This window comes from Bemisia tabaci, chromosome 10 (genome assembly GCF_918797505.1).
Source record: "Bemisia tabaci chromosome 10, PGI_BMITA_v3".
Taxonomy (NCBI): Eukaryota; Metazoa; Arthropoda; class Insecta; order Hemiptera; family Aleyrodidae; genus Bemisia; species Bemisia tabaci.
The window spans coordinates 16880989-17141972 of NC_092802.1; the positions used below are offsets into that span (position 1 = coordinate 16880989).

The 260984-nt window shown below is 41.2% G+C and overlaps 6 protein-coding genes across 13 annotated transcripts; 2 read left to right on the plus strand and 4 right to left on the minus strand.

The window, feature by feature from the left end:
* Positions 1 to 7915: 7915 nt before the first annotated feature.
* On the minus strand, positions 7916 to 11963 carry LOC109037704 (zinc finger matrin-type protein 2). Its single transcript, XM_019052496.2, has 5 exons — positions 11744 to 11963; positions 10976 to 11196; positions 10117 to 10190; positions 9197 to 9342; positions 7916 to 8365 (listed from the first exon to the last, which is right to left on the minus strand). Exons 1-5 carry the CDS (start codon positions 11762 to 11764, stop codon positions 8219 to 8221), a joined length of 609 nt encoding a protein of 202 aa, XP_018908041.1. The 5' UTR covers positions 11765 to 11963; the 3' UTR covers positions 7916 to 8218.
* Positions 11964 to 13812: 1849 nt separating this feature from the next.
* Not1 (CCR4-NOT transcription complex subunit 1) lies at positions 13813 to 61603 on the minus strand. 4 transcript variants are annotated; one of them, XM_019052492.2, is made up of 28 exons: positions 61203 to 61603; positions 59885 to 60100; positions 58548 to 58728; positions 57978 to 58082; positions 56777 to 56937; positions 50805 to 51059; positions 49533 to 49718; positions 48721 to 48848; positions 47541 to 47781; positions 45766 to 45876; positions 44575 to 44733; positions 36926 to 37038; positions 35419 to 35651; positions 34552 to 34746; positions 33870 to 34045; positions 33324 to 33448; positions 32461 to 32653; positions 31510 to 31704; positions 30514 to 30657; positions 29760 to 29939; positions 29045 to 29272; positions 28146 to 28280; positions 27454 to 27595; positions 26178 to 26392; positions 25392 to 25532; positions 24783 to 24938; positions 23990 to 24130; positions 13813 to 17898 (listed from the first exon to the last, which is right to left on the minus strand). In XM_019052492.2, exons 1-28 carry the CDS (start codon positions 61302 to 61304, stop codon positions 15271 to 15273), a joined length of 7185 nt encoding a protein of 2394 aa, XP_018908037.2. In that variant the 5' UTR covers positions 61305 to 61603; the 3' UTR covers positions 13813 to 15270. The 4 variants fall into 4 exon arrangements, with proteins under 4 accessions (XP_018908037.2, XP_072161247.1, XP_018908038.2 ...); XM_072305146.1 differs by lacking the exons at positions 56777 to 56937; positions 57978 to 58082; positions 58548 to 58728; positions 59885 to 60100; positions 61203 to 61603 and adding an exon at positions 53152 to 53181; XM_019052493.2 differs by lacking the exons at positions 56777 to 56937; positions 57978 to 58082; positions 58548 to 58728; positions 59885 to 60100; positions 61203 to 61603 and adding an exon at positions 52904 to 53145.
* LOC109037705 (uncharacterized) lies at positions 38278 to 42373 on the plus strand. The gene is made up of 2 exons (XM_019052497.2): positions 38278 to 39020; positions 41389 to 42373. Exons 1-2 carry the CDS (start codon positions 38970 to 38972, stop codon positions 41917 to 41919), a joined length of 582 nt encoding a protein of 193 aa, XP_018908042.2. The 5' UTR covers positions 38278 to 38969; the 3' UTR covers positions 41920 to 42373.
* Positions 61604 to 63180: 1577 nt separating the features above from the next.
* Vha13 (V-type proton ATPase subunit Vha13) lies at positions 63181 to 69823 on the minus strand. The gene is made up of 4 exons (XM_019052529.2): positions 69623 to 69823; positions 68275 to 68375; positions 67562 to 67660; positions 63181 to 65637 (listed from the first exon to the last, which is right to left on the minus strand). The coding sequence occupies exons 1-4, from the start codon at positions 69702 to 69704 to the stop codon at positions 65563 to 65565; spliced, it is 357 nt and encodes a 118-aa protein (XP_018908074.1). The 5' UTR covers positions 69705 to 69823; the 3' UTR covers positions 63181 to 65562.
* A 6205-nt stretch (positions 69824 to 76028) lies between these two features.
* tara (SERTA domain-containing protein 2 taranis) lies at positions 76029 to 113544 on the minus strand. Of its 2 annotated transcripts, XM_019052526.2 has the most exons (3): positions 113219 to 113544; positions 86490 to 86591; positions 76029 to 82231 (listed from the first exon to the last, which is right to left on the minus strand). In XM_019052526.2, the coding sequence occupies exons 2-3, from the start codon at positions 86511 to 86513 to the stop codon at positions 81413 to 81415; spliced, it is 843 nt and encodes a 280-aa protein (XP_018908071.2). In that variant the 5' UTR covers positions 86514 to 86591; positions 113219 to 113544; the 3' UTR covers positions 76029 to 81412. The 2 variants fall into 2 exon arrangements, with proteins under 2 accessions (XP_018908071.2, XP_018908073.2); XM_019052528.2 differs by lacking the exon at positions 86490 to 86591 and having other exon boundaries at positions 113219 to 113543.
* A 24641-nt stretch (positions 113545 to 138185) lies between these two features.
* On the plus strand, positions 138186 to 162048 carry LOC109037746 (uncharacterized). 4 transcript variants are annotated; one of them, XM_072304891.1, is made up of 4 exons: positions 138186 to 138558; positions 139018 to 139411; positions 155435 to 155588; positions 159851 to 162048. In XM_072304891.1, exons 2-4 carry the CDS (start codon positions 139222 to 139224, stop codon positions 160356 to 160358), a joined length of 852 nt encoding a protein of 283 aa, XP_072160992.1. In that variant the 5' UTR covers positions 138186 to 138558; positions 139018 to 139221; the 3' UTR covers positions 160359 to 162048. The 4 variants fall into 4 exon arrangements, with proteins under 4 accessions (XP_072160992.1, XP_072160991.1, XP_018908106.2 ...); XM_072304890.1 differs by lacking the exon at positions 138186 to 138558 and having other exon boundaries at positions 138957 to 139411; XM_019052561.2 differs by lacking the exons at positions 138186 to 138558; positions 159851 to 162048 and adding an exon at positions 152434 to 154626 and having other exon boundaries at positions 139272 to 139411; positions 155435 to 155572.
* Positions 162049 to 260984: the final 98936 nt, after the last annotated feature.

Sequence of the window (260984 nt, forward strand, 5' to 3'; positions counted from 1 at the left end):
GGTCAGTAGCAGTCGGCCTGAAATGCATAGCGCCTACAAGACTGCATGAATACCTCACGCATTGCGCCAACACAGTGCGGTCGGCGCGGCGCGGTGGAAGTTACAATTTTTAACCGCATTTATGTTTGTTCTTTCATAATTTTTTCGTTCTTTTTGATAAATGGAAGGCCTTGTCCGAACAGGGATGGGTCTACGGAACTGAACTTTTATTAGTGTCGACAGGGCTTTTACAAAAAATGTGCCCAACACGAGTAGACGCGTCTTGTACACCCTTCCCCCACCGGCACATTCACTCGATGATTTTTATAGATCGTATTCGACAGATCACACAGGTGAGATTATGTTGATATCGACTGGTTCAATATGTAACCAAAGCCTCAAAAGTCAATTTAGAAATCTGAGGTAACGGGTCTTATGTGATCGAATTTTTATTCTCTCGAGTACCAAATGGCAATGAAAAGTGAAATTGTTAAGAATTTTATCATTTTCAGCTTTTCCGAATTAAATCCTGAAATTTTTGTTTGAGGTTATGTCCTATTGTTTTGAACCAAACGATACATCGAACTACTGTCGAATACGATCTATTGATGTTTCAAAACAAATGAGGAGGGGGCTGGAAAATACAGGCGGCCCATGGGCGGCATCAATGATAGCCTAAAACTGATGAACCAATCAGAGAGCGGCACAGAGATGGCAATACTCTCCCGTATACAGGTACTCTAGTGTACCACCCCCCCCCCCCCCGGTTCGCCCGAAAAAAGGAGAGAATGAAGGAAATAAGGAGGATAGACGCTTACATTTGGTGATTAATCAGGACAAAATTGACTATGAAGGACTATCTGCCTGAGCTATACTGCCGTGCTAAAGAAAAACGCAGTATGAACATTCGGGAGTTGCCAAATTTCCTTCGATAAAATGCTCATTTTTGGGGAAAGTTATGAAGTTATCCGATAAATGTTCAATTACTTTAGGTAAAATTGCAAACAAAATTATCTGAGAAATTGGAGGAAAAATATTTACAACTTTTCCCGAAAATTCGTGATTTACCAGAGGCAATTTGGCAACGCCTTAAGGTTCATACGGCGCTTTTCTTTATCACGGCAGTATAGTTGGAAAAGCTTCAAAAAGCTTTTACTTATAAGTAAGGATGGACATTTTGAAACACTACGATCGAGGCGCGTGTTACCCTAGTTCCACCATTGATAGTGCTATTTATCTATATTTATTTATAGCTGAACCTTTTTGCCATTTTGCAATCTAGGGCATGCATTTTATCTATAAACAGCCGCTAATCTAACGAAAGTCGCACGCACGCTGTCATCCGTCGTTTATGCCATTAAATGCGAATATTTTAGCTTCCCAGAATTTTTGAGCTTCATACCTTTCTTAAAACGAGATTACTTACATTGCTCAGTAACTGAAAACACGTTTAGGAGAATAGAAAATGTTTGCTGATACTTCGATATATGAACAAGGTTAAAACAAGCGCTCCTTCCAGCCCCAGATTAGTGATACCTTGAGATGAGAGAGGGGTGTACAATGCATGAGTTTCCCCCTTTACCTAATCTAATTCATCAGTAAGACAACTACTTTGACGTGCTAAGAAAGAACGCCATAAGAGCCATCAGGCTTCAGGGCCGGATTAACTTACTTACCGCCCATAGGCCGCCTGAATTTTGCCGCCCCTTTCTCATTTGTTTTGAAACATCAATAAAAACCATCAAGTGAATGTGCCGGAGGGGGAGAGGTGCATAAAACGTGTTTACTCGTGTTGGACACATTTATTGCGAAAGCCCTGTCAACACTACTAGCAAAAGTTCACGGAACTTGACGCGAGAGTTAGGTTCCGTAAACCTATCACTGTGTGGACAAGGTCTTCCATTTATACATACATACATATATGAAATGAACGAAGAAATTATGAGAGAACAATAAATGTGGTTTCATAATTATAACTTCCGCCGCTGCGCCGCGCTGACCGCACTGTGTTTGGCGCAATGCGTGAAGTATTCATGCAGTCTTGTAGGCGCTGTGCATTTCACACCGCCCGCTGCTGACCGCAGCGACCGCACTGTCTTTGACGCAATGCGTGAAGTATTCATGCAGTCTTGTAGGCGCTGTGCATTTCACACCGCCCGCTGCTGACCGCAGCGACCGCACTGTCTTTGACGCAATGCGTGAAGTATTCATGCAGTCTTGTAGGCGCTAATATGTGTTACATGCCGACCGCCGCGCCGCGGGTTTCTCCTTTTCATCTCAAGTTCTCGTCATCATTGCTCTGTGCGCCGCGCCGTTCCAGGCCAAATTCCGCGTTCGGTTTCTTTCTTACTCTCGACTAATTAAAGGTGCTGTCTATTGTATCACAGAAAGACGACAAAATTAGAGATATACTCTCAGGAAATGAGAGATTTTGTCACCTTTTCTCGTTTGTATTTTTTTTCTGAATCCGAATTTTCTTTATAGCTACATTTAAAAAAATTGCAAAATTTGCCGCCCCCTAAATTTGCCGCCATGGGCCGCGGCCCATGTGGCCACTCCCTAGATCCGGCTATGTCAGGCGTTGCCAAATGTCCTTTGACAGATCACGAATTTTCGGCAAAATTTGTGATTAATTCTTTTCCGATTTTTCAGAGGATTTAGATCGTAATTTGGTCTAAGTAGTCTGAAAATTTCAAGGACAAATATTTGTAACTTTCTTCAAAAATAAATGTTTTCTGAGAGGAAATCTGGCAACATTCTAATGCTCATACGGCGTTTTCACTTGGCACGGCGGTACTTTCCGAATAGCGCAAGTTGTAATAAATTGCAGCTACATGGTAATGTTATGGCAAATGCACCGGAGTGTTGTTTACGTTACATATGCCTGCTGGATAATTGAAGGGGTTCCTATTGTGTTTTATTGCGATAAATTTGAAATATGTGGTGGTTTTTTCCTTTCTTCCTTTTTTGGACACTAGAAACTGCCTGTCTTTTAGATGAGTTAAGCTTATTTCATACATCAATTCTGCTTTTAGTGGCAACATGAAGTGTAAAAACTGCAATTTTACATTAACAAAAACAAAAAAAAAATTATTGCATTAAACTGTAATTTCATTATGATTTCATTGGTGCGCAGAGCTATACTAGGGTTTGGAGATTGCTGAGAAAAAACCAAAAACATAAATACTCCAATTTTCCCGAGGCTGCGAAAAGTTCTTTGATGTTCTTGACTACCTTCAATCCGTAAGTTGTTCTTGAGCCCAGCAAAGTGGCAGTAGCTATACATAATTTCGACAAATCTTATGACGCGATCGGGAAAGCCAATTAATAAAAATGCGAGCATGGCACCTGCAATATGAGTACCTACATTCCTAAACGTCATCTATTCTGCCGTGACCCGGTCGGGAAAAACACCGTATAAAGCTTCAGGCGTTGCCAGATTTCCTTTGATGAAAAAAAAAGAATTTTCTAGTGAATCTAGGAAGATTTTTCTTCTAATTTTCAGGTAATTTTTTTCCTAATTTTATCTAAATTTCCCAAAAACGAGGAAAAATATCCTTAACTTACTCTTAAATTGAAAATTTTATCAAAGAAAATTTGGCAACTCTTGAATGTTCATACAATCTTCCTTAGCACGGCAGTGTTCGAGACGGAAGAGAAGCTAAGATTTTCCTTCATTTTCGCGTGATACCACATTACTTACTCCAGAGTTCGAATAGTTGCGCGCTTGGTGCCCGCTCTGACCACTAGGGATGAGGATGACTCATAAAAAATGCGACGGTGAAACTACCAGACCACGTATCTCATTTGCGATGTTAAAAAATCTCCGCTCCTATTTTATTTTTTAAGGGAGAACAAATCAATATCACTCATTGAAATTTTCACAGAGTTTTCTTCGCACAGAGAAGAAAAAACACGGAAGTTTTCAAGAATTGACGTTGGGTAGTTTTCCATGTAAAAAATAAAGTATGACAGGAAGTCTACATCGTCGCACACAGAGAGACGTGGTCTAGTAGTTTCACCGTCGATATGTATTCATGCGAATTTCCGTGAACATTAAAAAAATACGCGATTCATCCAGCGCAGCGGTTTTATAAATACATTAGACATAATACATGATTTTCATCTTAGTAAAGGGGCACAAACGTGATTTTTCAAGTGGATTTGTGATACCTACCTAAAATAAAAATTACGCGTTCATCACATCGATATCGCGGCTAATATGTGATTTTTTCAGCGGTTATGTGAGAACATAAAATATTACGCGTTTTTCACCTTAATCTCGCATCCAAAATAATGCATTTCTCATTTACACCACCCAAATAACCCGAAAAAGAAGTTAACAGAAAATAAATAAATAAATAAAGAAATTATATTTAATAAACGTTAGTGAGTAGAGAGATATAGAAGAATATATTTTATACTATTTCAGCGATGTAGGTACTATTAAAATAGCGCACTTACTTAAATATACCTATTTGAATAAATAAATATAAAAAACATGATTTAATGAACGTCAGTAAGAGGAGACATAGAGGAATGTATTTTGACCAGATTTATTGACTTCATGAAGGTCATCTATTTAAATCAGACTAAAATATAAGATTTTCCTTCATTTTCACGTGAAATCACGGACCTATTCCGATTCGAAGTTCGAATAGTTGCGCGCTTGGTGTGCACTTGGGCCGGTGTTGATTCATACAACATTTGTATGCAAATTTCCGTGGACATTAAACAAATTCACTATTTATCCAGCGGTTTCGCAAAAAAAAAAAAAAAAAAAAAAAAAAAAAAAAAAAAAAAAAAAAAAAAAACAATAGAGGAAAATACGCGATTTCTGTACCGATGCTAGCATAATATTCATGAACATCATTAACTTGAGATAGGCGAAAAGCTGAGATTTTCCTTCAATTTCGCATGATACCACATACTATACGCAGTTCGAATACTCGTGGATGCTCGCTTCATATCCGCGTGGGAAAAAGTGGGAAATCGCGAAAGTTTCATTTCAATACTGTGATAAATATGCAGTAAGTATTTCCAGCGAGAGCGTTTAATCCTAATAAATTACGCAAGTTTCATCTAGGTGTTGTGGCGGGAAAAGCGAGATTTTTCCAGTGAATAATTCTATAAAAAAAATGAGAAATTACGCGAGAGTCATCGAAATATGGCGGCGGCGGCACAAGCGCAGATTTTCTAGCGGTTGATTGAGATGACAAAATTTTCACCTTCCATATCACAAATAATGATTTTTACATGGATGCCAGCAAAATATTCGTAAACGTGAGTAACTTGAGATAGGCGAAACCTAAGATTTTCCTTCAATTTCGTGTGATACCACATATTTACCCCGGAGTTCGAATAGTTGCTCGATGCTCGCTTGATTTCCGCAGGTGACAAAGTGAGAAATCACACGTTTATCATCTCAATCCTTATCGCGGCAGGTATGCAAATTTTCCAACAGTATTGTAAAATCATAAGAATTTATGCGTTCTTCACCTCAACATTGCAGCAAATACACTATGTTTCAAGCAGTTTGGCAATAACTTAAAAAGTAAATTAGTTCTTGATTGCAACAATGGTATCAATGGGCATGCACCTGAGTGATTATCATTCGTAGTCTTGCCTTTTCAAACTTGATAACAGTGTACCACCTTCGGCAGGTGCTATGCATGAAGTGCACCTACCAATCAGGCTTTGGTGCCTGAAAGGAAAAGACGCTGATTGAGAAGACCACTTCAAATATTGATGCATCTTCCATTCCTCATGCACATTTCGTCGCTCCTATGACGTAAGGGCATATTTCCATTTCCATGTGAGCCCTGTTCTCCGAATAACCCTATGTTTTCCGGGGCTAATGTGGAATCGGAGGTGCGACGATTTTTCCCAAGAGAATATAATAAGCCACGATGATGGTAAAATATCTTGTCAAAAAATATCTTATCAATTTCTCAAATTTTCGGATGAAATTGTAATAGGTAGGTACTGCTTGATGATGATTATGTCCAGACGAAACTGAATCGCTCAGAAGTATAAAACTCTTACCTCCATAGAGTTCATGGTGACGAGACAGCCTGCTGCTAAAGAGAGGCGCTTCAAAGGTTTTCAACTCTCCGAGGAAAGCTCTTGTTCCTAATCGAAAAAGGATGAGTCCAAATACCTACAGTAATGGACATACGCAAAAAAAACTTGTGTCCATCTTCACACTTTTATCTAGAATGGTTGAAATTATTCACGTAAAATTATTTTTCGTATGGTAGACTAAACATAATAATTGGAAAGACATCCAATGTTGACGGCCATAGTAATTTATCACGTGCGAAAATCAGTCTGGACACGGAGAAAGTAGGGTTAGGCAATAGAGATCCTTCCTTATCTTCTGCTCTTCATTTGTAAACGATTTTATGACATCAAAAATCTTACACACAAAGATGCAAATAGAAATAAGGAGAACAATTTACTATGGAAATTCACTTCCATTAATCAATTTTAAGCTTCCAAATCTCTGTAAAGCAGAACTTCTCCGAACTCCACAACCAAACCAAAACAAACTAACACAAACACACACAAACACCGTACACAGCATCTCACACACACACAACAACTTGAAATGGCGGTAAAAATCCAGCGGCCAACCAAGGCCTCTGATTGGTCTTTTCGTTCTGTTGGCGACTCGGTGTTGCCAAGTGAAAATATCCCAAGATCCAAGCTGTAAAATTACAGCTGGACAAAAAGAAAAAATTAGAAATCAAAAAGCACTTTTGAATAATTGCAATTAACATGAACAAGCGGGTGACTAGGTTTCAGGCGAAAAAAATCACCAACATAAAATTTACATTACCTACTGGACTCACTAGCCCGTACTATGACAAGTAGAAATGGATCACTGCTACTCAAAGACACTGAATCACTCTTTGCTGCCACTGTTCTAGTAGATAGAGATATTGAGACATCGCAGCCAAATCAAGTTCACTTTCTATTTACCTTAAAAATTAGATTAAAAAAAAAGAAAAAAAAATATTTGATGAGAGTTTTTCATCATATTAAGTTGTTTCCAAAATACGAGGGGAGGGATTTCTACAAATAACTGATACTCTAGGCAGGCAGAACTTACCAAAAAGTGGAAATGAATGTTTGAAAATCGCCCCTATATTTTTATAAATTCTTATACCTTCCAGATGGAAGTTTGAACATTGAACCAAGATGATATGCAGAGTCCCCCCCCCCCCCCCTAAAAAAAATTGTGTTACGTCTCTTTAAAGTTGTTTTGGGGTCTGCAATGAGGATTAAGGCATTGAGCTAAAACAGTGCAACTTTAAGTGAGAACTTGTAAATCTAGCGCTAAAACAATAAACAGTTGGATTTTGAAGACTTTCAGCTTTCTAAAACACCAGAGACCAACAAAATAATTATCATAATTTTTCAAGCTGTGGCAGGGAAATTCTGAGAGTTTCTGGGGAAAATTTTTTTTTGGTGTGGAGTTCTGCAATATGAACAAATTTATTCATTTTTGGCGACAGCACTCTTTAGGCTTCATGTGTTGGGTTAATTTTTAGGATTTATGGTTAGGTAAGTATCGCAAATTGATCCCTGCAAAAGTTCAGTAAGACATTAAAAAGTGGATCTAAAATTTAAATGGTCGTTAAATGGAGGAAGTCACAGAAATTGAATAAAACTGACCTTACTTTTCAAGAAAGTTTTGAATGGGAAAATAATTAAACAAGTTCGAGTAATAACATCAAAGTAGGTATGAATAACGGAAAGTGGTTGGAAATCTTATTTCTTTCCAAATACAGTTTTTGAGCACCCTGAAGTTAAAGTAACTTGATTCTACCTAAAGAGGCTCTCTGTATTGGGAGGAGGACTTGACTTCATTTGTCTTTCCATAATAGGTGTTTCATGCACATTTAAAGTGTCGAAAAACAAAACCAAAAAATTCTGAAAATAAACCAAAGTATTATTCATGATCTGATACAGAAATGAAGCAAAGAAATTAGGCTATCATAATGTTGCACCTCAACGACAAAATGTTTCGTAAAAAGTTTGACTTCACAGTAACTATTTGTTCATGATATAAAAAAAAACACTTTCACCTTTGATACGCTTTTAATCATAGTTGAAATCTAAGAACATGAGAACAGTTTACAATAATTATGGTCACAAAACTAACATCTAAAATTTTTATATGTTCAATATTTACAAAAATTCACAATTTTAATCAATGTCTGCTCCAATGCATTTATCTTTTGCTGCCACCAAAACCTGAAAATCCCATTATTGACGCTAGCTCTGACTGTTCTTCACTCTCATCGGCAAAATCTGTATCATTCAGTTTTCTTTTTCTTTCCTTCTTCTTATCCTTTTTGTATTCCTTCAACTTTTCTTCCTGCGGATCAAAAAGCATGGATCGTTACATATTATCAAGTGTTCTATGTTTCATGCTACAAACAGAGCTTGATACTTTATGATACAGAACTCATCAAAATGATGTCTTTGATATTGATCCAAAACACGAGTGATAAGGGGCAGCCTACAAATTACAACACCCATTTTTTTCAATTTTTCGACCCTCCTCTCCTCCTTCATCATAATCAACTGTCATCCACTGCTAGAAATCCCCCTAAAAATTATGTCATCCTGAGTGTACCCCCCCCCCCCTTTTGGAGGAAGAATGCAGAAAATCTATAAAAATCAGTAGATATAGTCTACTACATTCAGAACATGATTAATTTCTTTTCTTGAGTATGTATGTTGTATTCTTCCTCCCCCCCCCCCTTTTTGGGGGAAAATGCAGAAAATTGATAAAAATCAATAGACATTGTCAAATTTCTAGCAAGCACTTTTATTTAATGCCTTCAGGAAAGCTTAGGTCAGAAAGCATGTATTTTAATGCTTAAATTCGTACTTTGTCTGGTGGTAAATTGTGAAATCACGGAATTATTGTCATTTTATCAAAGAATGTTTACTTGCAGGAGGGAATCAAAATGCAATTGTTAACGTATTGCTTTTCATGTGTGTAACTGCACACTGCCTATTCTAATAACTTTAAATGCAGAGATTATAAGCGATGATTGCGAGGACGCTGATAGACCATTGATTAATGAAGGATTGTAAATTTCATGGCGAGATTATCTGGATCGATTAAAACTCTATTGTAATTTTTCAATAAAAAATACAACGTTTGGAGTAGAATTGATATTATTGTTAAAAGCCTTACCTCCTCTTTTAGTTCCTTGACTCGCGATTCTAAATCATAAGTTTTCTTCTTCTCTTCCATTTTCTTCTTGTTGATTTCAAATCTCTTCTTGACTTGATCCAGGGAAGACCTCTCAACTCGCATGGACATTCCGAGATTTCTTTGATCTACAGTGAGAAAAAAAGAAATGAAAAGAATAAGTTGCTTTACACTAAAGAAATTGCAGACCCCTTCAAAATCTTATTTACAGAATTTTTTTTTAAGATTGTAAAACAGGTGCTTTTATTTCCTATTGTTTTTTTTAATTGTCTGCAGGGTAATATAAAAACTGGTTGCAGAATATCACAATGCTGAGTTGCTGAGATATCTTTACCCATAAACATTGCCAAAGAAATTCATGCAGGGCAAATACAGAAGTAGATGAGGAAGCGTCTTTGATCATATCAACTATCGGCTCATTTCACAGATATGAAGTCTCTGAGGCAAACTAGTCATTAACAATTTCATCTATTCCAAGTATAATTGACAGTGAATGAACCAAGAACTTTGATATTTAAAACACCATACATGCAGGTTAATATCCTGCCAAACTTCAAATGTTATCACGGACTCTCACCACACCTCCAACATTAATGTGTATGGTAAAGCAGTCTCTTGAAATATTACAGCGCCATGAAAGATGCAGCTTCTAAAAGTCTTGGAGAAAATGAATCACTTAACCTTCCCACACTTTTAGACTACTTGTACAACTTTACATAGTTCCCGGCTATACCTCCTGGCAAAAGAGCATAAAACTTGGAGCCACTGCCAAATTACGGGAAAATAAATTTTTGTTAATGGCACCGGCACCCCCCCCCCCCCCCCATGTAGGGATTCTACCAATATCTCTTATAAAATGAAATACTGCCAGAAAATATTTCATATAAACAAGGCAAACTTACGTTTCTTTCCATTGATATGGTCAAGGAAGTTTATTGAGTCTTTTACAACACAGTCACAGACATTACAATAATACCTGAAAACAAAACAAAAAAATCAGTAATTCAACAATTAAAGTGTGCAGAGAGAAAAAACTGCAAATGATGAGTTTTAGTGAGTCAAGGAAAGCTCCTCAAAGGTAGAGAAATCTTGATACAAGACGCAAGACTGACTTCTTTTAGAACGAGTGTAAATGCAGCAGAATCTTCATAGTATTTAATGCTCCTAAGAAAAAAATCAATGAATCTATTGAGGAATATTTGAAAAAAAATCCATAATTTAAAATTAATATTGATGTGATTATAGTAATGTAAACCATCAATGATGAAAGGTTAATTCAATTAATGTCACAATTTTTTTTGGTAAGCTTTACTTACCCACTTTGTTACAATTTTTCAATACCTATCTCTCGAGATACTTGCTGCCCAGTATGAGAAATTGAACCCAAAAATTGATTGACTCTAGTGAGAGAAGAGAGCTATGAAGAGGGTAGGTATTAACCATTGATCTCTTATATTGAAAATTTTTTCATTCAAAATTTAAGTGGGTACTTACTTTATCCGAACTTTCATAGATCATACGGCGGATAGGGAACATCACAACTTTTAGTGCCTAACAAAAAAGTAAATGTGTTGTAGTCAGTTAACGTAATATCTGATCGTTATTATCAGATATTATGTTATCTTCGAACGTACACTTCAAAAGTGTATCTTCGTCGACACTCCACTCTTTGAGGGCTGTACCATAGAACAGAGCAATCAGAAGGTGGAACCTTTTTGTAAGAATGTAAAACTTAATTACCCTACTTCAATAGAATCTTACCCTCCAGTTTGCGAAGATGGGGTATTTTTGGTGATGACAACACTTTTCCCCAGCTTCGATTCAAGATCAATTCGATAATCTCTCTGTTTCAATAGTTCTCTGCGGACTGCAGGTTGCTTGCTGGTGGCTTTTTCTTGGGCTTCAAGTTCCGCTTGAAGGCGGCTGGCAGCGATTCTCTCATACTCGTCGGCATCCCACTTCCGCCTGTGGTCTTCCACTTTCTACAAAAATAAGGTTAATAGATTAAATTAGACAACAATCTGGTACAAAAAGCATTTCAGGAAATAATGAAGAACTGACACCTGTAAGACCTTATTTTTTTAACGAACAAAAATTTGGTAGAGAACACAATATTGCTTAAGTATGGTTAAACTAACAGCCGCCGTTACTGGCCAAAACTGGTGGAGATACCCAAAAGTCCAAGAGCCAAAAACTAATGAATAACAGAGGCAATGATCACATTGGGAGGATCACATTATGAGGACTGTGATCTTGCCTTTAATGCGACAATAATCTTATTCAGGCACTCCTACGAGTCCCCCGAAAACAAACGGAAAGAGGTTTTAGAAATTCTTCGATATAGAACTCATTTTGATGTAACGTTGAGCTCCACGGTTTAGTCCAGGTTACACAATGGACCTTGGAAATCTTGACAGCAATGCAAAGGAGAATTGCATCTGAATTGACTTTTTCAATTACTTTATCGGGTGCCTTGGTGAAGAAATAAATGAAAGGCGAATAAATAAAACAGAATAAAACTAGACTTACACTACTGGAACTTGAAGCCATTGAAATGACTAAAAACTGCACAAATGAAGGAAAAGACACAAAACTATGAAAATAGCAGAAAAAGAAAAGGTAGGAAATGATCTGAAAAGAAAAAAAACTGCAACTTTAACTTCCTCTAATCCCTAAAATTACGAGCAGAAGCAGAACATATTTTTCAGGTCGATCAACGAAGTTTTGAGGTTAGAACGAAACATGAACGAAAAAGTAAACACACGAAGATTTACTAATTGGCCGCCAGAGAGCGTTTATCAAAACCGCGAATTTTCAAAAAGACGGAAAACGTTCTTCACAGCGTGCCCCACCCCCTCCTGTCATGCTCCTCATGAATATCACACGATCACGATAAAAGATATGATTGGCTGTTCTTTATAATCGTCTCTTTACCTACGTGAAGTCGTGAAGATTCATATTGTGTACCTCTTCAGAATTGTCCACTTCAATAATCGTCGAGTGAAGAATTTTACTGTGTCTTTAATTAACCTCTACGAAATCTATACACGTAGATTCCATCATAGTAATTCGTTCGTTGTGAGGTGACTTTCAGCTGAGGCTGTAGTAATCTTACAGGTCAATGACTAAATGCGAAAAATGTATACCTTAGTTGTATGATTGAGAATTGTTAAGGAAAGCTATTAATATAATTTTCTTTGAAATATTGGGTGGTTTTCTTTGGAGTGAGTAAAAAAAAGGGGTACATGCATCTTGCATAACCCGTCAATTTTCGCTCTTGGCAGATGTCTTGCCAAGGCATCCGCCTCAATTGTGTGTCGCCAATGGTGACACATTTTTCTCCGCCAGACTGCCAAATTCAATCGCTAGACGATTCTCCGTCTTTTCCCGAAAAATTTTAAGGAAAACGGGGAGTTAAAATTCAAAGGCAAAATATTTTCAATATTTTTACTCAAAAACTAAGAATTTTTGCTTAACGCTGATTGATCAAGCGTTTTCGGCGTGGCAAGGGTGTTTGGAGTATGTATGAAATCATAGGGTTTTGTCAACTCAAGCCAGAGCTATCCAAAGCCTTAAAAAAAGGAGAAATAAATAAAGCTAAATCCTTCTGACACATCTACTAAATCCTTGCTTAGCTGCCATCTACTTTTGTTGGAGAGACGCATGTATAACTCGAAAGGAGAGACGTAAATTTTGTACACGTGCATAAAATATTTCAGAAGAACAGACTTTGAAGATACATATGGTCCACCTAGGAAATCGCTACCCTCCAGCTTTCTTTCGACAAGAAAATATTAAGACACGGTTTGTGGCTGGCTACGATCAACAAGTTTCGGGCCAGGAACTTCCGTTGGATCAGTTCTGTTGAAAAAAATGATGTTCGTGTGATGCATGACTAGCCTGACACTATTCTCCTTTAAACTGGAAGAAGAGATAGACTAAAATACAGCAAGGAACCACGTACAGTTGGTTCTCCTTTGAACATAAACAGACTAGATTGCTCAACGGTAAGTAACCAAGTGAGCATTCACAAATCCTGAATCTTAATGACAATGGGGCATTAGATAAGGTCCAAACTAGAGAGAAAGCCCTGAGTTCTCTCTTCAATGAACATATTTCTGCCGAACGGAACAATGTGCATTATGACATGAGCCCTGTTGTGCATCTATCCTTATGGGTTTTAGGGCTCGCGTCTAAATCAAATATTTGGAATGATACATGGAAAACTATGTTTGACACAGATAAAATGAGAGGTACATAGATTATACCAATGATGACATTTATATTTTTGCCATTTGACAATGCTGAATGTGAATATTTTTTTCTTGTTTAGGAGTTATTTTCCAGACTTCCCGTCAAGTGATTTGTTTTTCTTGTGAGATTTTGAAGAGAAAACTCGCTGCGTAGTGCTGAAGTTCATATCTTGGGGCCTATTATGGCAAGGAACTAGGAATCAGACCCCTTGTTATCAAAGATCAAACCTATTTTGTTTCTTTTTGTTGATTGCAAAAGCTGACAATATTTTATGAGGTATGTATGAGGAATGTATCATGTATGTTGGTGATAATTAGAAGGCGAGAGATGAAAGCATTTAAAAGTTGATTATCATTCAATTTATTTACACAGAGTATGTTTCAACGTAATATAATTTACAAAACGATAAAACTTAACACATTAGGTTACATTACTTAGGAAAATAAGATTTTCATTCAGACTTTGAATCCGTAATCATTAAAGGGAAAAATTAAAAGGAAAATCATGTACATTTTACAAAATAAACAGTGACAATAACTGCCTTGTTCGACTAAGTACTTGGAGTAATCAGCTTTGAAAACAATGTTGTTTACATCTCATTTTACATTTAAAATTTACACGTTGAACAATAAATAGGAAAGAGCAAAATGTATAAAAATATAAACCTATGGACAATTATTATCACATGATATTTTAACGCTAGACATCACAATAAAGTTCTATACACATCACATCAATGCATAATCTGCGGGTAATTCATTCGATAAAATTCAGCCGGTTGATTTTGGAAAATACTTTCATTTCTTATATTATAAAAAAATATAATCCCAACGCTCAAGAAACATTGAATTCCTTAAAAAAGAAAGAATTCAGAACCTAAAACTTTCTCTTGACACTTCTAAGCAGTAATAAAATTAAAAACTACAAATCTTTCAAAAACATTTGTTACTAAAGATTTAGGTGCGTTTGATAAATTACTGTAGATGGTAAAAAACTGAGAGATCGAGGTGTTAAAATTCCGAAATTTACACACTTAAAATATACTGGGAACCTCCTAAAAACTTACGTACACACACGTTTGATTTGATATGCAATATCGCAAATAATAGCAAGGGACCCAGAATTTGAAAACAGCGATCGTTGTTTACTTCTATACACTAGAAAAAAAATTCATTTATTTACACACAAAAAAAAAGAAAAAAAATTCTATAGCATGATTTGAGTACACATAAAAATTGAGAGAGGAAGGAGAAAAAAAGAGGGGCATGGAAAAATTTCATTGATTGAGACTCTATTGTACACTGAATTGACTTAGTCCAGGCAAAAAAATTCCTTTTTGACCAGAATGAATAAATAAAGATGAAAAAAATAGGAGAAAAATAAAGAGGAGACACGAAAATAGTTCTGGTACATATAAAGCTTACTACAATAATAAGTATTTACAGAAAAAAAACAAGGATTAAAAAAAGAAATAAACTCAAGAAAAACAACATTATCCATCACAATTAGACTTAGGTACTTAAACGTATAATAAAAACAAAGAGAAAACGGAGCGTTTAAATTAAAATTAATCAACCCTTCTAATTCTAGATACCTCTAATCGAATCTCTAGCAATGGACCGGAGTCAAATAATGGAAAAACGGGATATTTGAAAATTGGTTAAAAATCCAACAGCTGAAACACGTACAATGATAGATGAATGTTAGTCGGAGTCGAGACATGCTTGTGTGAAGTGTAGACAAGATTGTGAGCTGGCGAAGATCTATGCAACACTAAGTGTCAGTGCCTGAAATGGTTCGTTTCACATTTCAGGCATCTCGTTTTCTCGTTCCGGTCCTGCAGCTTTCTGGACCATGCACGATCGAGCGACAGATTCAAAAAGTTTCTCGATTTCAGGTGCGCAATGGACAAACTCATGATTCCAAAACTTGTATGTTGGGTTTTTAATCATTTCGATGAATGTTATCAATAGACCCCATGGATGAGGTCTGTTCACGATGAGCCGTTCCAGCAGTACGCGTGTGATCTGTTCCTGGATTGCTTCTGTGTTTGCTTCGTGGAATAAGTACAGCAACGTGCAGCTGAAATAGTGTGTGTGACTATTTGGATACCTCAACTGGTTTGCAATTGCGTTCAGGAATAAATACCTGCCTTCTGTGTCTAGATCAACAGCCAAGTTTTGGAAGATGTCCATGTGAGCTGAGTGAGCTATCGTTGACATGTTTGGGCTGAGGCCTTTACCACGGATGAACGAAATTGCTTGGGTGCCAACATACAAAACAAGCGCATTCAATAGTGAGATGTTGTAGCGAACACCTGGTTCATTTGAAACTTGCAAGTTGCTACGAAGTTCCGACAAGAAGGTGACAGGGGCGCGTGCTTTCAGGTAAGAGTCAAGGTCTTTCTTGAAAGTTAATGGTTGAATCATGCTGGCAAAGTTTGGTGACACGCGAGGGGCATGAGCAATCTCTTGGAGCATGTCTACCTTTAGGTTAGGTGTAAACGGATCAGGGAGTCTCATGTTGCGAGGGAAAGCAGACAATATCAAGTTTCGCATCTGGATACAGTTGGGGGGTACAACATCGCAGAAACCGTAATGATAGTCGCACAAGAATTCTGGGAAATCATGAAGCAAGATGAGCAGCACACGCAGTGTGCCTTTGTACATGAATGTCACAGGTTTGGCAAGCTCGGCATTACGCAGGAATGGCGCTAAAAACTTAAATAGATCCATGAGAAGTTGAGCATAGAGACCCCAGCCTTTCTGCTGCGGCGTTATCTGCAGCAAACGCCCGATGAAGACACGGTGGGAAATAAGTTCCAGCCATGAGTATGCAAAGCCTGGTGATTTGGCAGGGCGTAATATGTGCAAAGTGTGACAGAATGCTGTTAGGATTTGGAAGTTGAACGCTTCCAATACTGGGTCAGCAGAGTTCAATTCTAAGAAAAGCATGATGAAGATTCGATGGTAAGGGAGCTGTTGGAAATCAGAATGATGCGACTCGTGGTCTTGCAGTAAAACTCCTGCAATGATACCTAAGACCTTGTTCAGAAGGTTAATTTTGGTTTGTGTATTCTGGGTGTCACCTGAGTGTTTGACGAGCATGGCGATTAGCTTAACATATGCATCAAGGGTGTGATAGATTTTGAGACGAATCTGACCAGAGGTTGTAACGGTTTGTTCAGACAGCAGACGGTAGCTCAACTCAACGACCATCGATGTGCTTAATCTGAAAAATCTTGTGATCAGATCGTCTGTTTTTAGGATACCTTGAACATTCATTTGGTGAACGAACATGCTGAATGCCTTTGACGGTGGCTCTTTGTTATTGGGGCTATTGATGATTGATACCCACTCTCTGAGTAAGAATTCGGTTTTTTCATACAGGTCCGGTGGGTCTTCGAAGTCACGGGCCTGAACTTGCAAAATGCCTGAGTGAATATGAGATGTCGGCCCTGCATGAAGTCTCTCCGGCAGAAGTGATTGATCATGATTCGAGCGCAGAATTTCAATTAGAGTGGTGAGTCCTTCTGGTGGCTGCCTGGAATGAGCTGCAATTCGTATGAGAACCTCAATCGTGTTGACTAAGTCCTGGTCGCTAATAAAGCCGTTATTTCGGTCATCCACAAGATACAGTTGGACCAACTGCATTGCAAAGGCAACAGCCACGTAGTTGAGGCCATTGTCCATTGACTGTGCCACATGCAAGTCATACTGGGGGATGTTGACAAGATGAGAGCGCACCAAAACATCAATAGCTTCAAGGTTGTACTTGAATTCTTCACGGCATTCCATGAGACACTTCGTAACATACTTGCTTGTCCACTGAGGTCCAAATGCACGTTGATCTTGCAGAGTTTTGAGGACTCGCAAGTGCAGTTCACGGTAGCGAATGGCAAGCTCTTGGTCGTTGGGGATGGGAGCAAGGTTATCAAGGAGCCCTTCAACGCATTTTTGAATCAACTGAATGGCAGAGACAGGTTCACGTGAGCGGCGGACAATCATCAAGGCTTCCAGGACGTTGTGCATATTGCTAACCTGACAGCTTGACATAGCTCCTTGCGAGCTTATAACAGCGGAGACGTAGGCGTCTATGTCGCTAACAAGCTTATCATAGACAGGGCCTACTTCATCCGACACATTGTAGGGCATTGGTGGTACAACTTGTGATGATCCATTGTTCTGATAGGCAGAGAGTAAAAACATAGTGTCTGGTCTTGGTACATATAATGACACTTCACGGTCTGAGATGGTTTGGAAACCAGGTAAATTGCGGAAGAATTCCTCATACACAGCCATTTGTTGGTTTGTCACTCCACCAACTTTGAGTCTAATTTGTTCAGGCATGCGTTCTGCTTGATAAGTCAAGACTTGAGGGTCACAATAGCGGCGGCCTTCATTTCTGGCAAGTTTCCGCCTTTCATACTCCTGAAAGTAAGAGGAAAAAAAATTAAATTTTGATGATTTGCGCGGAAAAGAGAAATCTCTTCCTTTAATTTTGCTATTTCTTACTTGGCAATCATCTTTTTGAAAAAAAAATATGCATGTGGCAGAAAATGTGACCAATTTTATTCTTATATAGAAGTTTATCTCTTACTCGAGTACTTCCTGGTTTGGTTGTTGCGTTCAACATGTTGAACAAATTTTAATCTTATCTCTCAAGAAAAATTGCATTATTCCCAAACATATGTAATCTAATGTGTAATATTGCCAGTTGAAAATAAGATTCATTAGGTGAAGCCAACTAATATTTAAATACATAAGAAACTTGCTTCCAGTTTGGAATAAAGCTGAAGTTTTACTTAGATTATGGTAAGAAAATCCTCTTTTTTAGATGAATACTTATCTTACAGGTATGATAATGAAATTTTACAATAAGACTCAAACATAATAAAACGCAAGTACATACCCACGAAAAAATTTGGTAGCTAGAGGAATAATAGTAACCAATAAAATTCATTTTGCCCCACGATCATCTTCATTTTGGTACCAGGGTCATTCCATATAGAACCTACCAGCTATGCAACCGCGCGACTCGGATTTTGATGATGAATTTTTTTCTTGATCAGACCACCAAATAATGAACTTCTGCAAAATATTAGGTCTCAAATCGAAAAACTCACTGAGATATGAATTTTGGAAGTTTTAAGAATTTTCAAGAAAGAGACGTTTCGAACTTCCGAGAAAGAGAGGGTCATTTTCCCCAAAAAAATTCATCCCGGGCCCATTTTTCGTCGGATTGAAGTGAAAATTTGACACAATGTCCATGAAAGTATGTAAATTTGAGAATAAAATGCATAAAATGTTCGACTTCACTCATTGATGTGCTGCGGTTGATAGTTCGTTGTGATTTTGTCTGATTTTAGCGACAAAACCTTCCCCTCTTCAAATGCTCATAACTTTTGAGCTGCAAGTTATTTTTTGCTCCAATTTTTTTTTGAAATGCTCCTAAGAGTATTAGAAAGACGCCTGAAGAACAATTCTGATGGTGTTTTGGGCTTTAGTATCTTTTTTTTTCACTTTTGTCCGAAAAAGGCCTAAAAAACTGGAAATAACACCAAAATTGTTCCGATAATCGACCATTACCCTGAAAAGTCAACTCAAAAATCGCTCAATTTTTGCCTGAATAATCCTTACTGTGTGTACAATATGTTTGAAAAATAAAATCAATGGTATTTTGGGTTTATATATCTTTAACTTCGAGTTTTTTCCGAAAAAAGGCCAGCAAAACTGAAAAACACTGAAATTACACCAATTATCGGCTCTAACGTTGGAGTAGCAACTCAAAAATTGCTCACATTTATACTGAATGGTTCTCACTGCATGTGAAATGCGTCTGGGGAATAAAAGTGATGGTATGTTGGGTTTCCATAACCCTTTTCCCAACATTTTTACTCATGAGAGGCTCGCTCAACTGAAAAAAGCACTAGGAAAATCTCATTAACCGACCATTACATTGAAAAAACAATTGATTGGGGGCCCAGATTTTTCACCAAAGGACTCTTGTTGTATGGGAAGCACACTAACTTGAGGAGTGAATATTGTGTATTCTTGGTTGTAGTACAGGGTGTCTACAAGATTTTCAGAATGAAATTCCCTGACAATTCCAGGTTTTCCATGACAAAAAATGACAAAATTCCCTGACTTTTTGGGTTTAGCCATACGATGAGCTGGTTAAAAAATATTAAAAAAAAAACTATCCTTAGGAATGACCCCGTAAAGTCATATTCTGAATTACCATGGCGTTGGAAGGAGTTGAGTAATACTTTTGAAAGGAACGAGATCCTAAATACTCAAAATAAAGCTAATTCCAAAATGGTATACTCAGAGCAAAATTCAACTCCAAAATTTAATTTTTAAGCTCTACTACGCTCTCTTTGTGACATATCGCCCCGTATACTTTGGAAAATTCAAACTATAGTTTACCCTGGAGGTTTCATAAATATTGGCATATTACTTAGTGCCTTGAAAATACAAGTCTCTTTTGCTCAAAATATAAAACAAGGGTTGTAAATGTGCCTAACTCAGGCAGATTTTGCTATAATCAAGAGGAAATACGAGTCTCTTCTCGATTTTAGGTAAATTTGCTTGATTCGGGATTTTTTTTTTTTTTTTTTTAAAAAAAAAAAAAGTCAATTAATTCAATAGATTCCATTCCTTATATGAACCTATTGTTGGTATTGAATTTGTCTTAGACTCAACAACCAATAGTATTCTACAGGGTGGATGCACCAGTTGTGAACATGTTTATTTAAGAACCAGAAAAATTTCATGCAAAATGCAGTTGACATTAATTAAATATTTCTTTACTCAGTTAAAGAAAAACTAAAATTCCAGCACTTTCATTAAATTTCCTAACTTACTGAAAAAATTGATTAACCGTCATGAGCGGAACTAGAATTTTTTGTGGGGGGGGGGGGGGACACAGAAGGATATATGGTTTGGGCTAAGGGGGGTCTGGAGGGACTCCCCCACCTGCAGAGGGGGGTCCAGGGGTCTCCCCCGGAAAATTTTTGAAAATTAGAACGTCTTGGGAGCAATTTAAAGCCATTCTCAATGAAAAATTAAATGGAATTAAATATTAAAGATGACAGAAATTTTGCTGACTTGTTTTAAATCTTACTGAGGGTTTTAATTGAATATATTTTAATTTAACTCTCGTGAAAACAATTATTGCGCTAAAATGCGCGAAAAACTACAACCGGATACAGTCAAACTGCATTCCATGTTCCTTACTTGGAGGAAGCTGCTCTCTTTGCAAGTAATTTTCATTTTTCTGACATCTTTGATCGATTACATTGGGATTAAACCCATATTTATTACATTCCATATGCCTTTTACCTCAAAGTTAATTATTAGCTTGGGTCCTTGACATTTTTGGAAGGGGCCGATCAGCATTGTGGGGGGGAGGGGGGCCCTATTTCCGCCCATGTTAACCATCTGCTCAAAACTGGGGCACTCACCTTAGAAAATCTAAATAAAAATGCAAAGTCACTCAAAACACACATTAGCGAACCTAGCGGCCGTGTTGCAAACTGGTTGAACAAAGCAGTTTACATTATCAGCCACGCGAGCGCGCTACTCAGCCAATTCGGCTATGACGAGCAAAAATAGCCGCGGAATGTTCGAATTGCGAAAATTCCCTGACTTTCACCAGTTTTCAATCGAATTCCCTGACTTTTCCCGGTTTTCCAGACAGTGATCAAATTCCCTGATTTTTCCCGGTTTTCCCGGTTTTCCAGACCTGCAGACACCCTGTTAGTAGTTTTCCCCTTCACTCCAATCTTTACGATCGGCTTTAAAGTAAGGAAATAAAACTGTAGGTATCTCTTAACTGATAGGCATCTGTTATGGAATATGAGTATGTCACGAGTGATGGACTCAAATTCGGGTTGAAAGTTTGTGAGACCGTTCGGCACCAGTTGATTTTTAATAAAGGGTAGAATCAAAAAACTACTAGAATGGATTGAGAATTATAGACACTGAATTTTTGGAGATGAAATTTAGAGTTGTACTGAGTCAAAAGAGATAGCACAGAATCACAAGAGTTAAACAGTAAAGAAAATAGTCACTCAGAAAATGTGCAAGAAGGCAAGAGTGGGCACAAACGTACTTGTACGGGTCTAGATGGTAAAGAACCTGGGGTCTAAGAGATGAGAAAAGACAGACAGACCTAGGTTTTAGGGCAGCGCACGCTTATATAGTCTTGCTGAGGTCACGGGTGGTGAGACAACAAGCCTACACAAGATTGGCTGGCTATAATCTATGTAGTTATCAGCTGCAAGTTTAGTAATTAAATTTATGGGTGATTCTTGGTGATGGCTGGGAGATAGGGGTGAAGAAGACAAAAGTGGACGAAATCCAGCCATCACTAATGAGTGTTCTAAAATTAATAAGAAATATTCGAAAATGTAAGGCAAAAATATGAGAAGGTGTTGACAGCATCCCTATTCACATTAATTGTGATTTACTGACTCCTGAATGGCATCATAATGAGGTTAATAACTTTCAAATGTATTCTGAAATAAAAATTAATGGAAAAGATAAAAAGTTCTAATAGGAATTATCAGAACATTAAATTGTTACAAATTGAGGGAGGTTATTCATGCTGACTAGAGTTTAAGTATTGTAATTACAGTTTTGAAAAACTGAGTTACCTATTTATTTCCTCAACATCTCAAGCAAGGGTTTCACTCTTAAAGGGTGGAAAAAATATGTACAAAAATCATGTATTTGGATATTTTGCGTTAAAAAAATAGAATGTTATCAATGAAGTACCTAACTGTAAGGTTTGCCCTTGATTCACTCAATTCAGAACTTAGTTGCTTTTTCAACTCAAAGCATTGAATTTACTTCAAAAAACTTTTGAATTTTCAGATCTATAAATTAGACTGTTGCTGATATAGATCACGATCTTGATTGCCCTGAATAATTACTCTAACCCAGAGTAAGTTAAAGTTATGCTAGAAATCTCAACAAATTCGTTGTTGCGTGTGTGCGTGATAGGCATTGGTTCTTTGGGCTTGTTCTATCCAAATCAGAGGAAGAAAACGACTTTGAGATTTCATTTATGTATCCATCCGCGTCCGTGAATTAAAATGTTTTTTGGAGTAAATTTAATGCTTCGAGTTGAAAAAGCAACTAAGTTCTGAATTGAGTAAATCAAGGGCAAACCTTACAGTTACTTTATTGATAACATTCTATTTTTTTATCGCAAAATATCTAAATACATGATTTTTGTACATATTTTTTCCCTCCCTTTAAGAGTGAATCCCTTGCTATATTCACTCCTCAAGTTAGTGTGCTTCCCATACAACAAGAGTCCTTTGGTGAAAAATCTGGGCCCCCAATCAATTGTTTTTTCAATGTAATGGTCGGTTAATGAGATTTTCCTAGTGCTTTTTTCAGTTGAGCGAGCCTCTCATGAGTAAAAATGTTGGGAAAAGGGTTATGGAAACCCAACATACCATCACTTTTATTCCCCAGACGTATTTCACATGCAGTGAGAACCATTCAGTATAAATGTGAGCAATTTTTGAGTTGCTACTCCAACGTTAGAGCCGATAATTGGTGTAATTTCAGTGTTTTTCAGTTTTGCTGGCCTTTTTTTCGGAAAAAACTCGAAGTTAAAGATATATAAACCCAAAATACCATTGATTTTATTTTTCAAACATATTGTACACACAGTAAGGATTATTCAGGCAAAAATTGAGCGATTTTTGAGTTGACTTTTCAGGGTAATGGTCGATTATCGGAACAATTTTGGTGTTATTTCCAGTTTTTTAGGCCTTTTTCGGACAAAAGTGAAAAAAAAAGATACTAAAGCCCAAAACACCATCAGAATTGTTCTTCAGGCGTCTTTCTAATACTCTTAGGAGCATTTCAAAAAAAATTGGAGCAAAAAATAACTTGCAGCTCAAAAGTTATGAGCATTTGAAGAGGGGAAGGTTTTGTCGCTAAAATCAGACAAAATCACAACGAACTATCAACCGCAGCACATCAATGAGTGAAGTCGAACATTTTATGCATTTTATTCTCAAATTTACATACTTTCATGGACATTGTGTCAAATTTTCACTTCAATCCGACGAAAAATGGGCCCGGGATGAATTTTTTTGGGGAAAATGACCCTCTCTTTCTCGGAAGTTCGAAACGTCTCTTTCTTGAAAATTCTTAAAACTTCCAAATTCATATCTCAGTGAGTTTTTCGATTTGAGACCTAATATTTTGCAGAAGTTCATTATTTGGTGGTCTGATCAAGAAAAAAATTCATCATCAAAATCCGAGTCGGGCGGTTGCATGGCTGGTAGGTTCTATATGGAATGACCCACCAATGTATCAAGGTGGGCTAGTGCCTTCATTATCTAAGGATCTATTTTTTTTCTTCAAAATTACCTTGGTCCAACTTTGAGCCTATTGTTGATTAAAATGGACCTGATATCTACCTGATATAAATAATACCCGAGTCAACCTAAAAAACTTGAACAGATGTACTCGGACAAGAAAAAAATTGACTTACTGTAGTTAGATGTTTGTCCATCTGAACTAGGGCTTTTTCCATTGCTGTTTTTTGAATAATAGCACAAGCCAATTCCATGTTTTCCTGAGCGCAGACAGTGACGGTGTGTTCGATGAGTTCTTTCTGCTGAGCAGTAGCACCCTGTGAATTCAAAGCAAGGGTTATCAGATGTTTCAAGAGATACATTTTAATCACGGTGTCTAGAATTCTCAGCCATTCTCATTCCCTGACTTTTTCCTAACAAGAGGCTCAAAGCCTTCTCCTACTTCATCAGAATTTTTTAAAGGTAAGGATTTTTTAAAATGTAAAGTAAAAAACTTTTTCATTCTCCGTTGTTTTTAAAGGGGAACAATCCATCTTTATTGCTCCAAATTTTCACTGAATGTTGTCCTTTTGTCACGATATTTTCTTCATTTTAACACACATAAGAGTCTTGGTGCTGAAGTATGGACTCAGTCACCCCCAGATATTTCCTGATTGTTATTTTGAAAAAATCAATTTCCAGTTGGCGGCTGATTCACTTCCCCTTGCTATATTATTTCCCTCTTTTGCACATGTGCAGTCCAACTGTAGGGGCTCAGACCTTGAAGCATCAGCCATCTTCGCGCACTTCAAAGTCTGGACACTTGTGAGACAGACAGCTGGCTTTTTCTTCTATTCTTGGTCTCATCATTTTTTTTGGTGATTGAAATTCAACTTTCATTTTTGTTGATCTCTATCTGCCTTAGCGTACTCATTCTTCTGAGTTATATTATTGTATCAGTTAAATTCGGAGGAACTGTTTGATACTTACAGATAAAGCCGTGGTAAGAGCGGTTTTGAGGCCATTGACAATGGTCAGTAGAAGTTGATCACGGCATGAAATCATAACCATTCCACCGGTTAGGTTTCTCACCATATGATGGGCTGCGGCTCGCATTCGTGCTTCTTCCGGATCCAAGGCGAAATCCTGAAAAAAATTTCAGAGACTTTAGAGTCAACTTACAAGAACAAGGTCAAAGGCAGAGGTTGCATAAGGTGTTGACTCGATTTTTCCAAAAAATTCTAAATTTTATCAGGTTATTTTTGCCAAAATGATGCTTAAATAAACCAAATTACTTAAGGAAAGAGTAACTTTGAACATAAATTTTTAAAATTGACAGTAAATTTATCAGTTTTTCTTACCGTAGGATAACTTTCCTATTATTATCTGACAAGTCTTCCTTTCATTTTTCACCAAAACTCTTCTATGGGAAAAATCAAATCAGAGAAAAAAGAGATCTTCTGCAAAATTCTCTGATATTTTAGGTACATTTTCTTTTTGCTTTTCCTAGTCTTCTACAAACTCCAGTTCTGTAGAATCTTGAACTATGAAATTCTGTTTTTTGCTTATTTCTGAGAGGGGAACAATTAAGTTAATCACCTTCTTAACGATTATCTCTGCGGTTGTCACAGCTATTTTGATAGATCGTTCCATGACCGGATGAATGAGTTCCTGCACAGCTCTTTCTACAACCTGCCGCACCATTCCTTTCAGGCCTGGATAAGCTTGGAATAACGCTAGCTGTAATTGGAAAAAAAAAATTCAATTACAAAAGCAAAAACAAACCAAAAACTAGGGTAAGTAATGCTGATTATAGAGAAAAGAAATTAAAATTGAGGTAAATTGGAGGATGGCTAAATAAAGAAATTTTTATTTTCGACTGCGCTGTGAATGGTTGTCACATACTCACACTCAGTGTATTCAGGGTCGCTGTTAAATTCAGAAAATCAAATTTCCTGACATACACCTGATTTTTATTATGAATTTCTGTGAAATTTCCTATTTGAGGATATGCCGGATGGTTAATGTGATGTTTTAAAATTTCCGCTTCTATTTGATTTTTTTGAGAAGAAACAAGCCAACTTTATGACTTGAAATTTAGACAGAATATTCTGCTAATAGAGACGAAGTTCTCTAGAAATTATGTGGACTAGTTTTCCAAGAAAAAACTAAAATATGGCAGAAAGTATACGACGTTGCAAACAGAGATACATGGTTTCGCACTTTGGCCATCAATTGGCGGGTTTATCACATTAAATTTTCCTCTTTACTAAAAACACTTTGAAGGTGACATTGCAAAGTAATGGCAGAGAAGCATAATAAGCCGTACTCTCTATTTATGGTTAAATTAGATCAGATGCTAAGAATAACTTTGCTGATACTTACTTGAGGATTGAAGATGCAATGTCTTTCAATGGCTGCAGATACGGAGACGCTCAAGCTGTTGTAGTTGAATCTTGGCTCGACAGGTGGAGTCATTATGGGCATCGGAGTGGGCGAGGAAACAGGTGGTGGGGCCATGAGAGGGGTGACAGAGGGGGCTCTCGCTGACTCTAGCTGTGCGTGCACAACTTCTTCTGCAGTTACTGGTGTAGGTATTGCTGAAATAGTTGAAGTAGGATATTAAAAAATAGGCGGGGGCTAGATAAAGCCACGTTGTATGATAAATGGTATAAAATTGAATCCATTTTCCATGGTTGTGAGTTTAAAAATTCTAAGGCTTTCCAAGAAAATTTCCTCCCTCCAAGAATGAAATAGAGTACATAATTTAAGAAGTGTTCCAATGATGCAAATTTTTGAATACTGAAAGGGGATGAGTTGTGAGCAGAAGAAGTTGCTAAAAGAGACACTCTGGAGGGGCAAAACATATTGGTTTCAGAAGAAAAGCGTACACTTAAGACCTGGATTACCCTATTTGAGGGGTAAACTGATTAAAATGGCGATAATTCCTTAATTTTACGATGGACCACCAGACTAAGTGCAAATTGAATGAAATCCACTCCCATATACTCAACTAAGATATTAAGATTTTTTTTGACACTGGTTACAAAAAGTTTGGGATTTCCTGCTCACATGAAAAACAAAAATTTACTTAAATCAAATCACACACTACAACAGTATTGGTGGGCTTCTGAATTTACAGTGCTCCTTCCTTGCGTTGTATTGTTCAAAGTGTAAAAAACATGGAACAGCTGAGCCAAAGCTCCAATATTAAGATTGTCCTATGTCTATACTGCAAAGGTTGTCACATTTTGTATGCAATTCAAGTAGTTTCGGGTTTTATATTATGAGTTGGAAGTTTGTTTGTGTATCAAAAAACGATAGTATCTTTGTAAGAAGACACTTAAAGTTATTTTCGTTGTACGAATCATGTTAGTTCTGTATGAAATTTTGATGAAAAAACATGTCATAACGCTCGAATAAGGTCCTAGTCTAGTTTCGGGTTTTTTATTATGAGCAGGAGGTTTGAGTTTGTGTATCAAAAAACGATAGTATCTTTGTAAGAAGACACTTAAAGTTATTTTCGTTGTACAAATCATGTTAGTTCTGTATGAAATTTTGATGAAAAAACATGTCATAACGCTCGAATAAGGTCCTAGTCTACCAATCCATTCCTGTTTCTAGGTCTGCTTGGTCATAAAAAAAAATTGGTTATGCTCACCTGTTGGAGGAGGTATGTTGGTTTGCAACATGGTGGCTGGAGGAACAGGTGGCTCTGGTTTCTTTGCTGGGCCGGAGGACAGTTGCTGTTCGATCCGTTTGACAACCTCTGGGTCTTTCAAATAAGTTCCAGGTTTCAATTCCTGCAAGGTAACACATAGTTTGTTCTCAGTGATAGCAGTAAACAGAGGAATATATGATGAGAACGATAAAAATTGTTACTGTATTTCAAGAATAATGTTAAAGTCTTGTTTTGTTCTTAGTTTCCTTGTCATTGGGTGATTTTCGAACCTCTTCCTGACATGTCGGTCAGTAGAAAAAAAAAAAAAAACTTGGAAGTAAATGCTACAAAACCCTAGGAAGCTTCTGAAATTCTGGAATTTTATTTAATAAATTGGTTGGATAAACATACAAAAATACAGGTCATTTCATGAGGAAAGCTCCGGAAAGTAGTTACGACTTCCAATTTCAAAATTCAATATTTTTTGGGAGCTATCCATGGCCCTACTTATCAGGCAATTGGACAAACATGACCAAAACAATTGGCTAGCAACTGCAAGAGTTACCTCTTAAAAGCACAGTTGTTCCAGGATAGCGCTGACATGCATGCTTGTCTATGTGTGCGAATGGGTTGGACTTCAATCCAACCTCGCATGAAACAGCATTAGGCAAAGTGAACAAATGAAAACTTACCGCCACATCAAGGGACAGGTTTTTGCATAAGACTTCTATTTCAAACTTGAGATTCAATTTGAGGTCAGCCTCTTGGTGAAGTTCAGCTAGGACGTTCATCAGGTCTAAGGTCCACGGATTAGGAGGCTTGAAAACCTAAAAATCAAACAAAATAGATGAGTTAGTGATGAGATAGTGATGAAAAGTGCACCTGAAAATACTTGATATATCTTCAACCTTAAATGCTTTTGATGGAATTGCGTTTATTTATCTGCAGTAAATTAAGCAACCAACACCAAATTTTTCATTTATTTAATTACGGTTGCAATTTTTCTAGTTCTTCTTCATTATTTTTTCATTGTTTCTCAAGGTGTGCTGACCTAAATCCTGACCTGTTATCAGGTTTGGCTTGACCCCATTTCTCCATCGTTAGGTATATAAATGTCATTTCTTAGACCCTCTCCACCTGGGACTCTGATGTCATGTATGGACGGTCCCTTGCTGATGTTAACAAACTTCCGGAAATTTGCGCCGACTTCAAAAATGTCCTGTTGTCGAATTTTTGGGTAGAATTGAAGAAAACTTCAGCTGATTTTTCTATTATCATTTGGCTGTTTTGACAATAGTTCCATGCACTCACATTGTATTTTCATTTCTTTCAACTCACCGTTGGCCGACCACAACAAGCTGCAGCTCATACAATCAAGAAAAATGGTAAAGATATTCAATGTTTCCCATTCCTAAGTTTCTATAGTACAGGATTTTGACAATGTAGAATTTTGGCTGCAGGATTATTTCTACACAGGATTTCATCGCGATAGGATCTTGGTCATAGGATATTCCCAAAAACTGTTTCTCGATTTCGACAGACTTACAGTAATAATAGTGTGTTTATTTAAACTAGCAAGGTTTGCACTTACTTTGCTTTTACTGCAAGACTCGAGGATTTTTGCTATGAACGGGACAACATAAAGCAATTCTTGCTGTCCTTTCTGGTATGCCTCGACGAGAAGAGACTTGATGTCTAGATCAACTTGAAGGATGGGTTTGTTACGACCCAGGGTCAGCATACCTAGCCAGTGGCCAAGATTTTTCAGTAGAGAACGATCTGAAAAGTTTGCAATACCTTTGTCACTTCGCAGTAAAACCTGTGAACAGAAAGAGCAGACATTAGGACCAAAAGTTAAAAGAACAAGAGGAACTTATGCTAATTAACATTAAATTACTTATAAAATTCTACCAGGAGAGGCACAAATTCTTCTTAAATAATTAAATTTGTTGGAGCAAAGCTTTGCTGCTTTCAAATAAATGTGCATTTATTTGAAACCGAGAGAAAAAAACTCCTTTCTATTGAAAGGAAAATAATTTGAAGATCAGATAGGTAGATCTGAAGATTGAAGGATAAGTTTTGGTTTCTAAAACATCATGGAGCAGACAGTCCAATTTTGGCACTCTTCATGAAGCTAGAGATGAAAACGAAAATTCCAGGAGTCAACTGTAGTCAACTTAGGATTTTTCTTTAGTGTTAAAATTTTCTAAAGTCATTTTTTCACAAAATTAGCCTATTATATACACCCCCCCCCTCTACCCGCCCAAAAAAAGAAAAAAAAATTGAAAAAAATTAGAAAAACTCACTTTAATGTTTCGATGGGTTTCCTTGAGCACCATTTCATTGACTTTGGGCACCTTAAAAACATCCAAGAAATTGGAATACAGTACATGAAAGTTCAACTCAATACTAGCACGCTTCATGACTAGGTACTGCGCCATCCACGTCCAATATTCTTCCGTAAGAACATCGTGCAGTTCATCACACTAAAATAGGAGAAAAATTGGTTAGTATTTTGAGAATCCATTAGAGCATACGAAAATCAGTAAAATATGGGACATCCCCACTCCTGCTGTAACTCGCAAATATTTCCAAATCTACACTGGTATTATCCTCAATTTCCTATTTTCTACACTCTTTAACCTTCAGCATAGGTATTGATTTCTTGACCACACTAAGTAATAACTGTAACACTAATGGCATGACAAGGGAAAATTTAAAGTTGGCTGTTCGGCAACTGTGTTCTGTCATAATAATTCCAATAACCAGCAAAGCTATGACTAATCGAGATGAAGAGTGTAGCAGTCAAAGTTTGCAAGAAATGAATTGAGGAATAAAATGATATATTACATTGCATGATCATTAAATTAAATTAATGTACCAAAGGTCATACAAAAAGCAATCAATGACTTTGATCAGTTGAGCATTTCTACCTAAAAATCAGATTTTACTCACTGATCAAAATACTTCCTGTCCTGGTTTCAAAGCCATAATTTGTTACATTTTGTTGTGTTGAAATGAGAGCACTTAATTGTGAAAAGAAGAAGAAGAATGTAATACCTTTGTCTGCAGGTTCAGCTGACTTAAGTTATTGAAAATGAAGGCTACTTTGTCTTGCATTGTTTCGGGAGGAGCAACGATTTTGTCGTCTTTTTCTGTTGCAACTAGAAGTGTATCAATGTTGGTGGCATTTGCGATTGATGGCTAAAAGAGGAAAATGGCGACAGTCAGAATTCAAGAAAAACAAAGCTGACAAACTTATATTATAACAAAAAAATGATTACCGACAGGCTGATCCAGCACTAAATTCAACCAAATATTAATGTACTTTACGATTCTTTGAAAATTCAAAATATAAGTAGTTTTAGGTTTTATTTTATGATTGTCAGGTCTTGATGCATAAAATTAAAGTGCATTTACACATAAATTAAGCTGTTCCCGCCTTGAGCCAAGGGGAATTCCGCGGATGGATAAACTTCTTGTCTTTTCCATTTTTTAAAAATCCCTTTTCAAAAACTTCTTTTTTTTTCAGAAATCTCCGAGTGATGAAATTTTAATATATATCTATGTCAAATTTGCTGCGATTTTGTGAAAAGCATTTACTGCAATTTTGCAAAATACATGAATTTCCCCATTAGTTCATTCATAAAACCTGTTTTCAGGGCATTCTCATTTTTTCATGCGATCGTTCGTAACCCACCCAGTCGCAAGGTCAAAAATGTTTTACACCCCTACAGTTTTTGAACATGTTATTCATCAAAAGCTCCATAGATGAATGAAACTATTTTGACACAGCCTAAAGCGGATAACAAGGTTATTTCTGCCGTGTTGAGATTTCATATAAGCATTGACAATCATGGAAAATTTTCATTTTAACTGCGACTGTATTACAGAGAGTCTACCTCATATGAGTAGGATTTCATAAAGAAATTTCATTTGTAGATGAAATTGATAAACATTTCATGTTCATGACAATTTTGGAGATATCTTGATGGGATACATTGAAATTTACTCGAAAGGACCAAAAGTTGTCGGATTAGAGGAGAAGCAACTTACTCTTGTTGAAAGCACTGAAGAGCTGGCAGCTTTGATGGATGCAGCAGTTGTGATAGTGGCAGTGGTTGTCGTGGCTGTCATCGTTTTGAAAGATGCTGCAGCAATGGTTGTCATCAACCCGGCAAGAGGCGGCGGTATCACTGGTCCGGTTGGATGGTTCGGCGGTTCTTCCGACTGTTTGCCATACTCAATGTACTGTAAAAGGATAAGAAGCATAGATATGTGTGAGGCAGATTTTTTCACGTTTAAATAAGAATACGCTTCGAAGGCATAAAAATCACTTTGAACAAGGAATTCATTAGCTTCAGCTTAAAATGAACAGCAAAGAGAAACATATGGATTTTCATTCATACCTTCATTTGATTTTGTTCGGAATTTATTTATTTACTAGTTTCGACAGGAGATAGACACTCATTTGCTAAATAATTTTACAAAATAACCAAAAGATGGGAATGAATTAGGTTGAGAAAAATTTTGATGACAAAAACTTTAAAAACAGACAGTATACAATAATTATACAAATTAACCAGAAGAGATCCAACACTAACAAATGTGTAATCTAAGTGAGTGGGGAAGAAAGGGGGTTAGGTGTTTATTTCAATACTGAATTTTCAATATTTCTGAGTAAAAAGAGAAAAATGTTGTCTAAAATTATCTTTTTGATTGGAAAATGCTCAGCAGATCTGGATTACAAATGTGAAAAAATTGAATTCTTGCTTACTTCTTTGGGTTTGATTCAGCTAGGAAAAATTGTTCACTCAAAAAGTGAAATTTTGGATTTTAAAGGGTGCAATACACATAATATATCTTGAAAGTAGGCTACATATCCACGTCTTGCTCCATTGCATGATTGGCCAAATTAGTTTTCAATTCACTCGGTTGCTGATTGCAAATACATTTTTCTTAACTCAAGATTCGAATAGAAAATAAATCCTAGTGGGCAAAACTTACCTCTATCAGATGTGGAGGAAATTCATTGAAGTGAGGTATGCTAGAAATATGCTCGCAATATTTCTGGAATTCTTTCAGACGAGACTTAAATCGGTCAAGGGCTACTATTCCGAAATAATACATCTTGCTTCCGTGCGGTTTCTTCAGAGCGTCTAAAACAACTCTAAGAGCAAGCCCAAGAGCAACGTAGTTCCTGTTGGAAAAGAGAAAAGAGCCATTATTCATCTATTGAGATCATGCATTTAATATTGCCAAATCAATCTGAGATGGGCATTGATTGAGAGATTAAAAGGGGGAGAGGGAAATACAAACAAAGAAGAATCTAGAACTACATCTGATAAATTGCAAAAAGACATCATGAAAAACCGCAGAAATGATTTTTTAGCGCTATTCATAGAATACCAAAGAGATAGAATAATTTTAGATTTATCGACCATCCCCATCCTCTCTCATAACGCTTTTGTGATTTAGATCCCTATCTACAACATGTGAAACAAAAATGTCATGACAATCTCCTTTATCTTCTCTAGAGCATTATGTATTACGTGAACAACCACTTATTGATATCGGGCCAGCATTATTGTCTCACTTCAGAAATGACATACTTCTGGATTTCTTCACATACACAGGTACTTTCAGTTACTTGAGGAAAAATGCTGTCCATGGAGGTCACTTGAACTTGGGGTGGGTTCTGTCATCCCTCGGGCTTCTAATTGAAATTTTCTTTTTTTTTATTCGGGGCAGAAAATCAAGCTCACAAAACTAACATGAAACTATTACATTCAGAGCATCAGCTCAAAAATTGGTAGCGAAAGAAAAAGAAAAATAGAATGCTTAAAAAACTAAAAAAAAAAACTACTTACGCAACTAAACATTGTTCAACAATGCCTCCGAACAATTGAGCGGTGATGTGAAGTTCTTTGTCCGGGTACTGCGGGAAGAATTTGTACTCTTCAAACAGGTTGCGTAACATACACGTGTAGACTTCCTGGGATCAGAAATAAAATAAAGCACATTAAAAATCGGTGATGACAATTTGGATCTAAAAAAATCATCAAATCTCAGATGACCGTTATTTTATTTGCAGTTGCTTGCAATAAATCATACAATAAGATTACACTCACTTTTCTTGAAGACTGACATCACAGAAATGTTGCAAACAATTTTACCCAAAAGTAGTGTATTTCCGTAAGAAAACACCTAGAAGGCTCTACTGTTGGATGTACATTTTGTGTACAGCGGACTCATTCAGCACTAAAGCCATGCAGTTAGTAAAAACTTCCAACTTTTGCGTAATTACTATTAAGTACGAAATTCCCTTCTCCATCAGCGTTCCCCCTATGAAACTGAATTTCCCCTTACTAGAACGCTGAAAAAGAGGCTTAAAAAGGGAGAGCTGCACCACTTACCCTTTCTCGAGGGTTTTGAGAATCTTTGAATTTCTTGAGCATTTCGAGAACTTCTTCAATCGAAAGAGTTGGGTGCGGTGGATGATTGTAAATTCTTTGGAAATAGCTGTTGGCTTCATCTTCTATATCTTTTGAGACGGGAGGACTGATTTCTGGGTATAAATTTGTTGAATCACCTATAAAACATACAATAAACAGAAGAAAGTAAGTAATTTTGGTATCAATATTTAAAAGATATTTAATATACGTTAATGCGATAATCATCTGTCTTTACTGGGAACTTCATTTGTCTCAGCTTTTGTACCATTATAGTATACAATTTTATCTCGTTACAATGTTTTTCCAAAAAATACTCCTGCAAATGTTCATTTTTTCAGTTCCCTGCTGGTCGTTGCTAATTAAAAAGTTGCTTGAAATAACACTTTACAGGAGAAAACGTCGTACTTTTAAAGCCCCTGTGAAATCATTAAAACAAAAATTCGACTGTCCTTGATTTTCGTCAGGTCCAACAAGTTCATTGATACAGGCATGTTTCATTTTTATACGTGCGATTGCTGACATACATTCGTAAGTGATTAATCTCACCTCAACTGCTGCCATCAAAAAAGAATTAATTTTATTTAAGATTAAGAGGAATCTGCTGAAATATATCTTTACGAATGGATGAATGAAATTAACTTACTCAGCTTGGTTTTGTCGGTAGATTGAGTGCTGACCCTATTTATGCTTCCAACTCCTACATTGGGCAATATTGACGGTGTTGGTGTCCCTACTGGTCCAGATAGTTGTGGGAGATGGGGAAGGTACGGCGAGTTTTGAGAGGGTGGTATCAGCCGGGATGGAGATCCTGGGTTCGATACTAATGGTCCTAGTGCACCTGCAAAAAGATGGAAATATTTAAGAGAAAAATCTAGTTTTTTTGCAAAGAAAGCTTGAATTACGTGTAATTGCTTCACAGAGAAAGGTTGAATAAAGTGAATTTTTCAATAAAATTGTTTTTTAAGAACAAGAACTTTCCATTTCTTTCAAAGAGAGACTGTCGTATATATTGTCGAATACCAAGTTGAATCCGCTGACTTTGCTAAAACACTGGCTTTATTTCAGATGTTAAGCAAAAGCACTTCATTCAGAGGTGTACTTGGACTGATTCAGTACTTTGTATTCCTTATCTTTTTTATAAACATCCTACACCAAAGCAAGAACTAGACGCTGAATGAAAAACGGTGAATCTTGATGAATAACATCATAAATTGAATTTTGAGTGCAATTATTTTCCATTCAACTTCTCGTTTCTACTTCGAAAATCTTGACATTCAGAGCATCAAAATGCTGATGCAATCAATAAAACTTAAAAAACCGGCAAGTGTTAAAGGAAAACCAAAAAGGCAATTGCAGCATTCTTCAATTGATTAAATGAGATCTTGGCAAGCAGATAGTCCATTTTTTGTGCAAGTATCCTTTGTTTTCTATAAATTACTGCGGTACAAAATACTAGCACTTATGATAAAATGAAGGAAACCAGAACAGATTTATCAGAGAAGTTCCATACCTGGCAAACTAAACGCAGTACTAGATGGAGGAGCTGAGAGGCTGATGCCTGCTAAAGAGGAACTAAGGGAGGCGATCGATTCTGGAGGGGTGGCTTGGAAAAGTGCACCCTGCGTGAAAGCTTGTTGATGAGATCTGATTACTCCAGGTGGAGGCTGCCTTGGCTTGCAGAGCAACATCGCTGAGTTGGAAACAATCTGCATGATCGCGTCGGAGAGATCTTGCGAAACAGTCCTGTTAAATCAAATCAATCCAATAATAAGAACAGGACAAAACATAAAAATGACTAAAGAAGTAGTACTAAAACTTCCTTGCGCTTCACTTGAAATGAGCAGCCTTATTGCAAGAAAAATCTTTAACTCCATAGTAATGCAACCTCACTTAATTGATGACTTCACAGAAATGAAGTTACCAACCATACATCGTATCCTCTCCATAAAATACTTTTGGCTGACTTAATTTAAAAAAAATTGAGCATTTTCTTTGGGAAAATACACTAAAAATGATCACTTTCTTGCTTTATTTCTAATACCTTCTCTTTGCAGACAAAATATTTGAAATGCAAGAGATTATCTATTACTTTTAATATTTTTCAAGAGACTATGTACACAATACCAATAAATGTGGCACGGGTTAAATTTTGATATTATTTCATATGATATTCCTTACAACCTCTTGCTTGATGAGCTTTTAAAATGGAACTTTCAATACACCAATTTCGGAAGGAGGGCTGGGAAGTGAATGTTTCAGTCTTCTTTAACAGAGTTTCACAGTTGGGACAAAGACCATGTCTGAGCGGACGCTACACCAAATTTCATTATTTTTGTCTATCTTGTCTTCTTGGCCGGCGAGGATATAAAAGATCTTCTCAATCGCAATAAGATGAAGCAACATTTCTGCTAAATATTGCGAGTTAAAATCTGGAAAAATTCATTTTTCAGCTCTGTTTTTCTCAAGATGGAAAGTTTGATTTTAAAAGCTCATCATGCTCAAAGGACCATGGGGTATATCAAATAATTTCAAAGTTTAGATGGGGCAAAATTTCTAAGTATTGTCTGCGTAGTTCTTCTGTGCTAGCTGCTTGGTAAAAAATGATAATAGCCATGCAAGTATTTAACATTATATGTACTAAAAAGAGGACAATCCAATTTACATTCAAAGAGCTAATACTCATTGAAAGAATATTTCAGAGCTGAGAGTATTTAATATTATGCGATAAGGAAGGATTATTAGATTGATATTCAAAGAGCTCATATTCTTTTAAACAATAATTCAGAGATCATCATCTAAGCATTCATCTGACAGCATGATCACTTTTATGTATTCATTACAAGTGATGTATAAATAAATAGTTGAAGGACAATTCAAGTTATAGATTCAATGGACTATAATTTTCTGAATCAATATGTTACTAAAAATTTTGGGAAGCGGTAATGGCTATTCAAAAATTTCAATCTACAGAAAGCCAATGAACAAGAGAAAATTGAGTAACAGATCAGCACACGAACCCTGCGTATTTTTGTAGTGTTGTTATAATGGTGCTTAGCGTTTCATGAGGTAACTGGGCAGACTTCGGAGCTTCATCCTTCAGAGGTCCTCCAAAAATAAAAGCTACCTTTCTCTGTAACATAATATTTAGAAAACTTTAATACAATTCAAATTAAAATAACATTCACTTTTAATAGTATAAAAATGTTAAAACCAATCATAATAACACAAAAGATTGAAAAATGAGTTTTAAAAAAATGGTGAAAATAAAAACAAAAATAATCTTTGACTATTACGATAAAACAACTATTACTACTACTACTACTACAATGATAATTTTTTCCTCCCTATTATTTGCATGGTACAACATGATCTTTTTTGTGAGGGGTGTCCCATCTGTTTTCAGTGTGTTTTCAGAACAGTTCCATTTAAAAATGGTAGCAATAAGAGGATTCCGGCCGAAAGCTATCAGAGTCTACAAAGCTGGCAAAAATGAGCTTTTGACATGTATATCACTTGTGCAAGCCAGGCAGTCTACACAATAATGCTTGGAATCTGTGTTCACAAAAAAAGGGGGCATCCAAAGCAAACTAAGCTGAGAGTTCAGAAAAAAGGGGGCAGATCTGGTAAAGAGGCTGGACTGTGGGCCCGTAGAAAGGGTGCGAATTGAAGCATTCTAATACATGATTTTTAACTGAAATTTCATGTAAAACACGAATTGCGCAATAAAATTACTAAAATTAACTCACTACGATATGAACGTTTCTTAATGCATAAATTCAAATTTTTCGTTCATGGAAAATGCAATAATCTACTTGAGTTGAATCGCACACTAAACGTTACTGAGAAAGTCCCTGCGGTATGAAAATATGGCAACCTCAAACTACGTGCTTCGGCTTAACTATTGCAAAGGGTGCATATTCTGAACAACACAGGGTAGGGAAGGAACATTACTTATGGAGAAGACTGCCGAAACCGCTGTAGTGCGCAATTTGACTCGCGTAGATCAATGTTTTTCTTGTGACCAGGCATTTCAAATTTCTCATGGCCAATGTGAAATAAAAACGTCAAAATCTTTGTAGGAGTTGATTTCAGTAATTTACGTTGCCTGAATCAAGTTTCTTGTAAAATTCTGGTTAGGAAACATGCATCAAAATGCGAAATTTCGTTCCTTGTCTACCGATACATTCCTCTCCGTATTTCTGGACAACGAGTAGACAACGAGTGGATGCAAAAAGAAATTTCACGATTTCATTTTGCTGAAAAGTGAAATTTTATTTTTCATGAACTTTAAACGATTTTTCAGGGACTGCGTAGTTACTTGTAACAATCATCTTAGCATCCGATTGGAAACTTCAAAATTTTACCAGTAATATTTTTATTCATAAATTCAAAATTGCGGTTTTACTGTTTCTGTGCGTTTCACAGCATACTGAGTCTATGGCAGAAGTTTTTAAGAATGAAATGAGTTGTCAGATTCGCCCTGACTTCAGTAGATAAAGAGATAACGGTATATTGACTCGATTTGGCGCGAAAGTTTCTTCTAAACAAAGAAACCAAGACCAACAACATAAACCATAAGGATAAATCGATTTACCGCGAAAATTTCTTCTGAACAAAGAAATAAGGTGTTGTTGACTCGATTTGGCGCGAAAATTTATTCTGAACAAAGAAATATGGTTATACGGACTCCATTTGGCGGGAAAATTTCTTCTGAACAAAGAAATAAGGTTATGTTGACTCAATTTGGCGGGAAAATTTCTTAGCCGAAATCAAACAGAGGTAGTGTTGTAGAGTAAGGAATTTTCCAGAAAAATGTAAGCGCCATCTTGTGACGTAGACAAGTATTCGATATCTCGCGAGAGCTAGCGTATGATTGGTTCGCGGATTAAACGTGAATCCATAAGCTGATATTTCATTGGCTGCGTCAGCAAGCGACGTCACAGCGGTAAAATATACTAGGACGGTCTTGATCAGGAAAACTATCAACAGATGACTGAGAGACTTCGATGAGGTTAGACGTGGTTAGACCCCCTACAGCCGGTCCGTGTATGAACTTATTTCATGAGAGACAAAATTGCTTTGAAGATTTCCGTTAGGTGTGTTTCTGCAAAGGTAAGTCTTAAATGTAGATCAAGATAATTGGTAGTAAAGCTTAAATAACTTCTGAGAATGGTTTTTATGAATCTGTTAGGTGAAATACGAAAATCCCGGGGGGCAAGGGTTTTTATGAATCTGTTAGGTGAAATACGAAAATCTCGGATGGGCAAGGTAACCTACGGCTCTAATCGAGAACTTGGGAATAAAATATAATTTTCAATATTTAAAATACATAATTTCACTCCGAATGGTCTTGAGACAAATTCACTTTCAAATTTTGAGGTTTAGAGACCAATCTCAGGGGTGAAATACAAGAATTCCAAAGAAGCAATTTACTGTTGGAAACAAGATGCAGAGAAACTTGCGAGCAAAATTACATTCTCAGTAAATGAAATTATTCAGTATCTAATAGTCTTGAACATGAGAGATGGATTTTCACTTACGAAAAATGAGGTTTTTATTAGAAGTGGAAGGGTTAGGATTGGTTTAGGCCTAGGGTCTACGATAGGAAAGTTGGAAGTGTTTATGACAGTGCTTTTGACGATCATGTTAAATCACATAGCATCATACGCTAAGCCTTAGCACTCTATACTCCAATAGACTAAATACCAAGTGTCGCTGCATGCTAGAAGTTGCACTGTTTTTGTTAAACTGCCTGAATTTGATACGTCGTATAAACACCTTTTCTAAATTGGGTTTGATGACAAATAGCCAAGTCTTCGTCACATCAAATTGGGTATAGTCTGCATCAAATCTACTTAGTTTAAACGCAGTCTCAACGGTAGGAACTCAATTCGAGGTGAGTGCCAAAGTCAGTGTCCAGAGATGTTGCTTCATGACACGATAAGCCTTAAGGGAGGGATGCCTTGTGGGGGAAATGTGCCCAACTAAAGGAAGACTGAGCCTCCCCCCCTCTCCATTTCAGGGGAGTGGTATTTAGGTGGTTCGTAGGAGAATGATGCAAGTTGTCTTTAGCAATCACACTGACGTATATTCACAGTTGATGTAACTAAAGGGTGCCATCCGCGTCTTTGGGCGGGGAGAGCCGCGTTTTAGTGCGGGACTAAGGCGCGACTTATTGCGGGAAATGCCGCGTCTATTTTGCGGGTCTACGCCACGGAAAACTGAGAAGGACCCCGACTTGAATGAAACACGAGCTTACTTGATAACTGAATATGAAAGACTGAATGCCAGGAGGTCTTGCCGGGCCCTCCACTGAGTTGGTCTTGCCGAGTTCGGAGATGGGAGATGGGGTTATCGAGCTCCTTACTGCGGCCGGCAGAGGAAACTGCGACGCAATGACGCAAGTGCGCCATACGGGGCGGCTCGGCTCATCACCACTTGAGGTGATGGATCAGTGTTCGAAGCTCCCCTTCGAGTTTCAGGAGCCATGTGGCGCATCAAGCTCGATTTTTTAGGGGCCAAATTGACTTGTGGCCTATGTATTACAGCGCATTTAGTGACAAGTTGGACGCAAGATGTTTTAGAAACAGAACTAATAGCTGTTACTTAGGGGAAATTTCGAAAAATCACCAAACCAGAAAAACTATGATTTTTTTTTTTTTTTTTGGGGGGGGGGGGATTTTTAGGGGCCACAATGGCGCAGAGCTTTCATTCTTTAGGCACCATGACCGATTTCTTAGGCGTATTTGGCGCGTTGGCGCCTGTGAGTTTTGAACACTGTGATGGATAGACCCTGGTGGCGCAGCCACACCAAATGTGAACCAAGAAATTGAAACTTCTCACTATCAAAACATGCAGCTAAGATTACCCTCCTTCCTCTAACAAAACTTTCAAAGTTCCAGCTGTGCATGGGGACCCTACAAACCGTTAGTAGGACGTTGAAGTTATCTTTGAGAATTTTGAAATTGTGCCTCCTACTTTAGTCGTTTCAATACCACAACAGCAAACTTTTGAACTCAACTGTGTAGATAAACTTTTAGTAAATTTTACTTGAATCAGTCCCTTACTTCATAATATTGGCTGGAAAAAGAAAATAGATAGTTGAAGATAAAATTCTTCCAGGCAGAAATGATTATTAAACCATTAAATATTTTAAAAAAACTTTTGGAACTCAAATCAGAGAAACAATGGTATTGGTGGTATTTTCTAAAAACGAGAAATCACATGATAAGTTTTTAAGGGGGAGGCTGTGATGAAGAAGACAGTCTGTATCTAAAAAAGAAGCACCTCTTTATTCAGTTGAACTTTCCTAGCAAAGATAGGAGTAACGTCATTAGCAGGATTGCCTTGATATGTAAGTTTAGAGGTTTCAATATTTAGCCTGCCAGCAGTCATGGCAACCTTTCCGATGCGAAGCATTAAGGATTAAGACTCTTATATCAAATAAGCTTGTTAGTAACATTAAATTTTTCTGTTTCAGAGAATGTCAGTTCCGAGCCTAAAAAAGCTAGCCTTAAAGAAGGCAGCGGAGAAGCTTACATTCAAAGAAGTATTAGCGCTCATTAGCGATCTCAACTTTCCAGAGGATATTCTCCTACACCTCCTTAAGGTGTTGGCTGATAAGACAAATGCAGAACTTAAGCATTTTGACGAAGAAAAGGACTGCTATGTAAATGGCGAGGAGAGGCATTTATGTGGCATTATTTGCTGCAATGAATTTAAAAAATTAAGTGCTCCTGTAGTAAGACTGAGAGATGAAGGAAAAATAAGCCAAGAACAATATTTATACTATCTGTTTTCAATGGACCGGTACTATGAAACTGAAAAAGATCAGCCAGTCCTAGTGCCCATTCGAGTTGAGGTCTTGAGACAACTTATAAAATATGCCTTGGATCTAGATGAAGAGCAAGAGATGAGCCAAAACGGCTGGACAGTTAGTGATTTTTGCAGGCCATACTACAGATCGGCTTTTTACATCAAATGTGTTCAATTCACGGAGAGCTTACCCTAGTTGAAAAGGACTACTCTCAGTCACGAATTCTCTCCTGAATTGTTTGACTTCCACTGATTACTGAATGCTATGTTCAAAGTAACTATTTATTGTCAGTTTTGGAATTTAGCGTTCAAAATTTACCTATGTAGTTACATTATGTATGTAGCAGCAAATAATTTTTTGCGGAATTTTATCCAAATTGCTAGGATCAAACACTGCAATAATTGGGATTTCCATCCAATCAAAATCTTCCCGGTGCTTCTGTGGTTCCTCAAGCGTTGTTTCATTATCGTTAGGAAAATTCGTCAATATTTCATGAGAAGTTTTTGAGCATTTTCTTCAAAATAACTTGTCAATTTTCTAATTTTATTTTTGGTTTTTTCCATTAACTTTTATACTTTCAATACTGTTTCATCATTGTGAGAAAATCAGGCAAATTTTTTTGGAATTTTATTGAAAATAACTTTTAAAGTTACTTTGAACTTCTTAATTTTTGTTCTCTTTTGATTAACAAGTATACTTTCCACATTTTCTCATTTTTGACAGAACATTTGTCGAAGTTCCATGAAATTTTAAGAATTTTACTAAATGTAATTTACTTATTCTAAAATTGTCATTTTTCATTATTTTAAATGATTTTTGCACATTCAGTACATATTGATTTGAGTTAGTGAAACTTATATATTAAACCCATTGATTTAAAATGACAGCTCTAAGCCGTTGGTTGACATGGCATCAATTTTTACAATATTTCATATTTTCATGATAGATGGGGTTCTTGTGAACGTTTATATGATAAGTATGACTGAACTAAAACTTATTTTAAGCAATGTTACTTTGTTACAGTATTTTGTGTTTGTCGTACAGTTGAACATAAAATAACCTCAAATTTTCCTGATTTCTGCACATTTTACGATTTAAGTGATTAGACCAGCAAAAAATTAACAGAGTAAATGCATTATAATTGGATTTGTTTCCTGTCTCCTACTTTTTGTTTTCTATTATAATGCTCTCTTTGTCAAATTTACAGTTCAGTTGGTTAAGGAGGAAAAAAATGTATCACTGCCCTGCTTTTTTTTTAATAAGATAAAAGACTTGATGTAGCAAAAATTTGTGATTTGTAGTGAATTATTCAATAAAGAGACTGGATTTCAAAATGTGTTTTTTTGTCACATTCCAACTCAGACTAATGTTGAAATGCAATTTTAAACGAATAGCTAATTCCTCACAAGGCTTCAACCAGAGCAAAGATTGGTTTCCTTTGTAAATTCAGAGAATACTATTGAAAATTCCAATAACATTATGTTCAAGAAGTAAAGAGCTGCCAATTCTCAGAAAGTAACGGAGAAAGCCTGAAAAGTGGTTGAAAAAATTCTCATTTTGAGAGAATATAATTCCTTTTTCACAGTAAGAGGCTAATGTAGAGCTTGGCTTCATCCCCTTTCCCCCTCGCGCAAGATTGGATCCCCTCTTCCTTCTCCAGTGGCGTTTGTGATATTGGTGCGACCTCTAAGCACCTGCCTAAAAGATTTTATTTTTTAGCAAATTCTTCCAAGATCCAAAAATGACACAAAACAATGAAAGCATGCTGCAAACATTCCTCAAAATCCAGTTCACTGAAGTAAAACTTTCAATTCATAACCAATTCTCCACAGGCATGGTGACATATTTCATCATCAATCAACAATTAATTTTTTTTAGTTTATCAAAGATTCCGTATCCAATCACATTAAGCTTGCAACAAAGGGAGGGAGAAAAGGATGACGAGAGGCCAGAAAAAAATTTTGGTTTGTTATAATTAACTTGTTCCCTGCAAAATTTTTTTCCTTGTGTGTTCTTGTCATGAGGGGAAAGCATACGAAAAAACGCTTAAATGAGCCACTGTATACTATTATCAGTGGCAGAGAACTTTGATGCTGACCCCACCTATCAGATACACCCATACTTCACGACTAGTTTTATGATAGACCCACGAGTAACACTTTGGTCACCCAGAAAAGCAATGAAGACACACTGTAGGACAATACAGGACCAGTAACTGTGACCCTTTTGATCCCTAGTGGTCACTGAAACCCACTTGGCAGATACCGTTTTAATATATTATAAAATAAATACAATTAATGGAATTTAATATTTGAAACAGGGCGGTACATCTGGTGTACGGTCTCATTTTCGTCTTTTTCCGCTACTAACGCAAAGAATTGACAGTCTTACTGCTCGGCACGTTCTTGCTTGATTTGTTTTGAGTAGCAGCACGAGGCGAGCTATCCCAGGGCAGGATTTTCAGGCCTGATATTCGGTCTTGGCCATGGAGCGCCTCGTCCGCTGCTATAAAACGGTTGATAAATCGACGTGCCGAGGTCTAACGCTTATGCGAAGAGGCCAGCAGTCCTACGCTTGAGTAGCAGAAGTTTGAAGTAGAGGTTTATTGTAGAAGTTTGTAACAGAAGTTTGAAGTAGTATATTGAAGCAGAAGGTTGGGATAGTATACTGAAGCAGAAGTTTGACGTGGAAGTTTGTAGTGTTTTGTAGTAGTGCGTTATAATATATATTCGTAAAGTACCCTGCGAACCAGTGTTGCTGACGTCTGTTCCTCATCTCTACCATCCACCCAAGTACTTCCCTCCCTCTCTTACAGTATTAAGTGTACGTGATGGATTCATTATGTCTTACCTGCAAGAAGTTCACGCAGGCTGTCAAAAATGTTTCTCCATGCTCCCTGATTTTATCATTCAACCACTTTTCTAATTTGAGATACTCCCTGCGAGATGCTAAGCAGGCCAGATCAATCACAAAAGGAAACGATTGTGCGTTTAGAAGGAGAGATAATGCCTGAAATGAAAGAGAAAGTCACATGAAATCAGTATACATGATGATCTAAAACATTTAAAAATGATCTGCTGAGTTCAGAGTCAAATTGAGGTGCTATGACAGAGCTTTAAAAATATTGGAAATGAAGTTATCTTTGGTGGAAAGAGACATAATAAATTGCGACTCTTCGGATGAATAAGTTCTGGATGCTACCTCTAAATAGTTTGAGGACTTATCAATTATCATCTATGATGCGCTGGGTGCCAAAAAATTGAAAATTGAGTTGGATATGCCATTTTATTCTGAACACCAAGAACAACATGGTACATAGCTGGCCACATACAACTAAAATTACAGCGTAAAACAGTGTTTGAAAGATAGCGTTAGTGCTATGTGCCGCGGTAGTTTTCAGAAATTCAGAAGTGAAAAACTCAAAATCAACTTTTTGGCACTTGGCCTGTCCTTGATGATAAGTTTTGTTGTAATATTATCATAATGACAAAGATGTACACATTTTTAGAGGAGAATGATTAACGTAATAAGTCAGCACCTGTGATGGTGTGTAATTTATGCTTATTATTAAATTTACTAATGCTGCTGTGCTAAGGAAGAACGCCATGAGTCTCCAGACAAAGTTAAATGACGAATTCTGAAGGAAATTTTAATTATTTGTCTTTCGATTTTCGGGAGACTTTCGTTTATAATTTGATCTGAAGTGTCTGGAAATTCAAGGGAAAATATTCATCCTTTCTTAAAAATTAAATCTTTTCGAAGAGAAAATTTGGCAACATTCAAGTGTCCGAACAATGGAAAAAAAAAACAGAATCTGACTATAGGCTGTTTTCTGTGGGTGCAGTATATCATTTTTTCGTTATTGATGAAACAAAAGTAAATTCAAAGGATTTGAATATTTTTGAAATTTTGGTAAGACAGTTAATTGTTGTCATTGACTTAGATGACAGTGGTTCAAATAACTGATCATTTTTTATTTATCATTATTCAAGATTAAGAGGATGAACATTTTTCGATTTCCAAAAATTTCAATGAACTTGCCTTTAAATCCTGAGCCACGTCCAATATTCTGGAAAGCCGAGCCTGGTCATGATCTCCCCGTAAGTACCAGTCAGCCATTGCATGCATGATGATTTGTTTTACAGACATACTCTGAAATCAAAATAAAGTTAGAATTAGAATCAATTTTTGAAAAGAAATTTGCTACTACAGCTTATTTGCCATTTCTGCACCTCTGCAGTATACATTGCAGACCGCAATAATTAAAATGCTGTGGAGTGGCCCATTATCAAAAGTTGATAATTTATTTTATGATATCTGATGAAACAAATGAGTTTAGGTTCCAATATATCCCGATAATCCTGAGGTTTTGTGAATACTTTAAGCTCATTTTTCCAGGAACAGTACACATGAATTTCGCTCAATGTTTGAAACTTAGCATAAAGTCTTAGCAGCCATCTGGCCGGCAACTTTTTTTCTTAGGGGCCAAAATGAAAAATTGCCCTTTCGATATGCCTTGAGTCAAACCTGATGTGTCACGAAACTTGACGAAAATAGAAGGGCAGAATTGTTAACACCTTGCAGAATGCGCCGAAATATCCCAAAAATGTTTAACGATGATTTTCTTAGCAGCCAAAGACGATTTCTTACTAACAAATTGCTGTTTGGCAGGCGTGTGTTTCAAACACTGATTTCATTAGGTGCTTGTATGATTCAAATTTACAGATTTTAATGGTATGTTTGAAACATCTACGATGTGCCATTTGACAAGTTCTGAACTAGAAAATGATGTCGCATGTTTCCACTTCACAATCTCACCTAGAAAATGATTCACAAAACAGGAAATTTGTAAATCAACTCTTGAATGAGAAATTAATGAGTATTTTTGTCAGAGATCAAACCGAAATTCGATTATAGAAATGACGTCATTTGTCTTTCTTGCTATTTAACCAATGATAATAGTCAACAATCATATCTTGTTAAGGAGTTGATTTCGAGACTTTCCGTTGTGTATTCCATTGTACTCATGAAGTTCTGAGGAGAAAACACGTTGTGGGTTGTTATAATTCGTAGCTTGTCTAGAGGCCAATTTAGTGTCAAACAGGTGCCAAGAGGTCAATTTAGTGTGCTTCAGGGCCTGATAAACTACCATTCACTGATTTGAAACCATATCAACCAATTTGAAATCAATCCTAATTATTAATACCTACAAAGGTTATTTCAAGATAAGCGCAACTTTCTTACTTCATTTTCTTAGAATTCAACAGGTCAGCAATTTAATCAATAGTACTTAAAGAGACTCAAGTGCCAGAAATGAAAAAATGAGAAAAACAGTAGAGCCATTTAAATGGACCCGCTTTGCATCTCAGAGCTCTACAACAGGAATTGGGAGTCGAGTTTGCGGGCAACTTGATGCAGGAGCGATCTCTTGTCAAAAAGTCTGGGTGCGCACCCTCTGATCTGAGTTTACCCTTTGCACGAGTCAAAAATCGGTCTTTGCCCATCAAATTCACCCTCTAAGTAAGTTTGTAGGCAAACTCTTGGCAGCTACTGACTCTCCGGAGAGAATCTAGGTCCGGTTTCAACGACCACACAGACTCACAAGGGAAGGTAACCAAATTTGCCTGCACGCCGATGGGACATTCTCAGAAGTGAACATTGGAAATATTGCAGGAATTAAACGGGTCACAAAAGTCATTTTGAGAATAGAGGAGTAGTGTAAATTGCTTCTGGGGGGAGGAGGAATTTTTTTGGGCCCAATTTTTTTAAGAGTAGGATGGAAAATGATGAACTGATGGAATTTTTTTTTTTCATACCTGAGAATGCCACGCATGATGCAGGATCATTGCAGAATTAGGATGGTTGCTGAAGAATATTGGCATGAGATTTGACAAAAGCTCTTGCCGGAACGGGGTGATGGGTAGGTTTCCATGTAGGATTGCTAGGGTTAAAATGTCTGGACAGATTTGCATCGGCATCTTGAGGAGGTCTTGCACTTGATTGAACAGACCTCTTTCAGCGAGTTGTAAAATTGTTTCTACTAAATCCACACAGCACCTGTTCCAAACAATGATTTCACATTCAAAATAGGATCTTCAAAAATAGGAAAAATGCTAATTACGATCTATCAAATCATGTGAATGGGTGACTACTTTCTGAGATCATTTGAATTGGCCGATAAAAAGGTAAGAGTGTCAATATAGATGGCTAAGAAGCGAGACTAAGTTTCTCCATTTTCAGCGTTGCAGACTTCCTAATAAACTTTACTTTTTCTTGGAAATACTAAGGTGGGTACGTTTTTGAAAACTGTCTTGATTTTTCTTCTCTGTCAGCAGAATATTTGGCATTAACTTCAAGCTATAGAGTTGGTTTGTTTTCCTTCCAAAAAATAAAATAAAAACGGAAATTTTGAATCATTGCAATGCAGAATTGAGGTTTTGCACTTCTGTCATTGATATTCTTCTCAGTTAAAAAGTTTCCAGTGATATACTGAGAAAATTTTAACCGGTCTACTAAAGTTTTCGCTTTATACAAATATGTTGACTCAGTAGACTGCTTGTTAAAATTTATAAAACTTTTTCACTATATTTTAGTGAAAATGACAAGATTTATGGAACCACAAAAAATTGGTGATAAAAAAGTCCATCTAAAATAAATGAATATAATTTAAATTAAAGGAGAAAAATTTCGACTGCCCAATAAAAAAGTTCTGACAACTTCAAGTAAGTAATCCAGACGGTCACAGAAATGGGCATTTAAAAGAATGCTGGACAAGGTTAGGATTAGCGCATTCCTTCACCAATTGCCAATTCAAGATTACATAAACACCTTTCATTCAGAAAGTAGTAAGGGCTGACAGAATTCTGTTGAGAGTTCTTTTAGTGTACTTCATTTATTTTGTTTGGTCAAAATTTTGAAAAGAAAATTTCTACTCGACTGATAGTGAAAAAATATTCATCGTGGAACAAAGAATTATGGGATTAGATTGAGGCTCACCAAGAGGCAATTTCTTTGTTGTCGCTTTCAGGAGGAGACTTCAGAGATTCAATGGGTACTGTCCGTGACGGGTAGTCAGCAAAACAGAACACATCCGAGTTTTTGAGAATTTGTTTCAGGAGAGAAAACTGAAATCAAATCACACATTTATTGTTAGAAACTAAGATTAATGAGGTTTAACTAGATTCAACTGTTGCCCTAGAATTCTTACTTACCCTAGAAAGGGATGTCTTGTTTTAAAAACAATACCAGCTTGGAAAAAATTATATTTCTGCATTAACTGCGGGAAAATTGTTTTCAGGGTCACACAAATCTTTTATTTCATTGTGGGAGGGGGGGGGGAAGCAAATTTTAAAAAAAATGACGCAAATATGTATCCTCAATTCTTACCCAATTTGGTAATAGTACAGCAGGGAATTTTTTTCTGGCTCAATTCGGTGCACATTTGCCTCAAAGTTCCCATTTGTACTTGAAAAATGCCAAAAATGTTGTTCTAACTTGTTAGTCACCAATGATTTAAAAATCAATGACTACAAAAATGTTAGATGACTTTTCCCCTTTCACTACAGCTATTTGACTTCCTTCAACTTGGTCACAGTAATAACTAAACAGAAGTTATCTTAATCATTGTTGTCCCTCTGAATCTTTGCTTCTCTACTATATTACATCATTTTCAAGTGTATCCATGAATAAAATGCAGTGAAATAGCATTTCGATCGTTTCACTTGTATCTTGTAGCTTGTTAAGCCCCAAAAAAACTCAAATGTCTTCACTTGGACTGGGAAAGCGAGACAAAAATTTGTAATAATCACCTGACATTCAGCATACTTCCACGGCCGATAGAACAACTCAACAGGAAACCTTTCGAGGGGGAATCCTTGAGACTGTAATCCTAACCTAAGGGCTGTAATGATGAGACTAAGGCCTCTTCTATCCTTAATGAGAAAATCTGGGTAGTCTAGTTCTCGTATAACTTCTGGCCATAGCAAATTGGGGGCCTGAAAAAATCAAAATGAAACATTTGAAAAACAGAATCGAACAAATACAAGGATGATACAGTCCTGAGTGTTACTTTGAAAGGTAAAATAGAGCTAAAAAATATTCAGGGTGATTCAAAAGTCCCGCTCTATCAGCACTAGGCATTACCCCTGAAACTTTTGAACAAATCTAGATGGAGACTTGAAATGTTACGAGTGCTCCTAGGTAAAAAAAAAAACGACTTTTGGGAACCCCCAAAATTCAAATGGGACTACCCTCCAAAAAGGCAAGCCCTAGGGGTTAGAAAGGTGGTGTGGGACTTATGGATCACCCTGTGATAGCTTCAACACTCACTAGTAAATCATATGTACTGTGCTGTCTCACTACAGGACTTGAAAACAAGAGGATGGTTGTGATAGCATACGAGTCTTGCTGTATAGAACTGAAAATTACTTAGCAAGAATCAAACTATTTTGAGATAAATTCAATCTTTGGTTTTTGCTGCCCATTCATGAACATGTTGTGCTGAAAATTTGAATTTCAGACTTCTTTTCGAAAAAAATATTTCATGTTTTTTCTGTCACCCTCTTGTCCTATTTGACAGCTGTATATGAGTAAATGATGCTTCGCATTCATTTTAAAATGATGCCATGCAGTGACAAATCCCTTCTAGACCTCTATTACCGACACTCCTCTAACGTAAGGGCATAAATCAATTTTCTTGTGAGCCCCATTCTTCCCAAACTCAGTGCTTTCCATGACTCAAAAAGAAAACGAGATATGCCCCTCGTCAGAGAAGCAATGTCATGTGAAATAATAACCCTCTTTTCATAATGCAAGCTATAATTGGATTACATTTTGCAATAAGGAGCCACTATCTCTGGCTCATCCGTAAAAGAACGTATCTTCATAGGGAAATTAATGGCACATATGTTGTTTCTAAAATGAGCTAGAAATAGTGGTTCCTTATTGCAAAATGTAATCCAATTAATGAGCAGCCCTTTGTCATATAAAATTAGATCAAGCCTCTTGAGTCTCTGTTATGGGCAGCATTTCCGAAAATCTCAGGCAGAATACTGAAATATCACTATGAGCTGGGTACTTACAACTTCTTTGAGGGCTTGGACAAAGACATCGACATTCCATGTGTTCAATGGAGGCTGGTCAGGCTTGTCTGTTTCCGAGGGCCAGAGAGATGATGGCAGTCCTGTATGCGATCTCGCCATCATACCCAGAACCCTCGCGACGACACCAGGTTTGATTTCGCCAGCCATGCTGGACAGCCTTTCTCGACATCCTTCTAAATTTTCTGTCCAGCTGTAACCCACCTCCAGCATTGTATCTGCTAACGAATTTTCCAACTGAAATAAAAAATAGATGGCGCATTGAAAAATCTGAAACCTCTGACACGATGACACGCAAATTATGAATACAACAAAAATGTGAACTGCAATCATTTTAAACTGAAAAAACCCATCCTCCATGAAGTCTTGCAAGAGCTGAGTCCATTTTCTTCATAAACACAAAAAATCTATCAATTTCAACATAGCTTCTCTTACATTGAATTTCGTTTGTCGTCAGACAAATATGAACGGTCAAAAGATTCAGGAATTTTTCTTTGAGCTGTCCGTGAGAATCACAGAAATTGATTAACACATTAATTCTTCAATTTCAAATAAAAATTAAATAAAATGTTGTATGTACACAATTTTAAAACACAAGAACCATAATATATACAAAATAAAGACAGCTCAGCAAGATCACAGACTTCCAACCCTCACTTCTGATGAGAAAGGTGGTGACTAATTTGTAAAAATTATTACACGTTGCAAAATCTGAGTTAAAATGACCTAATTGACAAAAAACTTCATTGAAAGCTCTTGCGTTTTCAACCTATGTTAGAGCACTAACTAAAACACGTGTCTCATATTAATGTTCTGCAGAAATTGAGCCGTTGATGCAAGACCTGGAGGCACATTCATAGAATGAGTCGAGTGCTTGACCAAATACCTTCTACTCCATGCACATCCTGTCTACGATACAAAAGCAACTAAACATAGTGTGAGCACAGCTTGAGAAGGCGGTTCATGCTGAGCTAAAGAAAACCTGATCCTCAACATCTTGCTGTACTTTCACCAGAATTAATACTTAATTTATCCTTAAATATAAAGTAAAAATTGATGACAATCAAGTAAGTGACACTTAAAGAGACATTTAAAAGGAAGTTCTAGAATTCAAAAAACTTGATTTAAACAACTCATTAAGTGAGTAAATACTTATCAGCACACATTATCATGAAAAATGAGAATTCACTGGAAAATTCTTTGGAATTAATGAGATTCTAGAATTTGATAAAGAAATAAATGCTGAGCATGATCGATTTTAAAGCATTACTTCTAACTAAAGAGATCAAAAAATCAAACCAACCTCCTCATGGATACAAAGGCACTTTAAACTCTAAAAAGGTATTATTTATTTTAAACCCTAGAAATAGATTGAGGTTTTTGACAGGTCGAATATTTTTAGTTGGCATCCGGGATATGAAAAAAAATTCCTCAACGATAAAAATTTAGATTAGATCAAGCAAGCTGACACAATGATGCATTCATCAACTTTCCTTCCATTATGCAAATCCTCTTAGTTCTTATGAATCAAAATGATGCTTACAACGAGTCGAATCGACAAGCTCTAACAATATCGACCCATCAGTTTGAAGAAGAATGAAGTTGCTCAAAATTAAATCTGGGTATTGACTCACTGACTTTGTCCAAGTCTAGCAACAAAAAAATAATCGCAGCGCTTACTCGCTGCAGAAAAGAAACCATCGGCTTCCGGGAAAACTTAACATTGGCCTCAGTCGAAAATTATTATCAGCCTCACCAATGAGAGCAACTTGCCAAGAGAACACGTCAATACTGCCGTGCTAAGTAAGAACGCCGTAAGAACATTCGAGAGTTGCCAAATGGCTTTCAAAAAAATATTTATTTTTGAGGAAAGTTATGAATATTTTCCCAGAAAATTTTCAGAAACTTTAGATGAAATTGCAAACAACATTATCTGAAATCTGGAAGAAAAATATTCATAAGTTTACCAGGAAATTTGGCAACGCCTAAAGGTTTATACGGCGTTTTTCCTTAGCACGGCAGAATAGAAGAACGAACAGAAACCTAAACCACAAAAAGGAGCGAGAGGCAAAAACAACAACCTCATTGAAAATCAGTGGGCTACTAGCTCTGTAGTCGAAGCGAGTCAACACGGGGGCCGGTGGCTCGACGAACGGCACTTCGTAGTAGATCCAATATGGATTAGCGACTAGATAAGGGTTCATAATTTACGGGCGACAATTAAAATGACTAGATTAAAAGCGAGCTAGCATCTACACTACGGCGACGGGGTTCGAACGAAGCGCACAGTCGAGGAAAAGCCACTACGGTGATCGGAAAAGCGGTTAACCTTAAAGCTACACATGGTCGCGACGGGGCGACTGCGGCCTGCGAGGCGACGGGATCTCCGCAACATGAGGGTGGTTTCTGGCGAGGACCGCGAGGCCTTCTTGCGGACAATGGTTCCGGACGAGGCTGGACCCGGCCACGGGGGGAAAAAATCAACTATCCTTATCTCGCGTCTCATCCTTCATTGTTATCAACCGATCGACGATCACGGGCGAAGCACCGAAAAAGAGAAAAACTTAGCCTCGCGGCTGAGAAAACGACGCACCGAACAAAACCGCGTAAGTCCGACGGAGACCCGGTGGAGGTAGTCGGTTTTGACACGGCGAAAACCCGGGGCATATCTCTCAGGCTCGAATGGAGTTCCACGGTTTCGGTGAGTGAACCCGTGCGTGGTGACACGGCCCACAGTGGATCTGGTCGATGGGAGAGGTCGGACAAAATTTGGAAACTTTGAACGCTTATAACTCCGTCTTCACGAAACGTTGAGGTTCTAAAAGTGGTTCCACTGGTTTTCTCGTGAAATTTTCTTCTCAATGCACCCCTTGAATTTTAAAATATGACGAAATTAACATCGAAATTTGCAGTTTTAGTCAACAATTTCATGTCCGACATCTCTAATTGACTCGAACCACTGTGCGGCCGCGGCGGTCGGCTCGAAATTTTTTTAACATCCGAATCAGCTGATCCGATGAAAGTTTCATCGGGGTCGGTTTCAAAACGAGGAATCAATTGGACCGACTTCAGCAGAAAGGAACCAAGCCACATCGGCTATTGCCGAATTTGACGGGGCCATTAAATTTTTTAAGTACTACGGAAAGTTTGTGCGGATTCTTTTGAAAATTTTAAGGAATTTTCTTCGTACTATGCAGAAAATTCACTGAAATTTGCGTACAAATTCGCACAACCGTTTTCATGTAAAAAATGAAATCGCCCGATTGAATTTGGCAATGGCTGAATTGGCTTGGTTCATTTCTGCTTAACGCGGTTGGCGGAGGGGGGGGGGGGGGGAGGGAGGGCGACTGGAAAAGCCGAATGCTACAAAATTTGTTGACTCCTTTCTCTTCTCCCTTAATTTTCATATTTACAACGTTAGAACAGATTATTAAAGGGGGAAACTACGAACGAACGAACGGCAGCGTTTGGGAAGAATAGAGAATTGATAGGACGGTTGACTTGCGAATACTCGAAGAAACGCGAACGATTTACCGAGGGGAGGGGATGAATATGGGTAGATCGGGGGGGGGGGGGGGGGCAAAGAGCGTACGCCCCCCCCTCCCCCCGTTCGCTAGAGGAAATGAGGAAGAAAACAGGAAGGAACGGAGGAAAAAAGAAGGAGGGATCGTAAGCTTGTATTTGGTAATGATTCATGATGAAACTGACTGAACTGCATATTCTTTTCTGAAAAGTTTCGACAATTTTCTGGGGGAAGCCCCCCCCCCCCCCCCTCTTCGTTCGAATAGTCAGAATCCGCCTATGCGGGGGGGGGGGGGGTTTAAGGAATTTTAAAAAATAAATGGGGAAGATTGAGAGAAATCAATAAATTGAAGTTATCTTTAAATTAACAATTTGTGTTTTTATAAAATAGTTAATTCTAAATAATTATCATATTTGGATTAAAATAAATTGAAACTATTGGAATATTGCGTATTATAGAAATAATAGTATTTTCATGCGGAATTTTTCATGAAGGGGGGGGGGAGAAGGGAGGGGGCATTGTGAAATGTAGATAAGAGAGTTAGTAGGGACAAATTTTAAGTCATTGGGGAGGGGGGGAGGTTTGCATACACCCTGACTGGGCTGCCTCTGGCAGCGAGAAAATTGTAGGTGAGACGAGAGTAAGGGAGAAGATGAAATTTCTTTCCAACTTAGAACGCTCCTAATGGAATTGTGGTGAAAAATCTCAATCGCGAATACTTCAAAGCGCACTTGATTGAAACTCGAAGTGGTATGAAATCCCACAAGCGAGAAACCCTTTGAAGCGAGTTTCTGAGTTTGGGCTTTCTGTTTTCTTCCATTTTTTTCGGCAAGTTTGTTTTTCCTACAATCAAGGGTCGATTATTCGTTTTTCAAGCTTTCCAAGAAATGCTAGATTGGGGTTGATGACCTTTCAAGTAAAGTGATGACTTTTTTTTGGAAAAACATTTTGGAAAACCCACAAAAATACTTGGATGCCCAAGCCCTTTCCTTCAGTCGTGAAGAAACTTAAAATGCCAAGACATCCTGGACAGGAATACTAAAGCTTGAAAACTGCAAAAAAAAATTGAAATCCTTCCAAAAATATTGGAATTTACGATCTTTACAAATTGCTTATTACCACCAAAGTTATCAACAAAAGAACTCGACCTGATTTGTTTCTGCAATGAAATTCTATACTGTTTGGCAAAATGAGCAAAGGATAAAATCATAACTGCAAGGGAATATTTTCCCCCCCGTTTTCCAAGTTTTCGCGCAACCTGGATGATTATCCTTTGCCTACGGAGGCCACGGAAATTCAGAATTGCAGTTCTTTGACTTTACCAGGTTTCCCATAGGCAACTTTGCTTCGTATGACTACAACTTAATGACAACACGGGCCAAGAGGTACAAATGTTAAGATTTTCAAATTCGGCTGGGTGAAAAGCTGAACTGAAAAATAGGTAGCGGAGTAAGCAGACTGCAAGTTGACCCATTTCGCGACCCCTCAAGATCCTCAAGTTCGAGAGCTGTCCACTCCCGCGTTTTCTATCTCTGACATTAGAGACTAGTATCTATGAGCTAAATGACTGAAGCAAAAGTAGGAAAAGAAAAATGATCAGGCTGCGGAGGGAGCAAAATCGAAAAAACTTGAGTTTACGTCAAGATAATCTCTGGAAACAAGACAAAGTTCAACTTGTAGAGTCTACGATTTTTGAACCTTAAAATTTCATGATTTTAACGAGCAGAATCTGGATATTCTCTCACTTTCTTACAGGTTCTCCGGAAGAAAAAATAGAACTCTCTCTCAAGTTCTAAGCAAATTGATTAGTTTTTCCATTTTCTGGCGCTGCGTCGCATCAATATAAACCGTTTTTAACAACAAAAAGGCCTCGAGCGCGACAGGAAGGAACTCCCCATTTTAAACACCAGTGGCGAATTTGCAGGTGTCTGAAATTTTGTAATTTCATGTTTAAAATGAAAATACTGAGAGAACTAAGCATGAGGATATCCTTGGTCTCTAAATCGAACATATCGTTTCGAACGTTCCGATTTAACATTGACCGTTTCATACATTGCTTTAATTTTGCTCAATACCATATTTAGTGATATATTTACCAAGGTTTTGTTTATTTTCATTGAAAACAAAACATATATGACTCCTGAAAATTTGGTGCACCAAGCAGAATCGAGAGATACTTGACAATTCTCAGTATCAAAGTATTCAATTCGATCATTCAATTCATTTTAGACAGGCAAGAGAGAGTACCAGAACTTTCTGGTACTCATGGAAAGTTTTCTATCTCTCTGACTTATTAAGTCAGAGCGGTAAAAAATTACATTCTAAACAATGATAAAGAAAAGCATTTCCCCCGATCACAATTATGAAATTGTTACGGTCCATCTGCTCAAAAAAACTTAATGCAAAAAATAAGTGGATGATTAGGACTCACCATTGCATTGGTTAAGGAGGTCGGCTCTTGATTAATTTTATCCATAAGCAAATCTGTGGAATTTGGGTAGATCAACGGAGCAAGCACGATGGGCACCAGCTCACGAGGAAAGTCACGGCGTAAATTTTTAACCAGAACTTCTTTGGTCTCACCACTCACGCCTACACAAAAAGAGGAAAATTTTTCATGAAAATCAAAGAGCTTGATGAACTCAAAATAATTTTTCATTTTAAACACAGAAAATGTTTAGAGCTGTGAAAAAAAGATTTTAGCGCTGAGTGAAGGCAGCTTTGAGTTAAAAAAGTTCCAATTTTGACTTTCTGCAGATTTTGAAAACATAAAAGTCAGAGAGCTAACTACACCTATCTCTACCGCAAAAATTTTCAAGGATTTTGCAATAAGCTAAAACATAGCTTGACTGATTATAAACGAAACATCATTCTCATTCAACGGCAAGTTTAGCAAATATTGTCAACTTTTCAACAACAAGAAAAACATGTTATTGAAAATTAATTATAATAAAAAATTTACACTCAAACTCAGAGATTTCAGCAGTATAACTGCGCTTCTAATTGTAAATTTGTATTATCTTTCCTCTCGCTGCCGCCTCACATAAATTAAAGTAAAATTTTTTATCAGGATTGAGCGTGTTACTTAATTTTTTAAAAAATCTGTTTTTCCAATTTGTATTCTTCAGGCTGGCAGGACAACTATGGACTTTTTACCCTCATTGATTAAGGTCATATTGTCTAAGCTTAGCTGGCCGAAACGGCTGATATAAATGGTTCACATAGCTGTCTCTTACAACAACGAACCCTTTTGTTCCAACCAGAGATTAAAGTAAAAGGTCAGTCTGCTAGACCCATCATCTGTTTGTATACTTGAAGATACTGTCAGACAGTAAAGGCACTCTGAATGCTTCTTCAAGTTCCACCTCTCAAGGGTTGAGTTTCATGAATTCTGTGAATCCAGTCAAACGCAAGAATGTCCTTCGGACTTTGAAAAGAAGTGTTCAAACCCAATAGTCAAAGAAAAGAGGTTTCTAACTAAATAGCTTGCAAAAAATGGTTGCTCAGTAAAGAGGTTTCAGAACTATGCCTAGGTACTGCAGCAAACTAAACGACAATAAAGTTGACATTTAATAACATCACCGGAAATTTTGTAAAAATGAAAAAAGAGAGAGAAAAGAAAAGGATCTTACCAAAATAATCGTCAGGAGTGGAGAAAAGGTTGCTCAGTATAAGATGAAGGACTTCCGGAGTTGCGTCACTCAATCCACCGTCCCCCGAGCTTCGGTTTGAGTCGGCTGAAAAATAAAATTGATTCACGTTAAGAGAGGCAAAGAGTACAAAGTTAACATTCAAAACCTATCCTTAATCTTGCTAAAAGTTGACAGGTGGAAAAAAACACACACACAAATGGTGACACAAATTTGTAACACTACTTGGTTACAGCATTTAAAACAGCACTTTCAAAGGTTAAAAACATTACAAAAGGTTTGGGATTTTTAAAATTTTTGGGCTTGTTTCTGAATATTCATATTAATTTAAAGGAAGCAGCCATTTACTACTTTTCTGTGAAGTTTACAATCCTCTGAAAAAATATATATTTTAAGTCAATGCGTACTATTTATCTTTTTGCAAGACCCCTTTAAAACAAAGAAAACTTAGGGGACAATTTTTTAGGATGGCAAGAACATTGGAGGAAACATTTTCTTCTGCAGCCTTGGGAAAATTAAATAAAAAGAAAAGAAGATGAAGGAAGTACAAACCTGAGTTGATGTAAGATCGCAACAAGTTCGGTAACTTCAATTTGACAAACTGAGTAGCATGAAACACAGTCTCTTGATTGGAAGAGTTCAAAAGCGTTAACGCAAAAACCACTTCTTCAACAGGTGTGAGTTTCAGTACCTTACTCAGCTGAGGAAAAAGCTGGCCGGATGGTTTCAAGGCCTGAAAACAAAAATGGTAAAATTATGCACTAAAGAGGCTCTGAAGAGAGGAAGTAAGTTCAAGATCCATCATCTAGTATGAAGTAGTCGATTTAATTTGTGCCCTGCTTCAATAGCTAGAACCCAGAACTACCTATCTCTGATTGCAGATTAGCAGATGTTTTATCAATATGTATTTTTTCAATGGAGCTCCATCCGAAATAAATTCTTGAGCATGCCAAGGCAAGGCTTGCTCCTCTCTCTCTCCTCCCCTCCCTGACAGACACGGGAACTAGATGAAACTTTCAAGACTACGCAGAATACCAGTTTCACAAAAACTATTCCTTAAAATAGAAACCAGTTGCTTTTTAATGAAATTAATCTCCACTTAAAAAAATTAGATAAATTTTAAAATTAATCTAATTTCCTTAATCTGCAGACAATTCGGACTTTCAGGTATACATTGCAAGGGCTCATTTAGCGGTTAAGTGTGTTGTCTTTGATATAAGGGGGCGGTGAAGGTTAACAAATGATCAAATTATTCTCTTCAATGGCTAAGGTCAAAAATGCAACCTTCTACATTGCCATTTTCAAATCTCCAATTAAATTTGATATTTTTGAAAGAAAATCAACCAAGATGTCACTTTGAAATTCTTTACGAGAATTCTTCACTTTTTGAGTGAGTAAGGAAAATTAACAGAGAATTGATGAAAAAAGAAAACAGATGTTGATTAGTTTTCTCTGCAAAGCATGAGAGTAGATTGATCTATTGCTGTCAGAGATATACATTTTCCAACCCCAGTCACATCTTTTTTAATTGCATGTTGGTAGTTGGCAAGAATGTTCATTACGTTCATTGGAAAACAACCGGTTTTCGATCTTGAAACTTCTTATTTCATCTTCCTGTAGATAATCATAAACAAATGATTAATTATGACGATTGAGTAGATAGTCTACTTAGCTAATCACCCCAGCTGATAGTCTGACTTTTAGATAGGCAAGACCTCTTTTATGTTAGATATGAGACCAATTTTTGAAAGAATGTTTGTTTTGTAGTTCGTGTGTTTCAGTGACTCTCCGGTCAGTTGGACGAATAGCTCATATAGAATTTGGTCCCATAAGAAACAGAAAAATGATTTACATGAAAGAGGGTTTACAATATTTAGAAGGAATGATACCTTGTTGCGATTGAGAGGCTGGTCAAACGCGAAACAGAGCACTGAGACAAGAGCTGGTTTTGACAGTAACGCAGAGCACTCTTGCGATAGTAATTGGAGCTGCAGAGAGTCCTTGTAAGTGGGGACACTTTTATTTGGGTCCGAGCTTAGATCGACAAAGGAGAACAAACTCCGAAATAAATGTCTGTCGGCTTCTAGTCCGTGGCTCGCAACCAACTGAAATCATACATAAAATCATAATCAAATGTTACAGAGGGCCATGTTACATTTTTTGATGTTATCCTCTTGGGATCCCATGCAATCTCAAGCACCTACGACAAACCCAAGGACCGATGGCCTGGTATCGGTCACTCATATTGGACACGATGGATGATAAGTAATTGTTGACATGTTAAGTTACTAAATGGCCTTGGAGTGATGAAGGATTTTGTTCCATAGTCTTGTAACACAATCTAGATCGGGCACTAGGCCTGACTTTAGGCAGGAGAGGCAAGACAGCTGGGGATGTAAAGACGCACCTTTACCTGAATTGATACAGCCTGATAAACATATGGTAAGTACTGCGTGACGCTCACTGAAGGAGTGTGGCCGCTCATCTGTTTTGCCCAAGGGAAGTGTGCGTTTGCAGAAGTTCAATGGCACTCAAGGCAGCATGACTGGACAGCACTACATGCAATCTGGGATGCCTAATGTTCCACCAAAATATCCTAGTGAGCGGTCTAGATTATATTATACATATATCTGTCTTTCCCACAACCCTAGCATGACCCATTACATGAATGAATAGCATAGCATGATGAATCTGCTTTGAATCAATGGACCAAAAAATTGGTCATACGTAACTTTTTGCTGAAAAAAGCACTAATGTGACAGCCTACAGAGCGTAAACTTTACCAATTAAGGAGGCATTGTTTCGGTCCCCTTGAAATCATCCGATCAGTTCCTTCAAGTTAGAACTGAAAAGTTGAAAATACGGGTCTTGGCATAGATGCTTCTTGTCTTGTGATGGTACAAGGTCATGTATCAGACGAATACAACAGCATCTTTAGAGGGATAATATACTTTCCGCACAGCTTCATATTCGATCCCAGTGGTTTACTTCCTGGATCAACGTCCACAGATCAGACGATGCTTTACCATAAAGGGCATTTCCCTCATTCCAATGGGAATGAAAAATGCTAATGTCCAGAATCAAGCTCTTGGAGATTGGAGCTAAGATTTCTAGGCTTCTGTGAAGTGATTTTGGTCCGACAAAAGGACAATAATAACAATGATGAATGAGGTGCCTAAACCAAGAGGCAGGCAGGAGGGTACTTACATGGTTGATTTCTTGGACGCTAAGCTTATAGTTTTTCTTGTTCAAGTTGGCGATAAGATATTTTATCTGTGACAAAGAGAAATATAATGAGTCCAGGTTCATAGTTCCATGAATACGGCCTCGAAAGCTTCAAAATAGTTTGAAGCTTTCTTAGGAATCCGAGCCTTGATGATCCTTGTGTGAGACGCGACTACCCTACATCGGAACTTGTTTATGCTCAACATCGGGATGAATATTTGATGAAACACTTTCAAATTAACATCATCACAATTCGAGGACAGAATAGAGAAAATGTTTTTGCACAGGGAAATTAAATAAATTCACTAAATCGCAAGAAACACAATGAACAATTCGGTCGGGTTCATTTTTCTTTCCATTTTTCCTTCCTTCGTAATTTTCGGAACGGCAATTTCGGTCTGGTTTTATTTCGGAACGTTCCGGCGTTTTCGGCGTTCGGCGCTACGTTCAAATTTGCGCAACGTGCGATTTTGGTGCGATTTCGCAATCCTCAATCCTCGCAAAACGGTTAAAAGTACTGATCAATATTAATTCAGTTACAAATCTAACTGCTAAAAAAATCAGGGATAGCCAGAATCGATTTCATTGTAAAAGCAATACTACTAAACAGATTAAGAATAGTCTGACTTCTTGCTTACTTTCCTCATAAAAAACCATACTGCACACTCAGATTTGTATATATTGCTAGAGGAAAAGCTAAAGACCATGAGCAGAAAATTTAAGAAATGAGAGAGAAATTAGGTTCTTTTATCCCAGTATACTATGCAAGCCCTCCTGTGTGTGTATGGCCCTGCCTGCAATTTTTTAAAGTGAAAGAGGTTTCAGCCGTAATTAATTATTGACATTGAGTGCCAGCAATTCTAATATCGGAATGGCCTCCATACAAAATTTTTCAGTTAAATTAACATCCACTCAAAAATGTTCAAATACTTTCCAAAAGGGATGGCGAGTGTTACCTAATTTTAAACAACATTTCATCACTTTCTTTGTGTTATCATAGCTTCTCGTTGCGTGCTTTCGTTTTTCTCTTTTCGCATATTGATATTTTATATCAGTACCTTATAGGTACCTCAAAATATTTTAAAAATTTTCTTACTTAAAAATAAAAGAGAAAGTTCCATCCAGTATACAAAATCTATCATAAAACTGCAAAATTGCCATCTGCTTTGCAATGATGACTTCACATGGCTGTGAGCGATGATGTTACAGCCACCATGTACTTAAATACTATCTAGGGATAATTTTTTTTTTCTTTAAAAAAAATTTGAAGTGTAGACAGCATCATTGAAATGTGGGAACTCATCTACATCGATGAATCAGATTTTTTCCATTGCTCATCTAGGCTTTTGTATTATCATACGTATACAACTTTCCTTGTAGATCACAAATTTTTCTAAATAAGTGCTTTAGTAGTAAGTATGACTGGAAGTCTACACAGTCTCAAACGGAGATACATGGTCTCGCCCTTTAAAAATCAACATATAGATTCCATATAGAAGAGTCTTGTGTATGGAGCACATAAAGATAGTTACGTAGTTAATTTTTATTAGAGACATTCAGCAACTTAGGCTACTCATGTCTTTACAGAAAGTATGAGGGTTGAGCACAAATACAAAAATTTAGATTCCTAACTTAATGGAGTCAAAAAATTTCAAAAATTTGGTTGTAACACTTGGATATTCTATGTCGGAGGCGCTTGATGTATCCCTATAGAATTTATATGTACAGATTTCAAAGAGATGTATCCATAAGGAATCCACACACATGGATACATTTGGTAGGAAAAAATACAGGATGCATACATTTGGAATCCATACATACGCATGAAGTCCATGGCATGGCACCTTCGTGGAAGGATTTCCATATGGATACAATATGGAAAATTGAGAATGGAAGGAGGATTCAATATTGATTCCATTCCATGGCGATACTTGGGAGTTAAGAATTAAAGCAACTGCAATTACAATAAAATTTTTTATTTACACACTTCACAAAATGAATGAATTTAACACTTTAACACTTTGAGAGTTACGATTACCTTCTTTAAAATAACTTCAAGTGATCTAACACTAAAATTTTATTGCATACGTAAAATAAAAACATAGTTAAACAAGAATTCCATGGTAGTGGCTATATTTCAACCAAAGCTGGTGAGAGGGAAAGATTTATCAGCTTTAATGCACTTTCAACTAAAAATCTGTCGATTGGAGCTTATTCAACAGAGTTGTTTCTTTCAACTTTCCTAATTTATTCAGCGTTTGGTGAAATACAGATCACCGTAAATGAAGGTGACATATCTTTCTTTCCGTAATATTTTGATGGAGGTGAATGGAAGAATGCTACCTAGGATGATGGGATTCTTGACATAACTCAAGGAATTCTACTTCTGTGAAACACAGTTTTCATAAGCAACATTGTTATGAAACTTATTACTTTCTGAGACGAGACTCTCTTGTTCATGGTTCGTTGGTTTTTTTTTTGTCTGAATGGCTTGAATAAAATTCCGCAATTTAAAGAAGGAACTAACTAATAGGGAAAATAAAATAACTGGAATGTCACAAGCCCTCAATTAACAGAGGAAGGTTGTTCTAAGATCAGGACTCTGTTAATCTGTAACTATTTCAATTGAATAGCAAACTCCCTGCAAAATGTACAGGTGCTAGAATTGAACTCACTTTGTATTGCTCTTTCACACGTTTTATATTTTTTTGAGCCCAGGAGAATGGTAACAAAGCGTTTTGTCTATGTGGGCAAACTTCCATTAGAACAGTTTCACAAACTTAAAGCAAACTGGAGTACGGTCGAAGGTACACTTTTAGCAGAGCTAGACCAGTTCATTAAAATGACTGCTCTGAGTTCGCTGAATTATTTTAACCCAAGTTCGATAGAAAGTTATCTAAAGATAAACTTAACGCAAGGGTCAACTTAATTTGGAGCTGAATGTGTTTCTGTGAAAAATATGAGCAGTATGTACAGTTTCATTTGTAGGGTATAAAGCTTTCCATGAAAACGCTGACTTAAATCACTGGAGGTGATGCTTGTCTTAGCCCTGTTAGAGTGGAAAACAAAAATTTTCTTGGTAAATATGCTATGGAGTTGCTTCCCTACGATTCAAGCGAAATGAATGGAATTACATTTGTCGCCCAGTAGCTACGATTTGAAAAAAAAAAGTCTAGGAATCGAAATGATGACGAAAAGTCGGGAAGATTTATCATGCAAGATACATTACAGTAATTACGTTCCAAGTTTGGTAGAGCACTCAAGAAATTGTAATTTTCCTTAACAACTGTGTGGATAAATCGGCAGTGAATAAGCATTGAAGGAGCACTTCGTACGGTTGGATGATGGAGAGTTTGACCCTTGACCTTCTACCAGTAGACAAAAACGCGATTATGACTGATTATCCCTTGATTAAAAATTAAAGAAAAGAAAAGAACAACAATCCAAAAGTACAAGGAGACTAATTTTTTATACATTGACCGCTGCACTGCATACTGAGAGGGTCTGGTGGTGATTTTTTAGAATTTCAAAGCATCTGAGGGGTGGTCAATCCAAATTCAAGTCAGCGCTACTTCGGACCTTTGAGTGGATATCCATCATTGATCACACTCAAGCTTTGGCTGTAACGTTTGAGCCAAGTGTGCTGATTTTATTTTAGAGACAGTCTAGACGCTAGAACAAAACTAAGGAAAGAGGTTTTGTCTCTGCGATGAATTTTCTATAAATTCTTGGTAGCAACAACATGAAAATAAATAATTTTGACAGTGTGAAAATTTATGACAGGTCACTCAACAAAGGTCTTGTAAGGTCATTCTTGCAGTTGGCGGCTGAAACATACATGCCTAAAAATAGTTCTTTGCTGCAAGACTGTCAAATTAGCAAAAATGTTCACTATTTTAGATCACTTTTTTTTTTAATTGCGGCATAAAATGTTTGAAAAATGGAACACACGAGGATTTAAAATACTCGAGATTTCATTCAGAGGGACTTAAAAATTTGGATAGTTGTCCCTTTTGAATAGAGGAAAAAGTAATGAAGATTGAAATTAAATGCATCAAGGTTTAACGATTACGTAAGTATACATTTCACTCATTTCCTTCACAGATAACAAATACTAAATTAAACGCAAGTTATTAACATAAAATTTTAACAAAAAGTTGGAGAGGGAACAATGAATAACAATGATAATGCTTTTTAAAAGTTCGACGGAGTATTCAGTAGGATCTTACGATTCGATAATTGGGAATATAATTCAATACTGAACAACTTTGAATAAACACCATTAAAAAATTATTGTTGTGCTTATTCCATGATCAACAACAGATGAAACATGACAGACACCTTACTTGGTGGCACGGAAGTTGGGGTGCAATTGCGGCTTGATGTCACATACAAGTTCGAGAATCTTTTTAATGACCTGCAGCAAAAAAAACACACAGAATAAAAACTTGATTCAAATATTTCTTCTCACTTCACTCTCATTAGAGATGACTGGAGTTTAATGGACCACTGGTTCATGTGCATTGTGCATATCTAAGCACTCTGATTCAAGTTTCCTGACCATTTCCTGTAGAATAAGATTTGGGCAGTGAAAATTACTTAGATCAATTCCTACCTGAGATATTTATGTTTTCAGTTTACATTGTTATACGAATTTGGAATTTCCTTGCTTACATGAAAAACAATAGTCTAATTGAATCAAATTGCACACGACAACGTCTTCGGCAGACTTTTCCATAAGCAGGATTCTTTCCGCACCCTGTGCTGTTCTGAGTGTTACCAACATGCAATAGCTGAGCCAAAGCGCTGAGATTAAGGTTGTCATGTTTTCATACTGCAGAGACAGTAGCATTTAGAGCGCAATTCGACTCACTTAGACTATTGATTCTTTCATGAGCGAGGTGAATAAATTATAACCCATAAAAAGCGTTAAATATCTTACTTAGTTAGTTCCAGTAATTTCTGTTGTGCAATTCACATGTTCTACGTCACATTTCAATGAAAAAACAAGTACCAGAATGCTTAAATTTGCACCTTGTACAGTGATCGACTGAAGACTCATCAACAATATTGGGCTAAGTGCCGGAAAATCATGAATTAAGTTAGTTGGGGCATTTCCTTATAAGCACGAACAATGTGTATACAGACCCACCAGGAAAAATTACGGACTTTCCAGGTTTTCCTTGACCAGAATTATCAAAATTTCCTGACTTTTCACATTGACATATTTGCATGAATATTAATGAAAATGAGAGATTATTTTTGGCATTCTTTTCAAAGCAAAACATGTCAGTCTTTTCTCTTAAAGTATTATTCATTCAATATTAACTAAAAATGCAATTCGTAATCCCCTATAGGGGTTCAGAGTGAAACTAAGAGATTCACTTGTATTGTGTCGACAGCACTAATGTGATTTCCAATTGTAATATTTTTCAAATTTCCAGTATTTTTTGAAAAATTCTCTAACTTTTCCAGACCTGGGAATACTTACCCTGACCAAGGAAAACATGCTACATAAAAGGGTAAGTATCATTAATATACGAGTAACTGACAATTTGACAAGTAAAAGTTTCTTCACATTTATTACAGCCATGCCCAAAACGACTGATGTGTGATTAGTCAGATGTACGGATCACAAAATGACATTTTGATGGTTGATACTCTTAGAAAAGGTAACATAAACTGATGAACTCCGTTTGAAAACCAAGTTTCTACACCATTAATAACAAAACCATTGTCTTTTGAAGAACACTGACTTGACATTACCAACAAAATTAGTGCAGGTCATGGTTTCTTTATTGATAATATTGATCTTCCTTTTATTGATAATAGACTTGGATCAACTAGAAATTAAAGTTTCCTGAGGAAATTGAGCGTAAAGAATGGAAACAGGAATTTTTGCATAAATTTCAAGAGGATTTCCATTGCACAAGTAAACGCTTGACGAGCGTACAAGCTTGAAAGTGTGTGTTTTCTCATCAATTCTCAAGACAATTCACACAAGGTCAACACTCAACATCATTCCTTGAAACACTTCTCTTTCCTCATTTATAATCCTTTTCTTTGTGAAGAATATTCAGTGAAAATTTCAAGCATTAGTGCTGGTTTGTTTTTTTTCAATAAAATTAAACGGGAGCTTTTGAACCATTGCAAAAGAGATTCGTGTTATTGCAGTTATCTTGTCCAGATTCATGCAATAGTAGATCAAAAGTGCATAGATACTTGACCAACAGCTTGTCCCATCAATTGTACTAACATTCTAATTCAATGACTCATTTTTTGGCTTTCCTAAAAAATTCCATTTCAATACCTAATTTTGATAATTGAAAAATGAGACTTACAGCATCCTTGTTTAGGGCTATAGCCTTGTTCATTTCCTCAATTTTGATTTTTGTGTCCGCCTCTATCCGTGCAGCAACATCCTCTCGCGAGCCCATGTGCTAAGGAGAAAGAAATATTGATTATTACATGCTTTATGATTGACTTCAAACTTAATTTTAGTTTTTAATTAGCTTGATCTTAAGAACCAATACAGAAAAAATACTTGAATACTGATGGATACAGGACATTTTTAGAGCTCTTGAGAATTTTGTTCTTAGGTACTCTAAGTACTTGTCAGATATTTTTGGATTAATCCTTCTGTCAGGCTAAATTTGACCAGGAGCTTCGGGGAAAGATAAAATCCATGCTATTTCCATGTTTAGTCTCTTGTCAAACTTAACCAGCAGTTTGACCATGCGGTGATAGAATTGCTCCTAAGTAAATAACTATGAATTTTTGTTTCTTCCCTATATTTACAGATGATACTTGCAGCCTATTATCTCGCTTTCCATCTTTTACCTTTCAACTCTAAATTCATTTCCAACGACCAGAGACAAACTTACTTCAAAATTTTGCAACAAATTCGATGCTTTCAAATTTTCCTCATGAAAAGATAAATTTCAAGTAGTTAATGAAATCTGAGATCGAGAAGTTTAAATCATACATAAGTGTGAATTAGAAGTGTCTCAAAACAAATTTTGACACTCTAAAACCAGCAAAGAAAATTTTCTACCTGTGCTTCAAATTCACGGAATTGTTTTTCGCGTTCTTGCCTGTACTTTTCGATTTCATCTTGAGCCTCTTCTTTGGCTTGCTTCAACCTGCGGGCTTTCCCTGAAACAAAAGCATTGGAGGCTTAAATGGGAACAAAACTGATGATTGGTGCGATGTGAAAAAAAGTGCTGAGTAAATACTGTCCACTTGGTCGCTTTCTCAGTGATCTAGGATAAAAAATTAACTATTCAATCTGTGTAGAAAAATTATCAAAGATCGTAAAAAAATATCTAGAAGATACAATATCTAAAAAATAATTTCTACTTGAATTTTTGGGAGGATATTCTCGTAAGGTCAATAAGAATGACCAACAATTTCCTTTGATAGGAATGATCACCGTACAGCTCTCCTCAATACAAATAAAACTAGGATATCTGTATGATTGCAATGCAAGATACAAGTCATTGTATGTCGAGACGAACGTCAAAGTATTGTTTATGTCACCATTCATTAGTGGTGCCACCTGACTACATGTATTAACCTGTTGAGTGGTGCAAATTCAGAGCGAATTGGAGATTGACGTCTGTCTCAACAGAAGATGCGCGCTCTCTGGAGCTTGCGCATCTTGTGTTGAGACGATCATTATAGTATTGTTTAGGTCATCACTTATCAGTGGCGCCATCTGATTGCATTTATTAACCTGTTAAAACGAGCTAATTCAGAGTTAATCAGAGATAGACGTTTGTCTCAACATACGATGCGCGAGCTCTATAATTATTCACACATCAACATAATGACGTACGCAAAACTGTACATCCTAGACTCACCATAATTAATATATCCAAACCTGAGAAGAAGGAATTAAACTTCATGACTGCAGGTGACTAAAGAATGAAGAAACCTTATTGGAGAGGAGCAAAGAGTTTGTATGATGCTCGCTTCATCAAATAGAGCAGTTTCACCGAAGCAGGACTCCGCCCAAAAAAATTATTTTTCGCATGGACATAGGATGGATGTTCAAATTGTAAGTTAGAGGCACTTTCAATCTAAAATGGCTAACTGAAAGTAGCTTATCCAAACGATTTTGAATTTCAGGGGTAAAATCTGTGAAAATAGGGCAGAGAGAGGTTCAGCTTGTGATAAGGTGTCGTGATAACAATGGAAGAGAGTCCCGGAATCATGTTGCAAAGTGGACAGGGGTTTCAACTTCATAAATAGTTCATGATGATTCTGTGCAGTGAGAGCAATTCTTTGAAATATAGAAATCTGCAGAGTACGAAGAAATCTTAGAAAAAATCGATTAAACTAGGGGAGTAAACTCGGCCTTCAAGGGAGTACAGGTTAGATTGCAAAGTTACAATACTCACGTTTCTTGGCTTCGGCAACTTTTTCTGCGGCGCGTTTCTCGGCGGCTAGAAGCTGTTGGATTCCTTGAGTTTGACTCGCCATATTCACACTATGAAAGAAAGCAAATTTGGGAGAAAACTATGAAATTTCAGCAGGCGTACTCCGTGCTTCACGCAAAATGTCAGCGAATGTTGATCATATGATCACTTGGGTCACGTGAATATCGCCTGACCAATCATGTTCCTCTCTTACGTAGCAATGGGAGGTCGAAGGGCGCGAGTTTTGAATTAGGATTAGAGGAGAAACCCGGAAGCAGCATCATCAACGCCTTTTGAATTCAAAATAATATTTAATTCAATTTTTGGTTTTATGTATTAGAGATGAGTCTGTTTAAGTAACCTCCCGAAGAGGATTTATATTCAGAGCTGACGGTTTATATCTTTCTACCGTGAACTGAGGTTGATCTACAGTTGAAATTAATTCGCCTTCAATGTGGCATGAGGCAATTGTTGTTGCAGATGTTTTTTAACGCTAGCTAGATGCAGCCCACAGCCCCACTTTCACATCCTAGGAGGAAAATTCTAGAGCGTAAAATAATTTTCACGAATATGTTTGACGGATATTTTGTGCTTGTGCTAGTTTCCATAGAGAAAAAAAGGAGGTATTTACATCTTGAGGATTGTTTACCCCGTGACGTAGGTCGGCACAATTTGGCGCCGATATTCCACAATAATCGAAGTAGAAGAAACGAACCATGCCGTCCGTTTTTTTTTCTTCTTCTTCTTTTTTTTTCTTTTTACTTAGATCAACTTATAATATAATTTAAAACACTTTTTATAGAATGATTTTTTTCCATAAACGGTACCATTTCCCAGAAAATCGATGATAAAAACCGTCCGTACCGACCTACATTATCGACAAAATTCAAGATGCCTGAAATACAAACATCTACTTATTTTTCTCTAGAGCTGGTTTTACCCTTGTACATGGGATATCATACTTATAGGCGTATTTAGGGCTTGGTGAGGTTGGGCCTGTCTCATTTCATTTTGTCGTAAGACGAATAGTCATCGTATTTTTGTTCTAAATTCCATGCGATTCGTCAAGATTGTTAGACCTGGGTTCGCACTTCAGTCGGTGCGATACGGACATCCATCAAGTTTAATAGTTGCATCAAGTCCCCGTCACCGCCGACCAACGCGTCTGTCGATCGAATCAACTACAGGTAGTGTGAGTAGGGAGTCAAAACGCCTTCAATTTTTTGAACGCAATACGGACATCCGTCGAGGTTGTATAGTTGTATCAAAGCGCCGTAGCAAGCGCGTCCCATTGTTCAACGATACAGACGAATATAAGTTGAGAGAGGAAAGTCATAATGCCTTCAATTTTATGCATACATATTTTTGGGCAAAATGAGAGACAACGTTTCTCCATTTGCGACGTTGCAGACTTCCTTAGAAATTTTATTCTTCTTTCGAGAAGCTGGTCAACATAAAACTTAAATTCACCATTAATCTTCGTAATCGATAGCAGAAGATTTGGTTCAAATTTTAAAGTCGTAAATTTGGATTGTTTCTCATTGAAGAGATGAAATAAGAACGGAAATTTTGAAACACCGCAATGGAGATACCTGGGTTCGCACTTCAGTCGGTGCGATACGGACATCCGTCAAGTTTAAATAGTTCCATCAAGTCCCCGTCACTGCCGACCAACGCGTCTGTCGATCGGATCAACTACAGGTAGTGTGAGCAGGGAGTCAAAACGCCTTCAATTTTTTGAACGCAATACGGACATCCGTCGAGGTTGTATAGTTGTATCAAGGCGCCGTAGCAAGCGCGTCCCATTGTTCATCGATACAGACGAATATAGGTTGAGAGAGGAAAGTCATAATGCCTTCAATTTTATGCGTACATATTTTTGGGCAAAATGAGGGACGACGTTTCTCCATTCGCGACGTTGCAGACTTCCTTAGAAATTTTATTCTTCTTTTCAGAATTTTGTCAACATAAAACTTAAATTCTCCATGATTCTTCGTATTCGACAGCAGAAGATTGGGTTCAAAATTTAAAATTGTAAATTTGCATTGTTTTTTCATGGAAGAGATGAGATAAGAACGGAAATTTGGAAACACCGCAATGGAGATACGTGGTTTCGTACTTCAGTCGGTGCGAAACGGACATCCATCAAGTTTAAATAGTCGCATCAAGTCCCCGTCACCGCCGACCAACGCGTCTGTCGATCGAATCAACTACAGGTAGTGTGAGCAGGGAGTCAAAACGCCTTCAATTTTTTGAACGCAATACGGACATCCGTCGAGGTTGTATAGTTGTATCAAGGCGCCGTAGCAAGCGCGTCCCATTGTTTATCGATACAGACATGTTTGCAGTCATGAATGCGCTTAAGTGCGCTTCAGCTAAAATTGCATTTAGCAAATGGTCGGTTTTTATAGGAGGATTATAATGAATCAAGTGGTTAGAAATGGAAACAAAATAACATGAACCATGCAAAACGATTATTCCGACAACAGAACTTTGCTGTTTTGAAAACGCCTTCAAATGCGGCGTGATACCTCACGCATTCCGGAGAGTTCAAATTGTTGTATTATTGCGCCGTAAGAATATGACGGAAGATTTAAATGGAGATAGCCTCCATGCACGCTCGGCTTGTCGATTTCCTCTGAAATTTTCGCAGTGGTGAATGCATAGCTGAAGTGGGCTTCAGCTAGAATTGTATTTACAAATGTGTGGTTTTTCTACGAGGATTAAAAATATATAAGTGGCATCGAATGTAACAAAAGAATATGAACTACGCAAAACGATAATCCGGGCATCGGAACTTGGCTGATTTGAAAACGCCTTCAAATGCGGCGTGATACCTCACACATTCCGGAGAGTTTAAATAGTTGTATCATTGCGCCTTGGAAATGCGACGGAAGATTACAATTGAAATAGCCTTCATGCAGGCTCGCCACATCCCATCTCGAGCCCTGGTACCAGTTTTAAGTTCCGGGCCCCAAGCACGGAGGGGGGGGGGGGGGTCCGAGGGGCATCCCTCGAGAAATTATAGAATTTATATGACTAATCGGACGCATTTTGAAGCTTCCATATAGAATTTTTCCATCAATTTCTGCGGAATAATTATGGTTTTTTTTCTCTATACTTTCAGCACGAAATACTTGCGAATTGTTGCATTCAAAACATCTGGGAAATTTTTATTTTTTGGTGGGGGGGGGGGGGGCGTATGATACTATTTTCAGTTCTATGAGGGCTAGGCCCCCCTGGACTCCCCCTTCGTTTGTCTATGGCAAGGGAGTTGAGCCATGAGCCATTGAAGTCGAGGATGCCCAGACTGGAGACTCTTAGCATCTGACGACGGAAGAAAATGAAACGCAGTTACCTACTAAAAATATCCCTCTGTACCTACTGAAAATCTTGAAAATAAATAGAAATTTTCCAAGAAGTATACTTCTTGGAAAATTTAAGAAGAATTCTACAGTGTCCCAGCGTGTTTCTAAAAATCTATTCACTTTTTGCGAAATTTTTAGGGTAAATTTTTCACTTTTTCTTACGAAACAAGGGTTGTACGTGAATTCGTAGTGGTCCTCCACGGGTAACACGGGCCTCCTTCGGGGCCCGGGCCCCGGTACCAGGGATCCAGTATCCCCCCCCCCCCCCCTTGTGGCGGGCCTGGTGGCATCTCTGCCGTGCTAAGTAAAAACGCCGTATAAACATTCAAGAGTTGCCAAATTTCCTTCGATAAAAAGTTAATTTTTGAGGGCAGTATGAATATTTTCCCGATAAATATTCAAGAACCTCAGGTAAAATTGCGAGCAAAATTATCTGAAAAATTAAGAGAAAAATGTTTAAAAATTAATTTTCCCGAAAATTCGTGATTTGCCAACGGAAATTTGGCAACGTCTGGAGGTTCATGCGGCGTTTTTCCTTAGTACGGCAGATCTAATACCCTGTCTAGTGGTCCCTTGTTGAATGAACTGCAGAACAACGCAGAGGGGTCGTTTCAGTTTTGATATTGCGATACCTATGCTGATCATGATTTCTGCCGTGCTAAGGAAAAACGCCGTATGATCCTTCAGGCGTTGCCAAATTTCCTTTGATTAAACGCGAATTTCCTGGTCAATTTATGAATATTTTCCTCCCAATTTTTCAGATAATTTTGTTCAAAATTTCACCTAAAGATTCTGAAAATTTCAAGTAAAAATATTCATAAATTTCCTCAAAAATGAACATTTTATTGACGGAAATTTGGCAACTCTCGAATGTTCATACGGCGTTCTTTCTTAGCACGGCAGATTTGTAGCGCAGCTATTCGTGCCTAAGAGAAGTTTTCGAAATATAAATGAAGAAGTGAAAACACGTGGTCATTTTAGGTCCTAACGGTAAAATCCACCACAGGACAAAACGGGCCCTCTGGAGGAATGGAGAATTTGCACTCAAATATTTTATTGCCTCGTCTGAGTGTGCGTAAAGAGCTGATTTCGCAGTATTTTTTATAATTTTTTTCTGTAATGGGAAATAGTCTAAAAATTGACTTAGGGTGAGAAAATGCACCGCCTTGTGACGTCATCTGGCGGCATTTCCTACCTATTAAATCGCATGTATTAGCAAATTAGATATTTTCGTCACATCTCCTTCAATAATTGCTCGATTAATAAACCAATGGTATCTTCGCATGTTCAGTTAACTCTGTAGTTTCCACTTCAACATGAAATTCTTCAAATTTTAGGCACCTGCAAATTCTCCGTTGAACATGAAAATTACGACTAGAACTGCAAATTTTTATGTCAATTTCCTCACATTATGAATTGTATGGGAGGCCTCTTACAGGAGATTTTACGGGAAAATCGATGAAACCATTTCTGAAACGTCTAAGGTATTAACATCGATACGAGCTTTGAATTTTTCCAAAGTCCGACTCTTCTCATTGACTCGCTCCACTAAGCGCGCCGCTGCGCGCTGGTGAGGCCGGTTTGTGTCCGAGTTCAAAACGCCTTCACTTTTGTGCGTATGCAACACGGACATCCACAGAGCTCGATTAGTTGCATGGTCCAGGCGTTATAATAAGATTCGTTTGGTACCTGTCACACTCGCATGCGACACTAATAATTGAGGCTTTCATTGTTCCGATGTCGCCTTAGCTCATTGATTATTGACACAACATAGTCAATTTTCCGAGAAATGCATTACTTGAATGTATTACAACATTACTGGCCCTTGAAATCGCAAAAAAAAATTAGGTAGGTACCTAAAGATTAGAGGAGTTTCCGTTAACCTACTGCAATGAGCCGTCTTTTGTGTGGATTTTTTTCCCCCTTGGAAAAACTAATTTTGACACTAAAGTGTGAAATCTTCGAAGCACAATCCCACTGGATTGCACGGATCATAAGCCTAATGCACGTTTCAGATTTCCTAGGTGCAAGGACGAAACTAGTACCATAAAGCCTGGTAAATATATACGAGAGACTTATAATATGTTCTGCAATTTCCCATCTGAAATATGGGCTGCGAATGGTACCTTAGGGTGAAATCGGGTCTAAAATTATTATGAGTTTTGATTTAGGGGCTGCATGCTACTTTCCGTCGTTTTCCGGACGAAAGAATGTAACTTCATTTCAATGTTAAAGCGTTTCTACTTGCAAATTTTATTTTCAGGAGGAAACTGTAGCTCATTTGGACAGAGTTTATCAGAAAGGAACTATCCCACATTTTTGAAAAAATTGAGCTAAGAAAGTTTTCGAGTTCCACTAGCCGTGTATTTCCTCCTGCCAAAAACTGAAAGTCGAAAAACAGAAATTAGTGAAAAGAGGGGTTAACGTTAATTTTCTACATTGAGTCTTATGCAGGAGTAAAACTACAAACCTCTTTTTCTCGGTTTTAACTTAATGTGGGTTGATTCTTTTCTGATAAACTCGGTCCATTTAAAGCTCAATATTTCACTGATTTTTCTTCCGATATCATAGAAAAATTAGCAAAATTTGAGACGAAATTGTAGTCATCTTTCAAATAAATTGAATTGTTTTAAACAATTTTGTAATCTTTGAATGGAGTTAGATACGTTTTTTCATCTGAGCAACGGTGTATTTGGACGGATTTTACTGGGACTGAACTAATAATATTAGGCAGAGCCTGAAAGCTGTTTGATTTTTTTAACAGAAAACTGAATAACACTCAAATTTAAACTATTGTGAAAGCATTCTTCATAATTGAAGGTACGTTCACAGGGCATATGGATGAGTTAAGTAGTTTAGTTTCCTGTCAAAAAAAAAAAAAAAAAATAGGTATAAGAGAAAATTAGTCATTCCAGTAAAATCCGTCAATTGTATTTTAGTAAAAATGCTCGAGTCTTATCATAAAGGGGAAAATTCGACTTGAGATTAGGAGCAAACAAAGAAACAATTGAACAGTTAAATAATATATGTATATAAATTTTATTATACATTAATCAATTAATCAACTTAAAATTATATCACATATTGCACTTAAAAGTAACTTATCCTTAGAAAAAAACCTTAATTAGAAAAGGGCGATAAAAGACCTGAAACATAGAACTTCAAGACATGGTTTCAGAAACTTGACTCAAGAGGCAAATCATACACTAATTCGTTATTAACTTTTGCTTTTTGAAAAATTTGGTATTTTATGCCTGATCAGGTCTCTGAAATCAGTCATCAGTTTTGGCAGCTGATCATATTTATCCAAATTAGAGTTGATAGTTCAGCAAACATAAAGTGGATTGCATTGAGCAGGAAGAAGCCAAGCCGCATCAGCCATAGCCAACTTTCATGGGAATATTCATACTTTAACAGGAGAAGAGTACCTAGTGTAGATTTTTTCAAAAATTTCGGAGGATTTCCACTGATGTGAAACAATAATTACCTAAAATTTTCAAAGGAATCTGTACGACCATTCTCCTGTAAAAAAATAAATTGTACGATGGAATTTGGGAATGGATGAAATGACTTGGTTCCTTTTTGCTTGACCTGGTCCACGTAGCAGTATTAAAAAAAAAAAAAAAAGGTAAATATTGCTTTTAATTAAATTTAGGACAATACTTTCGAGAGATAGAATTTTGTGATTGACTTTTATCTATGCAAGAATGACCGATTTTCAGTCACTTGCAGGATAAATATGACCGAGTGTTGAGTGAAAAAAAAGCTAGGAGATGATCGACACATTGTTTTGTGGGAATTTCAGGGGAAATTATTTTGCATTGCATGCAAAACATATTTAATTTAGAATTTGTTCATGAATTGTGAGCTTCACTGATTCTCGATAAACCTTCTGAGAATAAAATTAAACAATAAAAATAAATTATAGAGAGCATTACTATAAAAAGTACTTAAAATATTTAAACACGATTCACTCCTTCCCTTGCGGGAGAGATATTGTTCTTGTGCTACCTGACTGCTTACAGCAGCAGTTAATTCATTTTCTCAAATTATGCTGATTCATCAAGACAGGAATACAATCTTGGTCCTAAAGCAAAATTGATTTTACGGACAAAATTATTTCACAATATTTGTATAATGACGCGGAAGTATTTTAATCAACTTGAGGCGCAAAGCTGATTCTAATGACAATGCAAAGTCGTACAGAAAATTCAGGAAGAAAAAAAAAGGAGGTGGTCGTATTTTGGGCATCTTGGATTCTGTCGATGACGTAGGTGGGTACTGACGCTTTATGTTATCGATTTACATGAAAATGGTATAATATGTGGAAAAAGTCATTCTATATAAAGTGTTTGATTATATTTTGGGTTGAACTGAACAACAAAAATGGACGTTATGGTCCGTTTTCCATTGTTTGGATTTCGAATTTTGCTCGAATATTGACGCCATCTTGTGCCCACCTACGTCACAGGGTATATAAATCGTAGATTGCAACCACCTCCTTTTTTTCTACGCAGAAAGTCAATTCGTATAGGATAGATTTGTTTCAGAAGTACACAATTAGTTTAAACAAGATCTGTCAGTATATCATTTGTTTAATTGTACTGAGCTTATGTTATTCGTATCATCTTTGGTATACGTTTGAGAGAAAATTTTGAACAAAATTAAATTATAGTAACACATATATTTTGATTTTAAAATGATAAAATGTAAATCATTTTGACCTGAGCAAAGATTAGGTGTCATTAAACATTTTATAGGGAGCCTTTGATTGTGCTTACGTATCAGAATGCTTAAAATTATTCATCGTAGATTGCAGCAGAGCTCAACTCATAATGATTTACTGATGCTTAACAATTTTTAACTAAAATTTACAATTGTATGGGTAAATAATTAAGTAGGAAAAAGACTTGACGCCTCCTTCCTAGCGAGTTTCAACTGTGATCAAATCATTCAAAAATTTTGAAGATTTATCAAAATTGTGAAATGTACCGATACTTCTGAATTTAGAAAAGTGTAGGGATATGAATATGAAGCGACAAATGAGAAAGACATCTGTCACTACATTCCAGTGAGATTTGAGAAGAGGAGGAAGAGAGGGGACAGCTTTTTGTGGCGGGAAATTAATATTCTTGAGGCAAGTTCTGCCAAACGAATTTTGAAAATTATGGAAGAGGGAGAGGGGTAGTAAATTTGGTTGAAGATTAGGCAATTCCTGAGAAAGGGTTGATCAAGGAGAAAAAATGCGTCATGTAAGAGTGAGACCTTCATATGAAAGAGAGAGAAGATAACTTTTCCTTCAAAATTGCAACCATCTTTAGTGGTACAGCTATTCTGTTATTTCGTTGGTAAAAAAAAAAATTTAAAAAAAAAAAAAAGTTGGTTTATTAAAAGTGAAAAAGAATTCATTTTACTACTTTTTCGAAAGCCAAACGAAGAAATTTCAAGGTTAGTAATCAAGGGAAAAGTTTAGATTTTCTGCAAAATAAAAGGTTCAGAAGACTGAGCTAGAAATCAGCCTAATTTACAAGACACAATTATGACAGCAAACATTCTTAACATTAATTGACAATTTATCGTTGAGTGAATAATATCAACTGGTTTTTCTATGAATCGAAAAATGTGCGCAAAAATTTCAATAAGTAAATAAAATAATATAATAATAGAAGAAAATATGCATTGATCTGCAGGAAACAAAGATCATAACAATGGATTCTTGAACTGCCCTTGTGGGTGAATGAATTGAGACCACATGAATCATGGAAAAATTGATCGAAATTAACAATGATTGATCAAATGAAAAAGAGTAATTAATGACGCACAAACATACGAAATTTTGAGCATACCTTTTAATCAAATTAAAATAAATGAAACAATGATCAAACGAACATAGTCAAGACAATATTGAATCAAGAGGAAAATCTTTTGGATACATCAAAATTTCAAATACACGGCTGATCTTTCTTGGTGATCAAAAATGAAACTTGATTTTCTTTTCCAAATCTGATTGGAAAATCCGTTGTTCCTCAGACAAAGGAATATGTCTTCATTCCGAGGTTGCCCAATCTACTTTCACCATTCTTTTCTTTACATGAAAATGAACGCGTAATTCCTGTCTAAAATTCCACTGAATTTTGACAAATTTATCAAGTGCCAATCTGTGAAAGTTTCAATGAAAAATGTCAGGTGGAATTGGGTAAAAATAAACATTTTGAAAGAAATTGGACAAAGTCAAAATGTAGTTACTTTCCTTTATAGAAGGAATGACGAACATACTCACAGAAGTTTAGAAAAACAAGCAAAAGGTTATAAAAATTGATTTGAGTTTGATTTCATATTTTGATTGTTCATAAAATATCAAAGGATTTCTTTTGCTTGTGAATATTGCACTTCATAATCAACTGAAGCTTTAGTGTTAAATGATGGCAATTTAGAACAAAGAATCAACATCTTTTACTTCATTCAGTGCAGACTCTCTATAATTTTATAATTTTTAAGCTTGCTGAATAAAAATGACATAATGACATGCTATCAGGCAAATTTTTCTTGTTTCTTACTGAAGATTAAATTACACAATGATGGCAAAACTATGAAAACAAATACCTCAATTAGCAACAAAGCTAAATGCTACCACTACTTCATTTTTCAAGGGAAAACGAGTCAACATGAGAATATTGGTGACTTTTTCTCTTTGAAAAGAATATCCTGCGTGAATTGTAAGCAATAAAATTGGTTTGCTTTCTTTAAAAAATGAAATAGGCCTTGAAATTTCGAAAAGCAACGATTAAGAGTTCAGTTTTGAATCAGTTTTGTTAAGTTTCAAGTCAAAATATTGCTTTTTAGATACCAATCACAAATTTTTTTGATCTGCTACTGATTTGATAATTTTTTCCGCTGATAATTCAGCTTCAACAGAACTTGGAGTTTGTATTTTTGGCAATTTTTCGAGTATCCTCGATATAAGTTGTCGCATAACTGGACGGTGCGGATGACAAAAACAAAGTTTTTAAGAGTTTTGCTGACACTAAACATAACGGAATGTTAATCGAAAACAAATCAAAAAGAGAAAAATTAAGAATAAATTAAAGTATTTTTATATTATAAACATCCTTTTAACTTAAATCAATAGGTAACAACAATATTCTTACACAATCACAACACTCAAGAGTTTCGGAAACAGAGAAGAACATCAATTGAAAGGACGGGCACAGCCGGAGAAAGGTACTGGGCAGAATGTAAAAAAGAAACGCACTTGACTAGGATTTAACTGTGAGTTAGTGGCTACACAGGAAACATTACCAAAATCTGTCTTAATAACTGCCAATTTTAAATGTTCCATCCCCAGGAAGTTTGAATGAGATCGCTACTTTCTGGAACTACATAATTATATCAGAAAAAAATCTTAGATTAAAATTGACTGTTGACTTTAGCATTGAAAACTCATGAATGTTTAGAGCTGAAACTTAAAAAGAAATGTTAAAAATTTAGAAAGGACTGACCTCTTTGATTGATTTTTACGTGGTCCATAAGTTTTTAAAAATAAATCATGTGATCCATCTCAGTAAATCTAAACAGACGTCTTTCGTTACATTTTGTTCCCAATTACTTTACCTGATGTTTATTTTACTTGAAAATTATGTTAAAGCCCTTAGTAGAGTTTCCTTCTTGATGAATATTGAGATTTATTTTTTAAGTCATTATTATGGCGGAAACTAACGACTTTGGCGCATGAAACTTATGAAGTTACCCTTGCCACAGTTGTTGCAAAGATTACTTCAAATACGTCTTGAGGAATAGATAGGTATTCAAATTTAAAGCGAATAAAGGGGAACATAACAGCATTAAGATAGAAATGGGTAAATGTTTTAAATTTTGATCGATTAATGAATTTATTGATTGATTAGATCAATTTCATTATAAACCTAAGTTCCAGTTTCCGATTTTTCTGCCAAGTCCTGACGTGCTGGCTGCTTTACCCCAGGTGTACGGACTCTCAAGAAAAGATATCAACGACTGAACAGATTTCATTGATTTCATTAGGGATTCATAAGATGCATCAAAAGTGACTTTATTGTGAGCGAAGGTGAGAAGAGGTACTTAAAATTTGCTCATCCAAAGCAATTTTGGACACAGTTCCAAAAAAATATTAAGGAAAGATCTACTGTGAAACACAATTTTGCCTAAATTTGAAAAATAATTGACAGAGAAATTACCCTTTCAGTTGGAACGTCACAGAAAACTTGGTGTGATGAATTTTATTGCAGAAAAATTTTGGTAACAATGTCTTCGCGAATCCTTCTTGGAGCGGACCTTTCGGGGGCCGTTTCCGGCTGTGCCATGACAGAAAGTCAATTGAGCATTACATTGAAAAGATCTCGGTGAAAGTTCACGCGTCCTGCGTATGTCACGTGCCGATGAGAACATGCATTAAATTATCTAATTCACTGTCTGTCCTTGAGGTATCACTTGGCGATAGCTTCCAACTAGGGAGGAGGTCGTCTAGATCTTGAGTGTCGTCGCCGAGACCACCGTTGTTGTTCAGGGGGTCCAGATCGGACTGACTTGAAAGACTGAGCACGGAGCCCCAATTAATACTTCGGCTATCATCTCCAAGCCCCGAGTCTAAGTCGTCCACGGACGTAGGATAAGGCGTCGGGCACCTAGGGATTTCGCACGGCGTCGCCGACTCGACGGGACTGTCGAAGGGCGACGTTAAAACGGTACTATTATTGCTATTGCTATTATTATTACTATTTAAACAACCCTCTTGCTCCATCTCCCGCTCTATGAGCCTGAGCGTGTTGCAAATTAGAACTGACCTATGGAGACTCGGGTCTGAGAATTGTCTATATCGGCCTAGTTTACACATTGAAATATTGAGCACTGCGAGACGCTTTTGTCTATAACACGCGGGACCGCGGGAGCACCATCCAACTTTTCCGGTGCAGCAGCGGCCGTTGGCGTTGCCGTTCCAGCTGCCCAGGTCGAGGTAGGACTTTCCGTTCTTGTCGCAGCGTATCGTTTGCTGCGACTGGTAACTCCAATGGTGACCGTAGTCATCCCCTGGAGGTTGGTAGACGTAGGGTTTCGACGGGAAGTAGTAGTGGTCGTCGTCCCATTCTTCCACTTGCTTGCAGTACTTCACTGGTTGCCCCAGCTCGGCCTCGCAATCCTCTAGTTTACGTTTGCTCCCCACAGCTTGCAGCCCCATGTTCGAAGGCTCCTGAAACACACGAAAAGTCGACCGTTAGTATGTTTTGGTGCAAATATCCAAATGGCTACAATCGATGATAAATTTAAAATGTAAAAATGATCGAATGAGCAAACTGAATAAAAACTAGGGGAGCGAGAAAGTAAAAAAAGAGCTTTTAAGACCTCATCATAATGGGTAACTATCCGTTAAAGTTCTCTTTCTGAGAGAACCAAGTCGGATATGAATTATGTTTTCAACGTCGGTGTCACTGAATGTTCTTATCCCCGTTTAACAGGGTCACTTCCTGCCAAGAGCGTAGTAAAATAAGACAAATAAAGGGAAAGAAACACATATTTTTGGACCCTGGTTTAGTGTCTAGAACTAGGTTCCCAATCTTTTGTTGATTTATTCTTTTCTTAATCGGAAAATGAGTGATCGCTGTCAGTGTTTCTCCTCCATATTTGATACTTGAACTAAAATACCAATTCTCAATATCGTAGCAATAACGCAAAATGAATATTCCGGCGAGGGCAAAATAATCAAATTCAACATATTTCGAAAAACCCCAAAAATCAATCAGAGCAGGCTGGAATAACCTTTAAAAAAAAGGGGGGGGGGGTACCGACCCCTCTCTGTCCACCCCGGCAGCAAATAATGTATCATTGTTTCGATCCATTCTGCAGAAAGTGTCGCAAAACTGCAGGGAAATAATGCTCCAGTGTCCTAGAAGTGGGATCCCAGTGATATAGTCCCTAATCGTGGAAAAAGTGCGCAGAAAATGTATACTTCTTCTGTTTGGCCGAGAAAATTATTCGAGTTAGAAAAAATTCCTACAAGCGACCATGAACTTCGAGGAATGGAGACGACCGGAGAGTAACTAACGGAACCACACGTAGTTTCACGATTGGATAGCCTGTATCAGGGGCGGATTCGGCGACATAAAATATCTGAAACTGGTTTCGATAAATATTCAAAGGATCGTGGGAGGAACGACACGCGACCTTGAGCGTCCATGTTCGGCGCACCGGGCGCCTGGGCCTTTCGCCCCCCCCCCCCCCCCCCCCGGCGCTCGCCCCGAACGGGGGTAGCGCCACCCCAACTTCGGATCCTCAAGAACTCCAAAAATAAGTCTGTGACTTTGTTAGTTCGCCTTCAGTTTTCAGTGTAGGCAATGCGAGCTCCCACGTGATCGAATAGTGGTATCGCTCCCAGGCGTTACGGCTGCACGAAGGAAAAGTGGGTGTCGCGTTGACTTTAACTCACAGTCGATTTGCCTTCAGTTTTTAGTGTAGGCAACACGAGCTCCCACGTGGTCGAATAGTGGTATCACCTTCGGTTTTTAGGATTGCACGAGGGAAAAGGTGGATTGGACTTCACCGATCGTGGAGCGGCGAGTTTAGCTAGTATTGGTTTAAAGCTGTCAAGATTCATCAAGGTTTTAAAATACGTGCGATTAGTACTTAGTTTCTCCTATTAATTTTCTTCGTTTTTGAATTATTCCGGTTTCCGGTGTTGAAGTGGATGCACTGGAAAAAAACACACTAGATCTAGAGTCCAGACTCTTAAAAACATCGACAGGAGAAAATACTCTTGATTCAATCGGATTTTTGTTTAAATCAAGAACCAAGCCTCTTAATTTGAGCGGATTTCCTTTTGATTTAAGCAAAAATCTGATTGAATCAAGAGTATTATTTCTTGTCAATGTTTTCAAGAGTCTGGACTCTAGATCCGATGGTTTTTTTTTTTTTTTTTTTTTTTTTTTTTTTTTTTTTTTTTTTTTTTTTTTTTTTCAGTGTATCCTTGGTTGGTTTGATCAGATAAAAACGGCTCATCAATAGATGGTTTACTTCTGTCGATGTCCAACAGCATTGAGACAATTAGGACAAACTTAATTCCTTACTGAAAGAAATTTTGTTGCATTTTTCTTTTTATTATTTTTTTTTATTTATTTTTTTGCGGTTTCAGCAGTAGGTAACTGAAATCTCTACCGGGCTCCAAGAGCAAAGCCAATTTTCTAAACAATACCAGCGATTTCGGATGAAAATTCTTCTTCAGATACTACGTCTCAACTCAGAGGGTCGATATTTTCAAAACATAGCGTTCCGACTCGAGCTCCGAACCGGTCTCTCCCTCGAACGGCTCGATTTTCCGTCCTTAAAATTCAAGGACTGGAAGGCGGCGAAAAAAAAAAAAAAAAAAAAAAAGCCCGCCGTAAAAAAGGAGTAAAATGAGCGGAGGAAAAAAATTGGTCTTCGCTCCGCGCCGAGCTCACGAGAGAGTCGGTTTCTCGAAGAACTGGTTTGGGTCGGGATCCGAGGATCGAGGTCACCTCGCCAGCTAGCCCCCCTCCCCCTCCCCCGCGGGGGTCCTCCCCCCCTCCCTGAGCGGACGGGTGGGCCCCCTTCGCTCCGAGCCTCGGTGCGGTGGCGCGCAGCATTAGCCGCCTTCGCCCGCTTCATTATCATACAGCGTAGCCGAATTGTTCGGAATTCCCAGGTATTTTCGTGGGAATAGTAAAAAATGAGGGATTTTTACGATCCGGCAACGCTGCGTCGTCGCACTGCGGGGTTGCCTAACCTGGCGGGCTCTCTCTTGCGATTCGTTGGACTCGGGAACAAAGCGCTGCTGTTTTCCTCCCGTTTTCACGAAGCCATCCGCGAATTCCCGATCTGCGACTGGATTAGGGCCGATATGAGTTGTACAACTGCAAAAATTTCGCATCGATGGAAAATTTAAAATCGGGAATCGAGAAAATTTTAAATTTTCGATTGTTTCACGCGTCGAAACCTGCAGAATCGGAGAGGAGTTCTGCCAGACTGAAAGGCAGATCCACGCCTCTGGTTGAGACCTTTTGTTCTGTAACTTCCGGTTGACGGATTTTTTTTTTTTTTTTTTTTTTTAATAGAAAATGTTTGGGTAAAACTTTGATTGGAAATTTCTATGAAATTTTGCAGGTAACCCTAGCAACTAAGAAAAAAACCGAAAAACTTGAAAAGGGGGTAATATTTGAAGATGCTCATAGGGCACCTGTTAAAAAACCAGAGTTGATAGAACTGGCTCTGAGAACCATGTATGAAATTCCAGCTGTCATCTCAGGTGTTACTTTGTGGAACCATAGAGACGAGATATTAGAGAGACTAGAAAAAAACATGATAAATCAAATTGTGGTTCTCTTGCTCATTGATTCGTACAGATCAAAAACCTGACAACTGAAGAAAAAATCTCAAAAAGGATCATCGGAGAAAAGTTAGTGCGAAATTTGAGGGAGTAATTATCTTACAATGGGCGACCGGATGGGATATGTTGTAAACAATACCGATTTTTCTGCGGTATGATTACAGATGATTCCGAAGAGTGAATCAAAATTCGATTTTTTCGATTATTATCTCCACCTTCTATCGTTGGAATCCTCAAGAAAAGAAAAATGCTGAGAAATAAGGGGAAAAGGGCGAAAACGCGACTACGACATCACGCAGGTAAAAAGTACATGATTAGCGATGAATATATGACAAATTTAACAGTGTGGAGCATGTAAAGGGATTGGACGAGTAATTTCTCAATCTAGTCTAGCATTAGTATTTTAATTAAATGTTAAAACTAAAAAAAAAAAAAAAAAAAAAACCATAAGAAAAAAAACTGCTAGGTTGATGGGCGGAGACTTTACGATGGACCAAAACAAGAAGAAAACCATAGGTAATAACGCTAGGCACGAATAATAATTGTAGGGTTTACTTCGTCTTCCAGAGCTTCTTTCAATCTAAAGAATACTAATAAAATGTTTGTACTTATGCAAGAACTTGCAACGCCCTTATCCGTGAAGTCAAATGAATTTTTAAGTGCTCAAACGAAAATGGACGGGAGAATATTCTTGGTGACTTCAACGCAAAGATAGAAAAAACAACTCGCACGCCTAAATCTGGTCTGTTACGACTTCAATGCGACACCACTGAAAAAACAAACGTCGCATGACGTCACGTGGCAGCCGCATTATTTTGGCGGGAAACGGACAGTTGATTGCAACAAACTAATTCCTTCAGCGATTTCAGTCGCAGTTGCCGCACCTGTGTCAGCGCTGTATTTTTCGGGACATCTCTTCAGCTATTGGTGCGATTTTAATTGTCTGACTCCAAAAAAACTTAAACATAGATTTCCCGGAAAAAACGACTTATTGACTAGCTCGCACTGGGGGATGTTGACCCTTTTTTAGGCGAGATATTAAGAAAAGGAAGCAGCACGCTGGCTGGAAATTTAATGGAGCCATTCTCAAGGAAAAAAAAAATTGATTCACCTCAAGCGCTTGATGACAGACCATATTCGGGGGCCGGTAGGTGTTTGCGTAGAGGTGCCTTGGTAATTTTTGAAGTTCTGAATTTTCGGAATTTTTCTATTTCTGAAACATCAAACGAGTACTTGTGAACTTCATGCAATTAGAAACCCAAAGATTGTACCAGAGGTTTAACCAAACAAACGGAGACACTTTCTTGATTCTTCGCTCAACAAAAACTTCTTCGTCATCAACCGCATTAGTGTTCGATTATTTATAATCATCAGATTATGGACATTTCAGTTTCTCTCATCAGACAGAACACCTCAGAGACAATCGAACACTTACACTTGATTTCTGACATAAAAAGCAAATGTGCGTCAAATTGTTGGTAAATCCCTTTCATACAAATACAATCAATGGAACTGGAAAAAAAGAAGTGAAAAACCAAAAATAAAATAGGGAGGAAATCTCACACCACGTCTCAAAGGAATAGCATTCTTTCTTCAACGCTCTTTGATCCGCACGATTTAGTACAGATAACCAATTAACGATCATTTTACAAATTATAAATATAAAAATAAAAAAGATACCAGCCACACCTGTGTAGGAATGTATCAACCACTGAGAATGTTTAAAGCCAAATTACATTGGACTTAGGTTTCATAGAGGTTTGTCAGTATAGGATTGGGATACATGAACAACAGAGCTTAAGTAAAAATGGAGGTACGCTCTTGAACCAGAAAAGCAACAATGGAGCACTTAAGTACATGTAACCGAAGTTATCGGTCACTGAGACCGAACTTCAGTTCAGGCGATTGAAGTTTTCGTGAGGCATACCACGGCTCGTATAAGTTACCGAAGACTTCGGTTGTCTTAACCGAAGTTCGGTTCGTGCGACCGAGCACTTCGGTTGGCTCGAACGAAAATTTTGGTGTCCCATACGCACGCAAGTTCAGTCCTTGGGACCGAAGTTTTTCTCTTCGGGAATGAATGCCAAAACTGGCGACAGACCAGAAAATCAACGGTGCCGAACCTAACCGAAACTATCCAATTTTCTATTGGAAAATCGACGGATTCCAGCCCGATGTTGCATCGAAGGACGGGCGGCTGAGGCCAGGCCGGAGCTGCCTTCGCCTGGCGCACAGTGAACCGAGTCGATAGGAGAGGTCGGACACAATGTGGAAACTTTAAACGCTTGAAACTCCGTTTACACAAAACTTCGAGGTTCTAAAATTGGTTCCATTGGTTTTCTCGTGAAACGGAGATGTTGCATATGTGAGAAGTTTGCGATTTGACTGTTGTTGCTTATGTAAAAGTTCGCGAGAAACACGATGGTGCCACTGGTTTCCTCTGAAATCAACTCCCAAGCTCAAAAAAAGCTCTCAAGTTGAGGCCAAAATGGAGGGGATATCCCGCGATATCCTAAGAGCCCACCTCTACATCAAGACGAACTCTCCATGCAAAGATAGGGAGCAAATACATTAGCAGGGTTGCCGCATTTTCCGTTTTAGAGTCCCCAAATAAAGTGGCAGCCCTGTCAATGTATTTGCTCCCTATCTTTGCATGGAGAGTTTGTCTTGGTGTAGAGGTGGACTCTCAGGATAGCGTGGGATATCCCCTCCATTTTGGCCTCAACTTGAGAGCTTTTTTTGAGCTTGGGAGTTGATTTCAGAGAAAACCAGTGGCACCATCGTGTTTTTTGCGAACATTTCCATAAGAATCAACAGTCAAATCGCAAATTCCTCACACATGCAACATCTCCATAGTAAAAAATTTCATGTCGGACCTCGCCTCGGTCCACTGTGAGGCGGTTCGGTTGGTTCTCCGCCACCTTCCACCGTTCCACCGTGCCGCGCCGCACCGTCCAACAGCCGATGACGACCGTTCACCGGGCACCAAGACTACGGCGAACTCCGGGCTCGGTTCTCTCTCTCGCGCGCGAGGCTGGGGCGAAGCGACGCCAGTCTTTCTACCGCCCGCCTCCCCCGCCACCTCCCCCAGCGGGCTGGCTCTGTCTCCGTTCTCGGGGACTCGCTCCGCGCTACGTTCGCAATGGATTGAGTTTAGTACATAGCAGAAAGAACCAACTTTTTCTGAAAACGCTTGTTGAGGACTTGTATCTTTCATTTCTCTTTCTTCCAAAATTTTAATTTTGCAAATTTGTTAATTTTTTGTTCACCAAGAAGATCAAAGATCTTGTACACTGGAAAAAAACACATTGGATTTAGAGTCTAGACTCTTAGAAACATCGATAAGAAAAAATAATCTTGATTCAATCGGATTTTTGCTTAAATCAAGAACCAAGCCTCTTAATTTGAGCGGATTTCCTTTTGATTTAAGCAAAAATCTAACTGAATCAAGAGTCCTTTTTCTTGTCAATGTTTTGAAGAGTCTGGACTCTAGATCAAATGTGTTTTCTTTTCCAGTGAGAAAGAACCAACTTTTTCTGAAAACGCTTGTTGAGGACTCATATCTTTCATTTTTCATTTTTCCAAAATTTTAATTTTGAGACTGAAGCAACTTTGTTAATTTTTTGTTTACTAAGAAGATCAAAGACCTTGTACAAATTATAATTATTTATTTTCAATTTTTAGTATTTGGTTCCTGTCCCCTGCACGCATATGAAGCTAAATCAATACAAAGGAACCAAAGTGGAATTCGAAAAAACAGGTGTTTGCATCTTGAGGATTGTTTACCCTGTAACGTAGGTCGGTACAACCTGGCCAGCAAAATCCGGAATTCGAAGTATGAAAAACCCACCATAACGTCCGATTTTTTTTGGTTAAATCAACTCGTGATATAATTTTAAACATTTTATATACAATGACTATCTTCCATAAACTACACCATTTCCAACACAATCGATGATAAAACTCTCCGTACCGACCTACGTCATCAAAAAAATCCAAGATGCCCGAGATGCAAACACCTTTTACTCTCTATGACATGCTGGAATAGATATTTTTTTGTGTTAAAACTACTGCGATTTCATGTAGAGTTCTTGACACTCCAATACATATTTATTTTCCACCCAAAATCCTAACAAGAATTTCAATGGGATAAATGAAACGAATTAATATCCTTCATAGAGTATGACTAGAGAACAACATCACGACCCATGGACGAAAAAGACCATCGCTGGAGAAAAACAACCTATCGCAGAGCAAGCTGGCAAGCGGGGAGCAATTTTCCCGAAAGGGGGCCGAGGGATGGCTCGGAGGGAGAGTGAGGGGGGGGGGGGAGAGGGAGGGCAGGAAACGTAGGGTACCGGCAAAACAGAGGCGGGAAAAACACCACTCGGCGAGGAGTTGGAGTTGGATCGATACGCCAACCGGAGCTCGACTCTGGGCCCTCGTCTAATTCGCTGCGCGCAGCGCAGCGCCTGCAACTCACAGAGGTAGGCAACACGCTCGTCCCTCGCTTCGTTTCGCCGAGCTGTACCGTTGGGCAATAACTGTTGGCTTACGGCCGAATTCATGCTCCTTCCTTCATCAGCTCCTTATCGAAGGTATGCCCTAGGGTTAACACAGAGATTATGGAGGCTTTTAACTTTTAACATGAAATGAAAATTTTACGAGCCACGAATCAAATTCAATACTATGACTTCGAGAATAGGTCCACGCGACTGAGTACGATGGCTTGCTACGACAAAACGTGTTGGATACAACGGCGAAAATATTACAAAATTCGAAAGGTTTAAAGAGGGTCTGTTTCTGCCTTAAACCTCGACTAAATCATAGGAGTTTTTATGCGATGTTTGGAATTGCTGGAGTGTAAAATTATTGTGATCACTCGCAAAGCTTTATTCGCAAAGTTCTTCTGTTGACTTTCACTGGAGGCTTGCAAAATTTGACCTCTACAATTTTAAAGATGAGCAATTTGTAATGCCTCCTAGGTCGCCATCTTGGGAAAGGAAGTATTCAAAGAACGAATAAGCTCAGAGCTAGAGTTGTTCAGTGCTTACAGAGCTGAGCGGTGCGGAGTTCGCTTCGACGAGAACACATCTGGCAAAAATTTGCAATTTTTTTATTTTTTTCCATTAGTAACATCTTTCTTACAGACTGATTTTCAGAGCTTAATTTTTTTAGTACGTGCATACCCTTAAAGCGCATATTTTTGATGGTAATATATTGCATAATTTTTTCATTTTTTTTACTTTAGGCATCGGTGAGGTATTCATTACAAGCCAACATTTCCACCTAACATTTTTTTGTGGCTTATCCTCAAAATGCCTATGCTTGATAGCGGCTTAATGCATTTGTTTTTTTCCGCCGTCTTTTTTTCACGTTTCCCTAACACACTGTGGATACCTAGAACTGAAATTCTTTTAATGCGTCATCCTCAAAATGAAACTAGTTTTGTTTTTGTTTTGGTTTGGGGACCCTTAGTTTTTTAAATTTTCGGTCATTTTTCAGCTAGTTTCTTGAACATCGCAGTCTGATTTTTTCTTTACCTTCAGAGAAATTATGGGTTTCTGTTTTTCCTCAGAAAAACTCAGAGTGGTGCACAGAACATTTAATCATTAGGTAAAGTCTTGTGAATTGGAAATCTTCGAATTTCGTGACTGAAAACTTATACCGTAACTATCTCTCAATTTTAGAATTAAACTCACAAAAAAAGAGGCATTAAAAAAATTGTAAAATTTTCTACGCAAAATCAAAAGGGATCTCGAAAAACGTGTTTCCCCGTACTAAGGAGTGCTAAAACTTATCTACTTAGTACTGTTAAAAACTCGAACCGAATAGAAACCGAAAAATCTCTCCGAGTCCGCATTGATTTCTCAAGGTTCCAACTGTTCAAAGCTCTACAAGACCAAAAAATTCCTTGCTTTTTATTGGAATTTTTCGCACTTATGAGAGTAAAATGAGATAGTTGACCGCTAGTTTGAGGATATTTATTTCGTCCTCTATCAGAAATCGTAACACGAACAAGTGATACAATTTTACCATACCAATTTCAATATTGAATACTCAGGGATCCATTAAAACGGAAAAACTTAGGGGGGTAAAAAAAAAAAAAAAAACCATCTTAATGTCACGATACCGACGGATTGGATGGGAAGGCGACGGAACGAGAGAGAAAGGGAAACGAAAAACTGAATCATAAGCAACTCTAAAAATAAAGCTCGCAAACTTGAGGGTTCGGGAAGCCGACGAACCGACTGACGACTGCGAAATCCACGTAACTCGACCTTCAGACAGAAGACTGAGAGATAATTGCGGAAAAAAAAAAAAATTGAATCGAAACCGCCGCCGCGCCACCATTCCTGACTTCATTCTGGGCTCCACCGTCGAATTCTCTGCCGCCGTAGAACAGCCTTTCCGCAGGAATGGCTCGAAAATTCGATAGGTCGAGATTCCGATAGGTCGAAGTACTACGCATTACATTGAAAAGAGTGGAAGTTGCGATGGATCGACTGACGATCACACACGGTTTCGCAATTGGGGAGCGCGGTGAACTCGCGCTTATACAACGCGGTGGATTCCTCTGTACGCACGCGAGTGGTTGCGGTTGCATAACTCATAACTTGAAGGCGCCTCGAGCCACTGTGGCGAAAAGTTCGGTAGTATTAGCCTGATGTCTGCGCCATTGATACCATGGCTTCCTCCTGAATGAGAATTTTTCTTGAGATGAGAACATTATTCTTCATTGGATAAAGGCTGATGAGAAACGCTGTGGCTCCTCCATTTTAAGCCAGAGATGGTTCGACAAACTGGATGCTATTCAACGCGGAACTCACCAACGATTGAAAACCGAAAATGAGCGCGTTTTTGCCCAATAGAAAATAAAACGAGCAAAGACTAAAAGAACTCAGACCAAGGATACGGAGGCGTTCTAATCAAATGAAAAAGAAACCCGATTGATTATGCTATGCCCCCATTCGAGAGTCATACAAGTCAACTTGCATGGTAGGAGGTTAGTTAGGCAGCTAAATGGTGATGATACAGAATAAGAAGGGAGTGGAAATGAAACGTGTACAGAAGTCCGATTGTTGAGCCTATGTCTTGTTGTATTGGAATTTTGGCAAGGTATCACAGGATGCAACCCTACGCCCTAAGTGTACTGTGTAATGCTGCGGTTTAATAGACGCTATTAGTGCAATGTCACAGTTCCCGGAACTAGTTCGGAATTCCGGAACTTTTGAGATTTTCCTTGATTTCCCCCGTACTTTTAAATTCCCGAATTGTTCCGGATTTTTCGCATTTTCCGGAACTTTCTCGGAACATTTGAAAAATTTATAAGGAATCCCCGAATTTTTGACGGTCATGGTGTGCGAGATATCGGGACAAAAAAGTTCCAAATCCCGAAACTTTTGACGGTCACGGAATGAGACCACTGGACAAAACAAAGACCCAAACCAGGAATAACAGTCATTCAAATCCACTCGACTTCCCAATTAAAATCGACCCGAACACGTGGAAAAGTGAGGTTACGTTCCTGTTGGAGAGGCACGCAACCACGTGACGCAGAAACCAACGATCACCGAACACATTAATCGGGCGGCGACCGAGGGTGACGCGTACGTGGGAGCGATCGGCGAATAAAAAGCGGCTCCGGGCCGGAGGACCATGTGGAAGGCGCGCGACGCGACGGGCAGGGAGGCTGACCGGGCACGCGATAATAGATAAATCCGCGGCGCACGGCATGCCCTCCTTTACATAGGTGGATGGATGTGGAAGAATGCAACAAGTATGTTATCATTGGCTCAAATTACTAACTTTTCCAGCCCGCCCGCCCGCCCCCCTCCCCCGCCCGCGCGGCGCATCACCTGTTGCGCGGCGTCGTCGGCCAATCCGCCGTCACTACTTCTACACGCTCATTCATCCCGGGCCCGGGCGCGTCCCGCTCTCCCAAGACTCGCGCCTTCGGGACCTCCATCTCAAAATTATGCAGCGTACACATCCGAGTACCGACTTCCGACGAGTTTTATATGTCGGCGGGCGGGCGGGCGCCGGGGCGGGGGCGGGGGGCGGGCGACTCCTCGCGTAAAGCTCCATTCAGAGCGGACTAGTCGCGTAAGCCGGGCCGCGGAGAACACTTGTTCGCGTCACGAGTGGTGACACCGCGCGCCTCATATTTACTACGTCTAGTTTCCAGTAGGGTCCCTTTATACTGAGAGTCAAGACAATGTGAATCCATTCCTGATTGGTTCCCTATTTTAGGCCTCCACAGTGTCACAAACGGGAATAAAGATTACATTTTCACCGATTGCAAAGATTATAAACTGGAGTAGACCAGAGAGTCGGGGTGCGGCAAGGAGCAAATGGAATGAGAGAGGGAACGGAGATAGGAATTCGGGAATGGGTTGATCAAAGATTACAAAAAACGTCCGATTTGTGTAATCTTTATTTCCGTTTGTGACATCCATAAGCCGAGTTGTCTCAACTCTCTCTATGAAGGGACTCCACTGGAAACTAGAGTCCCTGTATACTGAGAGTCAAGACAACCCCCCCTCATGGTGTCACAAACGGGAATAAAGATTACATAAATTAGCAGTTTTTCGTAATCTTTGATCGGCCCATTCTCAAATTCCTTTCTCCGTTCCTTCGCTCATTCCGTTTGTTCCTTGTCGAACCCGTTATTCCCCGGTCCATTCTACATTATAATCTTTGCAATCGGTGAAAATGTAATCTTTAATCCCGTTTGTGACACTCTGAATTCCTAAAATACGAGAACCAATCAGAAATGGAGTCGTTTTGTCTTTAATCTCAGTATAGGGGGACTCAACTGTCAGTAAGAAGAAAATGTTCAATTTAAAAGCCTATGTTTCCAGGTACAAAATGGGACATGTATGCGTCTGTTGGGTGTTTCCCGTCAAAATTTAGAGGTGCCTCTCATTTTGGATCGGGATGAATCATGAATGGAGTATCAAAGGACATATTCGATACTCGTTTCGTGAGATACCTATGTTGATCTAAAAAGAGAGGAGCCTTTTTTTGATGGGCAACAATCAGCGATCGCATCGGAGTCTCGCTTCGCTTGCTCCATTTTAATCGTGGAAACAGAGCTGAGGCGTTACATCAGTGGCTTGTGCGAAAAGGTTGCTAAGTTGGAACGGGTTATAGGGTCTGGGTGCTAGGGATCATAAATATTTTCTCTGCACACATCAGCGCATTGTAGACTATTTTGAATTTCTATTGGTAACTGCCAACATGGCAATGAAAAAAGTAGCACGATTTGTGTCGATACAGACGGAAAAACCATCATAATTAAAAGCAACCACCTGACAGTTTTTAGAGTGAAAGAAAATATAAAAGGAAAAAAAGGAGGAAGGAGGGCATAATGAGGCACAATGTCATTGCTGGTAGAGGCATTGAGTGCATTTTGTAAGAGTGCTCCGGCTCATCCACGCTTTTACGCATTTCAAAGCTCACTCGCAAGTTTTTCATCTCTACACCTTGCCGATCGAACATTTTAAGGCGGGTTGTGTGGTTTTTGTCTCTTTTTTTTTCACTCTCTCATTTTTTAAATTTACCTTAATTTATTGTATGACAAATAGCCTTTGTGCGTTTTGGTGGGCTTGTCGCGCCGGTCGACGAATTCTCGTTTAACGATCTGTTGTGCAAGTATACTAGTCAAACGAACCATGTTAGGGGCCGTTCCTAAAATACGTAACAATGAAAATCGGATTTTCTGACTCTCCTACTATCTAACCGTTATGCATTCGTCTACGCTCCCTTAGAAAATACCTACGTGACATTCTGTTCTCCCTCCGATTCAACTGGATTTTTGTGATATAATTCGGATGAAGAATTACCACCTCGCGTCGATTTTTCGTTTCCAAACTTCAAAAAATCGATGTTAGCGCAGATTCGAGGGTTACGTATCGCAGTTCTGCACTCTTCCTCCTCTCCGTAACGCATCCGTGACGCAGGCTCAGACCCTTGACCCTGTACCCTTGGAACGTAGATGTGATAAAACGCATTTCTCGACTTGTTTTTCATCGGACACGGTGTCAACGAATAAATTCTACTCCGTTAGCACTGGAGTGACTCCTTCATTTGTCATAACGGGGACTGGAAGATATCCCGATCTTCATCTTCACCCTTTTGCATTCCACAGGCGCGAACCGACAAACGCCGCACATTGGTTTGGGTCAAAAGAAGAGGTCGGACAAAATTTGGGAGCTTTAAACGCTTATAACTCTGTTCATACAAATCCTTGAGGCTCTAAAAGTGGTTCCATTGGTTTCATCGTAAAATTTCCTTCTTAAAACACCCATTGAAATTTAAAATGTGACAATATAAACATCAAAATTTGCCGTTTGAGTAAGAAATGTCATGTCCGACCTATCTGGTAGACTCGATCCACTGTGCGCCGCGGTCTAAAACGGGAGGCCCCGTCATGGCGGCCTGGCGCGCGATAAAAAAGTGAAAATGTGCGCGCGAAAATTTCGCGGCTGACAGGTTGACGGGATCCCAGCGCCGCGGGCGCTCAGTCCCAGAATTAAATTTGAAGATTGGCGGTGCGACGACGCGTACAACAGTGCCAACCCACAAACAGTATATTTTGGAGACCTAGAGTACGTCAGTAATTTTGAGGTTAGGCCATGGAGCATTTAAGGTCCAAAAGGGCAGCTAACCTATGAATTCAAATTATCGAGAGTGATTTATTATTGCAATCATTACGAGTCGTCGTTCGTAAAGCATGTATTCGACTTAGTTTTTGCGTAAATTTACACATTGTTGCGGAAGAACGTTTATTCACGGACATTCTTGGTCATCTTGGTTTGATATTAGAGTCTGAAGATTGCAGCAGTGACGTTTTCGGGTTGGAGGGTTGACTGCCCTTTTCAACCCTGAGAGCTCCATACCTTGGCAGAACCGTACACTCCCTATTAAAGTACTTGAATCGGGACTTTACAAGCACGACAAGATGCCGAAACCCCCAGGAGTAGTCTGGCTCGGAAACTTACAACTTTTCCCACTGCTACCGCTCAACCCCGCGGTGACGCTAGCGAGTAATTATAACTCCACGTGGTCGCCGAGAAGGGGGGGCGGGGGGCAGGGCAGGGGGAGGCGACCGAGACGCTGCTGCTCTCGCGGGAGCGAACAATAACACTAATTTTGAGAAATTTCTTCCTCTTTCCAATTTCATCACAATCGCGCGGGCCGCGCTGCGAGCGGCGTCGAGTAAAAATAAATTTCAAGGGCAGAAGCGGCGACGCCGACCAGGCAGTCGTCGGTCCGAGTACCGTTCAAATAATCGCGGCTCTGCGTCAGAGCCGTTCGCGCGAGTGGATGGCTATTCGCGCGAGTGGCTGGCTGTTCGCGCGTCCAGCGTCCACCCGCCAGCGCCGGCGATCAGCGTGCGCCCGCCGCGATAAACATACGCTAATGGACTAATTAGATCTCGGCTGATGTAACAGGTTTCGTCGATGCTATCGATACCGTTCCGATCAGGTTCCCAAGTCTCCCGGGTTGCGGAAAACGGGCGGATCCGTGAACTGTGAGTTTCTGGGCTTTCCAGTGTTAGAGTGCCTTTACAGACAGAGTATGGCCACTTGTGTGCACCGGTTTTTCATTGGTCGCGAGACAATGGAGATGCTGCATGTGTGAGGAATTTGCGATTTGATTGTTGATTCTTATGTAAAAGTTCGCGAGAAACACGATGGTGCTACTGGTTTTCTCTGAAATCAACTCCCAAGCTCAAAAAAAGCTCTCAAGTTGAGGCCAAAATCGAGGGGATATCCCACGCTATCCTGAGAGTCCACCTCTACATCAAGACAAACTCTCCGTGCAAAATTAGGGAGCAAATACATTAGCAAGGTTGCCGTGTTTTCAGTTGTGGAGTCCCCAAATAAAGTGGCAGCCCTGATCATGTATTTGCTCCCTGTCTTTGCATGGAGAGTTTGTTTTGATGTAGAGGTGGACTCTCAAGATAGCGTGGGATATCCCCTCCATTTTGGCCTCAACTTAAAAGCTGTTTTTTAGCTTGGGAGTTGATTTCAGAGAAAACCAGTGGCACCATCGTGTTTCTTGCGAAATTTTACATAGGAATCAACAGTCAAATCGCAAATTCCTTACACATGCAACATCTCCATTCAAGTTTTGTCAAAGGAAGTTCAGCAACGTCTGAAGGCTCAAACGGTGTTCTTCCTTAGCACGGCATGCAGAGCTGCTCGTAGTTTCTGCTTCCGCAGAGCCCTATAGTTCGTTCACGGCTGCGGGACTCACGAGGTCAAAACTAAAAATCGAAATTTTATTTTCAGCTGCGTTAGAGCGGAGTGTTGATTTCAGCGGGCTGCTTGGTTTTTTGTCAGGACGGCTAGGCTTCGATGCGCTACTCGGCTCCCGTAGTCGCGGCCGAGCGCGTTGTGGCTCGGTCTCGATTTTGACTTACGACGTGAAATCCGAGCCGCCGTTTCCAGCTGCAGCAATTTTTTTTGGCGGTGTTTCCGACCGTTCAAGATCGTCGTTTTAAAAATGAAAATACCTTTCTTCGATTTGAACGCCCGGGGGACGAGGAGGCTTGCTTCCGGGGGATCATGAAAGATCATATGGTGACACGTTGTCGAGGAATTCCGAACCCCTCGACTTAATGGGAACTTCAGCCATAAAATTCCCTGAATTTGGAAATTTTTTTCGAGGAAGGTCCGGGGGATCATGAAAGATCATAGGGTGACAAGTTTTCAAGGAATGTCGAATTCCTCGACTTAATGGGAACTTTAACCATAAAATTCCCTGAATTTGGAAATTTTTCTCGAGGGGGGGGGGGGGGGGGGCGATTTCTCATAAAAATTATTTTTCCGAAATCGTTTAAACGGGAAGTCTCTTGCAATCGAAAAAGATCCCCGACTCTTCAGGGTTGCACAAAATTCCCTGACTTTACGAGAACTCGTCACCCTGAATGAGGTTAATCGCAAAAATTGCGGCGTAACGTAGATGCAACACAACGTCCATGCCCGAAGCCCCCCGTTGGATGAGAGACGGCGGGGTGGTGACGTCAAAGCGCCGAATAAAAACGTGCAAAAAAACGTGTGTAAATTAGAATGTGCTACTGCGTCGCCTCGCGACTTACGGAGCGAGTCCCGCTCTTTTTTGCCGTCGTTTTGCGCAGCAAACATGTATTTCATGTTTCGACTGAAGAATCGCACGTTTCAGTCACGTGCAACTTTCAGAAGGGGGAAAATCCAGGTACGATTTTTTGGCCCTCGGTGTTTGACATGCAACTACAGTACTCGTGAGCCGCGGAATGTCCCCGCATTGTGATGAGGGGTGGATTTGCTTGGGGGAGGGGGGTTTGAGGTGATCGCCCCGTAAAATTTGAACGAAAATTCTATGCAGGAGCAGTTGATAGATTTTTGGAGCTTCACGGATTTAATTAAACGATTCAAATTGTCTTAAAAAGGATTGAGGCGTTCTGAATTTCCTGATCCATGACAGATTTTCCTGATGCCATCGAATTTCCTGGTTTCCCCCCAGTTTTTTTTTTCCGTCGGTAGACATCCTGTAGCAATAGGCTAAGTGCTCCAGGAAACTCACAGAAATAGTTCGGAGTTTCTCGTCGCATTCTCGGATACCCGTTGCGGGTTGCATACTCAGCCCCTGAAAATCGGCGACTCATTTTGCATCTCTGGCTCTATCCCGGGCCCGGGATTTTAAAATAAAAAAAAATGACAAAATTCCGGACCATCTTGCGGAATTTCCACACTTTTTCAGTACTTCCGGACCGCCCTTAAAAAAATCAGTACTATTTCCGGACTTGTAGACACCCTGATTTTGCATCTCTGGCTCTAGCCCGAGCCTGTGATTTAAAATTCCTCATTTTCGAGCCAAAGTCGACAACAGCGCTGCGCGATAGCTGCCAGATCGCGGGGCGAGGCGGCCGTTAGCGCGAGCTGCGGCTGGCGAGCAGACTGGTTCTCGTCGGAGCGGGCGCGGGCGGGCGGCCACGGCTCGTTCTCAGGGTGACTGCGACTCGGCGAGCGAGCGAGGAGAAAGCCGCATGCCACGACTCGGCTCGGCGCCGGGCTCGCCGTTTCGGGGCCCGCGAGTCACTATCGGCGTCGCGTCGCCTGTCGCCGCGCCGCTCGGCCTCAGCGCCAGGCTGCCCACCTCCGCCGGCCGCAAGTCATGGCTGCCAACCGCCGCCGCCGAGATCCGGGAAAAACGGGCTATTCGACTTGGAGTACCAGTATAGGGAGAGTACAGACAACTCGATTTATGTAGCTCTCAGGGCCCAGAAGGGCGATAAAGTGAAAAACGAAAATCACTAGAAAAAAGTCGCTGCCAACCTATGCATTTGAAACATTAATCAATATGGCCGACAGCGCATTGTAGACAAGCGTTTTAAAGGATTAAGACTTTGAAACTGAGAAAATGTATGCAAAATCAAAGTTTGCAAAATCAAAGTTTGCAAACAAAGGATTAGTAAATCAAAGTTTCGTATGTGCTTTTATAATTTTTGATTGGTGAACCAGGTTCACTCCAATTTCAACTCCAAGAGCAGGTTCACTGAGCCTGCTCCTGGAGTTGAAATAAGTACCACGAGTTCATAGGTTGGCTGCCTTTTTGGGCCCCAAGAACTGCATGACCTGGTCAGACCTATCCTCCACATTTTCGAGTTGTCCATACTCTCCCTATAAAGTTACTCTAATACGACTGAGACCCAGGGATGCAAAATGAAATTTCAAGGAATGAATTTCATAAAAAGTGAAAATTCACATCCCTTGAAATTTCGAGGAGTTTCAGGGGATGCGATGCAACCCCCACCAATGGTTCAGTTGCGCTGCATGGTCCTAGAATCGTGTTTTGAGGCTCGATTCTTGTAGATCAGCTAAAAATAATACGATCTGTCCAAACGGCAACTTTCTACGCTCAATATTAACAGAGGTATCGCCCACTTAAAAGTCGGGTTTTTGACGTCATCCGCCGCGGTAGTGACACCCTTGGTTTCTTCCACCTTGTTTTCATCAGTTGGTGTGGCGCACATTAGCACTGCTTACTCTACGTCAAACGCAGATGAAAACAAGGTGGAAGAAACCACGGGTGTCACTACCGCGGTGGATGACGTCAAAAACCCGACTTTTCAAAGGACGATATCTTGGTTAATACTGAACGTAGGAAGTCGCAGTTTAGACGGATTTTATTCTTTTTAGCTCATCTAGAAGAATCAAGTATCAAAACACGATTCTGTGACCAGCGCAACTGACCCATTGGACCGAGTTTACCGGAGAGGAACCAAACGACTACGAACCCTAAAAATTTTGTTTCGAGGAACTAGAAAAATTAGCTGACGCACATAGTTCTAAAAACTGAAAAAAAGCACACGTTGGCTGAAAGTTTCAGCATTTCAGAGCCGTGCAGAATACCCTCGTCAGAGAATCATCATTCATCTCCCCCGATTTATTTCTCTCTTCCTTCATCGTACGGTTATTCCGAACCGAATTTTTTCACAAACCACACCACAACATGCGTGCGAAGGGCGTTGGTTTTGCAACGGAAAGTGATGAAACTCCGACTTGGCATCCACGCGAACTCAACTCAGGTGAGCGGCGACCACGCGACGCGCCGCGTTCATCCGAGAAACTACGGGCAACGGACGCACAACCGTCAAATCCAGCTGAAAAAATCAATTTTCCCCGCCTCATTCGATGAAAAATACGTGATTTTTCGTGAAAACTGGCAACGGCGATCGAGCACTGATGCCGCGCAACATCAAACCGCCACGGCCACCATCGGCATCGGAGGTGCCGTTGTTCGGTACAAAATTCGCCTACTTCATATTACGTCCGATGGGAAAATCGAAGATTCTTGGCAACGCTGTATCGGCTCACTCCCGCACACAACTGAAAATAGCTGCCGTTGTCAGGTTAGAGAAGAATTCGCATTAACGCCGTTATGGATAAACGAGAAATTCATCGGGAAGAAAATCTAGTGGCAACCATGCGTTGACTCGGCGGAAGAAACGAGAGTTCGAAGAATCGAAGCGACGGCGGAAAAAACGCCTTCATTTTTCCTTGATACCGCGCGCCTACACGGAGGTTAAAATAGTTGCTTGGTTGGGTTTGACGCTCTTGGGAGTGCACGCCTTACCTCACTCGCTATCAATGCATCGTCCATGCGACGCACACTGATTAGATCAAGTGAATTGATATCATTTCTTCGTATTGATGAATATTAGTGGTAGATGTTCCGTTACTGAATTTGATCGGACCCTTTTCCCCATGTAATTCACTTCAAACTTTAATACTTTCCGGAGATTTCTTTTTCAGTTGAACTCTGCTCGTTTTCTGATCAATCTACGTTATAATTCGCGTGAAGCTAAAGTTAATTTCAAAGACGCTGGCATGATGGCCGGAATTAGAAATGGCACGCTACGGAGGAATTGAGGAAAAATTCTCAGATTTTATTTTCGCTTAAAGAAAATTATTCAAATATCTAGGTGTTAATTCCCTACCAATTTAAAAGATTTAAGGGTAAATTAATGTAGACAATTTTGAATGATTTGAATAAACGGAAAAGAATCGATTCAAACTCGAAATCGGCGCAAACATTTCGATAATCATCCTTTCCAATAGATTTAAACAGGAGATCGATCGATTCATCGCAGAGTGAGCGATGACCGAAGCGTGAAAAATCGATTATCGATATTCCCAATTGGGTTTAAGGTGAAGAATGGATTATTGAATGCTCCGTTCCGAACACCTCGACAATCGATACTTTCCCATACTTATAATAGGCAGGTCGATCGATTCATCGCAGAGCACGCCTGAAATCCTCATCGGGAGGCCACTCCTAGGAGTGACGGCAGTGTCAACAGAGAAGCGTGGAGCGTCGAGTGATAAGGCGCGGGTTTATCGCATCGACGACGCGACGCGGGCTCTCAGCGCATCAACTCGCTTCGCCCGGGAAAAACGAAAACGACGCAAGTGCAACGCGCCTCCAATCGGGATCGAGTGCTTTTTGGCGGTGGTTCGTCCAACCTTAAACTTAGAGCGATTACGCGGGTCGCGCCGCGCAGCGTGGCATTCAAATCGCTCGCCGCTACGAAAGTCCAACCTCATCTCGAGTATGGCTTGTTTGTTCGCGTATTCTGAGTATTTTTCGCAACGCAGTAACGCAGTTCGTAAGTAAGTATTCTCACCGCAGAGGGAAGTAGAAGTAGTTTTCATCGCCGAGGCTAATACCTAAGAAAAAAACAATTTAAAGGTCCGTCCTCTGAGGTTCTCAAAAGTCTCCTGGCTCAACATAATATACATTGGCTCTAATATTGCGCGCTAAGGTGGGGCGATGACGCAATGATCGAACGATTCCTCTAGTATGCTTCTTTTTCTTCGGTTGCGCACATCTTTTTACCACAGTAGAAGGAAGGAAACACTATCAGCTATCAACTAGCTTATGAGTTTACGATGAAAAATTTGCGCAAAACCCACTGGCAACCCCAGTTACATTTTAAAACGGCAATCAGGATTTTCAGGCTCTGAAAAGAAGACTCACAGCGATTGAATCGGATTTTAGCTTGAATGAAAACAAAATCCGCTAAAATTGAGTCTCAGCTTTCGATTCAAAAATCCGATGCAATCAGGAGTATTTTTTTTTTGTTGCATTTTTTAAGAGTCTAGACTCTGGATCTAAGAGCCTTTTTATCTCCAGTGAGGGATACAGATACTAACAAAAAAAAACAATGGAGAACTTTTTTTTTTTTTTTTTTTTTTTTTTTTTTTAAAAAAATCTATCTTGGGAGAGGTCCTATTGGTGGTATACACAAATTCTCAAAAGCTTCGAAATAATTACGCAGGAAAAAAATGGAAACAAATTTAGGGAAATCCTGATTTTTGGCGGAGCAATATAGGTAACTTCACAAAAATAGCTCGATAAAAAAATCCGATTGGACGGCCGACTTTTCTCAAATCCTGATTTTACGACCGATTTTTCTCAAATCCTGATAGAATCGGGAGAGTCGGGAAAATCCTTATGCGAAACACTCCAAAAAAAAAAAAATTAAAAAAATCTCCTGATCCGAGCATGCTTTGGAAAAGCCCCCGAGGACCACGTGTTAGCCCAGTTTCAAAGTCAAAGCCGTGGAGGGGCCCAAAAATATCCGCACTTGCCGGGGCGGACGCGGGCATGATTCATGGCCCTGCCGGGGAAATTTACGTTCTTCGCCGGGCGGCGGGAATCGGGAATCTATTTCGAGTCTTCCTCCGCGGCGACGGCGAAGAGGACGAGGACGAGCGGGGGGAAGCAGGGATAGGGATGCTTTGCCGTTGCCGCCGCCGGGGTGGGAGCGGCGGAGGGGCAGGAAAGCCGAAGGGAGAGAAGGCGAGGGTTCGAATTTGTGTCGCTCGGCAGGGGGAACCCGCGCCGCGGAGCCGGGCTGGAGGGTCTCCGTCCCGGGGCCGGGGAGAAGGACGGCTCCCACTCCCCTCGTAATTCCTCCTCGTATATTATTCCCTTGAACGGCTCCCGAGCGTTGCCACATGGCGCCCTCTGAGGTGACCTGCCAGGGGGTTTGCGGGTTCCCCGTGAGGATTGCCCAAAACCACTGATTACAAAGATTGAATTTTTTTTTTTAAACTCAAGAAGAATTTTTGAACTAGGAAGGTACTAAAGTGTTAAACAATAGATGTACCCCAAAACCAATGAAAATTAAGATTTTCAGGGTGTCTAGTTTTTTTTTTCCATTTTGGGAAGTCCTGGCTCCACAATTTTTCCAAATCCTGATTTTTTGCGGAGAAAAATTGTGAGAAAATTGGCGAACGTAACTTCACAAAAATGGCTCATAAAAAAAAAAAAAAGAACCGTTTGGACGGCCGACTTTTCTCGAGTCCTAATTTTACAACCGATTTTTCTTCAAATCCTGATAGAATTGGGGAAATCGGACCCAAGAGACTTTTGTTTTAGTGAAATGTTTTAAAAATTTCAAACGAGTGTAATTTCCTGAAATTGGGTACTGGACTTTCCTGTAATTACTGCTTCAGAAGTGATATTTCCTTAAATTATGCGTTAAGTGTAAAATGACGTGAAATTTCATTTGAATTAGGAGAGCATGCGTTTCAAATTAAATGCAATTGTGAAAACTAACATTATTAAAAATTTCACAAGCAAACTCAGAGGTAAAATTTCCTTGAATTGTATACGTAAACCGTAAGGGGTTCCATGGTTCCCGAAGGATGTAGCCAAATATGAATGGAAATTTTGGATTAAATGCCGCGAAATTGCGATAGAAATTGAGAGAAGAGATGAATACGTGTTTTCGTTCTTTCGGGGTTTTTCCAGTTTTGGTTTTTTTTTAACCGCGGCGTTAGGCAAATTTTAAAACACGCAAAAATTGAAGGAAAAAGCTTTCGGTGCGCCTGCTGGTGTAGCAGATACACCAGAAAAGCGTGATTAAAAGTCGTACTTGTTAAAAACCTGCCACTTCGAATGCTCGGATGGGAGATGGAAAATTTTGAGCGAGGGTAATATTTTTTTCCTACATTATGAAGGCGTATTGAGCCAACCATAAATACAAAATAGGAAAATTGCAAACGGAGTAAAGTACAGATGGAAGCGATGGGGAATCAATCCACGTCAAGTAGGACTAAATTTTAAAAACTATGAGTTTAACTTAACAAAATTATTCAATGTAGACATAAATGTCATAGAAAAGGGATGAGAAAAATATTTTTCGTCAGGTATATCGATGGTGTGCCGACTAACACGCATGCCCTATCGCATTCCTGGGTGAAACTGGCGCGATATAGCGACCGAAGTTGGGTTCGGTTGGGTTACGCAACTAAATTAACTCCTGAGCGAAGCTTAGAGTATCATACAGGCTTGAAGGCGCTTACGTTTGAAATCGTGCTAACCGTTCTAACTGTTCTTCTTGTCATTGAAAGTTGACTAGGTTTTTAAATCTATTTCAATCAATCTCAAAATTGCTTTTCGCATTCTTTGGAGTTACCATCGAACACATACAAAGTAATGAATCATGAACTCAAAGGGGGAGAAAATCATTTAAGTCTGGTAAAAATATGTATCTCATCCTAATTTTACGTAATCTATTGTCCAACTTAGTTTCTAAAATTTTTGTTCAAGTTTATGTCCTATAGGTCGAATTTTATGGTGGTTCGATGTATCGTTTGGTTCAAACACTAGAACATTATCTCGAACAAATTTTTTTGAATTTAAGTAGGAAAAACTAGAGGTGGGAAAACTCCAAACAATTTCACTGTTCAGTACCATTTTATACCCATAATAATCAAATACCTATCACAGGAAACCGATTCCCTCAGATTACTCGATTTACTTTCGAAGCTGTGTATACATGTTAAACCAATCGATATGAATATAATCTCTCCTGTTCGATTTATCGAATACGATCTGTTGAGCTGCTTCGCGGTGAAACAGGGTTTAGTCAGTGCGGCGCGTCATGAACATGCGGTAAGCGACGATCGCAATTAGATTTTGACCGTTTATAGACGGTGATCGGTGCCGTTTCGCGATGCGCGGCGTTAACATTCTTGAGACTCTTCAAAGTTTTGTCATTTCACACCGCCCCGCCGATTTACGGAGACACTTCAAAGTTCCGTGATTTCACACCAGCAATCTGAGTTATTGAGCTGCACCTCTTCTTGCAGAGATACTCTTCGGACACTGCCTCAGCGCGGAAAGCCTCTCATCTCATATTCTGCAGCTCCTGTTGAGATGGTCAGTACGTTATTGAAATAATCGATGCATCCCTTGCATAGCGATGCTGTTCATCGATTCATGATGACTATCGAATAATCGACTTCCTAGCACCTTAAAATTGGCGAGGAATCAGAAACAGGGATTTTGAGGAATGACTGGATGGCTTTATGCGATAAGAACCACCTTTCCCGACCCATTTAGAAGCAGGGAAAAGTTAATAGGAGATGTTCAATTTGTTTCAGATGAGTCAAAAAAATTGGTTCCTTCTTATGTACAGCCTTCCGAACTTCAGAAGTCTCAAAATCTTAAAAAGCCTTATGGACTCCGTAGAATTTCGAGAAATGTGGAAAAAACGCGCAAATTACCTAATTAAAATTACCTACCTACAAAAGTGATTTTTCTATTTCCTAAGACCCCTGATTTATACAATCCTACATTTTTTTGCCGTTGGTTATGGAGACCTCACTGACGATGATAAAAACTGTGGAATCAAAAATTCCCATTTTTTTTTTTTTTTTTTTTTTTTTTTTTAAATGTTCTTCCACTGAGCTAACTCGTATCATCGCCTGTGGTAGATGGGAATTTTGAAACGAGGTGGAGATGAAAAAATTTCTGCGGGAATTTTTCGCCTCCTAATGGAGGTAAACCTGGCAACGAGGCCGAAGCCCGCACTAACGCGGCAGCACGAGAAGGCGCGGGAACCAAATGCCAGTCCTGCCACCCTTCCCTTTTACGCTTTCAGTGGGACCGCACCGTAGATCGGAGCTCAGCGCACGGGAGGGACGCGGGTCCCAAGAGCAGGGTTGCAACACAAGACCCTCCGAAATAAAAATTCCCCGCGACCCCATCGCCGCCGCGCAGCGAGATTGGTACACGTGAGCGAGCAGGGTGGCTACCCTCCGAAATTGAAATACAAAAAACCGCGCCCAGCGAGGACGACCCTTCTGATTCCAGGGTGACGTCATTCCGTATTACCGTGACGAAGGGTTTCTAAGAGATTCCGGAGGGTCTTCGGCGGCGAAGGTCCCTTGGTGATAGGTCGGGGGTATTCAGATGCGACAAGTTGATGCTGATTCCATGAAAATGAAAGGCGAAATTTTTTTCGGGAAAGTCGAATATTATAGCACGCAATGTTTCAGATAATTTAAGACGATTCCTCATCCGAGACGGACTGGTTTCAGCATGAGTAAGAACAGTGGCGTGGCGTGAACGATGGATTATCGATATCTCGCCATTTGAAGCTATGGTAAAGAATCGATTAGTAAGGTGTTAGCTGCGAACACCCTAATAATCGATCTTTTACATAGGTTTGAGTTGCGTATCAATCGATATATCGCAAAGCACGCCACGCCACCGAGCATGAACAAGAGAGATAAAGTTGGTTTGAGTCAAAGTTAATGTCTTCAACAAATGGGGTTAAAAAAAGTCTTCGATAGAACTAAACAGTGTGTGTTCTTTGCCGGAACAGAGTGGTACACTGACATAGCTATTTCGAGCAACTATTCGTGCTCCAGAGCCGAGCATATTGCCGCCATGTTTTTTGAAGGAGAACCACGCAATAAGGTGAGTTGTCCATGTATGTTCCTTGCCGGGACGGCGCGAAAGGGACATAACTACCGCGCGCAACTGTTCATGCTTCGAGGCCGCTCAAATTGCCATCACATTTATTGAAGGCGAACTTGAGCGAAGGACAGCCACGCATTGAGGCAAATAAGCGACGTGAGTTGCTTAGCTTCCTACAGTTATTCTCTTATTCCTTTATTCGTGATTATTACTTAGAAGTAATTGGGAAATTAATTGCTAGGATGTTCGCTAAGAAGCGCGTAAGGTGCAAACTACGGGTATCTAGACCGCTAGTTCTTTATAATTTTGAAAAAAGACAATATTTCGGCAATGTTCAGAATTTTCCACTTGAATCTTCTGACATGCGAAAAAACCTTCAAGCCGTCCAAAAAACGACGAGAAAATTGCTGCCAACATCAGCAAGCAAGAAGCGGGCGGACTCCGGTTCGGATAGGCTTAAAACAGTGGCGGGGTGCGAGTGATCGATTATCGATATTTCCCCATTTGAAGCTATGGTTAAGAATCGATTATTAATGTGTCCGTTGCGATTACTCTGTTTGTCGATCCTTTCTCATAGGTTTAAACGGCAGATTAATCGATAACTCGCAAAGCACGCCACGCCATTGGCTCAAAATAAGTTGTGTTCAGCACAAGGTAACCGGACGACCAAACAAAACTCGGCGGCTTACCAGTTAGCTTCGGAGAACTCAACGTTGAGTCAGCACGGCTGGCCGCAGCGAGCGACGGTGTTGCCAACCTGAGATCGCCCTTGAAATTCCAACAAGTTTCTGAATTTTCATGAAAATAGCCTGAAATATCTAACTGTGGATATTTCACATGAAAATTTCATGAAAGCACACGTGAAGTGACACCGCGGGATCCCGATTTTTATTTTTCGAGAAATTTTCTACCTCGGCAGTCAACCGAGCGCGCTACCCAGAAGGCGCCAAGCTCGAATCGAATCCGCGAACTCGCCCACTCCACGTGGTCTCGCGGGTTCGCGCGATCCGCGCGTCATGCTCGCTCATCGCATCGGTTATTCACCGATACGTTCATCGATTATTCATCGGGCTCACCGATGCACGGAATCGCGGACCTTCGCGGCTATTTTTACCGACGATCATACATCGATTTTGTCTGGGACTTTCGATGGTGTTATTACGGAAAAAAAGTCGCTTGAGTGTAGAGCAGTCCACTCTTAAAACATTTGACAAGAAAAATAATCATAATTCAATCGGAGTTTTATTTGAATCAAGAGCAAAGCCTCTTAATTTGACCGGATTTCCTTTTGATTCAAGCAAAAATCCGATTGAATCCGGAGTATTTTTTTGTCGAATTTTCTAGGAGCATGGACTCTGGATCCAAGACACTTTTTTATGAATCTTACGCCCAATTTTAACTCCGAAAGATTGGAAAATAACTTTGACACCGCTGTATTTTGAAATTTCTGCACTTTTCGTGGGTGTTGGAAACAAAATCGCGCTTGATTCACGAGTTTCAATTTTTGCCACGAGAGTTCGTGATTGCCTCTTGGAGGAGGAATTTCCACGACTACATTTTCAACTTGGTCGGTTTTTTCCGACTGTTTAAAAACTTGTAAACCTGCTGAACATAAGTATGGATCACAAGGTAATGAATGAGTTGGACCACGTTAAACAGAAAGGAACCAAGTCACATCAGCTATTGCCAAATTTAATTGGCTAATTTAATTTTTTACATGAAAACGGTTGTGCGGATTTTCGTGCAAATTTCAGTGAATTTTCTCCATATTACGAAGCAAATTTCCTTAACATTTTCAAAGAGATCCGCACAAACGTTTTCTCGTAAAAAATTAAAGTGCCCGGTTAAAATTGGCAATAGCTGATGTGGCTTGGTTCCTTTCTGTTAAACGCTGTCCAATCCTTCTTGAAATGCTTTACTTAAAAGATGGAACTCACATAGTCAAATTAAAACAATAGAGGCCAGATAATTTGTCAGAACTGATGAAAAAAATTAGTTTTTGGAGTTGACAGTATTTCAGCCCGTACATGGGTGAAAGTTACGAAGATTGCCAAAAATTAAGGACCAAAAGGACGTAGTAACTCAGCCGACGTGCAAGTGCAAGTATCTGCGAATGAAGAAACAAAGACACCTTCCCGTTCCGTTAAATTCGCCCGAAAATTGGGCAACTTGGCAACATGGAAACTCAAATACTCCGACTCGTTGCCTAATTTGGCACCAAAATTAAAGCAAGTCTTTCACTTCTGTTCCATAGTTTCAGACCTACCTAGGGACGGCAAATAAACCTCAGTGATTACGGCTAACGATTTGGGCATCAAAAATTCGTAACAACTACAATACCGATTTATTTTGAGTTGAATTGAGCTTAGACTCTACCTCTGCGTTCACACAGTGAGCGCTGGCTGAACAAGTAGACCATGTGACACGGGTGCCTAACTTACGATTTGGTACTTTTTGACAGTTTTTGACTTGCGCGGATTCTAAAATTTCACCTTACAGAACTCAAGTAAAAGTTAGGTCCTTTAATTATATCGAGACATTTCGCTTTGAAGCATCCAATGCTTTTCTAAATTACCTACTTTGTGACGTTTCAAATAAAAAAAAAAAAAAAAAAGAAGGGGGTGGGGGTTAGGACTCCCTGATTAATAGTCATGCGCTGAAATATCAGCGGCACCAAGACTGATCAACTTCTTCACTTGACAAATTCGACATGAGGAGACGCAATTGTAAGATATGGTATTAGGTAGCATCTACCTCAACACTAAAGTTGACAGAGCATAGAATTTTCCTCATTTTTGAAAATCTTATTAGCAGCGAATGAAATCGGAAGTTCAAAATTTAAGAAAGTTGCGGGATCTAAAGCTAATCTTTTCCAAAATAAGTCAATTCCACGACCACGTCAATGACAATACGTTTCTGGAGAAAATCAGCTTATTGAGAATGACCGGTTTACTTAACCGCGGAAAACCAAGTTCAAGGTCCATCGTCCACTGAGGTAAAATTCGGCATCGAAGACACAAGGCCTGGAAATTCCGCAACACTGGCACGATTCCTTGCGCAGCAGTTTCGGTTTCCCAACCTGCGTCTGCGTCGGGCATCGGCCGAGCGCTGAGGCAGAGAGAGCCCGGTTGGGTTCATTCCGCGCCTGAGAGGTGAAAGGTAGGCAACCCCCCATACGCCAACGAAGGCTCCACGTGCGCTAACGGACGCAACGTGCACCATCTGGCGCCCGTGGTACCGAACTGCAGCGTTGTCGAACGTACTCCAAAATTACGGGATTTTCAACCAAAAGTCAGACATTCAATTGGAACATTAATGAAAGTTGAAAAATAGCAAAATAGTTTGGAAAAAAGGAAGGAAAAAAAAAATTAAAAATTTAATCCTGATTTTTGGGAAAGTGAGTGGATCTTCAAAAACCAAACTTTACTGCACAAAAACTCATTCATTAGGAAATCATCTAATATTCCTGCTTAACTGGCTTGGAAATAACGATTTCGATTTAAAAAGGAGTTTTATTCCTGGGTACTCCAAGACATGCAAAGGTTGTCACACAGCAATACAATAACAGGAACACATCAAACCAGCACATAAGTTGAATGTAAAATTGTGAGTCCAATGAAAATAACATGCTGCCGTTAACGAGCCACAGAAAACATTTGAAAATGGAGGGTGGTGTGTTTTGATAAATTCGAACGGCTAATAAATACATGCAAAATTCTTTATATTCTTATTCAGCTTGCCAACAGATAACTGTCAACCAAAATGTCTCATTGCGAAAACCACTTCAAACACTTGCAGCAATAAAATAGATACTTGGGCGATAAAACAAAACCAAACTTGGAGGAAAACGATCACAAATGACAGGAAGGAGAAGAATTGAAATTGGCAGGGTTTTATAAAAGTCGGGTGAATTAGAGGAAAGAGAGCTGATAAGAAAATAAAAATTGAGCGCTTTTAAAAAGCCTGTGCACATTGGACCACAGTGAATCTGCATGCCTATTTGATGGATAGTTTGGATGAATTTACTTGAGAATTGAATTTATTTGAAAAAAAAAAAAATTCTAGAAGAGCGGAAAGAAATAAACAAGACCTGACATAGTCAAAATGACAAGGGTAAAAATGGGAACGGCAGGGAATTTAGTGTATGACAGTCTTAGGATTTGCAGGTAGAAACTATTTACTAACTGAATAAAATTTAACAAAACTCACGGAAACTACTAATGCAATGACTCGCATAGCAAAAGCACTTCATTCTACATTTTCTCAGACAAGAAATGAATTGAAAATACCAATGTTAGATCCAGGTGTGGATAGAAATGCAAAAGTATGGAGTAAGAGGGTGCAGAAAAAGCAAAACACAAAATAGTGGGGTGAAAAAAATTCATAAGTGTTCCTATAAGGAACTCTGAATCCAGGAGGAAAGTGAAATGTTTGTAAAGTAAAAGGATAACAAATCATAAAGACAGTCAAAGTCTGTCAGAACCATGTGAAAAAGCAGAACTAATCTGTGGCTAATTGTATCTAAGTAAACCCTGCAGAACTAATAAGTATCAAATCGAAATCCCAAGAACAGCAAAAATCCCACAATTCAATTTTCCTGAAAATTAAGTAGAGTATGAAAGGATGAAAGATTATGCTGGCCGTATTCAGCAAATACAAACATCACTTTCTCAAGGCAAAATTTTAATTAATTGTGTGCAGAAAAATCCTAGGTATGATTCGTACCTATCTACTCAATTACGAAAGACTAGAGAATCATAAAAGAGCTAAAATTTTTGTAATTATGAATCCTCTACAATATACAAAACGTCTTAACACTTGGGGATGACAATTCTGAACTACTGAGTGGATCCATTAGTCTTTGGATGCAGAAGTGAAAAATTCACAACTGATGACCGCAATGTAAACAAACTTGAAAAATTACCGTATTTGAGAAAAAAGTGGCAGCATGGATAGAAACAACTGAACATACTTAAGAAGCAAGGAGAAACAAGTCTAAATATGTTTAGTGTGGTAAAACCCTCTATTCAGACTTGTATCGTAAGTGACTACTTACGGCCTACAAAAGAATCTGCCAGCGCTATGTTCCTAAACGAAGACTGTGATTACTGGTCTGACTTGTTGTCGGATGTTCTGAAGAATGCGAGCCAACGGTGGCAATGAGTGAGGAAGATTTAATGCATGGCACGGAAGGAAAAACTACATCGCACGAACTAGAGGTATAATCCTCCCTTGAGGGAGTAAATCTGAGTTTCGGTTGGCTAATAAACGCCAAGCAATTTATCCCGCCTGACATATACATTAAATCGTAGTTAAGACTATGGAGATATGGTTGGTGAGATTACTAAGATTAGGTGACCAAACGAAAATGTTAGAACCCTAGGTTGAAATTTGACTTATGAAAAGGTTGACTTGACTGTGAGACCAAGTCATGTATGAATTCGTCCAAGAACCTGTCAGCAACCAAAAATATCGACGAAGAGGTGGTTTCATTGAGATACTCTATAGCTTCTGTGCAAGGAAACACCTTTCTTAACATACTAAAAATTAAAAGGAACACTGAATTACCTGAGAATCACTCCACATCCTTGTTTATTATGGCATGTTCACATAAGAGTTTCAGTCGCGAAAGCATGTTTAACACCGATTCAAACTCGAAGCGCACAAATTGAACATGAAAATCCGAGCACAGTAGAACGAATCGAACAGCACAGAGATAATCCACACACAGTCCGCATTTGCTTTGAAATTATCAGCAGAAAAAGAGCGTCCAAAACAGATAGCTCGCGTTGTCTTGCTTACAGTAGCATACGGTCCAATACACGTAGGTTATCTGTTTGACTGAAAAGCGCTGGCTACGAAATTTCGCATCCCGCCTCGGCGTTGCGTTCGGGTATTTTCGGCAAGTAAACATTTTCCCCTTCGGCTTCGGGCAACTCCGGGCATCATCGGCTCGACTTCGTGCAGACTCGGCAGTTTACGAGAATCAAGTTACGGCTCCGTCGAGGGGACCTCGGAATACCTAACTACGTTGCCACTTCAGGCACGAAATTCTTCTTTTCTCGCGAGGTACGGGAGATATTCGGCTGCAACCGGCACGCCTGCAGCGGAGGTCTGATGAAACAAAGTGAACCATTATGGGCCGCGCTGGCACTGGATAAGGCCGCGGGAGGAAAAAATGGCGTTCCCTAGTTTTTTTCTTTTTTTACTCTTTCCTCTCTCCACGTTTCCACCAATCAGCCTCCGCCTACATCGATTGCGCTCCGGCTCAGAATTTTCCCTCCGCGCTCCGGGTTTGAAAAGTCGGCACCGCTCCTCGCAAAATTTTCCGAAGCTCCTGCTGTCAGTGTCACTTCGACGCGACCCTGAAAGAGTCGATATCAGCGCTGCGCGTGAACATGCTACGCTGCGAACATTTCCCCGCGCAAAAACCTTTGAAAAAATATGAAAAAAAGTACGGATGATTGCTCGCTTCGGCGAAAGTATCTCGTGCTGGCACGAGGCTGGTTCCTGACAAGAGAAAAAAGATAAAAATTGCCATGCGAAGGTCGTCGAAACATTGCCTACATTTACTAGTAGCTCTGATTTTAGTAGTAAAACTTCTGTGAGGATTTTTTTGTGGCGTGAGAATCAACTTATCTTAATTTAGAGGCACAAGCACATTTTTAAAATTAAACAAGAGAGCAAGGAAAAAATCAACTTCCTGTACCTAATTTTAGTGCAAAAAGAAAATAGCACGACATTCACAGCTATAATTCATTTCGGGGAAAAAAGACATTAATATACATTTACATGCAGTATTTTTTATAGCCTCCATTGTTAATTTGTAAGCTTTTTTTAAAAAAACGAAAAATTGACTTTTATCGAGGAGCCCTTTTAAAAAAAACCACTTTTTTACTATCTGCCCTCTTTTTTTAAACATGTTCGGTCGCTCGATTTCGTCGATAAAAATGTTTATATCCGGTTTTTTCCCACCATTACATCAAAATTTAATATGATGGTGCATTTTGTGTTGCCATGCTGTCTGAAAAACTGTCAGGAAGTCCATTATATTAGCCCTGTGAGCAAAATACCGTAATTTCTTTAAGTGTCATATTGTCACATAGGGGCATGTATAGCCCTCCGACGTCCATAATATTTCTCGAGGTGTAATATGTCATATGAAAGCCACCACTGCTAAGAACCCGGAGTGCTGGAGCAGGGGTCCGAGGAGTGGAAGTTTGAATTTGGCGCGCCGATCGGGGAGCGAGCGCGGGTGGCGGGAACCGGCGAGCCCGGGCGACGAGGGCGGGAGGGGGGTGGAGCGGCCTCGCGGCGCGCGGCGGCGATTTTGAAAGTGGAGCGCGCGGGAAAATGACGGGCGCGAGATGACAGGTAGAAGACATGTGATAGGTGGACGCGGAGGAGCGCGGATGCCCCGCGCGCGCGTCGCGCCTCGCCGCAGAGCTTCTCCGGCCGCGATACGAACTTGCACCGGTGCCAAGTCCGGGAAGTCACCGTCCATCGCTGTTGGAATTATTGTTGGAGCAGTTTTTGCTCGATGGGATTAAGGCCTGCAACATTTTCGACGACGACTCGGGCTGAAGCTGTTCGCTGGCAGATGAGAAAACTAGCAAACGTATGGCGCACTCATTTTGAAGACCTTAAAGTGTAAGGAAATAAACATCGAGATATCGAACATATTTTGCAAAATCACTTCTTCCACTAAATATTAACGCCCAGGAGCACGCGTGCACGCATCACATTTCTTCAGGCCTGGATACACGCTCAAATTTCCGATCAAAACGATGACAAAAATGGCGGTCAAATTTTTGCAGGCCGTAAAAATTTGATGGTAGATGGTGCGCACCCAGTCACCATTTGATCGGAAATTGATGGAAATTTGAGCGTGTATCCAGGCTTTTCTCTCAAAGAATCTACTTTGCAAATCCTAAAGTAAGGCTAAGAGTCTCGTAACGTAAAATATTACGTTTGATTGATCTTAAGGGTCAAAAGGGTCAAACTCAGTCGCTTCTTGGTCCTTAATCGAGTCTTGTAACCACGTGTTTTCTCATACTTGGCCGTACTCGTGAGGATTTCCTGTCCCTCATCAAATTCATTTTGTATTTTTTGAAGCTCAAAAAATAGGTTAAAGACAGCAAAGACTAAAGTATTTGCGCAACGCATGAAAAAACATCCCTCCTATCGGCCTGCACACGCGACAAGCCGCCGAAAAATGACGGTAGCGAGGGTGTTCATTGTTGGCGTTTAAAGCTGCTCGTATGCGGTTGAGCCATGGAAGGTGGAGAGGGTCGAAACGGTCAAAAATAGTCGTCCTCCGGTACAGGTTCTTTCGATACGATGCGCATTATACTCCGTAACATGGGAACTTTCATGACGATGAAATCGACAAAACCTCCAATCAAAGTCTGACTTGTTCGCTCTTTTGAAATGACCGAAAAAGTCTGTTTAAGTATCTTTCCACGCTCCTCACGAGACGTGCAAGGGAAAATGGCCGAGCTACTCGCAAAAAAGAGACAGAACGGTCAAAAACACGTGATTCCTGGATCGTTCTAAAACAAGCCAACTTGTCAACAGAATTATTGTTTTTTTCCACAGCATAAAATTTAAACCCACCCGATTGGTAGGAACTTCGTACTCCTCACATTATTATCCAGTGTTTTCATGGTCGATAGCCCTGTATACGAGACACCCTATCCGCCCCATTCAGAGATGACGTCACCATAGCATCTCCGTTATATCGAATTAGATACAACCAATAACGATAAGACCTTTTAATCCTGCCAATAAGAATGAACTGACTTGAATCTTTTTCGCGGTGCGGTCAGGTCTCGTTCACTCAGCGCCCTAAGGTAGGCAACACCGCCCACATGGTCATCGGATCCGCCGAAGTGCATTCATATTTGATGGCGCTGTCATCTTCAAAGCTTCCCGCCGCGGCCGCCAGAGCGCGCTGGCCCAAGTTCGGCGCCCAACTTTCGGCCGTCTCCCCCTCCCGCCTGGAACTAGGGGAGCGCGATTGACGTTTGCGTAGACGTAGCCCCCCTCCGACCCTCCCCCTCCCCCCACCCAGCCGCTCTCTCCTCCGCTCGGGCCGGGCGCCACACTGGAGCGAGATGCGTTTCCGGCATTTTTTCCGGATCGAGCTATCGTACTGTCCCGGCCGGGGGCGGAGGGGGTATCGGAGCTCTGTTGAATGTGCTCCATGCTTCGTATGCACTCGGCTTCTCGTAAGCTAATTGCCCGCGTGCTTCGCGGCACTTTGGACGTCGGATCCGCGACGGCCGCCGTCGCGTCGGTCGCGTCGAGGAGCACGTGGTCGACGGCGACGGCATGCTTTCCAGCCGCGGACGAGAAACTGTCACTTTTTGCCGCTGATTCCCGCCGCGGGTGGAAAGCTACCTGTGCACTATTCGTTCATGAGAGCTTACATTTTGAATTGCTAAAAACATACGGGGCCATAAATCACGATTCTGCACCCTGATGGAAAATTTCGATCGTTAAAAGCTTGTGGTACCGATTTGTGGCAAGTAATAGAAGACTAGCGGTTTGACGCAGACCTCACGCAATTTTGGAGGGCAAAAAGACTGAGAAAAAGTTGCTTTTGGATCAGAGGGAATTTCTGTTTAGTCGGTCTGGCTCGAAAATTATCGAGGTATGCTGATACATTTTCGCGGCCTCTTCCTCCCGGAAATCTAACGACGAACACTAGAACACATGGAAATATACACTAGCACTTTGAAAAGCCATCGGAAACGTTCCCGGAATCTTCCCGGGAACTCAACTGGGAGTTCCCTATCCCATTCCCGGCATTTGAAATTCCCCAGAAACTATGCTCCCTATTCGTTACCTTACTGCTTTCTTTAGGAAGACGGCAAACCTATCGGTAGTTTCTCTGGGTAAGATACCAGGGCCGGATTAAGGGGATGACCACATGGGCCATGCCGGCAAATCTATAAGGGGCGGCAAATTTTGCAATTTTTTAAAAGTAGGTATAAAAAAAATTCGGAGTTAGAGAAAACAAATATAAACGAGAAAAGGCGACGAAATCTCTCATTTTCTGAGAGTATAGTAATTTCTACTTTTGTCATCTTTCAGTGATACAGGAGACAGAACCTTTAATCGGTCGAGTTAAGAGAGAAACCAAACACGCAATTTGGCCTGGAACGGCGCGACTCAATGAGAAAATGATGACGAGGACTTGAGATGAAAAGGAGAAGCCCTCGGCGCGGCGATCGGCATGTAACACATATTAGCGCCTACAAGACTGCACGAATACTTCACGCATTGCATCAAACACAGTGCGGTCATTGCAGTCACTCGGTCAGTGTGAAACGGATAGCGCCTACAAGAATGCATGAATACTTCACGCATTGCGGCAAACACAGTGCGATCAGCGTAAAAAGCATAGCGCCTACAAGACTGCGTGAATACTTCACGCATTGCGCCAAACACGGTGCGGTCTGCGCGGCGCGGCGGCGGAAGTTAAAATCATTAATCTACCTTAATGTTTGTTCTTTCATAATTTTTTCGTTCATCTCTTATGAATGGAAGGCCTTGTCCACACAAAGATAGGTTTACGAAACTTAATTTTTGCGCAAAGTTCTGTGAACTTTTGCTAGTATAGTGTTGACAGGGCTTTCCCAAAAAATGTGTTCAACACGAGTAAATGCGTCTTATGCACCCCTCCCCCGCTGGCACGTTCATTTGATGGTTTTTATTGATGTTTCTAAACGAATGAGAAGGGGGCGGCAAAATACAGGCGGCCCATGGGCGGCATAAGTAGGTAAATCTGGCCCTGTAAGATGCGTGGCAGATTATCTAAAATGAAATTATGGGTGAAGGAAAAAATGTTCATCTGCGTCCAGGTTTTTCGTTAGATTACTTGCCTGTCGAATCATACTTCGTTAAAAATGTTCGTGTTTAGTGTACTTTACGTTACTTAATGTTACTTTTTTGAACTTGGCTGCTCATCGCAAACAAAACAAAGATTTGGTCGATTTGAAACAGGAAAACCCGACGCAAAAAAAGAACCAACAACTTGTGTTACTTCGTGTTCTACTTCCCGTAATAACACAAAATTTTGGTTACTTTTTCTTGATGTATATGAGCTGGTTCTTAAGAGACACGCTCGGCTGCGTTGGTCCATTTTGATCGCGAAAACTACGAGGCCGCCCAGAACAGCATGTTTTCATAACAGTATCAGCCTCAAGATGGCTGTTTTCTGCTGATGAAGTGAAGAGCTGATACGAACACTTCTGATTCGCCTTGGCATTGTCTCTTGAATTACGCATGCGAGATTGCACGTTGTCAACTGGCCCGCGATTTCGAATCAGGAGTGACGTTTAGGGAGCACGTGCGCTCTGACCAGAATTTTCTAAAATTGTCAAACTCTTGAGCGTAAACTAACTGAATCAGTGAGTTCGAAAACACACCAACTCGGGTTCATTTCGATTTCCACTTTTTTACGGTTTAGTAACACTTATGGGTAGAGGCATCTGCACGCAAAAGGAAATTTTGAAATTGCAATCGGAAATGCTCGAAACAGCGACGGGAAAAGGGAAAAATCGAAGTATTTCATTGGAAATACCAATTTTTGGTCATTTCAAGGGAAACGGGTGACCATCCGATTTTGCGGTTTTCTTTTTTCGGTTCAGTAAACCATGCTACCAACAAGTTATATAAATATTCAAGCGTTATTTAGGTCGAAAAATATAAATTTTTCAGGGCAGATTATGAAAAATCAGTATCTTAAAGTCGGTGAGAACGGAAACACACCAACTCGGAAATTTTTAAACGCTTAATTATTCTCTGTCATCAAACATGGTGTATCGATTTAAACTTGGTGCTTTACAAAGTCTCTAAGTACTTGTCCTATAGCACGAAAAAGGTTTTTCTCAAACTAACTTCTTTGCCCGCTGCGCAGTTTTACTTTTAGGTGTTCCCTGAACAATTTTTTTCCCCGAGTTGGTGTGTTTTCGAACTCACTGATTCAACTGTGCTTAAAGAATATTATAGTGCCAAAGGTGCTTGCCGATGGTATGAATTGTTCTAATGGTTTTCGCCTAAATCTAGCATCTACAAAGCTTTTTGGACACTATATACTTATTATATTTTCTTAATATTTGATCAATTTGTGCATAAGTTATTTGCTTAAAAGTAACTCCTTTCGGTACACAGCGATTCTTCTATACGCATACCTATCAATGATTCTGCTCTCAAATGGGAACATAAAATTAAGCCGGTGAGCATGCTTGACGCAGCATGGATACCTAATTAAGTTCGTTGAAAGTTTGGCAACTTATTTCGTTCGAGGAACTAATGAGCTTTGAATCAGCCCAAAAGTTTCCAAAACCCGTTAAAATATTATTAAGACGCCGGCGGATAAAAGTTGCCGCGAATAAAAGTGTTAACGCGCGAATTTTGATGATGGTTCAGACCCTATTTCAGCCTACTTTTCCTCAACGGAATCCATTCGTAGTTCACCATTCAAACTAATCTCCGATTTCCAATCTTTTGAAAAACGTGCAAAGGAAGTTGAGAGCTGTTTTCAATTGATTGTGAGTAATTTTATAGGGCAGGCATTGCCATATTTGTGCCGCCCTCTGATTATTTTAGAATTTTAAGATCTTTCACAGGGCTCTCAGGGGTCATGTAAACAAACCCGACCTACGGATTTTGTATTTTTGATGGATGAGCACATTTTATAAAAGTGTCACATCTTATTTCAGAAATTGAAAATTGAAGCATTCTCATCAATTTTAGAGCTATATTTGAATGTCGATGGCTAGAGTGTAAAACCACGTATCTCTATCCCTGTGTTTCTAATTCTCTGCTCCTTTTTCATTTTTTTGGAGAGAAACAAGTCAACTATAGATAGCTTGAGATTTTTACTGAATAATTTCCTACTAAAGAGGGAAAGTCAATAGAGTTTTCAAGACATAAAATTGACTGGTTTTCCAATGAAATAATAAATTTTGACAGGAAGTCAAAACAGTCCCAAACAGAGATACGTGGTTTGGCCATCGATAGGTCTTAAGAGCACCGTGTGCGGCAAAAATTAAGTAATTGATTAGCGAGCAAAAAAAGAAAAAAAGAGTAAAAACTTTAATAAAATAGCACACTGCAAAAAGTGAAAGAGTTAGGTAAGTACGGCCTGATGGATATAATATTATTGACATATATTCTTTATTCGAAGAGAGAATAGCAGAATACCGTGTGTAATATCGCAAACTTGTACTAGAAATATCGCCGAAAATTCATGAATTATAATGAGAAAGTTGTTTTAAATTGGAAATTATAAGCCTAATCCCCAAAAAAGATTAAAACTCTGCTAAGGCTGTATCGATACGCCAATTACGCCATTCCATTCATATTTGGATTGCATTTTGCAAAAAGGAACCACTAGCATTGCCATGTTGCTAGGATTGTGCAACTTCTTTTGTATTGGAGGAAAACCCCGATTATCCATTAATAGTTTCTATTTTACTCGCTAAAAACTGTAAATTTAAGACAAAAATTACCATCTAAATTTCATAGTTTTTCACGATTTCCGCAATTTTATTGCAAAAGATGAAGTTGCACAATCTTAGCATCATTGCAATGCTGGTGGTTCCTTCTTGCAAAATGCAATCCATCTATTCCTCATGTTTCACTAAGGAAAAAGTGAAATTGAAATAAAGTACGAAAATTGACGATTTCTTGTGTTGTTTGGTAGTTTGAATTTCACATTTTCACCCCCTAAAATTCGTATTTTTTATAAAAATCACAGTCTCATGAAATCTCATTAAACATTAAACGATACTTTCCAAACATTCATACACTTTTTCCGTTTTTTGTGTTTTTCTTACGAGAAAGAAAAACATTAAAAATTGAGCAAAAACACATTTTTGGCGTTGAGTAATGCGCAAATTTTTTGGGTTATCGGGTGTTTTAATATTTTGAGAGCGGGTTGCTTATCCAACCTCTGAAATTAGGGTCTTTTTTTCTTCTTCTTAAACGGACCCCCGAAATTCCATGAAAGATGTACCAAAATTCCCAAACCCTTATACGTTTCTTTCGCTCCAAGCCACCCTATCCGCTCGAAGAGCTCGGAGGCGGAACGGTCCCTTCCTCGCCCGGAACGCAACCCTCGTTGCGCGGCTGTTCGGCGGAGTGCGTGGAGGCGAGCGGCAGGGGCGCAGAGAGGAAAACGCTCACGAGCGCGGGTTCAATTTGGGCTGATGAAACCGCTCGCTACTATGGAAACGGGCTCGGGACGGGACTCCCGGCTTGAGCCAGCACTGCCGTTGGCGCAATCTGCTAGACCCCGGACTCGCCGGGATCCGGGAAAATCTCCCTGATCACCGCCGCACAGTGGATCGAGTCAATAGAATAGGTCGGACAAAATTTGGAAACTTTAAACGCTTATAACTCCGTTTATGCCAAAATTTGAGGTTTCTGAAGTGGTTCCAGTGGTTTTCTCTGGAAATTTTCTGCCAGGAGCACCCTAGAGTCCCTTTATTCTGAGAGTCAAGACAATTTGAATCCATTTCTGATTGGTTCCCGTATTTTAGGCCTCCACAGTGTCACAAACGGGAATAAAGATTACATTTTCACCAATTGCAAAGATTATAATCTGGAATGGACCAGGGAATTACGGGTTCGGCAAGGAACAAACGGAATGAGAGGAGGAACGGAGAAAGGCATTTGAGAATGGGCCGATCAAAGATTACGAAAAACGTTCAATTTCTGTAATCTTTATTCCCGTTTGTGACATCCATGAGCCGAATTGTCTCGACTCTCAGTATAAAGGGACTCTAGAACACCCCTCAAAATTTATAATGTGACGAATCAAACATCAAAATTCTCAGTTTTAGCCAAAAATTTCATGTCCGACCTCGCTAATTGACTCGATCCACTGTGCGGCGCGTCCCCGATATCCCCGCGTGGAGCTCCACAGCAACCGGGGCCAGCGGCGTGGCGTGAATGGCGTTATGCCATTTAAACCTATGGAAAAGGATCGATAAACAGGGTGTTCGCAGCGAACACCTTAATAATCGATTCTTTACCATAGGTTTAAATGGCATAACAATCGATACATCGCAATTCACGCCACGCCACTGACCGGGGCTCCCAACCTCCGCATCGCTCCCAGGATCTATAGAGCCAGTTTTGCAAGAAGGAACTAATTTTCACTGGAAAAAAAATCTCGGTATGTATACCAAGAAAAGGGTAAAATTACCAAGAATTCTTGGTTCTATTTGATCCCAGTTTTTTCTTGGTAAAATTACCATCTATGGAATTGGTAATTTTCCCGAGAAATCTCGGTAAAATTATTGAACTCTCTCGGTAATTTTACTGGACCTTGGTATAAACGCCAATATTTTTCATCGACAGTGGTAAAATTACCAAGAATTCTGGGCTCTATTTGATCCCAGTTTTTTCTTGGTAAAATTACCATTTATGGAATTGGTAATTTTCCCAAGAAATCTCGGTAAAATTATTGAACTTTCTCGGTAATTTTACTGGACCTTGGTAAAAACGCCAATATTTTTTATCGACTGTGGTAGAATTACCGAGAAAAAATGGCAAAGTTACCGGGAATTGATTACCAATAAAAGTGGTATTCTTACCTGAAAAAAAAACAGTAAAAATACTGGTTTTTAGGTAAGCTTACCAGTCTGTATTGGTAAAATTACCAATAATCGGTAAAAAAGTGAGATGGTAAAGGTACCAACGGACCTTGGTAAAAACGCCGAAATTTTTTTTTCAGTGTTCAAGTATGCTTAGCTGATCGTGACCCACCACAGTTGGGGTACACAATTATCACTATATTGTAGCATACTGCACAATTTTTCCAACACTTCATCGACACTATGAACACTTTTTTTTACAAATTCAATTTTTTTCAAAAACCGATTATGACTTACTTTTTTATTATTCTTTACGCACAATGGCCATTTCGGGCAGGCCGCCCACCTTCAAGTGACTGAATACCTGAAGGTGTCAGGTGTCAGGGCGAGGGTGCCTCATATGTATTCAGTCACCTGAAGATGGGCGGCCTGCCCGAAATGGCCATTAAGCGTAAAGAATAATAAATAAGTGAGTCATCTAAGTATAATCGGTTTTTGAAAAAAAAAAAAAAAATTAAATTGTTAGGGGTTATCCCTTAAAATTGTGGTATTACCCTAAATTTTTGGATGATATGGGCATTTTCCGATTCCTTTATTGTGATAGCACCGCAACTCAAGTCGGGGTAGTACCGCAAAAAGGTTAGTACCCTAATCTATTGTAGTGCTATCACTACTAATCGGGGTACTACCACGATTACATTAACTGGGTATGCCCATACCATCTAGCAACCCGTTATACCTATTTTTTCCGTAGAAAGATACTTTCCGTAAAAATATTATTCCTAAAAAAATCTTATTTTCGTAGTCTTTGTTGACCACTTTTCAAAGATAATTTTGCTTCATTTGTTTTAAAGAAATAAAAATCACTAGGTACTAATAGGACAGTCATTCAACCTGAGTTAAAGTAGTAACAGATGCATAAGATGAATCTCTGTAGAACTGGACGATAGTTTTTAAGGGATTTCTACAAAATTTCAAACTGATTTAACTGCTGCAGGCATTTCTTGCCTTAATCGCCCTCAATTACGTGACTGCCGCGAAAGGTTTGAGTCCTCAACAATTGTCCTCTTCGCCCTGACATTTAGGCTAAAAATTTTCCCCCGAACTTTAGTAAATTCCCCAAAATTGTCAGCCCTGCAAGCACCCCGAGCTGATATTTTCATAAAAGCCCTTAGGTCACAAAAAGCCCGACAGAGGATCTTCGACCATCATCGTCCTGAAAACCGATATAGGAAGCCTACGGCCATCCGCACTATGGTCCGAATAGCCGGTTTAAGCGGCATTAAATCAGATACGTATGTTTAAACCTCGCAATATGAGTTTTCAGGGGTTTTTAGGGTCGCTGAGTGCAAAAATGCTAATATTCTTCAGGAAAAATCCATTTTTAACATTTTTATACTTTATATAACTGTGGTAATAATTTGTTCACAAACCTTAAATTGAGGTTGCAAGTTCGAGTTGAAGCGGTGGAGCAGTTGGCATCGCGTCTCACTCATTTTCTTGATGTCCCGGGTTCGATTCCCGGTAGAATTTTTTTTTTTTTTTTATAAGTTTAAAATTAATTTTACATTGGATGGACTATAAAGAAGCTAAAAGTAGAGCCTCGTCAAACACTACTATCAAGGGAACTTGAAAAAGACAGCTCAGGATAATACTTCTACGTTTCATGGCTCTAGAGGCCTACTTTCAAGTCCCACCGATCAGCCGTTTGAACTTGTTTTCGTCAGCCAAGCGAAACTTAAGCTTAAATATATCCATTTTGATAGATTATTTGTTTGAAACATGGGTAAACGTAAAAAAAAAAACGTTTACGGGACCTCAAAGTGGCTTCCTAAGACAATTTCATTGCTCGGGAGCCTTACTTTCAAGTCCCACCGATCAACCGTTTAGACTTGTTTTCGTCTGCCAGGCTAAACTTATGCTAACATATATCTACACTAATAGATTATATGTTTGAAACACTTAAAACGTCAAAAAAAAAACTTTTACGGGGCCTCAAAGTAGCCTCTCGAGGCGATTCTTTGCTGTTCTTGAGCACAAAGTTTCAATTGGTCCCGATCAACCCCATCAACTCGTATTATTCTGCCTGGGCAGATTTAGGCTCTAATGCATTCGATTTGCTAGAATATGACAATGGAACATGATAAAAGTCATCGTCAATGGCATATGATAGCTAATTGTAGTAAGTGATAAGAAACGCGAAAACGTCATTTTTCATGAGAAATAACTTGAGGCTATGGTGGACTATGGTTCAGCCATTAGACTTGAAGGTAGTCTAGAGTCATGACAATAACTTCCGAGTAAAATTACGAGGTGCTCAGAGGTGCTAAGTATATTTTTTGGGTCCTACTTCTGCGATTTTATTGATAAAACTGACTATGTCTAAGGGTTAATCTAGAGCATTAGATATGATAAAAAAAAAAAAGTTTCAGCATAAAACATTATAAACTTATCTTATATTTTGTGAATCAAGTGCCCAAACACTTTCAGGTACGGTGAAACGACGAAAACAAGCCCTTAAACACAGCACTGCCGCTCGGTAACTGGAATCGCACTCATAAAGTGCTCTGCGCGCCGCACTTCCCAGGCTTGTCACATCTTTATTAGTGCTTTAATCGAAGTGAAATTTTACAGGAGTCTTCTCTACAGTATGTACTATCGATCTACCTCTTAAAATCTAACTTTTTCCAAACTTCACTTTTTCGATTTATTGCCGCTTAAACCGGCTATTCGGACCATAGTGATCCGCTTCCTCGAATCGGCCGGTTTTTATTAACTGTGAGGTTTAATTCACTTTACGCTTCAACTTGAAAGCTCATCGTTTCTAAGCTTCGCTGACCAGGCGATCAGAGGGGGGGGAGAGGTAAAAAACGAAGGGATTCGCACGCTGGATATTTTTTACGTATCCCTTTTTTCATCCCGTCCTCTCAAGTCCCGGTGCCGGGTGCCCCCCCCCCCCCCCTCTTTGTTTTTGTTCATTAGTTTCGCTCCGGCTTCCTTCTTTGATTTAGCTAATAATGAAATCCGTGCAGAGGCGGAACTCGAAACTCTGGATTAATACGGATACTTTCATTTAATTTCGTTATACCCCTCGCTCATGGCGAATTTGCACATCGGCCGTGAAACTGCAGAAACGCGTATCTTGGTTTGCGGCGTCGCAGACTTCCTCCGCCGCACTTTATTTTCGGAATAAAACAACTACTCAGCGACATTTCTTGAAAACTTTGGTGATTTTTCTGCTTTGTGCGAAGAATTTTCGGAGGGAAGTTCAAGCCGTAATGTTGGTTATGTCTCTTTTGGAATGATCAAGTGGTAGCGGAGATTTTGAAACAACGCAATGGATACACGCGTTTTTGCAGTTTTACCGTCGACATATTTCCAGCGGCTCGCTTCCATGCTGTCCGGGGAATTTTTTCATATGTGACTGTCCATGCGAAAAGGGGGCTCTAAGTGCTTACCTTTCAATAATAAATCATCACCAACTTTCAAGGATACTTGAAGATATATACAAAGATCATCAAACGACTAAGTACCGATGAGTGAAGAAATTTGAAATTTTCTCTTTGCCGGGAGACTTACTTATTCTGATAAGTAAGTTCCAGGTCCAGAAGCAGTGTAGGTACGGGCCCCATGACAATAACTCTGAAGATGATAGATAATGTCTCAACTTTACGCGGGTGCTGACAAATTCAGTGCTGATGCATTAGGAATCGTTCGTGAAAAATACATGACCCTGAAAATCGGATTTCCTGACTACTCTCCTACCCCTAATCACGCACCCGTGGAAATAACAAGGATTTGGGAAACTATTGGTGCATGCGTTGTTTTTAAACTGAGCCGGACATTGTAGTTCCAAATTGCAATATGGGGGAACTATTTACTCCTATATTGCAATTTGTTGGGGGAACAATCCTCCCTAAGTTTCTCTTACACATTGAGTCAATGAGTGACATCCAATAAAGCTTCACCGATTGGATGTCGTGCTATTCAGTATTAATGTTGCCATACGTCATGAATGAATTTCTTACGAAAATTCGTGGAATACGATACTTATTGCTTCTTGAAGACACTGCTTGTGTAGCAGCGCAATGTATGGTGGATCTCGTCTCTTGATCACTTACGGGTCGTTCATACAATACATGACGCTCTAGAGGGGTGGTTGAGGAGAACGTTACGGCGTATTGCTTTCACTTGTTAAAAAATGGAACCTACATCACAAATGCTGTAAGTACAAAGCAGGGCCGGATTTTCCTACTTGCCGCCCATGAGCCGCCTGTATTTTGCCGCCCCCTTCTCATTCGTTTTGAAACATCAATAAAAACCATCAAGTGAACGGGCTAGCGGGGGAGGGGTGCATAAGACGCGTTTACTCGTGTTGGACACATTTTTTGGGAAAGCACTGTTAACACTACTTGCAAAAGGTCACGGAACTTTGCGCGAAAGTCAAGTTTCGTAAACCTATCTCTAATGGACAAGGCCTTCCATTCATGAGAAATGAACGAAGAACAAACACAAAATTTGGTTTAATGATTTTAACTTCCGCCACCGCGCCGACCGCACCGTGTTTGGCGCAATGCGAGAAGTATTCACGCAGTCTTGTAGGCGCTATGCGTTTCACGCTGACCGCGCTGTGTTTGCCGCAATGCATGAAGTATTCATGCATTCTTGTGGGCGCTATCCGTTTCACGCTGACCACAATAACCGCACTGTGTTTGATGCAATGCGTGAAGTATTCGTGCAGTCTTGTAGGCGCTAATATGTGTTACATGCCGATCGCCGCGCCGCGCCGAAGGCTCCTCCTTTTCATCTCAAGTCCTCGCTATCATTTCTCTCTGAGTCGCGCCGTTCCAGGCCAAATTGCGTGTTTGGTTTCTCTCTTAACTCGACTTATTGAAGGTGCTGTCTCTTGTATCACTGGGAGACGACAAAATTAGAAAATACTATACTCTCAGGAAATGAGAGATTTTGTCGCCTTTTCTCGTTTGTAATTTTGTTCTTATAAATCAGATTTTTTTTTTTATACACACACTTAAACAATTGCAAATTTTTGCCGCCCCTTAGATCTGCCGCCATGGGCCGCGGCCCATGTGGCCACCCCCTTAATCCGGCCCTGGTACAAAGAGGGGCAGGGGGTGCTAAAAAATCTAAAATTCAGCGTTACGTATTGCAAGAACGGCAGAAGAGGAAAGCTAGGGTAGGCACTCAGAAAACCGATATAGTGCCGGTCTGGCTCAAAAACTCTTGGGATGAGGATACGTTTTCGGGGCCCGGCTCGGGCCCCCAAAACCAACCAGAAGTCCTCCTTTATGTGGATTTATCAAGTTTTGGGGGCCCCCACCAGTCGTGCGAAGGGCTCCTGGGCCACCCATCAGAATTTCTGGGGTGCTAAAGCACCCTATCACCCCTGACAAGACCGCCCCTGGACCCAACTTTTAAGAGGAGGAAGAACTTCCTCCTAGACGAATTGATTGAACTATAAATAAATTGACCGAATTTTTGGTGGTAAAATTATAATGATGTGATCATAGTTTTGCAGCCAAGAAAGGAATGCCGTCACTTTATTTATAAGCGGTTCAAACATTTTGTCTTTCAGGAAGTTTTTTCCTCCACCTGAAAAATCGGTTCTCTGCATCGCTATTTTCTTTCCTTTTTTTAGGCTACAGGAAAGGACAATTGTCTCATTTTTCAAACCCGGAAAAAGAAGCGTCGCCGAGGAGATTCCACTCGCGGCTCGAGTCTGAAAGAAGCTTGGCGGGGCCGCCGCACAGTGGACCGAGGCAATAGGAGAGGTCGGACAAAATTTGGAAACTTTAAATGCTTTTAACTCCGTTCATACAAGACTTTGAAGTTCTAAAAGTGGTTCCATTGGTTTCCTCGTGAAATTATCTTCAAACAGCACCCCTTTGAGTTTACAATGTGAGTAAATATACATCAAAATTTGCAGTTTTAGTCAAAAATATCATGTCCGACCTCTCTAATGGAGAATTTGCACGCAATTTTTTTATTGCTTCATCTGAAAGTGCCTAATGAGCTGAGTTCGCAATATTTTTCATAATTTTTTTCTGACATGGGAAATTGGAGAAAAATTGATTTAAAAGTGAGAAAATGCGCCGCCTTGTGACGTCATCTGGCGGCATTTCCCATTTAAACACATGTATTTTAGCAGAATCGGTTATTTTGTCATATCTCCTCTAATAATCGCTCAATTTATGAATCAAGGGTATCTTCGTGTTCAGTTCACTCAGAGGATTCCACTTAAACAGGAAATTCATCAAATTTCAGACCCTTGCAAATTCTCCATTGGCTCGATCCACCGTGCGCCGCGCCGCGTGCGCGTTCCCGCCAACTCCAGCTCCAGCGCCCGAGCGCGCGAGGAGCGAGGACCGATTTCTCCCGAGAGTTCGAGGTTAGCCAGGTCCGTGATACATTTCTACGAGCCACCGTGCCGCGCGGCCACAATCCACAATCCTAACAGCCACGACAACAAGCTCCACACCGAACTTTCTACCACGGCTTACCTACGATTTTTTTTTACTTTTTGTTCCGTTTTAATTTTCCTCAAGCTCACGTCGGTCTGAAGGAGGTAGAGAGATGCGAGGTTCAGCGAGGTTCTGAGATTTCCTAGAGTCCCTTCATACTGAGAGTAAAGACGGTGCGAATCCATTTCTGATTGGTTCCCGTATTTTAGGCCTTCACAGTGCCACAAACGGGAATGAAGATTACGTTTTCACCGATTGCAAAGATCATTAATTGGATTGGACCGGGGAATTGGAGGAACGGCAAGGAACAAACGGAATGAGAGAGGGATCGGAGCGGAGCCAGGAATTCGGGAATGAAGCGATCAAAGACAGGGCCGGATTAAGGGGGTGGCCGCGTGGGCCGCGGCCCATGGCGGCAAAAGGTAGGGGGCGGCAAATTTTGCAATCTTTTTGAATGTAGGTACCAAAATAAGAGAGGAAAAATCGGACTCAGAAAATAAATTACAAACGAGAAGAGCCGACAAAATCTCTCATTTCCTGAGAGTAAACGTATAGTAATCTCTAATTTTGTCGTCTTTCGGTGATACAAGAGACAATACCTTTAATTAGTCGAGTTAAGAGAGAAACCAAACACGCAATTTGACTCGGAACCGAGCGGCGCGGCCGGCGGTCGGCATGAAACGCGCATAGCGCCTACAAGACTGCAAGAATACTCCACGCATTGCTCCAACACAGTGCGGTCGGCGCGGTGGCGGCGGAATGAAATCTACTCTTCAACGCACACTTTGCGTAGTCCACATCGCGCTATTTTAAATTTACCGCCTTTGCGGGCAGTTTCTGTTGGTCATCAGTAATCAGCAGTGTCAGCAGAGACACGTGAGAGTGGGGACGATCTAGCAGGGTTACTGCTTACTAGACTCTGCGGTTGCTTAGAGGGTCACGGGCAGGTTTCTTGTACGGATAGGCGGATCCAGACACTTCGCAAAGGGGAGGGGGGGCGTAAAGGCTCGCCCCCCAGAAAATTTTCGAAATTTAAAGCAACTGGTATGCAGTTTAATGCAATTTCCTCATGTAAAATTACCAAATACAAGCGCCCTCCCTTCGCCTTGACGTACGGCCCCCCAGTGTGCGCACCCCCGCCCCTTTGATTCGCTTATGCTTGCAGAGGCCCCCGAAATTTGAAAAAGCCACAGAAAGGAGGACCTTAGGTTAGTTAGAGGGAGGCCCAGCTGGGCCCAGTCGAGAGAAAGGGGCCTTGAAAACGTATCCGCACCCCGAGAACTTACGAGCCGGATCGATTCTGCTTAAGAGAACCTAACCTAAATAAACAAACATTCTCGCAAAAAAAAAAATTCCCGCTTGTGATTTCAATCATTTTCAAGTGTTTGTTTCCTCTTTCTTTTTCGACAAAATAAATCAGTAAATCAATTGAAATCATACCCAATGCACGCTCTTGATAGTTAGCGAGATTGTTTGGTTTATTCAGGTTGTAGGCTTTCTTGCGTCTCTCTGTCAGCAGACCTGCAGATTGCCGGCCGCCGAGAAAAACTACCTGCGGACGCAAGAAATTTAAAAACAAAAACAAAAAAAACAAAAAAAAAATGTTACAAACTACGCAGTTTGCGCGATTAGGATGGTTTTAGAAATTTTTGATGTGCTCAATGTGATTTCCATGAGATTATACCTGTCATTCGGGTACTTGTTAGTTAAGCGTATCTCCTATGTGACTCTCTGACAAACCGCAGATTTCACAAGTAAAGACAGTGTGGCGTCTCCCAAATAATTTATCTCCGGTCAAAACTCAAGAGGGCGGTTTCAGGGACATTATATCAGCTTTTGCAATGCTCAAAGACGAATTTCAGCGACATCTTTGGATAGAAAACTATATATAATCTCTGAGAGTAGGCCGGCATGAATTGCGCCGAGGCTTCAGATAAAACTTATCTGAAGCGATTTGACTCATCGCCTGTTAAGCCTCTCGAGCTTATATCGCGGCTCTGTCGGAGGAGAGGCTTTAACTCTATTCCTCTTAGGTCCTGAATAACATAGAGATAAGTGTACATCGAGGCTCAACTCAAAATTTACTAGCGCGCTTTTGGCGCGAGAGCGATGATTTAAGTCGCTCCACTCCCTGAATGCACGTAATCTAAAGAAAATTTCCCGTTTGTAATCAGCACTCCAGACTACTGTGACCTACGAGAGGCATCATATCGCTCTGCAAAAACCGCTTTAAAAATGCGAAATAGCTCATCGAGCTCACGCATCGTAATGGTCATCACCGTTGGGGGCATCTAGAGTACCTATATTGAGAGAGTATGGCCACTGGGGTTACCACCTCTGATTGGCTAAGCCATCTTAGGCTAAATGGAGCCCTTAGAACCCAAAAATGGCGGACGCCATAAATTAATGTAATGCAAAATGACTCAAAATGTAGTTTTCTTTGCTTATCGTAACGAGAAATTTACCCAAATGCACTATTGCGACTTACATACATATTTTTAAGACTAATCGTGTGCAATTTTTGAGAAAAATTATCTTAGATGTAGTAAGGTTGGCAGCAAGTGCGGTTGGTGATAACCGTCAAAAGTTGGCAATGACCCCCCTCCCATCCACAAAAACCAAAACAAAGCACCGCCATTTTTGGGTCCTAAGCCTCTCCATGGGGCTCAGTGGCCATACTCTCTCAATATAGGTACTCTAGGGGCATCTGCGGACCAGTGGCGTGGCGTGAATTGCGATGTATCGATTGATATGCCATTTAAACCTATGGCAAAGAATCGATACTTAAGGTGTTCGCTGCGAACACCCTGTTTATCGATCCTTTTCCATAGGTTTAAATGACATTACAATCGATATATCGCAAATCACGCCACGCCACTGCTGCGGACAATTCCGGCTGCGCGTCGGTCGTTGAATTCTTTTATCAAATAAATCCCTATCTCAGCAATGCTATTTATCGATTGAGATATTCTACATCGATTCAATAATCTAGGCATAGGGGGAGATTCAGGGCTGCGTCTCTATAAATCAACATAATCGAAATCAACTACCTATTTATACCTACCAAGAAAGTCGGTCACGTTCTTTACCTATTCTTCGACATTTCCGCCATTTTCTTCGATTGCTTAAGCTGAAGGGATGAAAAATTAGTGGCAACGGAATTAAGTTTAACCGCCTTTCTCGCCTCCTTCGGTGAAGATTGTGAGGAGATAACGGATCCCCAACTTTTGGAATCTGTTAAAAAAATTCTTCGACGTTTTTTGCTATCTCTAGTTTTTGAGAAAATTATCGACATACTTGTTTCTTCAACACTGACAAAAATTTACAGGCTACAGGGACGTACTGTCCGTTCCAGGCTCAGCGGCCGAAAGTTCCAGGTGCTTGGAGCCGTGGCTTTGACTGATCCGCGTGCTCCGCCCGGAACTGTCGGCCCCTGAGCCCGGAACGCGGACGGTACATCTATGTGCATATGACCCGTAAGCACGGCTTCCACAGCCGGAGTTTTTTTCAGTGAATTTCCCTTGCTTCTAGTAACACTGCCTCCAGTAGATACGCATCATAAAATGCGTTTATCCCCTCTGGGTCCAGTTGATATTGACGTAGGAATCATATCTTAGCGTCTTGCGTGTCCGCAAAAGAACTCCCCCTCTCACTTATACTCTGTACTCGTCAGTTTCCGGCCCCCTCTTTTTAGGTTTGTGTAACGTGGGTCTGAGCCTACCCTGGAGAATTGCGTCTTTTTTCAATAATAGTTTTCAAACTTACAGGGCCGGATTAAGGGGGTGGCCACATGGGCCGGGGCCCATGGCGGCAAATTTAGGGGGCGTCAAATTTTGCAATTTTTTTAAATGTTGCTATAAAGAAAAATCGGATACAGACAAAAAATTACAAACGAATAAAGGTGACAAAATCTCTCATTTCCTGAGAGTAAATCTCTAATTTTGTCGTCTTTCTGTGATACAATAGACAGCACCTTTAATTAGTCGAGTTAAGACTAAGAGAGAAACCGAACACGGTATTTGGCCTGGAACGGCGCGGCGCAGAGAGCAATGATGAGAGAACTTGAAATGAAAAGGAGAAACCCTCGGCGCTGCGCGGCGCGGCGGCGGTCGGCATATAACACATATTAGCGCCTACAAGACTGCCCGAATACTTCACGCATTGCGTCAAAGACAGTGCGGTCGCTGCGGTCAGCAGCGGACGGCGTGAATAGCATAGCGCCTACAAAACTGCATGAATACTTCACGCATTGCGTCAAAGATAGTGCGTGCAGCAGCGGTCGGCGTGAAACACATAGCGCATACAAGACTGTTTAGGTACTTCACGCAGTGCGCCAAACACAGTGCGGTCAGCGCGGCGCGGCGGCGGAAGTTAAAATTATTAAACCACATTTATGTTTGTTCCTTTATAGTATTTTCGTTCATTTCATATAAATGGAAGGCCTTGTCCACACAGAGATAGGTTTACGGAACTTAACTTTTGCGCCAAGTTCCGTGAAATTTTGCTAGTAATGTTGACAGGGCTTTTGCAAAAAATGTGTCCAACACGAGCAAAGGCGTATTATGCGCCCCTCGCCCTCCGGCACGTTCACTTGATGGTTTTTATTGATGTTTCAAAACGAATGAGAAGGGAGCGGCAAAATACAGGCGGCCCATGGGCGGCAAGTAAGTAAATCCGACCCTGCAAACCTATCGAAATATTTTCACACACACTTCGCATATATACACTTCGTACCTACATATGATTTTGTGATCCAAAACTACTTTTCCAACCTGTTTTTCACCCAAAACTAGACAATGTTTCATACCTTACCGTCACTCACGCGTTATTACGGGGTTGTTCCCATTCTCGCATATCACGAGACGTAATTCATGATCAGGCTCCTATAATACCTTTATTTAAATCATCATGTTACTTCAGACCGCTCTGGTTGGTAGATCAAACATGCTGTCAACTAATGAAAAGTCTAAATATTGACCTTTGCCATTTTACACGGGCGGTTGCGTGCGATCGCGGCTTTCGACGGATTTTCGCGGGTCCTCGCACCTGTTTTGCGTCATCAAAATATCTAATTCATCCGCTTTTCTTTTAGCTCCTCGTGTCCCTGTCCATCGTTCCTGTGCGGATAGTGCCAGTGGAGGATCCGCGTAGAGTGACTAAAGGAGACGGTCATTTGGGACAATTCCCGCCTCCCAGAGGACAGTGAAATCTGAAATATCGGAGGAAAAAACTCCCATGGATAAAAATGTGCGCCCATTCAGCATTTTGACTTCCGTCGATGAATGTTGACGGATTTTACACCGATTTATTTTTCTTCAGTGACGACGCGTAAGATGAAACTTGGGAGGGGGGGTGTCCATCGGTCGAGGGGGGGGGAGGGGGGTGTTCATCGGTCGAGGGAGTCCTCCGAAGGAAAATGTTTGAAACCTGGGCACCTCCAGGGCGCAATTTTCTGTTATTTTCACCGTAAAAGATCACCCAAAAAGAAATATAAAAATAATCAGGAATTAGAAAACCGTCCTTGCCTGATACTCGCGCCGATACGGTTTATCTAGAACGGTAGCGAAAAAGGCAAGAATATACGCCAAGACAGATAAATCAACTGAGCAGTGTTTTTCTAACTTCGACGAAATAACTATATTTTGGCGACCACATTACTAATTAGGACGTATGTACGCTGAAAGGAAAGTTCTTTTTTTGCATAATTACGTTCATATGGTCTCTCCATAAAAAAGAAATATTTCAGTGCGCACTTGATTTTTCAAATTGGGTACATAGTACTTTCTCTCCTTATAGCTGTTCCTTCTTTCCTAGGATCTCTTCTCTTTTTTTAATCAAAGAGGAAGGCGTTGCCACCATGGCTCCCTCCAAAACTGTCTATGTTCCCAGCGGGCTGATTATTGAAACTGATAGACTAAGCAATAGACAAAGAAGACAAAAATGATATGGAGAGATCCTATTGGTGGAGGCGGGTGGTTGCAATGGACGAATTACGTAGGTAATAGACTAACTAACAGCAACCCACGAGAGATCCGATAGTTAGTCCATCATTTACCCCCTTAGTCTATAAGAACCACCCATTTCAACCAATAGGATCGCTTTATACCCCTATGTCTTCTTTGTCTATAGCTTTGTCTATCAATTTCAATAATCGGCCCGCAGGCAAGGTAAGAACGTCCAGGATCTGGACGGTTGGCGCGACATGCAAACTGGAAGAAAGAAGTAGCCGGCCGCGTTATTAGTTAGCGCGGTGACTCGGGGACTCGGAGTCCTGGGGCCGCGCTGGGGTGAATCGGAATCCAACTCGGCGACGGCAACGGCAGCGCGAGCGAGCACTGCGCAAAAACAGCAAAACTGCCGCGGAAATCCGCCGAAGATACGCGGTTTTAACCTAGCACGGCGGAGCAGACTGACAGACTACTTGCTCAGCCAAATGCCAAGGCAACCAGCACCGAGCTGCTTCGCACAGTGGAAACTAAGAATGGCTGGATGACAGAGGCGTCATTTCCGGCTGTTCTTGTGTGAGGGGGAGGGGGAGGGGGGAGGGGGGAGGGGGGGAGGGGGGGAGGGGGGGCTCAGAACAAAAATCTTGAAAATGCCTAAATTTAATTCTAAGGAGGGGTTATTTCTAAAATCCATTGGGAGAGCAATCATCCACCCTTCTGCCCTCCCCGACTGACGCCTCTGCTGGATGAACTTGTTTTATTTGTTCACGGAGAGAAGGTTTCATGATCACAGAGAGGAAAGAATCGTTGCCCTCACGGTGTTCTTAGTGATTTCCAGTCTCTAGTCATAGCAGATTTCTATTTGATAACGGATCCTATAAGGTGGATCGAGAGATAGCTCAAGTGGAGAGGGCGTTTGGCAATGTGGAATAGGGGGAGGACAGCCCCAGACGAACAGGGCGGATCTAGGGATCCCGGGAAATTTTTCGACAAGAGAGTCCTTTGGATCGAATTTTAGGCAATCTTAGGATGAGTTCGGGGAGTTCCACGGTGGATAAATACCTCCTGACTATCCTGCGGATAATCCATCTGGACCCCCTTCCTCCATAGAGCGTTACGTATGAATGAAGTATCTAGAGACTGTATATACATAGGGACCGCGCGCGTAAACAAACCCCCCCCCCCCCCCCCCCCCACGGTGTGAAGGTACTTGCGGCAGTCAACGGGTGATGACTGCTGACGATAGCGTTCAGCGATTCCTTCAGTAGTCCATGCCTGTATGTAATAGTCGCTATTACGACGCGCTGGGGCGCTCTGCGACGCCTACCCGCCACAGGAATCTGTCATGCTAGAGATCCTCCGGAAACTGGCACCTCTTCATCTCTTTACGGATGCCCTCTACCCTTGGGATCCCCCTCTCTACAATTTCTAGATCGTTGGAGAGTACGGATTCACCGAATCGGATTCAGATGGTCCGATCCACCGTAGAGTACCTATATTGAGAGAGTATGGCCACTGGTGTTACCACCTCTGATTGGCTCAGCCATCTTAGGCTGAATGGAGTCCTTAGGACCCAAAAATGGCGGACGCCATAAATTAATGTAATGCAAAATGACTCAAAATGTAGTTTTCTTTGCTAATCGTAACGAGAAATTTACGCAAATGCACTATTGCGACTTCTTTATATATTTTTAAGGCTAATCGTGTTCAATTTTTGAGAAATATTATCTTGGATGTAGTAAGGTTGGCAGCAAGTGCGGTTGGTGAAAATCGTCAAAAGTTGGCAATGACCCCCCTCCCATCCACAAAAACCAAAACAAAGCACCGCCATTTTTGGGTCCTAAGCCTCTCCATGGGGCCCAGTGGCCATACTCTCTCAATAGAGGTACTCTAATCCGCTGCGGCGAAAATACGCTTCAAGTTGCCATTGCTCCTACTTAGAGTACCTATATTGAGAGAGTATGGCCACTGGGCCCCATGGAGAGGCTTAGGACCCAAAAATGACGGTGCTTTGTTTTGGTTTTTGTGGATGGGAGGGGGGTCATTGCCAACTATTGACGGTTATCACCAACCGCACTTGCTGCCAACTTACTACATCCAAGATAATTTTTCTCAAACATTGCACACGATTAGCCTTAAAAATATGTAAATAAGTCGCAAGAGTGCATTTGGGTAAATTTCTCGTTACGATAAGCAAAGAAAACTACATACCTATTGAGTCATTTTGCATTACACTAATTTATAGCGTCCGCCATTTTTGGGCCCTAAGGGCTCCATTCAGCCTAAGATGGCTGAGCCAATCAGAGGTGGTAACACCAGTGGCCATACTCTCTCAATATAGGTACTCTACTCCTACTGTGCGCCGAGCGAGTCCGAGTTGCCGCTCGCGACCTGAAGAGGCGCGCGGATCGCGAGGCGCTTTTCCGCGGCGACAAAAACACGCCGCGGGTGCGTCACGCGGCTCGGCCCGTGTCTCCCGCCCTTCCGCCTCCCCGGCATCCTCGCCCTCACGAACGGACAAATGCCTCGCTCCCCAATCAAGCGACTGCCTCCCCGTCATCGGTTGTCGCCGTCAGTTCGGATCCACGCACGCTTCCCGCGTGATTTTCTGCCTCCGACTCCACGTGGCGTGCCTCCTCACAGTTCCCGCGGTGTGATTTAAGTTAGTTTATCTCAGGCTCGAAACCGATTGTAACGTTTACAGAATGTGTATCGAATGGAAATCTCCTCTTTCAGATTTAGTTCCCCGCGATTTCTCTTTACGGAAGTAAGACGGAAAAAGCTTTCTGTATCCCCCTTTTTTCAGTGTTGCCAATGAGTTACAAACTCATCTTTGTCCCTCGATTCTGTTCACTGGGATTTCAATCAAGGTAAAACTAGAGTCCCTTATACTGAGAGTCAAGACAACACCCCCTCATGGAGTCACAAACGGGAATAAAGATTACAGAAATTGAACGTTTTATGTAATCCTTGATCGGCCCATTCTCGAATTCCTTTCTCCGTTCCTTCTCTCATTCCGTTTGTTCCTTGCCGAACCCATAATTACCTGGTCAATTCCAGATTATAATCTTTGCAATCGGTGAAAATGTAATCTTTATTCCCGTTTGTGACACAGTGAAGGCCTAAAATACGGGAACCAATCAGAAATGGATTCACATTGTCTTGACTCTCAGTTTAAAGGGACTCTAGTTTAGCTAAGTCCCGCGATTTCTCTTTACGGAAGTAAGACGGGAAAAGCTTTCTCTACCCCCCCCCCTTGTTTCAGTGTTGCCAATGAGTTATAAACTCATCTTTTTCCCTCGATTCTGTTCACTGAGATTTCAATCAAGGTAAAACGACATCTTAACGCTGCGCCGCTGAACAATCACTCAGTACCTCTTCAGTATAGTTATTCGTTGCCTCGAGACTTCATCCGCTAGAGGGCGCTCTTTGGTATATCACCCGCATCACTCTACTTTTCCCCCAATTCGCGGGTGCTTGCAGAGGTCCTCCATCTGGTAAAAAGGTTGAAGGACAGGTTGAGGTTGAGACCAATGCCTCAGACCCCGCTCTGCTGCCACAGCTCCATAATGCGCTCCTCGGACTCGCCGTCGTTCAACATCCAATTCGTCAACATCATCAAGAAGTACCCGGTCCTTTATTCGGCCAGCAATATGGGCTACGAGGTTAAGGAGGAGCTGGAAACCGCCTGGGATTGCGTCGCCAGAGAGGTCGGCGAATCAGGTGAGACTCAGCGATCAGCAGTTGATTTTATGCCTCAATCACACGCTGAATTTGGCAGCTGAATGTGGAAGTCAGCAGTCATCGCCCAACGGCTGAAATTTCGCAAATTCGAGTTATTTTCATACAGATGTTTATCAAATCTACTCGAATAGTGCAGACAAATCCACCATTAGTTCGATGGTTGCTGAGAATCGTTGCTGAATTTTGCGCGTCACGCGCAAAATTCAGGCATCGGGCCGATGACTTCCACATTCAAGCCACATTCAGCTCCCACATTCATCGTGTGATCGCGGCATGAGGAAATTCGAAGTCAGGTATGCGCAATCAGGTGTTGCACAGGATTGTGCAATGAATTGTTCCCTGCCCTTAAAATAGGTGATTTTAGCGGCTCTGGTGCTTGCACTAGAGCTGCTATTCCGGACGGTCCCAGCTGGGGAGTATCAATGCAGCATGTTACATTGTAGAGACCGCGCGTTGGTTGATGGGAATCGGCGCCATTTTCGGCTATGTTCCTTGTCATGACTTTATTTTATTGCATACTGTTTTATTGTTAGTCAATGCTATGTTGTGTATTGTATTTTTGGAATCATGGTGATACAGTCAACAATTCAAAACTTGTTTGTGCTTTTATCTCGTGATGGAAAAAATGTACTTTACGTTCAAAATTTGAAAATTTGAATTTTAAAGTTTTCGCGGTTAAGGAAGCTTTAACCACTGGGTTGGAGCTTCCTAGTCATTTACTCGATATCAGCTGATAGCAAACAAAGGTTACCAGGGAAACCGTAAACGTCTAACAACTATCGTGGCCATTGGGGCGATTATTGAAATGATATCGACTTTATGTCGCCGCTTACGACAGGACATAGCCCTATCTTAACTGTGTAATATATCGCAATTCGATATTGTTTTGATTTTTAAAAGGAGCAATTCATTCATACAGTTCCGATTAGTTTTGGCGAACGGGCCCTTAGCCTGCTTAGTACGTATAATCCCAAAACGCAGGAAAATAGATTGTAGGAAAATATTTGCATCGGAAAATCGTAACAATTTTCCCCTAGATGTCTTCCATTCCGGGTACATATTTATTGAAAACGGCGACTTTTTCAACAGTCCTATTTTTATCTACAACATCTAAGTGGCCCTTCATAATCATTTAATTTTGGCCCCTGGCCAGAAAAAGGTTCGGAAATTGCAGTGATTTTGCCGAAAATGCTGAAGTAAGTAAATTTGGGCATTTTTTTTCCTTCTTCAAACTCTGTGGAGAAGCACTTCTCCTCCAGTACATCTATTTTTTTACTTATCTCTCGCAAGGTACATTTACAGAAGGTGTGTTCCAGTATTAACAGTTCAGATTCGTTGTTTTTTTATTATAACGCTTATTTCGGAAAGCAATTATTACATTGTTCAATTCTACTGACTTTCAACACTCGATTATACTCCCGGCAAATTCTGCAGCAGCGTTTCAAATGTTGACTCTAATGCTTCCAACAGCCATCCGATGTCTAAGAGTTTATTCCTAGATTTAGGGATTTTCCGGAATTTCCAGGGATTTAGGGATTTTTCAGGAAATCTAGGGATTTTTTTTTGATGAGGTAAAGTTACCAAAAATCAACTTTTTAACCTCAATTCTAGCTTCGACAATCGAAAACATTTTTTCATCTATATTTTGTAGGCCTTTTTGGCAACACTATTTTCCCCGCAAATAAGCCGGAAATTAAAACGATTGCGTCCTTCGATGTACTTGACATTCAACTGCATTCAACCTGTTAATAATAAGAAATCAACTAATATTCTTTCATTTTATTGGTCTGGATTAGCACTGCTTTCAGAGAGCGCCAAAATTCAAACGAGCCAATCAGATTTAAATATTGCAAATCGCTACATCGAATGACATCATGATTCTTCATAAAAAAATGGCGCTTTTTGCAAAATCTAGGGATTTTTTAAGTATATTTGAGCAAATCTGGGGATTTAGGGATTTTTAGCGAAATCTAGGCAATTTTTTTCTTCCCCGCTAGGGATTTAATATCGGAAGACTGGCTTCCAGTATCGTAGCGTTGATCGTCGCTGATGTCGAAATGGAACCTAATGCCGGACTTACTGTAACACCTCCATTCCTCAATTCCGGTGAGGAATACGTCTCTACCCTTAACTCAATATAAATATACAAATTGATAAGTGAGTGCTTTAGTCTCCTGAAAACAGAATTGCGAAACTTAAAATTGGAGAAAAATGATGAGTAAATGAAAAAATGGAACCAATTGATGGGATATGTCGCATGCCATTCTGACACAAAATATGGCGTCTATCGAATCACCTTAACTAAATAAAATAACCAAATTTTCAACTCTCAAACTATCAACTATCAACTATCAAAATTCAAACTATCAAAATTTCCAACAATGACAAAAATGATTGTAATATACCTATAATGTAATGAAATATACACGCTCTAATCATTTAATTTGTATTACCTTTATGTTATGTACCTACATGTTATACTATTTTTATAATAAATTTTGCCAACATGCTTTTCAATTCAGTCTACAACATTTCATTCCGACGTGGCAATAATGATTTATAATGCCCCTAAACATTAAAATGAATTACAATAGTAATGCCGCATTATAATGTCGTATTATACATCGCAACGATTCATGTCCTACTGATTATTGATTATTGTAAGATGAATTCTGTTTTCTCTGATTGTATGTTTCATACGTGCGAAGCAAGTACGGGTCACTAGAAACGTGGTTCGTACGGGTGGCTGATGAAATTGATCTTCGAATACCTTTTGATGAGCTAGGGAAATGGAACCATCTGCATCTCATGGACAATAAATAGTTGCCGTAATTAAGGTCATCCCGTGATTAAGGTGCCGTGATTTAAGTCATAAATTCTTCATCTAATTCTTGATTCATCTCCAAAATGTCTGCTAAAGCTTTCATGCGCTTCTCCTTGTATGCATGAATGAGCAAATTGGGTATCGAACAAGCGGACACTTTTTGAAAATTTAGATGATTCTGGACAATATCGTACAGAAGTCCACGAGCTGCAGATAGAACCATTACCTCTAGCTCATCAAAAGTTATTCGAAGATCATTCAACAACCTCTTTGACAAGTTGCAAAAACTTTTCGTTAACAATAGTGTCACACGGTACTAGGAATATTTACTATTTAACGAACCTTATATTTCCCTGACTCAGTCCTAAATTATAGAAGTATGCGTTACTTTTCCAGCAATCCAAAAAAACAATTATACAAAAAACCAATACCTACACTTTCAGATATAAAAATGCAAATTTTTTGCAGCCTCGCTAAACGACTTATCAACCAGAGATTTTTTAGGAAGCGGACCTCCAAAGAGCTTTCAAAATTAAAAGTATACAACAAGTGATAATGCCATGTATTCGCCATATCAAAGCCCAATACACATTTATACACCGGCTACGTAAATCTGCTAAGTTACAAAACATGAATCGACAGTTGTCGGATTGTACATCAATGACAAAATGTGTCTAGGCCCTCATTCTTGACTACAACTACTGCCCCCAGAGCCGCTCTCCGACGCCAATGCGTTGGAGCTTCCTGCTTGTTTTCCTTCCAAGAGACTGATTTTGAGAATGAAAATTTAAGTCATGTAAATAAATCGGAAATGTATGTATAATTTTCCAAAGAAAAGCCCATGTAAAGGAAGAACTATGAACCTGATATAGTGAACAGTGGCGCGGCGCGCTTTGCGACAAATCGATTGTTATGCCATTTAAACCTATGGAAATAAAGATCGATAAATAGGGTGTTCGCAGCATACACCTTGATAATCGATTCTTTACCATATGTTTAAATGGCAGAACAATCGATACATCGCAATTCACGCCAAGCCATTGATAGTGAAACGTTCAACATGCACGTGCTCAAATAAAGTATCACCTGATTGTACTTACCAGGTTTTGAATTTCCACTCTCGAACTCTGTATTCTTCAGAAGATATCTTTATAGGGAGAGTATATCGATTGCCAAAGTGCAAAACCACATATCATATCTCCGTTTACAACGTCGCATATCTCCTGTTATACTTTATTCAATCTTTGGACAAGTAGTCAAGATGTAACTCTGTTGCACTTTTCCGCACTCCTTTGTCTCTCCTTGAAAAAGTAAAATTAGAGCGGAAATTCTGAAACACCGCTATGGACATACGTGATTTCTCACTTTAGTAATCGATGTGGATGATTATTTTGGAAATGAACTGAAAAAGAACACATGCCTCGATTGCAAGGTTAAATTATTTCGGAGCTGCCAAAATAGCAGTTTAGATCACGTCCGCCATCCGGGATGTTTTATTTTGGAGATTTGACTTAAAACGCATGATATCCTAAATCTGAGCTCAAATTCGGATTCCTCGTTGAAAATTGATAGGATGACATGTGTCATACTTTAGTATAACATGAAGAAAAGTCGCTCAACGTGGGCAGACTGATTGGAATCATTCCCGTTGACCCACTGGAGAATTCATCGGCACTCGATGAATCCAACCCTTTTATCTACGCCGCCAGCCGCGCGGCGGCATAGCTAAAAGGGTGCTAGGCGCCTGGCGCTTACAGAGCTCCCCCGATTTGTCCTGTCTGTTTGAATTAGTATGCCTACGTTTAGCCCCTTCTCTTTTTGCTACGCGTCCGTATTACACATGAAATGGCATCGATTTTTAACGAGGAGTCCGAATCTAACCTCAGATTTTGGATACCATGCATTTTAAGGCAAATTTTCAAAATCCAAAAATGTAACACCCGACGCGGCCTGAAAATAATTCTATTGTGTTCAATCAATTATTGTGCAATTCGGCAGCTGATGGTATTTTTCGACGAGAAGCTCGCATTTATCAAGTCAAATTTCTAAAATGCCAAAATGTAAGATGGCGGACCTGTCCTAACATGCTATGTCGGCTCCCATATAGCCCGGGCCTGCTTCTTTTTCTTTCTTGCGTACGAAATCGCCTATCGACAGTAATACTACCAGACCATCGTACATCTCTGCTGCATTTTTCCTTTTTTTTTGCAGGGCTGCAAATGAATATTATTATTTGTAGTTTTCACAGAAAATTCCTCACATAGAGAAGAAAAATCACGGAAATTTTCAAGAATTGACGTTGAGTGGTTTTTCAATAAAAAATAAAGTCCGGAAAGTCTGCATCGTCTCGAACGTGTCTCGATACGTGGTCTGGTAGTTTCACCGTCGTTATTTTTAACGTTCCTTTGAAAAGATATTCGGCGAATCTTTCCAGCAGCTTAGAAAAAATGAGTCTCTGAAAGTTCTAAAACAAACTTAAGAGAGAAAATGAAGCGCTGTTGGCTCGAAGGACTCAAGGGTTGATCAGTGAAAGTGATGAAAACGCACCGCGGAAGGTTTATCTCTCCTACCGTGCTGGGAGACGATGAATGAAAAAATTCGCTAGATGACTAATCGAAGGAGATTCCTGTTGATTCGTCGTTAAACTCGATTTTTACGACGAGACTTGTCAACGCCGACGGTCATTTATGCTGACCGTAGCTTGAGACGAGCAGTACGTAAGATGATGCCTTGGACTCGTTCGCCACACAGTTGATAAGGGGTCACTCCGGGGAGATAATGTGACTTTTACCAAAGCTACATCGCATCACGGCTGTCAAGTCGGACGACGAATTAAAAGGCCTTCCAACGTCCATACTGTTGAATTTGGAGCTCATCGTTGAATTTAGCATCCTTGTTGATTGTTGCGTTGATTCCGAGGCTCACCAGTCATAAGCAACAATGTAGCTGAAAATGTAATTGTGCATCTTTGCCTATATTATCTGAGGGGGCATCAATGCAGACTTCTTCAAGGGGCATACTTTACCCAAATCAGATTGTATTTCGCGTCCAGATCCAAAATTTCAGGCTCAGTTTAGAAACAACGTATGTACCATTCGTTTCCCTATGTACGTAAGTGTTTGTACGGAGCCAGAAATTGTAGTTCTTAAAATTACTAAACGTAGTCCACTTCATGAGGGGCGCATTGCTGCAATTTTGAGTTTGAGAGGGAAGATGCGTTACCTTCTCGCGCTTGCTCTATCTTTGCGTCATTTGAAGGGATACCGGCGCTGAGGAGGGGGGGGGAGGTGTGAGAGACTTTCCCACCATTTAAGTTGGGCAATTTTTGAAAATTTTAAGAATCTTTGACAAGTTTAAGGCATTTTCCTCCTCCCACCCACCAGCAATTTTTTTTTATACCCGACCCCGCTCGATTAAACTAGAGTGAAAGCTCCTGCTTTTTTTTACAACGTAATTTTATTCAAAAGAGATTCAGAAGAGACAGAGAGTTGCGAGAGTTACATTAAGCAAGAGCTTGGGTTGGACAGAGAAGAGTCAAGCGAGCGCTTTAAACGCAAAAATCAGCAAAAATTTATCAAAAAGCAGGGACACTAAATATTAAATTTCCACCTGAAAATTTATAAAAAAGATGAAGAAAGGTTTTTTATTCTAAAGAGATATGCGTACGAAATAATCCTGCGAACGGCCGCACTGATGTGGAGACTTTTATAAAAATTTTGAAATTAAATCAGGCTCGGAATGGCCATAAGGCCAATCTGCCATTGGTAGATACGCCCCCTTGGTGCGCCGAAAACACGCCCCTCTGATAGGAAGCAAAATAAGAAGAGAAAAAAAATTACGGCCGAGAATATATGCGGAAAATTTCTTAAATAAACGGAAGAAGAGAGAGGTAGGAGTAAAAAAAGGTGCTATAACGCATGACAAAGGTGGAAAGAGGTCCAAGAACTACTTTCTGAAGCATAAATACTTTTCTGTGAAATTTTCACCTTTTTGTCGACACACAGGCGCTTTATCATCCCCCTCCTTCATTCGCTCTGGGTAACTCCCTTAGAAGCGAAGGTCTGTTCGATTTTTAGACATACGCACCCTTTGTAGTCCTCTTGAGAGACCTTTAAACACATTTCTTCCTTTTCAAAATGACCATTGATTTGGACATACCATAGCATATCTAGGGCAAAAATAACTTTCATTTATCTCGAAATCCAAAAATAAGAGGCATCTAGAGTGTAAACGCGATATGACGATTCGCGCTAGATGGATGTCCACATTGCATATGAAAAATGTAAGAAGCGATGGCGTGAGTCGTGAACTCGCAATACTCTGCTCTACGCTACTAGTTTGAAGCTCCACTACTAATAAGACAAACGCAAACGAACACAATATGGAAAATGGAAATAAAGCGAGGAAAAGGATGCGCGTCTACGACGGCGCAGCGATACAACTATTCGTACTTGATGGACATCCGTGCTGCATCTGAAAAATTGAAGGCGCGATGACGCGAAGCGTGAGTTCTCATTGCTCTGCTATACGCTGTCAATTAGGTGTCGCTCAGATTCGGAAGAAAAGTCAAAAAAGAGGCCCGAACACATCTCTCCTACCTTCGGCTGTATTACTCACGTAGTGCTTGAAGCACCATTACGAATAAGATAGACGCAAACAAACACAATCTGGAAATAAAGCGAGGGAAAGAATGCGCGTCTACGACGGCGCAGAGATACAACTATTCGTACTTGATGGACGTCCGTGCTGCATCTGAAAAATTGGAGGCGCGATGACGCGAAGCGTTAGCTCTCAATCTTTACCTATGCTGTCAATGAGGTGTCGCTCAGATTCGGAAGAAAAGTCAAAAAAGAGGCCCGAACACATCTCTCCTACCTTCGGCTGTGTTGATACTCGTTCTTTTTTCTTCTTTCAGGTTCTTGTCTGATTCTTTATTAGAATGGACTTGCAGACCCACGTCCTCAGCTCAAGGAAACCACAGCACTGGCTCGGTCCTTTTGGAAATAATGGTGCTTGGATGCGTCTAGTGGCTTTAAATACTTATTTTTTCTTTAAATGCAGAAGTCTGTCGGTTACTTCGATGCGTTCAATTTTGCAATTTTTACTCTGTACGATTAATACACTTTGAACCTGAAAATAGCGTAAACTTGTGCTGCTTTGCCAAAATTTTCTGAACCCCTCTCCACGTAGGGGATGCCCTACCGGAAATGTCACATTACGTCCCTTGAACCAGCCAAGGGCCTACGCCCTCAGATGCGAGCCAGTCCGACCCTGAATTAAATCAAACGTGAAAATTCACCACAAAAGCGCACGTTTTTGCAGCATTTTGTTTAAAATTTAACGCGAAATATAAACGCCACTGCCTATACCTCTGTTCGTGGTAACACATGTATAGGACATCGGTAGGGAGCATTACTTTCGAGTTTTTTTCATGCTCAACCAGCGTAAATCTCTGCATCTCAATTCTCAACTTCGCAACTCGGCAACATCATAGAGTAGAGTCGCTATGCACATATACTGGAGCGGCAATGAAGTCACTTTTTGAGGCTGATTAGTCCAGTACCTCTGACAATGAGACCAGTGTGCGGCGACTGGCGATGCCGTACAGGTAACTCCGAGCCTCTCTCAGAATATATTGACATAAAAAGCTCATAAAAGCCGGAAGTTTCATCCTTTTAAACTATCATGACCTCGGTCAACATAATTTGCCAAAATTAGTCGTATACTAATTATCGATTGAAATTGATAAATCCCGAAAACTACTCGTAGCTCGCGATTCTTCCACGAACCACCGTGTTGAAGTATGCTGCATGGTTTCCTCTCTCGACGAACAGAAGGCTAAGAATCCATCGTCCAAGGATTGACTTCAGCGGCGCCGCATTCCAGTACAAAGCGCGGCGGCTGTATCGTATGCGCAACACTCGACTACGTTTTAGCACAGCCCCGATGTGGCAACAGTGTGTGACGTCACTTCGACGCTCGGCGCGACTCGTCGGCTCGTCGCTTCGCCCTCCTCGCCCTCCGCCAATCCGCTGCGCGGAACGTTTGCTCGATTCTCAGTACCGCGTGGCGGTTGCCTGACAATGGCCGCTGTCCTCATTTTTGCACCTTCTACCCAAGTCCTCCTTATGCAACGCGACGATTTTTAAGTTTATCGCGGTCATACAAGTGTGTTGTGTTTTCTACAGGTAAAACTGAAGCTAGGATAACTAAGGCGACACGCCTTTTCTTAGAAACTAGGGGTACAGCCCCTGGTTGCTTCGCAGTCCCGCCCCTCGAAAAACTTCCTGCGTCAGGCGTTATGCGTTGCGCGTCACTGTTTTCATTTTATATTATAGCGAATGAGAGACACCGAGCCCTCACATCGTGGTGAATGTCCCGGGGGGCTAGGATGCAATCGCCCCGTAAGGTTTGGTCAATGGGATCGCTCAAGGGTCTTTCTTCAGAAAATTTGAGGGCCTCATTTGGCAACTTTTTAAAAATTACTCTATATAAAGCTGCTGTTCCCACTCACTCTGCCCCCCCTAGATAAAAATTGGCCGAAGCGATTTCCTTTAAAATTGGTACACGCTTAGCTATTGTAATGAGGAGTTGATTAAAATTATTCCCATTCAAATCCGCTGCCTCGGATGCCCGCAAGAGCGAAAAGTTATTTCTCCATATAGTATTACATTGAAGATACGCGGTTGTTTACGCGCATCGCGCCGAACAGGTTCAATCCTGTTGCGTGACGTCACTGCCTTACAGACGAAATATAAGGTTTTAGGAGGTATTTTTCAACGGATTTTCGTGAAACTCGGAATCCGGGGGTACTTTTCGACGGGAAACTCGAATTTTTGGTCAGATTTTCAAAATTTCAAAATCCAAGATGGCTGCCGTGGCCTAAAATGCTAAGTCGGCTCCTGTTTGATCGATTTTCGTGAAACTCGGTATCCGGGGGTATGTTTCGACGGGAAACTCGAATTTTTGGTCAGATTTTCAAAATTTCAAAATCCAAGATGGCGGCCGTGGCCTAAAATGCTAAGTCGGCTCCTGTTATATCGATTTTCGTGAAACTCGGTATCCAGGGGTATTTTTCGACGGGAAACTCGAATTTTTGGTCAGATTTTCAAAATTTCCAAATCCAAAAGATGGCGGCCGTGGCCTAAAATGCTAAGTCGGCTCCTGTTATATCGATTTTCGTGAAACTCGGTATCCAGGGGTACTTTTCGACGGGAAACTCGAATTTTTGGTCAGATTTTCAAAATTTCAAAATCCAAGATGGCGGCCGTGGCCTAAAATGCTAAGTTGGCTCCTGTTATATCGATTTTCGTGAAACTCGGTATCCAGGGGTATTTTTCGACGAGAAACACGAATTTTTGGTCAGATTTTCAAAATTTCCAAATCCAAAAGATGGCGGCCGTGGCCTAAAATGCTAAGTCGGCTCCTGTTATATCGATTTTCGTGAAACTCGGTAACCAGGGGTATTTTTTGACGAGAAACTCGAATTTTTGGTCAGATTTTCAAAATTTCCAAATCCAAGATAGCGGCCGTGGCCTAAAATGCTACGTCGGCTCCTGTTATATCGATTTTCGTGAAACTCGGTATCCAGGGGTATTTTTCGACGAGAAACTCGAATTTTTGGTTAGATTTTCAAAATTTCAAAATCCAAGATGGCGGCCGTGGCCTAAAATGCTATATCGCTTCCTGATATCGATCGATTTTTATGAAATTCGGTATTAGGAGGTGTATTTCGACGGAAAACTCGCATTTTTGGTCAGATTTTCAACATTTCCAAATCCAAGATGGCGGCCCTGCACGAAGACGCGGTCCGGACTCCTAGAACATCAATTTCTGCAAAAATTGGTGAAAAAGAAGATTAAGACATAGATGTTGTCTCCTCATTAATGTTAAAAACTGTGCGGGGCGGTGGCGACTCGCGGAGCGAGTCGCAAGTTCGTCGCGAAGCGTAAAACTGGGGTCCAGGGGCACTCCCCGGCTAGACGTGTCAGCTCGCAAAGCGAGCTAATCACGACTAGTTACTCTATAAAACTGCCGTATCGGCTCACTCTGCCCTCCTAGAGAAAAATTGGCCGAAGCGATTTCCTTTAAACTTGGTGCATGTCTAGCAATTGTCGTGAGGAGTTGATCAAAATTATTCCAATTATAATACGTTGCCTAGGACGCCCGCAAGAACAAAAAGTTGTTTCTTCGTATAGTAATGCATTGGAGATACGAGGTCGTTCACGCGCACCGCGCCGGCGCGGCGCCGAACACGTGCAATCCTGTCGCGTGACGTCACAGCATTATAGTCGAAATTTCAGGTTCTAAGGGGTATTTTATGACGGATTTTGGTGAATTTGCTGGCAGACTCTACTTTTCGATGGGAAACTCGAATTTTCGGTCAGATTTTCAAAATTTCAAAATCCAAGATGGCGGGCGTGACCTAAAATGCTAATTCGGCTCCTGTTCGATCGATTTTTATGAAACTCAGTCTGCGGGGGTATTTTTCAACGAGAAACTCGAATTTTAGGTCAGATTTTTAAAATTTCAAAATTCAAGATGGCGGCCGTGGCCTTAAATGCTAAGTCGGCTCCAGCTCGACGGATTTTCGTGAAACTCGGTATTCGGGGGTATTTTTGGACGGGAAACTCGAATTTTTGGTCACATTTTCAAAATTTCAAAATCCAAGATGGCGGGCGTGACCTAAAATGCTAATTCGGCCCCTGTTCGATCGATTTTTATGAAACTTAGTCTGCGGGGGTACTTTTCAACGAGAAACTCGAATTTTAGGTCAGATTTTTAAAATTTCAAAATCCAAGATGGTGGCCGTGGCCTTAAATGCTAAGTCGGCTCCAGCTCGACGGATTTTCGTGAAACTCGGTATTCGGGGGTATTTTTGGACGGAAAACTCGAATTTTTGGTCACATTTTCAAAATTTCAAAATCCAAGATGGCGGCCGTGGCCTAAAATGCTAATTCGGCTCCTGTCAGATCGATTATTATGAAACTCGGTATCCGGTGGGACTTTTCGACGTGAAACTCGAATTTTTGGTCAGATTTTCAAAATTTTAAAATCCAAGATGCCGGCCGTGGCTTAAAATGCGAAGTCGGCTCCTGTTTGGTCGATTTTCGTGAAACGCGGTATCCGTGGGTATTTTTCGACGAGAAAGTCGAATTTTAGGTCACATTTTCAAACTTTAAAAATCCAAGATGGCGGCTGGGACCAAAGTGGCGAAGATTTTATCCTCCCTTCATTATTATTTTTTCAAAAGTTAATGGCTATGAGGGGCGCGGGCGGCTCGCGGAGCGAGTCGCAAATTCATCGCGAAGCGAGGAATCGGGGGTCCAGGGGCACTGGCACTCCCCGGCTAGTATGATATGCAATTAATTACAGGATATACCAGAACACGCATACTATGAAGAATAAACAGTATATTTTCGCGGATGCATTTCGGCTAAAATCCATCCTCCGCAAGAAAAATTTACATAAGACACAAGGATGAGCACTATATAAAGATAAATGTGTATCACAATTTTAACATGCATTGCGATACATACTTATCTTTATATAGTGCTCTCCCTTATGTCTTATGTGTATTTTTCTTGTGGAAGATGGCTTTTAGCGGAAATGCATCCGGGAAAATGTACTGTTAATTCTTCATTATATGTATGCGTGTTCTGGTATATCTTTTGATCATTTATTTATCTTATATTATTAAAACACGAAATATACGATTCTCTAGTATGAAAAACCTTTCAGAGTTTCACCGATCCCTTTCTATTCCCCCTTTATCATCGAGGAGGGTTCCAATCCTCTTTTTGGCGGAGTCCGCCCTACAGAAGATTTGGAGGAGGTCATCAGCCCTTGTAGGTTGGGGGGGGGGGGGAGGAGGAAGAATAAAACTATGAAAATTGCCAGACGGCATCATTACGGACGACCCCTAACGTTCAGTAGAAAGAATATGTTATTTTATGCTTTTGTCATGGGATGAAGGTTATTTTAAGCTTTTGGCGACAGAGCTGAGAAGAAAGTTGCTGCTCCTGAAGAAAAGTTTAAGCCCCAAAGAAAAACATTTCTATAAATTTCGGGGGCATCAGTAGATGGTCTCTATTTGCTTTTAAAACGGGGAAGGCAGCATGAAAAGATACTCTTGACAAAGGCACTCCATCTGACGTTTTGTCTCTCTGCTTCCCAGATCTGCTAACCGACCACGTTCATGCCATCTTGCTGCGTAGCTGGCTGCCCGGAGCGTAACAGAAGTAACCGAAAGGCTAACAGGGAACGCGTTTTCTTCCACTCTTTTCCCTTGCGAGAGCGATCTCCGGAGCGTTACGACGCGTGGGTGCGTTATTGTGGACGCGGAAAAGACTACGTACCCTCGAGGCACTCCTGTATCTGCTCTCGTCATTTCAACGCGTCTGACTACGACCCCTCGCAGCTACTGAAGATTAAACTCCTGAAGAGCAGGCATCTTCAAGGAGCTCGCCACCTTCCAGGCGTCCTCCCAACGGCACCGCCTCCTGGTGTCGATGACATAGAACGCTATCCCAAGAAAGTCCCTATCACTGGCAAAGATTCAACCGGCAAGAATCTCTGCTTAGAAAGATCATTCATGAGCAACTCCGGAGAAGAAAGCGCACAGTTGGGGCAAAGTGATCCTGGAAGACTCTTGGAAGCGAACGTTATACAGAATGGCACCTCGGTATCCTACCCTGTCCTAGGCTATGTGGGCTCTTATCTAACTTCATTCAGACCCATACTACCTCGCCCAGCGGCGCATCAAAGAGTAAACCAGGATGTTTCACCTAAAGATCCCCCAAAACTGCACACGAATTCTTCACAGCCGGCCAAAAGCCGTAGAAGAACCAAGAGATCCCCCTCGCATCGACCAGAAGGACCGAGGAAAAGAGGCAATGGACCAAGGGGTGCAAAAGAAAAGCAAGTACAACAAATTCATACGATAAACACGCAATCCGTCACGCAACGACAACCAGTCGTCTTGCTGAAAACTGTGGGAGGTCAAAACTTGAGCGACATCTCCGAAGTGCCCCCAACAGCGGGACAAGTACAAGCGGCTTCTTTGGGCACGGCGAGTTTTGACTCTTTCAGTCCCGTCATTTCTGGACTCTGCCTTCCACCACAGCAGGCTTGTTCCAATGTTAGAAGCTCAAATTCTGGCAGACGGATCAAGCCTTTTGTTCGTATCGCTCCGAAAGTAGACCCGAAGCAGGGAACAGGCACAAGTTCTGCTTCAACGGAAAATTCAAATCCTGGCACAGAAGTTAGTGAGCCTCGTCGAAATATCCCGGAATTGCAATCTCCAACCCGTGGCAACCGGAAGCAAGCTTTGGTTTGTCGGAATCTCCCAGAGTTGCAATCTTCAACCCGCGGCAAACGGAAGCAAGCTTTGGTTTGTCGGGATCTCCCAGAGTTGCAAAATCCATCCCGTAGCGACCGGAAGCAAACTTTGATTTGTCGGAATCTTCCGGTGTTGACACCGAACCCTTCAATTTCGGAATGCGTGGTCTCCGGAGATCAGCCTCCTCCAGACCCTGAATCCATGGTAACCTCAGATCTTGTCGTTTGTGAGCTAGAGTGCTTTGATGATCTACCTAACTTGCAAGACCCAACTGGAACCATCCCAAACAAGAACGAGGAGTCTGTGATCATCCTAGCAAATTGTAATCCTGAAGTCAATTGGTTGGAGCCAGGAATATCCTTAGAAAAAGAAGACTCGACCAAGAAATGCTCAAACAAATCAGACTTCAACCCCTCAAGTACGACACCGTTTCGACCTGTGACTTTCAGTGATTCAGCCGTCGTTCAGGTTGCGATCAAATCCAACCCAGATAACTTTCCTCAAGTTGACTTAAAATGCGATGATTCCATGCCTGATGATGTCTCAGACTCTGGTCATCCAGTACCTGAGGATGAATTGAATTCTTCGTACTCCATACCTGAGGATGCCTCAGATTCTGGCAATCCAGTGCCAGACGATACCCCAGAATCTGCCAGTGAGATGCCTGAACTCAAAAATGAAGAACCAGGAAGCGCTGATCCTCTACGGACGTCTTTCCAACCTGCTGTGTCTACTGCAAGCGAGCATGCGTCTTCTAATGGCGAGGATCCTCCGTTAGAGGTCATCAAGGAAGAATTCCCGACTCAGGATCCATTGGCTGGTTGTGAGGATTTGGAGGTCTCCAACAGCTCCGACACTGAAACCTTCGTGGTAGCCTGGAGCTGTCTGCTACCTTTGTTCGAAAACTGCCGAGTTTGTCACAATCCTGTCAGTCGCTTGAAAAGGTACAATGATGAGCAAATTTTGGTTGTGCAGACTTGGTGCGACAGTTGTCGTGATCACAGAGTGTGGAAGTCTCAATTTTGAAAGGTTAGCTAATGTCTCTTGAATATTTTATGGGAGTATCGAATATTGATTGTGAAATTAGAAAACAATCTGTATCTCGATTACCGAGTATTTTCGTGTCACATTTAACTCCACCTAAGGAAAGAGGCGTTTTAAATAATGAAAATGTGGCATAATTATGCTTCATCTACCTTATTAAACTTTTAACTTTAAAAACGGTCAAAACTTTAAACGTTAAAACTCGAAAAACTTTATGCCAAAATATCACCTAAGTTCAGTTTTTTCAAACAATAGGAGAAATATAATTAAAAACGGACTTAAAACTGTCGTCAAGATACTGAGTGTTTTAGATTCGCCATCGGTACCTATGGATGTAGCTAATCCGAGATCATCGAAGATGCTCAGATGATCTTTTGAAAATATGTTGTCAGGCATCGAATATCCGTCAGAATAAGCGATGACCTTTTTTTGCCTAACTTTGATCGTTAAAAGTGGTTCTAGAAATGGCTAGGCGCGTTACCTTTTTTTAGGTTCATCGCACTAGTGACTTTCAGATTGTACATTTCAATGGAGAAAAGTAATTTTGTCTCCTGAAATTTTAAAGAACAGAGCTCTCATATTCACACACGTGTATTTATGTCCATTTAACCTCAGTCTAAATTTAGCTAAAGGTATCCTACGCAAACTTTTAGAATGAAGAAACTTAAGTAACTCTAATACCTAACATACCAAAGCTTTTAAATATCGTTTTCGTGAAACATTTTTTCACGAACCTGGTTTTATAGAGCATTAGGCAATTCTTTAATTGACTTCCTCTCATTTTTTGTTCCAGTTTTCGCCTGCAAAGAGAAGTGGAAAAACTTAAGGGGTTGTTTCACCCGCGATATAAGATGGACGAAAAGAGATGGAAAACGCAAAAAGCCCTATTACCTCTCGGAGCACATGTATTTTCTCACACCTTACCTTAAACTCAACAAAACACTTTCGTAAGTATTTTCGTTGCCACTATGAAACCCTCGCGCCTCGCTGTAGATATCGATGGTCAAAGTGTGAAACCGCAAGTATCTCCATTGCGATGTTTCAAAATTTCTGTTCCTGTTTTTTTTTCGTAGAGAGACAAGCTTACTTAGTAGTTCGAACTTCATTCGGATTATTCTACAAATGCGAAGGAAAACTTAAGGAAGTTTTCAAGAAATTACGTTAATTAAGTACCAGGAGAAAAAATAAAGTTTGATGGGAAGTCTGCAACGTCGCAAACGGAGATACGTGGTTTCTCACTTCGGCTATTGATACCTATAATGGCTAACATAATCAATGAGTCCTGCATTATGCGTAGCATTAGTAGGTTAATACTACACTACACTCACATTATTTCTCAATCGTTCCGATCAGTTCGCCTTCAATATCTCCATAGGCAATGTGTGCGGCTCGGGAGTAGTAGTAGTTGCTCACAGCATTTTAGCCACGCTCTACTGCTTTATCCATAGCCTTTAGAGTGTAGCAGAAAAATACTATCCTTAAATTTGTCATTCTCTCGTTCCGATCAGTTCTCCTTCAATATCTCGATAAGCAATATGAGCGGCCTAAGATCAGCAGTAGGTAAGTAGAGCCGCATAATAGTTAGCAGTCATTACATTGTGTATAGAGGTATTCAATGATTGTCATCAGGGTTGGACTGGCTCGCATCTGAGGGCGTAGACCCTTGGCTGGTTAAAGGGGCGTAATGTGATATTTCCTGGTAGGGCATTCCCTACGTGGAGAGGGGTTCAGAAAATTTTGGCAAATCAGCACAAGTTTACGCTATTTTCAGGTTCAAAGTATATTGATCGCAAGGAGTAAAAATTGCAAAATTGAACGTGAAGCACAGCATTGAGAGCTCACGCTTCGCGTCATAGCGCCTTCAATTTTTCAGATGCAGCACGGACGTCCATCAAGTACGAATAGTTGTATCTCTGCGCCGTCTTAAACACGCATCCTTTCCCTCCCTCTTTTTCCATATTGTGTTTGTTTCCGTTTGTCTTATTCGTAATGGTGCTTCAAGCACTACGTGAGTAATACAGCCGAAGGTAGGAGAGATGTCTTCAGGCCTTTTTTAAACTTTTCTCCCGAATCAGAGCGACGCTTTATTGACAGCATGAAGCAGAGCGTTGAGAGCTCACGGTTCCGCACATGGCGCCTCAATTTTTCAGATGCAGCACGGACGTCCATCATGTACGAATAGTTGTATCTCTGCGCCGTCGATAACGCGCATCCTTTCCCTCGCTTTATTACCATATTGTGTTTGTTTGCGTTTGTCTTATTTGTAATGTTGCTTCAAACTAGAGCAGAGCATTGCGAGTTCACGACTCACGGCATCGCGTCTTACATTTTTCATATGCAATGTGGACTTCCATCTTGCGCGAATAGTTGTAACGCGTTTACATTTTAGACGTCTCTTATTTTTGAATTTCGAGATAAATTAAGGTTAAGTTTGCTCGAGCTATGCTATGGTATGTCCAAATCAATAGTCATTTGAAAAGGAGGAAATATGTTTAAAGGTCTCGTAAGAGGTCTATAAAGGATGCGTATGTCTAAAAATCGAACCGACCATCGCTTCTGAGGGAGTTAAACATAGCGAATGAAGGAGGAGGATGATAAAGCGTCTGTATGTCAAGAAGAAGGTGAAAATTTCACAGAAAATTGTTTACGCTTCAGAAAGTAGTTCTTGGACCACTGTTCACCACTATCATGCGTAAAAGCACCTTTCTTTACTCCTAACTCTCTTCTTCCGTTCATTCAATAAATTTTCCGCTTATATTCTTGGTTTTAATTTTTTCTTCTTCTTATTTTGCTATCTGTTGTAAGAGGGGCGCGTTTTCGGCGCGCAAAGGGGGCGTATTTGCCAATGGCAGATTGGCCTTATGGCCAGTCCGAGCCCGATTATCATAATATTTCGTGTGTAAAGCACTAATTGAATGTCTTTCTAGATACCTCAAAGAGACTTTATCGACAGCTCCTTTTTGAGTATGCACCACGAGTATTGAGGTTACAACGTATTTGATTCTTGAGGACAGTGAAGCGGAGTCAGCTCAAAGTGTGGATTTCGTTATTAAGTAAATATTTTTATCAACTTGTCTGGAGCCGGCTGTGCGTTGACTGATGCCGATGAGCTACTCACCAATACTGCCTAAGCATTCACAACAGAGGTTGACTACCCTCTCTTATCACGAACTACTAATCATCAGCAAACAAACCTTCCAAATTCTGCGGTGTAGTATTTGTAATGACGCGTATTAGTCAAAGACCATGTCAGTTAGTAACGACAGACCTGAGGGGCTTCAAAGTTGAATGTGCAGATTTGGTATGTTTTAGTGTCTGTTATTACGTATGTTTCTCAAATACTCAGCCTAAAATCTCAACCACATTCCAAACGATTCCAGCAATATATTGGTCATGCAATCTCGGTGAAAAATTGTGCTTGTTGCAGGGTCGGACTGGCTCGCATCTGAGGGCGTAGACCCTTGGCTGATTAAAGGGGCGTAATGTGATATTTCCTGGTAGGGCATTCCCTACGTGGAGAGGGGTTCAGAAAATTTTTGGCAAATCAGCACAAGTTTACGCTATTTCAGGTTCAAAGTTTATTGATCGCACGGAGTAAAAATTGCAAAATTGAACGTGAAGCACAGCATTGAGAGCTCACGCTTCGCGTCATCGCGCCTTCAATTTTTCAGATGCAGCACGGACGTCCATCAAGTACGAATAGTTGTATCTCTGCGCCGTCGTAAACACGCATCCTTTCCCTCCCTCTTTTTCCATATTGTGTTTGTTTCCGTTTGTCTTATTCGTAATGGTGCTTCAAACACTACGTGAGTAATACAGCCGAAGGTAGGAGAGATGTCTTCAGGCCTTTTTTTAACTTTTCTCCCGAATCAGAGCGACGCTTTATTGACAGCATGAAGCAGAGCATTGAGAGCTCACGGTTCGCGTCATCGCGCCTTCAATTTTTCAAATGCAGCACGGACGTCCATGAAGTACGAATAGTTGTATCTCTGCGCCGTCGTTAATGCGCATCCTTTACCTCGCTTTATTACCATATTGTGTTTGTTTGCGTTTTTCTTATTTGTAATTTTGCTTCAAACTAGAGCAGAGCATTGCGAGTTCACGACTCACGGCATCGCGTCTTACATTTTTCACATGGAATGTGGACATCCGTCTCATGCACCTTTAGCACCTTAGCACCTTAAAGCACCTTTCTTTACTCCTAACTCTCTCTTCTTCCGTTCATTAAAGAAATTGTTCTCATATATTCTCGGTCGTAATTTTTTTTCTTCTTCTTATTTTGCTATCTGTAAGAGGGGCGCGTTTTCGGCGCGCAAAGGCGGCGTATCTGCCAATGGCAGATTGGCATTATGGCCAGTCCGATCCTGGCTTGTTGGCATATAACCGGACAAAAAAATCTGTGTAATTCTCAGTCAGAAGCGCCCAAATAGTTTCTTAATTACCAAACGCTTATTCCAAAGTGAAATTTTGCAACATTGAAATGTAGTTACATACTCTCTCCCGGAGAACGACAAACTGACCGTTAAAAGAACCTGCTTTATGCTGTCAATGAAGCGTCGCTCTGATTCGGGAGAAAAGTTTAAAAAAGGCCTGAAGACATCTCTCCTACCTTCGGCTGTATTACTCACGTAGTGCTTGAAGCACCATTACGAATAAGACAAACGGAAACAAACACAATATGGAAGAAGAGGGAGGGAAAGGATGCTTGTTTACGACGGCGCAGAGATACAACTATTCGCACTTGATGGACGTCCGTGCTGCATCTGAAAAATTGAAGGCGCGATGACGCGAAGCGTGAGCTCTCAATGCTGTGCTTCACGTTCAATTTTGCAATTTTTACTCCTTGCAATCAATATACTCTGAACCTGAAAATAGCGTAAACTTGTGCTGATTTGCCAAAATTTTCTGAACCCCTCTGCACGTAGGGAATGCCCTACCAGGAAATATCACAATACGCTCCTTTCACCAGCCAAGGGTCTACGCCCTCAGATGCGAGCCAGTCCGACCCTGAACTTGCATCCTCCAAAAAAATATTACGTAACGTACTGCAACTCGGAACTCCCATTCCTTTCCACCCCCACCCTCGAAATGCATGCTCAGATTCACCCCCCCCCCCCCCCCTAGCATTATGTGGTATATGAACGGTCCCTTTTCATTTTTTTGCTTGCTTTCCCTTTCACTAAAAACCATGTCCTACGTCTGTTTGCAGTTCGACCACGGAGCCCCTTCAGATCAAAGAGGAACCTTTGGAGGGTGACGAATTGGACTGCACCGACAACCAAACGGACGAAGAGGGCACGTCCGCAGAGGACAGCACCTTCGGCAAACCCAGCATCTTCGAGTGCGAAGTGGTCCTCAGCGAACAGGACCCTGCTAAACACGACTCTCGCCTCGAGGATTCCACCGAGCCTCAGCCTAAAAGACCCCGCGGGAACTCAATCAGTCACGTGACCGGCAGCGACAACCCCTCGGAAGCGCACTCCACGCAACTGCCAGAAATATCCAACAGGTGGCGCTGCTCGCCCACCCGCGAAGGAGATCTCGAGGACGCGGACCTTTGCTTCTTCAAAAGCTTGTCTCCAGACCTGAAGAAAATGACGCCGCGTCAGAAGAACCGATTCAGGGTCTCTGTTTTGAATTGTATCGATGATGTTTTGTATAAGGATGTAAGGGATGAGAATTCGTTTGGTTCTTATGAGTGTACTCCGAAATTTTGAGGCGCTGGTCCTAGAATCGTGTTTGGATCCTTGAATTCTAAAGTGCTTGACGAAAAATCATTCAGTAGTGACAATTTGCGATACCGTGGTCCGAGAAACATGCCATTAGCTCACCCACCGCGTTCTAATCATGGTGCTGGATGGTGGCTCATGGGACCATTGGTACATTAGCTTCTAATAAAGCATGGCACTCGTGCTACCGGTACCATAAATCATCATCCAGAACCATGTACCATGATTACTACCATCGCTGTGGGTGAGGTTGTCAAGTGAGTTTCGGAAGACTGTACCTCTGTTCATACCAACCTAACGTCCGGACGATTTTTTGCTATTAATCTAAGTGACTTAATCAATTTCAGAAATTAAAACACGATTCTATGATCAGCGTAACTGTTACACGTTGAAATGGATTTACACGACTTCTTCAACGGTCTTGCTCTCCCACCATGTTTTTCTCCCCCCTGAAAATTCCTGCTTAATTAGCTTAATAGTAGAGTCTGTTAGGTCTGTGCCAAAAACCACGTTTCAGCATCTAAAGCGATATAATTTTCCTCCCTACTCAGATGGAAATGAAAACTGATACAAATGAATACCTACTCGGAACTCGCAGTAATGTTTTCTTTATAATCTCATACAAATATTCTTTAAAAATTGAAAAAGGAGAAATAAAATCTTCATAGGTAACTAGAACTTGACATCCAAAAACTAAAAGAGGATTCTTCCAGATATTCTAACCTGCTGTTATCCCGTCTCTTCTCTAAAATTCGATACCTTTTCTCTTAGATTTTTATTTTCGTTTTCCTCCACCGAAGAAACTTTTGACTCCTCTTATTTATTTATCATTTGTACCAATTACCTTTTAAGTTTAGATAGTAAGTAAGTACTTATTCCAATTTCTCTAGCCAAGCGCCCGTAGCGACTAAAATTTCTTTATACCCCCCCCCCCCCCCCGAATTTTTTCCTCGAAATTGCCGTAGGCAAACGCCTAGAAGGCTTATTTGCCTTGAAAAGTTTACTTGGGAATACTTTCCGGTTGACTGTTACATCTAATATTATCAACTATGGTATATTCGTTACCTGTCATTAACTTTTACTTTTTTCTTAGTCTGTAGTTAAAGCTTACTTTTTTATAAACTCTGCGTTGAGTATATTGACGCACTTCAGAACAAAGCATCGTGAAACAACAAAATGAGACAGATATTCTACGATTCATTGATCTCAGTATTTAAACACTTCTTGAGTAAAACTTCATTTTACCTAACTCTTTTCATTTTCACATTCTTTTCTGTTTTAAAGTGCGGTGGATTCTAAATGAATTCTCTTTCTCGGCCCTCTTTTTCTATTTTTCTTAAACTATCATGACACCAGAACTTACGGATTTGAGATATCATAAGCTTTTGACAACAAATATCTCGCACCTGTAGTTTTTAAATGTTTTCATTTAATTTTTGATACTCATGTCGTATGGTACATTTCTCTGGTTTTGAAAAGCAGAGTGTTTAAAAGATTTTTACCTTTCAGCTTTCTTTTCTCAATAATACCATGTATGTCAAAATTTAAAAGAATTTGAAAAATTATTATTTAGAAATCAAGTACAAATACAGTCCTCTATTTTCAAGTTAATGTTAAATGTTTGTGATAATAGAAGTTAAGGCCAATTGTAGTCAAAATTACATTACTTGTTTCTCAATATATGTTGCTTATTATCATTGATCTTATTCAAGTCTTAAAATAGATTGAAAAATAGTTTTCCGATTCGCAAAAATTGCATTACCTAAATTGATGGAGGTTTTTTCATAATTTCATTATGTGGAGGGCATTAAATCCACTTTTCTGGTATGATACATCGAAAAAATTAATTTACGGTCTCTCAGATGTTAAAAATGTGTCTGGTGATGTGTCACAGTGAAGTTTGCATTTACAGGATGTAACGTCCACTGCCGGGACAGCTCAGCTAGGAGGCTTTTTTTTTCGGTGTACTCTGCATTTACAGGATGTAACGTTCACTGCCGGGGCAATTCAGCTAGCAGGTTATTTTTTTCTGTGTACTCTGGGCAAAGTAAATAGTTTTTGAACTACTTAAATTGTGAACGATCATACCTAATATTTGGTCGTTACTCCTGTCTGAGGATAGGATTGAAGGATCCTTTGATGGTCCAAAAAGCTCATCTTCTAATCGCTTCAAGTCCTGAGCCATATCATCCTAACAGGCGCTGATAACTGATTAGTCGAGTATATCATTTTGGATAGACTGCTGTGTTAAAAAATTCAGCTTACGCAAACGAAATCGAAAACCTAGAAAAATGATAAAATTTCGTTCTCAAAAAAAAAAAAAAAAAAAAAAAAAAAAAAAAGTAGTGAGTGTTTCATGAGAAAAAAAGTTCCACAGTTCCACAGAATATTGCAATATTATAGGCATGGAAAAGAATAATCCATTTCTGTGAATAACGGGTTCTCACCATTATTTTTTAACATTTTTCCTAAAACTTTCACTCTAAATAGGGCCACGGTTTTCTCTTCGTGGAATAAAATAAGCAAACTCAATCCAAATTCTATAGAAATGGAGATACTCACGTCAAACTACTCCAGAGGATGAAGCTTTGAAGTCAAAACATTTCATATGAGGTCTGCTAATAAACCGAGCAAACTTTATAATTAGAATTGTATGCTGAAATGTTAGGAATGGTCCTCTGAAGAACTGCTTTAACACATTTCTTCTTTTAAACTCCCTAAAATTTATATCTTATTAGGTATACATTGCATTTGCTTTTCTGTAATGTTTAGCATTTCTGTCGGTTCAACTAGATTTAGTTTGTTTCCTTTAAATACAGATGACATTTCATTCGAACAACCTTTTGATTCTGGAAAAAAAAAATAGATTTTCTTAAATATCTGGAGTCGGGTCGTTTTCGAATCGGCAGATTTAAGTAATTTTAGCTCTGCAAACGAAAGTTTTTTTTGTTGCGGCAATATTAGTTCCGTTCGGACAACCTAAATTTTATGAGCACAATAAGAACATACTCGTTGTTCCAACTAGAAAATCTTACTCTGCGTAAGTACCTAATCGCGACGGAAAAAATTGCGTAGAAATGCTGCTCTCTTGAGAGAAAGAGCCTAATTTTCCAAATGATTTTAAAATTCTATATTGATCACCTCTTCTTGTGACAATGTCTCGATTGTTCTGTGGAAAATATTGAGTTTTCCGGTCTCCTCAAAAAGTCAGTATTTTTTTGGAACATTTCTTGATATCGATCGATCTGCTTAAAAAAATAGGGGCTTAATTTCAGCCAAATCCTGAAAGAAAGAGGGGGAGGTCAAAAGTTGTTCAGGAGAAAGGGGGCTAAATTTCTTTGAGAATGAGGGGGACTACAGTTCAAAAGATCAAGAAACAACAAAAACATGATATCAAGTCCTGGAAATCAACTGTAAAAATGTTCACATTTAATGTGCGTAGGAAGAGGAGCAAATGCCCCTCCGCCCCAAAAACAACCCTGTAAAAAACGCGCCTTTGCAAAGGCGGAAGGTAAATTGAAAAGCCGAGCTTTGCCTGCTCCGTCAAAGAATTACCGCGGCTAAATATGTCGATCGACCTACTCTGCGAAGACCACTGCTGCTGGGAGGAAGGTAACTGAAAAATTCAAATCTCACGAAATTCAGCGCGCGCCCCCGTTTTTCCCGCGTTTACGCGACGCGCAAGGGCGCATTAAAATTTAAAATCTCGCGACCTGGCACCCGCGCTAAACCTACTACAGAACTTCTCCATTTGCCGCCCTGCCAGATCATACGCTTTAATGAGCCGTAACCTAACCTCTAAATATTCACATTTTCAGGCGAGGCGACAACCCACTGGCGTCGGCGGGACCCAACGTCAACGGTGAAAACGGGGACGTCCAACGCTCAACATCCACGACTCACCGGTTCCACCAACCATCCACCGCCTGGCGCGACCCAACTCCATTTCAATAATTGTGAACTCCCCATTATTCCATTTACCCTTCCACCCTTATTATCCTCCCCCGGCGTTCCCTCCGCAGCGCCCCCGCTCTCTTCCGTTCGACCCCCTCCCCGCATACGTCACCATTTTTTTACTCTTTAATCTTTGCCTCCACCTTTCCAGTGCTTCCAACTTTTCATCCAATTTTTTTCCTTGGGGTTTCCCAACGTTTTCCATAGCTTCCTCCGTCGTGTCACTCCTTCGCGGAGGGATGACGAGGACGCGGGGCGGGCTGTAATGAGCCTCGGTTGAACTTTAATTTTTTCCCCTCCTCGAAATTACGACTGACTAATCAAACAGTCAAAAGTTTCCCGCGCTGAAGTTTGAAGTTTTCCCGGAAAAAGCGAGGACAGGGAATTTTCAACTTCGGACAGGTGAGTGCACCCCTATTTCACTCCGGTGAAATTGGAATTACTCGGATTTCGACGAAATTTGCGGTGCGCTCTGAAAGTTGGTATTGTCTCACGAAGCTTTGCACAGAGCGCAGAAATTGCGATTTCGCCATGGCTTTTGAGAGAAGTTTTGCCGACAGAAATTGATTTCTTAAGAGGAAAGGAAAAGTAACCGAGGTCAAGTCAGGACAAACGATGGTCTTAAAATATGAATGCAGGAGTAAAACTGAGATTTAATTTTGGAGAAGCAACTAAAAGTTTCTTTTTAGTTTTAATGTGAATATTCAAAGCCCCGCATGCCATGACCATATTTTTGTCACTCCTTGCTTTTAGTTAGCCATAAAAACACGTTGATTTTATACCTTATTTTTTTTTCAATTTCTTTTCCTTTTCAGAAATTACTTTTCACTCTTCAAAAATAAATCATAGGAAAAAACTTAGACTTCGGGATTCGCTACTCTATAAATTACGTTACCTATAAACGGGCAGTTTTAATGAAAATCAGTCTAACCATATTACCCGTGGTATAATTACCAATAATATTTAATTTTTTATAACAAGAAGCTTGTAGCGACGACGCCTGCCTTGAAATATTTTCTTCTGGGTATATTCTTCCTATCGTAGGGAAAATTCTTGGATTGTTTGAAGCATCATTTTGCCCATTATAATGAATTTTAAAAATAAAATCAAGAGAGAAAATTGGACGACATGATTAACCATCAACTCACGAACCAGTAGACTCTAAGCGAACTTGCCACTCAATATTACGTACCGCTGACTGCAAAAAAAAAAAAAAAAAAAAAAAAAACCTCCATAACAAAATGAGCCGAGGGAGGGAAGAACGAGGAAACTAGCCTAATGTAGTCGAAAAATTGAAATAGCTTCAAAGTTGCCTTGAATGCTAAAATGCTAAAAAGAGAGAGCTTAAATTCAATCGACGCCAAATTAAGGTGGGCCCCCACTAAGTTTCACGAAAGTTTTGAGGTTTTTTTTTTATAAGTGAGCAAGTTATTTTTTCCGCTTTATGTATTGCGAAACATTTTTCTCTGATTAGTTCTCAAAGGCATCGGAAACGGATCTCACAAACCTGCTCCTTGAGATTGATCAATCACACAGGGTCTCGTAAATGTCTCGTTACGGCGCTAGGGGATATAAAACGCCTGCCGATTTCAGCGATGCAATACCACACTCAGCGCGTGGTAGAAATTAGTCTATACAACACAAACTTTTAGCTCACCATTCAAATTGGAATTTTTGAATTAAATTACATTGTTTCTTTATTGCGCTTTGCAAGGGCTCATGCATGTTTGATGATCAGGCTATATCATTGACGATCTTTGGAAGATGGTAATCACGTTTTTTCTCTTTTCAAAACCATCATAAGTATTTGATGATTCTATAAATGCACTCATGATGCAGGCTGCCTCGCTCAGAATCGATTGTTTTGCATACATTCAGGGTGAGCACTGCTGCTAACTTGCCAAAAACATTATAGACGAATTTATTAATTGAGGGAAGAAAATAAAAAAACAACTGGACACAATTTGAATTTTATGATCCTTTCCCCATTCCTCCTTGCTTCTGATGAAAATTTTTTAAAATTCAGCATTGCTCAGCAAGGAAAAGTATGAAAAACCTAACCATTTAAGCTGTGTAAGATTGTAAAATGAACAAAAAATATGGCCGAACGAAATGAAAGGGGGGTTTTCCACTTGGTAATGTTTGTGTATGTTTTATCTCATTGTTCAACACATTTCAAATGAGCTGCTTAGCTTTGTATACTTAAATCTAGGCGAGCACCCCTGAATTATTTTGTAGAAAAAGTGAAAAAGTAAAAAAAAAGTTAAAAAAAAAAATGTCACGATGAATGAAAGTTGGGTTTGCGAGGAAAATTAAAAATAAAATCTAAATTCCTGTCGCCGCATTTCTACATAAAATTCTTAGAGCATACAAAATAACACAGTGCGCTTGTTAAAAGTGTTAATTTCGCACTGTATAAGAGTGATTTACTCCACATAAGAGGAATAGATTTCGCCACGTTTTTATATCATTCGGTTCCCTGGGGGAAAATGACTCCGGGGTGAAAAGCACGCCGGATTCCGGATTCCGTCCTGAGATTTTTCAGGGCGAATGGTTGGCAATCAAAAAAATTGGATACACAGCATTACATGTTTAAGGTCAAACCTAAAGTGTTCTTCAGCCCGCACGACTTCTTGCATCCGCAACTTCAATACTGCCGTGCTATGGGAAACAGTAGCGTGGCGTGCTTTGCGATGTATCGATTGTTATGCCATTTAAATCTATGGTAAAGAATCGATTATTAAGGTGTTCGCTGTGAACACCCTATTTATCGATCCTTTTCCATAGGTTTAAATGGCTTAACAATCAATATACCGCAAATCTTGCCACGTCTCTAAAGGGAAAACACCGTATGAGTATTCAGACGTTGTCAAATTTTCTGTAACAAATCACGAATTTTCGAGTAAATGAAGAAATTCTCCTTTTTCGGTTTTCCAGAGAATTCTATCTGAAATATCCGAGAATTTCGAGAAAAAATATGCATAAATTTCTTCGAAAATAAATATTTTCTGAGAGGAAATTTTGCAACATTCGAATGCTCATACGGCGTTCTTCCCCAGTACGGTAAAATAAGCCACAGTGGCGTGCTACGCCGTAACAAACGGAGGTGCATGGCGGGAAATCAGGGGCACAGGGCAGGAGACAACCCGCATCTTAGGGGGGAGCTAAACAAAGTTAATGTCTCCAGGGGTGTTGCCGCGTAATTAATGCGTGAGCAGTTGCCGAATCTCATCGGAAAAACCGACGCTGACGTCCCCTCAGCGCTCTAGTTGGCAACGCAGCGTGTAATTTCTTGCGTCAGTCAAGACGACTAATTTCGGGGCTTTTTGCTCCCCTTCCTCCATCGCCATCCCCCCTGTCCGATTAACGATGGCTTTCTGTCGCTTCGAATAGTTGTCGTTGTTGACTTGTTGCGAGGGGGGGGGGGGGGGGGTTGGAATTCTGACAAGATTTTGGGGAGTGCGCGCGCAAAGCTCGTTTCGATAAGCGAGAAATTCGGAACTTTTGTCCGGAGATTAACCATCAGGGTTTTGTAGGACGAAGACGAGATCTATAAATGTAGGGATTGACCCCTTTGGGAATAGGATATTTTTGGTTTGCGGTCGCTTTTCGATGCCAAAGTCAAGTTTTCAATAAAAGAAATCAAGGGCCTCCAGAGTAGTATTTACAGTCGTTTCTCATTAACGGTTCCTCCCTAAGGGAACTCCTACATTGGTGAGGCTCTACGCAATCTTTTTCGCGAAATTTCTGAAATCTTTACCGCAAAAGAATAAAAGAAAATCCACCCTACGAGAGTTCAAAAACGAATTTTGTAGGTGCATTTTTTCGTTATTCAAGGATCTACAGGACGTAGGAACTCGGTGAAAAATCCAACCACCTAGGATTTTGTAAGCTGCGCGAACCCTGAAACCGTCACCTAATCCAAAGGCTGGAGGAGTGGGAAATCTTAAAAAAAAAAAAAAAAAAAAAAAAAAAAAAAAAAAAAAAAAAAAAACAGGAGGAAGCAGTCACCATTTTTGCAGCCGGCAATAAATAAAAAGTCCGCTGAATTTTCCGCACGAATGGAGTTTTCCTCCCAGCTTTTTCCCGCTTGTTTCGTTCTATTGCCGTGCTGGGCAAAAACCGCGAAAATGCAAATAGTTTCCATTAAAACTTACGTGGCTTTATTAAATGGAGTAGTCCTGCCTCACGAGAGGAAAAGAGGCCGAAAATATTCGGTAAAAAACGACTTGTCAAAATAACCATCAGATAGAATCAGGTGACTCCAGGAAAGTGTTAAAATTTTTCCCAACAGAGGTCAAACATACTTTTTTCATTCTTCCGGCACAATGCCTTTGATTCTTTTTTTAGATGGGTAGGAGGGGAGTTAAAGTTCTGAAACTTAATTTCCTGATGCATTCCTCTGTTGATGATGATGAAAACCCACCTAATAATCTTTCCCTTTTAGTTACGCATAACAAGATATTTTTGCACTTTTTTAAATGTCCATTCTGTGAGAAGCTAAATTCAGAATTTGATCCGAAAAAAAGGACTTCGTCTAAAAAAAAATCTAAAATGAGTTTTTAATACCGCCGCGCGGTGGATCGAGTCAACGGGAGAGGTCGGACAAAATTTGGAAACTTTAAATGCTTATATCTCCGTTTATACAAAATGTTGAGGTTTTAAAAGTGGTTCCATTGGTTTCCTCGTGACATATTCTGTCAGACACGCCCCTTGATTTAAAATATGACGAAATAAACATCAAATGTGCAGTTTTAGTTAAAAAGTTCATGTCCGCACCCTCTCGAATTTACTCGATCCACTGTGCGCCGCTTGAAGAGTAATCAACCATGGGGGCCCCTCAGCTTTAATGCCACCAAAAAATTGCAGAGAGCAGGATATTTTGAGATCTTCAATAGCCGACAATCGAAAAACCCATGGAAACTAACCTAAGTGATCTCAAAAAAGTTCATTTAAAGTTGTTTAAAGGCGAATTTTCGCGAGTGGATTTGGTCGACTTTCAACCAGATCGGCAGGGTACAAACCTAAGGAGAAGCACGCTCTGATGCCGTCAAGAACTAAACTCATTGTCAGCTGCTTGATGAATTTCGGCCAACGCTTGCATCCATTCACTTTTCAACCACTTTCACAATTTTTGATTAAATTTTGGATTTTGGATGTGGTCGTCATTGTTGCCAGTATGAAAATCAAATGTTGTAAGCGCGCCATCGCCCGGAGGGAAGTTCGTTCTGTTGCGAAACGGATGTTGGCAGTAAGTTAAAAACTTCAACTAAATCCACTCGCGAAAATTTGCCTTACTACGAAGTTTTTAAGGCTCACGAAAAAATTCACTGAAAAAATAGTGAAGTTAATTTGGACGTAGTTCTACCAAACAGACCTATGTGAAGTGAGAAATGTGGGGTGTGCTCTAGAAAGCTGGATAAGAAGCAATGTAAAAGTGGGCGTGGTTCCTTTTGAAGACTTGGAAAAGCGGGATGTTGCATTCTATCAAACAGACCTATGTGCAACTGAATGCGGAACTCATGAGCCGCGGGCATGGCAAGAGAGCCTTGTGCACAGGGCTCACGAGTTAAAGCGCCCCGACGACCATCTCCCCGTCGTTCGAGTGCGCACTCTCATTGCCGCTGACGTCACTGGCGCACAATTATTCCCATTTACTCTTACGCAAAGAGAACTAACGAGCACACCCCACATTTCTCACCTCCACATAGGTCTCTTTGGTAGAATTACGTCCATTTAACATTCTGGATGTAGGAAAAGTGTGCGAGTACTTAAAAAATTCTGAATTACCCGACACAACAGTTAGTTTTACATCCTGGCGCTGCTAAAGTGACTGCTACAGCGGATAATTCAGCATTTTATAAGTTCTCGCACACTTTTTTTTACAACCAGAATGTTAAATCAACTTCACTTTTTTTTCGGTGTTGAGTCACGCCTTACCGTCAAAGGAGCAACGAATGGACACCCCTGAATCCTACAGAACACCGAAGCCATCCGAAGCTCAACTTAGTTCAAGTAAAAGAAATATTTTAACTCACACTTTCATAAGACTCGATAAGATTCATTTTTAAACGAAAATCCAGAATATTCTGAATTCACTGTAACAGTGAATTTAAGTTCTTCAATTATCATCCTTTAACGCGAGAAAATGCCGCTGCAGCTTTACTCAAAGCAGCTGCCTAATCGTTTCCTCGGAAAACGTTAGTTTCTCTCCGCTTGGCTCGGTCCAAAAGCTCTGAGAGTTCAATATTGAAGATGTGATGCGAGTATATCGTCTTGAGTTCTCAGAATTACTCGATTGAAGAAATATATTTTCCCGAACCCAGCAGCTTACAAAAAAGAACAAATTGAACTCGCTTTGATGAGCAAGACAGCGCGAACCCTATTGTAGTCCACGATAAAGAAACTTAAGTTCAGTGACCCTAATCTGACCCCTGGGAGCGTGTTGTTTTGAAGTAAGAACTCGCCTAGCGTAAAAAAATTAGTACACTAATCAAGTAAAACATAATGAAATATGAGTCAAATGGTCACCGATAAGTATGCATTGTTTCTTGCTCGTTCCAACCAGTTCGCCTTCAATATCTCGATAGGCAATGTGAGCAGCTTGGGAGCAAGCATAGTCGCTCGTAGCAATTTGGCCATGCTCACTTGGTTTATTCATAGCCATAGCGGCTCCGTGCTTCACTTACATTGTTTCTAATTTGTTTCAACCAATTCGCCTTCAATATTTTGATAGGCAATGTAAATGGCCTGGGATCTGTCGCCGTATTTCGGCATTCTTGCTAAGGCAAGTTCGCCTTCAGTATCAAGTTAGGCAATGTGTGCGGTTCGGGAGTAGTAATAGTTGCTTGCAGCAGTTTTGTAATTTGAACATATTTATGCTAAAAGGAACTATGTGCATAGGGATTGCGTGAAACATAGTTCCTTTTAGCATAAATACGTCCATTTAATCGGTATTAAGTTTAGCATTAGCGGACTGATGCCACTTTCCTTCTCACAATGTTCAGCACCCATTCTGATAGAGTTGACTTCGATGATTTGTTCGGAAAATATGATACGCATGGAGTTAAAGTTGCTTGGAACATGTTAGCCCGGTTCAGACGGACAATCCTATGAAAAGTATCCCATTTCAGTCATGAACGTTTTATTCGTGAAATGTGTGATGAAAAATCTCACTTGTCACCTACACTAATAGAAAATAACTGTTTTCACGAATTATCACAATTAAAATTGTGCTATTCAATGAAGCTTCATTTCAGCTTTTCAGCTATTACTACTTAAAATGTCACGACTGTCACTGTCATAATTGTCAGGTTACACTGTTTACGGCTTCATAATTTTTTTTGATCAGATGAAATGTTCCAATTTTTCTACTAATTTCATCGAAAATACTTGTAGTTGAATGAACTGGCTCGCCGCGCAGCTCCTTGGATTGCTCTGACGTCATTGGCGCTTTATAATTCCGATTCACCCTTAAATTACGGCCCTAGAACTAACGAGTACACCCCATATTTCCCACCCGCAAATAGTTCCGTTTGGTAGGAATACGTCCACTTTATCGCCTTCGAAGGCTCGGAATCTGAAATCGGAAGGAACCAACTGGAACATCTCGGGCTGAGAGTCTACGTGCGTCGGGCCCGGGCGGCGCACAGTGAATCGAGTCAATCAGAGAAGTCGGACACGAAATTTCAATAAAATTGTAAATTTTTATGTTCAACTCGTCAAATTTTGATTTTTAAGGGGTGGTTCTTAGAGTACCTGTATACTGCCGTGCTGAGGAAAAACGCCGTATGAGCCTTCGAGCGTTGCCAAATTTCCCTTGAAAAATCACTAATTTTCGAGAAAATGTGTGAATATTTTTCTTCCAATTTATCGGGTAATTTTGTTCGTGATTTGATCCAAAACGTCTGAAAATTCAGGGAATAACATTGATAATTTTCTTCATAAATAAACAGTTTGTCGGAGGAGATTTGGCAACTCCCGAATGTTCATACGGCGTTTTTCCTTAGCACGGCAGTATACGGGAAAGTATTGCCATCTCAGCGCCGTTCTCTGATCGGTTCGTCAGTTTTAGGTTATCATGGAGCTCCCAAGTTGGACCAATGTAAACCCGACCCAGAGGAATACGTATTATCGGCTGAGAAATGAATGATGATCACACTCAATTAATTTTCGGGAAAAATGTCCATTAAAGGTCGATCCGAACTCAATTCAGAAGTTGATCATAAAATAAATTCCTTCACATCCAAAATCTCGTCTAGAACTTTGTACAACTTTGTCGTAATCTTGTTTTTTTACATCGGGCCAAACTAGGAGCGGAGGAGCTGGGGTTTGTTTACATTGGGCCAACTTTGGGGCTCCATGATAGCCGACCAATCAGAGAGCGGCGCGCTTTTCACGTAGTAAAATGATTGAGATGGCGATACTCTCCCGTGTTCAGGTACTCTAGTCAGTGGTTCTGAGGGAAAATTTCACTGGAGTCCCTTTAAACTGAGAGTCAAGACAATATTGTGAATCCATTTCTGATCGGTTCCCGTATTTTAGGCCTTCACGGTGTCACAAACGGGAATAAAGATTACATTTTCACCGATTGCAAAGATTTTAATCTGGAATGGACCAGGGAATTACGGATTTGGCAAGAGGAACAAACGGAATTAGAGAAGGAACGGAGAAAGGAATTTGAGAATGGGCCGATCAAAGATTACGAAAAACGTTCAATTTGTGTAATCTTTATTCCCGTTTGTGACTCCATGAGGGGGTGTTGTCTTGACTCTCAGTATAAAGGGACTCTAAATTTCACGAGGAAACCAATGGAACCACTTTCAGAACCCCAAAGTTTTGTATAAACGGAGTTACGAGCTTTTAAATTTTCGAAATTTTGTCCGACCTCTCCTCTAGTCTCGATCCACTGTGCGGCGTCCTCGGCGCACGAGAGCGAGCTAGCGCAACTTGGCCGGAGCTCTCACGGCGACCGACGAGAGCCCGCTCGCAAGCTCACACGAGCCGAGGAGACGGGCACGAGGCAGCATGCTCGACTGCGCGCCGCTCGACGGCTCCGGCTCTCGGGGCCGGGGCCGAAGATGCCGGAGAGCCGCGCCGTCAGGGCCACCGAGTCGCCGCCGCCCGCCGACGCGCCATCGCTCCTTCCATTTTCCGCCCAGCTCCCAGAAGATCGTCCTAGACAAACTACGGTATATACTCGCGTATTTTCCATCACAAAATGAAGATGATCAAAGATTTTAGTGAAGAGACATTATTTTTTGTAGAGTACCTTTATAGGGAGAGAACGGAAAATTTAGAGATTAGGTCTCACTAGGGGGCAACGCCCCCTGGCCGCTCCACGACCCAACCCCCACGTCGTAAATTTGTTTCAAGAACTGAGAGGGTAGGACCGAAGGCATGAACCATCTGGGCCCCAGAGTGTTTTTATATTTTGGTAAAATGAAGTTCCCAGCTGACTCTGGATGGTTGATTTTTTTTAGATTTTTCTCGATAATTCGACCAATTGTAAACATTATATGGACAAAAAGCTTCAGCATAACCATTTTAGCTCGCCCCTTCATCATGACGAATTTCAAGTTCAAAGGATCAATATTAGTCACGAAATAGGCAATGATAGATTTGCAGATTTTTCGCAATAACTCGGCTAAAAATGAAAAATTCAAAAAAAGGAGATCGCGCTGTGCTACAGCACATAAGGTGTCACAACTCCGTAAAATTTCCATACTCTCGCCCTAACGGTAACTTCAGGACAGCGCGGAACAGATCTCGACAGTTTTAGGGCTTACGATTTTATAATAAAGTAAGATGTTTCATCGGGTCATGTAGCTATGTAGCTCTTGTGGCCCAAAAGGGCAGCCGACCTATGTACTCGAATTATCCAGTGGTACCAAGTTTCACAATGGAGATGTTGAATGTGTAAGGAATTTGCGATTTGACTATTGATTCTTCTGTAAAAGTTCGCGAGAAACTCGATGGTGCCACCGGTTTTCTCTGAAATCAACTCCCAAGCTCAAAAAAAGCTCTCAAGTTGAGGCCAAAATGAAGCGGATATTCCACGCTATCCTGAGAGTCCACCTCTACATCAAGACAAACTCTCTATGCAAAGATAGGGAGCCAATATATTGACAGGGCTGCCGTGTTTTCAGTTGTCTTTCTAACAATGCTCATTGTAGATTCCAGGTTCCATCTCCTTTTCTAGTTATAGTTACTCGATTAGATTTGTTTAGTGAAAAATAGTCCGGGACCAACACACTTTTTACCAAAAAAGCAACATTTTAAGTTTGGCTTGAAACGAAGGGGGGACCTGAAATCCACCCCGAGAATTGTCAGAGCATGACGATTCTTCTATCTCTGTAAAACCTCGTAGTCATGAGATTGGTTCTCTATTTTCGTTATAATTCTACCTATGATTTCCCCCTACATCAGAATGTAAGTAAAGAAGAAGAAAACACCCAAGGCGTGGCTGTGGAGATGGATACGTGCGATTCTACCTACCAACTTCCAAACTGGAGGAGGGAAGGGGGACACCTCGACTGCACCGCGATTAAGTATGCAATCGGGAGTGGAGAGGAATAAAATTTGATACCGACCGGTGCAATTTTTTCCTCCTTTCTTGGCGAGGGCCGCGGAGAGGACGACGACGCCGCTGAAACAGTCCTTGCTCCGGAGGAAACAAGAAGAGCCGGCTCATTTTCTTCTTTTTCTTTCCCTCATTTTCCTTTTCCTTGCATTTTTACGACTTGCTGGCGTTATAACTCAGCGACGAATATTACTCAAGTCCGCGGAATCGTCACATCCATCCTCGTTATGCCACGTCCGCCGCTCGGTGCGTCCAATCAGAGGATATTCTGGAAATTTCTCTAATGGACCACTAGACAAGGTACGAAGTTTCGCATTCTGATACATTTTTCTTGACCAAAATGTAACGAAAAACATGATTCGAGCAGCAAAAATTAACGAAATCGACTCTTAACCAAGGTCCAAGATATTAAATGTTACTTGACGCGTGAAGTCAAACCTCCCGCTCATGAAAACACAATGGTCTACGTACTTTAGATGGCAACTGAACGTCGCCGTGGCAGTCTCTGCGATGCGAAAATATGACAATTTCAATCTTGACGCTTTGGCTCAGCTATAGCAAATTGTTTACACTTTGAACAATAGAGAGTGGGAAATGAACAGTGTTATAGTGTTATAGATTGAGAAACCTGCCAAAACCTTTGTAGTGCGCTATTTGACTTACGTAGAGTATTGTGTTTCTTGTGACCAGGCAATTCAAATTTCCTGCAACCAATGTAAAATTAAAACGTTATAATATCTTAGTCAGGGCCGGATTCGCCTACTTGCCGCCCATGGGCCGCCTATATTTTGCCGCCCCCTTCTCATTCGTTTTGAAACTCGATATAAACCATCATATGAACGTGTCAGCGGGGAGGGGTGCATAAGACGCATTTAATCGTGTTGAACACATTTTTTGGGAAAGCCCTGTCAACACTACTAGCAAAAGTTCACGAAACTTTGCCCGGAAGTTAAGTTTCGTAAATCTATCTCTGTGTGGACAATGCCTTCCATTCATAAGAAATGAAAGAACAAACATAAATATGGTTGAATAATTTTAACTTCCACCGTCGCACCGCGCTGGCCGTGCTATGTTTGGCGCAATGCGTGAAGTATTCACGCAGTCTTGAAGGCGCTATGCGTTTCACGCTGACCGCACTGTGTTTGGCGCAATGCGTGAAGTATTCATGCATTCTTGTAGGCGCTATCCGTTTCACGCTGACCGCAATGACCGCACTGTGTTTGATGCGATGCGTGAAGTATTCGTGCAGTCTTATGGGCGCTAATATGTGATACATGCCGATCGTCGCGCCGAGGGCTTCTCCTTTTCATCTCAAGTCCTCGTTATCATTTCTCTCTAAGTCGCGCCGTTCTAGGCCAAATTGTTTGTTTGGTCTCTCTCTTAACTCGACTTATTGAAGGTGCTGTCTCTTGTATCACTAAGAGACGACAAAATTAGAAATTACTCTACTCTCAGGAAATGAGAGATTTTGTCGCCTTTTCTCGTTTTTAATTTTGTTTTTATAGATCCGATTTTTTTTATACCTACACTTTAAAAAATTGCAAATTTTTGCCGCCCCTCAGATTTGCCGCCATGGACCGCGGCCCATGTGGCCACCCCCTTAATCCGGCCCTGGTTCTAACTAAGAATCTTAGTTAGGAGTTGATCTTAGTAATTTTTGATGCAAGAATCGTGTTCTACGTAAAATTCTGGTTAAGAACCATGTATCAAAATCCTTAAATTCGTATCTTGTCTGGTGGTCCATTATACGTAGCTCGCGGTTGCCAATTGTGGGCTTAACAGTTCTGCCGTGATAGCGGAAAAGGCCATAAATGCGAAAATGAAGTTATTTGAAGGGTACCATGTTGACACTTAGGCTGTCTTGCCTAACACTACCTAACATGAAAATTAATAATACCCTTTTTATGTACTTGAAATAAAATCGTTCGAATTTTAATAACCCAAACGATACTTCTATAAGAGTCTTTCGCATGATTGGTGGCAATTTAATAAAGAACGGTGAGTTCTTTCAACGAAATTTTCCGGCCAGACGCTTCTGCGCCTATTTTCTCAAAAAAATTGTTTCGCACTTACTGCTCTCTTCGTTATCATGGCAGAACAGATCCTTTCTCTCCGCAGGCCGATTCGTTGCGTTAATTGAACGAAATGGAAAATTTGTAAGCAAATTTTTTATTGCTTCATCTGAAAGTGCTTAAAGAGCTGATTTCACAGTATTTTTCATAGTTTTTTTCTGATATGGGAAATAGTATGAAAATAGATTTAAAAGTGAGAAAATGCACCGCCTAGTGACGTCATCTGGCGGCATTTCCCATTTAAACACATGTATTTTAGTAGATCAGATTATTTGGTCATATCCTCTTCAATAATTGTTCAATTCATGAATCAAGGGTATCCTCGTGTTCAGTTCACTCAGTAGGTTCTACTTAAACACGAAATTCATCAAATTTCAGACACCTGCAAATTCCCTATTGCTTCTTTTCGACGCGGATCGCATCGGTATCACTGTGCGGCGCGCGAAAAGTCGTAAAATGCCGCGAAAAGCGACGAGTGTCAGCGTGAGGAAGCAGGCGGGCGGGCGGCGGCAGAATTTCTTCTCCATCTGCAACCTGCACCGCTGCACGAGACTAAAAATACCCGCGCCCGCGTCGCTTCCACCTCGCGGCGCGTCGCGATGCATTTGACGCATCCCGGAGTTGGCATCGGACTTGAGAAAGCGTAGGCGCCGGACCTTAGAGCTCTCTCCATCAGAGCAAAGGACTTTGGTGAATCCTCCAAGGCGGCGTATGCAGGATGAGGTTTTTTTTTTGGGGGGGGGGGGGGGGTGGGACAAACTTCCCACCGGGGGGTTTGGGGGACTGGGGCGTATGGAATACCCCCCCCCCCAGGTGCAGCGGAGGGTCAGGGGGGACACCTCCAGAAAATTTTCAGGATTATAACCCCGTGTTACCCCTCTTTTTAACTATTTCAGTCACGAAAAATGATGAGAAGCTCTCAATTTTTTCCCCCAAAACGATCCCGTTCACACGAGACCAAATGGAATGTTTTCTTTTAAGAATGAGATGGAAAAAATTCACTATCTTCCTGAAGAAAAAATGAGACTCTCCAATTTCGTACATTCAAAAATTTTGATCCAATTATGGTGCGTGGAAAACACCGTAGTGTTCTCGCTCCTCCCGATTTTTCTTTCTTTCACTTGATTTCTCTTATTTGATTCCCTCTTTTTTTTGGGGGGGGGGGGGGTCCGGGGGGAGGGGTGATATTATGACATCAGAGTGATGTCACGATGTCCCACTTTTACTAGGGGAGTTCTTGCGACTCATAGATTAGGATTATTTAACTCCATGGTCATAAGTTATTACTAGGCTATCTGAGTGTTGAATCCCGAAAGTTACTTTTTAATTTTAGGCTAGATAGCAGTGTGTTGTACTTCAAATATGTTGTGCTCAGGCGAATCTAGTATAGATTGTAAGTTTGTTCCATTTTGGAACGCCTCTAGACAATTTCTGCCCACGATTGCAACACCGCAAACACCCTTGCCTTGGTTGTTGGCCGAGAAACCGAGAATGCAGCGGCCTTTGCTCCTCTTGATGGGTCTGAGGACTTTCACCAGAGATTCTTTTCTCTCCTTCAGGTATTAAACTCCTAAATTACTCATCTCTGTACTCTAATTTCATCTCTGAGTATTAGAGTAAATTTCCAGAGAAAAATGTCAAAAATATGATTTAAAAAAAAAAAAAAAAAAAAATCAAAAATTTAAATGAATTTCGAAAGTTTTGATCCGATAGTCCCTGAAAGAGTCAAAGTTCATTGAAATGCTTCGATTTTGTTTTTTGAAGATAATCCTCTTCGGTACTTCGACATTTCACCCTGAAACTTATGCCGGGTGGAAAAAATGTGCCCCTCCCGTTCGAGGTGTCAGGGTCCGCATCCGTCACTGCCTTGCCATTGCCATTCACGTGTCATTTTCCAGGAAAACTCCGTAATGTAACAAAGCTAAAGAAGATATTACCCAAGGGTATAAGTCAACCAGTGCCAATGCACCCATTTCAATGCAGTTTTTTTAACCGCACGCGTCGTCCTACTCAGAGTACCTGTATACAGGAGAGAATTGCCATCTCTGCGCCGTTCTCCGATTGGTTCATCAGTTTTAGGTTATCATGGAGCTTCAAAGTTGGTCCAATGTAAACAAATCCGACCCAGAGGAATCCGTATTATCGACTGAGCAATGAATGATAATCACACTCAAAGGTTAATTTTCGGCAAAAAAAATCCTTTAAGGTCGATCCGAACTCAATTCAGAAGTTGACCATAAAAACATTTCAATCACATCCAAAATCACGTCTAGAACCTTTTAGAACTTTGTCGCCATCTTGTGTGTTTATATTGGGTCAAACTAGGAGCGGAGGGGCTGGGGTTTGTTTACATTGGTGCACATTTTGGGGCTCCATGACAGCCGACCAATCAGAGAGCGGCACACTTTTGCTGTGGTAAAAGTATTAAGATGACAATACTCTCCTGTATACAAGTGCTCAAGTTCTACAAAAGCCCTCCATACAAAATCCCCACGCGCGACCTTGAGACTAAAAACGAAAGGCCGGCAAGTGTCAACGAAACCGATAATGATCGCGGAAGAAGCCCGCCGGGGCGGGTGACCGGGTCAACGATTACGAAACGAAACAAAAACCGCGGTGAATTAAATTTAAGTCGAATGAACCCCGTCCACGGCGAATGAATGAAGGATATCCCCCCTTCCCCCGCCGCCGCCTAGCGTGACGTCAGAGCGAGTGCATCCTCACCTGCATATCTGATGCAGCCAGCGCAGCCTCACCGTGGTTGATGTCATTATCGCCGGTGAATCATTTCGGGGTCGTAAATAATTCTCCTCCCCTCCCTCCCGCACGGTTTGGAGTCCGCGTATCTTTTCCTGCCCTGATACCTGTCGGATGTCTGCCATTTCCGGCAGATAATAGGATCCGCATTTGCATATTTTTAGGGGCGGGTCAACCCTTCCCGCATGCACCGGTTTTTTCAGGTATCGCCGATGCGTTGCCTCCGCCGAATTCAAAAGTCGACTCTCGATCCTCACGCCTCAATGCAGTTCATTGCTCTACATCGCTATTCACGGAGCTTTTTTTGCATCCTTTCTCCTTTTACTTTTTTCCCCTGAAAGATTGACTCAATTTTTTTTTTGGTGGTAAAGTATCGTTGATTCCCACCTCCTCACACCTGATCAATCAGTATCACACACCTGATTACATCATGGTACCGCCTTTCTTCATTCTTTTTTTCAACTTTCAAAGAGCGTTCCTTAACTCTCTGCTTCAAAAATCCCGAAAGCAAATGGGTCTGGTGTAAACTTTCACTTAAGCGGAGAGAAGAGTTGTTCCTGAAAGTGAGAAAACCAAAAAGTAAGTACCGCTCGGAGGCCCTAATCATTCTTAGAATTCCGTGCACCAACGTCCAATCGCCGAAGTCTAATCACGGATAATCGAGACTCAACTGGACGCATTTCTGCCAAACGGAACTATGTGCATCAAGACATGAGCCTTGAGACCCATAAGAGTATATGAATAACAGGGCTCACGTCATAATGCACATAATTCCGTTTGGTAGAAATACGTCTAACTGAAAATTGAGGCAAAAAAACTTGAATGAAAAGAGCATTGCTGTTCTCCTTTTCCAAATGCTGAAGAGCGCTCCTTTCCCTTCAGTTCAAAAAATTCTAATAAAATTGTTTAACTTGGATTAAAAAAAAAACTCAAATTAGCAAGCGAAAACATCAGAAAATGTAAACGGGTTAAGAAACCCGGACCCCTTTCTCGCCCAGAGCGAGAAAATCAACAAAGGGAATTATGGAAAACAAGTCGCGGATATTCGAAACTTCGGAGCGAGAAAACTCGAGTGTAAGTTTTTTTCTCCTTTTTTATTATTCCAAATCTTGAAGGGTGCGCCAAAACCCACCGTCCCAAAAATCCAGGTTGAAATTCCAAACTTGAGATCGATGAATCTAAATCAGCAACCTAAAAAAAATCAAATCCCAAGGGATTAAGAAAAGCTTCACCTTCCTCACTCCAAGAATACACCAGCGGAAAAACTGCCTCGCGGATATTCGAGACTTCCAAACATCGGAACAAACAACCGCCGAACGGGGGATTTTTTTCCTTCTTTTTTTCTCAAATTTTAAAGAGCGCTCCATACTATTCCTAACCCTCTGCTCCGAATATCCTGAACAAAATTTCCAAACTCAAGACCGATAAAGAAAGATCAGAAAATCCAATCGAAAATGGTTGAGGAAGATTCTACTCTCATCGCTCCTATAATGCCGCATTGCCGCAGCGAAAAAATAGTATCGCGGATATTCAGGACCTCCAAACATCAAAACCAGCAAACTTAGAACTTCTTTAGAATTTTTCCTCTTCCCTCAAGTTTTAAAGACCGCTCGCTTTACAGTCATCCGCTCTTCCCCACGGAAAATTCAAAACTCGAATCCGAAAAATCCCGATCAGCTAACGTGAAAAAGCAGAAAATCCGAAGGGGTTGAACGAACCTATGATATTCAGGACCTCCAAACATTAAAACCAGCAAACTTAGAACTTGTTTAGAATTTTTCCTCTCCCCTCAAGTTTTAAAGACCGCTTGATTTACAAACCCCCGGTCTTCCCCGCGGAAAATCCAAAACTCGAATCCGAAAAATCCCGATCAGCAATCGTGAAAAAGCAGAAAATCCAAAGGGGTTGAACGAACCTATGATATTCAGGACCTCCAAACATTAAAACCAGCAAACTTAGTACTTGTTTAGAATGCCCCTCTTCCCGCAAGTTTTACAGACCGCTTGATTTACAAACCCCCGTCTTCCCCGCGGAAAATCCAAAACTCGAATCCGAAAAATCCCGATCAGCAATCGTGAAAAAGCAGAAAATCCAAAGGGGTTGAACGAACCTATGATATTCAGGACCTCCAAACATTAAAACCAGCAAACTTAGTACTTGTTTAGAATGCCCCCTCTTCCCGCAAGTTTTACAGACCGCTTGATTTACAAACCCCCCGTCTTCCCCGCGGAAAATCCAAAACTCGAATCCGAAAAATCCCGATCAGCAATCGTGAAAAAGCAGAAAATCCAAAGGGGTTGAACGAACCTATGATATTCAGGACCTCCAAACATTAAAACCAGCAAACTTAGTACTTGTTTAGAATGCCCCCTCTTCCCGCAAGTTTTACAGACCGCTCGATTTACAATCCTCCGCTCTCCCCCACGGAAAATTCAAAAATCGAATCCGAAAAATCCCGATCAGCAATCTCGAAAAAGCAGAAAATCCAAAGGGGTTGAACGAAGCTGCGAAACCCTCCCGGCTCGGAGAACGTCGATCGAGGACCTGGATCCGCGGTCACACTTCGCAGCACCCTCTTCAGAGAAACGCAGGGGCGAGGATCCAGGGGTAGGCGAAGGGGGGGGGGGTGTTCCGACTGACTGTCACTCCACATCCAAAGAGAGGGGTCCGCGCCATAGCCACACTCGCAGCTCGCAACTACCCTCCATTCTCCCTTTCTGCGTAGCGCGCCGCGCCGCTCGCGTTATACGCTACGTCGTAATGGGCTGTATAGGGTAAGGGGGAGCGGTCCCTCCCGCAGGCATCGGGCTCGCTGGGGAGTACGGGGAACCTTAGGTTCCAGGTAAAAAGGTTCGGGCTGTTGTCAGATTGCGTTTTCCTCCTGCATGGTACCTGGAATTCGAGGAGACTATGGATCAATATAAAGCCGTGTCGCTTGGGCTTAGGGCCGCTCATAAGATACGTAACGCTAAATTTCGGAATTTTACACCCCCTCCCCCCTCGTAGCATTTTTATGACATTCGTCCTCAAATTATTACACGCACTGGAAAAAAAGTCTCTTGGATCTAAAACCTAGACTCTGAAAATTTGACAAGAAAAATTATTCTTGATTCAATCGGATATTTGCTGAAAGCTCTTAATTTAAACGGATTTCCTTTTGATTCAAGCAAAAATGCGATTGAGTAAAAAAAAAAAAGTCCGAACTCTCAATGACTGAATGATTGAGACTTTTTTTGGACTCGGAACTTTTTTGTCTCGAATTTCTCCCACTCTATGACCGTCAAAAGTTCCGGGATTTTTTTAGTTTGCTTTAAAAGTTCCGGGAAAATACCGAAAAATGCAAAAGATCCGGAATATTTCGGAAATTTCGAAAATTTCGGGAAAAATTCAGGAAAATCTAAAAAATTCCGAAATTCGGTACGAGTTCCGAGAAATCCTGAACCAACTACGGAAAGCGATTATTTTATAAGGGTTGCCGAGATTCACATTTAGGACAGGCTGAATATTTATAGGTGACTAATGAGGTGGGAACACTGAGTAGGTATAATATTTCCTGAGTCCTTGCTCGCTATGATCCCTGATCATCCGGAAGGAGAGGTCAACCAACCCTCTACCGATTATATTCACCCACTTGAACAAAAGGTTTGATGACCTGGCGCGTCGATTGTTCTTCATTATACATCTTTATGTTTACGCCCTCCGTCGGTGAACTCCTCATCTGGAATGTTATTAATCGATCAAGGTCATTCCCAAGTCGCGATGTTGTTTATGGGTCAAGGTCGTTCCAGTCTTGCGATTATGTTACACCCTGTTTTCGACGAGTTTACTGGCGCATATGGCAATCGTGATAGGTATCTCAATACAAACATAAAAAGGGTCAACTTATCTTAAACTAGATTCACTTGCTTATAAATCACGCTGGTATCTATTTCATGCTCCCTCCCCCATTTTTTCATTGTTTGTTTGTTTTATGCAATGCAGTTGGTCCAAAAATACGGGTTTTTTTTTGGGGGGGGGGGGGGATGTTGCCTGCTCACACACGCGTGAATATATATTTCCTTAGTAGTTTCAACAGAGGGTGATTCTAAAAATTTTGGTTCATCGCATTTCTTTGTTTCCCTGAATTTCTATCCAATTTGATGAAAAAGGATATCTTTATTAGTTTTATTTTATGGCCGTAAATCTTCTTACATAACGGTTGGACTGCCGGAGAAGGAAGGAGCCAAGTCACATCAAGCATTGCTATATTTCATGGGATGACTTATTTATTTATTTTTTCTCTTTTTTTCGGGAGAACGGTAGTGTCGATTATTTTGAAAATCAGGGATATCCTGAGTGGCGCGAGGCAAATTCTTTGAAATTTTCAAAATAATCCGTACAGCGGTTTTCCTGTGTAAAAATAAAGTGTTAGGTGAAATTAACAACTGATGTTACTTGGTTCCTTTCGGCTTAACGCGGTCCAGTTAATTTGCTCAAAGTTTGATGACTCATCTTATTTTGAAATATGATGAAATTATGGATTACATTTAATTGGTAGCACCAAGTACCTACCTACTTACAAATCTGAAAAATATTCTTTGTGAGAAGGCAACTGGAAGAGAACGATATCGGAGGCTGTAATTTTTATGAGGAGAAGAACGCAAAACTGAAATGATTATAATGAAATGCAGAAAATTTTTAATAAGAAATTGACGAATGAAATTATGAAAAAGGACGAGAAATGATACTCATTTTGAAGATCACGAGGAAAAAAACCTTGTGCGATTCTATGGAACTTAGCTTGTATTCTCGTTATATTGGACTCCGTTAAACTTTCTAATTGGCATTGCACGGAAATAGAGAAACTGTAATTAATTTTTTGTCAGTCTTATTAGGGTTTAAGTTTCACGCATTATTAAAAATTTAAGATTGAACTTTTCTTAATTCGATTTAAAAGAAGAAATATCAAGCTGCGCCCTGTGAATGAAAAACAAATCCATGTGTTACCCGGGTACTTCTTGGCATATTTTTGCAAGAGCATGCCGAAAAATAACTCCTGAAATAAATCCTTAGGGTTGTGGAATGTGGAGGGATAAAAATGATTTGAGACTACAAGAAAAGAAAAGAAAAAATAGGAAAGAAAAACACGAAGGCAAAAATTTCATAATTTTTACATGTTTGCAAAATCCTTAATATTTTTTTTAGCCGTAATTCCAGCCGGGTTCAATTTGTCAAGTGATCCTCTCTATCACCTCGAATTTCCGAGGCACCTCGGAATAAAGTTTGTAGATTTCAGGATATTCCTGAAAAATTTCCGAGCATCGCATCACCACGCCGAGACTCAGGTATGTGTACATAAAATATGACCAAGAAATACTTTAGAACACCTCCGAAACTACTTACGTCTCGAGTAAATATCGAGAATAGTATTGCCATTCAATGTTCACCCGGGGAGTGTACTCTTAAAGCAATGTCAAATAGTTTCTGAGTAAAATTCTTGTAAAAAAATCTAACGTATCGAAACGTGAAATTCTTAGTAAATTTTCACTGGAAAAAAAGTCCCTTGGATCAAGAGTCTAGACTCTGAAAAAAATTTACAAGAAAAAATATTCCTAATTCAATAGAATTTTTGCTTGAATCAAAGCGAAATACGCTTACACTGAGGTTTGTCTTTCGATCCAAGCAAAAATCCGATCGAGTCAAGAGTATTTTTTCTTGTCAGATTTTTTTAATTATCTGGTCTCAGGATCCGAGAGACTTTTCTCGCTACGTCGTAAAACTCAGAAATTTTCCGTTTATCAATCGACCATCAAATTTAGTTGCGCAACATACTAAGCGTAGGACGCCCTATATTTCTAGGCCCCCAAAGAATCAGTTAAGGAAATGAATATAAAAAAACAACAAAAAAATTAAAAATTCTAGCAGGCCACTGTGTCCCCTAGAGCTGTGGGCCGCAATCGTATTGTAGGTCCTATATACTTACACTACAGACAATTTTTCCTCGAGAGTGCTGAGGAACCACTTTAAATCAGTCGAATTTGGAGGGAAACTCGATTTCGAAAATTTTGTTGTTACTCCACTTTCGGTAACACCATCAGGCTGTAATATACAGACTGAACATTTGATAAAAATTACCGAATCTCTTTTCGCAAATCGCATCATAGTTGGTCCCTTAGCGAGGAAAAAAATTACAGATTCATGAGGAATCAATGACCTATAAATCGTTTATTTGGCCCTAAACGCACCGGAAACTTTTTCGAACATCCGACGGTGTATTTCAGGTAAAATTAATCTTCGGGGACCAGCGAGCAGTCTTGAGGCTGAAGAACTACTTTAAATCAGTCAAATTTGGAGGGAAACTCGATTTCAACAATTTTGTTGTTACTCCACCCTCGGTAACACCATCAGTAATACAGGCTGAGCATTTGATACAAATTAGCCGAGTCTCTTTTCGCAAATCGCATCACAGTTGGTCCCTTGGCGAGGGAAAAAATCACAGATTTATGAGGAATCAATGACCAATAATCGAATTTGGAGGGAAACTCGATTTCGAAAATTGTGTTGTTACTCCACTTCGGTAACACCATCAGGATGTATCACAGGATAGGAGGAGCGAAGTGGCAACGTATTGCGGACGAGCCGGGTTTTTCGCCGCTGCTTCGGGTTGGCGCGGGCCTCTGGGCCGGTCCCGTTGACGTGCCTTTACCTTTGCCTACCTTTTGTACCTTTACCTTTGGCATCTCTGATCTGGACACGTTTCGGGACTGGCGGCGCCGCTAATTGGAATTTCGGGTCCCGAGCCTCGAGCAGGGCTGCCCCGGTCGCCAGCCTCCATCGACGAACGGGGAATTCTCGCTTCGAGCGGCGAGGCGTGAATGATCGATTTATCGGTATTTCCCCCTTCGAAGCTATCGTAAAGAATCGATTACTAAGCGAACACCTTATCGATCCTTTTCCATAGGTTGAAATGGCAGATCAATTGATGTATCGCAAAGCACACCATGCCACTCGATTCTCACGTTGAGTCCGTAAGTTTTTGGCTGCCGTCAACCGCAGGCTTCGTCGACATAACCTCTGGTTTTTTTTTTTTTTTTTTTTTTTTTTTTTTTATTGAGCTTCCTCTTACATGGACATTTACACTTTGTTAATAAATATACACTTTGTTAATAAAATATGCACTTTGCACATAACCTCTGCGTTCGCTGAAAAGCTCGTAAAAATCATATTTATCATGGATCTTCTGATCGCCGAAATTCTTCCTTTTCACTAGACATATCAATGGTCAAAGTGTGGAACCGCGTATCTCCATATGCGACGTTGCAGACTTTCTGTCATATTTTATTTTTTCAATGGATAACCAATCGGAACTTTCGGCCAGAAGTCGGCTTTCGGCTCTCGCCACTAGAACTGTGGCGCGAAATTTGAATTTCAACAACTTTGCAATCCTGGCCGAAAACAAATATGACCGTCTGCTCTTGATAAAAACGAACAAACGGCCACCCCACTAAAAGCAAATGAATTGTCATTCTTGGAAAATTTGCGTGCACTGAATTGGTTCGTTTTTACTAACAGCAACGGCCGAGACCGCAATGTTGTTGAAATTCAAATTTCGCGCAACAACTGTAGCGGCGGGAGCCGAAAGCTGAGTTCTGACCGAAAGGACCACCATCGTCCACCAGCCCCCTCCGTCCGAAGTATCTGGATCCATCTACGTGAATTTTAAGGCAAAAAAAGCTCGTACGGGCCTTCAATTAGTGGTGTCTTCCCCCTCCCCCTCTAAGGCACTTGACGAGCTCGCCCCCCCCCCCCCATTTAATTAAATAAAAAGCAATTGAAAAACCGGTTGTTAGGGACAGAGGCGGGACGGGACTAAAGCGCGGGATTAGCCCTTGTGGGCTATTTGAAGTGGTTAAAAAAAAAAAAAAAAAAAAAAAAAAAAAAAAAAAAAAAAAAAATACTTTGCACCCTTACCCCTCAGAACAGCCGCAGATTTCCAGGGAGTGTGAGGGTCCGGAGGGACAATCCCGCAAAATTTTGACAATTTGAGAGTATAATCAGCAGTTGTGTCTCCTTTACCACTGCAGAAATCTGTGTAGTTTTCACGTGTGAATAAATCATTGTTTTTTTTTTAAAAAAAAATTAAACGAAACTTTTTTTACAGGTGGACGAGGGCGGAGGAGATACTGTGGGGGGATGAAGGATTGGGGAGAAAAGAAAACTGGGGGAAAGAGGGAGGGGGAGGAGAGTAGAGGAGAATAACACCGAGGGATAACAGGTAACACTTTGGCGGATCGACGCAAACTGCTCATCAAAAAAAAAAAAGTCTGCCCCCACTGAAAAAAAATTCTCGGCGTTTTTACCAAGGTCCGTTGGTACCTTTACCATCTCACTTTTTTAACCAATCATTGGTAACTTTACCAAGACAGACTGGTAAGCTTACCTAAAAACCGGTATTTTTACTGTTTTTTTCAGGTAAGAATACCACTTTAATTGGTTATCAATTCCTGGTAACTTTGCCCTTGCATCTCGGTAATTCTACCTCAGTCGATAAAAAATATTGGCGTTTTTATCAAGGTCCAGTAAAATTACCGAGAAAGTTCAATAATTTTACCGAGATTTCTCGGTAAAATTACCAATTCCATAAATGGTAATTTTACCAAGAAAAAACTGGGATCAAATAGAACCCTGAATTCTTGGTAATTTTACCCTTTTCTTAGAGATTTTTTTTTCAGTGTAGCTGAGTTTTTAGCTAAATTAAAGAACACTTGTGACCCAAGCGTAGATGTAAGAAACAAGGGAAGAATAGAGAGAGTTCTACGAGGGTAGATGGGTGGTCGACTGCGAAGCCGCTCACGGGCACGGCTTCGGCTCCAACCACGAGCCCCATTCTTCCCTCCTGCCGCCTGCGTCGGATCCGAAGTAGAATCCCAGTCCCAATCCCAGTCTCATTTCCAGTCCCAGTCCAGCGTTCAGGTAACGGCTACGCGCCCCGTGTGAATGCCACCGCCGCGCCGCCGCGCCACCTCGACCCAAGTCCAACTCCAGTTCCACAGAACGAAGGATCAGGCAGTCCCAGCCCCTCTCCCGTTCCGAATACTACCGTGCTAAGGAAAAACACCCTATGAGCCTTCAGACGTTGCCAAATTTCAATTGATAAACCTTGAATGGAGATGTTGCATGTGTGAGGGATTTGCGATTTGACCATTGATTCTTAAGTAAAAGTTCGCGAGAAACACGATAGTGCCACTGGTTTTCTCTGAAATCATCTCCCAAGCTCAAAAAAAGCTCTCAAATTGAGGCCAAAATGGAGGGGATACCCCACGCTATCCTGATAGTCCACCTCTACATCAAGACAAACTCTCCATGCAAAGATAGGGAGCAAATACATTGACAGGGCTGCCACTTTATTTGGGGACTCCAAAACTGAAAACACGGCAACGCTGTTAATGTACTTGCCCCCTATCTTTGCATGGAGAGTTTGTTTTGATGTAGAGGTGGATTCTCAAGATAGCACGGGATATCCCCTCCATTTAGGCCACAACTTGAGAGCTTTTTTTTGAGCTTTGGAGTTGATTTCAGAGAAAACCAGTGGCACCATTGTGTTTCTCGCGAACTTTTACGAAAGAATCAAAAGTCAAATCGCAAATTCCTCACACATGCAACATCTCCATTTCACCAATAGGTCCTGAAATTTTCAAGGAAAAAGATTCATAACTTTCCTCAGAAGTAACCATTTTATCGAAGAAAAGTTGGCAAGTCTCGAATGTTCATACAGCGTCCTTAGTACGGCAAAGTTGGGTTGACGCGAGGGGGAGGAGCGACGCGGTGGCAGTCGGGAACACGCAATTTTTCCATTGGCATTCCCGAATTTAAGCGCGCCAGTGGTTAGGCGTGAGCTATCGATAATCGATATTTTTCCATTTAAAGCTGTGGTAAAGAATCGATTATTAAGGCGTTCTTTGCGAACACCCTGTTAATCGATCCTTTTCCATAGGTTTAAATGACAGATCGATCGATATATCGCAAAGCACGCCAGGCCACTGAAGCGCGCGTGTCGTTCGCTTTGAGCTGCCGTCCCCGCTGCAGTTGTAGAATGGGCCAATAGGTAAACCATGAAGGAATTTTGTCTTGAGACTGCATTCTATCGATGGCAAATGACGTAAAGAACACGATGCGCACGACAAAAATTCAAAAAAGTAACGCAGCAACCGATAATTTTTTTTTAAAACTTTCTTCGTTACCTCGAAAAAAAAATGACGGAATAACATAAGTACAAATGTACATATGTTAGTATGAAGTACATGGTAAAAAATTTAGCAGATTAAAGACAAGTTAGGCATTTGAGAGGACATTAGGAAAAGAATATTGAGAAATATGAAGACAGTAGAGAACCGAGACCGTTGTCAGGAACCGAAAAATACGCAACTCAAGCCCTGTTAGAAATGTACCATGGCTTCTCATAAAAGATTTCATGGGGGTTCATGGGAATTACATGGGGACCTATGGAAGCTCATGAGTACCCGTGGGGAAGACTAAGGTGCTCATGGGGAGGACTAGGGTACCCAAAGGGAAGACTATAGGGTGTCCATGGGGAAGGCCGAGGATGCCCATGGGGAAGACAAGGGTGTCCATGGGGAAGACAAGGGTGTCCATGGGGAAGACAAGGGTGTCCATGAGGAAGACCGGGGATGCCCATGGGGAAGACAGGGGTGTCCATGGGGAAGACAGGGGATAGCCCATGGGGACTCCAAGTTTTTTTGTGGGCCAAGCTACCATGTGCCACTGTGGGACATTTGTAACAGGGAGAAACGCGATTTTTCCCTTAATTTTTTGACGAAAAATACGTCTTACGTTGGAAAATTTTCTCCGTGACTTCAGCACAAGGTCTAGTATCATTCTGTAACAACCTGGAAAATGAGTTGAATTTCAAAACAACGCAATGGAGGCATTCGCTCTCGTTGTTTCACCGTCAACGCTCGTCGTGGTATAAGCTCTCTCACTCGGAAAATTTCGTCCCCCCGCGGACGTAATGGCGCACCTCAACTCCCGCGTGAACCCTGTTTTACATATAGATCCATTCTTTCTGGAGCTTAAGCGGAAATCGAGATACACCCTTACGCTAGAGTCCCTTTATACTGAGAGTCAAGACAACACCCCCTCATGGAGTCACAAACAAACGGGAATAAAGATTACAGAATTGAACGTTTTTTGTTATCTTTGATCGGCCCATTCTCAAATTCCTTTCTCCGTTCCTTTCTCTCATTCCGTTTGTTCCTTGCCGAACCCGTAATTCCCTGGTCCATTCCAGATTATAATCTTTGCAATCGGTGAAAATGTAATCTTTATTCCCGTTTGTGACACTATGAAGGCCTAAAATACGGGAACCAATCAGAAATGGATTCGCATTGCCTTGACTCTCAGTATAAAGGGACTCTATACCTTACGCCAGAGGAGGGACGGTTTCTCAGAGTGACGTCAGACTTATCCGTATCACGAGGGAGACTTCCATAAATTCCGGCGGAGACTCTTGCTCGCCCCGGATTGGCGGGACAATCAGGCGGGCTTCAACCTTTTTCAACCTTCCGAGGAGAGCGGGGGAAAAAACCTCTGGCAAGGTCGGCTGAGGAAGATAAATGAGACGGCGGATAAGGCGAAGGAAAAAACAAGAGTGGCGCAATTTTCCATTACCCCAATTGAAAAGCGCGCCCGCCCGCGCCGGCAAGACAACGTCACTGGTTCCGAAAGGGGGAACGCGGGGGGATAGGGGTTCGGGGGGGATGGGGGATAGAGGGTGGTTCGATCCTTTTTGAGGCGATTTGCCGCGCGCGCCGGGGCCGGGAGTTGGAAAACAAACAGCGCCGCGACGCTCGCGTTCGGCTGCGCGGACGCCATCGCGCGCCCGCGCGTCGAGCGGACGCAACGAGGAGCACGCCAGAGCGTTTTGCCGCTGCCGCTCGCGATGGTTGCGATTTTTAGGTGGAAGAGGTGGGAAAATTCGGATGCTCTACTTTTCGGGAAATTCGGACCAGCCTCCTGCAAGTATTTCCCTAGCAGAGGCAATATATATTAGAGACCTTGCGCATTTTTAGGTGGAAGAGGTGGGAAAATTTGGATGCTCTACTTTTCGGGAAATTCGGACAAGCCTCCTGCAAGTATTTCCCTGGCAGAGGCAATATATTTTAGAGACCTTCACTGAAAAAAAAATCTCGGTGTATTTACTAAGAAAAGGGTAAAATTACCAAGAATTCAGGGTTCCTTTTGATCCCAGTTTTTCTTGGTAAAGTTACCATTTATGGAATTGGTAACTTTACCGCGAAATCTCGGTAAAATTATTGAACTTTCTCGGTAATTTTACTGGACCTTGGTAAAAACGCCATATTTTTTATCGACTGTGGTAGAGTTACCGAGATAAAATGGCAAAGTTACGGGAAGCCTCCTGCAAGTATTTCCCTAGCAGAGGCAATATATATTAGAGACCTTGCGCATTTTTAGGTGGAAGAGGTGGGAAAATTTGGATGCTCTACTTTTCGGGAAATTCGGACAAGCCTCCTGCAAGTATTTCCCTGGCAGAGGCAATATATTTTAGAGACCTTCACTGAAAATAAAATCTCGGTGTTTTTACTAAGAAAAGGGTAAAATTACCAAGAATTCAGGTTCCTTTTGATCCCAGTTTTTCTTGGTAAAGTTACCATTTATGGAATTGGTAACTTTACCGCGAAATCTCGGTAAAATTATTGAACTTTCTCGGTAATTTTACTGGACCTTGGTAAAAACGCCAATATTTTTTATCGACTGTGGTAGAGTTACCGAGATAAAATGGCAAAGTTACCGGGAATTGATTACCAACAAAAGCGGTATTCGTACCTGGAAAAACAGTAAAAATACCGGTTTTTAGGTAAGCAATATCGTTTCTTGAAATTTGTACAGAGCTCTCTTGGCATAAGGAGGGACACTCAGGGAAATTGTTCAGAATTGATGTGGAGTAGTTCTCAATTTTAAAAATGAAATATGACAGGAAGTCGCGAACCGAGATGCGTGATCTGGTAGTTTCACCGTCGAGGTATAAAGAAGTAATATCTGAGGTATCTCTGAAATATCCATACTGTGTCAGCTTGAAGAGGAGCGCAACTTCATTCTTAAGTGGCGCAGAAAGTCGATGTTATTTTTGACCGACTTAGCAAAATTTTGCTGATTTTTACGTGTGATCAGAAAAAACTCGGTCAAGGTCTTGGTTAAACATGCGTTTATGTACACGAATTCCAGCTTGTGAGCTGGAAATTTGCAACATTGAAATGTAGTTGGAAATTCCACAGGGAAAGGAACCTTGCCAGCAACGAAGGCAAATTACGTCATTCAGTTCAGGCTCGGACTGGCCATTAGGCCAATCTGCCATTGGCAGATACGCCCCCTTTCCGCGCCGAAAACGCGCCCCTCTTACAGATAGCAAAATAAGAAGAAGAAAAAATTACAACCAAGAATATAAGCGGAAAATTTCTTGAATGAACGGAAGAAGAGAGTTAGGAGTAAAGAAAGGTGCTTTTAGCATGATAGTGGTGAACAGAGGTCCAAGAACTACTTTCTGAAGCGTAAACAATTTTCTGTGAAATTTTCACCTTCTTCTTGACCTACAGACGCTTTATCATCCTCCTCCTTCATTCGCTATGTGTAACTCCCTTAGAAGTGATGGTCGGTTCGATTTTTAGATATACGCATCCTTTATAGACCTCTTAAGAGACTTTTAAACATATTTCCTCCTTTTCAAATGACTATTGATTTGGACATACAATAGCATAGCTCGGGCAAACTTAACCATAATTTATCTCGAAATTCAAAAATAAGAGACATCTAAAATGTAAACGCGATACAAGTATTCGTGCAAGATGGATGTCCACATTGCATATAAAAAATGTAAGACGCGATGACGTGAGTCGTGAACTCGCAATGCTCTGCTCTAGTTTGAAGCAACATTACAAATAAGACAAACGGAAACAAACACAACATGGAAATAAAGCGAGGGAAAGGATGCGCGTTATCGACGGCGCAGAGATACAACTATTCGTCCTTGATGGACGTCCGTGCAGCATCTGAAAAATTGAAGGCGCGATGATGCGAACCGTGAGCTCTCAATGCTCTGCTTCAGGCTGTCAACGCTCTGATTCGGGAGACAAGTTTAAAAAAGGCCTGAAGACATCTCTGCTACCTTCGGCTGTATTACTCACGTAGTGCTTGAGGCACCATTACGAATAAGACAAACGGAAACAAACACAATATGGAAAAAGAGGGAGGGAAGGGATAGGATGCGTGTTTACGACGGCGCAGAGATACAACTATTCGTACTTGATGGACGTCCGTGCTGCATCTGAAAAATTGAAGGCGCTGTGACGCGAAGCGTGAGCTCTCAATGATGTGCTTCACGTTCAATTTTGCAATTTTTACTCCGTGCGATCAATAAACTTTGAACCTGAAAATAGCGTAAACTTGTGCTGATTTGCCAAAATTTTCTGAACCCCTCTCCACGTAGGGAATGCCCTACCAGGAAATATTACATTACGCCCCTTTAACCAGCCAAGGGTCTACGGTCTACGCCCTCAGATACGAGCCAGTTCGACCCTGATTCAGTTCGATGAGGGATCCAATTTCTAGAGAGAAAATTGCAAAAACGAGTCTCACAAGAGCCGATGATTTTAAATTTTAAAAAAATTATAAATCGTGCCTGTTGTTGAACTAGATATAAATGGCTTTCCACTGAGAGGGGTTTCCCGCTATAAGCCGTAGGATCTCACGTGACAAGGTTCCACTACTATTTCCACCCATTGATGTGATAAAAAAGATAATTGGTCACCTATACTGAAGTGACGGTGACATCTGTAGATTCAAGTAGCAATTTCAGCAGAAAAATTGTAATATTTAAAATTAAGGTGCAATTTCTTTACGATTTTTTAGTGATAAAAAAATCGCTGGGATCATCAACATCTGAGCGATTATCCTCAATTTTGTCGGAATTTCATCACCATAAAATCCTGTTTGATAAAATCGAAATTTTATTTCAATTTATCACGATTTTTTGTCCGACAATATTCCTAATAATTGCCATAAGTAAAGTCACGATTTTATTGCAACTTTGTGCGATGAAATCGCAATTTCTTATACGATAGTATTGCAGTAAATCAACGTTGATAAAATCACGATACACTCTCCGATCAAATCGGAACTTATTGCGATCGCTGCGCTACTCTGGGAGTGTCAAACAAGAAAATCCAGGGAAATTTTAGGTCTATGTAATTGCGGAAAATTTGATATGTTGGAGACACCTGGAGCACCGAAACACCGCAATCACACGCTGAATGTGGGAGCTGAATGTGGCTTGAATGTGAAGGTCATCGTCCTGATGCCTGAATTTTGCGCGTGACGCGCAAAATTCAGCAACGATTCTCAGCAACCATCGGACCAATTTTGAATTTGTCTGAACTATTCGAGTAGATTTGATACACATCTGGATGAAAATAACTCGAATTTGCTAAAGTTCAGCCGTTGGGCGATGACTGTTGACTTCCACATTCAGCTGCTAAATTCAGCGTCTGATTGCGGCAATAGACAAAGAAATCATTCCCGGCTTGATTCAACGAGTTCTACCTTCCGGCATGAAAACTTACTTCTGTGGTACGTATTAAAAACTTCCTGAACGTGTATTTTTGGCTCATGGGAATCAATTGGGACTAACGTACACTCTAACTTGATTTTAAGTACGAAGAACTTTGCGAAAGGACCGTTGATCCCATTTTCAAGACCTGCCCGCCACGGATGAGGAAAAAAGAGCGTACATTCAGATACCACTTAATGTCCGTTTATTTTCCTCCTCGGAGGATAAGGAAGTGTCGGCTAAATCCTCGTGACAGCATGATGCCTGTAGGTTGAAGCCCTCCGTATGATAATTATAAGGTCCTGGCTGGGTCTTGGTTGAAAATGCGCGCTCCACAAGTCCTTAAATTCGTGCCAATTCCTGGAACATTACATAACTTGACAGAGGCAACTTGTATCGGTACTCACTATCATAGGGGATAAGGTGTGAGGCAGGTAAAGGTTTTCGATATAGGATGGGAAAAAGGGAAATAAAAAAAATTTGGAAAATTAATCAAGGCGTCATGACAAGTTCCTCCAATTTCAAGATGTACCGTTAAAAGCAGCGGTATCTAATGCAAGAACAGCAGATGAGTTGAACGTAATACAAATGCGTCGCGATACATGATGCGCTCCGTAAGAATGTGTCTGTAGCAAACATTTGCTGGCGCAAAAACAAGAGTTGTCTCCTAGGGACAATCGCTTAAAAATCACGGTAAGAAAATTGGGATGGTGATGTGTTGAGGGGGGCGTGCAGAGGTTAGTTGCCCTCACACGGTTAGAAAACCTACATAAGGAGAGCACGGTCAAGTCGGTACCTAATTTTGAAGGTGGGAGAGCTTTTAGGGTCCAAATGGGCAGCCATTGGCTGCCTATTTAGGGCCGGATTAAGGGCCTGGCCACATGGGCCGCGGCCCATGGCGGCAAATCTAAGGGGCGGCAAATTTTGCAATTTTTTTCTATGTGAGTATAAAAAAAATCGGATTTAGAAAAAAAATTACAAACGAGAAAATGCTACAAAATCTCTCAATTCCTGAGAGTATATTAATTTCTAATTTTGTCGTCTTTCAGTGATACAAGAGACAGCACCTTTAATTAGTCGAGTTAAAAGAAAAACCAAACACACAATTTGGCCTGGAACGGCGCGACTTAGGGAGACATGATGACGAGGACTTGAGACAAAAAGGAGAAGCCCTCGGCGCGGCAATCGGCATGTAACACATATTAGCGCCTACAAGACTGCACAAATACTTCACGCATTGCATCAAACGCAGTGCGGTTTATGTGGTCAGCGTGAAACGGATAGCGCCTACATGACTGCGTGAATACTTCACGCATTGCGCCAAACACGGTGCGGTCGGCGTGGCGCGGCGGCGGAAGTTAAAATCATTAAACCAAATTTAGTTCGTTCTTTCATAATTTTTTCGTTCATTTCTTATGAATGGAAGGCCTTGTCCATCAGAGATGGGTTTACGAAACTTGACTTTCGCGCAAAGTTCCGTGACCTTTTGCTTCTAGTGTTGACAGGGCTTTCCCAAAAATTGTGTTCAACCCGAGTAAACGCGTATTATGCACCCCTCCCCCGCTGGCATGTTCACTTGATGGTTTTTATTGATGTTTCAAAACGAATGAGAAGGGGGCGGCAAAATACAGGCGGCCCATGGATGGGCGGCAAGTAGGAAAATCCGGCCCTGGCAGCCAACTTATGAACTCAAATCATCCAAAATATGATTTACTATTATTGTTACGACCCGCATTTTGTAAAGCACGTATTTATGACTTGGTTCTCTCATATATTTACTCATTTTTGCGAAAGGACGCTCATTTAGGAACTCAAAAGTCAATTGAGTAATCTGACGGAATTGGTTTTTTGTCAGCTTTCCAGACTGATATCCAAAAATTTTGGTTTGAGGTTATGTTCTATCGTTTCGAACCAAACGATACATCGAACCACCATAGAATACGATCCATTGCGACAGTTTGCGAACATGTTAAGGAAATTTGCGAAGTTCGCATAAATTCCAAATTTCCCGCCAGTTTTGCTCGGTCGTCAAGGGAGATTTAGACGGCAACGGCGAGCGCCAGGTCGGCAGATTGTTCTCGTGAGGCGCTCGGGGGCCCGCGGGGGGGGGGGGGGGGGGGTGCTAGCGCGCGCGGGGGCACGCTCGGCCTGGCGCGGGCGCCGAATCGCGGATTCGCCCGCAACACTCGCTGCTCGCGGTGACGCAGCGGCACCGGGCATCGGAGCACCGACGAACATCCACCGAGCAACGGAGCCTTGCGCACCGACCATCGGCATCGGCGCACCGGCACCGGAGACATCAGCCGACTCCGGACTCCGGACTCTCCACGGCGCCCCTTCCCCCTTTCGCCGTGTCTCCCAACGTCATTTCGACGTTGCCGGAGCACGGCTCTATCCGGATCTGGTGGTCTGTGCGGTTGCGCGGCAGGCCGTTCTCTTACACGCGCTTGTCGACTAAAATAAAATCAGTAGAAAATGAGATATGTGCACAGAGAAAGGGTAGGCCTGACAGACGGACACACATTTTTTCAAGTATAGTTTTTTTTTACTCTATATAGGCACCTTAAAACGCCTAGAAATTGTGAAATTTCAACCCCCCCCCCCCCCCCGACACAATACTTCCTCAATTTGCAAGGGGAGCGAGACAGTAAAAAACATCATGAGTATCAGTATGCACATCAGAGATAAGAGATGAAATTCATATTGATAAGAAATTGCGAATTTTCGCATTTGAGTACCTAATGAGACGTTCCCGTATTTGACGGTTCCTCATTTCCCCCATCTAAACTTTAGGCCTCCCAATGCGTATCTGGTATGTAACGCTTAGTTCCAGCGTTCTACTGGACCGATTTTCATGATTTTTGTGGCTATCGACAAGTAATTGCCTCTAGATGAGCCCGCTTTTTTCAAATTTTGAAAATAGGACCCAGGTTTTTTTATATTAGAGGAGACCAGAAAGCTTAAAAAGGGGTTGCAAAATTGAGGTAAACGGGAAATGTTGAATGTTGGTCTGTTAGTTGGGTAAGTGAATTAAAGGTACGCTCCTTTGCTACACTAGACTATCCAAAAGCGACGAAACGCTCCGTCCCGTTTCGTTTCAGTCTTTGAGCGAAATTTGAAATAAATACCGATTTTTTCATTCGTTTCTTATTGGTCCAATCGCTCCCGGCAAGAGAGAGATTGAATGAAATGAGAATCGTGAATGAAAATATATTTTTTTGGTCGTTATTTTGTCGACGCGAGTCTACAAGAGCGCGAAGCGCCCTTTTGGGGGTTGGGCCGCGTAGTGCCCAGGGGGCATACCCCCTAGTAATTTTTTACTTTCTCAGGGGTCTCGTTCGAAATTGTGGAATTCCAACGATTGAAATTTTCGAACTGACTCTTGGACTTCTGAATTGAAGATTAATATTTTTCACGATTTCTCGTAAACATACAGGTAAACATCCATGAAAGCTGTTAGAAATTCTGAGAATCAATATCGGAGTGAGGAAATTGCATATATCGTTTATTTTAGAATTATTTAGTGACATTCCGTGGCCAGACACAAAAAACATTTTACATGAGTCAATTTACGCTTTCGGATGAATTGATTTTCTTGTAAAACGTTCGACTTCAGGTGTTAAAATATTCAGATGAGGCTTTCCTATCGATAATAAATGAGCTACTATGTTTGGCCATTTTGTTTAACGGAGACAATACTGAGTAATTTCTGTCACGTAAATTTTGGTTTTCAGTGCGATGCTGCCGGGGTAAACACGGGTTTCCTTCATTATTTTGTTTCCATCCGTTAGGGATGGAAATTCCATCCAGCAGGGATGTCCCTTGAGCAAACCAGTCGCAGTTATTGATGTGCGCCTTCTTTATTTCGTAGATGCAACACGATGTGATTTTATTATTTTATACATGCAGCAAGGATGTCTCTGGAGCAAAAATAGTTGCAGAGTCAAGAAGTGACTCGATAATGTGCGCCTTCATCAATTTGTATATGCAACAGAGATGTCCGTCGAGCAAATATAGTTGCAGCTAAATTTTTTCATTCATTTGCGCCTACTCTCGATCCGTTCCTATCGACAGTCTCTTGGAAAATGTATGGAGCAGATATGTACAGGGCCGGATTTACTTACTTGCCGCCCATGGGCCGCCGATATTTTGCCGCTCCCTTCTCATTCGTTTTGAAACAAAAAAAAACCATCAAGTAAACATGCCGGAGGGGGAGAGGCGTATAAGACGCGTTTACTCGTGTTGGTCACATTTCTTGTGAAAGCCCTGTCAACACTACTAGCAAAAGTTCACGGAACTTGGCGCGAAAGTTAAGTTCCGTAAACCTATCTCTGTATGGACAAGGCCCTCCATTTATAAGAAATGAACCAAAAAATTATGAAAGAACAAATATAAATGTGGTTTAATAGGTTTAAGTTCCGTCGCCGCGCCGCGCTGACCGCACTGTGTTTGGCGCAATGCGTGAAGTATTCCTACAGTCTTACATGCGCTATGCGTTTCGGGCCGACCGCTGCTGCACGCACTGTGGTTGACGCAATGCGTGAAGTATTCATGCAGTCTTGTAGGCGCTATGGGTTTCACGCTGCCCGCTGCTGGCCGCAGCGACCGTACTGTCTTTGGCGCAATGCGTGAAGTATTCATGCAGTCTTGTAGGCGCTAATATGTGTTACATGCCGACCGCCGCTCACGTTCTCGTCATCGTTGCTCCCTGCGCCGCGCCGTTCCAGGCCAAATTCCGTGTTCGGTTTCTCTCTTAGTCTTAACTCGACTAATTAAAGGTGCTGTCTATTGTATCACAGAAGGACGACAAAATTAGAGATATACTCTCAGGAAATGAGAGATTTTGTCACCTTTTCTCGTTCGTAATTTTCTTGTCTGAATCTGATTTTTTTTGTGGCTAAATTTTCACATTTCGACTATTTACACTGCTCGAAAATTATAGAAGCACGTATGAAACTTTGATCTCGCTTACATTTTCTCGGTTTCAAAGTTTTAATTCCTCCAAGATGCTTGTTCGTATAATGCACTGTCGGCCATATTGAGTAACCTTCCAAATGCATAGGTTGGCAGCGGCACTTTTCTAGGATTTACGTTTTTCACGTTGTCGCCCTTTTGGGCAAGAGCTACATGAATCGAGTTCATACTCTTCCTATAAGGGTACTCTAGAGTCCCTTTATACTGAGAGTCAAGACAATGTGAATCCATTTCTGATTGGTTCCCGTATTTTAGGCTTTCACAGTGTCACAAACGGGAATAAAGATTACATTTTCACCGATTGCAATGGTTATGATCTGGAATGGACCAGGGAATTACGGGTTCGGCAAGAAACAAACGGAATGAGAGAAGGAACGGAGGAAGGAATTTGAATATGGGCCGATCAAAGATTACGAAAAACGTTCAATTTGTGTAATCTTTATTACCGTTTGTCACTCCATGAGGGGGTCTTGTCTTGACTCTCAGTATAAAGGGACTCTAGGGTACTCTAACCCATAATGCATATCGTGAAATTCTCCATCTAAGGCTGAATTTTGGGGTTCGGGGTGGCAACGGTGGGTGTTGCGCGGCCAGTCGACCTTCTTTCTCTGCGGAGCCGAGTGGAATGAGAGGGAGTGAGGGACGCGTCAGAGCTATGGCGCGGCGCGGCGGCTCAACACGGCTCAGCAGCGCAGCGCACAGTGGCGAGTCGTGCATTTCGATGAATCGATAAATCTGCCGTTTAAATATAAGGAAAAGGATCGATCAACAAGGTGCCGCAACGAACACTTCAATAATCGATTCTTTACCATAGTTTCAAACGGGAGAAAAACGATTGTCATTGGCGCTCCGGCTCCACTCGTGCGAGCCGAACCGACCCAGCTCCGGCATTCTCACACAACTCATCGCAGCCTCGACGCCCGAGTAGGTAGCTCTGGCTTTGTTTTTGTCCTGCTCCCGATGGAAAATTTCATAGCGGATATGGACCGAAAATGGAAAATTGCGCGGAGCCCACAAAATTGTGGAAAACAAACGGCGCAAAAATGGTGTTCGACGTCAACTTTGGAGCCATGATTTTTGAGCCTCAGACCTCTCGAGCGATTGAATAAATGTACAGTTGTTTTGAGGGGAAAAATTTCTGGATCCGTTGCACACTAAAAAGAGGGACGAATGAATAGACATAGTGGTGAAACTTGCTTAAAAATAGCGACAAGAGCGACGTAGAAGTCTGAAATCCACTCCTGAGTACACAATTTGTTGTAGTTTGCATCACATGTTTTCAAATTGCCCAAGACCACGATACTTACTTCGATTTTTGTCTCGTTTCCGTTGAAAAATTTTATTGCGAATTTATTCACGGAAAAAAATCATGCGGAACCCTCGAAATTTCGAATAGACTTTACTTGTTCTAGGTAATCAGTTCAAATAGGAAGGATAGTCGGAGATATCAATCATAAATTACACGAAAATGACCGAACAGTAATTCCCTATGCAGTTACTGGAAATGAAAAGCTTAAGGCCCTGTTCAATCAAAGCATTTAAAGCTGAAAGAGTGAGATAAATGTGTGTTTCCTACTTGAGTAGATAACTCCTCGTGCTCTCCAGCGTGTTTGTTGCCTAAGAGGCAAGATTGAAAGGATTTTTTAAAAGTCAGGACTCTGGATCCAAGAGACTTCATTTTCATAGTGAATTGGGAACCATTCGGCATTTTTCAACACGGCAGCTCAGAGAGGAGACGCGGGCTGTGCTTTTTAGGATTTCCACACACTTAAATCGATCATAATAAAATACATGGAAACAGTTTAATGTGGAAATAGAGCAAGGGAAGGGAAGCATTGATGACGGCGCGGAGATGCAACTATTTGCACTTGATGGATGTCCGTGTTGCATATGGAAAATTGAAGGCACGATGGCGCGAGGCGTAAACTCGCAATGCTCCGCTCTATGTTACTAGTGGAGTGTCGTTCCTATTCGGGAGAAAACTAAAAAAACGAGGATGAACTACGTCTCTCCTAATTTCGAACGTGTTCTTAACGTAGCATTTGAAGCGCCGCTACAGATAAAAGAAATGGAAAAAAGCACAATACGGAAAATGGAAATACAGTAAGGGAAAGGAAGCCCGGTGGTGACGGCGCAGAGATACAACTATTCGTACTCGATGGATGTCCGCGTTGCGTCTTCAAAATTGAAGGCGCGATGGCGCGAGGCGTGAACTCGCAATGCTAGGCCTTATGTTGCAAGTGAAGTGTCGTTCCTATTGGGGGAAATAAAGCTAAAATCAAGACCAGATTACGTCATTGATTCATTGCGTGTTTTTGGAGTGAAGTCCGGAGCTAGCTCGCTTTAGAAGACTCGAAGGAATTTCAAACGAAAAGGAGGATGAACGAAATCTGCCAAGAAGTTTACTCACTGTCTGTCAGCTTTATTAAAGGTGCCAGATAAACGTGTGTTACTTATTCGAAAACAGGGCCGGATTAAGGGGGTGGCCACATGGGCCGCGGCCCATGGCGGCAAATCTAAGGGGCGGCAAATTGTGCAATTTTTTTAAATGTAGGTAAAAAAAAATCGGATCTATAAAACAAAATTACAAACGAGAAAAGGCGACAACATCTCTCATTTCCTGAGAGTATAGTAATTCCTAATTTTGTCGTCTCTTAGTGATACAAGAGACAGCACCCTCAATAAGTCGAGTTACGAGAGAAACCAAACACGCAGTTTCGCCTAGGGCGGGTGACTTAGAGAGAAATGATAACGAGGACTTGAGATGAAAAGGAGAAGCCCTCGGCGCGGCGATCGGCATGTAACACATATTAGCGCCTACAAGCTTGCACGAATACTTAACGCATTGCATCAAACACAGTGCGGTCATTGCGGTCAGCGTGAAACGGATAGCGCCTACGAGAATGCATGAATACTTCACGCATTTCGCCAAACAGAGTGCGGTCAGCGTGAAACGCATAGCGCCTACAAGACTGCGTGAATACTTCACGCGTGGCGTCCGTTACAGTGCGTTCAGCAGCGATCGGCGTGAAACGCATAGTGCCTACGAGACTGACGGAATACTTCACGCATTGCGCCAAACACGGTGCGGTCTGCGCGGCGCGGCAGCGGAAGTTAAAATCATTGATCCGCATTTATGTTTGTTCTTTCATAATTTTTTCGTTCATTTCTTATGAATAGAAGGCCTTGTCCACACAGAACTAGGTTTACGGAACTTAACTTTCGCGCAAAGTTCCGTGAACTTTTGTTAGTAGTGTTGACAGGGCTTTCCCAAAAAATGTGTTCAACTCGAGTAAATGCGTCTTATGCACCCCTTCCCCGCTGACACGTTCACTTGATGGTTTTTATCGAGTTTCAAAACGAATAAGAAGGGGGTGGCAAAATACAGGCGGTCCATGGGCGGCAAGTAGGCGAATCCGGCCATGTTCGAAAAGGTAACTATTCCCGCTTCCGGCATGTTTGTTGCCTACGTGGCAAAATTGAAGGAGAACTTCAAATTGACTACCTGGCCATGAGCTTACGCTCTTATTGCGGCCTTATTGTGAGTTTTTTATAAGTTTGACGTGGGATATGCAGACAAAACCATTAGAAGCAATGTGCTTTGCGCAAAATTTTACGTAGGGTCAGGTGGTTGAATTTTAAATCCACCATTGCCGTAAAACCCCAGAAAGGTTCCTGGAAATTTTCAGGAAAGTTTCCGAGAACATCACCGCTGGAGGTTGGAAGTGGGTGTGATTACCGTGAAGATTTATGTCCAACAGTGTGTTTGTCGAAGTTTCCCTGGGAAGTGGATTTTAGCCGGAAAATACCGGGAAGAAGGAAATTCTCTCCCAGGCCCCTTATAAGTCTCTATAGCGATCAAAATTCAAGCTCAAAACGAGAGTGATATACATCGATTGGCGCATGACTGCAATGTTTTTTTACACTGGAAAAAAATCTCTTGGATCCAAAGTTCAGACTCAAAAAAAATTGACAAGAAAAAATTCTCTTGATTCAACCGGATTTTTGCTTGGATCAAAAGGAAATCCGCTTAAATTAAGAGGTTTGGCTCTTGCCTCAAACAAAAATCTGATTGAATGAAGATCACTTTTTCTTGTCATTTTTCTAAAAGTCTAAATCCTGGATTCCAGAGACTTCTTTTTTCAAGTATACATTGTAGTTTGTCGCGAATCTAGTCGCGAAAATCCACCTTAATAAGAAAATCTGCGCGCGAGGAGCCCAGCGATGGGAGAAGCGCACGCTTTTCTTGGCGCGCTAATTTCAAACACGGCGACGGTTGTACGAAGGAGCGCGCGTATGGAAGGCCGTTCGTCGGAGCGCTGAAAAAAGGTCCCATGAAAATGACGCGTGAGCATGGTTCGGCGGGTTTCCACCAGAGCGCGTTGAGCTATTGAATTGCCGCACCGAGGCCGGAGCTCGGGCCGGGGAAAAAGTTTATCATAGATAATAAATAATTGACAGTGCAGCGACCGCCGCGCGCGCCGACACCGACGCGACGTCGACCTGGCAGTCATTGCTCATTGCGCGTGGTGATCTCGACGGGTGCAGATGCCTCGCTGCACCGGCGACTGCTCCGCTGTCGCGACGAGAGCCACGTGTTTCCTGGAGTCCTTTTAGCAGAGAGAGAGAGAGTTAAGACAACGCGGCTCATGGATGTCACAAACGGGATTAAAGATCACACAAATTGAACGTTATTCTTAATCTTTGATAAATTCATTCCCAAATTCCTGTCTCCGTACCTTCTCTAATTCCGTTTGTTCCTTGCCGTACCTTCAACTTCTCGGTCCATTCCAGTTTATAATCTTTGCAATGGGCCTGTTGCAAACTTTTGCTTGAGCAAAAATAAGAGATGTTCCTTACAGATAATGCCTCAAAAATCACGATGAGCGCATCGGCAAACTCTGAAATGCACTCCCCCCTTCACCATCTGCGTAAGAAATTTACGTTTTTTTTAAGATTCCCGGTTCAAGAAGGATACTACAGCACAGGAGAACATTTCGTTAGGGGAGTCAGGGCCGGATTTACCAACTTGCCGCCCATGGGCCGCCTGTATTTTGCCGCCCCTTCATAATCGTTTTGAAACATCGATACAGGCCATCAAGTGAACGTACCGGAGGAGGAGGGATGCATAAGACAGGTCTACTCGTGTTGGGCACATTTTTTGTGAAAGCCCTGTCAACACGAGAAAAAGTTCACGAAACTTTGCGCGAAAATTAAGTTCCGTGAACCTATCTCAGTCCGGACGAGACCTTTCATTTATAAGAAAAGAACGAAAAAATTATGAAAGAATAAACATGAATGTGGTTTTATGATTTTAATTTCCGCCACCGACCGCGCCAAGCGCACTGTGTTTGGCGCAATGCTTGAAGTATCCCTACAGTCTTGTAGGCGCTATGCGTTTCTCGCCGACCTCTGCTGACCGCACTGCGTTTGACGCAGTGCGTGAAGTATCCATACAGTCTTGTAGGCACTATGCGTTACACGCCAACCGCTGCTGACCGGACCGCACTACGTTTGACGCAGTGCGTGACGTATTCATGGAGTATTATAGGCGCTAATATGTGTTTCATGCTGACCGGCGCGCCGAGGGCTTCTCCTTTCCATCTCAAATCCTCGTCATCATTGCTCTCTGCGCCGCGCCACTTTAGACCAAATTGCATGTTTGGTTCCTCTCTCAACTCGACTAATGAAAGGCACTGTCTCTTGTGCCACCGAAAAATGAACAAATTACAAATTAATACACTTCAACTCTCAGGAAATGAGAGATTTTGTCGCCTTTCCTCGTTTGTAATTTTTTTTCTGAAGTAGATTTTTTCTGATACCAAAATTTGAAAAAATTACAGCATTTGCCGCCCCCTAAATTTGCAGACATGGGCCGCGGCTCATGTGGCCGTTCCTTAATCCGGCCCTGAGAGGAGTCGAGCCATTCAATCCCTGCTGAACATGGCCGACGCTTCCGCGCGCGCAAGTTGAGGAGAGCACGAGGTCCTGCAGTCTGGTCATTCAACCCTTAATCACCCTGTACGTTGAAAACTGAACGGTTGAAGAGTGGAATATGAGGGGCGAGAGGGAGGGTGAAAGAGTTCAAAATCGAGAATCACCGATTTCATGTAATTTGTGGCCTCCTGAATGCATCCCCTTAAGTTTCAAAAAATTTCGTGAAATTAGTGTTTCACGCGAATAAATGGAGATGTTGCATGTGTGAGGGATTTGCGATTTGACCATTGATTCTATTGTAAAAGTTCGCGAGAAACACGATGGTGCCACTGGTTTTCTCTGAAATCATCTCCCAAGCTCAAAAAAAAGCTCTCAAAGTGAGGCCAAAATGGAGGGGATATCCCACCCTACCCTGAGAGTCCACCTCTACATCAAAACAAACTCTCCATGCAAAGATAGGGAGCAAATACATTAGCAAGGTTGTCGTGTTTTCAGTCTTGGAGTCCCCAAATAAAGTGGCAACCCTGCTAATGTATTTGCTCCCTATCTTTGCATGGAGAGTTTGTTTTGATGTAGAGGTGGACTCTCAGGGTAGGGTGGGATATTCCCTCCATTTTGGCCTCACTTTGGGAGCTTTTTTTGAGCTTGGGAGATGATTTTAGAGAAAACCAGTGGCACCATCGTGTTTCTCGCGAACTTTTACGATAGAATCAATGGTCAAATCGCAAATCCCTCACACATGCAACATCTCCATTTCACGAACTTTAACATCTTTGCGTCCGCTTCCCCGAACCGGAGCGGCACCTACGGCCGAATCGGGACGCGCTCGGCCGTAAAATCGCTCATCGTGAGCTCGCGATTGGGCATCGCGGCACCGGTAAGTGAATTAAGCCATCAGCCACGGAGCGCCGCGCATCGTCGTCGGCCGCGATTCAATCAAAATGAATCAAACATCGGTCATCTTCCTCTTTTTCCCGCCGCTCATTCGATTATTTTCCCGCTCCGTGTTTATTGCGGCCGCCCCCTGACCCCTGCACTTCCCGCTTTGAACCCGTGTAATGATGATATACTTTTATTCGCGCGTTTTATCGCTCGGTGCTTAGCCCCGCCTCTCCTAGACCCCCCCCCCCCCCACCGCTCCAGCGCACCTTCGGATGTAGGGCTCTGAAGCCTTTGATCCGCCCGGACATTTCCGCGTGGGCGTCATTTCTGGATGCGTCGAAAATGGGTGCGGATGGATTCAATGACTCCGCCCACTGAAAAAAAATTCTCGGCGTTTTTACCAAGGTCCGTTGGTACCTTTACCATCTCACTTCTTTTACCAATTATTGGTAATTTTGCCAAGGCAGACTGGTACGCTTACCTAAAAACCGGTATTTTTACTGTTTTTCTCAGGTAAGAATACCACTTTTATTGGTAATCAATCCCCGGTAACTTTGCCATTTTATCTCAGTAATTCTACCACAGTCGAAAAAAAATATTGGTGTTTTTACCGGGGTCCAGTAAAATTACCGAGTGAGTCAATAATTTTACCGAGATTTCTCGGTAAAATTACCAATTCAATAGATGGTAATTTTACCAAGAAAAAATTGGGATCAAATAGAACCCTGAATTCTTGGTAATTTTACCCTTTCCTTAGTAAGTACACCGAGATTTTTTTTCAGTGCCCGTTGAATGGGCAACGGCAACTTATAAGTTTTAAAGCTCTTGAGAGCAAATTTGCCCAGAGACTGAATACGCATTTTGGTTGTAACAACAGAGGTCAATTTTCGGACGGAGAACGCTCTCTAGTGGTCGGAAATAAACACTAGAGGGTCGGTGGAACTAGAGTAATCGTATAGGGAGAGTACCGACGTGTCGGTAATTTCGAGGTTATGTCATGGAGTCTTTAGGGCCCAAAAGGGCAGCTAACCTATGAATTAAAAGCATCCAAAGTGCTTTATTATCACAGTTGTTACGATCCGTCGTTTGTAAAGGACGCATTTGACTTAGTTAATGCACAAATTCGCTCATTTTTGCAGAAGGACGCTCATTCATGAACATTCTTGACCATCTTCGTTTGATTTCAAGACTTTTCTTTATTATGGTTAGTTCAACAGTTCTTGGTGGTCTAATAGGGCTGAATAATTCTGAATTTCTGGGGAATCTGAAGACTGGCAGTGGCATTTTTTGTGTTGGAAGGTTGGCTGCCTTATATGGCCCTAGGAGCGTCATATTTCGACAAGTCCGTACTCCCCCTTCATAGGTACTACTCTAAGTGGAACTACATTTTATGGCAAGGGACTATTATTTCTAGTTTATTTTAGAAACACCGTTGCGTAACGCAGTTCTGAACGTCCTCCCTTCCCCTTGGAATGCACCACGCACCGACGCACCCTTACCGCAGGTTCAGATCCCCCCCCATAGAGCATTAACCCTTTTTTAAGAACGGTTCCGCAGTGGGTGAAGGATTTCGAAACGTCTTGACCCACTTTATACTTACGCAGCAGCATCAGTTCTGACTGCGTCGATAATAACTGCAAGGAATCAAGGGGATGTAGGCGGGTCGGCGCTCCGGCTTTCGGGTAGCGATCGGACTTTCTGGGAGCTCATCCGTTCCCGAAATCAAGATTTTTCCGGGAACCCTGAGTCTTGTTCCCGGCACCTAACTTTCGAGAACCTTTGATCCCTGCTGTCCGAATATATAACGTCTAAAAGTGCATTCGATTCCCTGAACGAGACTGAGAGGATCTTGAAAGTTCTCCGATGAGGGAGGGCAAGAGCACTGACGCACTTGGAAACATTATCTTTCTATGCAGCTTTACACTATTCTGAAAATTAACTTCAAGGCAAAACTGACACTACTAAATGGACTGCATTTTGCAATTTGGAACTATAAATTCTGGCTCTTCTGGAAAAACACTTATGTGCATAGAGAAACTAATGGCACATACGTTGTTTTTAAACCGGACTAGAATCTATAGGTCCAAATTCCAAAATGTAATCCAAATATACTTTTGAAACGAGGAGTGACTGGTCTAAGGGGATGAGAGGCAATCGTCCCTTGAACTTCGGCCAATGATCCCCGCAAGAGCCCTCTTGGACACAATTTAGCAGCCTCAATTGAAAGTTTTTAAAAAGTCTCGCTAAAACATATTCACCTTTTTGGATTCTTTTCCCCTCTATCAGAAGCACCCCCTGATCCTTTTTCAGAGGACCCACCCCCCTTCCAAAAATTTGGGGACAATCCGCACCTATTGAAGACAGGCGCCGTGTAATTATATTCCTCTAAATAAAACGTAAACGGAGAAAGATTTTCCTATGTATATATTAAGGTACTACTATGGGCCCTTTCAGTTGAAAACGGGTCGATTCATAAGGCATCAAGTCTTAAGAGGCAGAGGGGGGCAGGAAAAATAATAATAGGTGGTGAAGATTATGCCAAGTAGACACTTAGGCAGTCGGGAAATGTGCGTGGTGAACACTTGGATTTGTCCTCTGACTCGGAAGGTCGGACGGTCAACCTCTTAATATAGGTACTCTAGGTCAACCGTCCGAAAATTCAATCTATTTTGTGAAAAAAGGAGATAAAATTATTATTATACATTGAACCTTATAGAGAAACAGAACTTTAAAACTCTTTTTCTCAGTTTCAACTTGACTTGGGTTGGCTCCTTTCTGATAAACTCGATCCAAACGGTGGTAATTTTTTCCTGCAATGAAGGAGGAAATATTGCAACGTTCGAATTTTCATGGGACGTTTTTCCGTAGCATGACAATACGGAAGGTCCTCGTCACGTGGGTAAAAAACGGATGAAATCATCGGATTTCTCACTCGGCGACAACGCGGTTCGTCCTCTGATGGTCGGTGAGCGGAGATGGATGCTGAGGCTGAAGGATGACCTTGAGAACCGTTCGCGTTTGTTGCTGGAACTTCGAGGGGGAACGACATTGGAGTTCCGACTGGACTGGACCAAACCGGGTCGAGCCAATCCGGGCCCGGCTATTCGGTCCGGGTCCCTCACTCGAATGTCAAATCGGTCCGTGATGACACTCGCAAAGTTTGTCACACCGGAGGTAGAGTACCTACATTGAGAGAGTATGGCCACTGGGCTCCATGGAGAGGCTTGGGACCCAAAAATGGCGGTGCTTTGTTTTGGTTTTTGTGGATGGGAGGGGGGTCATTGCCAACTTGTGACGGTTATCACCAACCGCACTTGCTGCCAACCTTACTACATCTAAGATAATTTTTCTCAAAAATTGCACACGAGTAGCCTTAAAAATATGTAAAAAATTCGCAATAGTGCATTTGAGTAAATTTCTCGTTACGATAAGCAAAGAAAACTACATTTTGAGTCATTTTTCATTACATTAATTTATGGCGTCCGCCATTTTTGGGTCCTAAAGGCTCCATTCAGCTTAAGATGGCTGAGCCAATCAGAGGTGGTAACCCCAGTGGCCATACTCTCTCAATATAGGTACTCTAACCAGAGGATCAGTGTCAAGGCGTGAATGATCGATTATCGATGTTTCCCCATTTGAAGCTATGATGAAGAATCGATTATTAAGGTGTTCGTTGCGAGCACAATTTTTATCGATCCTTGTCGATAGGTTCAAGTGGCAGATCAATCGATAGATTGGAAAGCACGCCGCACGCCACTGCAGGGGATTCGAGTCGTTGCTGGGCGGCGCGAGGGTCAATGGAACACAGGCAGAGTGTGAGTTCCGTTGAAGCGAATATAAAACAATCGATATCGAGGCAGACTGCCGCTCAGTGGCGTCACGTGGCGTGATTTGCGATATATCGATTGAGCTGCCATTTAAACCTATGGAAAAGGATCGATGAACAAGGTGTTCGCAGCGAACACCGTAATAATCGATTCTTTACCATAGCTTCAAATGGGGAAATATCGATAATCGATCATTCACGCCTCGCCACTGCTACCGCTCATGGTCGATTTAAAGGAATAAGGAATATTAGGATATCACTATTAGGGGACACTGCCCTCTAACCGCTCCGCGGCCCAACCCCCGGAGATTTGTGTCACTGGAACGACCTAAGGATTCCAACAAACTGATGTTCTTTCCGAAAGATAAACTTGGCATTTGAATAACTGAGCGTAAAACAATGGAATAATATACAAAGTTCGTTTTAGACACACCTTGCAGCTTTTTCAACTACGCTCGAGAAAGGCACTGATCACACCTATACCCTGTGGCAAGAGCGTACGTAGACGCAGGCCGTGGGCAGATCTGAGATTTCGCCCGCAAAATCTAGCGTATGCAACCCGGCCCACCGCAGAGTTTAAATAGTTGCATGTTGGGTTCGAACCCAACTTCGTTTATTCTTCTATTGTTCTACGCGTTAATGATATAGGTTAAAAGAACATTCCGTTATGTATGATGTAAAAAAAGGCTCAAATTTTATCGAATTGCTAACAATAAACAATCTTAGTTCATTCACCTGAACGCGTAAACTCATGGAAGTCCACTTGACGTAAAGCAAATGCAAACTTGCAATTTGAACGAGATTTTATTTTGATATATTTGAATTCCACTTAAAGGGAGAGGATTTGAGGGATAACAATTCAAAATAGAATCCAATTCAAATTACAAGTTTGCATCAGATTTAAAACCGGAGGTAAAGAACGAAAACGTATTTGAAGTAAAATTTAACAAATCGTGCGATGTTCCCAATTCTTCATAGTTCTTCTTTACAGAGAATGAAATTGCTGTGGATACTGCCTGAGGAATGTTTGGGAAACAAATTGGGCACAATTTTAGGGAAAACCCCGAACACTTTTAACCGTGTCCAACAGATCTACTAACCACTTTCTGTTGAAAATGTTCAATTATTCCCAAACTTGGACTAAATACAAATCGCCAACATTTTCAAAGAGACCATGCGTAATGAACATAATCACGTAATCCGACACTCTCGACGAATAACAAATAACTCAAAAGAGGTTTCAAGCCGCCCTCAATAAGGCAGATTATTTTTGCCTGATTGCGTTCATCTCGCCCGGGTTTTTAATCATCCCCGCGGTTCCAAGAAGGGACCCCCAAAGTTGCGTCCTCCGAAAAGTCATCACGAAAATCGCTGCAAAATTAAAACAACCAAACAGCGAAGTGCAACGGGATCCCTCCCCGCGCCGGAGCTCCTAATCCGGGATCAGTTTTCCTCCGGGCCTTCGCGTTTCCGGGAAACCCCGCTACAAGTCGCGATTTTCCGGGAAAAGCCCCGGAATTAAAGCCGCGGCGTGACGGTTTCAAAACGCTCTCATCTCACTAGCGTTGGACTCTCGGGGAAAAAAATTCCGCGTCGAGTTATTTCCAGGCGAGTATCGTTATGAACGGCGCAAATAGACTCCTGGAGCTTTTGCGGCCCGACGCATTTCGTTTGGATTCCACTTTTTACATTTATTTATTTTATATTTTTTATCTCGACTTTCTTAGACGAGTTCTTACGTCTACGAGCATCACCGCCGAATACTGCCGTGATGAGGAGGAACGCCGTATAAGCCTCCTGACGTTGCTAGATGCCCTTTGACAATTCACGAATTTTCGGAAAAATTTGTGAATATTATTCTTCCGATTTTTTTAGAGAATTTTGTTCGTAATTAGATGTATGACTCCTGAAATTATTAAGGAAAAATATTCAAAGCTTCCTTCAAAAATATATATTTTCTGAGAGGAAATTTTGCAACGTCTGAAGGCTTATACTGCGCTCTTCCGTAGCATGGCAGAATAGTCTCACGTTCTATTTCTCCCCCACCTGACGCAGTCGTAAGTTTCGTGAAATAGCGACGACGCTAACGATTTGCAGACTCGATGTAGGACACTATGCATGGACGGCTGAGTTTCATAAGTAAGCAGATGCTTTTACGCCTATTTTGATTATTTGACGAAATTTCTAACGTCAAGTCTCTACATTTGATATTTTTTCCTGTAAAAAGTGTACCTGATGTAAAGGGCGTCCGACGCGTTTAAGGCAGCGATTGCACCGGAAAGTTCAACCGTATAAAACGGTGGTATCGCGCCAGGCATGATGCAATTTTCAGGGGAAATTTGGGGGTCATTCCTAATATTTTCAAACCGGCATGACGAGCGCGTGGCGAGGGCGGTGCGGGGTCAAAATTTTTAAAGTTCAGTGAGCGGCAATCTAGAGATTTCTTGCTGAATAGGAACAGTTAAGGGATTCTCCTGATACCTGTTGGCTCTCTCCTGGAGTACCTACCTTTACAGGGAGAGTATGGACAGCTCGATTTTTGTAGCTCTTAGGGCCCAAAAGGGTGACAGTGTGTGATCCGAAAATCACTAAAAAAGTGCCGCTGCCAACCTATGTATTGAAAAGATTAATTAATACTACCGACAGCGATAGCGCATTGTAAACAAGCGTCTTCAAGAATTAGGACTTTAAAACTGAGAGAATGTATGGGAAATCAAAGTTGTATACGTGCTTTTATCATTTTTGATCAGTGCACCTACTCTCGCAGTTAAATTAGTAATACTGGATAATTCGAGTTTAGAGGTCGGCTGCCTTTTTGGGCCCCAAGAGCTACATGACCTGATCAAACCGGACCTCCTTCTCGAGCTGTCCATACTCTTCCTGTAAAGGTACCCTATTCTCTACTAATGTAAGTTGAATCCCCACTAAATAACTTAGAAGGTATCTAAATCTAGAAATATCTGCACCTCTGATGGAATTCATTCACAATAAGATTAGGAGCACCAACCCTCACCCCTCCATAATTTCACAGCCTTCGGTTTGAAAAGAGAGCGTCATCACTCCGCACTAGAATCCCTTTATACTGAGAGTCAAGACAATGTGAATCCATTTCTGATTGGTTTCCGTATTTTAGGCCTTCACAGTGTCACCATCGGAAATAAAGATTACATTTTCGCCGATTGCAAAGATTATAATCTGGAATGGACCAGGGAATTATGGGTTCGGCAAGGAACAAACGGAATGAGAGAAGGAACGGAGAGAGGAATTTGAGAATGAGCCGATCAAAGATTACGAAAAACGTTCAATTTCTGTAATATTTATTCCCGTTTGTGACTCCATGGGGGGTGTTGTCTTGACTCTCAGTATAGAGGGACTCTAGGTTTGAAAAGAGAGCGTCATCACTCCGCACTGCACAATGCATTCCACTCGGGTGCGAAATGCGAACGGAGCCAAAGAAAACATTGCAGCCGCAGTTAAGGGTCGTTAGCCTTGCGACCCTGATGAATCTAATTACCCAGTCGGGGTCGTTCAACCCTCCCCGAGTGAAAGTGCGAAAGATGAGAGCGGCGGCGGCGGCCTTGAAAAAGACGGCTCGGGACAAAGGCCGGGGCTGGCTGACCCAATTCCGCAAGTGTCAAAACCCGTCGCGTCCGACCAGACAATGATGTTCGGGGCTGCTTATTTTTATTTACGGGCCGTGAGGAATGGCGAGAGAGCGGAGCGAGGCCCGTCGGCGCGGAAGGGACACCCTCGGCGGATTTTTTGCGCCACGACTCGATTGGAGCGGGGAACGCGGAAGGAGGAAGGGCTTCGCCTGGCTGCCGGCTCGGGCTCTGCGCAATATGCTAATTTTACCCGTAATGAATAGAGTCTCTGTATACTGAGAGTCAAGACAACACCCTCTCATGGAGTCACAAACGGGAATAAAGATTACAGAAATTGAACGTTTTTTGTAATCTTTGATCGGCCCATTCTCAAATTCCTTTCTCCGTTCCGTCTCCCATTCCGTTTGTTCCTTGCCGAACCCGTAATTCCCCGGTCCATTCCAGATTATAATCTTTGCAATCGGTGAAAATGTAATCTTTATTCCCGTTTGTGACACTGTGAAGGCCTAAAATAGGGGAACCAATCAGAAATGGATTCACATTGCCTTGACTCTCAGTATAAAGGGACTCTAGTAATGAATAGAGTCCCTTTATACTGAAAGTGAAGACAGTGCGAGTCCATCTCTGATTGGTTTTCGTATTTTAGGCCCTCACAGTGTCACAAACGGGAATAAATGACGCTCTCACCAATTACAAAGATTATAAACCGGAATGGACCGGGGAATTGGAGGTACGGCAAGGAACAAGTGGAATGAGAGAGGGAACAGTGCAGGAATTCGGGAATGGGTTGATCAAAGATTACAAAAAACGTCCAATTTGTGTAATCTTAATTCCCGTTTGTGACATCCATGAGCCGTGTTGGTCATAGTTCTTTCAGACTATGATGGACCAACTGTAGAGTCTCGGGTGGGTTGCCGGTAGTTGGTCTATTACTTGTCTCCCTTACCCATTGCAACCACCCACTTCCACCAATAGGATCCCTCTACACACCTTTTGTCATCTTTGCCTAAAGCTTTGTCTATCTATTTCAACAATCAGCTCACTGGATTCTAAAACGCTATCCATTCGGACTTTCCTGTAATGAAAACCGAACCCAATTAAAGAGGAGCGCCTTGGAAAAGTACAAACCAATTTAGTGCACGACGCGGCAGCGTAGCCTCCATCCCTCTCTCTGCAAAACCGCCCCTCGGCGTGGCGCGGCGCAATATGACGCTCCTTGACCGGTGTTTATTCTTTATTGTGTCAAATTCGGTATTTATAAGATTTTGAAAGGCTTCGCAGACGGCGCGGCGCAACAGGTAGCGTTCAATGAGCGGTAATTTATTGCGTCGACCGCCGCGGCGGAGGGCGGGGGCGGGGGCAATCGGGGATGCCCATAAAAGACACCCAGACCCATTCACCTGTTCCGCGGAGCCGCCGCCGCTAATGTCCGCAACGTCCGGACGGAAACGAGGTTTTCCCGCGCTTCGACCTGGGCCGGAGTCAGGGGTGGGCAACCCCGAATCCCGCGCCGCCGCGCGTTCCAGACCCAGTGAACGAGTTTCGACTTTCCAAGTTGGCTTCTCATTTTAATTGCCGTCGTTATTACCGGCGTCTAGTTGCGTCGATGCGTCGGGTTTCGCGGGGTTCGTTTGGTTCCGGTTTTCCACGTCAGAGCTTCGGATGATCTATTTTATTCAGAAACAAAATGTCTAAGAGACCCTGCCCAAAAATGCTATCTAGAGTGCCTGTAAAGGGGAGATTGCCATAGAGTACATAGAGTCGTAATGTAAGTGGGAGAGCTGGCGCCACTTTTAAGCATTTTCCATGAACCGTATTCCGAGACTCCTGTGTGACGCCGGGTCACTTTTTCGATACATAATCGATTGTTTGCGATACACGGGTACCCGGCCATCCGATGACAACGAACCAAAACAACCAACAAACAAACAAACGGAGATAGGAATTACCACGTATTCCACACCGGCATTTGGATCGAAAATGTATCGAAAAAGCGACCCGAACTCGGCACATACCGGCTCGGGATTCGTCGAGCAGAACATGGCGCCAGCTCTCCCATTTACATTACGACTCTATGTACTCTATGGAGACTGCGGACATGTCGAGGTATGGAGCTCTTGGTGCCCAAAAGGGCAGCCTAACTTCCAACACATAAAATGTCACCGCGCCAATCTTCAGATTCCAGTATAAAAACCGAGATGGCCAAGAATGTTCATGAATGAGCATTCTCCCTTAAAAATGCGTGAATTTAAGCAAAAAGTAAGTTAAATACGCTTTTTACAAACGGAGGGTCGTAAAAATTGTGATAATAAATCAATTTGGATAATTTGAATTCATAGGTTGGCTGCCCTTTTAGTCCCCAGAAGCTCCGTGACCCAACCTCAAAAATTACCGACATGTTTATGCTATTCCTTTATAGGTACTCCACTGCAATCGTCCTTGGGGGGTAAACGTTGCTTTTGGTAGTCCGTTGTGATGACTGATGAGCGCAGAGTTGAGCAATCGTTTGTTGCAGTCCTACCTAGTTTACAAAAACGTGTCTAGCAAAATGCTCATTTCGACATTCATCAGTCATCATTTGGCGAATTTTATTTGATGTTTTTCTCAGCCATCACCCATCAATCATAATTAGCCGAAAGTGGCGCTGCCCTTTAACCTTAACTTTTGTCCCCCCCCCCCCCCCCAGATTTTATACCTTAAATACGGCCATTCCTTCGTCAATACGGCCGAAGCGTCAACGTTCCCCCTCAAGGGCCGCCTCTAAAATACGTAACGCTCTAAGGGAGTCTGAGCCTGCACTACGGGTTGGTTCATTACTGGAGGGACGGGGGAGTCCAGGGCTGCAGTGCCTAACACTGAAATCCACGGTCAGTATTACTTCACGCAATCCTGGTCTATCTCCACCTGTAACGCATCCGGTTCTAACGCAGCACGCATATTAACACCCCCCCCCCCCCCGCCACGCTTCCACTTCCTAGAGTGTCAGTATTTAATGGATGACCCCAAAGGCACATTTCATTGTCAGTCGCTACCGTTCTACTGATGGGCAAATCGATTTCTGTATCGAATTCGAGTTTTCCCAGAAATAATCCTGCTTTCATTGCTATGCATTGCCGCAGTTTTTTTGGTTGCGAATGATTCTTTGGGCTTGTGCGCAAAGGCTGCCGTCCCTATATTGGCCGAAAATTCAAAATTTGCCGAGATTTCTTTACTCAAGCGATGTGCTACGTCGCACGCTATTCCAACCTCGCCAGAAACCGAGACGAATCACCTTAAATGTCACCACAGTCCTTTTATTCAATCATGTCTATGATCCTTTCATTCTATTTTTTTGCATCCGTCGTTCTGAAGTTTTTCAAAATAAATTATTTATGTGATATATTAAAAATAAATAAAAAAAACGGTGCACTGAGAAAACTATTTCATGGTAAAAATCATTTTTATTTATTAGGGGGCCAATTTGATTTACATGTTTTTTGGGATGCTAGAAGTTCGCATTGCCCCCAACAGAAAATTTTGATTTTGCAATTCTGAATTGCATTCGGTAATTTTAGATGCTTCGTTGTGCTATCTATACGTGAAATTTTGATGAGGAAGGCAGTGGTACTTAATTTTTCACTCTTTCTACTTGCCTATTACTCCACAACTTTCCATAGCCACGCCAACCTGGGAGTTTTTGTGGCGCGAGTTTTCAAACCTAATGCGAGGACGGAGAGGGTCGCAAGAGATGGGGATGGAAGCCTGGCGGGTGCCCCGAGTGGAGGGTTAGGAGGTAGTGAACGGCGCGGAGAATGAGGGGAGTTCGGTGGGTTGCATGGATGCGAGAGGCAAAAAGGCCATCTGCACTACAGCAGGGCAGAGGAACCGATGAGGCCGGGCGAGCTGGTTGCGCGGCTGCCAGATGATCCTCTGCATGGTTATGCCGGTCCTGTTGCAGTGCGGCTCCGGGCACTTGTCAGACTCATGGCATGGCTGTGGTCATTGCATCATGCACAGAGAACACTTATCGTTTGGGTAAGTAGGAGTGGCGAAGGAATATTCCCCACTTGGTATCCGCTCTTTAAGACCGACGGAATTTCAGGCGGTTATTAAAAATAGAGTACTTTTTTAGACAGAGTCTGGCCATTTCTGGGCCGGTTTTTCATTGGTCGCGAGAAAATAGGCCGATACGATGTTCTAACGGCCGTAAATAAACAAACAAGATGGCTGTTATCAGCGAGCAAGTTTGAGGTTATGCACATCTTACATCCTCCTGTGATTAAGGCGAAAAGCGATTCAACAGTGTTTTCATGTGTTATTCGTAGATATGCTAGTTTAAATTGCTACTGCCGTAAAACTGATTTTTTTTTTCAAATTTTAGCTATGTTACAGTGAGTCGCCATCTTGTTTGTTTATTTACGGCCGTCATGAAGCCTATAAACTCGTTGACCAATCAAACAGCGGCAGTTTTCCTGTAGTAAAAAGATACGAAAGGGCCTTCTCTGTCTATAAAATAGAGGTACTCTAATTAAAAATGGATAGCAAGGCCTGCATAAAACCATAGCACCTTATGCGGAGAAAAAAGAATCGGTGCCCTTGCAATGCTCAGTATACGGTTTCCAGAGAACCTATGTAGGGAGAGTATGGCCATTCCTATCATTTTAGTCGATGGCAAGATTCGTAATTTTATAGCACAGGAAAACTGTGTAACTTTTTGATTGATCTGCGCGTTTTAGGCAAACGAAGTGAATAAAGACACGCTCCTATTGGTTAAAAGGCTTCGATGAAGCTTCTGCCATCCCTCTCGCGATAAAATGTACTAAATGTACCGTAACGATCCTTCACTTTCTTGATCAGCTTAATGAATGGTTTTCTTCAGATTGTAATGTAATGAAGACCTGGAATTAGCTCTAGAGTTTTTAAGGAGGAGAGAGAATTAAAAGAATGCGGAAATCAGAAATTATGGCTTGGTCCTGGTTACATGTTAAGCAAGAGGTAAAATGAAGGATTAAGATAGGGAACATCGAGTGCGTGAGGAAAACTTACGCTTTTTCTTCCCCCTTTGTATGTAACGTATAGTCTTCGAGTAGGTATGGACAGCTTTGCATCATCAGTGCCTGAGGGTCGACTATCGAAACTATGGAGGCACGGTTAGAGAAAGCCGAATCTGTGGTGGTGGTTGTGGTGGTGGTGGTGGTGGTGGTGGTTGTAGTAGTGGTAGTATTAGTAGCAGCAGCAGCAGCAGCAGCTAGTAGTAGTAGTAGTAGTAGTAGTAGTAGTAGTAGTAGTAGTAGTAGTAGTAGTAGTAGTAGTAGTAGTAGTAGTAGTAGTAGTAGTAGTAGTAGTAGTAGTAGTAGCAGCAGCAGTATAGTTGTAGCAGTATAGTAGTAGCAGCAGCAGCAGTAGTAGTAGTAGTAGTAGTAGTAGTAGTAGTAGCAGTATAGTAGTAGCAGCAGCAACAGTAGCGGTAGTAGTAGTAGTAGTAGTAGTAGTAGTAGTAGTAGTAGTAGTAGTATTAGTAGTAGTAGCAGTATAGTAGTAGCAGCAGCAGTAGCGAGAGTAAATTCGATGTCCATGATGTTAGCACCCCGACTTGAAGGAAAAACGATGGGAAAGTAAGAATAACATTTTTAACATTATTGCTTTTGTATCGCCGGATGAAGAGCGCCTAGTTAGTTTAGCACCAAGTTTAAAGCTCAGTTTCATTTGCAAAAAATATTGGGACACCAAAAGCCAAAAGCCTCCAAACTATGATATGGACCACTATTGTTACAGCTGTGCACAAAAAAATGCGTTTTCCTTTGGGCTCCAACGATTTTAACTCAGACGATTACGTAGATTTTAAGTTCTTAGAATCGACTATTCACACCATTAAACCAACAAGTAAAATTCAGTAACGTAGGATCATGAAAAACCTCCATTTCGTATTCAGACTAATTTCGATGATATCCATAATTATTACCGTTTATGTTAAATCGAAAGCTCATGTTAAATGATCACGAATTAACCTCAGACGACCCACGCAAGATCCGTATTAATTTTTCGATACCTTTAACATGCCGCATTCAAGTACACACTTCATTCATTCCTCAATTTGCGATGTAGTTGAGTGCATCAAATTCTCAGAACTTCCAAACTTCCGATTATCCGAGCTGGCCGAACACCGCATTAATTTAGGCAAATCGGCGCATACCTCACTGAACGAGCGACTTTCGAAAAAAGGGAAGTTCAAAAACTCATGAGCCCTGTAGTTCCTTGTACGCGAACGTGCTCGTGGCTCATGAGCTCTAGGGATTCCGCCTTTTTTCAAGTTGCGATTTATTTCCACATCGACGCGGGTGCACATTCTTCGTCGACGTGGCAACTGCTCGGTGGATGGTTGGAGTTGCCTCATTCATCTGAGTCAACCCCGCGCTCCCCGCTCGCCACCGATCACCCCGAGCGCCCGTTCCAATCCCACCCCAACCCCAAGCTCCTGCCCAACCCCTCGGAAACCCTCCTGATGGGGGCTGGGGTTGGGGGATAGAAGTTTCAACGCGGAGCACTGAGTCAGAGCCACCGCCGCCTCTCTCCACCGCCACCACCCTCGTGCCAGATCGTGCACAAAGCGCGCAAAATTTACCGGCAAAATCAAGGGTTTCACGCGGTATCTGACAGCCAGGGCCACCACCGCCTCCGCAACCGCCGCTGCTGTTGCCGAGTGCGGAATTAATTTAACAGTGAAAGCAACTCGGCTCCCCTTTCCCCCTCTCGAGGGCGCCAGGATGGTGGCGAGGGAGCGGGGGGAGGAGCATTTTCGAATTTTCCGCGCCCTCTACCGCGAACGTTCCCCTCCGAGCTGAATGAATGACGTTCGCAGTTAAAGGGGATTCATTTTGTTTTCAGAATTTTCTCTTCCTCCCTCATTTTCCAGTTCTTTTTATTTTAGGGGGTTTCGGAAAATTCTACGGACCGGGAAAACTCAGCGATGTATTAAGGAAAAAGTCGCATTATTGGTGCACCTCTTCAAACTAGTCGTCTCAGCGCCACCCAAGGCCCGAAAAGGTTCAGTTGAAAGCTAATTAATTTTATTGATTGGAAAATCTCTCACAACTTTTGAGCCAATATCATTGTAATACGCAATCAAGATGTATCATCAAAAAGTTTAGAAATAACAACACATTCAAAGATAAGTTTAAAGCACATTTCTTTCATATTACAAAAGTTCAAAATAATGATTAAATTGTTTGACAAAGATTATGACTTTATCAATAACTCTGTCAATACTGATTAGTAAATTCATTACATTAAAAAATTAATTGCATAAATAATAGTGTGTATTAATATGATTAAAAAAAATCGTGTTCGATGAAGCGGGAAGGAAGTGGGGTGTAATTAGTGTAAGTTTTAAAATGTCTGCTGTTTAGAAATATAGGTCCTAAAAAGGGGAAGAAGAAATATTGAAAATCTGAAATTTTACCTAACCCCCCCCCCCCCCAAAAAAAAAAAAAAAACTGGATAGACTTAGCCGGATGGAAGGTATGGGTAATGAATTAAAAGTGCATGACCCGGTGGTAACTGGAGGAAGGGGTGCTGAAAAAAGTGCTTCCGTACTTTTTGAGAAGGCCATTCGCAGACTTTTCCGTTACGCGCAAGGCTTTAGATACGAGCACGTTAAGTAGAGCTGTCTTTAGGTGGCGAACCTGCTGAACATTGTCTCCTGTAGTAACTAGCGCGAACACCTTAAAGAATCTGCAATGAAGATAAAGGGTACGATGCGACTGGAGTAATCTCTGTATAAGCAATGATAAGCTAGATGTTACGGATAAAAGGGCGCCCAAGAAAACATGCATTAAGAACCAGCAATGCAAAAGGAAAGGTGCGAATTCATCTCTGAATGAAACTTGCTGCCGTAAGATAAACAATGCCCGTCAGCAGGTAGGGCACGCGTAGAATAGCTGCGGACAAGTGCGTTGAAAAAACAAACAAGCGCGCCCCGACCTAGAGAAGGATTCAAACGGCAAACAATAAATTACGCAATATAAATATTTGGAAGGATCATTGACACGCTGGTGCACTCGTGAAGGCGCGCGGGACGGCATTGTCATTAGGCCAAAGCAACAGCCTCGGCCGCCCGACGCGACGCTGGCGCGGGGAGGGGGAACCGCTCGTTGGGGTAGGTCGAAAATTCAAAATAAAAGGGGATTCATTCCGATAATCCGAATTAATGAACGGAGCAAGCGGTTAAATTACGCTCGTGATGAGTGTCGAATTATGAATGAGTCGGGCGCGGCGTCTCGCGAGCGAGACAAAGCGTCGCCGTCGCGCCACGGGAGCGCCTCGCTTTTTTTGGGCACCGTGGCGCACTGACCGGACTGACCGTAACTGTATTGGAGGTCACGGCTGGGTAATTGGCGGGATCGATGGTAAACAGTCGTTGTCGAGCCTGATTTATCCGAAACGGACCGGCTTCCCGGTGAAACGGCATCGCCGCGTCTTGACGCTACGCCCACGAGCAAAACAAAACGAAGACGCTGCGATGATAGGTCGTTTGTGCTGAGAATAGATTATCATGTTTTTACGGCTGGTTCTGAAATCAGATTTGCAATTAATCAGATTTGGCGGGGCAGTATCGGTTTGTGATACTGATACAAAAATTGTTTTGATAAAACACGGAGAATAATAACTTCATTTGCTGGGTCAGAGTGGATTTTCTTAAGAACTTCGCACCCCTGCCGCTTGTAGAAGTGTGATCAACACCAGTGGAAACAAACTAAATGCCAAGGCCAAGAAGGGCTTGTATTCCTTTCAGCATACCTCTCCTCAGAGGGTACATTCATTTTTGGCATGACCACCAGAAAATATGGTACAACGGGGTTTGCGAGAACATTATCTTGCTAAGTGTCCCGGATATTGACAGTTAAAACACCAAGGAATTTGCCACCTTGATTCAGTGATACATATGGTCCTAATAAATAACGTGGAGTCGTAAGGTGGTGGCAGAGTCGACTTTCAGTGACAGGCAAGAAGGATAGGGCTCGACCCGCTGAAGAGAGTACGGCTGAGGGACAGGGCCGGTGTAAAGTTAAACTCAGGTATAGACAAGCGTAAATGAATAAATGCGATCGAATGTGAATTTTGGTAATGGCGCTCTCTATTGGTGACTGACGGAGGATCTTGAGCGTAATGGCCGATCACTTGTTGAATGTGGTAACTTAAATCATTGAAGACGACGGAGCAAAGTGCATAATGCGCCTCCAGATTTCACTACTAGCTAGAAAGCGGGAGAATTCAGTGCGGCACCGGCAGAGGCAGAGAGCGGAGCTCAGCGCAGCACCGGAGAGATGGGTCTGAGTTAAGTTTACTGGGATAACAAAGAAATATATAAAAGCAACATATACTTTGACTGTTATGGTGGGGAGAGACTACAACGCGCAGTAACTTCTCTGTTTTATCCACCGTGAGCCGATGCGGGGCCCAAGCGACGCCGTTTCACTTTATGCAGCTGCGAGAAGATAACAAAAATGGGCTATAGGACAGAAAATGAGCTGGGGAAATGCCAGAGGGACTATAGGACGGATCGAGAGCTCCAGAGAGAGACGGAGCGTACGTTAAACGCGCACCAGACGGAGAGACAGCTCCGAACCAACTTTTTATATTCTAGCTTTCAGAAAGGAACTATATAACGAGTTTAATAAAACATCACCCAGCGCTGCACATAGCTCTTTCTCTCTAAATTTTACTTTTATAAGCATAATATCATCATGTTAATTGTGAATTTTTCCTCCCCAAATAATTTTTCCCAAAAAATAAAATTGGCGACAAATATACGGCTGTGCTTTCAGGTGCGCGTGAAGCCGCTCTCCGTCGCAATTATCTGGATTACCATTGATTTCGAATTTCCGTCAAAGGAGAACAACAGTTGGATCGACCCCCTCTCCTTCTCACCCCTCCAATCACCAGTTCGCCCGACCGGCAGGTCTTCCTCTTGACGCCCGCGCGCTGTCCGACGGCAAATTTCAAATTTAGGCACCGCGTGTCACCGCTCACCGCTCACCACTCACCACTCATCGCTGTCGCTTTGACCACACCGGAGTGACCCCCTGACCTTTCTCCGCTCCCATTCAACCCCGTACTAAATTAATTTGGCCTAAGCCTTTGATGATCGGATTTTTAATTTGTTTCCATATTAGCTGTTAAACAGCTCATTGTGCTTGGTGACAATCTGGTGTCGTCAAAAGGAGCAGATAAAACAAATGAATTCATTTATTAAAAAAAATTTCCCCCTCCATTTTTCGATATGGTTTTACAATATTAAAACGAAAAATAAAATGAAATGAAAAATTAAATTAATTATTAAAGGGGAAAATATTACGTTTAAATTACGCAGGAATCTCAGAAGAAAATTTAAGAAAATTAGGTATAAAATTCGTTTTGACGGATACATTAAACCATTTTAAAAAAGCGTCTCAAAAAAATCAAACGAAAAAAGTCTAAAAAAAAGAAAGCTGTTAGTAAATGGAAGAAATATTTATTTAATTAAATTTCACGAGGCAAGACTGATGTGAAATTGATGTGAGCTTGACTTAAATTTTCTTCTTTTTTCTCAATGTTATTTGGATTTTTTTTTTGTATAGACTTGCGCACTGTCCCTTTTTTTATTCCAATTTTTGTAGTTCATTAAAACTTGCTGGTCCCTTTTAAAAAAATTGGGCGAAAGGGGAAAATATTACGGTCACGCCTATTCTTGAGAAATCAAGTTACTGATGGGAATCAAATGTTATCTCACAATTTTTACCAAAAGAACGAAAGGGAGTAATTAACTTTCATACAAGATCAAAATAGTAATAATGATAAAAAAAAAAAATATAATGGGGAACAGAGTCTGGTGGTTAGACGGATGAATCGCCAACACTCCAAACTAAATGATCTATACGCGTGCTCATCATGTTCGCGTTCGGTGCATTGAAATGGAGTAGACGGAAAAATTGCGAGGGAGGCTGAACGTCGGACAAGGTAGAAAGGCAGAGGGGGAGTCTGTTTTCCTGGAGCTGAGTAATAACGGTTGCCGTTACGTCAGAGCGGGGTGAGATGCGTGCGCAGCGAGTGGGCGCAAACGACGAGATTCGGCGACGATCGCCTCTAAGGGGGAGGGGGCACTCGCAAACTTCAGTTCATGTCTATTCGTTGACGAGGAAAGCTCGAAGCACCAATCGCACTGGTTTCCTCTCGTACTGTAGGCTGCTTCGATTATTTAGCCACTCGATATTCGATACATTCGACAGTTCCGCCTAAAGCGAATGGACTACGATGGTATCGATCGTTTTCCCGCGCTTTTTGGGTCGGCGCTATTTAATAGCGATGTATTGAAACTAGAGTACCTATATTGAGAGAGTATGGCCACTGGTGTTACCACCTCTGATTGGCTCAGCCATCCTAGGCTGAATGGAGCCCTTAGGACCCAAAAATGGCGGACGCCATAAATTAATGTAATGCAAAATTACTCAAAATGTAGTTTTCTTTGCTTATCGTAACGAGAAATTTACCCTAATGCATTATTGTGACTTCTTTACATATTTTTAAGGCTAATCGTGTGCAATTTTTGAGAAAGATTATCTTAGATGTAGTAAGGTTGGCAGCAAGTGCGGTTGGTGAAAACCGTCAAAAGTTGGCAATGACCCCCCTCCCATCCACAAAACCAAAACAAAGCACCGCCATTTTTGGGTCCTAAGCCTCTCCATGGGGCCCAGTGGCCATACTCTCTCAATATAGGCACTCTAATTGAAGCCACTAAATGAGTCCATTCGAACTACCTTTGCCCACATCTCAAAGATCTTGCATTGAAAAAAAACACACCGTATTTTATGAATTTTATTACCTAGTGCGAGGTCGATTCCTACGCTACGTGAGGGGTAGGAATGAAGGATTCAGGGACGCCTTATAGCTAAAAAGGGACCCTGACGAGGCCTCACCAAGAATTTTCAAAAATTTTAGTACATGTTTCATATGAAATTTTAATAAAATTCAGTCCTCACTTTCCGTCCCTCTTTAACCTAAAAATTGAAACTAAATGTCTCTGCATACAACAAAAAAACACCAAGATACGTAGGTATCTCTAGTTATGGACTCAGTCATTCTTTTATCTTTTTGGTTCCTCGTTCCAAAGTAGGGCTGAGAACTCATCGATCCTCTATAGCCTCCATGGACCCTAGAATATGGTCCTTCAGCTATTCTGCACCTAGTAATTCAGTGGATCATTCGATTCGTGTATAATCCCCCCAAAAGCCCCCTTTCGCTACCACAGGCGCCAAAATTCTGGAGCGTGGAATCATTGAATCAAAGCCGATCGACATCGATGCAACTGGACTTGTCTTGCGGTCAAGGAGGAGAACTCAAGCGTCCGTTTTTCATTCTTTTATTTATTTGCTTCAAGATCATTTTGATCTTCCGGAATCGTTTCTAGCTGGTCCTTCCAAAGTGCCTATATCTTATGTTTGTTTTGTTTGTTTTATTTACCTATGGCCTCCATTAGAGTCCCTTTATACTGAGAGTCAAGACAACACCCCCTCATGGAGTCACAAACGGAATAAAGATTACAGAAATTCAAGGCGGATAAAGAATGGTGGTCGCATTTCGATTTAGGCTGCCATCTTGAAGCGTTGTGACGTCAGGAGGGTACGGGTTTTGCCGTGCAATCCGAGGCAACCCGAGGTTGAGTCGGCCCCCCCGGCCTCGGCCAGCCCATGTACCCGATGTACCCGATACCGTGTGACGTCCAGAGGGTACGAAATGCGACCACCATTCTTTATCCGCCTTGACAGAAATTGAACGTTTTTCGTAATCTTTGATCGGCCCATTTTCAAATTCCTTTCTCCGTTCCTTCTCTCGTCCCGTTTGTTCCTCGCCGAACCCGTCATTCCCTGGTCCATTCCAGAATATAATCTTTGCAACCGGTGAAAATGTAGTCTTTATTCCCGTGTGTGACACAGTGAAGGCCTAAAATACGGGAACCAATCAGAAATAGATTCACATTGTCTTGACTCTCAGTATAAAGGGACTCTAGTCTCCGTGATCTCTGAAACAGTCTCTCAGCAATTTCATCTCTGGTGACTCGGGCTCGAGTGTCATCACCCAAAAAGCTCTCCTTTGCCCCGATGACAGGCGCCAAATTCCCGGAGCGTCGAAGGCAAAGGGGCATGGAACCGGAGCTGATCGATAGCGTCGACTGGCGGCATCGCCTCTGTTTACTCTTGGCCGCGAGCGTGGCGGGGATTTCAAACTGACACTCATCTGCGCCAACCCGCGTTCATGCTGCGTCGTCCACCCACTTCCCAGTGGTGGCATCGCGTAATAACCTTATACTCGCTTCGCTACTTTTGGCGGGTCGTTGCGTTGGTTGGTCCGCTTCTTGGGCGCCGGGCGGCGTTGCCGATCGTCCGGCCGAGTCGGGCGATCGAGAGCGGAAAAGAGCGATTTTCGTCGGGGTCTGACGACTGTGGAGTCGAGTCACCTCGGCAGCCTCGCCACGGCCGGGGCCAGACCGGGCTCACGTAGCCATTTGCCACTCTGTTGCCGTTTCAGCAGCCCATGCAAATCCTGCGCGAAAGAAGGGGCGAAAATCCTCATGCACATTCTGAGTCAAAGCATACTTCGCTTTAGATCGGATAGATCGTTTGAATACGTATTTTCGCGTGAGCCTGATTAGGCCTGTGTCTACTCGTCAAAATGGCGTCAAAATGGCGTCGAAATGGCGTCAAAATGGAGGCTCAAATCGATCGAATCGATAGATACGATCTGTTCGGGATTGTTGATCAAAAAAGAGTCGCGCCGCTCTATTTTGAGTTGCAACATTCATCAATCGCATCAAGTCCCGACTTTGAGCCACTTATCGTTGAAATCGATTCACTTTGAGCTTCCATTTTGACGCCATTTTGACGAGTGGAGGCAGTGCTATTCTCGTTTTTGGGGCTCACCAAACGGATGATGGATAATGATTGGTAAGTACTCACCAATGTCATCCAACCGTACCTACCCCGTGAAAAGCGCCCGTCCAACGCACTGACTACAGGCTTCGAAGAGGAAGCTGGTTCGTTGGAATAGTTGAATGTTGCCTTTCAAAGATCCGCCGACTGTGTTGCCGACTATCCTTAGGGGTAATCAATGTGTTTGAGACCTATCATAGATCAAATCTTGAAATTTGAAGGAATTTCGGGCAGATAAGCTGATAACTTAAAAAATTAGTGCCAGTTTGAGAGCACTAGTTTGTGCGGCGGACGGGCGCTTTACAACAGACTTAGTTATCTGACGGGCACCAATGTGATTAGTCCATACTGATGGATTGGTCTGTCGGGCCACTGATTGCACCAATGGCAGCAGTTTCAGCAGATCCAAGAAGAATCGATCGGATTGACACGAAAATTCGCCTCAGGCAATGTAATCGAAGGAGGCAAAAGTTAAGTTCAGAGGTCTGCACTATTTTTCGCCCATCGATCATTCATGAGGAACTTCTTGAGCATAAAATTCTCTAGATGATGACTGATGAATGTCGGGGTGAGCTCTATGGTTGGTAAGTTTTCGCAAATTAGGTTATAGTTTTGCAAGTTGAATTGCCACATCGGCCCACTGTAAGAAGAGAGGGTGGCAGTTTGAGGTCTCTAAATTCTAAAGTATCTTGTCTCTGGGCACATCATCCCGTTAAACTGAAAATGTAAAAACATGCGATAGAAGAATAGCAGTACCCTAAAGGGACGAAAGTGAGTCTTCATATTATTGCGTTTGCAGGGTTCACAAGTAGGCAAGTAGGTACTTATGTACCTCGCTGTCCCGTAAAATCCATCAGGACCAGTATCAAAAGCAACCGACCTACTTTAAAATATCAACGCCAAACTTATGACGGTTCGTAACGTTCAAAAGAACTAGTAACGAAGAAATGGAAAGCCCTCACGGAGCCTAAACATGAGCTTAATCGGTAAGATGTCGAAAGCTCAGCAAGTCAGCAGCGACGACTTTTCTCACAAATCGCAAAAATGACAGGGGAAAAAACGCTTTCCGATTGATGAATAGGCAAACAATCACCGTTTTGTTTTTTTGAAAATACATCCTCCCTGGATTCCTCTTCGCCTCTCTAGAAAAGACAATGAAACCCTCAATGTCTCCTTGGAGGAAGTCAGGATGGACCAAGCTGGTTGGACGAAGAGCAGTCGTATTTGAGGAATAGAGAGAATTTCGATGTTCGTCTTCTCGCCTCGATACGAGAGCAGATTACCATGCGCAAATTCAAGTATTTTGAAGTTTGCGTGATATGAGTGAACGAATAGCAGAATAATCTAGTTTTTACCTGGAATACTTGTCTTCGTGTGTTTTTATTTTAAAATTCTGGCAACCTTGCTTTTTCACTCTGTGACGCAGCGCAGTTCGCGGACGCAGCTCTTGCCTCTCCTGCGCAGCGTTGCTACTTGGTACGAAATGTTGGTTTAATGCGCATTGTTCACATCCAGCCCCTCCCCCCTCGCCCATTTATTTCGACAATTAACTTAAAGGCAAACACCGATGTCCAAGGAGCAAAACCACCATCATCTCCATTGTGGTGTTTCAAAATGTCCACTCCTGCGTCATTTTTTGAGGGGAAACGAGATAGCTTTATTGTTCGAGATTTTTACAGAATATTCTAATGACAGAACAGAAAAATGTAGACAGTTTTCAAGAAATTACGTTAAATACTTTTCCAAAGAAAAAATGAATTACGACCAAAAGTCTGCAAAAACGGTGGAACGTGGTTTGCCACTTTATTGGTCAAATGGCCATCGATGTACTCATCAACCGCTCCCTTGGTACGAAATGTTGGTTTAATGCGCATTGTTCACATCCAGCCCCTCCCCCCTCCGCCCATTTATTTCGACAATTAACTTAAAGGCAAACACCGATGTCCAAGGAGCAAAACCACCATCATCTCCATTGTGGTGTTTCAAAATGTCCACTCCTGCGTCATTTTTTGAGGGGAAACGAGATAGCTTTATTGTTCGAGATTTTTACAGAATATTCTAATGACAGAACAGAAAAATGTAGACAGTTTTCAAGAAATTACGTTAAATACTTTTCCAAAGAAAAAATGAATTACGACCAAAAGTCTGCAAAAACGGTGGAACGTGGTTTGCCACTTTATTGGTCAAATGGCCATCGATGTACTCATCAACCGCTCCACCCGCCCGGCAAGCCGGCAATGTTGACGTTTTGGCAATGTTTCATGGAAATGTTTCACGCAACATTTCACAATAATATTTTTCAGCAATGTGTTGATAATGTATTTGCAACGTTGTCTTATAACATTTTCTGACAATGTTTTAAAAATAATTGCAAGAAACATTACAAAAACCTTGCAACGCAACATACTTGAGTAATATTTCATGATAATGTTACGATAATATTTAACGCAATATTATTAAAACGTGAATAAGTAATGTTATTATCATATTCATAAAAAACACTGCAGAAATATAATACAATAATTTTTCAAAAACATATTTTATTTAAACTTGTAACAATGTTTATTAAATATGTTTCCAAATAATATTATAAATTAACATTTCAGTAATGTGTAAGAACTTTATTACGAAACGTTTCCAAGTGTCACAGCACGCGTCCATAAAAAGTTACTCGCTGTCGGCTGTGGAACGTAGATTTTCTTATTCTAGCCGTGGACATTGGAAGAAGGACCGATTGTATATAATGTTGCCGCAAAGGCCCTTGAAGGGGCACTGTTTATGCACCGATACGGGCAGTCCGAGTCAATCTTCCTGCAATGCAGCGACCTTTGGCAGCGACGTATCAACTCTTTCGATCTTATCCTATTCTCGACGAAGATTTTTTTTCCTCAGTGAAACATATTTTTGAGTCAAAGAAATTGAGTGTAACTGAAATGAAGTATTTTATTTAAATTTAGAAAAAAATTGGTCTCATTGATGTTTTTTTAGATGAAAAAAAAATATTAATTTTAATTAAAGAAAATTTCTTTGTCAAGAAAAAATTAGCTGTGTGGGTGCCTTTCTTTAGATTTTCGCGTTTTCGGATGATCTGCTCGTGCTTGAAGAAAGTTTTATCTTTAAAATATGGTTTAATTTATTTGAAAACGCGAGCCGCGCCGTAACCATACGATCATACGATTCGGCTTCTTCCGGAACTTTTCGGGTAAGTACGACAGCGTGCTTCGTAGTTTCCCTCCAAAACTCACGACCTACGGACCTAACCTACAATTCCGCCGTCCGTTATGCCTGGTTGCCTGGTTGCGCTAGCCGTTACCTCGTTGTTACAGCCAGAGACGATTTTGGTGTATTTTTCCAGTCTCTCTTCTGATGCAGCCTCCAAAATAAATGTAAGTACTTAAATTTTGTTAGTATATCATTCAGGAAATGTAGATCGACAGACCCTACCCAAAATTAATGATCTAAATCAACTGAGATCTTCCTCCCTCCAGCAACGAAATTTCTGTTCTCACTTCCTCACATGAAATGACATACCTGTCACAGTGTCATTATTATGAGAAGAAAAGTCGTTCTGGAAAACATGGAGAGGGCAGGTATCGTTTAGGACTCACTGGAAACCATGAAATACTTTTGTCTCACAAGTTGGAAGTCTCTATTACTCTCATGAGACAACACTGCAGTGATAGCGAAGAGAGCGATAAGTGCAGGCTGGGATGAACTTCAAGACAAATAAAATCATGTGCTAATCATGGCTCGTGCAGAAATGCGCTTATGGCTCTCTTCGCCATCACGGCAGAAAGGTGCGCAAACTTAGACCTTCGTCCCGATTTGACCAATGTCCCACTCACTAAGTTTGGGCCAAGCTCATCTCGCTATTAAAACATCTCATCGCTTCTTTATTATTAGGTCATACCTCCATTTTCACACAAACCCTGCAAGTACGCACCAAGTTATACGAACATTATGGCTCAGTACAATACAAAGTTGCGTCCATTTGTCCTAGGAGTGATGATATGTCCCGTTCTCTATTATTTTTATTACCCACTCTACCTGGTACGTTTTCATTAGGTTGATCCAACACATAACCTCTTCTAATTCTCTCAGTGAATGTAAAATGATACCTCTTGAATGTTCAGTACATCACTCGCGTGACTTAGCACTGTCAGCGAAAAGGACCTGCAACTAAGTATCATAATTTGTTTCTGTGACATATACAACTGACCCATTGTACTTTTCTTAAAACTGAGCTTCTGCATGTTAGAATATCTAGTAGGGAATAAAAAGAAATGATGTTCTCGTGAGCCCTGCCTCCGTCTCTTTGTCCCTTGATTATTTACTACCACCACGGCAATGTAGATTGCCGTAAAAATTAAGCATGATCAATCATCACATCGGAATAGCATTTCATTAAACTGCGTGTAAGGACCAAGATATGAAAGTATCCAAGCGTTCAGAGCGAGCCAGTTTATCGTCTCTCAGGCTCCGTTTCACTTGTACTGAATGCTAGGGCATTATTACACAAATGAACTAGAGTGCGGTAAACAGTATGTTTGTTTTTTCCAAGAGCACAATAAATGAGAAAAATCATGTTACATTGCACTAACCTAAATTTTGGGAACTTGTAAGGTCAATTTTCAAAGAGATATGTGTTAATGATGTAACAATTTCAATTGTTGTGTTTGATTGGAGGGGGAGAAAAGAAGATAATTAAAGTCCGATTTCAGATGCCGACTTTTTCTCAGTTTAAATATTTGCTGAAACGGGTTGAAAATAAATTGTTGGCAACTTGGTTTTGGTAAGTGTTCCTCTTACCTGTACCTCACTTAGGTACCTGTTTTCTACATTAGACAGGGCAAAAAATTAAAATCCTCAGTTTCAAGAGAGTTCTGGAAAAAATCTCTGGTATTAACAATTGAGAAGTTACACCGATTTATAGTTTTTGAAAGAATTGCAAATTTATGATTATTTTAAAATTTCATTCTACTTAAATGAAACAGCTGGAGATCTAGGTAATTTTTTTTTTTCAACGGATAAAATTTGCACGTCAAGTATGAATAAAATCTAAGAGCTAAACAGTCACAAGTCACCTCATCGAACTGTCACCATGCCTTGTATAATGCTGTTTATTTGTCTGTTTTTCAGGTTTTTGAAGGGCTTCCTGCACTCCAGCTTGCTCCCTCTTTCTGGATTTCTTACATTCTGGATTAAGAAAGCGGCTACTATTCTATGACATGGCTGTCAGTTTCTCATCTGAGCAGTCATCCGATAGGAAATTAGCAGCGACTAAAAATCATCTGGTTTTGAGAAATTCACCATGAATCGCCTCAAAGCAACATCATCAAAAGAAGTTGAAGTGTGTTCAGAGAAAATAAACATAAGTACTTAGCAGCTATTGTTTTCCTAAAAATTTTATGTCTGACCGGAAACTTTTTAAGAAATTTGAAGTGGTGTGAAGTTCGATTAGTTACCTTTAATATGCATTGCTCTATTCTAAAGGAGAAAATAAATGAAAGTGAAAGTGCTGTGTCCAAAGTATCATGAATAGCATCATTGGTGTTTTTCTTCAGGTTTTATTTTTGATGAAGGATCAGTTGAATTTGGTGAGTCATATCTATTATATTTTCCTTTTGCATGCTATTTTGCCACAGTAAACTGTCAATAAATGAAATAAAATTACCTAATGCCCTTGTAATTGAATCAATTCTGCATTTTTTCCCTTCGGTTTGTTGGCTCCATGAGTCTGAAGCATGTAGGTACGAATTTATTCTGAGAAATAAGCCTGAAACGGGTGGTGTATATCACCCTGTTAAATTTCACCATAAAGTATTGCAGCTAACAGGCCTCGTTCCGACACTAAAGCTGCAGTAATATTAAGAAAAAGAAGATAAGGAAGGAGCAAATGGAACTTTTCGGCTCTGAAGTGATGTAAGCTTCAATTGATAATCAATGCATGAATAAATCGTCACCTTTCGGCCAAAGTATCACAAGATCCATGTGATATTCACAAATTTCCGCCGCCATTTGATTTTTTTACAGAGAAATTGTTCGACAAAGCTGTCCAAAAATTTCACTAAATTTTCTCAGTGCTGCTGATAAAAATCAGTGAAATGTTCAAACAGATTCAACGATTTCTCTATAAAAAAATTAAATGGCAGCAGAAATTTTTAAACCTCGCATGGAGCTTGCGATACTTTGGCCGGAAAGTGGCGATATCAATATTAGCTTAAATTTTGGTCCAGAAATGGACACCTCAGAATTATATAAGTGTTACTTAATGTACAGTAAATCGTTAGGTAATCATTTGGTAAAACTGATTTAATAAACCTCAAGTAACGATTACTTAAAGTCCTTCTCAAAAAAAGTGACAGTTTTACTCAAAATTGATTAAGGATCACTTAATCGTGAAGTAAATGTGAATTCACCATTACTTTAAGCTTACCTCAAGCTTACTTTACGTTTACTTTTCCCTTACTCAATCTTGAAATCCAAATGCTACATGGGATATGCATTGAGAAATTGCCTTCCTTTTTTTTGTACTTTCGAAACTGACTTTTTTACAATCAACAATTAAGCATCTCTGTTCTGAGCTTTCTTTTTTAAGGTTGTGTAAAACAAGTCAAAAATTGTTAGAAGTAGAGAAATGGAGTGTAAAATTTGTTAGGTTTGAACATTATATTGTAAAAAATTGTATATTCTATCTTTTCATTGTATAATAGTAAATCTTTGTCCTTGGTTCAATCAAATAAATTTATTGATGACAGTTGATCAGTATTAGAAAAGTTAGAGAAACAGCCTCGGAGGCTGATCTTGAGGCCATTAATCCTAGTTTAGCTGTCAAATGTATGCGGCCTCTCCTGTCTTGCTCTCCTCTTTTTAGAAGAACTTTTGAACCATATCTCTTGGAAATTACTGTGCTTTTTCTTGTCTGAGAAGAAAAATTAATAAAATATATATTTTAAAAATAAATTTTAAAATGTTTTTTATCATACTCTTTAGTTCATTCGGGAGCCTATTAAAAAGTTTACTTCCCTCTGTATTCTAATGTGGTATTACTAGCAGTATCCTCTTTTGTTATGGTTATTCTTGGCCCTGAAGAAAGTTTAGTCTTGATTATGGAACACTGATTGTTGTTTAAGTGTTAATGTACTTGATTTAATAATGTTTTTTCCCCGCTCAATTTGAATTTTCAGACTTAGAGTATCAATTACAAGTCCCACTAGGATCTTTTGTGCAGAATTTAATGGTTAAGAAAGTCAGCTTAAAAGGAAAGGCTGGGTTACCTAATTATCTTGACTTTTACATGTTTTTTTTTTTTTTTTTTTTTTTTTTTTTTTTTTTTTTTTTTTTTTTTTATCTTTTTCGGTCCAATTTGTTACGGTTTCACATTTCTCCAAACATGTCAAAATTTACATCGACTTAAAGGTGGCATCCATACGGAATATTTTTTGCCACAATTTGTCACATTGCCATTATGTTGCCCAGAAACGCATCCATGTAATTGGCTATGTTGCCTTGCCGGGTGAGAGGGTGGGTAATCGTAAAGTTGGTCCTGGTTAAAACTGCCTCAATAATTCAAGTAACGTTATGATAGCGTTTCTGTGTAATCTTTATAAAAAGTGCCAGGATAATATATCTGAAATGTTACTCAGCAATAACATGGTAACATTACTGTGAAACATTGCAGAAACGTTGCCAGGATACGTTGCGGCCCGTGAGACAAAATTCTGTTTGCCACAACCTTGTCAACACTTTGCCAGGAAACATTACCAGATAATTGGCAATGTTGCCGCAACGTTTTTGCAACGTTGCTTTGCCGGGCGGGCACTCGTATGTGTTTTCAGTGCGTTGAATATAGAAACAGTAGAACGTAAATTTTTAGTTTTCTCATTTGAACCATCAGGGCAAATCCGGGCTGGATTAAGAGGGTGGCCACATGGGCGGCGGCCCATGGCGGCAAATTTTGCGATTTTTTTAAGTGAAGGTATAGAGCAAATCGGATTCAGAAAGAAATACATACGAGAAAAGGCGACAAAATCTCTCATTTCCTGAGAGCACATAGTTTCGCATTGCGTCAAACACAGTGCGTTCAGCACCGCTCGACGTGAAACGCAAAGCGCCTACAAGACTGTAGAAATACTTCACGCATTGCGCAAAACACAGTGCGGTCAGCGCGGCGCGGCGGTGGAAGTAAAAATTATTAAACCACATTTATGTTTGTTCTTTCATAATTTTTCCGTTCATTTCTTATAAATAAAGGGTCTTGTCCACACAGAGATAGGTTTACGGAACTTAACTTTCGCGCAAAGTTCCGTGTTTGCGAGTATTGTTGACAAAGGGCTTACGCAAAAAATGTGTCCAACACGAATAAACGCGTCTTATGCACCCCTACCCCTCCGGCACGTTCACTTGATGGTTTTTATTGATGTTTCAAAACGAATGAGAAGGAGGCGGCAAAATACAGGCGGCCCATGGGCTTGGGCGGCAAGTAGGTGAATCCGGCCCTGGGGCAAATTGATCATTCTCAAATTAAATCATAATTATAAGTAAATAAATAATGTACTCTGAGAAAACTTTAGCTGCTGAGTAAAAGGTGAACGAGTAAAAAAGCTAGCACGTGATTTTGAACGGTGAAATACTATTGGATATACAGACTATAAATGGAACGAAAAAGAAAGGAAATTCGAGCATGAATACCGAAATGCCGTCTTACCAGCGCCTATCTTGCTGGTCCCTAAAGGGACGGCGAGGGAGGCGCGCAAGTTCGCTGCGCAAGGGACCGTTCAAGTATTACGTAGCGCATTTAAAGGGAGGGGGTTTTAGCCAGCGTTATGGTGCGTTACAAGAGGGAAGGGGGTCAAGCCTAGCATTACGTGACAAATCTGAGCCGGAGGCAAAAAAAAATTCGAAAAATTGCAAATCCCGACTTTCCCGGATGAATCTTTTCGGCGCGTTACCCAGCCGACGCAACGTTTGTCGCACTTACTTTTTCTTCCAAGCCGTTTTCTCAGCGTTCTCTTGCTTTCTTTAACATTGGGGGAGGGGGGGGGGGGTCTGGGGTCAGGCGGGCGTACACTGAAAAGATGGTATGCTGTTTTAGCACCTAGGATGTCAAAATTGTGTCTGATGATCCTAAGATGCTGCCTTAACTGCCCATTCAATTGAATTTGCATTCGTAGGATGTGAAGTTTACCTCGGAGGCAGTAAAGGCAGCATCCTGAGATCACCAGACACATTATTGACTTCCTTGATGCTAAAACAGCACATCACTTTTTTCGGTGTACGTTACATAATATTTGAACGGTCCCAAAGTCGGCGACCGAAGTCGCCGCAACGTTTTAACAAAGGAACTTGATCGGATTTCCCGTGGAAGATTTTTTTTTCGGCTTCGGTCGCCGACTTGCGTACTTCACAAAATTACCTTTTTCCGTGAGCAATCGTAACATCTAAAAGTGATACCACTATTCGGCCAAAAGGGAGCTCGGGTTGCCTACACTAAAAACTGAAGGCAAACTGACGGTGAGGTAAAGTCACCGCTCCACGCGGTATACATGATTCTTCTTTTTTCCCTCGGCAATCGTGACGCCTGAAGTGATACCACTATTCGGCCACGTGGGAGCTCGGGTTGCTACCCTGAAAATTGAAGGCGAACCACCAGTGAGGTAAAGTCACAGCTCCGCACCGCAGGCACGGTCAACTATTCGTGCTTTCTTCCTCGAGCAATCGTAACTAGAGTACCTTTATGGGGAGAGTATGGACACTCGGTTTATTTAGCTCTTAGGGCTCAAAAGGGCGACAACGTGTGAAACAAATATCTCTAGAAAATTGCCGCTGCCAACCTATATGCATTTGAGATATTAATCAATACGGCTGACAGCGCATTGTAAACAAGCGTCTTTTATGATTAAGACTTTGAAACTGAGAAAGTGTATCCGAAAGCAAAATTTTATACGTGTTTTTGTAATTTTTGATCAGTTATGAAACGACGAGTAGTAAGAATTATGAAAATTAGTACCACTTGATAATTCGAGTTCATAGGTTGGCGGCCTTTTTGGGCCCCAAGAGCTACACGATCTGATCAAACCTAACCTCCATTTTTTTTTTTTTTTTTTTTTTTTTTTTTTTTGCAGTTTATTTGGCTTCTATTCCAGTTTAGGAATCTACAGCCATCTATAGACAAGATCGAGTTTAACGTAGAGATTATTTTTTATTGTCAGTGGACAATCGGGGGGATTTTGGCACATCCATGCTCCGGCGTTCAAATTTTCAGGGATTAAGGCCGAGTAGAATCTGTTTCTGCCGATCCACTCGTCAGTTCCGTGAAAATTTGTCGCCACCTCCGGGATTCTAACCCGGGACCTATTGGTCTAGAGTCAGACGCTCCGACCGCTAGGCCAACCTGGCCGGCGTAAACTTCAAATTTTCGAGCTGTCCATACTCTCCCTACAAAGGTTCTCTAATCGTAACACCTGAAAAAAATTGTTATCTTTACTAGAGTCCCTTTATACTGAGAATCAAGACAACACCCCTCATGGAGTCACAAACGGGAATAAAGATTACAGAAATTGAATATCTTTGTAATCTTTGATCGGCCCATTCTTAAACTCCTTTCTCCGTTCCTTCTCTCATTCCGTTTGTTCCTTGCCGAACCCGTAATTCCCTGGTCCATCCCAGATTATAATCTTTGCAATTGGTGAAAATGTAATCTTTATTCCCGTTTGTGACACTGTGAAGGCCTAAAATACGGGAACCAATCAGAAATGGATTCACATTGTCTTGACTCTCAGTTTAAAGGGACTCTAATCTTTACCAACATGACTTCTCACTTGAAAAGATGGCGACTGGTTGAGACGTTGCAAGCGCCTTTTTCCTGTTCCATCACAGGCATGGTCGGCTCTCGCCGCGCTTCAGCGAGCGGCGCCGGTGACGTCGACGATCGCGAAATTTCGACTCCTTCCTGCTATTTAACGAGGGCTGAGGGCGTGCCCGCGCCCGCGCCTCGAGACACCCGCACTTCCCTTCATCGTCCGAAAAACTGGCCTCGGAGCGACGGAGACGGACCCGCATTTGCGCGGTTCATATGAGCGGGAATCACAACTACGCAGTAACTCATCAAAATGTACGTTCGTGCAGCAAAGAACCGCGGGAAAATTGAGCTAAATTCAGCAGCAGTCAGAGTTAAGAAATTTCGTGAAAGATTAGAAGAAGAAATTTCATGAGGAATTTTCAAGAAATTTCATGGAGAAAAAAGTAATTTCAAAGAAATTTCACGGGGAAAAAAGAAATTTCATGAAATTTAAGAAATTTCATGGGGAAAAACGAAATTTCATGAAATTTCTTGTGAAATTTCTCGAAATTTCATTCGATGAAATTTCTTTTAGCAACTCTGGCAGCAGTTCATATGACCGTAGAACCTGTTCATGCAACCGAACTAGATATAGGGAGAGTGCGGACATGTTGGCGGACATGGTCCGAATTGGAAAAACGCCTACCTGCGGGCCGATTATTGAAATTGATAGACAATTATACGGACAAAGAAGACAAAAGGGATATAGAAGGATCCTATTGGTGGAATCGGGTGATTGCAATGGACAAAGGAGGAGGGTAGGTAATAGACTAACTAACGGCAACTGACGAGAGAGCCTTTAGTTAGTCCATCATGTTCTTCCTCAGTCTATAAGAATCACCTATCTCAACCAATAGGATCACTACATCCTCCCTATGTCTTCTTTGTCTATAAATTTCAGTAATCAGCCCGCTGGAGGGAACCACTCCAGCACCTTCCTCGTTGGGCGGGAAATACCGTTGACCTCCGAATTTAACTTTTGCCTCACTCGATTGCAGCTCTAGGATTGTTAGTCCTGCGTCTCCAAAATATGTTGTGTCTGGACCAAATTTTCAAAGTCAACCGAACAGAAGAAATCGTGTGGTTACATGCGTCACGCAACGCGCGTTATGTTGGTACGCCTACTTTTCTGCGCTGCATTAAAGTGTCTGAAGTGATTCTTGCATTTTGCCGTTTTGGCGATTCCTCGTGTGGTTCAGCTTCAGCATGATCAAATTTTTAAGGTACGGAGCCTTCGGAGCGTCTTTTTAGGCTGACGTCAGTGGAAATCGCTGCAACCCGAGTCTACGGCGAGGAGACGCTCATATCTTGGGTGCACATTGCACTGCACTTTAGGAGCGAGATTTGCCCTCCAACTTTGCGGATCCAGCAACTTGGCAACACCGGGTTTCCTCCATTTGAATATATGTCAAATAATCGAACCTCTTCGGAGCACCTGGCCCCTCCAAGAATCGATACATTTCCATAAGTTTAAATGGAGAAAAACAATTTTGCCAATTTGCTGGATTTGCGGATTTTTTCGCTGCTCTCCACTGTTGGATCTTGAAGTTCCGATTAGTTGCACCGTTATTGTCAAGTCCAATAGAGTCCACAATATTTCTAATCATTAAAAAAAAAACCCGTTAGATTCATTTAGTAAGGTAAAAAAACACTTTCAAAGGAATCACCCTGTTTGAGAATCGATGCGTGAGAATGAGAACAAGAACGTGCTGTCACCGCGTTTGACTAAACGCCTCCAATTTATCGAGTAGGCAATTTCATGACCTAGAAGCACGTTGATTTGTATGCATTTCGCCGTGCAGTTTCACCTGTTTAACGGCGTTGTAAGTGGGTTTTATGATGGTGTTCAGAATTATGTTTGAAGACAAAGTGGACTTAATGCTATTTTCCATCTGAATTGACGCCAATTTCTTTCCTTTCGCAGCTCTTAAACAACCCGTGGATTCATCAAGCACGGTGAAATTTGCTCTAATGAAATCATTCTATTTGAGAATCGGTGTTTTAAGACAAGAGCATGCTGTCACCGCGTTTTGACTAACCGCCTTCAATTGTACTGAGTAGGCAATTTCATGACCCGGGAGCACGTTGATTTGTATCCATTTCGCCGTGCTGTTTTGCCTGTTTAACTGATGTCATAATGATTTTTAAGATGCTGACAATCCATGTTCGAGGACAAAGTGAATCTACTGCTATTTCAAGGAAATGACGTCAATCTCTGTTCTTTTACTGCTCTTAAACAACCCTTTGATTCATCAAGCACGGTGAAATTTGCTCTTTCAGTGAAATCAGTCTGAGAAAAGGCATTCATGAGAAAATTGTTCATAACTTTTCTGCAAGATAAATATTTTATGGTAGAGTACCTTTATAGGGAGAGTATGGACAACTCGCAAAATGTGGAGGTTAGCTTTGATCAGGTCATGTTGCTCTTGGGACCCAAAAGGGCTGCCAACCTATGAACTCGAATTATCCAGTGATAATAATTTTCATAATTCTTACTACCCGTCGTTTCATAACTGATCCAAAATCATAAAAACACGTATACAACTTTGACTTCGCATAAATATTCTCAGTTTCAAAGTCTTAATCCTTAAAGACGCTTGATCACAATGCGCTGTCGGCTGTAATGATTAATCTTTCAAATGCATAGGTTGGCAGCGGCACTTTTCTAGTGATTTTCGTTTTACACGTTGTCGCCCTCTTTGGCCCTAAGAGCTACATAAATCGAATTGTCCATACTTCTCCTTAGGGCAGGATTTACTTACTTGCCGCCCATTGGCCGCCAGTATTTTGCCGCCCCCTTCTCATTCGTTTTGAAACACCAATAAAAACCATCAAGTGAACGTGCCGGAGGGAAAGGGGTGTATAAGACGCGTTTACTCGTGTTGGTCACATTTTTTGCGAAAGCCCTGTCAACACTACTAGCAAAAGTTCATGGACCTCGGCGCGAAAGTTAAGTTCCGTAAACCTATCTCTGTATGGACAAGGCCTTCCATTCATAAGAAATGAACCAAAAAATTATGAAAGAACAAACATAAATGTGGTTTCATAATTTTAGCTTCCGCCGCCGCGCCGCGCTGACCTCACTGTGTTTGGCGCAATGCGTGAAGTATTCCTATACAGTCTTACATGCGCTATGCGTTTCGGGCCGACCGCTACTGCACGCACTGTGTTTGACGCAACGCGTGAAGTATTCATGCAGTCTTGTAGGCGCTATGCGTTTCACGCTGCCCGCTGCTGACCGCAGCGACCGCATTGTCTTTGACGCAATGCGTGAAGTATTCATGCAGTCTTGTCGGCGCTAAAATGTGTTACATGCCGGCCGCCGCGCCGAGGGTTTTTCTCGTCATAATTGCTCTCTGCGCCGCGCCGTTCCAGGCCAAATTCCGTGTTCAGTTTCTCTCTTAGTCTTAACTCGACTAATTAAAGGTGCTGTCTATTGTATCACAGGAAGACGATAAAATTAGAGATATACTCTCAGGAAATGAGAGATTTTGTCACCTTTTCTCGTTCGTAATTTTTTCCCCCCTGAATCCGATTTTTCTGTATAGCTTTATTTAAAAAAATTGCAAAATTTGCCGCCATGGGCCGCGGCCCATGTGGCCACCCCCTTAATCCGGCCCTGCTTCTTCTTATAAAGTTACTTTATTTTATGGCGGGAAATTTAAGAGCCCTCGAATTATCACTCGGCGTCCTACCCTAGCACGGCAGTTACAAGTATAGTCTACTAGTAACAACATACCCAGCCTCATAATTTCCGATTCTTTTGCCGGGGCTTTTCCATTTCAGCGGCGCGACCGTTTTACTCATTTTGTGGCCGTCACAGCGCGTCGCCGGCTAGTGTCGAAGAAGAAAATCGCCGTTCTACAATGTTACTGGAAATTATTGCCTCGGCCGCGGTTGTGTCCCGCGTCGACCAGCCCCTTTTATTCCTCGCTTGGAGGTCAAACTGCCCGCGGTCCATCCGGACCCCGGGCTCCGGGGCCACTTGTGTGTTCTGCGGTGTCATCGTTATGAGTGCACCGGGCGCGGAGATAGAGTGCTTTTCTGACGTCACCGACAATCTACCACGCAGCGTCAACCATAGTGCTCGGGAGAGCTTCCAGTTAGTGGACGGCGCCAAGCGAAAGAGAGCCGTCCATATAATAACTTGAAGCGCCCAAGACGAGGGAGGGTCGAAGGCTGTCCAACAAATCGTCACTCTTGTGACGTAAGGGCGTGTCTCGATTTCCGCATGAGCTCCAGAAAGTATGGATTTCTATGTACAACAGGGCTCACGTGGAAATCGAAATAAGCCCTTACGTCAGACGAGCAACGAAATGGATAATAAAGCCATCCATGTCTACAATGAGAGTTTTGAAAAAGGCTTTTATGCGATAGTATTTTGGATAGTATATGTCTCCAAAAATATGCCGGAAAGGAAAGAAGGCGAAATTAGAAGAAGGCGAAGATCAAAAAGAGGGAGAAAAAGGAAATGGAGAAGAAGGAGAAGTATGAGAAGAAGGAGATGGAGAAGAAGGAGAAGTATGAGGAGAAGGAGATGGAGGAGAAGAAGGAGAAGAAGGAGAAGAAGGAGAAGAAGGAGAAGAAGGAGAAGAAGGAGAAGAAGGAGAAGAAGGAGAAGAAGGAGAAGAAGGAGAAGAAGGAGAAGAAGGAGAAGAAGGAGAAGAAGGAGAAGAAGGAGAAGAAGGAGAAGAAGGAGAAGAAGGAGAAGAAGGAGAGAGAGAAGGAGAAGAAGGAGAAGAGAGGAGAAGAAGAGGAGAAGAAGGAGAAGAAGGAGAAGAAGGAGAAGAAGGAGAAGAAGGAGAAGAAGGAGAAGAAGGAGAAAAAGCAGAAGAAGCGAAAGGAGAAGAAGGAGAAGAAAAGAAAGATGAAGGAGAAGAGGGGGACGAAAGAAAGAAGGAGGAGAGCCGTTCGTCGTTCGTATAATAACTCGAAGTACCAAGGACGAGGATGGGTCGGGGGCTGTCTGCTAATATAAATGGATGGTGAAGTCAGTCATATCTGCGTTGAGAGTTTTGAAAAAAGACTTATATGCGGTAGTTTGTAGAACGGGGCTGGGGTCAAATTTGGCCCAAATTTTTAAAGAGCTCAATGTTGCTTGACTTTTGCCTGGCATGGCTGAAAGGAGAGGGGGAGGTTCAAACGAAAAGCGTGGCGTCATTTATGAACGACCCCTAAGCGCAACGGTCCACTTGCGCGTTATGAAAGAGTCTTAGGATTGCTTCAATCAATAAAACCCTCCCAATACTTTGAAGTTTCAAGTGCCCTCGTCTAATATTAGCAGCGTATTATACCAGCGTCTAAATACCAGCACAGATTGCAATCGAAAAATTGCGATAAATTACGCGTTAAAAGTATTGCTACTGCGTCCGAGTGTCGTACATGTTGCCTATCTACTGATTGATGGGGTACTTTTAATTGTAATACAATTGCATTACCTAATCGCATTTAATCAATAGATCGTATTCGATACATCAAACAGGTGAGATTGTATCGATACCCGTTGGTTCAACATGTAAACATAGCCTCAAAAGCCAATTGAGTAATCTGGGGGAACGGGTTTCTTGTGATGGATTTTTAATACTTATGAATACAAAATGGCACTGAAGAGTGAAATTATTGGCAATTTTCTCATTTCCAGCTTTTCCAACTTACGCCCTAAAATTTTTGTTTGAGGTTACGTTCCATTGTTTTGAACCAAACGATACATCGAACCTCTATTGAATGCGATCTATTACAATAGAATTGCAATTTTATTGCATTGAATCGCAATTTTATTTCCATATTTTCATTGCCTCATTCCTCTCTCTTGTTGCCCCATGACAAATCCTGTCGTCTAGCTATAATAATTACCCCGTGTAAATATTCTTCTCAATTTTTTTTATCCTTTTCAAAAAAAGGAACTCCCCCGCCAAAAAAAAAAACTTCATTGCGCCGTACTACCTGTCATACGGCCGTACTCGGGTACACTGAAAAAAAAAAAAATCTCGGTGTATTCACTAAGAAAAGGGTAAAATTACCAAGAATTCAGGGTTCTATTTGATCCCAGTTTTTTCTTGGTCAAATTACCATTTATGGAATTGGTAATTTTACCGAGAAATCTCAGTAAAATTATTGACTCTCTCGGTAATTTTACTGGACCTCTGTAAGGACGCTAATATTTCTTATCGACTGTGGTAGAATTACCGAGATAAAATGGTAAAGTTACCGGGAATTGATTACCAATAAAAGTGGTATTCTTACCTGAGAAAAACAGTAAAAATACCGGTTTTTAGGTAAGCTTACCAGTCTGTCTTGATAAAATTACCAATAATTGGTAAAAAAAGTGAGATGGTAAAGGTACCAACGGACCTTGGTAAAAACGCCGAGAATTTTTTTTCAGTGTACAATTTTTTGGCGCCAGGACTAAATTTCACTATAGGATACTCGCCGAAACTTTACTAAGTCGGGCAAAGCGGAGCGCGAGGGGCCGAAAGTGTTAAAGAAAAAACCAGTTATCCGCGGCAGTCGGCGCGCTGCGCGAGGGGGGTGCGGGGGGGCGTTGCGCCATTCAGCCACTTTTTCAAATCGCATTCCTGGACCCCGGTCCGTCTCCCGCCGCTCCCCGTCCTCTGCTTCGGCGACCGGAGCCTGGATCAACAATGTAGAGGTGGTTCCTGCATATTTTCAGAGTATTTAAACCCGCGGCGCGACAGGGAAAAACGCGGGAATTCGCGGACATGTCCGACGAAACGCCGGAACGCGCCGTCGCGCCGAAACTGCCGGTCCCGGAAACGGAGGAAAAGAGCAGCAAATAAAGAGGCGAATTTTATTCACAATGAAAAAAAAATCTCGGTGTATTTACTAAGAAAAGGGTAGAATTACCAAGGATTCAGGGTTCTATTTGATCCCAGCTTTTTCGTGGTAAAATTACCATTTAAGGAATTGGTAATTTTGCCGAGAAATCTCGGTAAAATTATTGAAATTCCTCGGTAATTTTACTGGATCTTGGTAAAAACGCCAATATTTTTTATCGACTGTGGTAGAATTACCGAGATAAAATGGCAAAGTTACCGGGAATTGATTACCAATAAAATTGGTATTCTTACGTGAGAAAAACAGTAAAAATACCGGTTTTTAGGTAAGCTTACCAGTCTGTCTTGGTAAAATTACCAATAATTGGTAAAAAAAAGTGAGATGGTAAAAGTACCAACGGACCTTGGTAAAAACGCCGGGAATTTTTTTTCAGTGCAGAGGCAGTGTTCAAAACTCACCTTTGAGTTTTAGGGATAGAGTACATAGAGTCGTAATGTAAATGGGAGAGCTGGCGCCATGTTCTGCTCGACGAGTTCCGAGCCCGGTGTGCGCCGAGTTCGGGTCACTTTTTCGATACATTTTCGATCCAAAATGGCGGTGCGGAATACACATAGAGTACATGGGATTACATGGTGATTCCTATCTCCTTTGTTGTTGTTGTTGTCATCGGATGGCCGGGTACCCGTGTATCGCAAACAATCGATTATGTATCGAAAAAGTGACCCGGCGTCACACAGGAGTCTCGGAATTCGGGACATGGAAAACGCTTAAAAGTGGCGCCAGCTCTCCCAATTACATTACGACTCTATGTACTCTATGGTTTTAGGAGCCATGTGGCGCATCAAGGCCGATTTTTAGGCGCCATTGAAGATTTTTAGGGGCCAAATGGACTTTTTGCCTAAATATTACGGCGCATTGAGTGAAAAGTTAGACGCAAGATGTTTTCGTAACAGAACTAGTAAGTAGCTGTAACTTGGGGGAGACAAAAGCTCTAAGAATGAAATCGTGAAGAATAGAAAAAGCAATCTTTCACTTGTAGTGCTGAAAATTCTGAGTTTTTTCAATTCAAATAGATTTGTTATTATTTCTTTAAGTGAATTTCTGTGAAAATCCAGATTTTTAGGGAGCAATTTTTAGGGGCCAAGTTGGCGCAGAGCCTTCATTTTTTATGGCCTGGGTCCCTGGGGTCCTGGGCCCCCCATTCCCGAGGGGGATACCGGGTCCCTAACTCGAGGCTATTTCAGTTGTAATCTTCTGTGGTCATTTCTAAGGCGCAATGATACAACTATTTGAACTCTCCGGAATGCGTGAGGTATCACGCCGCATTTGAAGGCGTTTTCAAAAGAGCCAAGTTCCGATACCCGGATTATTATCGTTTTGCATAGTTCATATTCTTTTGTCAAATTCCGTGCCAATTGTTTATTTTTAATCCTCGTAGAAAAACCACTCATTTGTAAATACAATTCTAGCTGAAGCGCACTTCAGCTATGCATTCACCACTGCAAAATGTTAACGGAAATCGAAAAGGCCAGCGTGCGTGAAGAATATTTCAATTGTAATCTTCCTTCGCATTTCTAAGGCGCAATGATACAACTATTCAAACTCTCCGGAATGTGTGAGTTATCACGCCGCATTTGAAGGCGTTTTCAAAACAGCCAAGTTCCGTTATCGGAATAATTGTTTTGCATAGTTCATATTATTTTGTTTCCATTTCTAACCACTTGTTTAATTTTAATCCTTCTATAAAAACCACCCATTTGCTAAATACAATTCTAGCTGAAGCGCACTTAGGCGCATTCATGACTGCAAAAATGTTAACGGAAATCGAAAAGGCCGGCGTGCATGAAGAATATTTCAATTGTAATCTTCCGTCGCATTTCTAAGGCGCAATGATACAACTATTTGAACTCTCCGGAATGCGTGAGGTATCACGCCGCATTTGAAGGCGTTTTCAAAAGAGCCAAGTTCCGATACCCGGATTATCGTATTGCATAGTTCATATTATTTTGTTATATTCCGTACCACTTGTTTATTTTTAATCCTCGCAGAAAAACCACTCATTTGCTAAATACAATTCTAGCTGGAGCGCACTTCAGCTATGCATTCACCACTGCAAAAATGTCAAAGGAAATCGACAAGCCCAGCGTGCATGGAGGCAGGCCCGCCACAAGGGGGGGATACTGGGTCCCTGGTACGCGGGCTCGGGCACCGGAGGGGGCTCGTGTTACCCGTGAAAAACCACTACGAATGCACATGAAACCCTTGTTTCGTAAGATAAAGTGAAAAATTTACCCTAAAAATTTCGCAAAAGGTGAATAGATTTTCAGAAACACGCTGGGGCACTGTAGAATTCTTCTTAAATTTTCAAAGAAGTATACTGCTTGGAAAATTTCTATCTATTTTCAAGCTTTTCAGTACAGAGGGATATTTTTAGTAACTGCGTTTCATTTTCTTCCGTCGTCAGATGCTAAGAGTCTCCAATCTGGGCATCCTCGACTTCAATGGCTCATGGCTCAACTCCCTTGCCATAAACAAACGAGGGGGGAGTCCAGGGGGGCCTGGCCCTCTTAGAACTCAAAATAGTATCATATGCCCCCCCTCAATAAAAAAATAAAAACTTTCCAGATGTTTTGAATGCAACAATTCGCAAGTATGTTGTGTTGAAAGTAGAAAAAAAAAAAAATAATTATTCCGCAGAATTTGATGGAATAATTCTTTATGGAAGCTTCACAATGCGTCCGATTAGTTGTATAAATTCCAAAATTTCTCAAAGGATGCCCCTCGGACCCCCCCCCTCCGTGCTTGGGGCCCGGACCTTAAAACTGGTACCAGGGCCCGTGATGGGATGTGGCGGGCCTGCGTATTATCGGCAGAGAAATGAATGATAACCACACTCGAAGTTTAATTTTCGGCAAAAATATTCAGCAAAGTTCGATCCGAACTCAAAACAGTTGGATATAAAATAAATTCTATCACACCCAAAATCACGGCTAGAACTTTGTAGAACTTCTTTGCCATCTTTTTTGTTTACATTGGGCCAAACTAGGAGCGGAGGGGCTGGGGTTTGTTTACATCGGTCCAACTTTTGAGCTCCATGATAGCCGACCAATCAGAGAGCGGCACACTTTTTCTGTAGTAAATTGATTAAGATGGCAATACCTACTCTCTCACATACAGGTACTCTAGTTTGATGTATCGAATACGATCTAGAGTACCTATATTGAGAGAGTATGGCCACTGGGCCCCATGGAGAGGCTTAGGACCCAAAAATGGCGGTGTTTTCTTTTGCTTTTTGTGGATGGGAGGGGGGGTCATTGCCAACTTTTGACGGTTATTACCAACCGCACTTGCTGCCAACCTTGCTACCTCTAAGATAATTTTTCTCAAAAATTGCACACGATTAGCCTTAAAAATATGTAAAGAAGTCGCAATAGTGCATTTGGGTAAATTTCTCGTTACGATAAGCAAAGAAAACTACATTTTGAGTCATTTTGCATTACATTAATTTATGGCGTCCGCCATTTTTGGGTCCTAAGGGCTCCATTCAGCCTAAGATGGCTGAGTCAATCAGAGGTGGTAACACCAGTGGCCATACTCTCTCAATATAGGTACTCTAGCAATACTCGCTCGCATACAGGTACTCTAGTTTGATGTATCGAATACGATCTATTTTGAGCTTTACGGCAGAAGCCCGGGAACGGAAGGGCGACAACATAGCTACATCGTCGGGGGTAACCGGGGGTTGCTGGTAGCGACGAGGCCGCGATCCACGGGCCAACCCCTCCAATTACAAGTTCCGCATTCAGATCACCTGTCCTGCCCACAACGCCGCAACGCACCGGGACCCCGGACCCCGGAGGAAGTGAGTGAAATTTTCTGAGCCGGAGCCCACCGAACCCCCCCCCCCCCCCCCCCCTCACGGCCCGCTTCTCAGCGTCGTCGAGAGCTCTAACCTCAATGTGGAACCGTCGCGTCTTCCGCGCGCGTTCTGTGACGCTGAGCTCGTCCGGAAGTATACGAAACTCCCGTGCAGGGCCGTGGGGTTTCGAAATGCGTAGCCTCGATCTGAGTGGTTCGAGGACGCCCCCTTCCCCCCCCCCCCCCCCCTCTAAAATTTAATGTTGGGGGTGTTCGATCCACACAATTTTGCGCTCGCCTTTTCGTTGCTCCTCTCTTGCGCTCTCTTAGCTCTTACTTAGATGCTTTCTATTACAGAATCATTGGTCAAAAACTACGTTGACCCCCTGGGCGGTGGGGGGGGGGGGGGGATATGAGCTAACGCTACAGGTGTGTTACAGGTGGTGGGGCGAGTCTAGCACTGCGTATTTCGATTTGACGTATTACTGCTAAACGGAACTAAGCGCCAATTTCGGTTCCTATTCAGGATTTTAGAATCCCGGATAGCGCGTTCTGTCGAACGGAACTAAGAACCATGGAAAAATATTGTGCGCATAAGACGGCATTAGCTCATCGTCCGACTCGACCCGCTAGTCCTACCCGCATTCCCTTCTTCCCCCGATGGCGCGTAGTTTCATTAAGCAGAAATTCGTCTAATTTTAACGCTGAAAATCTCTGTTCATTCGCTATTTCTCATCCAAAATTCATCTCAAAACGCCAATTCGAGGGAGAGAAATCCTGGGCTGTTCTGGCCGGCAGTTCTGGGCTGGGTCCTTAGGCTGCCTGGCGCAGAACTATTTTAAGGGTGCGTTACGGGGGAGGAGGGAGTCCAAGAATCCGATTTTTACAGTTACCTACGCATTTTACGAATGACCGCATATTTCTATGTAGCATGAGTTGAAGAGATCAAGAATTACCAGGCCGTGTGAAAAAAGGGCGTTTTGTTATTATTCAATCATTTTTAGGAGGGAATTGAGTATGGGAGTCAGATTATTACAGGATGACTGCCGAACGAGACAAAAATTTTAGGTCATCGTGGTTTTTTTTTGTATTCTTTCTATAAAATGAAGAACACGCTGAATTTGAGAAACGTCGAATTCGGGGCTCGTTTTCTAACCTTGCGAAACAGCCCACCATGCTTTTTTCGTGGTCCAAAATGGAGATGTTGCATGTGCGAGGGATTTGCGATTTGACCATTGATTCCTATGTAAAAGTTCGCGAGAAACACAATGGTGCCACCGGTTTTCTCTGAAAGCAACTCTCAAGCTCAAAAAAAGCTCTCAAAGTGAGGCCAAAATGGAGGGGATATCCCACGCTACCCTGAGAGTCCACCCCTATATCAAAACAAACTCTCCATGCAAAGATAGGGAGCAAATACATTAGCAGGGTTGCCACTTTATTTGGGGACTCCAAAACTGAAAACACGGCATCACTGCTAATGTATTTGCTCCCTATCTGTGCATGGAGAGTTTGTTTTGATGTAGAGGTGGACTCTCGGGGTAGGGTGGGATATCCCCTCCATTTTGGCCTCAACTTGAGAGCTTTTTTTGAGCTTGGGAGATGATTTCAGAGAAAACCAGTGGCACCATCGTGTTTCTCGCGAACGTTTACAAAAGAATCAATGGTCAAATCGCAAATCCCTCACACATGCAACATCTCCATTAGAAGGCTCCCATTCGAAAGTCTAAATACTTCGAGATGAGCCCGAGAACCCTGTATGAAGAAGCGGACGCCCTTCACGAGGCGAGTTTTTTTGAATTTGCCGGCACTCGGCCACGAAGCTTTGGCGGGACGGCGGCGGACGGGAAGGACAGTTCCACGAGGGACGTCACATCAGCTTTTATAAATAGCGTGGTAAAAAGTTCGACTCCCATGTGAGACGTCGGACTGCGAGAGCTCCGCTGCACGCCCGACCGAGGCGACCCGACGCGACGCGACGGCAACGTTTCCTGCCGCGACGCCGACGATGGCGCGCTCTGCAGGTCGATCCCCGGAACCAAAGTGACTCACTCGCTAATGATTCATCGTTGCCAAATACAGTCTTCTTGCTGGCTCTCGGTCTTGCTCTTTGCATCCGTGTTCCGGAGAGCTGGTTCGGGTTCGTGGCTCACGTCGCAGTCAGCTCTGAATTCAACCCGAAATTTCAGGAAATAACTGGCCAGAACACCTCAAGGAACTGCCCCGAGAGGTCGCTGCAATGGAGATGTTGCATGTGTGAGAGATTTGCGATTTGACTGTTGATTCTTATGTAAAAGTTCGCGAGAAACACGATGGTCCCACTGGTTTTCTCTGAAATCCACTCCCAAGCTCAAAAAAAGCTCTTAAGTTGAGGCCGAAATGGAGGGGATATCCCACGATGTCCTGAGAGTCCACCTCTACATCAAGACAAACTCTTCATGCAAAGATAGGGAGCAAATACATTAGCAGTGATGCCGTGTTTTCAGTTTTGGAGTCCCCAAATAAAGTGGCAGCCTTGCTAATGTAGTTGCTCCCTATCTTTGCATGGAGAGTTTGTCCTGATGTAGACGTGGACTCTTAGGGTAGGGTGGGATATCCCCTCCATTTTGGCCTCACTTTGAGAGCTTTTTCGAGCTTGGGAGTTGATTTCAGAGAAAACCAGTGGCACCATCGTGTTTCTCGCGAACTTTTACATAAGAAACAACAGTCAAATCACAAATCCCTCACACATGCAACATCTCCATTTGGGTGCCCTATAGATTCCCTTTATACCGAGAGTGAAGACAATGTGAATCCATTTCTGATTGGTTCCCTTATTTTAGGCCCTCACAGTGTCACAAACGGGAAGAAAGATTACGTATTCACCAATTGCAAAGATTATACATGGGAATGGGCCGGGGTATTGGGGGTACCTACCGCAAGGAACAAATGGAATGTCGAGAGAGGGAGCGGAGACAGGAATTTGGGAATGGGTTGATCAAAGATTACAAAAAACGCCCAATTTGCGTGATCTTTATTCCCGGTTGTGACATCCATAAGCCGCGTTGTCTCAACTCTCTCTATAAAGGGACTTTAGGGTGCCTCACTTCAAAACGGACAAATCTTTGGAAATCGATTGAACTTTCCTCTCTGATATCAAGGACTGTTGTTTTGGGGTGCTCTACCGTAGAGAGACCCTGCAGGAGGCAATACAATGCCAAAAAAAAAATTTAATTTTAAAATGAGGCAGATAAAGTTTTCTCCTGAGTATAAGCATACCCTCTGATAATAAAAAAAAGCATATAAAAAAAACGTTGTCTTAAAAACGTAGCGCCAAGGAAATATATCTACCGGATATACTCAACGTTTCTTCTCTGATTGCGCGCGAAAGTCACAGCGTTAGGAGAACATTTACCGAAAGTAGCCCGCATTTTCGGTGGATATTCGCTTGACACTGTACAAACCAATCGCGCGTGATCAGAGAATTTTTCTAGCGATCGGCTGACGGAACCGGAAATACTCAATATTTACGGTAAGTATTCACTTGACAGTGTAACTTTCGCGCAAAGTCACAGAGTTCATCCGGCGATCAGCTGGTGTAACCGGAAATGCTCCTTATTTCCGATAATATTCATTATAACATTGTAACTTTCAAGCGAAATTACAGAGTGTTCCCGTAGATCAGCTTATAACCGGAAATGCTCAATATTTCCAGTGAATATTCACTAGACGCTGTATATTTTCCGCACATAATGTAACCGAAAATGCTCAATATTTCCGGTGAATATGGGCATTCATTTAACGCTGCATACATTCGACTGTAATCGGAGAAAGTATCTGGCGATCAGCTGAGGTTACCGACAATGCTCAATGTTTCCGATGAAAATTCATTAAAACATTGCAACTTTCGCGCGTAAGCATAGAATGTTTATTGGCGACCAGCTGGAGTAACCGACAATTCTTAGATTTCCGGTGAATACTCAATTCGTCTTTAAGCTTACCGTAATCAGAATGTAAACCTTAACGGTTTCTTTCTTTCAGGAAGAGGGACTTCCTACCAGGGCCGGATTTACTTACTTGCCGCCCATGGGCCGCCTGTATTTTGGCGCCCTCTTCTCATTCGTTTTGAAACATCAATAAAAACCATCAAGTGAACATGCTGGAGGGGGAGGGTTGCAAAAGACGCGTTACTCGTGTTGGACACATTTTTTTGCGAAAGCCCTGCCAACACTACTGGCAAAAGTTCACGGAACTCGGCGCGAAAGTTAAGTTCCGTAAACCTATCCCTGTGTGGACAAGGCCTTCCATTTATATGAAATGAACGAAAAAAATATGAGAGGACAAACAGAAATGTGGTTTAATAGGTTTAAGTTCCGTAGCCACGCCGCGCTGACCGCACTGCGTTTGGCGCAATGCATGACGTATCCCTACAGCCTTGTTTGCGGTATGCGTTTCACGCCGACCGCTGCTGCGCGCCCACGCAATGCGTGAAGTATTCATGCAGTCTTGTAGGCGCTATGCGTATCACGCCGCGCCGCCCGCTTCTGCGCGCAGCGACCGCATCGTCTTTGACGCAATGCGTGAAGTGTTCATGCAGTCTTGAAGGCGCTAATACGTGTTACATGGCGACCGCCGCGCCGCGCCGAGGGTTTCTCCTTCTCATCTCAAGTTCTCATCATTGCTCTCTGCGCCGCGTCGTTCCAGGCCAAATTCCGTGTTCGGTTTCTCTCTTATTCTTAATTCGACTAATTAAAGGTGCTGTCTATTGTATCATAGGAAGACGACAAAATTAGAGATATACTCTCGGGAAATGAGAGATTTTGTCATTTTCTCTCGTTTGTATTTTTTTTCTGAATCCGATTTTTCTTAATAGCTACATTTAGACAAATTGCAAAATTTTCCGCTCCCTAAATTTGCCGCTATGGACCTCGGCCCATGTGGCCACCCCCTAAATCCGGCCCTGCTTCCTACGGGGAGGAACTGCTCGACGCCCAACTATGAGTACAGCCCTAAAGTTTGTGGAATTGGAACCACAAAGCGTATTGCGCAAGCTCCCCAAACCCTCGTTCCCACCAGTGGCGAAGCGTGAATGATCGATTATCGATATTTCCCTATTCGAAGTCATGGTAAAGAGTCGATTATTAAGGCGTTCGTTGCGAACACCCTGTTTATCGATCCTTTTCCATAGGTATAAATCAAGGATCAATCGATGTATCGCAAAGCACGCCGCTGGTCCCGACTCCCGTCCCGCATGACTGATCCTGAGATCGAAATTAACTCACTCATGAAATTGAAAAGATAAAAAATCAGCCAGATTTTAGGGCGTTGGACGCCCAGGCGGCTCTTGGCAAAGGACGAAGACTCCCGGATTGTGGACAATAAACTGTCTATGGACTGGAGACGCGCATCACACGTGGAGATCCTACCCGTTCACTGTGTTTTATGATCGTCCTCCGCTCTGTTTCAAAGCAACAGTAAGTACCACGAAATTTCGTCCTCTTTTCGAAATCATGAGACACGCTTCATAAAAATCTCCGTCCCCTCCCCTCTTGGCGACCCTATTGCCCAATACTTTCAAAAATATGTTCTCGTGCAGGGTCTTTACGGGACTCACAGAAGCTACTTTTGAATCACAGGGGGCAAGAGCGGATCAGGGCCAAAAAGTAACCAGCCCATCAGTGCTTGAACCGATCCATTCTATAGTTGCTATCTGGATTGCGAAAGAGACCAGTACAATATTACTGTAAGTACCGATCGGCCCACCGGGATTTTTCCCGGAGTTCCCGCCTGCCTGTTCGCCCCTGACAAGGAGGGAGGGAGCAAAAAGTAGTACGGACCCACAGCAAAAAAATAGAACCTGAGTGCGTTGAGAAAATGTTATACAGGAGTTTGAACTACTACAAACGTCGTTAAATTGGTAAAAGTCAAAAAAATGTACAAACATTTTAAATTTTTTTTTTAAAAACAAGCTTAAAAACACTCACTTGCATAAAATTTTCATTTTTAATTATACATTTTTTATTTATTATGTATATTGTTATGCGAGTAAGTGCTTTTAAGTTTGTTTTTAAAAGTTTTTTTTAAAATTTTTGTAATTTTTTTTAAAATTTCTCAAATTATATCTGAGTACGTTATCCTCTCTTTTCCCTCCATTTATCTTCATGAAAAATCAGAATAATAATCAGGTGATTTTAAGCAAATGGTCAGGTATTTACAGTTCATGCTTTCCCTGTAGCTACACCGAGAAAGAAAAAAATCACGGTTATTCTACAGTTACTACGGCATTAATGTACCACGGTCGAAATTCCACGGTAGTACCTAACCGTAGACTTCGGTAAGATAATTGATGAGCAATTCTTTAAAACTGCCGTAATTTTTCTCCTCTGTGCGAAGAAAATTTTGCAAAAACTTCAAGGAATGATGTCAATTTCTTCTCCTTTAAAAAAAAACATAGAGGCGAAGATTTTCCGACACCGCAAACGAATTTTGTGATTGCCGCCTTACACCGTCGATATATATTTCAGAAAAAGGGAGACTTCATTCGATCAGCTAGGCCAAGAAGAATGTCCTCACAGGGTCTTGTTGACTACCAAAAAACACTGAGCATCTGACTACAGTTTTCTTCAAATTAATCAGACGATTTGGTTCGCAGTTTAATCTACAATATCCTAAAATTACTGGGAAAAATATTCATACCTTTCGTGAAAAATGAATATATCATATGGGGAAATTTGGCAACATTCCAATATTTGCATGACGTTCTTCTTCAGCACAGAGTCCTTGAGTCAAATGGGGGTCCAGTCATAATTTCTTCCGAGAATCACAATCGCAACATCAAGAACTAGGCGCGGAGGAGACTCAAACGTGTGGTTCAGCCAGTGCGAGCGCGCGGCTAAAACGCCTTCAATTATGCGTGATACTCAAGACCTACACCGGTGGTCGAATAGTTGCGTGCTCCGGATCGTTCAGTTTTCGGGCTCTTTTAAGTCCTCTCTGAGCAAAAAGAGGGAAAAAGCATGAGACTTGTGGCGTGGGCAAGCTTCCACGAGCTGTCCAATCACGACAGCTTGTCAGGGCTGAATTCTGGAGATTTACAAGACTCAAAATCAGAACCCAAGAGGGAAAAGGTGCCCAAATTATATTATAACTCTACGAGAAAAGAAAAATTGTAGATTAGTCATGGTAAATTTTGGGGAATTTCCATCAAGACACGAGGATATTGGAATTTCTTGCTTCGAAAACTGCATTATCATGGTAAAATACAAATTCAGAAAAGGTGTTTTGTGTATATATTAATTTTTGAAATCTTTTTTTTAAGTTTTATTTTTTTTATTCATTTTATATTGAAAAATAGGAGCGAATTCTCTGTGTTTCGAAAACAGCCCGATACAAGATTTACAAAGCTCATTATACTGTTGAAGGACCAAAATTCTCATTTTTTTATTGAAAAACTCAAAAAGAGCCCCGCAACCTGAAAAACGCGCACCAACAAAGGCGAGCATTGTGTTATTTTGTTTTTACGAGCCTTTGAACTCATGGTCGTTCACCGAAGGAACAAACGGAACTCCAATTCAAGGTTGCAAAATTCACTCAAAAACTTTTATTTCTCACAGGGACGTACCTGTTCACTTCAGATCAAACATTTTTTCTGATTTTTGCACGAGATCAGAAGATCAGATGAAAAATTAGTGAAACTTGCTGTTAGAAATCCTACAGATTCTCCAGATAAAAATGAAATTTGCGAGGGGTTTGGCAACACTGAAATCTAGTTACGTTCTTCTTTGTGGAGAACGATGACATGTTGCATCGTTCAGAGACCCGAGTCAAATAAGTGTGACGAAGGGTGTTGAAAAATCTGAAATGAATCGTTAAACGTATTTCACATTAATTTCCGTAAACCTTCTCCAACCTCCATGAGCAGAATATTCTGTAAGAATTCCGAGCTGAAAACTTTGCTTGTTTTTCTTCGAATTAAAATAGAGACGGTAATTTTGAAACACCGTGATGGATGTACGCGGTTTCGGTCATCGGTTTGTCCAACCTGCCATTCCTGCAATTTAAGATAATTTTTGCGCCCACTACATCGAAGATAGGCAACACGCAGCCAACCTGAAATCGTATGACTCATTTTGAAGGAGAACATGGTAAATCGTCGCCCCTCTGACGTAAGGGCGTATCTCATTTCTTACGTGAGCCCTGTTTTACATAAAGAGCCATGCTTTCTGAGGCTCATGCGGAAAGTGAGATACGCCCTTACGTCGGAAGAGCGACGAAATATGCACTACGCTGCCGTGCTGAAGAAAAACGCCGTATGAGCCTTCAGGCGTTGCCCAATTTCTCTCGGTAAAACACGAATTCTCGGGAAAATTCGCAAGAAAATGCCTTCTAATTTTTCAGATGATTTTGTTCACAATTCCACCTAAAGTTCCTGAAAATTTCGAGGGAATACATCCGTAGCTTTCCTCAAAAATAAACATTTTGCAGAAGGAAATTTGGCAACTCTCGAAGGTTCATACGGCGTTTTCCCTTAGCACGGCAATACGACTGAGCTCTGTCATAGCTCGAAAAATGACGTCATTGTTGAAGCCCTGGAGGCAGTGTCTGGACAACAATGGAAGATCCACGTTGCGACGAACGACTCGACGGCGCAGCGCGACGCGCCGTGGCGTTCATTAGGGAAAATCATGGGAAAGCTGTGTGCAGAGTGCGTGGGTGGAGGGAGGGGGGCGGCGCAAGTCATATTCCAGCGGAAGTTGCCACAGTCGGGGCCGTGAAACACGAGGGGGGGGGGGGGGGGACGGTGGGATCGTGGGCCTGTCATTACAGTCAGACCAGCGCTGGCCGCTGCCCGAAACCAACTCGTTTTTCCTCGCGTAGCCTCTGAGCCCGTTCCAGGGTCTCAAGAACTCTGCCGTGCTAAGGAAAAACGCCGTAAGAACCTTCAAGCGTTGTCAAATTTCCTTTGATAGAACACTAATTTCCTGATAAACATATGAGTAGGTATTTTTATCCCGATTTTTCAGATAATTTCGTTCCCAATTTCACCTAAAGGCCTAGCTACACACGGCGATTAACCGTCGCGAGTGAAAGACGAAAGCCAATGGAGAGCCTTGATTCCGATATATCGACGTCAATGGATCGAAATCAAGGCTCTCGTCTTTTACTCGCGACGGAAAAATATTCATAACTTGCCCCAAAAATAAACATCTCATCGGAGGAAATTTGACGACTCTCGAATGTTTTTACGGCGTTCTTCCTTAGCGCGGCAGAACTGGCTGTCTGAAAGATGATCACGTGAGGTTTCTGGGGCGGCAGCCAGAAGGGCTGAAAGGAACACCCCCCCCCCCCCCCCCACCCGCGGGTAGTATTTAAAGGATCCCGATCGTAAATTTTTGCAAGAAGTTAATCACTTTTGGGGGAAAATTAAGTTGAGGGGTTTAAAGGACAAGGCGCATAAGTATAGTTTTTGCTATTTCGAGAAATACATGTTTGAAGTTTCGAAATTATATCAGGGCCGGATTTTCCTACTTGCCGCCCATGGGCCGCCTTTATTTTGCCGCCCCCTTCTCATTCGTTTTGAAACATCAATAAAAACTATCAAGTGAACGTGCCAGCAGGGGAGGGGTGCATAAGATGCGTTTACTCGTGTTGAACATATTTTTTGGGAAAGCCCTGTCAACACGACTAGCAAAAGATCATGGAACTTTGCGCGAAAGTCAAGTTTCGTAAACCTATCTCTAATGGACAAGGCCTTCCATTCATAAGAAATGAACGAAAAAATTATGAAAGCACAAACACAAAATTTGGTCTAGTGATTTTAACTTCCGCCGCCACGTCGCGCCGCGCCGACCGCACCGTGTTTGGTGCAATGCGTGAAGTTTTCACGCAGTCTTGTAGGCGCTATGCGTTTCACGCTGATCGCACTGTGTTTGGCGCAATGCGAGAAGTATTCATGCATTCATGTAGGCGCTATCCGTTTCACGCTGACCACAATAACCGCACTGTGTTTGATGCAATGCGTGAAGTATTCGTGCAGTCTCGTAGGCGCTAATATGTATGTGTTACATGTCGATTGCCGCGGCGAGGGCTTCTCCTTTTCATCTCAAGTCCTCGTCATCATTTCTCCCTAAGTCGCGCCGCGCCGTTCCAGGCCAAATTGTGTGTTTGGTTTCTCTCTTAACTCGACTAATTAAAGGTGCTGTCTCTTGTAGCACTGAAAGACGACAAAATTAGAAATTACTATACTCTCAGGAAATGAGAGATTTTGTAGCCTTTTCTCGTTTGTTATTTTTTTTTCTAAATCCGATTTTTTTTAATACCTACACTTAAATAAATTGCAAAATTTGCCGCCCCCTAGATTTGCCGCCATGGGCCGCGGCCCATGTGGCCACCCCCTTAATCCGGCCCTTCAGTTGAGAAAGAATTACAATTTTTATATTTGTTAGTAAAAGACGAAATATGGAGTTTATAGGTAGCTTTAAGTAGGTATGAGAGGCTAATTTATATTTTAAAGAGCTAGTTTCTCACAGTCCGCATTTACTTGAGGGCTAAGGGCTATGATGTTCACTGAAACTTTCCAAACTCATGATAAAAGTTCCCATGAGTTATCTATGTTAAAATTCCCTTAATTTTCCCAGACCCCCCCCCCCCCTGAATTTGTCTTGACTTTCCCTAATTTTCAAACATAACTTCGACTTGATTTTTTATTCCTCTTCCTTTTTTAAATGACCGGAATTTACCTCCGCTTTCAGCGATTTAGATGGCGAAAAGAGGCACTTAATTTAAGTTACGCTCAAAAAATTCCCAGACTCTCCCCAAAAATGCTTTGTCATTAATGACCATAGAATATCATCCATCTGATGGCCAAATCTCGAGTTCTTAATTAATTAAACAGACCAGAGTAGGCTTCTGTAGAAATTCTGAGCCTCAAAGTTAGATCCCTTTAAAGCTCCCTTTAGGGATCCTGTTAATTTTGCTTTATGATGTACATGTCAACA

Coding starts and splice junctions, on each gene's coding strand:
- LOC109037705 (XM_019052497.2), top strand. CDS start 38,970: ATGAGAGACAAAATTGCTTTGAAGATTTCCGTTAGGTGTGTTTCTGCA. Junction 39,021..41,388: donor TTAGGTGTGTTTCTGCAAAG/GTAAGTCTTAAA, acceptor TTTCTGTTTCAG/AGAATGTCAGTTCCGAGCCT.
- LOC109037746 (XM_019052561.2), top strand. CDS start 152,455: ATGCCATCTTGCTGCGTAGCTGGCTGCCCGGAGCGTAACAGAAGTAAC.
- tara (XM_019052526.2), bottom strand. CDS start 86,513: ATGGTCTGTCATCAAGCGCTTGAG. Junction 82,232..86,489: donor TCTGTCATCAAGCGCTTGAG/GTGAATCAATTT, acceptor CGTGTGTTTCAG/GAGCCTTCGAACATGGGGCT.
- Not1 (XM_019052492.2), bottom strand. CDS start 61,304: ATGAACCTGGACTCATTATATTTCTCTTTGTCACAGATAAAATATCTT. Junction 34,747..35,418: donor TACTGCGTTTAGTTTGCCAG/GTATGGAACTTC, acceptor ATCTTTTTGCAG/GTGCACTAGGACCATTAGTA. Junction 34,046..34,551: donor TACCGACAAAACCAAGCTGA/GTAAGTTAATTT, acceptor TATGTTTTATAG/GTGATTCAACAAATTTATAC.
- Vha13 (XM_019052529.2), bottom strand. CDS start 69,704: ATGGCGAGTCAAACTCAAGGAATCCAACAGCTTCTAGCCGCCGAGAAA. Junction 67,661..68,274: donor TCCGTGAATTTGAAGCACAG/GTAGAAAATTTT, acceptor CTTTCTCCTTAG/CACATGGGCTCGCGAGAGGA. Junction 65,638..67,561: donor TAGCCCTAAACAAGGATGCT/GTAAGTCTCATT, acceptor TTTTTGCTGCAG/GTCATTAAAAAGATTCTCGA.
- LOC109037704 (XM_019052496.2), bottom strand. CDS start 11,764: ATGGCTTCAAGTTCCAGTAGT. Junction 9,343..10,116: donor CCATATCAATGGAAAGAAAC/GTAAGTTTGCCT, acceptor TTCTCACTGTAG/ATCAAAGAAATCTCGGAATG. Junction 8,366..9,196: donor TCAAGGAACTAAAAGAGGAG/GTAAGGCTTTTA, acceptor TTTGATCCGCAG/GAAGAAAAGTTGAAGGAATA.